Here is a 244266-nt window from a genome sequence, read left to right as displayed (position 1 = left end):
CAGCTATTAAAATCGTGCATTCCGTCACCTCCTTTGGCAGAGCAGGGTCACCCCATATTTTCCAAGAGCTTGTTTCTCTGTTTTCCTTCATCTACACTCTCATCTTCAACAATGATGAATGAAAAGCATGGAAACAAAAGCAAGCATTGAAGGTAAAGAAAATCACACCACTTTTTCTAGACCAAAAAAACAAAAGAGCAGTCATGAAATAAACCTATATGTAGCACCAAAATAAACTTGTAGCATAAAACTTTTATACATATAGAGTTCCTTTCTTTGGATCTGTTACTACTGTTATCTTTTAGAAAAATCTTCGAAATGACTGTTGTTAAATCTGTATGAGGTGTTTAGGAGACGAATGGAAAACTGCTTATCATAGCCCGCAACTGATAAGTTCTTACGGCAGTCAACAAGTAGTACAAGAAAAGGCATCATCACATCAACCCGTACATGAAAGTTAATTAGTTACGATACAAAAGCACATTCTTAACAAGCAGTTGGCTGCCTAAAAACATTCATGAGGGAACAACTGCATGAAAACTTCTAGAATAGTAACATCCATACGGTCACTAATATTTAAAAGCCCCTTCAATGTATTTGTATCTTTCATACCAAGGGAGCAAAGACAGACAAACCAGAGGGCTTTTAATACACATGTATGAAAGAAGGAAAAAAACATCAATCAAAACATCCAGACATTTCTTTTTGTTATTGATATTATTATTATATTTAGCAGCCTGTCCTGGAAATTAAATTAATCTCGTTTTTGTGGGGCTCCTCTTGGTGCAACTTGAACAAAGTTAATCACAAGTGGCTAGCTTTTGCTTAAAAAATATTTCATACGAAAGACATAATTGAGGAGCTACCAAACAGAAGAAGTAATTATAGCAAAGCACAACGGACCAATAAAATAAACTTTTTATTTATTTATTTTCTTTATACGCTTCATACAAAGTTTCACAGGAAAAGGAAAGGACTTGTTCATGCATGTTGTTAGATGAAACAGTGTTGTGTTATCGCACAATTTTCCTTATGTTTACGTAACAAATTACGCATCTATATTAATAATTTGACAACATAACATAGAAATTTATCTCATAGAAAAGAACATTATCTCATTAGGTCATCACGACTTAGTATTGTTTCTTTTTCATGATTTATATCCTTAGTCATTACTTGTCAAAAACTTCAATCTTTGGAAATCAATTTGAATGACAAAGTCCCTAGTCATTATTTCCTTGGACCCAGAAAACAGGGATGTAGAGAAAAAGTTTCATGGGTGATGCTGCTTACTTAGGGAGTCAAACTAAGGCCGTGTGCTATTTCTTAATCATGTTTAGTTATTTAGTAGTAGGTGAGGTACATTAGTAGTAGGTGGCAAGCTCAATCAAGAGGAAAAGTCTAATAAGAAAACCTTAGAATCCTTATCTCCATTCAGATAGTAAGACTCCCATGTGTAGAAAAAGTTATATTTCTAGCTTCCAAGTCCTTATATAAAGGCATGAGTTGGGAGAGATAGCAAACTCACAAGTAGAGCAAGAAGCAAAAGCTCACCCTTGTGAACTTGGAATCTTCCACTTTCCATTTTCTCTCTGCTTATTCTGCCTCTGCCTCTCTGCTTTCTTTTCATAACCCATAATGGCGGCAAGAAAAACCTCTGTTCTTCTTTTCTTCTTCATGTTCCTTGCTTTATCTTCAGCCTTCCCAAGAAATAAAAACAAGTACAAGCCTTGCAAGCACTTGGTGCTATTCTTCCATGACATTATTTACAATGGTAAAAATGCTGCCAATGCTACATCAGCAATTGTAGCAGCTCCTGAAGGAGCCAATCTAACCATCTTGGCACCCCAATTTCATTTCGGAAACATTGCGGTTTTCGACGATCCCATTACCCTTGACAACAATCTGCACTCCAAGCCTGTTGGCAGGGCTCAAGGGATGTACATATATGATACAAAGAACACATTCACTGCTTGGCTTGGCTTCTCATTTGCTCTGAACAGCACAGACTACCAAGGCAGCATAAATTTCATTGGGTACGATCCCATTTTGATTAAAACTAGGGACATATCTGTTGTGGGTGGCACCGGAGACTTTTTCATGCACCGGGGAATCGCAACCATCAACACCGACGCATATGAAGGTGAAGTCTACTTCAGGCTCAAGGTGGATATCAAGTTTTATGAGTGCTGGTAAATTTGAGGTAGTTGCATTAAGTATAAGGGCTTTTGGTATGTGAGATCTGAGAATGGTGTTCAAATATGTTATGTTTCATCGAGTGCTTATAATTTTAGAGTTTGCTAAGCATGAGCTTAGTCCATCAATAAGTAATTAGACAATCACCCTTGTACTTTCAGATCCTTTTATTCTTAACATATTGCTCTGTTTGACAAAGAAGCTGCATTTTGATTTTGTGCATGGATTTTATTTTACTGCTAATGTAAGAGAACTGAAGTTACTGAAATCTTATATGACTAGACTTGAAGTTCAAGAACAGAGGTGGTTTAATTAGCACCTAATCGTGATCAAGGGATGATTAAAATTTAGCATTGAAGGTTGCTACATCAGTACCATAAACGGGGGGAAATAGTTGAACAACAACAAAACATAAACAGAAGATTAAATTAATTAGGATCACATCTTGAAAATAGCAGACATTTAGCATGACATTGAGATTTTTCAGGGCTTTCTTTCATTTCCAAGTGTCTATATCTAATACGAAGTAAAAACAATCACATCAATCTTTTGAAAAGCAGATTAAGAGTCCTAAAAAATATGAAGAGCTTAGAGGCAACTTGAGGACTTATTAGTCAGAGATTGGTGAGGGAAAGGATGAGTTGGACTTGGACTGTCTCACCCTCTTTGTGCCCAAATCAATATCCACAGCCAATTGATCACCTCTTCATGCATTGCACGGTTGCATCTCAAGTGTGGGGGCAGTCTTTTTTTAATAATTTTTTTATAGCAATATTCTAAACTAGTCTAATGTATGGGGAGGGGAATTGAATTTGAGCGTAATGGTGCGGGCACACTACCTTGCCAACCTCTGCATTTCTGTTTTTGGACGAAACCTCTGCATTTCTTGGGCAATTCCTTTTTTTTTTTTTTTTTATAACGGTTTTCCAAACTACTCTAATATATAAGGAAGGAGATCGAATATAAGAGGACCGGCATACTATCTTGCCAACAAGCCTACGTCTGTATTTCTTAAGCAATTCAGGCTTTCTCTTTAAAATTTGGACTGTACCCACTTGTTAAAAATTTGGCCCAGAAAATGTAAACATGAGATGACTTTAATAAAGGACACGCTCACTCACCCATTTCAAGAGTGCTCTTTTGTTTTTTTTGTCTAGAAAAAAAAAATTGGTGTGATTTTCTTTACCTTCAGTGGTTGCATTTGTTTCCATGCTTTCAATTCTTGGTTGTTGAAGGTGATACTGTAGATGGAGGAAAAGAGAAAGAAACAAACTTTTGAAGAATTTGGGGTGACCCTGCTTTGCCAAAGGGGGCGACGGAATGCAAAATTTAATAGCTGCGGAATGGCAGAAAAACTTATGTGCAACGAGGATAACATTGTTTTGCTATCCCTAGCCAATCACGATATTTCAAGTGAAAAAGTTATCCCGAATGGCATAGTTGATTGGTCGGGATAGCAAAACAGTGCTATCCTGATTTCACGAGTGTTTCTCGCAGAATGGGGAAGGCTCTCCAGGGGGTTTACTATCGAATTGAAATACTAAAAAGGGTAGAATAGGAAATGTGAAGAAGAAAAATATATTTAAAAAAAACATTAAAAAAAGGCAAAAAAGTCACTTTTGATCCCTGTAGTTTGTCACTTTTACCACTTTAGTCCATGTCGTTTCAATTTGGTCAATTTTGTCCTTGTAGTTTCAATTTGAAGCAATTCAAGGACAATTCTCAATTTTTGTCAAATTTTTTTAACTTCCATTACTTCTAAAGGGGCAATTCGGTCCATAAATATAAATTAAGAAAAATATTTTAAAAATAAAAATAAAACCTCTATTTTCCCTTATCCTCAACACCAACACCCACCAAAAGTCCCCAGCAACCACCTCTTGTAACCCAACCACCACCCAAGCCAACCAAGCATGCCCCCAATCTCAAACGAAATCGTGATATGTCCTCAGAAAATCATGATCGGTGGCAAGGGAAGATCGACTTTGTTTTCGGGGAGCTTCTCTTCCAACCAGACGACGTTGCTATTGTTGTTAAGAGAGTGAGAGGCTGCGATTGCGGGGGCAGGGAAGGGCTAAGGGGCGCCGGAGAAAACGAGAGAGAGCCAAGTCGCGGTGGAGATCAACAACGCGACGACGAAGATGATGGCGGTGGCCACATGGCTTTGATGCTGACGACGATTTTTGGGTGATCGGGTGGCGTTGATGTCGTGGTCTTTGGGGTTTGTACACCGATCGCCACATCAAAACCTCATCTATGTGAATTTGATTAATTAGGGTTTTGGATTTGGGACATTTGTTCTTTGTGATTTTTTTATTTTTTATTATTTGAAAATTTGAAGCTTTTTTGAATTTTGAAACAGCGAATGTTAACAGAGGCTTAGAGTTTTGGTAAATAGAGACGTTGCTGTGGTGGTGGTTCTTGTGAAAAGGCACAAAATCGTGGTTGTACAATTTCGCTATATCGAGGCCTGTTTATGTATCGGTAAGGGTTGGGGCAGGCTTGGGTGGCTAGGTTGGTGGTTGGTTACAGGGAGGTGGTGGTTGGCTGGGGTGGGGACTGTTGGTGGGCGTCGGGGTTGGGAGGAGGAATGGAGAAAGATGTTTTATTTTTATTTTAAAATTATTTTTCTTATTTTAATAATCTATGGACCGAATTACCCCTCTACAACTAACGGAAGTTAAAAAAATTTGACAGAAATTGAGAATTGTCCTTGAATTGCTTCAAATTGAAACTACAAGGACAAAATTGACCAAATTAAAACGACAGGGACCAAAGTGGCAAAAATGATAAACTACAAGGACCAAAAGTGACCTTTTGCCTTAAAAAAATGAAGACAAGTATGAAAATCAGCTCCCGAAAAGCATATGCCTCTGCTTTTCTTCTTCTTCATGTTCCTTGCTTTATCTTCAGCCTTCCCAAAAAATTAAAAAAAAGTGCAGTGCAGTGCATTAGTTTCAACAGTTGGTATGTGAGAACTACGAATAGTCTTCACATATGTTCTGTTTCATGCGGTGCTTAAAATTTTAAAGTTTGCTAAGCATATGCTTAGTCCACTAATAAGTAATATGATTAAACATTCATGAGGGCTGCCTGAAAACATTCATGAGGGAACAACTGCATGAAAACTTCTAGAATAGTAACATTCATATGGCCACTCATATCTTTAATACCAAGGGGGAAAAGATAGACAAACCAGAGGGCTTCAATTATACAGGTGTAGAAAAAAATGAAGAAAAAAACATCAATCATTGACCATAAGGTCACTAAAACATCCACACATCACAATACGAAAAGAAAAGGAAAAAAGATCTTCATACATCAATTCGGATTGACTAGACGAAATACCTCAAATGGTCCTATCCATGAGATCTGCAATTGTTAGGAAGAAAAGAGAAATTATATACATATATTGTTATTAAGAGACTAAGCAAGTAGGTTAATCGAAAAACATACTATCGTTCAAATTTTGAACTGAAAAAAGAAAAAGAAGGAAATTTAACTTTCATCAAAGCGACCACAATTTGGATTTAGAATAACTAAAGGCATAGCAACATTTAGTATGTGTCTGCTGCGCAAATCTCACGGCCTGGAGTTTCGGGCCGAGGGGATGTGCGTTAACACAGGGTTTCCTACTTTTGGGTGCGGTGCAGTTGTTCGCGGGCGTGCCAGCACGGTCTACCGTGCGTTGATGTTTCGATGAGTGTTGGATGGATGAATGGTGCGCCTGTTTGATCTGTCTTCCTAGTCAAACGATTGTAGCCGAGAGAGGAACTGGTCTCGGCTGTTAGGTTCACGGTCTGAACTACAAGGCCGTTGAGTGATGGTGTTGGTGGCGGGTTTTGGGCGGTGCTCCGGCGCGCTGCTCAGGGAGCGACGATCGTGTGATATATGGGGTGAGTGAACGAACAACAAGGATGGTGCTCCGGCGCCTTGAAAATCAAGGGTCGTATGATATATTGATGAATGGATTTTCCTTACAATCTAACGCTACTCCTAGAAAAGCAAGTAAAGATATTGAAAGTGCATTACAGGAAAAAATAAGTTGCTCCGTGGGAGGCTTTGTTTTGGTGTTGAACCCTTTGAATGTAGCTCGAGTCTTGTATTTATAGGAAGAGTCCCTGGATGAGTAATCGAGGCTGAATTTACGCATAGTGGAGTCTGATTAGCGCAAGTGGGCAGTCTAATCGACATTTGGGATCGTGAAGTATGGTGGTGAGACTCCAGAAATCCCGGTGAATCTCGGCCGCCGCTCTCGATCGTGGGTTCTGAACCTCTGGCCGTGGAGACGCATTTATGGCCTGGATAGCTAGTGAACCAATATCTCAGGCTGTCAGAATCCTTGTGAGAATGTCCACGTCTAATCACTCTGATCTCAATCACCAAATCCTGACTTCAGTCACTTCCCACCTTCCCTCGTGCATTAAATGCCCCTTTGTGGCCAATGGGTTCGCTGCATTAAATAGGCACTACTTCATTAAATGAAGCCTGAGACCCTGCTGTCACGTGATGATTTGCCTTTAATGCCTTGGCCGCAAATTTGTTCGGCCTCGGCCTCGGCCTGCGCTTGAGGCCGAGATGATAATGCCTTGGCATTTCTTCTTTTATCTTTGGGAAGGCGAAGTACCCTGGCGAAACTCTGCGTTTCATCTTCTGCGAACAAATGCCAGGGCCGAGAGAAAGGGCTCCTTCGGCCAGCTCATGGCCGTGGTTTATCAGGCACAAACAGTATGAAAACCAAAAATAGCACAACCAAGAAGAGATCAATAACTATATAACATTGTTACCTAATTAGCCGTCGATGAGATAACAAGATCATTGAGTATGATCTTTGGGACATGAGCAATTTTGGACCAATCCTCACCTTCTTGCCTGCATCTCCCAATTAAAGGACAATTGCTAATCAAACGACAATTGCTAATCTCCAACTCTCTCAGTGCAGTGAGGTAACACATGCCATTAGGAAGAGCAAGCAAATAGAGACAGTCTTTAATCTTTAGTTTTTGGAGCACCTTGAAGTTTTGGAACCATTCCGGAAGTGATTGGAGATATGTACAAAATCCTAAATGTAACGTTTTAAAAGTGTTTGCAGACTCTTGCAGCCAATGGGGCAAGGCCACCAAATTCAAACCTACCAGCCAAATTGATCGAAGACATCGAATGCCTTCTCTTGACCCCATCAGATCTAGCTTTGTGCATCTGTAAATAACCAAAGTTTCCAATGTAGTCATGTTACAAGATGGTAATGATTCTAAGTTGTGATAGTTCACAATGACCAGCATTCGAAGATTAGTGAGGCATCGCATCCCTTCACCCAGAGACTTAAGATTTTTGCACGCGGTGACGTATAAAGTTCGAAGAGAAGTGAGACATCCAATTACTTTTGGCAAATCCGTCTGATTTATTGTTAAGGCCAAGTACTTGAGGCTAATCAGGTTTCCAAGGTCTTTTGGCAACTTTTGGAAGTTTCCACAATTTATAAGCAGCAATGATTGCAAATGTTGCAGCTTGCAAATGGAATCAGGGAGCTTCTTTATATGATGATTATATGATACATCGAGGTATCGCAAGTGTCTCAAGTTGCCGATGGAACTTGGCAACACCTCAAGAGTCAAGTTACTAAGATCTAGCACCCGTAGGGCCGTAGGCAGTTGAGCCTTGAGATGCATCTCTTGAAAAAAGATAGATTGTTGATCCCAACTTCTAGAGGAACATAGTTACTGTCCAAATCTGGAATTAGAATGGTTCTCGATTTCTCCAAATGGAGTAAGAATTTGGGGTCTTCTTCTTTTTCCTTAGACAAGTCCTTCTGAGATACTGACACATGCTGAACCATGACGAATCAGAGGGACGAAAATTTAGAGATGAGTACTCTACCCTTGCCATTGAGATTGCTAAATCATGAACCATATCGTGTATTCTAAACCGTAGAAAAAGAAAATTGTCTTCCTCAATTTAAAAGAAATACCTAGAACATAGTTGCCTTATGTAGTTGTTTCCCTCTTTTCGGCCGGGCAGGCCGATTGAAGGAGTTTTTGGTCCTTCTTCTTTTTTGAGTGTGGGGCGTGCCACCACCAAGCCCCAAATTTGGGCTTGAATGGAATGTGAGTAGATGGATGTGTTGCGTCCGAGATTTGACTTTAATCAAACGATTGTTCGGCCGAGCAAGGAACCTCCTCACGGCCTAGGTTCTTTCACTACCTCGGGGTCAAGGCTTTATGTGAGCGACCAAATGATGTGGAGTGGGTGGAGATGAAGATTGAAGGTGAAATGTAATGAAACGAAGAATAAGTGCGTAAAGTAAAGGTGCTTAAACTTAAATATAATTTAAAGACAAATGCGTAAAGTAAAGTCCAAAAGATAAATAACGTAAAGACGAGACGAGAATTAAAGTGCGATAAAATGAATCAAAGCAATAAATAAAGCAAGAACAAAATGAAAGCGATAAGAACGATAAAGTAAAATGAACTTGAAATTAAACTTAATTGAAGTGCGATAACAATGAAAAGTAAAGCAATTGAAATAAACTTGAATTTAAATGACATGAAAATATAAACTTACACTAGAAAAATGAAGAACCCACTATACTAGGTGCTTGAAAAATAAAATCCTAAGTCTAGGAAAAGAAAAGAGCGAGACGAAAGATAAGTTTGTCTGTTTGATGTTGTGTGTCTTCTGTTTTAGTCTGGGGAGGTTTATATAGGGATTCCGTCAGCCCATGGGCTGGCCATTGAATGGCCAATGTCAACTCTTTTAAAAATCTTTCCTTTTGAGGCCCCTTGAATCCGTGGGATTACATTGGTTGAAATATTCTGATTGCTTGATTCTCTCTTGTTTTGGAATATTATGAATTATCATCAATCTCCTTGATTTGTTTCCTTGTGAGGCCTCCATCACATGCACACTGACCTTCGGAAATCTTGGGCGTGAATCCGTGGCTTGGGCCTTGACCTCCGAGATTTCATCTTGACATTTGGTGGAACCTTGTGCCCCTTGAGTTTTTAGAATTCTAGAGTTGGCTTACCATCCGTCGACCATTCGCCAAGATGGGTGGTATGGGAACTCCAAATATTTGGATGTTGGGCTAGGCCCTTCATTGGACTATATTTGAGTTCTCAAATATTCGAATATTGGGCACTCGGCGGACATACCTCCCGCCGAACTTCAACTCCCTTGGCCCGACTTTGCTTGCCCAAGTGTTGAGAGGAGGGCGCCGGGGTGAGCAAGGAGAAAATTCGCCCTAGCCCAGCTTTTTGTAAGAGGAGTGGCTGACCAAGGTATTTAAGGAGTGCCCGGCCACTTTTGCAAAGGGAAGTGCTCGACCATATTTTTGAGAAGGCACCATGGCCTTTGAAGAAAAGACCTCGGCCATGTTTTTGAGAAAGTACTTCGGCCACTAGGAATTCTCAGCCGCTAGGAAATCTCGGCCGCTAGAAATTCTCGCCCGCTAGGAATTTCGCCCGCTAGGAAATCTCGCCTGCTAAGAATCTCGTTCGCTAGGAATCTCGCATGCTAGGAAATCTCTCCCGCTAGGAATCTCGCCCGCTATGAATTCTCGCCCGCTACGAATTTCGTCCGCTAGGAAATCTCGGCCGCTAGGAATCTCGGCCGCTAGGAATTCTCGCCCGCTAGGAATCTCGGCCGCTAGAAATTCTCGCCAGCTAGGAATTTCGCCGCTAGGAAATCTCACCCGCGAAGAATTTCGTTCGCTATTCTTCCATAACCCGGCCATACCAGCGTGTAGGCTAGCTGCCCAAACTCTCTAAGCCTCGGTCGTAACTTTGCAAGACCTCCAGAGCTTCAGGCTCGGCTGCAATTCCAAGAGCCTAATTTCATCTGTGCCCAACTCCATTCGGCCCAACTTCGTAGTTGAGAAGCCCGGCCGCTATTCTTCTCATGCCCAGCCAATTCTCGTGCCCGGGTTAGGTGGATTTCTACCACCCCTAAACATTGCCCCCCGATTTGCTTTGCTTGGAATTGGTGTAGAGGTAAGGAAATCGAAACCCGAGACCTCTCAATTTCTAAAGTTAGAGACTTTTGCTCACCTTGCACATTGTTAAATTTTGAATTGGGCTAGATGCCTGGGCCATTGCTTGGCCCCATTTTGTAGTGAACTTTGCCCACCTATATATATGATATCTTTAGCAAGAAATCTTTTAAAGATTCCCATTCTTCCAATAAAAATAATTATTTTACTACAACGATAATTCCTTGCGGCGGACTATCTCACCGCCATTGATTGGAGAGAAATGGACCTAACCATTTTGATTCAAATCAGTTTTGGCGATTATATGACCACGGAGGGCAAAATATAATGCCTCAACTTGGTTGCGGTAAAGTATAAGGCTAAACGAAGTTTCTCAACCGGCGAGTATTTTCTCTCGGTGGCCGTTAGAATTCGACTGAGGTAATATACCGCTTGCTCTTCTCATCTTTGCCTTGGGCTAGCAAACTTCCGATGAAGTTCTCTGAGGCCGAAATATATAATTTTAATGGTCGGCCCCGCTTTGGCGGAATGAGCACCGGAGGCTTGGCCAAATATTCTTTAATGGCGTCGAATGCCCTTTGGTGAGTCTCTTCCCACCGAAATTTCTCTTTATCTTTGAGTTTTAATAAAGATGAGAAGGGCCCAACTTTTCCCGCTGAGTTGGCTATGAACCTTCGAAGAAAGTTAGTTTAGCCCAACAAACTTTGCACACCTTGTTTTTTGAATAGGGCGCGCGAATGATAGCCTTAGCCTCATTTTTATCAATTTGAATTCCCCTTTGGTGCAACAATAATCCTATGAAATTTCCGGCGGAAACCACGAAATCATGACTTACAAATTTGGCCTAATAAATTTGGCTTTCACAAGTCTTACAATTTCTTCATTAACTTGTAATTCTACTTCCGCCCATATCCGATGAGGCGACTGCTTGAAGGGCTTAAAATCTTCCACCGTTGGTAAGCGATGCTCGACCAAGTCACGACTCAATCTAGGCATCTCGGTGTGTTCCCAAGCGAAGCAATCCTTGAACTCCATTAGACATAACGTAGATTGGTCGATGGTTGTCTTTCGTCCCCAAGATCGAGTGCATCATCCTCCGAACCTTCATGAAGGAATTCCACCAAGTTGGACGGTGGACCCATGCTTGGCCGCTCTTTCGGCCCAAAAACAATATAGCCGTCTTAAAGGGTTTTCCACCATGGCCTTCTTCTCTTCCTCTATACTTGTATCACTCATTGAGGGAGAAAAAAATTAGCTATATTGGGACTCTCCCCATCTGCTTGGGCATCATATGCCCCCAAGTCTATCAACTTTTGGGCCGAGTCTCCCGTAGGTCGGCCGTTCCTATCTGACCCTGTAAACTAAAGAGGCCCAATATCATCCTCATAAAACTCTGCCTCCGTCGCATTGGCGGAGGCCATGAAGGGCCGTGCATCGGCCTGAACAATCTCTACACTTCCATCCTCATGCCGAAATTGTAAAAAATGATGAAGTGAAGAGGGCACACACATACTTCCATGGATCCAATCTCGGCCCAACAAAGCATTGAAATGGGTCGTTGTCTCCACCACAAAGAAGGCAGTCATTTTAATCTTTTGCCCCACTCTAACTTGGAGTGGGGTAATCCCCTTTGAAGTCGTGGTGTCAATGTTGACTGTAACCCATGTATCTACAAGGACCTTGCCAATCGGAACTCCATCAAAATGAGTACCCATGTACAAAGGCTTAAGGTGGAGGACATTTTCTTGGTGGGCATCTCATAGCACACCTTTTCGGGCAATTTTTCCTCTGTTTTGGGCACCACGATGCAAGGTTGGCCTTCCATTCCTTTGAAATTTCTTGGGCCACCTCAATTTCTTTGGCCCATTCCATTTGGACCATGGACTCAACCTCATTGAACACATCTCCATCCATATAATTAGGATGATCCGGTCGAGCTTCGAAAAATAGTGGGAGTGTAACAACCATGACATTTACCTCATCAAAGTCTCCAAACTTCACTTTGGCCTTGCCCACTTTTAGTTTATTCTTAGACTTGGCCATCACTTCCTTGCACTCCTTTTCAAGATGCTCTACACCCTTCATCTCCATATTCTTCATCTTCGGCTATCAAACCTTCGGCCGATGCAAAATTGGGCTGGTGGTTTTCTAGCATCTCTTTATCTTCTCCTTCAACCGTATATTCGGCCTCTTGTCTTCCCTCGGCTGTACGTTCGGTCTCTTTTCCTATTTTGTTGGCCTCGGCCTCGGTCTCGACCATGACTTGGTCTTCCTCCGCCTTTGGCCCACTTTCTTTCATATGGAGCTCGCTCTTAGTTTCTTCGACCATGTTCTGGTCATTTTCTCCTTTCTTCTTAACCTCTGTGGCCAAAGCCCATTGTGCTATGCAGTCGATGCCAATGCGTGGTAACTCTCGAAGTGGTTCCGTCAAAGCCCAAGAAGCTAACCAAGGAACCTACCAAGGGGCTGACTAATGAGCAACCCAAGGATCAAGTCCAAGTGGGCAGACCTAGGAGTTTTGAAAGGATTATGATAACAAATCCAGCCGAGAATTACGGCCCACATAGCCCAAGAGGCAAAATGAAAGTAAGGCCAAACAAACAGCCATTGCATGAAAATTAAGATAGGTACGAGAGGCCACGATACCAGCCTAAGAGAAGAAATCAACATGCCCCTCTAAGGTGTGGGTTTTGGGCGGTGCTCCGGCGCGCTGCTCAGGGAGCAACGGTCGTGTGATATATGGGGTGAGTGAACGAACAACAAGGATGGTGCTCCGGCGCCTTGAAAATCAAGGGTCGTATGATATATTGATGAATGGATTTTCCTTACAATCTAACACTACTCCTAGGAAAGCAAGTAAAGATATTGAAAGTGCATTACAGGAAAAAATAAGTTGCTCCGTGGGAGGCTTTGTTTTGGTGTTGAACCCTTTGAATGTAGCTCGAGTCTTGTATTTATAGGAAGAGTCCCTGGATGAGTAATCGAGGCTGAATTTACGCATAGTGGAGTTTGATTAGCGCAAGTGGGTGTCCAATCGACATTTGGGATCGTGAAGTATGGTGGTGTGACCCCAGAAATCCCGGTGAATCTCGGCCGCCGCTCCTGATCGTGGGTTCTGAGCTTCTGGCCGTGGAGACGCATTTATGGCCTGGATAGCTAGTGAACCAATATCTCAGGCTGTCAGAATTCTTGTGTGAATGTCCATGTCTAATCACTCTGATCCTTATCACCAAATCCTGACTTCAGTCACTTCCCACTTTCCCTCATGCATTAAATGCTTCTTTGTGGCCAATGGGTTTGCTGCATTAAACAGGCACTACTTCATTAAATGAAGCCTGGGACCCTGCTGTCACGTGATGATTTGCCTTTAATGCCTCGGCCTCGGCCTGCGCTTGAGGCCGAGATGATCATGCCTTAGCATTTCTTCTTTTATCTTTAGGAAGTACCCTGGCAAAACGCTGCGTTTTAGTTTTTACGAACAAGTGCCAGGGCCGAGAGAAGGGGCTCTTTCGGCCAGCTTATGGCCGTGATTTATTAGGCACAAACAAACTCTCAACCCTAACCTTGGTTCTCAATCACAAGAGGAAAATTCTCATATGGTTGCAATTCGGCCACCCGTTCAACCTACTCCTCTAGAGAAAAATGAGGTTGGGCGAGACGACCTTAAAAGGTTTGATTTTCGGTCAAGCAACGCTTGCTTTCTCACCCTTCAAAGGTTTCTTGCCAACCATTTTGGTTGGTCTACTAACTTCAGCCTTAGAATTTTTTGTCTTGGAAGCCCTAGTCAAATAGGCCTCCAATTCCGAGATTGGCTATTCCGGGGCCATTACCACGACTCGGTCATTCACCCATTCTCAACTTATTTTCATCTCCTCGGTCAAGGCTACCTCCAAGGAAGCGACGGTATCGGCCTTGGCCAACTCCAATTCCTCCAATCGAAGCTCGTCCAATTGGTCGAGTTGAGCTTGCCCTTTGTCCGCCCATTCTAACTCCGCCTTGCAAGTGGTGGCATATTGCCTTTGAGCCCTTCTAGTTTGAGTCTTGCTCAGGGGTACCAGTGGGAGTTTTGGCCTCTGCTTCTATACTACTCCCAACCAATCATATAATTCCATATGTCAATTCTATTTTCATTTTCTTATTTTCCAACTTCGAAAATTCACAAAACATATATACTTTCGAGTTCCGAAAAATACTACACACTCGTATCGACGGCTACTATATTCTATGAAGTCAAAACACCAAGATTCTAACTTCAATTTCTTCAGAAATAATTTATCCTTAAATATAATAGTAATATATTTAATTGTGGAAAAATTCCACTTACCTCAAATAGGACCTAGCAATTATTATGAGTTGCTTGACAAGTGGCACACGTCGATTTATGAGTTGCTCTGTTTCATAGGCCAAAATTGAAATTGGTCCTTCCTCAAAATAGGAAGTATCCTGCTACAGAGGCAAGTCTTCCCAAGACATCCCTTGTTGAGCATCAAGTGCTCTCTTTTTCAACTGGGAAACATGAAAGACATTGTGTATGCATGACATATGTGGCGGCAACTCCAATTTGTAAGAAATAATGCCAACACGTTCCATCACTTTGAACGATCCAACATATGTATACCAAAACGCTGAAGGCCTTTATGCGGGTTTACTTTCATACATACAAGATCTCCAACATATAAGGCACAAGGCTTTCTCCTCTTATGAGCATATGACTTCTGCCTACTCTGAGTAATTTTAAGACGACTCTAGATCAACTTTACTTTCTATGTCGTCTCTTTGATAAAGTAGGTTTAATTTTGAGATAACCCGACGAAACCACCCAATCCGATCACAAAACATTTGGGTTGGGTTAGGTTGCCCTAATAATGAGCGGGTCTTGAGTCCAAAAAATCATAAACGCTATATATCAGGTTCGGTTATGGATTGGGAGTAAAATCGACCCAACCCAATCCATGCCCAGCCATAGTGTCAACCCAACATAAGGCTGAACGACACGATTGCCAGTAAGGTGCCTCATAGGAAGCCATCCCAATGCTTCTATGGTAACTGTTGTTGTAAACAAACTTAGCCAGTGAAAGATATTTGCTCCACTTACCACCCAAATCTAATATGCATGCTCGTAACGTATCCTCAAGGATTTGGATGACTCGCTCGGATTGTCTGTCCGATTGAGGATGGTAAGCAGTACTCATGTCAAGTAGAGTATCGAGTTCTGTTTGCAATCGCATCTAGAGATGAGATGTAAATCGTGGGTAACAATTGACTTTGGGACTCTGTGTAGTCGAACAATCTGTTCCACGTACAATTTTGCAAAGTAGTTGACTCTCAAGTCCATCTTAACTGGAAAGTGTACTGACTTGGTTAAGATGTCAACAATGACTCAAACACCATTGTGTCATTTTGATGATATGGGAAGATCTGTAACTGTTTGTACCCAATTTTGGTCAATAGACCAAAACTGGTTACATCCCCAAAAAGGAACATGGCAAGGGCCCAAGCCCAACAATTGTCTAACACCTAAGGCAAGATCAAAATCCAAAGCCCAAAATCAGAGGGCCCAAAACGATTGGACCACTGACGGAATAAAAAATCGAGAACCGTTCCAAACCCACGCGAGATTAGAGAAGGAACATCAGCATTAAATGACGATTTGACTTTTCTCTCTTCCAATAAGAAAAACCAGCCGCCGAAGGAAGCCACCAAGCCAGGTAAGAAGCCAACTTGCACATCAAATCGCCAAGGACGAAGACGCTTCATACCAAGGAACCAATTCAAGGAACCAGCGGTTCTCGCCAGAAAGATCAATCTCCCTCTCTACGGACCAGTTCAGAACGTCAAATCAGCAAGCTGACTTTGGACAACAGGCAAATATCCTTACCCAGTCATCATCATTTGAGACCTCCTCTGCCTCTATAAATAGAGAGCTTCCAGCACAGAAGAAGGGGACTCTCTCTCCAAAACCAGACACAACGTCTCGTAAAACACTCAAAAAAGCACTCAAGGCATTCCAGTTATCCCGTTCAGATTTCAGACAGCCTGACGATCTCTGTGTTCGTCTTTTTATTTCTCTGCCATTTCCATGGTATGATTAACTTCTGAAAATGTTCAGTTTGATGTCTGTATAATTTAGTCGGCTATGAACCTTGTACCACCATGATAATGTATTTTCATAATTTGAAAGTAATAAGCACGGATCTCTACTGTTTCTGTCATTAATTTAAAAAGTTAAGCGAATGAGAATGATGGAACCCATATCTAAAGAGCTCTGTTATGTTTATGTTTGCTTCTATTTCTATATCTGCAAAACTTAAGTTATTCCCCCGCTTTCATTTTATTTAAATTATAAATATCACTAAAGGTTTTTAGCCCGAATCGGGCCGCATAAGGCTTGAGGGACGCAAACCAACTGGGCCCGAAAGTCATATAGTTGGGCCCGAAATTGTGGTTAAATTATATATATATATATATATATATATATATATAGGCGTTTACTGACCAAGAACTTTGTCTTTTTCCCTTGCTTGGATAGGTGTTGCTCGCACCAGCCATAGCCGACATATACACGAGAGAAAGAATTGCGAAGTCCTCTTAACTGGGGCATAGAAAAGAACCAAACCAGGCCAGTACCCCACCTGGTGCACAATGGCTTGAATAGAAGTTCAGGAAGAAGGCGCAGACTCCACAAAATATCAACCACGCGCGCTCATACCAGGTCTGTTGGACTGGTTATAATCCAACAGTGGCACACCTATAAAGCAGAACCCACGAATCAGAAGAATTATAAAGCAGAACCCACGAATCAGAAGAATTTCAGAAGTTAGGCCCAAGGCAGGGCTGGACTGGATTTCTTGTCAACCTGATTCAACTTTCAATTTTGTTGAATAGTGAAATAACATCTGCGTGGGCCAAGAAGGAAACAATCGGGGCATTGGTGTAGTTCTAACAGCTCATGTATTCTTTCGAGCACGCCCACTACGACATTGGGCGAAAAGAATACTTGACAGGAGAAGAGAACCAACAGTAACAAAATCCATGGTCATGGGATCCCACTTCCATTAAGCAACAGGGAGTGTTTGCATTATATCTATGGCGGGGTGTGTTCGGTTCATTTTTACACATGATTTTTCATGTTATTCACCCACTATTTTGAGTTAGTTCTTGACATTTTATAGCTTTTTACTTCCTTTTTGTGTTTTCTTAGATTTTGCCTTGGTTGTGATGAAAATGAGCTAAAAGTGCATTATTAGTTATAAATTCTGTTTTTGTTCATTTTCGTAGGTCAACTTCTTGGCCTGGGATCAACATGCTCTGTTGCTCGGATGAGGTCATGATCTTCATGAGACTTGTTCCAATGGATGTTAACTACAACATATCCAAATTTGAGCTTCATTGGACAAGTATTGCCTATCCAACCAATCCATCATGTTACCACAGTTCTGGAAATCCGGATTTGGCCAGCTTTTACCTCCCTTGTGTCATCTTAACTTCTTGTTACCATAACTCTTGGTAACAAGGAATTACATTTGTAAAATAGATATTTTCTGAGCTTTTGGCATCTTTGTGAAGTCAAAGCTCCATCATGGCAAGGGGACAATGGGCTAAGGCTTTATCAAAGGTGGTAGTTTTATATTAAAAGGTAAAAGCTGGAAAGGAGGAGAGAGGGAGGAGAAGTCAAAATTGCAATCTGATATTGGGAGCCTTTTGATCGTGGGAAATCAGGCTATTCCACATTCTACACAACTTGAGAGCAGCTTTTGGGGAGCTAAGAGCAAGGAAGGAGAAGGAGGTGCAGCCAAGGAAGAAAGGAGAAGACTTCCACCATTGAAGACTTCAAGCTTTCATCATTTCCAAATCTGTAAACTCCTTCTAGTTATATTTCGAGTTTGTATTTGGAATAAGTATGAGCAACTAAACTCCATAGCTAGGGCTTAGGTTGAAGCCCTAAACATGATTACCTTATTGTTTTGATGCTTGAGTGTATGAATTTCTAGATGTTGTTGATGAACCCCATTCACTAATTGAATTTTATGATATGTGTTTGCTTCCTTTGCTTAATCACCTTAGGTTGTATGCATGTAGCTAAAGTTGAGAAGTTGTGTAAGATAACCAAGAACACAATTTCTAATTAGCAACAAATGATTGAACTTGTTTAAGTGAGCATCATGTGAATTGGTTTCTTGACAACAATTGATGAATTCCAATTCACCAAATTAATCTATCCTTGATGTGTGTTTTCCTTGATTGATTACCTTTGAAAGCATGCTTCTTGAGGTTGTTGGGATTATGTGTATCTTCATGTTTTCCTAAGCAATAGATGGATGGAGTAAGAACCATCCATGTGAATTGGTTTCTTGAATACCTAATGTAAACACCATGCTATTAGGGTTCTTGTGATGTTCATATTCTCTTTGAACTTAATGGGTTTTCCTTGCAATCGAATTGAAGTACGAACCATACCTAGGTTCGGTTATGAGGAGGGCACAAGTATTGTAGCACGAACCATGCACTTTACGTATATTAGAGAGAATCAATGCGTCTTGAGCCACGACCCATGGTCTTGATTGCGAACATCTTCATCAATACATTTAGAGTTCATCACTTGAGTATCCATGAACATGGGTAGAATTGTTTAGGGTGGATTCCGAAACCCTAGTGTTTGTTACATTTTAATTTCACATTTTGATAATTCATCTCTGCCATTCACATTTAAATTCAAAGTCCATTTACTTTCATGCAATAGAAATAGGTCACTTGAACCAAATCAAAAAACCCCCCCAATGTGTGTGTGAGTTGCGTGTTTGACACGTTTTGTGTCTTTGTCACTGAATTTTGTTTGTTTCCGTAATTGTTTTGGACTTTTGGTCCGCGTTGTGTTCTTGCATTTTCTGTGCTGATTCCAACCGTATAAAGAACGTGAATTTTGGATAAACGGTTGGAAAGTTATAGGTCAAAAACTGGACAGAGGTCGAAACTGAAAAACAGAGAAACGAATCTGTCCAAATGGTGATAAACGGGTGATAGAAAGTGCTGTTTGTGTTTTTCTTTGTTTTCTTGTGTTGTTTCATTTCTTTTATCTTCCTTACTTCATTTTTAGTTTCCAATTTGTATTGTGTTTGTGTGTTGTGTAAAATTAGTGTTCTTTACGTACTCAAATTAGAACTTATAGGAAACCGACAAGTTCTTCGTGGGATCGACCCCGTACTTACATAATCTATACTTCATTAGATTCGTGCACTTGCGGGTATTTTTAATTGGTTGTTTGCACATTAATTTGTGTCCTTTTAGGAATGCAACAATTTTTGGCGCCGTTGCCGGGGAACTGGCACGGTTGCTTATTTGTTTTGTTTGAGTATGTTTAGAGTACTTAGTTTTATTTTTGTTTATTGATTGTTGTTTCATTTTATCTTGATTTGTTTTTGTTTCTTTTTCTTACAGGAACATCCGAGGAGTCACCTCCACCATCTCCAATGGCAGCCACAACTGAAATTGTGGAACTTACTATGTAAGAATACTCCAATAAATTTGTGATGGAAGAAGCAAATGTTTTTGGCTCATTTCATAATGAATTGCCTATGAATGAATATTTCCGACAAACATACAATTCGGAGTGGAGAAATAATTCAAACTTCTGGTGGACCGACAATCCAAATTTTCAACAAGGGTCATATCAACCATATCAAGGCCAACATAATACTTGTCCACCTTATGGTCAACCCCAATATTATAATCCACCACCACTTAGTCAATCTCACCAACCACCTCAAGGACCAACTTTGGAAGAAATTGTTGCTTCAATGGTTAGACACACAGATAGTTTCATCATGCAGAGGAATGACACCCATATGCAGAGGAATGATACCCACATGCAGAAAATGGTTAAGGCCATTGCCAATCTAGAAAATCAAGTGGGGCAAATTGTCACATCTTTGAGTCAAAGGGAAGCTAGGATAATGTCTAGCCAAACAGTGATACAAAATGGGCGTGAGCATGTTCAAGCAGTTACCTTGAGAACTGGTAAGGTAATTGGTGAAATTGATGGTTCTAAAAATTTGATTCACAATGTTGATGAAATGCAGGTTGAGCAAGTGATTGGGCCTAAGGAAAAGGATGAAATCAACAAGGGGGAAGATAAACAAGCAGCATCTTCACCTGAGTGGATCCCAAAGCATGAACTTGCAAGAAGGGCAAGAAAGGAGAAGGTAAGTCGTGAACTTACTGATGAAGATATCTTACATGCTCCTTTTCCTCACAGGTTGATGAGTTCTAGGAAAAATCAACATGCCAAGGACATATTGGAAACTTTCAAGCAAGTGCAAGTCAATATTCCTTCCTTGGATGCAAACAAGCTCAAGGAATGCGAAACTGTTGCATTAACGGAAGAGGTTTCTGCTGTTTTGCAAAGGAAGCTTCCTCCCAATTTGCAAGATCCAGGAAGTTTCACAATTCCTTGTATAGTTTGTGATAAATTGTTTGAGGAACCTTTAATTGATTTCGGTGCTTCAATTAATCTAATGCCATATTCTGTTTTTGAAGTACTAAAGGAAGACAAGCTGAACATCCATGTTCCAAGCACCAATCATATGTTCAATGTCACTCCTTCTACTCAAATGAGAAGGCCACCCGACCCTAAATATGTGCCTCCTCCATCTAATCCACGTATTGAAGAGCGCTTAAAATTGCTTTTGAAACCTACTCATGTGCATAAAAAGAAAAGAATACGAAATGGGTTGATTAGATGGCAAAGGGATTTGAAGAAACTTCATGTTCGGCACAAGGAGGCGATTGAGCCAAAACCCCCCAAGTGACCCAAGTATGTTGGAAGTCCGGCAAAAGACTTTAAACTTAGCGCTTCTTGGGAGGCAACCCAAGGTGAATAGAAGAAGTTTGTTGTCGTCCTAATCGCTTCAAAGTGGAGTTTCTCTAGACTCAAACTTACTTTTATTTTACTTTATTTATTTATTTTCCTTTTGAGTTAGGATTTCAATCTCCAACCAAGGTAATTTCGATTTTCTTGTTGTTTCTCTTTGTTTTTCTTACTTTTACTTTCCTTTACTTGTTTGTGTTTCTATTTTGTTGTTAAGTTTGGGAAGTAAATTGCTTCATGATTGCACACACTGAACTTTGGCTCAAATGTTTATTTCATTCCATACATGTGATTCCAAACACAAACTTGAAAAAAAAAAAAAAAAACATAAATTTCTCAATCACATGTTCATTGTTGCATTTTGCACCACCTGAGGCTTCTACTAATTGCCTCTGTCTGTTCTTGCTTGTAGAACCTGCAACAGCTCTACATGATCTTCATTCCTCTTTTGCAGCATCTCTACATGCTGGCTGGCACTGTAGAGCCGCTTCTGCAGGTCCGCCACCAGAGCTTTCAGGGCCGCCACCTCCTCACTCAGTGCCCTGCACTCTCGTGTTCTCGCCAGTAGGCGCATGCCCAAATTTGTGGCCGAGACCGCGTTGAGCACGGTTAGATTGTGGGACTCGTCCACTGCCATCTGGTCAGACCTCTGCGCCACATGCAGATGATCTGCAACTGTAAGTCTGCTGACAGTCATGCCCTCCGGCATTACTGCCCTTCGCGGCACCACCTCAGAGAAGTTTGAGGCCGAGCCATGATGGTATGAGGAGTTTGGGAAGATAGGGTTTGGAGGAGCCCGTATCTGGGCATTTGGTGGTGCAAGCGACAACTCAAGGTTAAGGTCATCAACAAGCATATCTGGGGATGCCATTGATTTTTCTGTCTGGGCTTTTTGATGGTTTTTCTTGAGTTTGCAGGTTGAAATGCAGGATGCTCCTTCTTTCAACCGAGAAGTGGTTTAAATAGACTTATTCTCATAGGGGAGCCGACACCACTTTGTATTTCCGGAGCAATTTGCGGATGAGTCAAGTTAAACAGGGAAGCATTTCTGCTTTCACTTTACTTTCTTTCCCTCCCTGTTTTCTGGTTCATTGTGTTTTGATTTCTTTTTAGTTTGTCGTCTTTGTTTTATTTCCGTTGGGGAAGTGTGCTTTGTTTCTTTTTAGTTTGTCGCATTCCCTTTATTCAAGTTTGGGAAGTGTGTTTTGTTTTTCTTCTTTGTCTTTTGCAACTTTCTTTTCTTTTATTTCCGAAAACGAGAAATTGAAAAAAAAAAAAAAAAAAAAAAAAAAAAAAAAAAAAAAAAAATTCACCGAAAGGCAAAGACAAACAGGCACACCAATAATACACTAGAATCATTTTTTTCCAGTGCTCGGTGTCTCGACCATAGGACCCTTGAGTTTAGCCCTTTGGCTATCCACTTCCGGGGCTTCACGCACAGCCTCTTGGGGCTCATCACTCGAGCTCCCAAAGATTGCATTCTTAGCTTGAGCGTAACCACTCTCGCGGTCTGTTTTCTTGCGTTTTCCCGGTCGGTCTATGTCCTCCAGCTGCTTTCTCATGTCATGGGCGTAAACACTTACCATCTTTGAGAGATTTTTGTTCTCTTCCCGCAACGCCTCCAGCTGGTGTCGATTCACCTCTAGTATCCTTGCCCTTTCTGTTTTTAAACTTTTAATAATACTCTGGCACTCTTCAACCATACTTCGCTCTGCCGCCAACTGACCTCTTAGCACCTCCACCTCATGGGACTTCGCAATTAGGCGATGACCCACACTTGCGACTGTTGCTGTGCTTTGCACGCTTAGTGCCAGAGCATCGCTCACGACCCGGTTGTCATCCCTTGATCCCAGCACCCGTATATCCTTGGGAGTCACTAGATTTCTAGCAACTCCAAGGGCAACATCGTTGTCCAGCAGTATCGAGTCATTCACTGTCACGTGCCCCCGTGCTGAGGCAAAGTAGGGCATCCACACTGGTGCCACTGCTTGGCCCTGAGTCTGAGTTGGTTGAGCTAGGTTGAGATCCAGCGAGAATGGGTAGGAAGAGGCCATTTGAACTTTCTTTTCTTTTGTTCTTGCTTTTCTCTTTTGTGTGTTTCTGAGTTTTGTGTGTTTTGCCCCAACTCTTTCTCTTCTTCTTTTATAGAGTTAGTTTCTACGTAACCCTAGCCACTGCGCTTCTGGTTTGGCGCGGCCCTTGCGGCCTATCCCCCTCTATTGCCTCACCTGTTCCCCAACCCCTTTAATTGCATTTCCGCCTTTCAGCGCTTTCAAGAAACGAAAGTCGTCACGCCTTCCTATGAAGGCAATAATTCTGGCTTGGGACCGTGAGAGAGACCTCTGCTTGTCGGCACGTCTCTCACTTTGTATCCCGTGACTCACAGGAGCCGAGACATCAGGGCCCACTTTTTTTTATTTTTCTGAGTCCTCGCTCTTTGTGTTTCTGACTCAGTTTCTTTGTTTTATATACTTCCTTCGCTTTTGGGCTTTCCTTTGGGTTGGGCTTTCATTTTGGTTTGTGCGTTTCTTTGGGTTGGATTTCTGCGTGCGTAGGACTGTTGTTAGGGCTTACTGTTCTGCTTGTTTTGTTTTGTTTTGTTTGGTTCTGTTTTGTTTTGTTTTGTTTTGTTTCGTTTTGTTTTGCAGCCGTGTTGTAGTTGTATTTCTTGTTTGTTCTTGTTTTTACTTGCTTTATTCCCTTTATTTCTTGTTATAACATTGTTGATGCCTAAGTTCTTTAACATTGAGGACAATGTTTATTTTTAAGTTTGGGAAGGGATAACAAGTCTTTTTCGTTTCACTTAAACTCTTGCTTTCTTTTATTTTGTTTTCTTTTCTGTTTTGAATCTTTTTGTTTTCAAGTCACTTTCCGGACATATACGATGAAATGGCATCGTTCTAGCATGATATGTTTGAAACCCTCTATGCACTTGCCATTTGTTTCATAATTCTCCAGTTGAGGGATTTGCATGATCCAAAGAATTGTATCAAGCATGAATTAGACTTGTATAACCATATAATGTGAGCTTTGAGCCTTTTGCTTCAATTCATGAGTGTTATACACATATTCTTATTTTCTTGTCATCCGAGTTGTTGTTTGATCTCATTATTCATTGATTTGGTTGAGCACTTAAAAGTCACTCATTCTTGTGCAATTTGATTACATGACATTTGAGAAATGATATTGAGGCCCTCTTTGGACCGTTTGTGCCTTTCAAGCTAACCGTATGCATGCTTAAGCATGATTTTCCATTGTTAACCACCTTGAGCCTATATGTATGTAAGCCTTTTCTTTCAAGTAACCAATTTTTACTTCTAGCCTTAGCCTGAAAAACAAGAATATACCTTTCTAAGGAACTCATGAGCTTTAATTTAGATATGTTTTTCATGCTAAGTTTGGGAAGGGTTATTACATTTCAAAAAAAAAAAAAAAAAAAAAAAAAAGAGTACTTCACTCAAAGGGTGAAAGAAAAGAGAAAAGTTGTGGTTAAGTGGCAATGGTTTCAAATCCAATTCCATGTTTCTTGGTTGTTCGAATGGAAGGAAGGAGTGTGAATCATAATTAGTGGAGGTACAAGGCTTTGTGGTCTATTTGATCACCCCTAAAAAAAAAAAGAATATACCTTCTTTTACTTCTAGCCTTAGCCTGAAAAACAAGATTATACCTTTCTAAGGAACTCATGAGCTTTAATTTAGATATGTTTTTCATGCTAAGTTTGGGAAGGGTTATTACATTTCAAAAAAAAAAAAAAAAAAAAAAAAAAAGAGTACTTCACTCAAAGGGTGAAAGAAAAGAGAAAAGTTGTGGTTAAGTGGCAATGGTTTCAAATCCAATTCCATGTTTCTTGGTTGTTCGAATGGAAGGAAGGAGTGTGAATCATAATTAGTGGAGGTACAAGGCTTTGTGGTCTATTTGATCACCCCTAAAAAAAAAAAAAAAAAAAAAAAAAAAAAAAAAATTGAAAATCTTAAGCGTGATGTTTCAAAGTCTTTTAGTCAACGATTATATGCTCTTACATTGTGAGTTCCTTGGACTTTGTTGTATCCATATCCTTCATTTCTTACTCACCTTGCACCCTTAGCCCCATTACAACCTATAATAAAGACCTAAATTGATCCTAAATGTCATGTGGTTGATTTGCACACATTTTTCAGCTTTTGAGTGTTTAGCATCCTTCTTGAGATCATATTCATGCATGTTTTTCAGCTTGCTAATTTTGAGTTAAGTCCCTTATGGTTTAACTCTATTCTCATGTCTATTATTGAGTGATGCATTGTAACCCTCTCCCGAGTGATTCATTTGTGAGAGGACAACTTTGGTGAGATTTGAAGTTACATTTATGCTTGGTATGATTTTTTGAAGTTGTGTGAAAACTGAAATTGGAGAATGAGTTTCATTTGGCCATCACACTACTACACTTGAGCATGTTGTGTTCTGAACTTTGCCGCCTTGTGACTAATGTCTAAACTAAGTTTTTCTTGTGAAAATTTTTGAGTCATTTGCATAAGTCACTCTCTCTTTGGAAAGTGTTCGAAAAGTTTTGTTTCGAGTCTTGTTTTAGTTTCTGTTTTGCTCGAGGACTAGCAAAAGATAAGTTTGGGAAGTTTGTTCGGTTCATTTTTACACATGATTTTTCATGTTATTCACCCACTATTTTGAGTTAGTTCTTGACATTTTATAGCTTTTTACTTCCTTTTTGTGTTTTCTTAGATTTTGCCTTGGTTGTGATGAAAATGAGCTAAAAGTGCATTATTAGTTATAAATTCTGTTTTTGTTCATTTTCGTAGGTCAACTTCTTGGCCTGGGATCAACATGCTCTGTTGCTCGGATGAGGTCATGATCTTCATGAGACTTGTTCCAATGGATGTTAACTACAACATATCCAAATTTGAGCTTCATTGGACAAGTATTGCCTATCCAACCAATCCATCATGTTACCACAGTTCTGGAAATCCGGATTTGGCCAGCTTTTACCTCCCTTGTGTCATCTTAACTTCTTGTTACCATAACTCTTGGTAACAAGGAATTACATTTGTAAAATAGATATTTTCTGAGCTTTTGGCATCTTTGTGAAGTCAAAGCTCCATCATGGCAAGGGGACAATGGGCTAAGGCTTTATCAAAGGTGGTAGTTTTATATTAAAAGGTAAAAGCTGGAAAGGAGGAGAGAGGGAGGAGAAGTCAAAATTGCAATCTGATATTGGGAGCCTTTTGATCGTGGGAAATCAGGCTATTCCACATTCTACACAACTTGAGAGCAGCTTTTGGGGAGCTAAGAGCAAGGAAGGAGAAGGAGGTGCAGCCAAGGAAGAAAGGAGAAGACTTCCACCATTGAAGACTTCAAGCTTTCATCATTTCCAAATCTGTAAACTCCTTCTAGTTATATTTCGAGTTTGTATTTGGAATAAGTATGAGCAACTAAACTCCATAGCTAGGGCTTAGGTTGAAGCCCTAAACATGATTACCTTATTGTTTTGATGCTTGAGTGTATGAATTTCTAGATGTTGTTGATGAACCCCATTCACTAATTGAATTTTATGATATGTGTTTGCTTCCTTTGCTTAATCACCTTAGGTTGTATGCATGTAGCTAAAGTTGAGAAGTTGTGTAAGATAACCAAGAACACAATTTCTAATTAGCAACAAATGATTGAACTTGTTTAAGTGAGCATCATGTGAATTGGTTTCTTGACAACAATTGATGAATTCCAATTCACCAAATTAATCTATCCTTGATGTGTGTTTTCCTTGATTGATTACCTTTGAAAGCATGCTTCTTGAGGTTGTTGGGATTATGTGTATCTTCATGTTTTCCTAAGCAATAGATGGATGGAGTAAGAACCATCCATGTGAATTGGTTTCTTGAATACCTAATGTAAACACCATGCTATTAGGGTTCTTGTGATGTTCATATTCTCTTTGAACTTAATGGGTTTTCCTTGCAATCGAATTGAAGTACGAACCATACCTAGGTTCGGTTATGAGGAGGGCACAAGTATTGTAGCACGAACCATGCACTTTACGTATATTAGAGAGAATCAATGCGTCTTGAGCCACGACCCATGGTCTTGATTGCGAACATCTTCATCAATACATTTAGAGTTCATCACTTGAGTATCCATGAACATGGGTAGAATTGTTTAGGGTGGATTCCGAAACCCTAGTGTTTGTTACATTTTAATTTCACATTTTGATAATTCATCTCTGCCATTCACATTTAAATTCAAAGTCCATTTACTTTCATGCAATAGAAATAGGTCACTTGAACCAAATCAAAAAACCCCCCCAATGTGTGTGTGAGTTGCGTGTTTGACACGTTTTGTGTCTTTGTCACTGAATTTTGTTTGTTTCCGTAATTGTTTTGGACTTTTGGTCCGCGTTGTGTTCTTGCATTTTCTGTGCTGATTCCAACCGTATAAAGAACGTGAATTTTGGATAAACGGTTGGAAAGTTATAGGTCAAAAACTGGACAGAGGTCGAAACTGAAAAACAGAGAAACGAATCTGTCCAAATGGTGATAAACGGGTGATAGAAAGTGCTGTTTGTGTTTTTCTTTGTTTTCTTGTGTTGTTTCATTTCTTTTATCTTCCTTACTTCATTTTTAGTTTCCAATTTGTATTGTGTTTGTGTGTTGTGTAAAATTAGTGTTCTTTACGTACTCAAATTAGAACTTATAGGAAACCGACAAGTTCTTCGTGGGATCGACCCCGTACTTACATAATCTATACTTCATTAGATTCGTGCACTTGCGGGTATTTTTAATTGGTTGTTTGCACATTAATTTGTGTCCTTTTAGGAATGCAACAGGGTGGATTAGGGTTGTAGGGATGAGAGAAAAAGGTGGGGGGAGGTGATAGGGTTGGGTTGGAACAAGAGGGATGTTAAGGCTGGGATGGGTGGCCTGAGTAAGTTTTGGTGGCTAAGGTGGCTGGGTTTGCTAAGTAGGGGGCTAGGGAAAGAGGAGAGATAAAAAAAAATTGCTTTTGATTTTTAAATTTTAATAAGATGTTAATATTTTTAAAAAGTAGTGAATTTTTAATTATTTGTTTGTCCACCGGGAAGTCCATGTCATTAAAAAATGAGGTCCATGTTTGACACATCAAAATTTAACAGACTTATTAACGGTTTGTTTAACGAAGGGTTCAATTTGTAGAGTTTTTGGGAATTTGAGTATGGAATTGTAAGTGTCTTACAAAATGGGTGTGAACTTGAAAATGACCTCATAGTTTAGGGTTGTTTTGTAGTTAACACTTCATACTCAAAATTTCCCAAAAGCCAATAACAAAACTCAAAACCCAGAAAAGTACCTGAAAATTAACACCAAAGTCATAAGAAAATCTAAATACAAACCAAGATACGTGATCATATTGGCATCTCTTTGTAGAGAAATCAAGGTGAAGAGCCCTCGCCATACCCAGAAGCACGTAGAAGGTGGCCATGTATCCAGATGACGCACAAAGAAGACGACACTTTAAGAAGACAATGCACGTAGAAGACGATGCACGAAGAAGACGCCACGTGTTTTTCCTTAGCGTGTTTTCCATTCGAGTTGCTATTTTGGTATTAAAGATAGGATTCTGGAAATAGGCTGCGAAATGTCATTGTTCTTTGCTGATTTTGGTGAATATTGAGGACAAAATTCTTTTTAAGAGGGGTGGAATGTGAGGCCCTTTCTATTTTGTTGTGAGTGATTAGGTGAGTAAATTTTTCGCAATAGCATTTGAGGACTTGAAAGTAATTTGAGTTGGCGGTGGTGATACTAACGTGATGTGAACTATGGTGAGTCCAAGTAAGCATTGAATCCAAGTAAGAGGTCTTCACTTGCCTCACTAGTCGTTTTCCCGATTAATTATATTTGTTTATTTTCATAATTATTTTATGGATATTGGATATCTTTTGAAATGTATTGTTGAATATTGGATTTGGCCTTGAGATTGAAATGATATATATTTTGGCCTTGGATATTAATGTCATTTTGAGTTTCGCCGAGTGTGTCAGACGTATTGCATGTGATAATGACCGATTATGGTTTGGATATTTGCCTGGTAGGGGTGGGCATGGGTTGGGTTGGGTCGCTTTTAGTCCCAACCCGATATATAGCGGTATGATTTCTTGGACCCAAGACCCACTCATTATTAGGCCAACCCAACCCAATCCAAACTTTTTTGTGATGGGGTTGGGCTGTTCATTCAGGTTAACTCAAAATGAAGCCCACTTTTAAGTTTTGGTTCGAACCCGTACATAGCAGTTTATGATTTTTTAAACCCAAGACCCGCTCATTTTTAGGCCAACCCAACCCACTACGATCATGTTGGGCTATTCAGTCAGGTTGACCTAAAATTGTGCCCACCCCTATTGCTTGTTGTGCAATATCTGAATATCTTTTGTTGTGAACGATGTCCCTTATATATTGTTTGGTCATTAGACAATGTGAGTATATAGTGACGTTTGGGTAACTTTGCTATTGTTTTACTTGATAATTGGAGCATGCCCGTGTTTTGAGAAATTTATTTAAATGACTTTATTATAAGATTATAAATGTTTTACCTAGTTGGGGCGACCCTTGAGTAAACCTGGCAAACGAGTTGTGTTTGTCGTTTTCGTATCAACTCTCTTTTCTTAACGAGTTGACATGACACAACTCGTTAATTAAGTTAACAAATGGAAAATACCAGACACAAACACGATCTGTTAAAATACCGAATGACACGACACGACCCGTTTCACCCGTTGAGAATAAAAAATAAAAAAATAAAAAAATACAAACAAACCATATACCAATACTGTGCAGCCCCCCTTTCACTCAGATTGTATGACTATATTTTAAAAAAATTGGCATTCACAAAAAGAGAAGAGGTTGTTTACCCGTTTTTCTATTGTACCTGTGGTGGTTAGGTAAAGTTGCCAATTGACTTAAAAACCGTTGACGGTCAATAAATCAACTTTCCTTTTATGTTTGAGTGTGTCATTGTTAGCGGTTAAAAACCTTAATAGATTTTAAAGATGTAATAACTTGCGCCCCAAGCTATTGACTTTGAACAAGTGATTGTGAATTTGGGTGAGGAATATCTCCCAAGTAAGTTCTTTTCCTGCCTCAAATGGGTGAGGACTTCATAATTTCTCTCAATAAAAACTGGGAAGTTAAGCAAAATACACGTGTTTTGGAAATGTAAAGGACAAATTGAAGCAGAACGACCTAAACTCTAAAGCATAACAAAGATTGCCAATTCATGAGAGTTCTCAGAGATTTATGCTTTCATTTCCTATATAAATCACCTTGCAGAATTGATTTCTAGTCAAGCTAGACTGAGCTTCTTGTGTCTGGATTGAATCTTCTTGCATTGGAATTGCACATCAGTACCTTTAACTAATGTGGATTAGTTGGAAATCGATACCAATGACTGTATTGGCAAAGCTACAATAAGGTTGAGCCATAGAGAGGCTTAAAAAGTGAGCAAAACTGTGAGTTTGCACTTGTTTTGCTTGTCGTGAAAACTATTTTTGCCTGGATTGGACTGAGATTTTTGATGTGCTCATAAATTCAACATTCATCTATGATATTTCTCCATCTTTACACCTTTGTTTTACTCTTTTATATAGGTTTTACATTCTTTAATTACTTTTTTAGGTAATCACAAGCGAATGGTGGAAAATGAGCTAAAAAGAGAAAGTTGAGTTTGAAAGGCCTGTGTAGATCAGTCAAGTTCACGGATTATAATGTACTGACTTAGGAAGAACCAGAAGCTGAGCCACATATGCTTGGAAAGCTACGGATGTCTATTGTCTGGGGAATTTTACGGTTCGTGAATATCATTTTTCTAGAGGAAGTTATGGTGGTTCTAGTACAGGTAGTTTGGGCAAGTTTTGAGGCCCAAATCACATCAATTGGGCCAATGAGGAATATCCTATTTCCCAGGGGTTTATATGTCTGAATAAAAAATTTGTAGGGTTTGAGAAACGTGGAGAATACAAGGAGCAAAAACGTTTAGGAGAAAGAAAAGAAAAGGCGGTTGCTATGGGAGAGGGGAGCTGATTTTTTAGTAATAAAAAAAGAAAAAAAAGAAAGGAGAAGAAGAGGGCAGCCACACCATCCCATTCTCTTCCATCCTTCAAGGTTCCAAGGTTTGAAAGGCTTAGGAAGCAAGGAGGAACGTCAAGGGGGTCATCCAATCACTCTGGCTGACCAACACATCATCAAAGAGCTATCTTCTTCCTTTTTTTATTTTCTGTTTTGTATGTTCTTACTGTCTATTTAAATTATGGGTAACTAAGTACTTTAGTTAGGGTTCGATTGAAGCCCTAATCATGATTCTTTAAAGATTTCGATATGCCTTTGCTGTAAACTACTTTTGTGATGCTTAATTGATTAATTTCATATTATCTCTTACTCTTTACATACATTATGTTATGCTTGATTGTAATAATCCAATCCTAAGTTAATATTTAAGTATTAATTTATTCAAGTAAAAGACAATTTTACTCTAGGAATATTTTAATACGTTTAAAAGTTGACTTTTTGTTTGGAAAAGAATTTGGAGATTTGAGTAGCTCAGTTGCGTAGAGCACGTTGAGATGAGTCAGTAGACACGTAGTGTGCTCAAATCGGAGTTGTAAAGAAGAAGTTACGATAAAAAATATTCCAGTGGCAAAATCGTAATTTTTTTGAAAATGAACTTTTTTTAAAAAAAAAACCAGATTTCTTCTCTCTCTCTCTCTCTTCCCCCTATGCGCGCGACCAGCCTCTAGCCGCACGGGTTTTGGGTCGCCGCCGCCAGCTCAGGCCACCATCGGAGACCGGACCGGTCCCAAATTGACTGGCCAGTCTCCCCCGTCTTACCCCACCCCTTCGCCGCCTCCACCGTGAGCTCTAGCCACCTAGAAATTGAAAAATCCGGCCGGATTTTATGTGAAGTTTCCGACCCTTGTTTCAGCGATTTCGGCCACCAATTTCTTCGATCCAGGTATGCTTTTTCATCCTCTCAATGTGTTCTAGCTTATGGTTGGGTTGTTTAGGATTAATTTATGCGTTGTGAAATGGATTTTATCGCTTAAAGTTTTGACCGGATTCGGCTCGCGATTCCGGCCATCTACGGTCACTTTTTGCGGTTGGTCCAAGAACAAAAGTTGCTCCACTCAATGTCCTGATCATGTAGGTATAGGTCTTGACCGGCGGTTTGGAGATTTTTTGATCGTCGGAATTGCTTTGGACACCCACGCTCTGCTGGCTCGTGTGGCGGCGCATGGGCACTGTTTGGGTGTCCCTCTTGGTCTTGAAATAATCCTCATGTTGTCCCGAGCATGAAGGTATGCTCGGATTTCAATTTGGTTACCGTTTGATTGTCGATCGGATATCGCATATTAGGCGTTATCCGGGTTCGATATGTTCGGACCTTTGGATCGACTTCATTTTCAAATATATTTATCTAGGCACTTCTATGATTGTATAGGAATATGCGGATCGAGAATCGGTGTCCCGAATACTTCGATTCAATAATTCAAAGTGTAGATAAACGATAACCGTCCGATCGTGCGATCGTGAGCGATCCAACCTTTCGATTCGAACCAAACCTGCAGGACAGGTATAGTGAACCTTGTTGAACCCGTTGGAACTCTCGAATTGGAAATGGGAGGTCGTGGGCCCCGCGGACCCGGTTGACCCAATTTAGAAAGTTTGACTCTTAGTTGACTGTGATTCGTGAGTCTTCCGAGGTAGTTTCATACTTTGAGAAGTGCAAGAACGATCCTATAAACGAGGCTTGACTGTTTGCGAATTATTTTGATTATGGTTGGATTTTGAGATTTTATTATAGTATTTTATGGTATTCCTAGATGTCACTCCTGATATTCGAAGATTATGCATCATTAGAAGTGATGGGGTCTCTAGGGGTTATTTGTTTATTATTTATTTAATTAATTATTTATCTATTTATCTATTTATTATTATTATTATTATTATAATTATTAAAGTAACTGACTGAGTGTTATTGAATGATCTAAAATATGGTTTTCAAACCCACCACATGAGTACCCCTCAGGTGCCTTGAAACAGTTTTGTCATTTATGTTAATGTCCCACGAGTTTCGGGGACTCCTGAATCGTGTGGTGCGAGGATATGCCTTCTCGGGCTGACTACATGTCCTCCGAGTTCTGCGATGAATGCAGCTCAGGTTGACTAAGGGTCCCCTGAGTCTTGCAAGGAATGCGGCTCGGGTTGACTTTGTGTTCCCGAGACCTACAAGGAATGCGACTCGAGTTGACTTTGTGTTTCCGAGGCCTGCAAGGAGGTAACAGACAAGTATTGAAGGTTTCCAAGTTTTAAGGATTTGTCTACAATTCATATCTATTCTCTTTAGTGATGAGTCAGTTATTATGTATGGATGATAGAAGTATGTTTTATTTAAACTGTTGACAGTGATATTAAGGCTTCACGTGACCAAAAGTTATTTTAATAACTTTCTTATTTTCACACATGTTAGTGTTGTTTATGCGCATATGTGATTAGGTGGAAGATTATTCTTAAATCAAAATCTTTTGTACGATTTCAGAGGATTAATTAAAGTTGAAGCTTTTGGTGAGGGAAGTATGAAAGAACTACGTGTGGCTTGATCCCTCGGTAAGGGTACGTAGGCAACCTAGGTTAACCTAGGTGCAGCCGCAAAATAAACTGTTGAACTATGTTTTGAATGGGTCTAGTTGCAACCCATTGTAATTGAGCAAAATATGGATTATCGTTAATTCTCGTTTATAACAAGGTGAATGCCAATGCTTTGTTTATGTTGTGAACCACTGTTGAACTAAGTATGGATAAAATTCTTGTATGTTGAAGGGCAATTTGGTCTTAATTAGAAGGGCAATTTGGTCAAGTGTGCCGGCACCTGCCAGGTGTTGGGCACGCACAAGGTTCGGCTTAGATTCCAAAGCGGAATTTGGGTCGGGTCCTGTCATTGATCACCATATGCATGTTCTGTATTGAGTTTGTTACATGGGTAAATTTAGATGACTGAGTCTTTTTCCCATGAGAGTAACAAAAGAACTAGTTATAAGTTCTTGAAATTAATCATCATGAATAACTAGAATAGATACTATGTTCTAGGAGTTGTGTGTTTGTCGATTTCCATTGTGTTATGCGTTCTTAAAGTGCAACTTAGTAGATACCATGCTAAACACTTTAAGAATGAAAAGAGTTAGCGTAGATATCCATGTCTAACTTGTTGCTTAGGGAAATCAATAATTTAAAGAGTAGATATCATGCCTTTAGGTTGACAAACATGAGCATCTAAAATCTGTTTTGTAGCATTGTGCATGCCGTTTGCTTAAGGAAGAATATTAGCGGTGAACATCGAATCCCTAACTAGTTTTGTCATTGTTTTAACCTCAATCCAATTCTATTTTTAATCAAACGTTGTTTTTAATATTTTGTTTCGAAATTTTCAGTTTTCAAAATCATCCTTTTGAACACCTTGTCTACACTGAGTGCCTTTGTGTATTGCACTTTAACTTTGATTAGAAATCTTAGGGTTTTGAAATAAGTTTTTTTCCGTTTCCTTTCACTTTTGCATTCTTAGTTTGTGCCATTTAGTTAGTAGTTCTAGGAAATTAATTTTATACACATATTAATCCAATCCTCGTGGGAATGATCTCGTATTTTCTTTCTATACTATTTGTCTGATCTTGTGCACTTGCGAGTTAAAACGTGCATATAGTTGCTTAATTTTTAGGTTTCTATGTGTACAACAATTTTCCAGACTGGACTAGATTGGAAGTGGCTGGATTGGCAGTATCTGGACTGGAATTGGATTGGCAATATATGTCAATTTACACATAATATACAAACACATGCACTTTCATTAGCATACCACAATCCTTGTATAACCAAGGTAATCATAATCATCAATATCATCACAACCACAATTCTTTTATTTTATTTAAAGAACTGTTTCGATCACCACCTGTGACCACACCAAAATTCTTTTATTTCAAAGTAGTTTTCACACGTCAAATATTTGACAGATAGAAGAGAGAATACTATGAACCTCTAATCTATAACACTACAAACCTCCAAAGTAGTGTTCACTCATGATTACACTCCAGTCATGAGTACTAGATGGTGCCAGACTAGAGCTTTAACTGTGTTTGTGCCTAATAAATCACTGTCGTTCGCTGACCGAAGGAGCCCCTTTTTCTCGGCCCTAGCAACTACTCATCAAAATGAAACGCAGCGTTTCGCCAAGATGCTTGGCCTTCCTGAAAACAAAAGAAAAGTTGCTAAGGCACGATCATCTCGGCCTCGATTATAGGCCGAGGCCGAAGCCAAACAAAACCACGGCCAAAAGTATTAAAGTCAAATCATCACGTGACAGCAGGGTCCCATGCTTCATTTAATGAAGTAATGCCTCTGTTTACTGCAGCAAACCCACTGGTCACAAATAAGCATTTAATGCACGAGGGAATGTGGGAAGTGACTAAAGTCAGGGTTTGGCGACAGGAAACAGAGTGATTAGACGCAGACATTCTCACAAGAATTCTTACAGCTTGAGAGATTAGGTGACCAGCTATCAGAGCAATAAATGCGTCTCCACGGCCAAAAGCGCAGAACCCACGATCAGGGCGGCGGCCGAGATCTACCGGGATTCATGGGGTCACACCACCATACTTTACGATCCCAAATGTCGATTGGACTACCCACTTGCTCTAATCAGGCTCCACCATGCAGATTTTCAGCCTCGATTACTCCTCCAGGGACTCTTCCTATAAATACAGAGCTCAAACTACATTCAAGGGGTTCAAACACCAAACCAAAGCCTCCCACAGAGCAACTTATATTTTCTTGTAATGCACTTTCAATATCTTTACTTGCTTTCCTAGGAGTAGTGTTAGATTGTAAGGAAAATCCATTCATCAATATATTATACGAACCTTGATTTTAAAGGCACCGGAGCACCATCTTTGTTGCCATTTCATTCACCCCATATATCATACGACCGTCGCTCCCTGAGCAGAGCGCCGGAGAACCGCCCAAAACCCACCACCAACACCACCACTAAACGGCCTTATAGTTCAGGCCGTGAACCTGACGGCCGAGATTAGTTCCTCTCTCGGCCACAATCGTTTGATTAGAAGTCAAGTCCAGACAGGCGCACCATTTCACCACTTCCATCCAAACCACATCTCGACGCACGGTAGACCGTGCTGGCACGCCCGCGCACAACCGTACAGCACCCAAAAGCAGGAAGCCGCGTGTCAACGCATATCCCCTCGGCCCGGAACTCCAGGCCGTGAGATTTGCGCAGTAGACAAACTGTTCTTGGGTCTTGCTCCCTAGGGTAATTTATCCCTCATTATTTGCCACGAGAATGCCCACCTGAAAAACTCAGAAGGGATTCAAGGTATTCTCTCCTAAATCCATCAACACAAAAACACCAACACCAAAACAATATAAAATGTCGTTTCACATTAAACATTGTTTTATCGCCAAATACACCAATCACAGCAGTACATATTTATTATATATATTTATGTGGTTATTCACGAATGAATTTCCACCATACATCCACAACATATGTTATCGGGTTCAACACCAAAATCTCCAATAAAAAGAATCAATTCAAAACAGAATAGGTTTCACTTACCTCATGAACAAGTTCATGTGTTTTAAATCAATTAAAACATTTTACAAAATCACAAACAACATGTTAATTATAGCCATTAACATTATCTAAGGTCACATTATAATAAATATAATAATTCGTGATTTTACTCACGATTAGGATGGTTTTACTCACCTCTTGTCCAAGCTGCGCCTTCAACAACTTAACGAATCCTCAATCTCAAACCTTAACGAGCAACTCAAACTCCAACAGTACCTAAGCAAAGTACATAACTCAACTTAGCACAAAACTCCAAAATCCAAAATTTCGCATCCAATGACGAAAACGCCCTTTGGACCAACCAAGGGTCCAAAGTGATCAAATCTCGTCCAACCAACTCCAAAACTATGACGTACGTGCTGTCGACGTCAAAACAAGATCGATGACACCCATTGTCCAAAAGGTCATTATTTGGGTCCCACATGTCTAACCGACACCCCAAAAATCCGCCATGGGCCCACAAATTCATATTCAAATCCGATTACACCAATGGAATCTAAATAATCACGACATCACCCTGTAACAATTTGGGCCCGATCCAACGGTCAGATCATTCTAGATCGCACGATCGAATGGCGATCGCTCGCCATAACTTTGAAACATAACAACTTAAGATCGGGAAGTCCGATCATCAATCCGTCTGTACCTACAGACTCCTAACAACATCAGCTACAACATAAGTAAAATTGGACACGATCCAACGGTTCGATCATCTTCGATCAATGATCCAGATTTGTGAGGCTCCGATCGTCAACCAAACGACGGAATCTCAACACTTTAAACATACCACCGTGCTCAGCACTTTCAGGACTACAATCCGTCTCAAAACCCCTAACTCAAAATCCCCACCACGCGCCTCCACTGTCGGTGGTGGTTCGGGGTATTATTCTGGCGATGGACCAACCCTAGAATCGCCGGTCAAGACCTATACCAAAATGTTCGTAATATTGAATAGAACAACTTTAATTCTTACCTCAAGGTCCGATTCGAAGCATAAGTGGCTCAAACCGCCGGTTGAAGTCGTTGACTTCACTAATGACGAACCAAATTCACGGCGTCACCGTGCCTTCACCGCATCTTTGATGGCCCCGATTCTTCTTGTGCTATGCTCATGAGATAGCAGGCTTTCGATCTGGGTGGGTGGTGTCAATCAGCGCCACCGTACACCGCCACAGAAATCGCGGGAAATCTCCCCTCCGACGAACTCTCAAACCTCCGGGCCAAAATGAAGTTTCTGAATTTCAACAGTGCCCCTCTATAATTTGTAAACCAAAAATCTGTCACTGTTTACTTTTGCAATTAAGTCCCTGAAACTTCAAACAAGCATAACTTCTTCCTTTCAATTCCGATTCACGAACCGTCTTCGCCTACGCGTTGATAGATCAAGCTCTATTTTCAATCCGAAAATTACAATTTTCTCTATTCAATTTCCTGAAAATCCTTTGAAAAATCATAAACTTAATCATAAGGGCATTTTTGTCCCAATTTGAGATTAAACTCACTTAATTCCAATATTTTCACATCAAAACAAATTCATAAAACACCCAATATAGTCACACGAATTAATAAGATTTTCCACAAAAATAATAAAACCAAGTATTATTTTTGAGGTTATTACATCCTTCCTCTCTTATCATAAATGGACCCAGAAGCTCAGTGAAAGATGCTGATCCCTGATCAAACTACTGCCCTAACAAAGTAGTGGATCATGATAAAAGATATTCTTGCTTCTGAAGGTCATGATCAAAGATATTCTTGCTTCCAAGGAAAACTTCAGGATTTCTAAGCATGCCAAGCACTATTTGGGAGGAATCAGGTATGTACCTCATGCATCGTTGGAAGGCAATAACAAGCGGTATGATAAAATGCTCAAGATAAGGGGTATATAGCAAAATTAGGAATATATGGTCCCACGTACAACCACACGTTAGCCTCAAATTTGTCATAATGCTTTTGACAAATATCACAAATGTCGAATCCAATACTTGAAAGTGGCCGACAATCTTGAGTGGGGGGAATGAAATTTGGAAACAAAGACTCGTATATTAGGGATTTTCACCCTTTTAACATACAATGCTTCCAAGGCATGGTTCATTCATATCAGTGGAGTAAATTCCTTACTTTTTGCCAATATTTAAGGGGTTCTTTGCCACACCCTTATTCCAAAAATGTCTTCGTATCCCCAAAATAATTTGGATTTGAATATTGCTCCCCGATAGCAAATATTTTTAGCAATCAGATCAGACAGTGGTGCTGTCAATGACTCTCTAATTGCTAGCATGCAGTGTGCTGCATCTATTTCCAATTTGGGACAATGGCTGCTGGCCAGATCCCAAGAAGTTCAAGCACTGAGATCTCAAGTCATAGCACTGCGGAGAAAGCTTAGTGATGCTGATAAAAAAATCAGGAGACTTGAGAAAAGTAATAAAGATTTGGAGGAACTGGTGTCTGAGGGACACAAAAGTTCTTCAGTTGAAGCCCAAATTTCGAGGCACTAAACTCTTGCTGGAACACTGTTTAATTTTTTTTTTTCTCCATTGATATGACCAGTGTAAAATTTCAGGTTCTTATAAATATCAAATGGACATATTAATGAACTTCATGTTCATAATATTGACAATGAATTACTATCATAAATTCGAAGCTTTAGGTTCGAACATGTAGATTTACCCATGAATTAATGCTTGTGCTTTGAACTCCAGGTTTACACTTATGTAAATGCACTCAAAACTTTCTAGTTTGAGAATTTATGAAATATTGAGATCCATGAGCTTTCGGCTCAGGTTATATTTCATACCAAAATATGGGGAGTTTTAATTCATCATGTGAGGTGTCGATTGTGGCAAAATCGATCTTTGCTAAATTCATCAATTTCTTATACCAAAGAAATGTGTGGTGTGCCATTTCTTGCAATAATACCTCAAGGCTTATCCAATTATTGTTAGAACTTTTAAGTTCTTTAACATTGTTTAGATTCTGAGCTTCAGGCCAAAATCATATATGGACATTCTTGGAACTTCATGTTCACATTTCGGGACTTCAGGTCCTTTCATAATTATCCATGTTTTGAGGAACTTGTGGCATCTCATTTAATTGCTCATTCATGAGTTTAAGGGACTGCAGGTTCCCTTTTGTATATAGTGACGGTTTACCCAAAATGTACTATTCATGCATACGTCACTATTCATCAATTCATGAATACGATTTTTGTTAATGCATACAGTACGTTTGCCAGTACAGTTATCATTCATGTGTACGACACCATTCACGTATACAGTTACTATTCATAATACATTTGCCAGTACATCTAATATTCATGTGTACGGCATTTTTCACGTATACGGTACTGTTACATTATCAAGGAACTTCAAGTCCTTATTTACATGTCAAGGATCAAGGATCTTTCAAGTCCGATCACTTATTTACAAATATAGTATCAGAGAGATTGCCAGCTCTCATATCATTATCATCATCAAGGATCTTTCAAGTCCTGATGTAGTTGTATGATGAGGATCAAGGAACTTCTAGTCCTGATCTCTGTATGCTGTAAAACTCATCATATCACATAATTAATTCATAAAATAAATTAGTATAAATTATTTGTAAATAAATTGCTGGTATGGACGACAAACCCGCTCCACACTTTTAATAAAAGTAAATGTGCGGTAAAATAAATTCATAAAGTAAATTGCTCGTTCTATGGGTATTAATTTTACTCCATACTTTAAATAACAGTAAATAAGAAATAAAATAAATAGATACTATAAAGAAACCCATTTGTAGCTATAGAATCATGAAAATACCCTACATGAAATTGACTTCATAAACACACCATATCTTACATTAAACAGACTTTATAAACACACCCTACTATTGCCATATGTTCTTTTTTCTAGTTTACTTAATATACAGATTTCTTGGTTTACCCTTTAGTGTGAAATTCATATAAAAAAAACTCAAAACTGAATTATTACTCACCTGCTTTACCCTTTATTGTGTTTAAGACCCTGGACCTTGGTGTCCAGGTTCAAATCTCTGGGCGCCCAAACCAGATGGAGAACGACGACCATCGGGAGATGATGGAGGAGGTTCAGCAGAGCTTGCTTTTCATGTCGAAGCCCAAGGCGTGTACAGAGCAGGACAGTGGGGGATCGTCGAAGGAGATGGAGTCGCCGAGGTCGGTTGGGCGATGGAAGCGGAGGGCGAAGAGGGAGGGGTCCGTGCATAGCCAGATCTTGAGAATTAGGGAGGAGGATGCGCATCTCGGTGAGAGTACTAATTCAGAGCCATTCAATTCATGATCCTAAACACCAACAACTGAAGAAGCTCTTAGAAGAGAGAAGAAGAGGAAAATGGAAAGGTTTGTGTTCATTTTTCATTTATTTATCTTTCTTTGTCTTTTAGGTTATTCTTTTGTATTATGTTATTAGAAAGTAAAAATTAAAATCAGTTGGGCATTGGGATGTTGAATCACTTTCAGAAGTGTCGGCTAGCTACTAAAAACATGGGTTTATGCCATTGTTGCCATCTACAAGTTATGGTGAATTCCTTTTAATTGAATAAACTTTGTTTCATTTAACGTTGTTGAACACATATGTTATGTTTTTCTTATGATCTCGTTACTTCAACACTTGTACTTGGGAATAAAAAATAAAAAATAGAAGCTTAATTTCGTGTATAAACCAAATTTCCGGCTATTTCCTAATTTAAAGTTGAAGCCCAAAAATAAAACTCAACTCCCTCCCATCCACTAATCCAACATTTCCTAATTTCCGAACTTCCAACATTTTCTTGTTTGGCTTGTCTTATCATCACTAGAAGCCCAAAAATAAAACTCTGAGTACTGGTGTTACACGGGCTAGATCGAGTGATTGATCGCCCAGATCCCTTTCTCGAGGAGGAGTTTACTTGCTTGGCTTTGATCGGCACACCAACAAAGGGTAGGAGCATTAAATAGACGAGAGCAAAAAAAAAAAAAGAGGAATTGCTTAAGATATGAATTCATTGGTTGCAAGTGCCATGAGGGGAAGGGGAATCCACCACCACCGTGGTCAGAACCCATTGGCAAGAAGTTAGAATTTTAAATTCATAATAAAAATTTCACTTACAGTGTTCTCATTATTATAAAAGAGTGCTGCTATTTCCACCCACCTATCTTATTTCCCCACCCACCTTATTTTCAAATTTTTATAGACAAATTTATCTATTTGTAAAATGACTTTTAAGGACTATCTAATTTTCAGACACATGTTCAATAACTAAAAAACAAAAACTAATTATTTAAAAAAATAAAAAATAAAAACCCAACAGCCACCAAATCTCCCCTACCCACCCGACTTGTCAGCCATCCCATCCCGCCGGCGGCGACCCCTCCCCCACCGCCGACAAATCCTCATTTCCTCTCTATATCTCTGTATCTAAAGACCTAATTTGGTCGAAACGTTGGTATGGAATCTCCTCAATCCCAAATTCCTACTTTTGTCCCTGACCTCCCCACCACCCAACCACACATCCGAATCCCACCTCCTCTCTCCTTCTTTTCTCTCTTACCCTCTCTCTCTCTTCACCCTACTATCTGTCTTATCTTCCCCACGCACCCATCCACCCTCCCCCTCCTCCTCCTTTTTTCTCCTTAGTTCTCGCCTCCCTCTTCTCGACAGCCACCCCTATGAGTGAATTGATTCTTTATTTTACTTTCTTTGTTATTTGGTATGGTTTTAGGTTGAATAACTCAAAAGGGTTATTGGTTTTGGATTGGCAGGGGGTTGAAGGCTAGCATGCTTTCAATGAAAGCAAGGGCATGCTGTAGGGACTTGGGACTAAAGGGTGTCTTTCGGGATTTATTTGGAATTGTGATTGAAGAAGAAGAATAAGAAGAGGTTGTTGGGTTTGTTTGGGTTTTTTTTTTATTTAAATTTTTGGCTTGATTCTGGGTTTTGTTTGAATTAATAATGAAAGGGTATTTTAGGAATAAAAATGGGTGGAAAAATAGGATTATATTTTTTCAAATTTACATGGAGGGTGGGAAAATAGAACAAGGGGGTGGAAATAGCAGCACTCTTATAAAATTGCTAACACATAAAACTTTAAAAGAAGGGTTTTACCAACATGAAGCATGGGTAAGGGAAAAACAATTATCTACTGTTGACCCCATGAAAAAGGAAGGTTTTGCAAAAGATGTAAATATCCACCCCATTTAAAAATCTCTTTATAGCGTTCGTTACTTTTTATTGAAAGTTATATGACTTCCCTTTTTGACCTGTACGACAAAGAATTGTAACAAAAACAAAGAGATATTTAGGGCTCGTTTGGTATACTATTTGGATTCAATTTTATAAACTAAAAAATAAATTTTAGGTTCCAATATTGAAAACAAAAATAGTGAGATTTTACATTTCTCTCTCTCTCTCTCTCTCTCTCTCTCTCTCTCTCTCTCTCGTTAATTTCAATTTGGGAATTAGGGTTTCTGATTTTAATTTCAATTTTTTTAAGATCTTAAAAATAGTTTGGAGTTCAATACCAAACAAGTTTTTAGATCCTAAAATCAGTATTTAAAAACTCATGATTTTTGAGTTCATTTTTTTTAAGTATGATACCAAACGGGCCCCTAATAATCGGAACAATCAATTTTTTATAAAGCCCTATGTATGATATTCTAAAGGTTTTTTTATCATAAATGGTCCTTGACATTTACGAAATTATCACGAATGGTCCTTGAGGTTTTTTTGTGACACTAATAGTCCTTAACGTTTGGACTTTTTATCACAAATGGTCCCTACCGCCAAAAATTCTGTTAAGTATATGATGTGGAAGATAAGTGGAGCCCACATGTCCAATCACATTGTGACATGTGGATTAAATAAATAAATAAATAATTTTTATTTATGAAAATCCATTAAAAAACCATTTAGCCTCTCTCTCTCTCTCTCTCTCTCTCTCTCTCTCTCTCTCTCTACTCTCTAAATGGTTTTTTAATGGATTTTCATAAAAAATATATATATTTATTTATTTATTTATTTAATCCACATGTCACGATGTGATTGTACATGTGGGCTCCACTTATCTTCCACATCATACACTTAACAGAATTTTTGACGGCAGGGACCATTTGTGATAAAAAGTCCAAACATTAAGGACTATTAGTGTCACAAAAAAACCTCAAGGACCATTCGTGATAATTTCGTAAACATCAAGGACCATTTGTGATAAAAAGCCTATTCTAAAAGGAAAAAGGTAGAGAAACATAAAATTGTATTGGATATCATAGCCATCATTTGAGTTTCATACAAACTACATTAAAGGTGGACTAAAGGGAGAGACTTTTGTGTTTTCTTTAAAAACAGATCTTCTTTCTCTCCTCCGTGAGAGCATCCCTCTCCTTCGTGAGAGTTCTCTCTCCTTAGTGAGAGCCTCCCTCTTCTTCGTAAGAGTCCCTGTGTTTTTTTAAAGATGTTCCCTGTTTTGGGGCTTCCTCCTTTCTCCTAATTTTACTTCCCTCCACCCTCTCAACGACCCACTTTTTTCACTCACTTTCGCCATCTCAACAACCCACAACCTGCTCCCTGTTCTACACCACCAGCCCCTCCCCGTCCCATTCCCTTAGATCCCCCACTTTGAATCCAAACCCCAGTTCCTATCTTCAATAACCCACAGCTGGTTTTCTCTCTGTGCCACTTTGTGAAATCTTGTCAATTCCCAGAGGGTTCCTATTTACTCTGACCAAAAGTCCGAGGGAGGCCATGGAGTTGCTCAACCCCAATTCCAATTGGACTTGCTGAATTGTTGTGAGTATCCTTTGAGTTTGTTGTGGGTTTTATTGGGTCTGTTGTGGACCTTTATGGCTTTCTATGGGAGTTTTTAGTTGTTCTTTTTGTTTAGTTCTCCTTTGTTTTAAGGTTCTAATGAATTTGTTATGCTGGAATGCTAGAGGTGCTGGTAGCACCAAGTTTCGTTCTAACATGATGGAGTTAATTGCTAATCACCGTCTTGACATTCTATTTGTCTGTGAACCCCGGATTAGTGGTCAAAAAGCTGTAAAAATGGTGAAGTCTCTTGGATTTTCTGGTTTTGAGATTGTTGACCCGATTGGGTTTTCTGGGGGTTTATGGCTGCTTTGGAACGAAACTAAAGTTAAAGTAGATATCATTGGAACAACTGATCAGGTCATCTCAGCTTGTATCACTGAGCATGGTCAAGCCCCTTGGCTATTTTCAGCAATTTATGCTAAACCTTGTGCTGTGAAAAGAGCAAACCTGTGGGAGTATCTATGCTTTGTTGCGGACTGTCACAACTTGCCTTGGATGTTAGCGGGAGACTTTAATGAATTGCTTGCTGCTGATGATAAATTGGGTGGTGTGCAGGTTTCTAGGCTGAGGGGTTTTCGAAATTGGTTTGATGCTCACAATATGGTGGATTTAGGCTACTCTGGGCCTAAATTTACTTGGACAAATAAAAGAGTTCTTGAAAGGCTTGATAGAGCAATATGTAACTTGCAGTGGAGGGGGCTGTTTGCTGAAGCTAATGTGATACATCTGCCAAGAACCAAATCTGATCATAGCCCCATAAAAATTTGTTTGAAGTCCAGTCTTACTACTTCTCCTACTAATAGGCCCTTCAGATTTGAAGCAATGTGGTTGAAACATGATGAGTTCAAGGAGTTTATCACTCAACGGTGGGAGCAAGCAACTGGTGATGCGTTGAAGAAATCTTGCTGTTTAATTGAGCCTCTGAAACAATGGAATACTACTGTTTTTGGGCATCTTCGACAGAAGAAAGCTATCATTTTAGCCAGGCTGGCTGGAATACAGAAAGCTTTGTGTATAGGGCCAAATTTGGATTTGAGCAATCTTGAAGATGTTCTGATTGGGGAGTACAATGGCATTCTTGATCAAGAAGCTTTATTCTGGCAACAAAAGTCTAGATTGAAATGGTTGCAAGAAGGGGATAGAAATACCAAATTTTTTCATATGACTACAATTATTAGGCGAAGGCGCAATAAGATTGAGAGACTGAAGAATTGTGATGGGGTATGGGTGGAAGATGCTGATGGTCTTAAAGAGCTGGCAATCACTTATTTTTCAGCTCTGTTTTCACAATCTGTTTCTCTTGACTCCACTCAAGATATACCCAACCTTTATCCTTCTGTTCAGGAGGCTGATTTGAACTACCTGGTTAAGAGTGTTGAGCTGGTTGAAGTCAAGGAGAGTTTGTTTAAAATTGGAGGGCTTAAGGCACCAGGTGTGGATGGGTTCCCTGCCTCCTTTTATCAGAAGAATTGGGATCTCTGTGCTGATGACATCTTCGCCATGGTTCGTACGGCTTTTCATGAATGTTCTGTCCCTGAGCAACTCAATGATACCCTAATCACTCTGATCCCCAAGGTTGAGAACCCCCAATCCATGGTGCAGTTCAGACCCATCAGTCTTTGTTGCACTCTTTATAAGGTAATTTCTAAATTACTGGTTGCTCGATTAAGGCCTATGCTGCCTAAAATCATCAGTCCTAATCAGGTTAGTTTCATCTCTGGAAGACAAATCACAGATAACATCCTCATTGCTCAGGAATTGATGCATAAGTTCAAATGTTCTAAGGGTAAGAAGGGCTTCATTGCCTGGAAAATTGATCTATCTAAAGCCTATGATAGATTAAATTGGAAGTTTATTGAAAAGGTCCTTGGTGAAATAGGCTTGCCCAGTAATTTCATCCAGCTGGTTATGAGTTGTGTTTCTTCTGTCAAATATCAAGTTTGTGTTAACGGCGAGCTTTCCCAACCTTTTATTCCAAAGAATGGTATTCGACAAGGAGATCCCCTATCTCCCTACCTCTTTGTGGTTTGCATAGAAAAGCTATCTCATATCATCTTTGATGCTATCAATAAGGGGAAATGGAAACCTGTTAAATCCTCCCAAACTGGGCCTGCTGTATCGCATTTGTTTTTTGCTGATGACTTAATCCTTTTCGCTGAAGCTAGTAAGCAACAAGCTAGGGTGATGAAAGGATGCTTGGATTTATTTTGTCAAGCCTCTGGTCAAATTGTCAACTTTGACAAGTCTGCTGTATTTTGTTCTCCTAATACCAGCAGGGCGTTGGCTCAAGAGATCAGTTTCATTTGTGGCTCCCCTTCAACAGACAACCTAGGAAAATACTTGGGGATGCCCATCTTGCACTCTAGGGTAACTCGATCCACTTACAGCAGTTTGCTTAGTAAGGTTCATTGCAGGCTTGCCAATTGGAAAAGTAAGTTGCTTTCTTCAGCTGGGAGGGCCACTCTAATCCATGCTGTCACATCTGCTATTCCCATATATTCTATGCAGACCACAAAATTGCCTGTTAGTATTTGTGAAGATTTGGACAGGTTAAATAGGAACTTCTTCTGGGGAGGAAGTGATAGGAAGATGAAAGTCCACCTCTGCCAATGGAATCTACTGTGTAGACCTAAAAACAAAGGTGGTTTGGGTTTCAAGAAGGCTAGGGACATGAATCAAGCTTTGTTGGCTAAAATCGGTTGGAGGATGCACAACAAAGATAATGGCTTATGGGCTCAGATTTTTGAAAAGAAATACCTCAAGGGTCATTCTATTATTGATCCTAATTTGAAAACAAGAAATTTGTGCTCCTCAACTTGGAACAGTATTCTTTTTGGAGCTGAGCTGCTGGCAAAGGGAATGATCTGGAGGGTTGGAAAGGGTGATTTGGCCAAATTTTGGACAGATAAATGGCTATTTGATACACCTCTAATGCAACATAATGGGGTGTTGAATATCCAAGATTTGAATTGCAACGTTGACAACTTTTTTAGGAATGGTTGGTGGAATGTGGACCAGCTGAGGAATGCTCTTTCTGAAGATTTGGTTCAAAAGATCACTGCTGTCCCTATTGGGTTTGGGAACTCTGTACATGATGCTCAAATCTGGGGTATGTCTTCAAATGGCTTATTCTCTGTTAAATCTGCATACTCTATTTTTTTTAGAGAATTGGGAGATGTTGATCCCTTTTGGAATGACTTGTGGAGAATGAAAATCCCTCCCAAAATTCACATATTCATTTGGTTGGCTTATCAAGGTAAAATCTTGTCCAATGAGCAAAGAACCAAGAGGAATCTAAATTCTGATCCTTCTTGTCATTTGTGTGGTTGGCAAACTGAATCCGTTATTCATATTCTTAGGGACTGTCCCAGGGCTAAGATGGTATGGAATTCTGTTGTTAATTTACATTCCTCTCCTCACTTCTTCCTATCTGAGCTAAAACCTTGGTTCCTAGGCAACTTGCTCTCTAAGGTTAATGGACCTGATGGTATTGGTTGGAATATTGTTTTTGCCATTACTTGTTGGTATATCTGGAATTGGCGTAACAAGCAGATTTTTAACATTGCAGTGGATTTTCCTTTTAATCCTAGGAAAACCATCTTTACTGCGGTTGTTGAGTGGGTTAAAGCCGCTATTGGCTCTGGCAAGAAACCTGATAGAGTACTTGTCTTTTTGGCTTGGGAACCTCCTACAATTGGTCAACTTAAGCTGAATGTGGATGGTTCTAGAAGGGCTGCCACTAATATTATTGGAGCAGGAGGTGTTATCCGTGACTCCTCAGGTGACTGGATTGCCGGGTTTGCTGTGAATTTGGGCCAAGGTCATATCTTGGAGGCTGAGGTTTGGGGCCTATATTTTGGGCTAAAACTTGCTGTTGAAAAAAGTGTCACTAACCTTGCTATTGAAATGGATGCTGCTGTTGCTGTCTCACTTGTTCAACAAATCAATTCATTGCAATGCCATCCTCTTGCTGCTTTGGTGCATAGTTGTTGTGATCTCATGCGACAAATTGGAACTTGTCACCTTGTCCACATTTACAGGGAAAAGAATTGTGTTGCCGATTGTTTGGCAAACTGGAGTTATAATCTGGATTTGGGAATTTGCTTCTTTGATGAGGCTCCTGTCTGGGTTAGCTATCTGTTGATGGATGACTTACTTGGTCTTGCTAGGCCTCGACTCATGTGCGGGGCTTAGTTGTTTTCTGGGGGTTTCCCTTATTTCACCAAAAAAAAAAAAAAGGAAGATGTCCTAAGTCCCTCCTCTAATATCGCTTGTATCAAAGGAGGATGTATGCATTCCTCGAGTGCTAATTCAAAAGAGATTTGATCTCTTATTTTAACTAATAAATATTTTTGTTCTTTTAAAAAAGGGTTTTCAAGACACAAGAGGACTTGGACACTTGACCAAACTTAGTCACATGATCCTATGAATGATCCAAAGTAAAGACCTGGTCAAAGAAAGAGTTTTATGCCCTTCTAGTGATTACTATAGTCAAGTTACTTGTAATTACGGTCAAGTGAACATCATTTTCACCCATCGCTGATGTAAAAACAAATTCATTAAATTTGTCCTGAAATAGAATTTTATGAGCTTCCAAAAACGTGTTCTGATTTCAGTTTTCTTGGTCAATTGATGAAGTAATTGGGTTTCAAAATTTTTTAGGGTTACTGTTCAATTCTTGACCATGAACCAAAACCATGCATTCAACTTGTATTCCAAAGCTTGGATTAAATTGCCATTATTAAAATAATTATTGAGTAGTTTTCACATTACTACCCTAAGCTGACCTTAGCGAGCAGCCTGATTGTGATACGATCAGGCTGCCTCGAAACATTGGTCATAATCTGGGTTTTCTGCTAATTACTCTTTGAACCTGCAGGTTGAACTTGCAGAACTTCGACAGAAGCTGCAAACAATGGAGGCATTGCAGAAAGAACTTGAACTACTCCAGCGACAAAAGGCTGCATCCGAACAAGCAGCTTTGAATGCTAAAAGGCAGAGCTCAGGCGGCGTCTGGGGCTGGCTTGCTGGAACGCCTGGTAATGAAAAAGTGGACGATGCCTAAATAGCTGTCAAGGCCAAATGAATAGGGGTTGTTAGATGATAGGTTTGGGAGCTTTAGTAATATACCTAAGTTTGTCTACACACTTCGATACCTACACACTTCGAAAAAGTGGACGATGCCTACACACTTCGATACGAGTGTGTAGTATTTTACTAGCCGTCGATACGAGTGTGTAGTATTTTTCGGAACTCGAAAGTATGTTTTGTGAATTTTCGAAGTTGGAAAATAAGAAAATGAAAATAGAATTGACATATGGAATTATATGATTGGTTGGGACACATCACATTGCCAAATGGCAGCGTGTTATTGTATGAGTTTAGGAAGAAAAAAAATCATTATTCCTTTGATATATAATGATGATATTTTAACTTTAAAAAATCATTTCTGAACTATCAATTAGAGATCGTTCCACATGGTGTGGAAAAAAAATATATAGCAAAAGTTTATTTATATTTATAATAATGTAAAAGAGAAAATTTGTAGACATCTTCCTCTCTGGTTCTTTCTCATTCTCTCTCTCTCTCTCTCTCCCTCCCAATCTCTCTCTTATCCCCCTTTGAAGTTGCCATGGAGCATAGATCTGAAATGATAGAAGAAAGACTTGATATGATTGTGAGTTTCCTCTTCACGGTGGCAACAACGAGGAATGGGTTCTTAGACTGGGTCTGAGTTTGGGAGTGGAGGCGAAGAGAGATAGAGGAAGGCTCCGTATTTCTACCATTTTCCATGTTTTCACTTTCCCTTAAGAAAATGGAGAAAACAATTTCTAACTAAAAGAAGAAAAGTTGAAATCATTTTCAACATTTGTTTTCTGCGTTTTCTAATTTAAACCACCGAATGCATATTTGGCCATTTTCATTTCCGGAAAACGGAAAACGCTCCTTGGAAACATTACCGAACGCCACCCAAGTATCAAGACATTCACACTTCAAAACAACCACGGAGAACAAAATGGAATCCACTTCCAATTTACATTACCTGATAAATTATCACAAAATATATAGAAGCGAAACTGTCTTCTCGGACAGAGCTCCTATGATATATTCCTGAATAACTTTCATATTAGCTTTCACTAGAGAAAAGAGAGAATACCATTACAAGTTTGAGAGGCAAATTATGAATTACATTAAATAGGCTGGTTGCAGTAAGGGCATCAACTGCGTTGAACGGGTCATCCAAAAAATAGACATCAGCATTTTGATAGAGTGAGTGGGCAAGTAAGTGTTTCTTGGTATCTACCATGATCTGTGACAGACGCAAACAGAACATGCAGACCGAAAAACATAAGCCATCTGCCCATATAATCTATAATAAATTAAAGAACTGTAGAAGTAAAATGATTACTTACAACAGCTTTGATGCGAGGAACTTTGCCAACCTAATTAGCAGTTGATTATATGATACGACCATAAAGAATGATCTTTGGGACATGAGCGATCTTGGACCAATCCTCACCTTCTTCCCTTCTGCATCTTTCAGCTAAAGGGTCGCTGCTAATCTCCAACTCTCTTAGTGCTTTGAGGCGGTGCATGCCCTCAGGAAAAGCACCCAAATCCGGACAGTCTATAATCCTCAATTTTTCGAGCATGGTGAAGTTTTCGAACCAGTCTGGAAGTAATTGGAGAAAGGTACCGTCCAAACGTAACCCTTGTAGAGTGTTTGCAGACTCTTGCAGCCAATGGGGTAAGACCTTCAAACTCGAATTTTCAATCCCAAAATATCCAAGACCTCGAATGCCTTCTCCTGACCCCATCAGATCTAGCTTTGGGCAATCACTGATATCCAAAGTTTCCAATGCGGTCATGTTACAAGTTGGCAAGGACTCTAAGTTTTTGCATTCCGAAATAACCAGTGTTCGAAGATTAGTTAGTGATCCAATCCCTTCGCCCAAATATTTAAGATTGTTGCACGAAATCACAAATAAAGTTTGAAGGGAGGTGAGACATCCAATTACTTCTGGCAAATGCATCTGGTTTAAGGTTAAGACCAAGTACCTGAGGTTGATCAGGTTTCCCATGTCCTTGGGCAACTCCTGGATATTTTCACAATATGCAAGCACCAAGGATTGCAAATGATGCAACTTGCAAATGGAATCAGGAAGCTTACTTAGATGCCGATTAAACGACAAGTCGAGATATCTCAAGTGCCACAAGTCGGCGATGGAACTTGGCAGCATCTTAAGCGCCAAATTACTAAGATCTAGCGCCCGTACGAAGTTGAGCCTTCGGATACATCTCTGTAGAAACAATAGGCTGTTGACCCCAACTTCTGTAGGAACAAATTCAGTGTCCAAATTTGGAATGAGAATGGTTCTCAATTTCTCAAAACCAAGTAAGGATTCAATGTCTTCTTTCTTTTCCTTGGACAATTCATTCTGAGATATTGACACATGTCGAACCATCTTAGAAGAATAAGAGGGACGAAAATTCATAGATGAGTATTCTACCTTTGCCACTGAGATGGCTAAATCATGAACTAGATCGTGCATTTTAAACCCTATAAAAGGGAAATCATCTTCCACTATCTGGAACAAATACCTAGAAGATAGTTGCCTTATATAGTGCAGACCAATATCTTCAAGTTCTTGGTTTCCTTGTTCTTCGCATGATTGAATGAAGCCTTGAGCCATCCACAAAGGGATCAGGTCTTCGCTTCTAAATATGTAGTCCTTTGGAAAAAGTGAACAAAAGGCAAAACAAGGTTTCAAGTAGACCGGCAATGCATTGTAGCTTAGCTTGAGTGCAGGTAAAATGCTCCTGCTTCCCTGTTTTAATTTCCATATGTCATTGTCTCTAACACGTGACCAATAACGCACATTCTTGTCCAATCTGAGCAGGAACGCTACGGTTTGCACGGCAAGAGGAACCCCTCCACACTTCTTCACAATATCTTCCCCAATTTCCATCAACTTGGGATGGTTTCCCTCTTCTCTTTTTGTGAATGCCAATTTTTTGAATATGGTCATACAGTCTGAGTGGGGAAGGCATTCCAACAGATGCACGTGTGCAGGCTCCATGAGCAAAGAAACAAATTCGGTTCTTGTTGTCACAATAATTTTACTCCCATTGGCTGCAAAGTTCAGGAATGACTTGAAATCAAGCCATTTTTCAATTGTAATTCCCATTGGCCCCTTGTCCCAAACATCATCCAACACCAGCAAGAGTTTCTTGTTTTTCAAAGCATGCTGCAGCTTCATTTGCATCTCTTCAATGCCTGCATCCTCACATGTTTCTTTAGTTGCAGCGCTGACAATTTTTCGAAGCAATCTTTTACTGTCAAAATTATCTGAGACACAAATCCAAATTCTCAAATTAAAATTTGCTACAACCCTATCATCATTGTACGCTAATTCAGCGAGCGTGGTCTTTCCCAAGCCTCCTAATCCATTAATGGAAATAATGGAAACATTCTCCTCCTCATCATCACCTTCACCAGTGTAAGTGTCCTTAAGAAGATGGTTGAGCATCTTGTTTTTATCGTTATCTCTCCCAATCACATCTGTGGAGTGCACGAAAGAGCTAGTCTTCCTCTCCATGTGCATGCCATGCCAATCTGCAGCTCGTTCAGACAGATTTGAGGCTGCAATCTCACCCAACCTTTTTCTCATATTTTTGATTCTGTGACTCATTTTGTAGCTTGACATGACAGAATTTGGAATTGAAAACAAGTTGTGTACCTTTTCTTTCACGCTACCTCTAGGTTTGAGCACTTGCATCCGCAACTTATTGTATTCGTATTCGTCTAGAATATCATCCATGTCATAGCAAACATCTTGGAGCTTTCTGAAACAGTCAGCGAGCAGAAGGGGATTCGCCCTCTGGTTTTCCTCTGCATACTGGAGCAGCTTTGTGATGGTTGATAAGGTTTCATGGAACTTGTTTAGCTCGCCTTTGACATCTTTCGACAAGTGAATTTCTTTGTGCGCACGGGAAGCAAGCCTTTCCAGCACTTTCGTTGCAATGTTACAGGAAAACGACTCCATAGCGATTCAGGATCAGGACGAAACAGAGTTTGAGTTCTAGGGCAATAGAATAGAAGTCGGAACCAAGATAACTGAGTTCTTCTAGGGCAAAGAAACTCTATAATATGTAACTTCTGAATTAGATTGATAAAAGACGCCTTCTCACAACTCTTAACTAGCTAGGCTTATATAGCCATCAAACCCTATAATAAAAGGGAAACCTAATTGACAAGAGAAAAGTAAACTAAATCCTAGTAAAGGACTGATTGATACTACGGTCCAATAAAATTCGGACTTGTGTACGACTCACACATCAGCAACCAACTTAATGTACTGCCGTTAACACCCCGTAACCACTGGAAAAAAAAAACAACAAAAAAAAACACCCGTTAACCACCATTGTTGCAAACCAGAAATACTCGACACTACTACTTTCTCTGGGGCTGCGCCACCTGAGAGTGACGACGTCCCTATGGTGGCTTTAACCGATGCCCAAACTCGTCGTTGCCCATTGCAGACTCACCGCCAAAAAGAAAAAGAAAAAACCATCGCAGACTTGGGAGTGTATCAAGTCACTTGCCCTATTCCTTATCGATTTTGGGCCTCAATTCAAAAGGTTAGGATAGGTTCCGTCGGCCTCCGCCATCATTTCCGATAAGCTCTCACTAATATTTTTTTCCGTATTCTCCCATGAGCGGTGGCTGACAAATTAAAAAACAACAATGGTGTTGGCTGCAATTAAATCTTGCGATTGCATATTTCCCATGAAAATTGACGGCTTGTTGGTGGCGAGGTACCCAACTAACCCCTTGTGCCTCCCACTGGCCATGAATCAGTGCCTGGAGCTTATTTGTTTGGGGTTATGACCCAAAGCAAATAATAAAATTGCACACAAATTTGTCGATCTAAGACCGAAGCACTTAAGCAATTACGATCTAAAGCCACCGTCGGATGACTTCAAGCTTTTGGCAAGGCCATCAGAGTCTTAATGTTGGTAATCTCTCTGGTTTTTTTTTTCCGGTCAGATAACCTGTCTGTTTGGTTAACGTTGATGCTAACGACTGTTTAGTTGAAATGTATAAGTTGTACACATGTCCAAATTTTATTGGATCGTAGTACCAATAAGCAATGCCAACTGGTTATAATTTCTTCTAGTAAAGATAGGAAAATAATCATTTAAATTAGGATTTTCAGCACTTTAATGTATTAAAACAGCCAATTTACCCCTTACCGTTAAATTGTTCTAATTCCATCCACTTTTCCGTCTAAAAAGCACATTACTTAATGTTTTGATTTTTTTTAAATTAAATTATTAAAACTAAATATTTGGATAATTAAAAAAATGAAAAAAACTGAAGAAAAAAATCCCTACCCACCCACCACCACCCATCTCTCTCTCTCTCTCTCTCTTTCTTTTTCGGATTTCTAGGGTTTCTTCCAATTCCTCCACTACAAAACTCAAACCCATCTTCTTCCTGCTCACCCCAAACCTGAACAACCACAACAGCAACAACATCCTCCAATTCCTATTCGCTTAATTCAATTTGTAATTTTAAAAAATACAGTCACCGGCCAACACCACACCTCCAGAACCAATCCTGCATCACCGCCCAACGCCTCCCCTAGCACACCACCCCAATCACCTCTCTTCCTCGCAGCCGGCCAGGCTCTGCCTCATGTATCTCTCTCTCCTCTAAACCTTTTGCAATGTAGTGGGTACGATTTAAACTGGTGGATTGTTCGGGTGGCTGATAGAGGTTGGGTTTTTTTTATGTTATCTTTTTCCTATTTTGTTTTTGTTCGAAACCTGGAGAAATTTCATTGAACAAACCAGGTCTGCAGAGAATACAAAGGGGTGGAAAATTTGGGTTCATTTTAATTTTCATTTGTGTGGTTCAGTTTGCATTTTGGCTCTGCCATATTGAAAATTTTGGAGGGTATGGGGAGGCAGCGGAGAAGGTATATGTTACAGACAAAGCTTCAATCTAGCTCCGTCGCAGAGACTTACTCCATTGCCGCTGATTGTTGGAGCTTCTTCAACCAAACACCGACTCAACAATTTAGAGAGAGAGAGAGAGAGAGAGATGGGTGATGGATGGGGCTGAATTTTTAAAAATGCTATTCTATTTTTCTTATTTTACTCGAAATTACAAGTTTACCTTTATAATTAACGGAAAATTAGATAGAAATTTACAAAACTTAACGGCAATGGCTAAATTGGTCATTTTAATTAATTCGGGTGTTAAATTAGCTGACTTTTTAATTCGAGAGAGTTAAGTTCGATTGGAATTCTAATTTGAGGAGTTAAGTCCGATTGGGATCCTAGTTTGGGGACGTGTACGATGATTTACTCTTTAAATTAATATAAAACCGACACATTTTGTCAACTTTTCAAGCATTCCAAACCCTTTCAATTTAAGCTCGTTAATCAAATTTGGGCCTCCTCCCAATTTACATGAAAATGTTAAAGACCGTTTGTTTTGCCTCAGGGTCATATTTGCACCCATTGAACTCAAGGGTCGTCTCAAACTGCTTTAGCCCCGCAAGTGCACAAGCAATATTAAATAAATAGTAATAACAATGATGATAATAAAATGAAGGGTCATGTCAACCAAAATGGGTCATCTCTATTTTGTGTTATCATATAAAATAACACCATCGTGTAACACAAACATCGCATAAATAAAATGTAACACGATATGTTCAATCGTTTTTTATCTGATCCTGTGATGGTAGGGTAAAGTTCTCCATTGGCTCGAAAATCATTTATGGTCAACAAGTCAACTTTCTTTTTGTGTATGAGCGTGCCACTGCTAGCGGTTTAGAACCCTAGCAGACTTCGAAAAAATAGATAACTTGCGCCCCAAGTTACTTATTCTAAACAAGCAATTGTGAATTTGGGTGAGAAATATCTCCCAAGTAAGTTCTTTTTTTTGCCTCAGACCGGTGAGGACTTCACAATTCTTCACAGTACAAAAACTAGCAGTTCTAGCCAAAATAAAAGCCGAAAAAAGAGTTCAAACTGTTTGGAATAATAAACATAAACTAACTACTAAGCAAAATTAGAACAGAGAAAAGCTGCCAAGTCTGGAAAGGCAGAACACTGGACTTTGACTTCTGTCTGTTTTGGTGAACCGGGCTGGACTGGATTCATTTATACTGGGATTGCACGTCAGTATCTTCAACCGATGAGGTTCAGTTGGAAATCAATACCAATGTTAAATTAGCAGAGCTTTAATCTGTTCTGGCCATGAAGAGGCTGGCTGGCTGGGCAGAAATGATATTACTTCAGCCTGAGTTGAACTGAAGGTGACTGGATTGATGATTGCTGGCCTGGAGCTGCACCACAGTACCTGTTTTGCTTGATTGTGACTCAACCAAAAGCTATTCTAGCAATTCTGAGAACTTGGAAAGTTCCTGTCAATTTGTTGAGGTTTTCATATTATGAAAACTCGAATTCTGCTTGATTTGGCTTATGCTGAACCAAATTTGTAACAAGAAAAGTCTTGTTTCGTTTGTGAAAATGTTTCTCTTGAATTGGAATGAACCAAGTTCTGGTTGTTTGGTTTGATTGCTCCAGAGTCTAAAGGCTTTTTGAGATTTGAATGACTTTGTTCTTTTGAATTTGTCAATAGAGTTTGAGAGTTTTTGTCTTGATTGATTTTTTGGTTGTCCCCAATCTGTTCACCTCCTCTCATATTTATAGAGAACTATGGAATGAGAGTTTCTTTTATTTTTAAACTTTTAGAACTGGGCGGCAAATCTTTGAAAAGATTTTCCTTTTCTCTAATGCCCCAGAAAAAGGGAAATTATTATTCTGATAGAGCTGAAACCATCAACAGTCAGGCTCTATGGTGGTTTTTTCCTAGCTTTCCTGGCGAACAACTCTCTTGTCTCCTGCTTTATTTCTTGAGAAACACACCTTGTTTCAATCTGTTTCAACGTAGAACCCTCTGTGGGTGTGGAAGGGCAACTTGGCTGTCCTTTCCTTCTGGTCTTTTTGAACGGTTTATGGGGAGTGTTTTTCTAGTTAACCTGCTTTCATTAACTCCCCATCACTTCCCTAGTTGAGATTTTTGACTTTCTCCATCACATGGGCCTTTCTTTGGAAAAGAAACTTTCCATAATATCTGCTTTTGGATTTGATTTGATCAACGGTGGTGATTGATTCTTCGGTTTTTTTTGGAGATTTTTTGAAAATAAGCCCATTTATGTTTAATTGGTCCTCAAAGGTCTGGGCTTTCTTAAATCATCTGGGCTTATCTCTGCATTTTTAAAACATAGCCCAACAAGTCCTTCTTCTAATATGGGCCCCTACTAAATTGTCCTGGCGCCGGGGATTTGGGCCCAAACACGATCATGAATTCAATTTGAGCAGAAAACAGAATGTTTGCCTTGGATTGAGTGGAAAGTGTTAGTATGAAAATTGGATTGTCATTTCCTAGACTCTAGCATAGGTGGAAAATTAGTTTGTTAGCAATTGTTACTGGACGTTTTGGCACAACTCTCTCAACCCCATACTTCCGAGACATGACCTGACCATATGCGAAACTTGACAACAGGTAAATCATGATATAATCATGCATTCAAAATAGGATTTATAATTAAAACCATTTTTGATGCCATTGTGATTTAAGTTAAAATATTAGCGTTTACTATCGTGAAGTGCACCATGCTTATCTCCTAATTAACTTGTTTTAGGAGATAATTATTTCTCAATAATAGTGGTTGTTTGGTGTCGTCACTATGAGTCCTTATTGAATCAGAATTTATATTCATAATTGGATAGTATTGTTGTCATCTATTAGGCGTCTCATGAAGAGACCTTGTTTGCATCATGTTAGGAGTCTTAGTTGAATGGCTTTTAGAGTCATAGTTGCACAGCAAGTATAATGACGTGGGTTTCTCTTAGGGAGAGAAACCTGCTTTGAATAAAAGGATTGTTGTTCCTTTTCATGGCAGGTTTTTTATTTGCAATTACATCTTTGAGCATATTGAATCTTTTGACAAAAAGCCTGTCGTGCTTATTTTTCTTTAGAAATTCATCAAGTGCTCCTTTGTTGCTTGGTGACTTATCGAATTTATTCATCATTCATATTGCATACATATGCATGTCGGTGACTCATATGGTTGAGGGCACCAAGACCGTGGTGGCGGTTTTCCTCCGGAGAGCTTGAAGCAATCGTGACCAGTATTGCGTTCAACATAAGGAGTGTCGAAGATCATCCCATGACAGAAGTTGAGTTACGAAGAAGTCGGTAAACATTATCTAGAATGTATCTAGGATAAGTGTGTGAGTACTTCTTGTAATCATCGTTCTATAGTGGATTTGTGTTGGACTAAGGAGTCCCGTGGATTTTCCCCAGAGGTGGGGTTTTACCACGTAAAATAATTCTCTGCGTGTTCTTTTATTTCATGTCCAGCACATTTCAGGATTGATAAGCCATATCAATCCTGCTATCAAAGTTTAATTTTTGTTTATTGATTATAATATTAAATTGGCCTATTCACCCCCCTCTAGGCATTTTTAGACATCCTACAGGTATTTTCAGAAAATTTTACACAAATATTATAAAAGCCATCCTCATTGATATATTTTATTGTTGAACAGTGTATAATTCCATTAAGGGGCTAACATATTGTTTTTCGGCTTGTTTCCCTGTGGTTCTCTCTCTCTCTCCTAGAAAAAAAATTGAAATAGATAGCATGTTTACCGCAATGACTGAGGTTAAGTAGCTTTTGTTTCCTCCAGCTAGCTTGCAGGTTTACGACCGAGGTTAAGTAGCCAGGTTGGTGGATCTGGTCATGTGGACTTATTATTGTTTGGGAAAAGGTTAGATATAATTGGAGTTAGTTAGACATCAAAATAGAGAGGAGACAAACCGATCGAAAAGACTCGGATATAAGCTAGAAAATTTCATCATGTGGGATATTAATCTCATTCTAGTGTTTGGTTGGTTTGGCATGGAGTTGGTGATTTCAACCTCCAAATTTGTTGCCTGTAAACGGAAAAAGACAACAAATGTTGGTCTCATGGCTAAAGAAAAAATGAGAATGTTTGGCTTCTTACAAATAAGGAGTTGCCTTGGAGATCAATTTCAAACCGACACATACAACAAAAGTAATTTTTTAAAATTACAAGAAGAAAAGTTTATACACGCGTATGACATGAAAGGAGCTACGCTTTTTAAAGAAAAAGTTGCTTTGTGAGTTTGGAGCACAACCTTTTCCACTGGTCCCAAAACCCTAGCTGTGCACCAATCATGATAATAATCGTAGAACCAAAGCTATCAACCTTCAATAGTCCAAAAGGATTAAGTTTTCTCTGTGGTTAGTCACCTAGCTATAGAATGCCTTTTAAGCCAAGCTTTATCCAATACCTCTTTAGATATCATCATTAATTAATAATTCAACATTTCCAAACTCCTATATAATATGGTTAGAGAATGCCAACCCAATTCACTCCTCCAACCAAAACTGACCACTTGATTGCTTCTCAATATGGAACCAAACAAGGGTCTAGTTTCAGCTCTCTTCCTCTCCTTCCTCCTCCATGCAACCATGGCTTCCCCTACCCCAAAACCCCATATCAAGCCTCGTCCTCCGCCTCACCACCCATGCAGACACCTAACCTTTTATTTCCACGACATTATCTTCAACGGCAAGAATTCCAAAAATGCCACTGCAGCCATTGTGGGTTCACCGCCTTGGGGGAACAGGACCATTTTGGCAGGGCAAAGCCATTTTGGTAACCTTGTTGTGTTCGACGACCCAATTACTTTGGACAACAATTTGCACTCTGCCCCAGTTGGTCGTGCCCAAGGCTTCTATATTTATGACAGGAAAGACATCTTCACTGCATGGCTTGGCTTCTCCTTTGTCTTCAACTCGACCCAGCACAGAGGAAGCATCAACTTTGCCGGGGCAGACCCATTGATGAACAAGACTAGGGACATTTCGATCATTGGCGGGACTGGGGACTTCTTCATGACTAGAGGGGTTGCTACTTTGGAGACTGATGCATTTGAGGGTGAAGTTTATTTTCGTCTTCGCGTTGACATTAAGTTGTATGAGTGTTGGTAAAAATTCGTGTGACTAGGTATTGCTAATTTTGCATTCATCTCACACTTTGATTTCAGTTTTGGTTTAACTTTGATCCAAATTTTGTTGATCAAGATGGTAATCACGCTTTTGTATCAAGACTAGGGGGAAATGAATGCATGTACTCAATAATAGATCGATGATCAAATTCTATCCACATTGGGTTTCTTGGTTAGGTACTTTTATTTTTTTAATCTTTAAATTTGCATCTTCGTGAACAAATTCAAATACTTCTGACAAATCTAAACCTACTTGAAAAATGTGAATTCGTCAATCTAACGATTATAAAAGTGTTCACTTTTAATACAAATCCGCAATTTTGTTAATAAATGGGTTGAAATTTCTAAAAATTTCAGATTTTCTATTTTTATTTTTTCCGAACTTATTGGGTGTATGATGTATCTGAGTGAATGGTGATTGACTATGATGTTGGTCGTTAGTGTGTTTGTCATTTGAAGTCAGTTGTTGCTTGTAGTTGTAATCGTTCCTTTTGCCTTTCCTAACTGATAATTGAGTGAGTTGGTAAGGTTATTGCAGACAAGACTAAAACCACTAATCGCAAAGTTGGGGCCCATAAAACCAATGAACACATGCAATATTTATGTATGAAATGATTGCCAAAGTTAGTGAGTGCATTAGGAAATTAGGAGAGACACCAAGCCACTAACCACCTTAATTTTCCACCTTTTTTTTTTTTAAATGTATTAGAATTAGATTTCCATTTTCTTTCTAAATTTGCATTAGACACCAATATATTACATTATTTTTCTTTGTTCGGGCTTTGGATTTTATTTATTCACATCAAATAAGACACTACCACATTAGTTGGTGTCCAAAAATTGTTGCAATAAGTTGGTGTCTCTAACATTATCGGGGGAGAAAATAGATCTCCCTAGTTACTATTGGATAGAGAAAACAACAGACTTCCCTTCACAATAAGTTTGAGTTCAAATTACCTTCTATATGATCATTATAAATAATTGAACCAACTGAAATCTTGCACTACACATAACCAAATCAAAAGCCCTTGTAATTCAGTTAACAAAACTCACTTTAAACACCCTAAACAAAATTCGCTTTCTTTCTTCTTTTTCTTAAAGCTATGTTGCACTGCGCTAAATGCTCATGTTAGAAATAATTTTTCTAACCAATATATGGTCCCAAATGTTCGTGGTGCCCCAAATGATTATGTTAGTCGTAGTTATGAAGTGACCACAAGAAAAAATACAGCCAGGTAGGTTCATACTATATAGTACCATTCCCATCTGAGCAGTGCTTAAGTATGGCGTGCAAGTCAAGTTAATTACTATTTTAATGAAAGACCAAAAGAAAAAAAATTAAACTAGCTCTGAAATTTTCTGAGAAAAACTTATATAATGCGATTAAGTTAAGACCATGCCAATTCACAACTTGTCACAGCTTATACTTGCAACTACATTTCTCTCCTATATATCCTCTAAGCATGGCTACCCTAAAACCAATTTCAACTCTTCTCCTCTTCTTCCTCCTCTTGTCCACCTCCGCAGCCAAACCCGGCAAGAGAGTCCGGGCTCACAAACCGTGTAAGAAGCTGGTGTTTTACTTCCACGACATTATTTACAACGGAAAGAATGCCAAGAATGCAACATCAGCCATTGTTGGAGCACCAGCTTGGGGAAACAGAACCATAATGGCAGGAAAAAGCCATTTCGGGAACATGGTTGTGTTTGATGACCCCATTACCTTAGACAATAATCTACACTCAACCCCAGTTGGTCGCACACAAGGCTTCTACTTGTACGACAAGAAAGATATATTCACTGCTTGGCTTGGCTTCTCCTTTGTGTTTAACTCATCCAAACACGAGGGAAGCATCAACTTTGCTGGTGCTGATCCACTGATGAACAAAACCAGGGTTATTTTTATGATTGGCGGTACCGGCAACTTCTTCATGTCTCGAGGGATAGCCACTTTGATGACTGATGCTTTCGAGGGGGAAGTGTACTTCCGGTTTCGCGCCAAGATAAGTCTGTACGAGTGTTGGTAACCAAATTGTTTATGGCTCTTGTTTTGGAGTTTTTAGTTTACTTTGCTAACGAACGTGTGTTGAATTTGAGTTTCTGAGGTTTGAGAATTCAGATTTTGAGTTGTAAGCTTTACTTACAAAGAACATGTTTCAGAGTTTGAGTTTAGGGACATTCTACCATGCCATCGCATCCACAATAGAGGGGATCAAAATAAGCCATCTTTAACCAGAACGGGCAGTTATTCTTTTACAAGATTGATGAAAGGAAAATATCTCACCATATTTACATCTATCTCAAGAGAAAATTGGGAATCTTTGATCCCCTGAGGCATATGAAATAATACTCCTTTTAAGGGGTGGAATATACCGTGCTCCATTGAATGCAGCAGCCCGCAATATATTTAGAGGTCCAAAATCAATCGAGTAAGCCTTTTGGAAACCATCCAGGATTGCCATCATTGTGACATTTGCTGATTTCCTCTCTGCTTCATATTTCTTCAACAACAGTACCTGCATAAGATTAGAACTACATTCATCAGATGATTCAATTCGACCATCATCATCAGATTATCAAAAGGAAAATATAGAAAAACCAACCCATAGTCACCAGAATGTAGTGTGACACTAAGCCGCTTTTTCGGTACAGAAAACCAAGTATCAAGACATTCACACTTCAAAACAACCATGGCGAACAAAATGGAATCCACTTGATCGCTCATATTCCATTTACTACTATGCATGCATACCACTCGAGAAACATGATTATAGATTTCTGTAACTGACACACTAGCAATGGTTTCGCCTTAGTTTATTTTCTTTCTTTTAAAAGTTGTGTTAGACTTAGATAGCACCTTCATGTTACTAATTGGGTATATTCAATTAATCATCTAGCTTGTGATTTTGTAATATGTTGATCTCATAGTGAAAGTTTTACACGTTTTACAATTACAATCCGGATTTTTATTTATGATTTGAATGATTACTAATAGATCTCCATGTCTCTCAAGTAAACAAACACACCCCTCAGACAAATAAAGATACTACATTATGCATGTTTTGTGGCAACCAATAACTGACTTTTCATAAAAAGAATTAAAAAGGAAATCACCCACCTCAGCAATGTCTGTTCCCACTGCAATACCCTCAGAAATGATTCTTGAAAGAGCAAATGCATCTCCAAAACCCAGATTAACTCCTTGCCCAGCCAAAGGGTGAACAGTGTGTGCTGCATCGCCGATTAGAACCACATGCTTTGACGCATAGTCATTGGCATGCATCAAAGATAACGGAAACACCATTCTTTCTGATGCCAACTTCACCAGTTTCGGTGGAACTTTGAAGCACTCATCAGGAGATAAATTCACGTCTGTTTTAAACCAAGAAAATATGCCTCCACTTCCTAAGGTGCTCGACTTAGGATGAGGACCAAATCCATAATCCAGCGCATAATTGACATCTTTCACAAAATCATCCTCAGCCAATGATTTACGATCAGTTGCTTCTTTTGGGTTCATAGTCCAAACAATGTTACTGAAATTATCACCTATTGGCAAAAGTGCAATTGGCCCAGCAGGTAGAAATCGTTGCCATGCACATCGATTTTCTACACTATGTTCTACAGTACAAATGATTGCATTCTGTGAGTAGTTCCATCCAGTTGTCTTAAATCCTGCCAACTCCCTAACACGTGATTTGGACCCATCAGCTCCAACCTGCAATAAGTTCTATGTGACTTGATGCCAATCAATAACTTACAAATGAGATATGTTAAACTTTCTCATCGTTAACAGACAATTCTGTCATCCTACTTTCTATTAAAGGAGAATACAAATTCTTCAATTGCAACTGAAAATTACCACCAACTTTGCATACAGACTGTTGCCATCACTCAGATCCAGCTTTGCTAAGTTTCCCCGCTCATTCAACCCCGATGATGTGCTATCCACCCCCATGGATAAATTTCTTGGCTGTAAAGTCATTGAAGACAATCTGGAAGGGTAGATAGTCTTCTGGAAATCTGTATCCTGTCAAAGCTTAACCTTCTTAGCTGTAGAAAGTATTGAGACTTATATGCCGTATATGAAAATTACCAAAAACAACAGAGAGTATTAAGAGAAGAATGCAAGGTGGTTTAAAGAATTTTTTCATCAGGAAAAAAAATGTGAAGAAAAGATATCTTCAAGGAAAAGCAAATCTATAATAATAAATATGAAGGCACAGCCACCAAAAAACTAGGGAAAAAAAACCAACAATCAGAACTAAGAAACTACATGAGTCACGAGTGATTAAGTGTTTTATTTGGAACAAAATAAAAAATTTAACCATTCCGCTATGCTAGATACCTGTATACATGACAAAAGAGAACTGTGCAGTACTTTATTCTCCACTACACACCTGATCATAAGACAAAATCAGCATCATATTCTACTAGTAATAAATGAATTACCAAAAAAATAATAACAATCTACTTCTTCTTACCCTAGAATGTCTTTATGCACATCTCTTGCATTGTACTTTGTATACCCTAAGCCAGTATAGTCCCAAACCTACAAAAGATCATGAAGGAATAAATAAGTATTTTTCTAAATTCAACCTCAATGCATCGCATCATCAATCATATTGAAAAATAGCATGTCAATGGGAGGTGGAATATGTTGCAGTGCATTTTCAGAAGAAAGAAGTAAAAATATGAACGCATGGCTCTTAGGGAACATTGAAGAGTAAGAAACAATATAAACCCGCATAACAGAGTTGGGAAAATATATGAGTTAAAACAAAAACTAAATGACAGACAAGTGAACAATTTGGTAGGCGTAGAGCTTTGAGATCATGATTTTTCATTTCATTCATTAAAGGATTAGCAATTTGAATCAGATCTTGAAAGTCAATACGCAACATAAACAAAATGTGAACTACTGTTGATGAAAATATGCTATAAGAAATTGGAAAAGTCAATCACCTGCATTTGATCAAAATATGCATGTCGATGCTGTTCAACATATTTCCAAGCACCAATATCTGCAAAATTCAACTGTTGTTATTGAAAGTCCAAAAAAAGTTCAACATTTGTTTCTGCCCAAGAAAGAAGTCACACTTCTGGAATGGTTACAATCAAAATAGAGAACCATGGTTGCTACATCCTACAAATGGGCAATACAAGCTAACCAGATTTGTGCAGGGAAATCTGATTTTAGCTCTCTTAACACAATTTCCAAACGAAAACATGAGAAACGGATGTTGCTACAGTACATTGAGAAGAATCACATATATGTCAAGCTTGATACCTTTGAAGAGAGATATAGTCGCAGGTGTTACTGTACTGACCCTTGGATCAGGAGGGTCTTCTTTCTTGATGCAGAGTCCCTTCAATAACGCAGGATTGCTATCAATGATGGCAACTTTCAAGTGCTTGGTCAGTGGCATTCTAGCTAAAAAACACAGAATAAGACAATAGATGGAAAATTTTAGTATGTCAGTGTAGAAATGTGCTACAGAACAAAGTAATTCAACAAAAAATCTTCTCTTATTAAAAAAATGAATTTATTAAGTACATTTCATGGATTTTGGTTGAGAAACAAAAGCATAGCAGAATACACGTTTCTGTGCACTACCACCTAATCACTTTTTTCACCATTGACAACGTTGCTAAGTTTCCATTCTATCCAATAGAAAGGTGAGAATCTAGTATGCAAAACCTACAAAAATATCTTGAGCAGATGTCTAGTTAATGCAAAATCACAAAATCAACTCTAACTGTTCGACTGACCTCAACAGCTTTCGATTTAAAAACCACATAGAGAGTAATTACATCAGGTTACAAACTAATATTCAAGAAGTCATGAGATGATACCAATAGTAATTGAAACTAGATTTTGTCAAAAAGAAACACAATACACTACGTACCCAAGGAACAAGCAAGGGCCATGCCAACCATGCCCCCTCCAACAATAGCAATGTCGTACGGGTGGACTTCATTGCGAAAACTCTGTTGCCCCACATGGTCCTGGGATTTCAAAAGAAACCATCAAATTAAACAATGGAAGAATATTAATATTCTTGCAAGTTAATCACTTTACTGGGCAAATGAATTGATTGGAAAAGAACAATTATTTCCGGTTCAACTAAGCAACAAAAAAAAACCCAATGTAATAAAATATGAAGAATTTACATTGCTGGATTGAACACTATGGGAGCTGGAAACTTTAGGAGCTGCATCCGTACATAAAGTCCTCTGTGGAAATTTCAATCTCCTGATATGTTCAGCAAGCTTTCTTCTGATGATCAAGCTGTTATCAGCAGATAATCACATTAGACAAAACCAAAACAGTAATTATGAAATAAATGCATAGGGAAGCAACTTAATCTGTCAAATTTGAACCTTAATTTCCATAGCTAATTGCATATCAGGAAAAACACAAAATAGAAAAAGGCAAAATAAACAGGGGCTAGGGCACATGATTGAAACGCTGTGTTTTTCTAATTCAACAAGAAGAGAAGGGCAAATGCTTACCTGTTCATTTTCGAATTGCACGAGCTCACTGGTTCAGAGTTCAACTTCAGAGAGAGAGAGAGAGAGACTGAATCAGAGAGACGGTCCTTGGTTTTGTTTGTCCTTGTTTATAAGAGATGTCGTATAATACAGCGTGTGAAGGAACTCATTCTCAAAGGAATAAAACGACGTGTCGTTGGAGATCAAATTTGAATTTCAATGAAATAGGAGGGGTCAAATGGAGTTTTGGAAAGTAGATAAAACGGTATGGATGTCTTGGCGCTTTTTAGCTCCTCCCATTGCTTATCTCTATTGCCACTCTGAGTCTCAGAGCCTCAACAGTTCCAAGCCCAACGCCGAAAGCTTCCACAGACACACACAGAGAGAGAGTGTGTGTGACAGAATGCGAAGCATAACGCTCTCAGAGAGCGTTCTGGGGGCGTATTCACTGCCTTCACCATTTCCTAAACCTCTCAAGCCATCATCTTCCTCATGTTACTTGCTTCCTTTCAAATTACGGTCCAAGAAGCTCACTTCGAAGCTTTCTCTTCCAAACCCAAGTTTCGTTTCCTCGAGGTGAGTTCAATTCATGAACTCCCATCTCTATTTTTCCTAACGCTGCTTTAAATTATGAAGTTTTAGTGGAAAATTTGCCTTGTTCTATTCCTGGGTTGTTCTTAGAAGAGTGGTGAGTTAGAATGAAGCACCTGAATTGTTGAGTGAAAGCAGGATTTTTGTGTTTCAGGTATTCATGTAAGTGGAATGCAAACACCTGTGAGGAATGGTTTCGACGTCTTTTACAAACTTCTGGAAATTTAGATGACCTGGTAATGAATCTTTAAGCCCATAATCTTTTTCTCCTATCTGAAAATTTGAGACCATTTTCTTTTTTCTTTTTAAAATTTTTTTTTAATTCCTAATGCAGCATTAATTGAATGTTAATTTTAACGCAGGAGCTACACTACCTTAATTACGAGAAATGCAGGGTGACCACAGACCCAATTGACATTGAGGACGATTGTGTTGCTTTAGATAAAGCACTGCCAAAGAAGAACTTTAAAAAAAATTGTCACATGGATAGAGAGATCATGGCTCATAATTCATTCTCTCATTTTTGGAAGGCTATTCTGCTGTTTGGATTTCTTGCACTTCAAGGCTCTGAACCGGCTTTTGCTATATCTGATCTTGCTAGTGGCTTACCATCAATTCCTTTTCTGGGGGACCTTGGTGATCTTAGCACAGGTTTTGCTTCAGTTAGGAAAATCTCCCTCTAACTTCTGTAACCTGGCATTTTTGTTATTGTAAGTGAAGCCTGAATTCTAGTCGGCACATAGTCTTAAATTAGAGATCACGATCTTCTGCTAGGTTTTGATAACTTAATTATATGTCAGTGCCTTTGAGCTTTCCAATTTTGGATGATTTCTAGGATACAAATTTTCCTTCTTCCTTTCTCTCTTACCAAAATCAGTATAACCATTTATTAACATCCACCTCTGACAACTAAATATAAGAATGCATTTCCTTTTGTTGCAGGCATTCTTGCTGATCTTTTTCTCAGAACTAGGGGACAAGACCTTCTTTATTGCGGTAAGGTTTAATGATTCATACTCCGGTAGTGCTTGAGTACCAAACTCTTTTAAATGTTAATGGGTGAACAATGTGAACTTAATATGTTAATGAGTATCATATTCATCTAAGTGCATAGTCTGTGCACTTGCATAGGCTTTTCCCATGACTAGTGGAACAGTTTATTAATTAACACACTTTTCTACCTGACTCAACTTTCTAAGTGACTATTTGTATACCGTACACATCAGAGAGTCAGAAATTCCATCTTCCTTATTTGTCTCCCAATTGTCTTATCAACTGATGTATCAGATTTTGTCCCATCCTAATGAAAAAGGTAGGATTAAAGGAGAGAGATACTAATGAGTAATGACTTAAGGATCAACCTAATTCTACATAAACTCTCATAGTTGACAACTTGCCATATGTATATAAGGTTTTTAGCATTACGTTAAAGATAGAATGCTTTGATCGCATATAATTATGACTTTTGCTGTTTTCTGCAGGCACTTTTAGCGGCTAGGAATTCTGCTCCTGTTGTTTTTATTGGGACCTTTGGTGCACTTGCGTATGTTTTTCTGTTTCTGCATGGTGATACAGATGTTCTTTTGCATAATCAACTTCCATTTTGTGTTTTTTATCATAAGTATTAAGAAGAATCTGCAATATGTTACGTCAAGTTACTACATGATAAGACAACTGGACATCCATGTAAGTAAATAGGGGAAACCAACCTCTACCAGTCTACCTTGGCAAAGAGTGTGTGAACATTGCAATAAAAGGTCAAATTGTGACTTTTAGTTTAAGTATGAATCCCACATGGCAAAGTGACACTTTTGAAAGCTGATAGCAGTGCATAGCAAATATTATCAATCAAGTAATTGTGTTTTGGCCAAACCCATTTCTTGCAATCATGGTGATTATGACGGTTGTTGGGTTCTATCAAACACACACACATGCCTTGTAAAGGTGATTTATATTATCAAGAACTATTGATTGTGTAGTTTCACCATATCCTTAAACTTAGATTTGCTTACTTACAGGGCAATGACCATCATATCTGTTGTTCTTGGACGAACTTTTCACTACATCGATGAAATCCTACCATTCAGGTATTTGAGATTTGCATTTCAGTAGGGATCTTGGGCGTGTCCTACTATAACGATGAAATCCTTGAATTGAATAATCTAGTTAATTGTTCTATATAAAACATGTTTTCACGGGGTAAATTAATTGTGTCACAGCAATAATATATCTTTTTTTTTATCATCTAAAGTTCGGGCGGATGTGTTATTTATGCTTGGTTAAAATAATTTGCGGCGGGAAATTTCCAAATGCTACACATAAGTCTTTTGTAATGTTTTCTTAGTTGTTATTCATATAACTCTTGGGTCCCTGAGGCTCTTAATCATCCTATCTAGTAAATTTCACTTGGATCTGCCTATCTAATTTGTAAGAAGTAATGGTATTATAATTTTTTGTGATCACTCTGATATGGTCTTTAATCACAGGTTTGGTGAGACTGATCTACCCATTGACGATATTGCTGCAGTTCTCCTTTTGGTAATTCTGTCTTTTGATTCTTAAACCAGAATAACTGAACTACAATGCTTGCTTATAAGCATCCTTCTCCAGGAGAACTATTAAATGTAAGCAATTTCAGGTTTATTTTGGAGTTTCAACTTTGCTTGATGCCACCTCAAGTGACAGTTTGAAGGCAGAAGATGAACAAAGGGAGGTAATACTATAGTTTGTTCATATGCAAATTTCAATGGATATATCAAGACTTATTTTTTTTACTTCGTCTTTTTTTTCCTTTTGAAGCCACATTTCCTTTGTAAGGGTTAATCTTATTGTCGTATATTCATTAAATCAGGCAGAGCTAGCTGTTTCCAAATTTTCAGGAAATGGTGCTGGAATATTAGCTGCTGCTAGCACTGTCATTAGCACGTTCCTCTTAGTTTTTGTTGCTGAATGGGGAGACAAATCATTTTTCTCTACAATAGGTGAGTTGATCAAGATCGCGTGTTATTAGATTTTATTTATACTTGGTTGTGAAGTTACTGTTATATAAAGAAACCATCCTTTCGTGTTATATGTTTCAATGTTCGGTGATAGTCTTCCCCTAATGAAAGATCACACTTTGATTTTCCTTTTCTTTTAGCCTAGGAAGAGTAACAGGATATCTTGAAATTAAAGAGCTTGTTTGGATAACGACAATGGAGCTGGCATTTAATGAATCTATAGCTAATAAAAGAACAAAAACAAACTCATTGCAACATTGTAAAAGTCAAGTACTAGATAAGAAAATGGAGGTCAAATCTTCATATTCTAAAATGAATATACAAAATTATGAAAATTGGTTCACTAACCGAGTTCATCTTAAATGTGAATTCATAATTTAGTTCTTCTTTTGTTTCCTTGTATATATGAACAGCTCATCACAGTTAATGGATGACTGCACTATTATTTTCCTTTTCCCGTTGCTCTGGAGAGAGTACAAGTTAGGGTATCGAAACTTGAAGCTTCTTTGGATAAGAATGGAGCTAGCATTTTGTGCTGAGAATGGCTAATATGTCGATTTGTTGCTCAGTTTCCGATGCATTTGAATGACGATATTGTCACTTACCAATAAAAGAACAGAAAATTAGCTCATTGCAACATGTAAAAGTCAAGTACTACATACGATAATGGAAGTGTCCAAATTTCATATTCTAAAGAACAAATTAACTGGCTTAGTAATAGGAATTTGAAAGTGAATGCATCTAAATTTTGATGTGTTGTTGATTATTTAATTCACATTTTATTTATGGTCTATTTACCAGCTCAGCACACTGCTTTAAAATGTTATTTTGAGATGGTGAGAAAGTCTAGATCAATTACATGGGCACTTGGGTCCCACAATTTTGTAGATACATTCCCCCTTTTATAAAATTTTAAAAAAATTATCTTAATAAGTCAATATTTTGTTTCATATGCAGCACTTGCTGCAGCCTCTTCACCCCTTGGAGTCATCGGAGGAGCACTAGCTGGTCATGGTGTTGCAACTTTGGTAATTCTTCTTTAATTGTAAAATAATTTAATCCAATATTTTTACTACATCAGTCACAAGTGCAAATTTATTTATTTAGCTATTGGCTTTCTGAAGGTGCTCTTTGAAGTTATTAAAAGTCATGGTTCTGCAAATCAACTATTTGCATTTGTATCGTTTTAATTCACATCAACTTTTTTCCCTTTTGAATCGGATTAAGTTTTCTCACTCATGTGTGTAATATATATGTGGGGGGCCTAACCTATTTTTCCCTTTTTCTTTTATTTTTCTTTTTGGTGTGTAGCTTGCTGTTTTAGGAGGTTCTTTACTGGGCACATTCTTATCAGAGAAGGTAAAACTGAACTTTTAACCTTTCACTCGTTTGCCAATACGCATCCTCTGTGAAGTTGATTTTGTAAAGCAGAACCATCATGTGATTATGTTATTATCTAGAGTTTTTCCACTGGACACATCAATCCAATTGGAAAAAAAACTTCAACCTTTTTGGCCAATGAAAATGACGTTATCGTGTCACTTGGAGTTGACAGCATGTTAATTGTTTTGAACAAGCATAAGACATAAAACTTCACACTGCTAACACTGGAAGTAGAAAAAGATGATTAAAGATGCTGAATTGGCCCTCAATTTTCCTCAATCTATCTAGATACAAAGCTCTTTCAGAACTTCTTGTCTGCTTTTTTTGACTTCTGCTATTCTCTTCTTAAGTAGAAAATAATAGTGCAATGAAGGATTGGTTTGAATTCTACGGAATATAGCCTGTGGAATTCTTTGTATAGGCATTCTGTACCCTGAGAATATAAGTATCAAAATTATGTGGCGACCATAAATAGGTCAACAGCATCGTGCTCTGCATGCTTTTCAAAAGGTTCTTTAGACTAGCAGGTTCATTAACCAGATTAATTTTGTGCCTCGACACTTTCCCAGGTTGAGCTACGGGCAGTTGGCCTACATGGGTTAAAGAAGGAATTTTCTTATCTTACCACATTGAACCCCACAGCTAACAAAGTAACAATACATTGTATTGTATCTTGATGGCCATGCATCATCTTGCTCTTGGAAATGACTTGCACACTATGTAGTTTCTTTCTTTAATCAATGGTATAAATAAACGCGCAGAAAATAAATTACGGTCGTTTTCTGTTTCCTTCTGCAGGCCATTGCCTACACCGGAGGTGTTCTTTTTCTCGTCTTTGCTGCCGTAACATTTTATGAGATAGTAACTTAAAGGTAAAAAAGATTCCCACAATTTTTTTTTAGTTGATCAAAACTCAGAAGTACATTGCTATGAACTTGTAGTTGATTGTAGCCATTGTTTTAGAGTTTTGGTTTATTGTAATATTGTCATACTGGCTCTACTTGATCAGTTGACGAGGTACAAACTTTGATTCTGTGCTTTGCAAATTAGCAAGGGAAAAGATTATGAGTTGTGCAGCTAAAATAAAGTCATGTTGAATTTTAATTTCATTTTGATTTGTGGAACCTTTTTTTGTGTTTTGGGGTTGTACTTTGTAGGGTGGGGGAGGGAGATTGAAAATTGAAGATATTATTTTGAGAGATGAAAGAAGTTGCAAAAATGCAATGAACGTGGCACAGCCTAACCCATCAGTAGAAGCTTTTTCAGGGAGAATCAAAAGTCCTGAAAAAGGATGATTGTGGAGGCAGACAAATCCCACTCTCTCTGCCCTACTTTTTTCATGAGCCTTCCTTTCCACTTTGGCTCCGTACGGCTGCTGCCCTCATCTGTCTCTCAAATGCTCCACTTTTTTCCCTTTCAGTTCATTCATACAAATATCATAATATATAACTCTGGCCCCTTTCCTTTTGTTCTAATTACCATCATTTTAAACACTTGCTTCAATAATCACACTCTTTTTTTGTGTTGGGGGAGGAGGATAGGGGTGTTTGTTCAACATGTTTATGCCCCTTTAAATCCCATTTCTAATTGACCTATCTAAGTGGATTTTTCTTTTTGGTTTTTTTTTTTCAATTATCCCATTATACGTTGAGTTAATTCTATTAAGACTACTTGGGAATCGAACCCAACTAGCATTTTCTCCCAAGATTAGATTAAAAAAAATATTATGAGTAACTTTATCATATATTTTACATTCTTATTAGCATAATCCGGCAGGTGTGGAGTTTTATACAAATTTTGGATCTCGGAGTTTAAATTCTTCAACAAAATCAATGACTTCGGATTATTGTAGTTACTATGTTAAAATAAATAAAATAAAAGTGGGTTACGTGCACTACACCTTCCACCTTTGCTATAATTGAACGAATTTTGAAGCTAGAAGATTTTGTGGGGCCATTGTGCATATGCAGGGTTTGTCCCTAGAATGAGACGGGGAGAGGCATGCAAATGCAATCCCGCAACAACGATAATAATGAATATATTTTATTTCTTATTTAGAATAAAGCTGTTCTTGTTTTTATTGCTTAATTGGTCTCATCTTCACACGTGTACCCGTAGGAGCCGAATATGTGAAAGCATATTCTTCCTTGGAAGTCTGATGAAAGCACCTCGACCTCTCCACCAACATTTCTAAATCCTGGAAACGAGATCATCAAAACTGTGAAACCATGAAGTGGAACATGAACATGAACATGAACGGTGTTTACACTTGTTTAACCAAGAAATAAACACGTGTATGCATTTACTCCGACTTTTAAGTATTAGATTTACTGATCACATTATTGATTGCATTTCTTATAAAGATAATATTTACATAACTGATAATCACTGTAACGAGAGAGGAATATTTAATCCACTACATTTATGTTCGTTGTTGAGATTTGAGCAAAATATGATCAGTAATGGATTGGTCAGTAATGTAGTGGATTAGATATTTCCTGTGATATTAGACTAATCTTTTATTTTAATGAAAAGTTTTTGTGCTAATCTAGGTATCTCAATGATGCATGAAAAGGAGGTTAGGTTAATGTTCAAAAGGTACTTTAGAAGGTACGTTAATTTACATGTCTGACCAATCCTTATAAAGATCGGTGATGGAACTTCGTGCACTCCCACGGACCACCACCAAACGTGATCTGACGGTTCAAAACTCAATTCTAGATTCTTACGTGTCAAGATCGTGTGGCGGATAAAAAAAAGATAAGGGAATAAATTCTTGACCTTTTTGAATAATTGAATGGTTAAAGAGATAAATAAAATTTTGACTTTTTTGGGCCAAAAAAATTTAAATAAAATGCGCTTGATCTTGTCTCAGCAGCCAGCACCACTCTTTCTGCGGAGCATTTTCCCAACTTTGGGTAAATATCAAGCTCTTTTAGGATTTTTTAAGAATTTGGTTTTGGCACTTCTACGTCGAGGATAATCACCTTCTATTTTCTTTCTCGGAAAAGTGGTCGTTGTAGAAAAATGTCTCTATTGTCTTACTCATTTTCTATTTTAGTATCTATTATTTTAATTTGGACAATTTTAATCTCTTACTTCCAAATTGTATGGTTTATCAAACTGATAAATAGAATGCAATATGGTAATATGTCCCCATTGCATGTGAGAGTATTTTTGCCACTCCAAACATTTTCGGTCAACTTCAAACATAAGATTTTGATTTTTTTGTAAAAGTTTGACTGTTGACTAAATAAAGTTGCATGATTGAAATTGCATGAACTAAAATGAAAATTTAGTTTTTTTAAAATTATTATTATTATAAATAAAATAAAAAAAATGCAATTTGGTCTTTGCAGAAAGGTGTTAAGTTACGCGGCTATCCTAGCGCGTGGATAGGCCTTTTCCTTAGGTTAACCGCCAATGTCGCGATATTAAACTGGAAACCGCGAGAGCGAAAACCGTCCGCGGTTTGTCTCCGGGATTTTTAGCGTGTGGGGCCCCCACACGAGGAGGAGGAGGAAGAGGTGCACAAAGAGCGGTGACGAGCCGCTGCTGACACGAAAAACAAAGGGGTCACGTCACCGCTGACGTGTACAGGCCAATTATCTCTCGATTTCGTATCGCCACACGACGTCGTTAATCGTTGGTCCCGAAGCCCAAAGCTTTCCGCATCGAAACGCGCGCACAAAAAACTAAACTAACGTTACCGCCCAATGACCTTTTTGGCTCCATGCGGCGGTTTGATGTACTTTGTGCGTGAAACCTGTACTCATTCATCATTATCTGCCCTCCCCATCTATACCAACCCATCTAGTTTACCTTTGGTTTAAAAACTAACCATGGTTAATTAGTCCCCACTCGCTACGTCTTTGAATTGTTCAATTATTCTATTAGCTTATATAACCCTTTTGTACAAGGGAGTTTTATTAAATATTAGAAGAAATACATCAGGGAACATATACAGTCTGACATTGATTTATAGAATTAAATAATAGAGCATCATGAATTAAATTAGAGACACCTCAAGCCTCAAAAACATGTCCTCTTGACTTAAACTGAAAGTAGGTATAGTCGGTGTGCAAGTGCAACACCACTAGTTTCTCTATGAACAAAATTAAACGAAAACCCAGAGACTTGTTGCAGCAAACTTAAAATCAAAAGGCAATGCGTATAGTTCATGAAAAGAGCCATGGTTGTTTTCAAATATGATATGGACGACATAGTTTTATGGAAATACGTTCACTCCGAGTGACTTTATTATTACTTGAATGTTATTGAACACTTAATTGATTTAGAAGTTAAAACTAATAACCCACTTGATTCGTCTTAAATCGTCACATTGGTTGCAAACTTCAAATTTTACCTTTCGAAGTAAACTTCACAACATTTATTTTTATTGTAAAATAGTATACCCTTGAAAGGGAATACTATGCCAACGAACACTTTGTTAATTTCATATATAAATTTATTCGATTGTTAGGTTAAATTCTAACCAAGAAGATTAAAGTTATATTTTAATTGATGTTGTGACTTCTAGTAGTTTAAATTAGGATTTGTGCTTACACTTTGTATATAATTAAACACTTGAATTTCCACCCCCAATAATGCTAAACAAAATTAACATCCTTTTTTCTTGGCTCTATGTTAACCTTTATTGTATAATAACACTTAAGATGACAAGTTTAAACATGTTTAGTGATAAATTAACAATTAGAACTTTCACATTTGATTTTGGATGAGACGGCGAAATTCGTAAATTATTGTAAATGACTCTTTACACAAACCAAATTCAACATACACTTATACATGGTGGTGTGAACACGAACATTCCACACATCATTTGGATATGCATGACAAATAATACGCCTAGTATTTCAAGTGACAAAAAATGAGGACAAAGACTTGCGATCTTGTGCTTATATTCCGTTTCTATTGGTTTTGTATTTATCATCAAAAGTAGGCCTCCATTTGGATCTCCATTCCTAAAACAATGCCATTTTAAGTAGTTTATACGGAGATTTCTCACTCTTGTAATAGAAAAAATTATTGGTGTATCTGATACACCGTGTGAGATGTTGATATACTCAATGGCGGCGCTGCCACTCCTAGTCCATAAATGGCAGCGGCCCCCCATTTTCTTCACATCTCTCCTGTATATAGAAAACTTGTAGTTTAAGTTAATGATCCATCTAAAACAAATTAGACTTTACTAAATTAGAAATATTTAGCTCTAACATGTAACTCTCTTGAACACTTATGTATTTGATATACTTGCATTTTATATTTTGGCCTCCTCAACCTTACAATTTTAATTCCGCCCCTTAGACGTATTATTCATAAGGGCCTATATTCAGAATTCATCTAAGTTATACTACATGTACAAAGTCATGAGTTCACTATTTAGAATTTAGACATTAATTTGTGAGAATTGGATACAATGCTAGGGTTGAGATAATTTTTTCCCACATTGCCCCCGAGGGCCTCGTCTTAAAAGGGGGCACATATGAAGATAGTACTCTCCGCCTTGTATATACTTGTGTTTGTTAAAGTGAAAATATATGCTATACATATATATATTTTTCTAGTTAACTGTAATTCAGAGTATTAATCTGTGTTCGCATTTAAATTTAGTAATATATGATACATTTGTTTTTGTTGAAATTTGCAAGTACTCTGTATTGTGGTTTTTCGTTGTTTCAATAAGGAAGAAATATTAAAAAAGAAATATTATCGCAACCTTATATACTCGATAGAGTCATTATTTACGTGACAACGTAAGACGGTAATCACAATCACAACCCATCTGACACTATTACTATCCTTACGCCACATCATTTACTTAGTAGAACGATATAGTAATGGCAATGCCAACTCACCTAGCTCGTTATTGTCCTTACGCCACATCAACATGTTACGTAATTGATAAAAAATGCACATAACATTATCTAATTTTCGTCCAAAAAAAATGGTACGTAAAGAGTCAACACGGACAGTAAAAATGGAAAAAAAAAATTACAGCAAAAATATAAGTGGAAATTTAGAAAAAAAAAAGGGAAGAAAAGAAAAATATAAATGGAAACTTAGAAGAAAAAAAGGAAGAAAAGAAAAATATAAATGGAAACTTAGAAGAAAAAAAGGAAGAAAAGAAAAATATAAATGGAAACTTGGAAGAAAAAAACCGATGGGGAAACTAGTATGTAAAAAATGGCAACCGTTGATTACCATGATTGTGTCTCTGACAAGTAACCCTGGTTATCGATTCACAACCCACAGTCTGTTTTTCCACGTGCCTCACTCCTTTTCTTAATAACAAGCGCACCCTCCACCCCTTGCTTCGTCATTTCCGCATCTCTCTCTCTCTCTCTTCTATCTCTCTCTTTCTCGCCGACTCCTCCACTCTCCAGCCGGCGCCTCTCGAGCCCTAAAACCCTAACACCATCTTCGCACCGCCAAACCCAAGCCAATCAAATCCACATCCAAATCCAAACCTGAGGTAATTTCTGCGAACTTTTTCGTTGCTAAATCTCAAATCGTGTTGTTACGGTGATGCTTCAACTCTGTTATTCAAGTTGTTCTCGGGTTTTTGGTTCCAATTTCTTGCAATTCAGCTTCGTTTGGATTGTTTTGGCACCGAATGAATTGAAAGGATTTGAAGAACTTTGCTTTCATTTTATATCGGTTTTGTTCTTTATTTATTTTGAAGGAAGTTGATTTTGAGATGTTAGATTAAGCAACTGTTTGGCTAAGTGAGTTGAAGTTTCTGGTTTCGAGAAAAGAAGTGTTATGAATTTACTTTCTTGTCTGCCAAACAGAGCATAGCATAGCTTGCGCTCTGTTGATTTAGTTTCTCTTTTTCTCGAATTTTTTCTTTAAACACAGAATGAATTTACGTGATTCTTCTAGATTTGTTATTGGTATGACATGTGTATAACAAATCTGTCGCCAAAATGAGATTTTTCTATATTTCCTCATGGTTTGCCTTTTCTTTTTCCTTTTTTCTAGAAGTTTTAATCGGTATTGTTCAATTTAGTTTTCAGTCCTCTACCTTTCAATTTGTTTTCAGCTAATTCACTGGAAATTATGTTGAATTTTATATGCACAATGTTCTTTAGATCTCTGTTATTTATTTCTTTTGATGGTTTAGAATGAAATAGATTATTCTCGGTGTTAATTCGATTAACTGAGTTACTGGTCGAACCCAGGTTGGTGCCAGTGTTCCCAACTGATATGATTTTGAGAGTCACTTCTTCTGGTGATTTGTCTTGTTTTGGTTCTTTTACTTGTTTCAGACTTCATGTGTTTGAATCTGGTCTGGGAGTATTCACGTTGTCAGAAATTCAAACCCCATTTAATTTGCATACCCAAATTTGTATATATCGGTTCCCATATATTTTCTAATTGTTTCCTTAAAAAAAAGGTTGGGAGTTTTAAAAGCCAATTCCTATAGTTTCTTTGTAAGGCGGAAACTCCTAAAATGTCATTTATCGTATTTATTAGTCTGGCTGAGAAAGTTTTTTTTGTTTGCATTAATTGATATTTTCTTGCCCGTATTTGAGCTGTCATGTGAGCATTAATTGTGTTGATTTTTTTTTCCTTTTTAACATCCTCCTTATGGTTGCTTGTCTGTCAACCAATTCTGCAAAAGTACTGTATTTGTTCAGTCGTAACTGTCTATATTATTACTGCATGCTCTTCTTCTTATGATTACCTGTTTTTGTTTCTTTGTAGATTTCCGGGGCGCTGGTTTCTTTCACTGCTTTACATGATCTTCCTTTCTTCTCATTTTGAAGGAGATTGAACTGTTTTTCAAGGTTCTTCTTATTACTACCTGTTTTGTTTTTCCCTAGATTTCTACTGCTTGAACATTTTCTTATACTTGGAACTGTAAATAACTTTTTTCCAATGAGTGGTTTTGTCATCTGTGAAATTTTGGTTACATGAGCTTGATAATTCTTAACGCTAATACTCTGGTTTGTTTTGGAGCAGGATGATTGATTGCCATAATGATGCTATAAAGACAAGTCTTCTAAGATTCATCTACTGCTGCAACTGATTAGTGAAAGTTTGGTTTAAATTTCATTTTAGGAAATGGATCGGCGTGATACGTCAGGATTTGTTAGTGGGGGTGGGATGTACTCTTTTAGAGACATCTAACTCTAATTTTGTAGATAAATTTAATTAGCCAGGAAGTTGGTAGACTGTTTTGTTGCAATTTGATTAGGTCTTTGTATATTATTCCATTTAGTCGTTACTTATGGACAATAGGTTGCAGAACTTGGGTTTTGCTGCTAATTTTTCTTCAAATGCCTTCAATATTGTGGGCGACTCAATGCAAGTTGGGGGAGCTGGAAGTGAGTCTTGTGCAGATACTATCTTACGGCTCAATTCCCCTGGTTCTTCAATGGCTTACATGTCACGCTCGCAAGGAATCAAACGGAAGTGGAGTTCGATTGGTGGATCTTTGACCGAGCATGTTGGCTCTTCACTGTCTCTTGGGCTTGGCCGTTCAACAAGTTCCTCAGACAGCAAGGGGAGCTCAGCTACTGCTTGCACTACAATGTCCTCAGCCAAAGAAACAGATGAGGAGTCCTCGATGGATTTTGAATTGGACTTTGCATTGCATCTTGGAAATGAAAAGCTACCCAGCCCGAAGAAACCTGCTAATTCAAAGCTGCGCGCACAGGAAATGCAGCCCAAGGTTGACTTGGAGTTAAGTCTCTCAACTGGGCTGTCTGAATCTGAAATCACTAGTGTCAATCCAAGTTCCACTTCGGCTCTTTCAGGCATGGAGATGGCATTGGCGGCTGGTGGGGCCCAAAATGCAGATGAAGGATCAACTCCATTCCATTGGAAGCGAGGGATTGCCATACAACCATTGCAGACTTCATTCAACCCAGGGGCGAGCTTCCTTTTCAAACAGGTTCCACAAAAGATTGATTCCCCTGCTATTGTTCCCGAGCTCTCATCAAGCATATTAACCACACCAAATAGCTCAGTCAGCTGCAGTTCTGGGATGACACAAAAGCAACAGTCACAGCATCGCAGCTCAAATTCAAAGACATGCCAGGTTGAGGGATGTGGAAAGGGAGCCAGAGGTGCTTCTGGCCGCTGCATATCTCATGGTGGTGGTAGGAGGTGTCAGAGATCTGGCTGCCATAAGGGTGCTGAGGGCCGAACAGTGTACTGCAAGGCCCATGGTGGTGGTCGGCGATGTGAATTCCTTGGGTGCACAAAGAGTGCAGAAGGACGCACTGATTTTTGTATTGCCCATGGTGGTGGTCGGAGGTGCAGTCATGAAGGTTGCACTCGAGCTGCCAGAGGGAAATCAGGATTGTGTATCAGGCATGGTGGTGGCAAGAGATGTCAAAAGGAAAATTGCACAAAGAGTGCAGAAGGCCTCTCAGGCCTTTGCATCTCACATGGTGGTGGCCGTCGATGCCAAGCTATAGGATGCACAAAAGGGGCACAAGGGAGCACGATGTTCTGTAAGGCTCATGGTGGGGGGAAGCGGTGCACTGCTCCAGGTTGCACCAAGGGAGCTGAAGGGAGCACGCCCTATTGCAAAGGCCATGGTGGGGGGAAAAGGTGTGCATTCCAAGGTGGTGGGCATTGTACAAAGAGTGTGCATGGTGGTACCAACTTCTGTGTGGCACATGGGGGTGGAAAGCGATGTGCCATGCCTGAGTGCACAAAGAGTGCAAGGGGACGAACTGACTACTGTGTCAGACATGGCGGGGGAAAGAGATGCAAGTCTGAAGGATGCGGTAAGAGTGCACAAGGCAGCACTGACTTCTGTAAGGCACATGGTGGAGGAAAGAGATGCTCTTGGGGACATCCTGGATCAGTTTATGGCGGCCAAGCTACTGGTCCTTGTAACTCATTTGCAAGGGGGAAGACAGGCCTCTGTGCACTCCATAGTGGTCTGGTTCAGGATAAGAGGGTTCATGGAGGTATTACTTTGGGACCTATGGTCCAAGACCCTAAACTTGGGAAGTCAGACAAGATGAAAGAAGTAGCCACTGCAGACGACATGAATGTTGATGTGATGAATATTGGGAGCAGCATAAGGACTTCAGCAACCGGAACTTGTTCTGACTTGAAACAAGCTGGTCAATCTTCAGCCCCGGTCCTCGTTCCAGAAGGCAGGGTGCATGGGGGAAGTCTGATGGCTCTGCTGGCAGGCGGTTCAGACTCCAAAACGAACAGCAGGGGGAGTAATTCATCTGGGCCAAAGAAATCCTACATGATGCCTCAGAACTGGATGTGAGGCTATTTCTCACCCTTTTTATTTGATTCGGTCTCGGTGGTTGGCAGAGTTTCTCAGCAGGTCAGCATGTCTGTGTCCTTCGTTTCCTAGTTTGTTGTTTATTAGTGGCTTTGATATACGTAGAAGAAGTTGTTCTCATTCATTGGTTCTAATGGAGAGAACCCATAAGTGCTTAAAAGACCTTAGTGTAACAGTTTGGGGTATATCAAGGTAGGGCAGTGGTTGGTTAGCAATTTGAGTTTGGTCTTTGGTGTTCTTTCCTGTAAATATTTTATGAGTCTCTGTCCAGCAGTTTGTTGTGAATACAGGTTATACTGCCTGTAGGGTCAGTCAGTTTGTCAGACGTTCTGGTGCAATAAAAGCCTTTTACTGAGATCATATACCCTTTTGCACTATTTGGTTTGCTTTGGTTGCTTATTTGACTTGCAATTTAATTACCAATTTTGAGGATGAATTCTGTGCTGATTCTTCTTGTTAAATGCTTATTTAGAGTTAATTTAGAGTTGTTTTAGGCTGATGAAAGTATTCCGATCTCTGAGCTTGAAAAGCTTTTTGAGCTTAAAAAACTTTACAGCCATTAATATTGGGTACAAAGTATGTCATGACTCTTGACACTGCAATATGAGCCATAATCAATGTAGAATTGGATGATAAGGGGCTTGTAGTTCAAGTGGTTTAGAACCTTGCACCCGAGGTTTTGTGTTAAAATCCTCCCTCCCCAGTATCGCTTGTGTGAAAAGAAAAAAAATTGTAGAATTGAATGGTTATATTTGTCATGAGACTGCTCAATTTGAAAGGATACCCACCACCCTTGGTCGCTTTTAATATGAGGCTGCTCCTAAATCCTGATATAAGATTGGTAAAATTATGTTTTCAATATTTTGCAAATGCGTTGACCTTTTCATTGCCATGCTGGTGCTGTTGAAAATCACAAGCAGTAGTAACTATGAATAGTACAAAGAAATCCAACAAAACCTGTTAAAGAAGTATTACAAATAATCCTTTGTACCGCCTGCCCTCATTTGAACCCAAAAAAACTTTCATAGCCCTTTAAACAAGTCCAAAATCTCGAACTTATTTTGGGACTTTTCTTTTTCTTGAAACTGTAGCATGTTTTTACATGATTATTTTCATATAAGATCTTGTATAAGTAGTGGACATTTTCTCGTGTACAAGTGCTCACGCATGCCGTGTCAGAACTTGGCCAGTTTAGAAAGCTCATCAACTGCCTCAACCAAGTGATCAAGCCTAGCCACAAACTCTATCAGCAATGAAGTGAAGGTGGCCAGTGACAATGCTGCAGTGCTTTCCAATGCCTTCATCCTAGGCAGGAAGTCCCCTGCAGAACCCTCCTCTTCAAAAGCGTCAACCTGTAGCGGCGGCCACGAATAATGCAGCCTCCTCGACTGCTTCCTCATCAGCTCATGGTAATTAGATTCCATCTGCTGCGGTGTGCTTGGGTTCAGCTGCTGGCTCGAGTTCGTTTCGAGGCTGTTGCTGCTGTCGAGATCAGCCAGTTGGTTCGGGAGGTCGGAGAAGGTGTTTGTTAAGGTCTGAGAGAGCCTGGGGAGTGGCTTGGAGAAGTTGGTGGTGTCTGGGGGTTCACAAGTGCATGTGAGGAGATAAGAGTGTACGTCTATGGCACGCTGGAGCCGCTCTGTGGAGCTGTGAACCTTCTTGAGCAGAGAGTTTATGGCGCTCCTTTTCATGCTGCTTATGTCCTGCCCCAAACTCCTTACCAGCTCTGCAGCCTGGCTTGTGGCCTCCCGGATCTCCGACTGGAACGTAATACGGAGGTTGTACGGTGCCTAAACACCAAACCAGTAAAAGATTTATACAAACTAATTGTAACTCTGATGGGATGTTATGTATTATGGAAGAACAAAGAGAGGAAAAAAAAAATAAAAAAATAAAAATTAGAAAAGAGTTTCTTTTTCTTCAGTTTGTATTCTCGGAACATCTTTTTTGGGTCTTTAGAAATTCACTTGCGAATCAGGTCATAGGAATCTCTTATATGCTCGAGACCTATAATTAATAATTAATATTCTGGTTCCATTATTAATTCCTGGTCCCTAAACATTGGACACCAACAAGAGAATAAACACATCGTATAACTTGCATAATTTTATTCCCAGCTCAATTCATTCTTTCCAAATATTCGCCAGCTCCGAAAAATACCGACCGCTGAAATTTTTTGTTTTTGTTTTTATTATTATGCCATTTCTCGCTAGGCTCTGTCGATAATTTCAATTTACTCCTCAAACCATTTTTTAGCTAATTTCCTTAATCAATTATATAAAACTGGTCAATCTACCCCAGCGTCATATTTCTAGCAATTCCATCTAAGATGCTGTCAAATAAAATAATTTATTCAACATCTTTTTAAGTGTCTCTTAATCATTTCACGTCATATTCTTTACAAAAAAAACCTTAATTGTCATAAAAAATGAGTCAAGTGCTTAACATGTGACGTTCCCAAAGGACATTTAAAGTCACTTTTTCTTGAAGAAAATAGCATGAAATGACCAAGATGCCCTCAAAAGTCACTTACATATTTAACGGCATCTTGAATGAAATTATTAGGAATACGATGATGGGGTAGATTGAACAGTTTTGTATAATTAGGGTGAAAATTTGGCTGTAAAAAAAGAATATGGGGAGGGGTGGTAAGTTGACACTATCAATGTAGTTTACGATTGAAAACACATATTACCCTCTTTTTTCCAACCGTAGGAATTTTTTATTCCCATTTGGTTATGCTTTATATGTAGACCTTTAGAAAAAAAAGACCCAAAAGGCTTCAAGTATACACATGGGGAGGGGGAGAGCAGGAGAGAATATATACCTGAATCTCAGAGTGCAAAACACCATGAAGAGCCATAACCTCATAAGCACAATATCTCAAAACAGCTGCCACCTTGACATATTCTGACCAAGGATAGAAGAAGTGCCTGAATCTGCCGTGAGGTGGCTCCCACTTTGCCGAGACAGCCTTGTATAAAATATGCAAAAACAGGATTAGTTTTGCAGGGCATGGGGCTAATGATGGCTTAGAGGTTTTAAATCTTAATTATGGACAAAGTTAAAGAAGAAACTCAGTACCAAAGCCTCCAGTTTTGCTGATGAGTTCAATGTGCTTCGGCATTTCCTATAAGCAGGCTCATCTGGAAACTCATCCATGACAGTTTTGGAGAATTCAGGGTGCTCTGACCCATCATCTTCTAAATATTTCCCAACACATTCTGAAAATGATTTCGAGATATATTAGAACTCTAGTATTGGTTCAATCATTGTTTGACACATAAAATTTGAAGTATTAGAATTCGAGAGGATCATTTTTTTTCATTTCATGTTAACTAGTTGATCACGTTATGTGACAAACATTGTCTACTTATTACATCAATTATTATGATCAGTTAGTAATTGACATAAGTAGATAATGTAATCTCTTTAACATTATTCGTATGTGAACTACTACTAGATATTGCGAACTTACCTTCAAGTGAGGCAGCCACTGAGTCAAAGCTGTTGACTAGCTCCTTATGCAACTGCTCACCAGCCCAAATAGGGCAAACAAGCACATTCACCAAGACTGCTACAAACCCTCCGATGGCGATGGAGTAGAGTCGATCCATGGCAGTCCTCATCGGATTTCCCATCGATATTCGGTACCCGGAAACCACAATCAAACAATAGGTGAAAAGTACGACCCTGAAACCGTACTCATATGGCACAAGTGATGGCCACAGTTTCATGAACGATGTAATTGTTCCTGCACAAAATGAATCATGTCCAACAAGAATTGAAGTGTCTGATAATTTGATCTCTTTATATGTGGCTTTTGTGATCATTTGGGAAATTTATGTGTGGCTTACCAATTATGAAGATGCTAATGCCGATGATGATGGGTTCAGCTACATGGCCAGAGCTTAGGGCTATTTGAGCAACACCAATGGCCAATATTCCAGCAAGCAAACTCCCAAGAGCTCGGTTGAGGCCTCTGTTAAATGTTGCACCTAGAAATAGAATTTACAGCTTCATATTATATATAGCTTCTATATATAAATCGGTGTGAACCATATAAATAATGCATACACAAATATATCTATCTATTTGATTGAAATGAAAAGATTGTATAGTACCGGGTACTAATCGACATAACGTGATATCGTAGATATTCAATGCATATTTTGTACAGACTAAGTTCATATTTGGTCAATATTACCTTATATCAACCAAGTAGATGGCATATCCTGGGTATTTGGTTAAGTATTGTAGATTGGTGCCCAGTACCAGCCAATCACAACCCATGCCGAATACTATTAATGTCAGATCTTCATTCATGCGAGGGATGAACTAAAATGAATTTATAATATGTGTGCATGCATGGAGAAAATTGTATGTGCATGTGTACATACCAACTGTGTATTCGAACATGATGGCAACAGTGAGAATGGACCAAATGATATTGGTGCCAAAAACTTCATAAGGTGCTCGGAAGAGTATAAGCAAAGACACAAGAAGCACAGCCAGCCCTACTTTCAAAGAGAACTTCACTCTGTTGCTATCTTCTTTGGCAAATTCCCAGACTTTCAACCCCCAAGCCTTAAAGGAGAAGCCTCCTCCTCCATTGCTGGATTTCTTGCCAGCTTGGTCAAGCTGTTTGGCCATGGAAGAAGGGATGTTGATGCTAATCTCAATATTACTACCCTTTTTTCCATTCATTCTCCAATGCAACAATATAGCCTTCCCCAACTCTGATTTAAGGTGCTCTTACTATAAGAGCCCCGTATTGTCAAATTAAGTGCTTATAAGAAAAGTGCTTTGCCAAAAACTGATCAGTGAATTGAAGCAGGGGAGACAAGGGAAACAAGGAGGAGGGATCTTAAACTGTAGTTGGTGTGTGATTAGAAGAGAAGAGAGTAGGTTTTAAAGAGGAGGGTGGTAGCTGTGTTTGTTGGCAAGTAGTAGAAAAAAGTACGTCAAGTCAGGATGTCATATATAGATGGGAAGAATACAATACGACAATAATAGAAGAAAAACTTATCGTCGCTAAACCCTCAGGATAAAAAGATGCTTAATATCAATAATGCTGCATGCATGGATAGAGAATTAGAATCTGAAATGTAGTTTTCAATTGCCAGACACGTTTTCCTTTTCAAAATATCGATCATCTTCGCCATATAATTAAGGTGGTAATTTCAGTAAATACAATTCCTATTTGTCATATAAGGATATAAAATTAACTATTTGTACCATATTTAGCAAAGCAATGACCACAATGTTGATCTCGCTTTGTAATCAAGTGAATCAATCATGTCAGACAAATACAAGGCCTTATATTACAAGAAATAATTAAAATATGTGAGAATAAGGTTTGGAGGTTTGGACCCCAGGACCTTTTGAAACTAGAGTTCTCGATCGTACGATGTTAGATGACCACTATGCCCTAAAAGCTTAACAAATTCTTGCGATTTGAATATAAAAAAACTAGTGTATTATATGCATGTGGCTTTTGGTTCAAGTGATATGGTATGGATCAGATGGGTAGAAGGGGACTGGAATTTTGATTCACATGAATAAAATTCCAAACCTGAATTAAGGAGCTGCTAAAAAATATTTACCAAGAAAGGGAAAAGAGGTGAAGCAAAGAGGAATATTTATGGAACCCAGAACTCAGAAGCTACATCTCCTTTCACAAGGAAGCCTCTGCGCTGATTCTTGGTGTGTGTAGGAATATGACCTATGAATAAGACTGCTCTTCCTCGTGATCAAAATCTTGATCAATGGTTGCTTGTTCTGGTATATGCACAACTTGTCCAAATAATTACATCGAAGAATTTTCTCTATCCCTCATCCTTTCAGACCTCAGCATTCTCTGCTCATGCACTGCTTATCCTCTTTCTATCCCTTTGCCTCAATGATTTAAGCACAAACATGTCCTTTCTTTCCTCTTTAACACAAATCCATAGTAACTATATATATATATATATATATATATATATATATATATATATATATATATATATATATATATATATATATATATATATATATATATATATAGGGGCGGATCCGTGGCACCATATTTTTGACACAAGTTTTGACACAAGTTTTAAACCCTTGGATTAGCCCACTATCAATGGATGTGATTAAACAAATTAATTATTTTATTCTTTAAATAAGCAATTATTGAAAATAAATTTTAATTGACTTTTGTATTTCCTCTCTCTTCATTTAATTAAGTTTTGATGGCTTATTGACACAAGGCACTTCTTCTTCTTCTCTTCTTCGTGCCTTCTCATTAACACCACCTCCCTTCTTCTTCTTTTTCTTGCTTTTTCAGTGACCCTGAAATCACAAACTAGCCATCCAATTTCAGCAAACCATTCCATCTAAATCACAAACTAGCAATTAATCCTTAGAGTTAAGATTTATATTGACAAATCATTGTTTTAATAATCTACACAACAAGTTGCAGAGTAGATCACATTAATCTAGCCAATTTGTGGGCGTTGGAGAGAAACTGGGTCTTTGTTTCTGTTCAATCAAAATTACTTCAGAGTTAGCGAAGTAACGCGCCTTAGTTTTCATTCTCTTTATTTCCTATTTGGCTCTTGCCCTTCGTCCCTCTGCATCTCTGTGTCTCTCTCTTCTTCTCCATTCATTCATCTCCCATCTACATCTTACAATTTCCCACCAATAATTATTACATTTTTTTTTAATAATGTTATATTTTAATCTATAGTATCGTACAATCTAGTTTCTTGCTTCTTCTTAATATTTTATTTTTATCACATAATAAATTTTTTAAATATTGGTTTTGAAGATGTTGAATATAAAGTTAGAGCTAAAACATAGCATAGCATATGAGAAACTCGAAGAAAATCCAAATTAGTAGAGAAAATATGGAAGATTTCTTTGTTCCACAGACCATATAGAAGATGTCATTCGTAGAGAAGAGAAGATCGCAGGCGAATGATGAATGTAGAAGAAAGAGAGAGTAAAAAATGCAGAGGCAGCGAAGGAACAAAAGAATCTAGTAGGAAAGGGAAAGAACTAATTAAAGATAATTAATGAGATGAGAGAGAGAATGAATTCTTAATTAATATGGTATCACAATTTTAATCCCAACGAATAAATATAAATTGAAGAAAATTTATTGTTTTGAGAAATGAAAGTACATCTCAACCATTAAAAGTTTATAAATCTAAAGGTCTAAAACTTGTGTCAAAAATATGGTGCCACGGATCCGCCCCATATATATATATATATATATATCATATTTCATCATTTTATGCCTAATTTATTCCTGAACTTTGACATAGAAATATATGCCATGCATGGTAACATATTCGAGGAATAAAGTGACGTACGTGATAAATTAATTAATTCATGAGCATTACCATGAGAGAATTGATTGAGGCAGATAATGGAGATGGAAAAATGTGTGACTAAATCTATAGCGCTAATTGAGGGGTCAGAATGTGGCTAATCATGCACATCGAATATTTATTTTGTGTGTATATGGCGCGTTGCCTTTGCCTTCAATATTGTCCTCGAGAATACTATCCCACATTGAAGTATATATAACGGTATACAACGTCGCGAAACTTTTCATGCATTGCTAATCAGATTTGGGTTGGATTTTATTCTAGAGATTTTTTGTAGAAATGTCACATGAACTTAGACCTCAGTTTCAATTTGACACCTTAAAGGGAAATTTAAGAGAAATGTCACCTTAATTTTTTTAAATTTATGATCTGTCATCTGACTTTAACATCATTTAATTTTTCATTCATTTTAAAGAGTATTTTAGTCTTTTCGTTAAATTTTATGTTAAAATAATTTGAAACTATTTAAATATTTATTAAAAAAACATAACTATTTGAATACAATTTAAAATAGATAAATAAGAGTTAACTTAATAAATAAATAAATTTTTTAAAAAGACATAAAACTAAAAAATGAAAAAAATGAAAGACACCACATCCAATCCCAACCGCGAGCCACCGTTGTTCTCTCTTCTCTTTCTCCCCAATAACAACCCACCACCCCAACTCTGATCCACCTCACCCCAACTGCGAGTTCAAAAGGGTTTATAAGTTTCCAAAAGATTAAAAAAAAGTATATCATGTGTATTTAACATAAAATTTAACGAAATGTGCAATATTGGCTAACGATCCTAAACACAATGACCGAATTGGCCAAATTGAAAACACAGGGTTTAAATTGGCCAATATGTTAAAACACAAAGACCATTTTTGCATTTAATTTTTTTTTTAAAATAATAATGATTTTTTCATTTTTAAAATACTCTTGAAAATGGAAACACTAAAATACCCTTAAAAATTGATGAAAAATTGAATGATGTTAAAGTTAGATGACAAATCATGGATTTTGAAACATTAAGGTGTCATTTCTCTTAAATTTTTCTTTAAGGTGATAGATTGAAACTGATGTATAAATTCATGTGATATTTCTACAAAACTTAATTCTATAAAGTCTACAAATATGTAGACGAATTTTATCAAACCACAGTACACACATCATATTTCTAAACTTTTATTTATATCTACATGTTATCTTTCCTTGCCAGCTTAATGAGTTGGCCAGGGTAGTTTTCATACAATTTATAATGAAAGCACAACCAACGCATGGTGGAATTGGATGCCTAGGTGATTGAAATAAGGATCCCATATGCAGGAGGGGTTGCGGGAATGCAAATGGAACACCTCCCGCCCCACCCCACCAAGCAAAAATACAAGGTCGTTATTCAAGGGCATGCAGAAGCTACTTCAAATAATTCATTTTTTCAAACATTGTACCAGATGGCCAACTTTGTGGAAATATACAATGCCATCATTTTCTTTCTCCAGGTTCTGATTTTGGTTTGTGAATTGTGAGAGATGATCTTAACATGGGTAAATAAAGCAAGCAAGGACCACTCCTGGAAGAGTGTGTGTACCATTCCCATTGTCCTTCACAAAATTTACGATCATAGGTGTGTTAGTGTTTGACCTAAATTTAGTACATATGATACACGTGATATCGGTTTATCGAAATTGAAAACAGAGATTCAAATTCGAGACATCTTTATGATTATATACATGTGTTAATATTTGACCTGATTCGTAATATCAGTTATCAAAACATAAATTAGAAGTTGAGACATCTTTATGAAACCCATCAGTTTTCTTAAATTTCAACATTTAGGATATTACTCCGTTGAAGAACAGTAGAATAAATGCCATTACTGAAATCCTGGCTATTAGTAGTTTTTTTAATAAAAAAAATAAAGAAAAATTAACCTTTGTGGTCAACCCCCCATGAAGTCCATTATAGTCATTTCACCACCACCCACCACGACACTGGAGACACTAACTCCAGACAAGTCGCCGTTGACAACGACACGCTGTTAAGCATTTCCCCGTCCTAAAATCTCAAAGACCAAAACAAATTCTCAAAGACTTCATCTCCCTTGACCCCTAAATTGACCAAAATGGGCAACAGCTGCAGCAGCGGCGCCCTGCCCTCCGCCCAAGACTCCACCGCACCTGATCCGCGCCACCACCACCCATCTAACGGCGGCGTTCGGGTCCTCCCTCCCAATGCCCCCGCCCCACCCAAACCCCAGCCCCACCCACCCACAACCACCGCAGCTTCCGCCGCGCCTCCCATCGGCCGCGTCCTCGGCCGCCCCATGGAAGACGTCCGCGCCACCTACACCTTTGGCCGCGAGCTCGGCCGCGGCCAATTCGGCGTCACCTACCTCGTCACCCACAAGCACAACAAGCAGCAGTTCGCCTGCAAATCCATCGCCACCCGCAAGCTCATCAACCACGACGACGTCGAAGACGTCCGCCGTGAGGTCCAGATCATGCACCACCTCACCGGCCATCGCAACATCGTCGAGCTCAAGGGAGCTTACGAGGACAAGCACTCCGTTAACCTCGTCATGGAGCTCTGCGCCGGCGGCGAGCTCTTCGATCGGATTATCGCTAAAGGCCATTACTCCGAGCGAGCTGCGGCGAATCTCTGCCGTCAGATCGTCACTGTCGTGCATTACTGTCATTCGATGGGGGTGATGCATAGGGATTTAAAGCCGGAGAATTTCTTACTCTTGAGTAAGGACGAGGACTCGCCGCTCAAGGCCACCGATTTCGGGCTCTCTGTGTTTTTCAAGCCAGGTCAGCTTTGGTTGTTCGAATTTCATGTGTAGTTTTGTTTTTACAGTAGTTTTTTACTGTAATGGCATGGTTTAGCTAAATTTTTGCTACTTTCGAAGACCAAAGTTGCAGTCTTTAACTTGAGCTGGGTTTGCTTCAATTTTTGTGTTTATTATATAGTTAATGTAGAATTCCAGAACAAAAAAAATATATATATATAGTTAATGTAGAATGTTCATTGTTGTAGGCAAGAATTTTAGTTTGGCATCCAACACATTAGTTGTTACAGTTCAATGCTTGCACCAAAATTAGGGGCAAAGTCCTGCATGCCTATTCTGCTTGTAAATCATGAATTACTAAGAAGCACGCTATGGTTGCCACTTTCCCAGAGTGTTGCTACTTATGTTTCACAATGAGTTCAATTGTTCTAGATCCTTCTTTAACTTAGCATGTGTTATTGTATTTTGAATTGTGAAACTTGAAATTGTTTCTTATCATCTTCGTTTTTTAGGTTTAGTTATTCAAAAGTAATGTACATGAGATGTACTTAAGGATCTTCATGTTGAAATGTACAGTTTATTTTTGAGTGCAGGAGATGTATTTAAGGATCTTGTGGGAAGTGCATATTATGTTGCTCCCGAAGTGCTGCGTCGGCGTTATGGAGCTGAGGCTGATATTTGGAGTGCAGGGGTGATACTATACATTCTACTTAGTGGAGTCCCACCATTTTGGGGAGGTATGGCTTTTGTCCCTGAAGAGTAATAGAATTTTGAGTCTGCTGTTGTTGTTTACCCTTTCCTTTAAGTGCTGCCATGACCATGTAGTCCTTTTGATTTCTGAGTAGAAATCTATGAAAAGCTAAATATTATAGGTTTATACATCTATGTCTGGATAATGTCCTTGACAGTATGCCATCTGGTTCATTGATACGACCAAAAGTCTCACGATGACTTTTCAGCCCCTTTGTTTTATCCTCTTCATCCAATCCTGAAAAAGAACAAGGCTTTCTTTTCAGCAAAAAACATAATTAATTTCTTTACATCCTCCCTCGTGATCCAATTATCTGCCAGTAAGCATTAAGTCAGCACTCAGCATGAATTTTATGTTATTTTCCATTTTCAGTTTATCGCATTTGTAACAGTTGCTCAGTTTAGCAGTGGTTTTCAGCTTCACTTTTCTTTCATATGCAGAGAATGAACAAGGTATCTTTGATGCCATTCTTCGGGGCCATATTGATTTCTCATCTGATCCCTGGCCTTCCATATCTAGCAGTGCCAAAGATCTTGTGAAGAAAATGCTTCGAGCTGATACTAAGGAACGACTTGCAGCAGTTGACGTTTTAAGTAAGTTTTCTTTGAGGTTTCTGCTAGAGACATAAAATTCTTTTAAGTTGTTTCGGGCCTTTTTCGTGGAGAATTTCTTTGTCTAGTTTCTTTATATAGAAGTGGGCATTATATTACACATGTTGTAGTTGGGGTCATGCTCTAGGAATGATGACATGATATTATCTCCTTGGCATCATATTTTAAATTGACAAATTAAAGGTTGAAAATTATGGAGGATGCTCCTGGTTGCAGTTTCATTCAAGTGAGCTAGCCATACAGTACATCAGAAGGTTTGGAGGATTAAGAGAAAGAATGAAGGTGCTCAGTTGATATGGTTTCCTATGATTATTCCGAGTCATTTGGTATATTGTCACATATTCTCTTTGGTAGTTTCTTTGGCTATGTAGGTCATTAGGTTGAGGAAGGGAATATGTTTGGACCAATCATACAGGAAAATTTTCTTTTCATGTTTTTTACCTGTTAAAATCATCCCTGGATTAGTGTTAGTAAATTATAAATGAAACTAAACGACTCAAAATGCAATGCAGATCATCCATGGATGAGAGAAGATGGTGATGCATCTGATAAACCTCTTGATATTGCTGTTTTATCTAGAATGAAACAGTTCAGGGCAATGAACAAACTCAAGAAAGTAGCATTGAAGGTGAGTGTATCATTTATCAACTTCATTAGCATCATATTCATGGATTGGAATGAGGTTGGTGCAAATGAAATCCTAGGGTGTGGGCATGCTGCTGGTTGAGCCCATGTCATGAGATTAGAGATGTGTCAGCATCATCAATCTTGATTTTGCGATTAAAAATTCAGTAACATATGCTTTATTTTTTCTTTCAGGTAATTGCAGAAAATCTTTCTGAAGAGGAAATCATAGGCTTGAAGGAAATGTTCAAATCCATGGACACAGATAACAGTGGAACAATTACATTTGAAGAGTTAAAAGCTGGTCTTCCAAAACTGGGAACCAAGCTTTCTGAGTCTGAAGTGAGACAGTTGATGGAAGCGGTAATATCTCCAGTCTTCTTACTATTAGTGCAACTTGAGCTTCATGATGCTAGTGGGTTCGCTAATTTTAGTTAAGAGAGAAGAAAAAGAAAATATACGAGAGACAAGAAAGAGAAGAAAAGATACTGTTCATTTTTCTTATTCTTGTTCGATGGTGAGCAAAGAAATAGAGAGAAAAGTGAGGACAGTTTGAAATAATTAAAGATCAAACAATATCTAAATCTCATGACCCCCTCCAATCTCTCCTCTTGGAGGGAAAGGTGAATGTGAAGAGAAAATGAGGCTCGAAATTTATCTTCACATTTACCCATCCATTTCTAATCTCTTTTCTCCATTTCTTTCATTTTAAACATGACTAACTATTTTTCGTAAAAATGTTCCAAGGATACTTTGGTGGAACAGAATCATCAGCTTCTTAGTGTTTCAGTCATCATAAACCTATAATAAGTCTAAACCATTCAGCTTTATGACTGCTTCCGATATTTTATATGTTTCTTCCATGTACATAACTCATTTGGATGATCAATTTCATGATCCTACAAAACTTGACAAATTCTGTTTTCCTTTTCAGGCTGATGTGGATGGAAATGGAACAATTGATTACATTGAGTTTATAACAGCTACCATGCACATGAATAGAATGGAAAGAGAGGACCATTTATACAAAGCCTTTGAATATTTTGACAAAGACCAGAGCGGGTGACAATTTACTCTATTACCAATAACATAGTTATAGCTGTTTTTTGTCCCTATATTGATGTAAAGCCGAGTATCATTTTTTGTTTCTAAAAAACACTTTTAAACCTGTGCTCATTTCAGGTACATCACAGTGGAAGAATTGGAGCAAGCACTTAAGAGGTATAATATGGGTGATGAGAAAACAATTAAGGAAATCATTGCGGAAGTTGACACAGACCTTGTACGTTCATAATCTCTTTGCCTTCATAATATATATGTTTTCTTCTTTCAACTCTCTTTTTTTTTCTAAGATGAATTTTTCTTTCCTATATTACACATGGGAGATTAACAAATACACTTTAATGAAACTGTGACAACTGAAGGATTAGGGTCTGGACTTTTTCGTCAATATAATGTTGAAATCATATTGGGATAAGACTTCACACTGTTGTTTTTAGGGCACACAATTGTTGTAGACACCAAAACTGGAATGGTCATATAGTACTGGGAGAGGGGCAATGCAAATTTCTCATGTTTTGAACAGAAAATCCAGGACATTGTTCCAAATTTCTGATAATGCATCTAGTACCAAAAATAAGTGACACAACCAACTAGTAAAAAATAAATATTAAATCAGACAGTCTCTGTGAATTTCTTTGTTGCAAAGAGAATCCTGTCAATCATCTCGTAGTTACACCATCGCATATTACTAACAAACTGGGCTGATTGCTACAGTGTTCTTGTTTTCATATCCTGTCTTTTGGCAAAACCTTGTTGAATGTTTCTGTCACACTTAATGAATTCCCAAATTATTTGCAGGATGGAAGGATTAATTATGATGAGTTTGCAGCCATGATGAGGAAAGGCGATCCTGAGTTGGTCACAAACAGACGAAGAAAATAGACAGAACACAGTGTTTGCTGGGATATACTCCTGGCGTGACCGGTTTGTTAATTTTGCGGGTTGAGAAATCATTTTCAATCTCAGTTTAGCTGCTTGGGATTGCATGTCGTTCGCCTGCCCTTTAGTGGAAGCTTGATTTACATAAGTTTGCCGGATGATTCAACTTCTTTGTGTATGGCAGATTTCTCCTTTTGGCAATTTAGTGGTGCAATGTAAGAGCATATGCGAGTTCTCTAAGCCCAACTCCCTCATGCAAAAGAGAACAAAATCAAAATACTAGTTATGTGGTCCTCCTACTTGTCCCTGTATTTGGCCATTTTGCCCCTTAAATGTAATGATTTAGATTTTGGCTACATTTTAATTGCTTCAGGATAACGTTATTTATAAATTTCCAATTTTATATGTGAACAGCAAGCTTTTAGGTTCTGAAAGAAATATTGCACTTGCAAATTTTATACATGTATTGTCATATGGTTCATCCCCATTTCTTATGAATGGTGAATATTTCATCCTTTTTTTCAGCATTTAATATTTCATCTCCATGAATTTTGTTGCAAAGAAATAGAGTCAACATTCAATAAGAAATAAAAGGTGAATAACACCGAACACTCTCATACATACGGTGCATTTACAAACGCACCACCATAACACTGTCACATGATGTTATTTTTTTGGTCGTATCACTGCCGCCACATGGTTCATGAAATAGAGGCACTCCAGATCGTTGCTGTTTACTGTTTTTTTTTTAAAAAAACTTTCTTGTCTTACTCATCCAACAAAGGAATCTTTCCATTTGCATAATTAAATTTAAGTTCAATGGATGGGGAGCCAAGAGTGTAATTTCGTAAACTCCAGAGGATGAATCTGCAAAAAACCTTTTAGCACCCCAATCAAAAACAGACTTTTAGCAAAGCCGGCATTCTATGCTTTGCAGGGCCCACTGAAACAGAAAAACCGAAACACCGAGAAAATCCCGGCGGCAGAGGACCCGCCAGATTTGGATCTGTTAACTTACAACGTTCGACTCTTTCGAATTCGATAATTTCCACCTCTTAACACATATCACCGTCCCTAAAATTTAATTTCTTTTTCTTTTAAATTTTTGGTGTGCTTTGAATTCTCTTATCATTTTCTTAAGCTTCAAAAGCCAGGAGGACACATAGCGAATCGTAGAGGTACATCTCCGACTGGCCATGGTAAAAACCCTCACTTTTCAGTTTGTTTCTCGAGAAAAATCAACGAGAAATTGTTTGAAACCAAGCCATTCTTCAGTTTATGCAAAGAATCTTGACTTTCATCATGCACAATCAAATTCCTAATTTCTTTAGTATTATATTGAAACCCAAAACAAATTATGAAAGGGGCTATGAACTTTAGGTTTCAAATAGAGCATTACCATATACACAACTAAGAGTAATTTATTGTATGCATTGTGTTTGAATAGTTACATGCTTTATGTTTAGCTTTAAAGCTTGCAACTTTATGCACGGTGTGTTCTTTTAACAGGTTGACTGGAGAGGTCAAAGTAGACAAAATGCCTTTTTGGTGTATAGGAGTTTTGGTTTGGTTTTTGGTGCTTTGAGCATTGCTCCTCTTTATGTTTATAAATGTGCATTTTCTGGAGGGTTGCTCCATTACCAAACCGAGGATGCAGTCTTTGGGGTGTTTTCGGTGATTTTTTGGACTATTACTCTTATTTCATTGTTCAAGTATGCTTTTATCATGTTGAGTGCCGACGATAATGGTCAAGGTAAGAGCTGATACATTTGTCACTGATGCTGCCAGCCCTTTTCTTTGTTTGTGGATTCATGTTTGTAGTTTTGGGTCATTTTCAGGTGGGCTTATCGCATTATACGCACTCCTTTGCAGAAATGCAAAATTCTGTTTGCTGCCTAATCATCAAGCAGCTGATGAGGAGATCTCTACATATCGTTACCCAGGTCGTTCCAATACGAACAGACCCACTTCACCATTGAAAGGATTTATTGAGAGACATAAAAGTGCCCAAACTTGTTTACTTCTTCTGGTTTTATTTGGAGCTTCCATGGTGATTTGTGTTGGTATCCTCACTCCTGCAATATCGGGTAAATTGTCCTTGTTTGACCCCTTTGATCCTTTAAAATATTGCAGTGGGATTTGCACTGATTGATTTTGTACTTTTGTACATGGCTCCTTATGCCATTTGTTATCTCTTTAGCAACCTGTGCTAATAAGAAGTGTTTGGTCATTTGCAGTTTTTGCATCTGTTGAAGGGCTAAAATTTCAAGCGAAAGATTTGCATAATAGTGAGTCTTCCTCTCCAAAAGTAGAATATATGTATACATATGTTACATTATCATAATAAAATTCAACTGTTAATCATTATATTTGTCCGAAATATACATATAGGTTATGGTAATGAGCTTGAGCGGTTGTCTGGCTTTTCTGGTCTTGCTACAAGCCCAAACATAATTTATGTTTGTATACTTAGCAGTCTCTGATATCTGTAAATAAGGTTGAATCTACTAGTTCAAAAATTATCAGATGAGAAAGGAACATTTAGTAGAACCATAGTTAGTAGTGTGACATGTATATACTTAGTAGTGTCTTAGCTTTATAACTTTGCTGAGCACCCACTTCCATTTGCTGAGTCCACAATGCATTACTTAGATGCATTATGGAAAGGAGTCCCGGTCTCTTAGACTGAGATGTCGGCATCGTACCAAGAAAGTTGCAAGAGGGAAAGTAGAAATGATAGGGGATGGGAATTTGCAGAACTACCTGTTTTTCCATGTAAAAATGTTCCTTGCTCTTAAAATTTATCTGATGCCATTGTAGCTACTAACACTTCTACACGAACCAGGTGTGGTGGTTCTTATTGCCTGTATTCTATTAGTTGCTCTTTTTGTTTTGCAACACCGTGGTATCCACAAGTTGGCCTTCATATTCACTCCCATCATGATCCTTTGGGTACTGTTAGTTGCTGCTGTTGGAATCTACAATATCATCGAGTGGAATCCAAGAGTATATCAGGCTCTTTCTCCATATTATGTTTACATATTCTTTAAGAGGACAGGAAAAGATGGTTGGATTTCTCTTGGAGGAATACTTTTATGTATTACTGGTAAGTAGAGCACTTGCACATTTTTTCTTTCTGTATGTCTACTTCTCATAATTGTGTAATGTTTTTTTATCAATTGTAGGAACTGAATCCATGTTTGCGGATCTTGGTCATTTCAGAGCAACACCAATAAGGGTATGCAGGACCACTAATTGTAGACTAGGTCTTTTAGTTCATGCTAGGCTGTGGGTTTGTGCAAGGAAGTCGCAATGCAAAATATTATCTTTCTGTTCTTTTTGTTCTTTTGCATTTGTTTTATTTATTTTTAAGAGCTTTTAAGGCCCAAGGCTGATTGCTTTGGGATTCTCCATCATGGTGTGAAGAACAGGTTTTAAAGTTAGACATTACTGTGGGATAGAGTACATTGTCATTAACACTGAAACTTATTGTCCGCATATGTAGTTCTTTTTCAAATGTTGATGTGCTCAATGTGTCTCTGAGATGAAATGGAACTACCAAGTAAATTGTTATGAAACTTTTTCTAGGAGTCATAGGTCAACCAGAAGGATAAAACATGCAGTTTAAGCATTAAATTTGCATACTTAAAATTTTCTGTACAATACAATCAAGCCATGGTAACTTTGAGGTGGTGGAAAACATATGGTTTATCTCAATTAGTTGGGTTTAGAATAAATTTGAGTTCAGAAATTGATTTTAAAGTGTTGCATTCAGAGTATTTGATTTAAAGAGAGGGTATTTTTTTGATTAAAATATGGTAACCTGAAATACATGAAAATTTGAAGTGGTCTATCTGTGGTTTAATCCACACAGAGTAATATTAAGGCAGGAACCCACTTGTGGTTACATTATATGAAATCACAATTCGACTGTTTTGTTTTGCTCTGAGGAGCAGCCTTAACTGGCAGGAGTATATGTAAATTCTGCACCTCTCATTTCTGGTTGGTGATTAAAGCATTATGCGTGTTCCAGGAAATTTCTAAATAATTGAGTACGTAGGTCTTTTTCTGGAGAATTTGCACTCTATCCTTGATGGATTGGTGTTCCCACCCTGCCATTTATGTAGAATGTTGAAGATTGTGGCATATATCAACAGTTCTACGTAGCTAGGGAAAAACTAACTCTTGTTGATATGTGCAGGTTGCATTTTCTTGTGTCATTTATCCATGTCTAATACTTCAATACATGGGACAAGCTGCATTTCTTTCAAAAAATTTATCTGCAGCGTCTGTGAGCTTTTATGCTTCTATTCCAGGTAAGCTTCTAGATATGCAAAGAAAAATTGCTGTCCGGACTTGATTGTGGATTCTGGAATGATTGCAGTAATGTGCATACTTTACAGCCTCCATCTCCCTTTAACACTTCGATTTGTAAAGCTTGTTGAGCATTCTTGCATTATTTGTTTTAAAAGATTTATCGGTGAAGAATTACTACTGTTTAGCTTATAGAATGCTTGTCTTTTCTGTAGTTCCCTTAATTTGGCCTGTACTTGTGGTTGCACCTTTGGCTGCCATTGTTGCCAGTCAACCTGTTATCTCTTCCACATTCTCAGTAGTCAAGCAATTGCATGCAATACGATGTTTTCCTCGCGTCAAGGTTGTACATACGAAGAGACGGATCCCTGGTCAGATATACATCCCTGAGATAAACTGGTCTCTTATGATTCTCAGTCTGGGTGTCACAATCGGTTTTCGAGACACAAATTATATAGGAAATGCTTATGGTATGTCATCTTTTATCTAAAATACCTTTCAATATCAGATAAAATTATTTTCCTTATTGGTTGGTGTTTGTGCATGCCATATACTTGTTAAGTCCATCAAAGAACATGTCAGTGTTCTCTATGGAAACCAAATATTGCGTTGACTTTCATACGTGCTCATATATATGTGACAGTTATTGAGAAATCAATTTCACATCTGGGAAATAGAGGTAAATCATGACAGAGTTTTATTTTGAATCATAATTTCTTGTCCGCCCAAATTATCTGAACCATATATGTGGTTCTTTGGGAGATGGGTGACTTTATCTGGACAGAATAAGCTGCTCTTACCGTTGCAAATGCCAGTTCAATGAATTCTGCATATTGTGCCTTTTTTTTTCTTTTCAGAAGGGCTACTTATTAGATTCAGTAGGGAATAGTACCAGGTAGATGCTTAACGCAAAATTCTTTTAAATAGCAAGAACCTATGTCGTCTAAGGACCTTTCAAATTTGGATGGCCAATGATCCCATCCATTATTCCTGTACTTTGCATGGTGCTTTGAGATATTTTATCTACTATTGGACTGGCCCTAACCTTGACACGAGTCATGACTGTTCAGCTGTTACCAGTATCTTAATTTATATCTATATCCAGGCAAAACATTACAGAGTAGATCTATTCAATATTGTAAATTTGTCATGTTTCTTCTTTCATTTTGTAAACTAAAGCTTATCTCGGTTTCTTAATATCAGGGATTGCATGTTTGGCTGTTACAATCATAACAACGTGGTTGACATCGCTAGGAATCAGCCTTGTTTGGCATAAGAGTTTCATGTTTGCCCTTTTATTCAGTGTACTTTTTGGTTCAGTTGAAATCATCTACCTTTCATCTTCGTGTATGAGAATCCTTAAAGGTGGATGGTTTCCCCTTGTTCTATCTGCAGTCTTCTTGGTAGTTATGTATGTCTGGCAATATGGAACGAGGAAGAAGTATTTGTATGACCTGCATAACAAGGTTTCCATGAGGCATATACTCACGCTGGGCCCTAGTCTTGGGATTGTTAGGGTCCCAGGGATTGGCCTCATCTACACTGAGTTGGCTACGGGAGTCCCAGCAACATTTACTCATTTCTTAACCAACTTACCAGCCTTTTACCAAGTGGTTGTCTTTGTTTGCGTTAAAACTGTTCCTGTTCCCTATGTACCCCAAAAAGAAAGGTATCTTGTTGGTCGCATTGGTCCCAAATCTTATGGGATGTACCGCTGTATGGTTCGGAATGGATACAAAGATGTCTTTAAAAATGGAGATGACTTTGAAATTGATGTGGTGATGAGCATAGCGGAGTTCATTCAAATGGAAGCAGAAGGTTGTGGAACTCCTGAAGGTGCTGTAGATCGCCGTATGGCAGTTGTGAAGACATCTGGGAAGTTTGGCACAGCACTGTTTATGTCACAAACTTCTGGCCCTGGAGAAAGCAGCAGTTCAAGTTCTTCAACTATTGTGAGCAGCGGCAAGTCTAACACACTGCAGAACTTGCAGGCCACCTATGAGCAAGAAGCACCAAAACTAAACTATTGGAGGCGGGCTCGGTTTGGGTTGATGGATGCAAAATGCAAGGATACACGTGTGAAGGAACAGCTCCAGGAACTTGTGGAAGCAAAGCATGCTGGGGTAGCATATGTAATAGGCGCTGCGTATTTAAAGGCAAAATGGAATTCGTCATTCATAAAGAAGTGCGCTATCGATGTTGCCTACTCTTTCTTACGTAAGAACTGCCGATCTCCTGCTGTTGCTTTGAACATTCCTCATATCTGTTTAATCAAGGTGGGAATGAACTACATTGTTTAATGCAAACCTCTGGTGGTACATCTTGTGAAGATGCATATTTTGGCAGCAAAACTTGCACGGTTCCTGTTTTGTCCAGAGTTTCAAGCACTTTATCTTGTGTGAATAGATTCAGATTGTTGCTATTTGGAAGATACGTTGCTAACTTGGCACAAAGCATTGGTGGAGGGGGTTCATGTTAATGCCAAGTTGTTGGTTGTTCTACTGCTGAGGCCTAAGTGGTTCTCAATAATTGAATTTGCCAGAGATGCTCAATCTGTCATTAGAAGCAGGATTTTAATTGGTTCCGCAAAATTTCAAGCCACATAAATCTTGCGTTTCCCGAAAATGTCAAGTTTTGTTTCGTAAACCCAAATTCAGGTTTGTTTACGTGTATGGAAAATTGGAAGTAGCATTTTTTGTTCTTTCTTTTTTCATTTGAAGGGAGATTGAGAGTTGATGCACTTTGTGTACAAATAACAGAACCCTGTCCAAATAACTTTGTTCAGCTTGGAGGATCGGTCTGTGACATTCATTACAAAAGAAAATTCATTGACGTTTATAAATATCTTTTTATTATCACTTTCCCCCTTGCTGTTCTATTCTATATGATATGAATGTTGTGGGAATGTGTTGTTGATGGCGGTATAAAACTCAAAATCTTCATCAATTTTAAGCTAAGTTTGATATCAGAGATGATGAAGAAATGAACTGAAAGGGTTATCACTCACCATTCATCATAAACTTATGCATAATACATGAATTTACGTTCCAACTCTAGAATCCCTAATACCTTTGGGAAAAAAGAAAGAACTAGAGTCAAACCCTTATTGAGAATGTGATGTAATAAGTTGTTATAATCCCTTCCCATATCATATATTCAAATCAAACGTCCCTTGTTTTAGGGCAAGCAAAGGCAACCACAAAATCCATAAAGTTGAGAAGAGGAAATTGGGTTCTTACTCCTAATCCTATATTTTAATTCCTTGGTTTATCTTTAAGTAGTCCAGCACTCCAGCCAGTTAGTCCGGTCAGAGAAAGAAAAATTCCGTGGGAAAAAGGCAACCCAATTATCATTTATCATTTCATGAATGGGTAGGCAAAGTGCAATTTTCAACCATGGTTTTGAGTTATGACCAACAACCAATAAAAATATGATAAAAATCCCATTATCCCAATTGCCCAGAATCTCTGGGAATTGGAAAAACTCTTATCCATGTATCCAAACACCCCCTCAAACCCTTAAATTACTCAGCCAGCAGCCACAGGCCCGAACCAAACCCAGGCAGGCATATGAGATGAGATGAGCCCTATAACACCTGTGCAATAACCAATCCCGAACTTTCTTTCTCCCACTGTTTCTGAGAAACCTATTCCCATTCTCTCTCTCCCTCCCTGAGAATCTGGGAATTGGGGGAAACCAACTGCCAAACAAAAGAGAAAACTTTCAAACCCAAAAACCCCTCTGAAGTCTGATGCAAACGGAATTTGGGAATTTGGAGAATTCGCTCACAACATGTTGAGCTCCACTTGCTCTCACTCTCTTATTCGCCGCCCTTTCCTTCAATCATCTGCCCCCAAAACTAGGGTTTCGACCCGACCCGGAGCTCTATATCCAATTTCCCGGAGTTTTAGGATCTTCGAATCTCATTCTAGGCCTTCCAGCACGGTAATTAATGTTCCCTCTTGTTTGTTTATCTTCATTTATGTCGATAATTTGCAGTCTGTTCACTGCTTGGTTGCCGAGAAATGTATTAAAAATTGAAAATTTTGGACCTTTTTATTGACTATTTAATTGAGCTGTACAAAAGGGTAGGACTTGGTTTTTGTTTTTGTTCCAGTTTTCCATTGCTTTATGGGCAGCTAAACCAGAGGTGTATTCTTTTGTGTTATGCCCTTAATTTGTACTCTGTAGTTTTCACTTCTGTGTGTTTGGTTACTTTTTTATTTGCAGAGATGGACAAGAATTTCATGCTTTAGACAAGAGGATTCTTCATCAGAAACCCCGAAAGCTGATTATATTGGACACTTGGTGCCTGAGGAAGTCGTTAAGTCCGAATTCGATGATTCCAAGGTGGTTAAAAAGGATTGGGGATTCACTCTTCGAGAGGTCATATTTCCTTGTTTTATTACTTTATTCAATTAGTTTGAATGTCTGGTTGTTCTTGTTGTAGTATGTACAAGAAGTGGATAGTAAATAGTTTGTAGAACATAGAGATTTTTATCAAAGTTACTATTGAGATTATTAGGGGGTTGGATTGAAGTTTGGGTTTCTGACATGTTGATTAACTGCCTTGTTGATCCATTTACATTATATGTGTGGTTGTTGAAAGTAGAAGTGTTAAATTGAGTATAAACCTTACCATTGAAATAGTTTAAGACCATGAAACATCACTTGATCTGACATCTGATAGATAAGCAGCATTTTTTATTAAGAGTAGGCTGAAGATTTATGGTGTTCAAGACTATGGCAATATGCACTGCATTGCCTAGATGAAGTTCTTTAACTTTCATAGTTGCAGTTGACTTATAGTAAGGTGAATGAAAAAGTTCATGCAGTATGAACATATGATTATTTGATGGAAATTTTAGGCGGTAACCACCTTGACTAGCTGTTTCCAATACCACAAGAAGTTATATTGTTTTTCCGGTATGTGAATTTTGGCGAGTGAATCGCCTCATGGGCCATCTGCCTATGGAGGTATCCTAAGCTTTTAATATTCAGTAGTAAACACCTGATGTTTGGTTGATTTAATGGGATATATATCCACAACAAAGACTAGGGTTTATGATTAGGACAAATCCTTATCTTGCATTTGCTTTACAGTTATGCTTCAATTGTCAGGATGTTAAAGGGAGATAAAATGGTCTAGTTTTACCTCCATCAGAAACTAGGATGTTGGTTCCATTTTCGTTTTTGCTCTGCTGTTTAATTGAATTTAATGATATACACACATGATAATGGAATCTTATTAATACGGCAGGAAAATCCTGTAACCACTTTTATTACTTTGATCCAAAAAAACATACCACAGGCTGCATCGAGGTTCTCATTTTTTCTTTCCTGGGGGTTTAAATTTCAGGCTGCAGATGCAGTGTTTAGGGCGATTGGGAGTCGGTGGAGTGTGCCATGGACAGCAGAGACCATAATGCAGGTAAGTGTTTCAATAGTGTATGATGAAACTTAAATATGACTAGGCGACAGTTGTGGATTCCAAGCTGTCACATCCATCATCTACTTTTAATGGATGAGTTTACAAGAAAAAGGAAAATTATGAAGATAAGGTGTCTTAATAACCAGGACTTATAAAGAAAGAGACTTTTGCCCCTTGTTATTGGCAAAGTTGATGTGATATACATGATGCAGGTCATGCTACTATGGGTTGTAGCTTTCTGGTTCATAGGTTCTTGGATGGTTCCATTTGCAGCTCACCTGGCAGGTTTCAGCAGGGAATCATTAACATTTAGAGGACAAGCCTTATTTAGCCTGGTGACTGATGTAACCGAGGGTCTTGCTGGAATTGTGATCCTTTATCGCTGCTTATCTCGTTTCCGTCCGCTTCCCCCAGATTGGTTCAAATTTAGCTTGAAAGGAACCTGGCAGTTGGATGTTGCTCTTGGATGCCTTATGTTTCCCCTGGTCAATCGGCTCTCACAGTTCAACCTCAACCTACTACCTCTTTTGCCTTCCACCCCTGTCACAATATCAAGTGTTGAGCAATCAATTTTGGCACGTGATCCAGTGGCAATGGCACTGTATGCGGTAGTAGTTTCGGTGTGTGCTCCTGTATGGGAGGAGATAGTGTTTAGGGGTTTCCTACTTCCTTCCTTGACCAAGTACATGCCCGTATGGTCTGCAATACTGGTGAGCTCGGTTGTGTTTGCTTTAGCGCATTTTAATGTACAGAGGATGCTACCGCTTATTTTTCTTGGGGTGGTGATGGGTGTTATATTTGCACGGTCAAGGAACCTATTACCATCAATGCTCTTGCATAGCCTTTGGAATGGCTTTGTATTTTTGGATTTAATGAAATAAGCACAGGATTTGTTCTTTGGGATTCATTCATCGGCCAATCGGATCATAAAGAAGCATCCAAATTTATGGTTTGCAATCCTTCAGGAGGTTAGAGGTCCGCAACAAGACTAGCAACTTGCTCTCGGTCAGTGACAGTGATTAAACAAATTTCAGCAGATTGCAGTTCATGTACACTAAATTAATGTGAAGTCACAGAGGTTGATCATCAAAGTCGAATCCTTTATCATCAAGAGGATCAGCATGATACTATGTTCATATGTAAGATGGATAACACAGGGGAAAAGAGAAATGGATAGAAATGATTCTTTTGGCCAAGAAGATCTTCAAGTCAGAGGCATAGCAAAGCTCTTGTAGTTTTGTCTGATGACCACATTGTTGTCTTATTTTCTCCTCATTTTTCAATTCCCTTCTCACTGGCCTGTAGAATAGACTATTAATTTATAAAGCTAAGGCTGCTGAGTATAGTAAGTACGCGGTGTGCCCTTTATTATGTAAATGTTTTATTTGACTTAGCAAATGGAATTATCCTCAATGACTAAAGACCAACTACACTAAAAACCCTCTTATAGATTTGCAAACATCAAATTGAGCAAAATTTATATTGGACTTGCCTTATCTGGACTAAGAGTTTTTTGAATTAACTGCATCCAAACTATCTTCAATTTTCAATTTTGTTTTGTTTTGTTTTTTAATACAAGTGATATTCAACTTTAAATTAATTTAAACTATGGAGAGGGGGATTTGAATTCGGGCGTAGGTTGGGGAACACATTTGCTCTAACCAACTTGACTAAGTCCATGTATGCAATTTTCAATTTAATTTATTATTGTGTAAGTTAGTTCCTATAACGACAAGTTCAAGTTTTTTCAGTGCATCTCAATATGTATTTGATTTAATGGTTGAGAAACATATATCGTTTTATACACCTTATTATAAAATAAATTGCCGAAAAACAATGATATATACTTTCATGTAAAATAACTAGAGGGGAAACATAAGGCCCATTTAATGACATTTATATTTGTAATTTTTAGTAAAAGAGATGGGGAGAAGGAGATGAAATATATTAGAGCACTTCCACTGCATTGTGTCATGGCAAAGGGTAAAGGCAAGTAAAGAAAAATACTATTTACATGAATAGTGATTGCCTTAACAAATTTTTGATACATTCCCACCCATTGCCATGGTAACCACTATTTACATGAAATATGAGGATACGAATTTGTATGGATTTTAGTATGGAAAGTAAAGAATATGTCTACATATTTATAGAAGAAAAAAAAAATTCTGGATTTTTTAATTTTTTTTTTAATACATTTTTTTGGTATTTAAATTGGTCATTGACGTCAAGCTTGCCCAGGCAGCAGCCCAGACAAGTCTTGCCCAATTTCATGGGCCCACTTCTTACCATGGCAACTTTTCCTTTGTTGGGGTTGTTTTTGGAGCCTAAGCCCCCTTTTGCCAGAGTGGAAGTGCTCAATAAAAGCACTTTCATTGCTCAGGGCCAGCCCGGTCAAGAGGGGGCCTGAGGCCTGTTTGTCAGTTTCAGTGGCCAAATGTAGCCTGGGCAAGGCTTGGGGCCCACCAACCTCGGCAAGCCCACAAGCAAATCTACAAGCAAATCTAGCCCATGCTGCTACCTAGGCAAGTGACATAATGCTGACATCATAATGACATCAGCAGTCAATTAAAATAAAATATATAAAAAATTCAGAATTTTTTAATTATAAATATCTAGCCATACTCACACCAAAACCGTAAACCCTATCAAAATTAATCGTTTATGTATAAAAATAAATAAAAATAATTTAAAGTGAATAGTAATTGCCCTTTGCCATGGCAATGGGTGGAAATTAGGGTTGGGCATTCAAATCGGTAACCAGGTCAAACTGCCCAAACCAAACCAACGGTTTGGGTTGGTTTGGTTTTTTTTCAATCATTTTTTGGTCATCGGTTTGAACCCAAACCAAACTGAAATATATGGTTTGGTGTACGATTTGCCATATTCAAAACCACGGTTTAACCAAACCAAACCGATGATATTAAAAAAATATTATATATAATGTTATTATGAGAAATATATATACAATACATGTTTCAATCCTTTCTTTTTCTTCTCTCTCCATCTCTTCGTTTATCTTGTCTCCATCAGTCCATCTCTCTATGTTTTTTTTCAATCTTTTCCTCCTTCTTCTTCTTCTTCTTCTTCTCTCCCTCTCTCTCTTTTTTCTTCTTCTCCTCTCCATCGCTGTTATTATTATTATTATTTTATATATATATATATATATCTCTCTCTCTCTCTCTCTCTTAGAAAGCCAAAAAATCCAAACCGAACCAAACCAAGTCTAGTTAACCGAAGTGGTCGGTTTTCATCAATTATGATTTGATTTCGGTTTCCAAAATAGCCAAACGGAGGCCTACGGTTCAGTGTTTAGATTGAGCCCAAAACTGAACCAACCCAGACCGAGCCCACTCCTAGTGGAAACACACTTTGCCTTTTGCAAGGGCTGACACTATTGTGAATAGTGCCAGGCCTTACCTCCCCTTACCCTTTGCCATGAAAAATGGGTGGAAGTGCTCTAACAGATGTGAGTCAGAAGTTAAAAAATAATGAATTTCAAAATTGTTTTTAAATTTTTGTCTCAGAGCTCTTATGTAATGATTTATAAAGATAATTGAGGATGAGTATTAACATCAGTCAGGATGGCCGAGTGGTCTAAGGCGCCAGACTCAAGTTCTGGTCCTCTAACGAGGGCGTGGGTTCAAATCCCACTTCTGACATTTTCCTTACAGTTTTTATTTTTATTTTTTTCGCTTGGCCTACTCTTTCTCAGGACAAAAATGTTGCATAAAAGCCATGCCAAAGTGTCTCTGTCGCATAATTCCAGAAAGGCAAAGTTGTTGCCAATCAAAATAATCCATTTCTCCCACTTGCATTCTTCTTTTCCGATTTTTGTGTATCCCATTCACAGTGCATATAAATCAAACATACTTGCAAGTTGCAGCTACTGGGGACATTGAATTCAATGACAATGTCCAGACATTATGAGACACAACAAGTTGGTGCCTCCTCCATCAAGCTGATGACACCAAATATCAAACATGATATCTTTTCTGGCTCCACATCTTCTCCCACTTTCCAAACAGAAAATTTTCAAGTCACCATGGTCTCAGTTCATGCAGTCATGCAAACAAACAGCCAACTTTGAATCCAAAAGATACAGATACAAGAACAAGTCACCTATGGGCTTGTACTGGCAGACCATAAAATAGGATTGTTTTGTCCAGCGGACTGATTAATCCCATCCATCCCATCCCAATTGCTAGCTACTTGCACTGCATGACAATATTCTGCTGCCTTATTCCTCATGTCTCCATGTCACGTGCGAATACAGCTGTAGTGGATTATCCACACTGAGGCAATCTTTGTCTGCCATTTTTTGCTGTGGCTCAGATACAGTGGTGCGGGTGCACCTTTATACTATAATTACGTACCTACAACCCACATGATATGACCCCGCATTGCATAATAGTGGTGGTGGTATCTATATTCTTGCTGGTTCTGATTCCAATGGAATCTGCTTTCAATCTTGTTGCGAAAAACAAAAGGCTATCCCTAGCAAACTTTCAATCTGTTGGAGAGAAAAAAACCAAAGGCAAAACAGAAGGCCTTCGCTCTTTGAGGCTTAGAAAAACTTGTATATCGCAAGGATAGCACTGTTTTGCTATATATTTAACTAATTGTGTTCTGTCACGTATGATAATTATTTTACATGATAACACATGATTGATTGGAGATAACAAAATAGTGCAATCTCCGTTACATAGTGCAATTTCCATTACATAGTGCAATCTCCGTTACATACACGTTCTTCTCCTTTGAGACTTACTAAAAAACAGAGGGCCTTATTCTTAAGGCTGTACATACACAGCCCCCAATACAAGATATCAACTTGCCATTGTACCTCACGAGGGAAATATTCTCTTCCATAGTTTAGATTGAAATCCAAACCATCTAAGGGTATTAATTTTTGTCTAAACGCATAGTTTATATTCATAATTTGACAAATAAAGAGACGTGTATTTACAAATTAAATTGTATTTAGACGCTCATTTAGATCTTTTCGGATAAGTGCAAACAATGTTACCAGTCTAACCATATACAAACCGTGGTGGAGCTCGAAGAAAATCTTTGTGCAAATCATGATGTTAGTCTTTCTGGATAAAGTGATTAATTAGCAAGAGAAAGGTTTGTAGTGGTTGCGGAGAAGTCTCTTTCTTGAGCATTGTTACATGTATAGGTGTTAATTGTCTCCATCAATTAAAATTAATGTAATATGCACATAACATGTTGATTATACCACGATTACATCCCATGCAAGGAAATGTCTGATACACCCCCCAACATGTGCACTCCACGAGCGACCCATGCATATATATCAGAACGAGCCAGTCACCAACATCCAACAGATACCCTAACCCTGCATTGAAATCATGGCTACATGCTAAACTAAGGTGGTCTAGTAAGTTGATCACAGCCGTCCAACGTCACCCCCATCTGAATCCCATACCAAGGTGGGGCCCAAACCTACCTTTGAACGGTCAAGATATGAGTGCTCAACAGATGCAGTTACCATAGAGGTTGTCCAAAGTAAAGTTGCCAAATTTTTTGAAGCTTATCGTCTTCGCCCGTTTGGGCTCATCAGGCTGCATGATGACTCTTTAAATTGAGATATTTTTTTGCATCGACCCCATTTCCTTTCCAAATTTTTAAAGTGAGCGTCAAAGAGATTTCAAATCCCAGGGACCATAATAGTAATAAAAAACTGTCCAAACCGAAACGCAATCCCTCCAAAAAGTGACACGTACAGTGACACCCACCACTCTGTCTTTAAAAACTTGAAGAAACACCGAGAGACAGGCCTGCAAAAGCGGGAACCAAACCTCTTCACCACCACTAACTGTTCTTTCTCCGCCGCCATAAACCCACCTCTTCTCTTTTCCCGGCGATCCACTTCTTTCGCAGCGACCCTTTTCTCTGGTCTTCACATACATACAAGCCTTTCACAGACGGCACAAGAGAAATGAAAGAGAAATGAAAGAAAAAACAGAGAAAGAGATCAGAGGTTGAGAAAATTCGGGGTTTTCGGGTTTTCTTCAATACTCTGTCCGACCCAGAAACCATTTTTCGAGTTTTTTTTTACAAAGAAATAAAATTTGAGGCTTTTGAGCATTTGTTTGAACGAAAGTTTGAAGCTTTTTTGTGGGTTCGATCAGTTTCTGGGACTCTGAAGGTTAGATTATAGCGGTTAATATTCCAAAATTACAGATAGGTTGAGTTTTGTGGTGAATTTGGTTTTCTTTAGCAACGAAACTCTAATGGGTTCGTTTGTGTACGTTGTTTGATAGCATAGAGTGTCTAGAAATAAAAACTAAAAGAAAAATAAGAACAAGAAAAACAGAGAGAAACAGAGAGATGGAGCAGAAAGGCATTTTGCTGTCGGCTTTGGGTGTGGGGATGGGAGTGGGAGTTGGGCTTGGGTTGGCTTCGGGTCAGACAATGAGCAAATGGGCCGGAAACGACACCCTCTCCAATGCCCTTACGCCGGATAGGGTCGAGCAGGAGTTGCTACGACAGATCGTTGATGGCAGAGACAGCAAGGTCACCTTCGACCAATTCCCCTACTACCTCAGGTCACCACCTTCCCAATATTCCTCAAATTCCTGTTTAACATAAAGTGGATATTCATATTTTTAAGAAGTTAATTACTTTTTGTCATCTTTGAAGCCTTGAGAATGATAGTCTAGTTCTGGCTGTTGGGTTCTCACCAAATTTGACTGATAAAGTTTGTGTCTTTGGCATCATAGCATATAAGATACTTAGATTCTTATTGGTGCATCCACCAAATTTGTTTATCAAGTTTTGTTCACCAAATGATGTGACATGTGACAGTATTTGATTTATTGAAATTTGGATTCACCTTGAACGTTATTGTTTAGATAAGATTCTCGCAGACATACTAATACATAAATTGATGAGCAAATTTGGTAATTCTTTTATATATAATAATACTGTTTAACATAGTTAAGTTGTTGAATGGTTTTACAGTGAACAGACTCGAGTATTGATAACCAGTGCTGCCTATGTCCATCTCAAGCGCGCTGAGGTTTCGAAGTACACACGCAATCTTTCTCCCGCAAGTCGGGCTATTTTGCTCTCAGGGCCTGCTGGTATGTAATCTGCAAACTTGCATTCAGTGTTTGTATTTACATGTTCTATCGTTCTAATCACTCTTTTTTTGTTTTGGTCTTTTCTTCCCTCCCTTTTTATCTTGAAGAACTATACCAACAACAACTTGCCAAGGCTTTAGCCCATTACTTCCAGGCGAAGTTGTTGCTCTTAGATGTGACAAATTTTTCTCTAAAGGTGAGTCTCGGCAGTTTTATAGAATATATACGTATGTTTGTGTGTGTGTGTGTGTGTGTGTGTCTGCTTTATCTTCTGCTAATGTTTATAATGGCTGGGGTTGTACAGATTCAGAGCAAATATGGCAGTTCCAACAAAGCATCTGTAAGCTTTCTTTAAACCATTTCCAGTATGTTCTTGTGTGCAATTATCATGCCGTCAGTAGAATCCATCTGAGAACATTGATAAGATGCTGCATGTTTTGTTTTTCTCATCCCTCTTCAGATCTTTTTGTGTAAAAAAGTTGAACTTAGTTTTAAATATGTTTGTATCATAAATTGTCATGCTTCCGAATTTTCATTATGAGTTGCCTGTTTAACTTCCTGCTGTTTATTTACTTATAAATTGTAATCATGTATGTGTAGTCTTTTAAAAGGTCCACTTCTGAGGTGACACTAGAGCGGTTGTCTGGTCTGTTTGGATCATTTTCAATCTTTCCTCAAAGGGAGGAACCCACAGGTATTGTTGAAAATATTTATTTGATAATTTGTAGGTGAATTTCTGAACATTATATGCAATTTTCCTTGTAAATAATATTCTATGATTATCCAGTCCGACATAGCTCTGACCAGAAATCTGCTTGCAGGCACATTACGAAGGCAAAACAGTGGTGTGGATATTCGATCAAGGTATTGGAGGATATGCTTGATTGATTAAAAGGGATATATGTTAGTTCCCGACTTGTTTATTGAATCATATTTTTAACTAATACCTTTTACCTGTACTTGTAGTATGGTAGAAGGTTCTAGTAATCCTTCAAGGCTTCGTAGAAATGCTTCTGCTTCAGCAAATATTAGTAACCTTGCTTCTCAGTCCACTCCCGCAAATTCAGGTTCATTTCTGTTTATTGCAAGAGAGAGCTAGCTGTTTATTGGTTACCCTTACAGTTCATGTATTAAAATCTATTTACAATGTATCTTTAAAAGCCTATGATTTGATCAAGTGGTTGTGATGAAATTATATTGGAGCCTCGATAGACAAAAAAAGGAACTTCTATTTGATTTAGTGTTTAAATGAATTATTTAGAGATTGAAATTCAATTTTGATATACATTGAATTAACTCAAAAACATACATATGTTTGATTTTTTTATGCTGAGAACATGTGGTTTCAAGTTCTTCTTCAATGGTATGTTGTTACTTTTTCCCCCTCCTCTTTCTGTTCTCTCTGTTTCTAATGAACCTTTTCCATTTCTAGCTCCACTTAGGCGCACAAGCAGCTGGTCTTTTGATGAGAAGCTTCTTATACAGTCCCTGTACAGAGTAATTACTGATGCTTTTTTGTGCTATATTGTATTTTTAGCGGTCAACAACATGCTACCATGCATTTTCTCATGATTATGTACACAGTTTTTCCTCTGCTTTCCATGTATTTTTCTACCAGGATATTGGTCTCTGAAATAAACTTTGTATATACTTTCAGGTTTTGGTTTTCGTCTCAAATACCTGCCCCATTGTGCTGTATGTTAGGGACGTTGACAAGCTCTTATCTAGATCACAGAGGATATACAACTTGTTCCAGAAAATGTTGAAGAAATTATCTGGAGCTGTGCTGATCCTTGGTTCACGAATTGTGGATCTGGGTGAAGACAACAGAGAGGTTGATGAGAGGCTTACTGCTCTTTTCCCTTACAACATTGAAATCAGGCCTCCTGAAAATGAATCCCATCTTGTCAGCTGGAAGACTCAACTAGAGGAAGATATGAAAATGATTCAGGTTCAGGATAACAAAAACCACATCATGGAAGTACTTTCATCTAATGATCTTGATTGCGATGATCTGGGTTCGATCTGCATTGCAGACACAATTGATATTAGTAACTATATAGAAGAGATTGTGGTATCAGCAGTTTCTTATCATTTAATGAATAACAAAGATCCTGAATACAGAAATGGAAAACTAGTCATTTCGTCCAAGAGGTAAAGGTTTTTTTTTTGTTTAATGATTGTGTCACTATGCACATTCTGTGGACTCACACTGTTTTCGCTGTAAAACAGTTTGTCCCATGGATTAAATATATTCCAGGAGGGCAAATATAGTGGCAAAGATACATTGAAGCTGGAAGCAAAGGCTGAAACACTTAAGGTTTGTTGTACTAGTGTTTGTATTATTCTATAACTCAAGGAAAATGGATGGAGTACTATTTTAATCATTCTCCGGTTCATCTCCATTAATCACAGGAAGCAGGAATTGAAGGGGCTGTTGGTGTGAATTTAGAGACAAAAACTGAATGTGCTGCTCCCGAAAACAAAAGTGGTGCAGAGACATTAAGTTCAGCGGCAAAAACAGATGCTGACAATCCAATTCCAATATCAAGAGCTTCTGTAAGTCACCATTATTTTAATTTTTCTAGTATTTTGCATCGTAGCTATTTAACAAACGCGTACAAGGACATACTAGAAGAAAACATGAAAAGTATATATTATGGTCTCATGAACAGTTTTACTTGTAGATTGTAGTCATATATAGATGGCATACTTTTGCAGTATTCTATTATGTTATTCTCTCTTCCCCCAACTTTTCCATTGGTATTGATATTGAGATATCACTGTGTACTACTTAACAGGCAGAACTCGATAATGAATTTGAGAAGCGCATAAGACCAGAGGTCATACCAGCAAATGAGATTGGTGTAACATTTTCTGATATTGGTGCCTTGGATGAGATTAAAGAATCCCTTCAGGAATTGGTAATGCTCCCTCTGCGGAGACCAGACCTTTTCAATGGAGGCCTGTTAAAGCCTTGTAGAGGTATATTGCTATTTGGCCCCCCTGGAAGTGGGAAGACTATGCTGGCGAAGGCCATTGCCAGGGAGGCTGGAGCAAGCTTCATTAATGTTTCTATGTCCACCATTACCTCTAAATGGTTTGGTGAAGATGAGAAAAACGTTCGAGCTTTGTTCACCCTGGCAGCCAAAGTCTCTCCAACCATCATCTTTGTAGATGAGGTTGATAGCATGCTCGGGCAGCGGACAAGATTTGGAGAACATGAAGCCATGCGAAAGATAAAGAATGAATTTATGACTCATTGGGATGGGCTCTTGTCTAATCAAGGAGACCGAATCCTTGTTCTTGCTGCTACTAACAGGCCATTTGACCTTGATGAAGCAATTATCAGGCGTTTTGAACGGAGGTACGAATGCATCTGTGATAACTTTTAATGCTGCCAGATCAAACAAGTCTGTAGTGAATATTAGTGGGATATTGCTATCAATGAAAGTGTAACATCAAAATTGCTCACATAATTTTGCTTATGATAACGCTCTGTGTTCGAACAGAATTTTGGTGGGGCTACCGACTGTGGAGAACAGAGAAATGATTTTGAGAACTCTGTTGTCAAAAGAGAAGGTGGAAGCACGACTAGACTTCAAGGAGCTGGCAACTATGACTGAAGGATTTAGTGGAAGTGATCTTAAGGTCAGCATATTTGATTATGTATTTGGTTGTTTAGATGTTTGATGTGTACTTACGTCTGATCGAGTGTGACATTTATTTTGCACAGAACTTGTGTACAACAGCTGCTTATCGACCAGTTAGGGAGTTGATACAAGCAGAGAGAAAAAAGGATCTGGTAAGGAAGTTAACCAAGGCTAAATCTGGTGCTGTAGTATCTTCTATTCAATGATCAATGATCCTCTTCTCCTTCCTTTTATTTTAGGAGAAAAAGCAGAGAGCTGCAGGAGGACAAAATCCACAAGGTGGTCCTAGTATAAATCAAGCCCAGTCTTCGGAAGGGCAGAATCCAGAAGCTGTCCCAGCAACAGAAGAACATAAAGAGGAAAGAGTGATCACCCTCAGGCCTTTAAATATGGAAGACTTTAAGCAGGCAAAAAGTCAGGTATGCTCTCCCTCTCTCTCTCTCTCTTGAAATTCAGATTGGTTTAGTACCCTTTATTGATTCAAGCATCAGCTCTAATTGTTGTTATTTATTGGAATGCAGGTTGCAGCTAGCTTTGCATCTGAGGGAGCCATGATGAATGAATTGAAGCAGTGGAATGACCAATACGGGGAAGGGGGTTCGAGAAAGAGAGAGCAGTTAACTTATTTCCTATGAGACTGTTTGTAAAAACTACACATTTTCTTCAGTCAGCTTTGAGTATCAACAAACCCTTCTTGTTCCTTCAGTTCTTCCTGGCAGAGATAAGTCAGTGGCCAAACTTGAAGAGTTGAACAAACAAACTCGACTGAAGCATTTCCACGGAGGCAGTTTTAGTAAGCGAAAGGGAATGAGCTTTCTAGTAATCTGCTAGGGTTTATAAAGGACATGCTTAGAACGCTACTTGGTTTTGTGTTGCTGCCACATTCTGTGAATAAGGTGTGAAAATGATCCCTTATCTGGACTGCTGTGAACTATGTTTAAGAACAAACTTTAGTAGCAGCTGTATTTTCATGTGTAATATTAATAGGCGGAATGCCTTGAGTGTTTAGATATCTAACCATATAAAGCTTTCACTTCTTCTTTTTCTTTTTCTTTTTTTTAAAAATTCTTGCAGAGAAATTGTTATGATTTGCTTTAGACAAACAAGAATTCGAAAATTCTGAAGTTTCAAAGTCTGTATTTTCGAACTCTTGAAGGAAGCTTTTCACTATTTTGTGCCAGACTTGCTTCCGTCCCCTTCTCATATGAGTAATTTTTCTCTACATTTAGCGATGCAATAATCGACACGAGTAATGCCAAAGAGATCATATTTTTAGGTCATCTAAACTGATCATACAATGTTTGGCAAAAAAAAGAAACACTAACCATATAGCAATGGTGTTACAAATTATGTAATTTGATCAACTATTGTAAAAGTAGTTGTCAAACCGGCACGTTTATTTATTTATTTATTTTTGTTGTTAAGAATGGAAGGCAGATTAGCATCAAAGCAGGCTTCGAAAACTGTGATTTATCAAAGGTTTTCCAATAAGAGAGTTATTAATCGCGTAAGTCATGGAAGTCAGGGAGCAAAAGAAAGAGCTTAGCTATCAACCTGGCAGCCACCCATTCTTGACCAAAACATCTTTGGGAAATAGAACTCCTACTAATGTAGTAAAGTTCTCACTATAGCAAATAGTAAAGTCCTAATATAGAAAGAGCTTACTTAGTCAGGGGCGGAGCCACATTGGGACCGGTGTGGTCACGGGCCCCTACTCAATTTTTTAATATTTTAAAAGTAATATACTATTATGTATTTGTATATGTATATTATTTCAAATACTTTATGTTTTGATATGTACCCACATGTGTTGTGGAGGACCTATTAAGGCATAATGAGGTGCTTCAAATTTCCCATTTGCTTAGCTGGTAGTGGTGCACTCCAGGTATACAGATTACCTTATTTCAACATTTAAGTAAATGTATTTCTCCTTTTACTTTAATTTATTTTTATATTACTCCATTTACTTAAGTTTACAATGTAAATAAGGAAGTACCCCCTATTTGGATTCAAATAAAAATACTAGAAAATCAAAATATGAAAAATCGGTTTTAGTGCAAAATACGATTTAGGCTAAAAATGATGGCTCATTAAGTCAATATATACTTCATACTAAAATCCCATAAAATCAAGTTTTCTTATCTGATGTGTAAGGAATAAAAGCCGCCAAAAATTATCTTGAGAAAATGATTATTCCGAAAAACTATTTTTCATACTTAGTCAATATTTTTACATAAAACATTTTTTCATGTATGATATGAATGCATGAAGGGACCTAAGGTTTTTTTTAGTTTGTGAAATTTTGATTTTTTCTTTCTATTGGGTTTAATGGGGGGAAAAGCTTTAAAGATATTTGCTAAATCGCTACTATTTGTCTATCTCTTGCAATTTTTCTTGCTCAGAATGTAGTTTTCTATCCCTTTATTGAGGACAATTATGATTGCAACCAATAAGCAATATAATTCTTAACATATGTGATATATATATACTATTTTTCGTATGTATTGTGAGTTCGAATTTTTGATTCTTTATAATTTGTAAGAGGCCCCCACACACATGAAATCCTGGCTTCGTCACTGTACTTAGTCTCTCTATGTTATCAATATTGTGGATATTCCATCATTTCAAAAGTAAATTATCTCATATAGTTTTGACATGGAGAAAAACTTAGTTGCAAGGGGGATATCACTGTTTTGATATTCGTAGCCAATAAAGCTATGCCACGTGAAAGTATTAACACCTGTGTCATAGCATTATTGGCCGAGTAAAGTAAAATAGTGTTATCCCTATTTCATGAAAATCTCGCTTCTTGATATGACATAAATAAAGTATCAATATTATGTCGATATTATCGATTTACTTGAACAAAGTGTTGTTTGAGGATTTTGCTATGGTAGCATTGGTTTTTGAGAGTATTACCCAACATCTTTTTTATGTCAGCCACGTAATATTGGTCTCGCAAGTTTCAAGTACGTAGTTCAGAGATTGAGAAATTTAGTTGCGACACATTTCTCCTCACCTAAACATGGTGTTGATTTTCACTTACTCAAGAGCAAGCAAGTACAACATTTGATTTGAATAATCTGAGGATGACTATTTTAACTATCGTCCTCCCGGACATGATTTGCTTCCCATGCAGAAACACATGGATGATTGAATATTGTATTTTTCTGTTTTCACTTTAACGGCAGAATGATGAATGGTAAAAGATGTCAAAAGATTATAATCATTTCATTTCTGATAAGAGTGGGAAAGGACTATTATTAAATCCCCCAAAAAAGGATTTTTAGGAACACTCACCAGGCAAATCATTCCACCAAACCAAATAAGCCAAAAAAACAATTGAAATTGAAACCCAATTTACAAAATAATCATTAATTTGAAATCTACTAGCATGATCACCAGGTCACACAACAAAACATCCATGAAAGTTACACACAAATATCATAAATGTAGCAAAAACAAGTTTAAAAAAAGAACAAAAAAACAACCACAAAATCATCCACATTGTGAATCCAAGGGACTCGAGAACTAGAATATGGATAGGAGGATCCTAGCCAATCATGGATTAAGTGTGAAAAACACCCTGGTGAAACATAGCTACCAAATATATGTCAGCAAATAGAACCACCCGCACGGCAGCCAGTCTAAGTCTTCTTGTCCTTCATTTGCCCCTTAGGAACTTTACTTAGGACCTTTGCATCAAACACTGCATACTGCTTCTTGATCTCTATCATTGCCTTCTCTGCCAATGCATCCACCTGGTCGTCATATTTCTCATAGAATACAGGCAGCGTGAAGAGCAAAACAACAACTGTTCAGAAAGATCAGCAGCATGGTAAGAACACACGTAGAAAGAAATGGCATTATGCAAGTCATAACTGATAAGTACATTTGTTAGTTTCATTACCTATGTAGACCAAGGTCAAGAAGTTGTACCGCTTCCCCAGGATAGACAAAACCCACAAGCCAGCAATCACCTAATCGCCCATAACACCATTAGCAAGTACCAAAAGCGTAAATATAGATTGCAATTCATATATACCGCGATGGATTTGTAACCAAATCGAATTTCAAAGAAACAATTAAATAATCATCATGAATAGCAGCAGGTAGAATTTATGTAACATGAACACCATCAATTAAAAAAGGCAGAGAAAGCAAAAGATAGAGCAATAAACATACAGAGAGGAACTGCTTCAGATCCTTCCCTGAGGCAATCTCTCGCAGGATAACAAAAGCCCGGTTAATCTCAATTGTAATTGCAGACGCAATCTGTAGAACCGGCTTCTCTGGAATTTGAACTTTTGGAAAGCGTGGTGGAGACCTACATGTAACAAGTGGCGCTAAGTGAACCATTCCAAACAGATAAAATTGAGACTATCAAAACCCAAAGGGAAGAAATTAAAAATAAATAAAAAAATCAAAGGCATGCTTACTTGTTAATGAAGGTTGAAGCGTTGGACCATAAGAACAACATAGCAAGGCCAAGAATCAAGCAGTGGGCGAGCAGAGTCAGCAGGTGGTATCCAAGCAATTCAAAGAAAACCCATATGATCGTTATCGCAATAAGAACACCTGCCGATCCCTTCTTGTCCCTCCACAGGAAAACATCAGCCGCTGTGACATTTATAATAAAGATTCAATTTTTATCAATTGCATGCTCTCAGAAATTCGCAATATTTTAGATGATAAAACAAAACCCACGTAATTAAATACGTCTTTAACTATATGATTATAAAGGTTCACTTTCATAATTAGCTTGAGAGTCTTAGTTTGATTAGCAAAACTAGAAAAGCATGAAAAGCAAACCTTTTTAAAAACCAATCAAATCAGAGAAGAAATTAAGGACCATTTGTAACTAAACAAAATCAAAATTAACAACCAATCAAAGCCACAAGCTCCATTCTCCAGATCTAGATCAATTAGCGACAAACAATACGTTTCGATCGCGAAATGTACCTCTTCCACCGCCGAAGACGTTGTGCACGGGCTTCTCCCTCCCAAAGAGCTTGTAAGCCTTGGCCTTCAACGACGCCGCGTGGTCGCTGCTGACGGCCTTCTCGGCCTTCCCGTGCAGCGACTCCAACGCCGGCGACACTGGCGAATCGTGGCCGTGGATCTTGTCCGCTATCTTACCCATCATAGACTCCGCCGCCTTCACTTCCTCCTTATGCTCCGCCATCGCAAAAACGCTGCCGTTTCACAATCTCCGAAACAAACAAAAACAAACCTCCCGTTTCGAAACCTCGGTCGCTGATCTTCTCGTTTTCTAGCGTTTCTTAATTCGCCTGCCTTTTTTTTTGAAACACAGAGCGCTTTCCTCTCGCTCAGTCACTCTCTCTCTCTTATTTCTCCCTCTATTGTGGCGTTTAAATAGCGGGAATTAAACACTGAGCAATTGGAGTCGCTAAAATGTCCTGATTTGGAATTAAACAATTATCGGCCGTTGGATTTGACGACATCCTCACATTAACTCCGCCGAGGAATTGCGTACGTGGCGGGAGGAGAAGCATTGTCTAAAATCACGGCCAGCGTGTGACATATATTGGACCTATCATGTGCGAACACGTAAGGTAAGTCAGGGCCCATTTGAAAGCCTTAGCTCTTAAGCTAAATATTAAAAGGATTAAATTGGGGGGTTTTGTTGATTGAACATTTAAGATTCCAGGTGTGATATTATGTGGCTGAATCTTGAATATTCTGTCTTCTTCGCTAATGGATCTCGTCCGTCCACGTTTGATGAATACAAGGAAATGGGTCCCACGGTATGTGGTTGGTTGTCACAGATAAATTATAGAAATCTTACCTTTAAGAAGTTGATTTTATCCCGGCTTTGCTTCACCCACAAGAAGCCACATACGAGGCAATGACATACGTGATCTAGTATACTTTCAAATGTGGGACCAAAATCAAGCACATCTTGCCATGTGTCTTATAGTATTAAGTCTAATTGCGAACGTAGTATTTCTATACCACACAATAATTATTAGTATGAATTATTTAAATAGGCCTAAAATGGGCTATCGATACATTTATCCCGAAAGAAAAACTAACTCGCTAAGTAGTCGGGCAGTCTTGCTTATTCTAGTTAAAGCTTTGGGTTGGACCATTTCTTCTCACGAAAGCTTGCTTAAGCACAAAGAAACTTAAACACATTTCCTTCCCATGTTAATATATTGTTTCAATTTGAGGGATTATTTCAATTTGAGGGCAAAACACTGATGGCGATGCTTGAAGAAAGAAAGAGGCAGATAGATAGCCACCTGCAACATGTAGTCGATATGTAATGTACCAGCTCCATAGGCAACATGCAGACTTTTCTAGCTATGCTTAACCTAATCATGAACAGAGAACAGTCATGTCACCAAATATGAGAACCCCACTTCACTTGCTCTGCGAAATGATGTGAATGATAGAAGAACAAACGGGAACAGAAAGGTAGGGTTGGTTTGGTTTGGTTTTTCATATATGGGTCCAATTTCATTGTTCCAAATGAGAGATGGGACTAGAGAACCACATGGCTATTGGGAGCTTTTTCACTGAAACGTACGTGATGCTTTTATCACAAACATTGAGCAACATGTGAAAAATATAGAGTTCGAGGAAAATGGATGGAAACAATGATTGAGGGTTGAGGGCAGATGGGGAAGAAAACAGAGCTCAAATCCGTGGAGTAAAAAGGAAATTTAATGGGAATAAAAGCAAGGGAGTTGTAGATCAAGTGGTTAAGAGCATTCACCCCGCACCCGAGGTCTTTGGTTCGATCCTTCCCCAATATCGCTTGTATAAATAAATTAAAGAAGGCAAAAATTCTAATTTCATCAAGTTGGAACCTTCAACTCAAACCACAATGGCAGTTTGCTTGGACATAAGAAAACTGATGGACTAGGCCTATGGTTCCTTGAAATTGAAATGCAAGGTGGCAAACTTGAATGGCTTCTGTACAAAGGGGCAGTAACTAAACAGCATTCAGGGCTGGGCTTTGTGAGCCCATCTTTCAAGGAAATGGGACTTACCCAATAGGGCCAATTCTAATCTTAGTGAGCCCAAACCAATACTCATAAAAAGTTGCCCATTTGGGAACTATTCTAATTTGCATTTTTTTTTTTCGTCACAACTTTGGGGACCTCTTAAGATAGTTGTGTATAAAAGATAAGTATTACAACCCTTATAAAAATAAAAATAAAAACCAGCTGTGGCAATCAATCAAAATCACAGGTGGAAGTGGGAAAAAAAGCTTATTCATCACCATTTACCCTTTTAGATGATTGGTAGGTCCGGTTAGCGTTGTCTAGGCTCTCCAATAAAAGCCATAGCCATGAATCACTCAAAATGACAAATAGTTTTTAAGAAAAGAAAATGGTGCTAATCGAGTATAGTCAATACGTGACGGGGTATTGTAAGTGGCAGAGTGGCCTTGCTGCCACGATCCATTGAGATTTAGCCCTGCATCGCTTCGATTCGTCCCTCCCCCTCCTTTTCCATTCAACTTTCCCCCAAAATTTGGTGAGGTTACACAACCGACACTTTGTATTTTTACGTACTTGCAGATTAGTGGTCTGAGGTTCGAATCCTCATGACACCTTTTGATAGTGTATGTGCGAAAAAACTCTCACGTCTTCTTAACTTTGACAACAAAAAAAAAAAAAAACATGTCGAATCTAAAGAATGAAACATTATGCATGTGCACGAGATTTAAGATTATCTAAGTGAATCCCGTAAAGTATTGCATCTTCTCTTCAATACAATAATAATACATGTACATAGGTGATGGCTCATTCAAAGTAACTTAAATCATGGATATGAAGTCATCGTTTTCAACAACAAAAGAGGGCAAAGGGAGGAGAGACCAGGAAAAGAAAATGGTGGGGGCTCTCTTTTTATCTTCAAAGAAAGTGGCGCAAAAAATGCCAAAGTTGTGATTACAATCATGATTTTCTTGGTTGGAGTCATATAATGAATGTATTTGTTGCGGCCAAACTTTATGTGGGGTTTGTGTCAAACTCCCAAAACTTGTGTCCTATGCAATAAACAAGACAAACTTACTAACTCACAAGATCTAAACCAATCATTTTCCAGGGATTACATTACATCCCCAAGTTATAAAATTGACATCATCGTGGTGCATTATAATATAATGATCTGAACCGTCTATTTTATAAAACGATGTAATATATTAACATAAAAACAACTGGGAAAGGGTCTAAAGTACTGTAGGGACCTTTGACTCACTTTATAAAGTATTCTAACCTTCTAGAATTTTTATAAAGGATGAAGACATATGCTTATTCAGAATTTTCACCTAATATGTGTAAACTCCATATTTATTTTTACCCTTCATTATGGTTTGTGCGAGTGGTAGCACATTGACTTTAAGGTGTGGTCACTGGTAAGGGTAGCTAGGGCCATTTAAGATTGAGGGGTTGTTTCGTCACTTTCTGGGGACCGCTTTGAAATTATAGACAGATATACGTACTTGACAAAAATTATGAAATCATGAGAATGGTCCCATATCATACGGTTGCCAATGCCAATGCCATCACAATCATTCTGATTTGAGAAATATCCATGGTTACCGTTTTTAGTTTGGATTTTCCACTTAATATGCTACCTGCATTAAAAACTTTTCTTCCAGTGAAAACGATCTTACTTCCAACATCTATCTAATTTTTTGATTTCTTTTCTTATCAAACAGTCTAACATATTTATTATCATTAATGAATTCGCAATACTATTGGTGAACACAACCGCCCACAAGCAAAGATTTGTATGAGATTTGCACCGAACTTTTGAGATAAAACCTTATACCTAAACGCGGAACATAATCTACTCTACTCTAATATAGACCTAAGGGGTGAAATTGACGATAATATCAGTACAATTCGTGGTATTAGAAAGGAGCCAAGAGCATGTAGGACCCCACAAATATTAGGCATAAAAGATCATATATTCTCACCATCAATCCCAGTTAGATGGCAACTCCTCATCATCAGTTCCCAAAACAAAAAGCCATGAAAAAAAAAAAGTGTCCTTATCCCCAAATGTGATGTGTTCATGTGACTGTGTGGACCTTTTATTTGCTTGGTTGCATTTGAATCTTGATGCGTACACTATCACTATGCTCATCTCGTCTCAAATAGAAAGGGTTTGGTGGAGGTCAAAGCTTTTTGATGAGGAAGAACTGGAAATTTGGCATCCTCTCACGCAATGGCCACCCCACTTGCATGTCCCCCACGTGGCATTTTAGCCCTACTTTGTGCTTCCTACTTGGCTCCAGTTCAGTTGCAGCCTTGCAGCTGTGACCTTGACTCTTTTTATTTCATTTTTGCTTTTTCTTTTTTTGGTGTAGTTTTGTAGGGTCTAAATTCAAAGGTTAAAGCGGTAAATAAAGGGGCTTCAAGCCTGCTCTGTGAGCATTCTTTTACCATGTCTTTTACCATGTCTTTTGCAGTCTCTTTCTTTCTTTCCTTCCTTCCTGGAAACTTCATTTAAATTACCATGTAGAAAGTTGATGTGGGTTCTGCCAACAATTGAATAGCCCTTTTTGCTTGGCCAGATTAAAATGTAGAATTCACCCAAATTTCACTTTGTGATATGAATATCTGAGCCAAAATTCAGAAATCAGTAATCATGTGCAATTTGGGTCTACCACATGAGAAACAATTATATAGAACGGGATAGGGATAGCATTATTTTGTTATTCTTGATCAATCACGATATGTCACGAGTAATAATTTTTTCACATGTCCGACTGTGATTGTTCGGGAATAGTGAAACAATGATTTCCCCGTTTCATACAAGTTTTTCTGCTACCACAATCGTCATTGTACAAATTTTAAATAAAATAAAAGATAGGAAAAAAAATATATATGTGAGCCTACTCTGCTGCCAGCATTAATATGTTCCTCACACATTCTTACCTTTTAATTTAGATGTTTGAATGTCCTGCATGAGTTTCTTGCTCTTTTTCCAACGTTGTTTCATAAACTGACGTGCAATTAAGTTGCAACATTGTATTTTCATAGTTCAATTTGCAAAATCTTTTATTCTTGGTTGATGCACGTTTACGAGATCAATTAGTTTTTCAATCGATTTTGACCGGAGAATTGTTCAATTGGTAAGTTTCATCTTAGAAGTTTTGTATGACCTAAACTTGTTCTCTCCATCCGATTCCCATCTCATGCTTCTAATGTAAGCTTTCCTTGTATTAGATGTGTTCGTGGTAAGCAAATCTTTTCGTGCAAATTTATTTTTCCATATTTGAAAGGTAATTTTCAATCATGTTAAACTGAAATCTACCTAACTAGTCAAAGATATTATCCTACAATATGGATTGATGTTGATACAGTTTCAGTTGTCATTTTTCAGCGTTCCAAACACAGAATGAACATATTTCATTCTCATTTTCTAAAACTAATGCTAAATTTTTTATTTTTAAGAAATTCATTTTTGCAAACCAAATAGACCTAAATTTTTCATTTAAGGTCTATTGCAGTTAGGATTTTTTTTTTTTTTTCACCAAAATAGCTAAAAATGCGAGGATAACAACTCTGTTGGAGATGCTCTAATTAGTCACCCTTGCACCTATCAAACAACACAACTTCTGAAAATAATAAAAATAATAATGAGAAGATGAATATAGGATTAGTCATGTCATGTCAATAAACGTGCTTCAATACCGAGCAATTTTTATTATTATTTTTCATTTAAAAAAAACAAAACAAAACCTATCAACAACAACAAAATTTAAGAAAATAAAAGAAGGGTCAGAGAGTAGAGAAAGAAGTCGTACTAGTATTCGTATAGCAATTGTACTGTATGTCTATTAATTGGCCTCTGTCGCTATTGTCTGAGACGACACTGTTCTTCCTCACATGCCTCGACTGATCTTTGCCCTGCCCTGCCCTGCAACCCACGTATTCACCGCCACTACTTCGACGAGAAACACTTGTGTGAAACGGATATCACATTGTTTTGTTATTTTCGATCAATCATAATATGTAATGTGCGATGATTTTTTCACGTAATAGTATGTGATTGGTTAAAAATATTGAAATAATGTTATTCTTGTTTCACACAAGTTTTTTTCAGATCGAAACGTTTCACACAAGTTTTCCTGCGAGTACCACACAAAATAAAAGCTCTCTCTTTCACTTTTACGGTTTTACCCCTCTCAATCTTTCCAGTGACTAGTCTATGGCTACTGGTTAAAGCTTTACCCTCACTGCTGCTCTACCCTCACTGTCACTTCCATTTTCAGTGGTACCTCCTGCCTCTCTGCAAACCCATTTCCACCTAAAGCCTTTTCCTCCATCCATCCACCAAAAGCCCTTTCCTTTTTCCATTTTCTTTTTCTTTATCACTCCCCTCACTCTCTCTCACTTTACCTACTTCAACTCTTGTATACTGGCTCTCCCAACCATGGAAGCTTTCAGCTTGCTCAAGTACTGGCGAGGCGGTGGTGTCGTAGCCAACCCCGTTCCCAGTAGCACAGACACTGCTTCTTCCGCTAACATGCGCGCCCCTTCGACCTCCACCACCACCACCACCACCACCACAATCCTCACCGCTGTCGCCCAACACAGAGACGAGACTGACGACGACGACAGCGACGGCGACGACGGGCCTTTCTTTGACTTAGAGTTCGCTGTCCCCGACGAAGATGAAGCCCAGCCGCAAACCCACAAAGCCTCTGGCCACAATACAGACGACACCGATGTAGAGCACCAAGAAGATGACGACGACGATAGCTCTGAGGAAGATGATGAAGAGTCTGATGATGGCGTGGACGGTGAGAGAGAGTTCAACTTCACGGTCTCTTCTGGGTCTAGCCATGACCGTACGGACGACACCACCCTCACTCTGTCTCCCTCCGACGACTTGTTCTTCAAAGGCAAGCTTGTGCCCATTGAGCCCTCGTCGATTGAGCTCAACCCATCTGAAGAACTCAACTCCAAGCCCCAATTCGCCGTTTCCTTGTTGAAATCGGCCACCAAATTTCGTGTTTTCATGTTGGGTTTGAAGAAATCGAAGTCGAATGCAAATGGGTCGGAGAAAACTGAGCCGGCTGTTGGATCTGTTGAACCGCCGCAGAAAACCCAAGAGAAGCAGCAACAGCAAGAGCCGCAGCAGCAGAAGCAAAAGCAGCAGGGGAAGCTTTTCACGGTGAAATTTAAAGTCGAGGAGGTGCCCATTGTGTCTTTGTTTACCAGAGACAACAGCTCCAGAATCTCCACCACCAACAAGTCCCAGTCTCAGACCCAGACCCAGCAGAAGCCCATAAGCGCTGCTGAAGAATCGGCTTCTGAGGAAAAGCGCTTTTCCAAAGAAGTAATGCAAAAGTACTTGAAAATGGTCAAGCCTCTCTACGTTCGCGTGTCCAAGAGGTACGGCGAGAAGCTCAGGCTGTCCGGCCAACTCAGCTTAAGCGGCTCGACAGCGCCGGCGCCTGCGGCTTGTTCTGAGAAGAGCCAGTCAGGGACTGAAGCTTCAGAGCCGCAGGCGACGGCGAGCATTGCGAAGAGTTGTCATAAACAGGGTTTTCCGGCTGGGCTGAGAGTGGTTTGTAAGCACTTGGGTAAAAGCCGGTCGGCTTCTTCGGCTGTAGCCGCGGCTCCATCAGGAGCCGTGGTGTCTCAGAGGAGAGATGATTCGCTGCTTCAGCAGCAGGATGGAATCCAAAGCGCCATTCTGCATTGCAAGCGCTCCTTCAATGCCTCCAGAGGTAATTTTAATTTTTAAATTTTAAAAATTTATTTTAAAAATAAAATTTACGAACAAATTTGATTTTTGATTTTTGATTTTCTTATAATTTTGTGGGTTTTTCTTTGAACAGATTCGGACTCTACTCTGCTATCTCGGTCTGTGAGCGATCCCTCGAATGAAAAGTCTGTTGAGTCGTCACGCAAATCGTCGGATCATGGCAAAGGAGTTGGCCTTTAGCGGCTCTGATCTTTCCACGTTTTTGCCCACAAAAGGCGGGAAAAATGGGCTCACTGGTCAAGTCAAAATATTCTGTTGGTGCGTTCAGTTGCCTTGTAATCACTGCCCAAATGAAACAAGCCGAAAGGGAACAAGTAAATGAGCAATACATTTTCTTGTTGATTGTAAATGTCCTTAAAAACCCAGAAAAAAAAAATTAAGAGTAGGAGGATTAAAGAAGGTTCAGATCTTTGTACCTATTGTTATTATTAAACCTTTGTAGTAAGTCTCAGTTAATTTGCTATTTTGCTTAATTAGCTAGCTTTATTTGGGTTCATATTAATCATAAAACCCAAGTTATTATGTTATTACTTTGAAATTAATCTAATTTACCGTGAGGAGACTCTAAATTAATCTAATTTACGCGGAGGACTCAAATTTGAATGTAAAGAGGTGGACACACTATTTTGTCAACAGGCTTAACTTATGTTTGCGATTATATTGCAGCTAAATGCATATGTTAGATGACTTTTTTATGGGGACTTAGCTACATGGTGCATTTATTAGTGGATAGGTAGGGTTTGGGGACCTATTTTATTAAGGATATTACTTGCCTCCTTATTTGATCTATAAGGAGATACTCGTTATTCTTGCGAATCACAATTTCTGCACATATGTTACGTTTTCCTTTTCTTAAAAAAAAGAGAGGGAGGAAGAGAGCAGACAAGAGAGTACAGAAGGGTCTGAGTCTTTTGATCGGATTGGTGAAGGGTGGAATCTCTCTTGGGCATAAACGCAAACACATGGAATACAATGCAATACAACACAACATGGCATTCTCTGATTGCTATGTTAATTAATAAAACAAAGCCAAAAGCACTTATTCTCTCTCCAATTAAGCACTTAATCTGGGTTTCTCTCTCATGGGTGTTGGGCTTGCTTTTTGGTCTGGTCCTAATGACGTACGGGAATTCGTGCAAGTTTTTGTTAATCTGTGTTGTGAAATAACTTCGGAGATTCAATTTGTCTCCTTGTGGTAGTGCTTGGACCTACAAAAGCGCTGCTACATTGTTTAATCTGCTGCTTCCTTTGTCGTTTTGGCTATTTATCAGATTCTGGGGGGACCTTTCTTGTTTTATAAAAGAATTTCAATTACAACAGTGTTGTTAAAAGTTTATTTTTTTCTTTTTGGGGTAACCGGATTTAAAGGATTTGTCACTGTTTTTAATTGGAATTATGCTCTAAATGTGGTCATAAATATATGAAATAGCTTTAGGCCATTTCTTGATCTTCTTTTCGAGATACCAAAGATGACAAGACGTATCGCATAAGGGGCTCGAGGTTTTCGCTGCCATTTCTAAGCAAAAAAGCTTAGGGGCATGTGTATAGCTCTTGCATTGACATGACTGGTGAACAATATTTTGAGTAAGAGTGGCATGAGGTTAGCTGAAATGCCAAGGGTGGACGGAAAAATGAGCTTGGAGTAGAATATGTCAATGACTCCATTTTCTTCCATTGTAACAGAAAAAAGGATACAAAGAAGAAAAAAAAAAAAACGTGTCTTCACCTGAAAAGAGTAGAACAATGGTGTAAACGAGCTGAATCGGGACAAATATCATAGTGTTCAAGCTTGGATTTTCTTTTGGGTACGTATATATTTGTCCATTTTTCAGGCTGTGAATCATGTATTATTGTAAATTTGTACGACTTGTATTATTGTAATGTCTGACTTTCCGCATGTGAAGCCTCTGCGTGTCGTATGCTTAATTTGACTAGTATTCATTTCCATCGGATATTGACCAAAGAAACATGTTTCTGAGAAAACAAATTTGAAATATAACAATTAAAACAAGGAAATAATAAAAGAAAAGATTTGATTTCAGTGAATTGATCTGTCTTCTTCACTTGAGTCTTCGCTAATGGAAACATCAACCATGAAATGCGTTCATTGCCAAATGAATTAGGGACAATTGCCCCATCAAAAGCCTGCTTGTGTTGGCTTTGGCTCTGCGTTGAGTGGATTTTGGATATTTGGAGATCTTGGTGATGTTGTGGAAATAAGCGATAAAAGCTGTGATGTGGAAGTGCTTATTTCAAGTTATTTTGAGTTGAAGATGAAGCATGTATACGTAGGATATGGACAAGTTGATAAGGTCATAATTATTTCACCCATTCTTTTGCATCCAGGGATTTCAGGGTTGATTTGTCTCTCTCATTCTGCTTTTTTATACTATTGTTTCTTCTAGGCCCTCTAGGGTGGATGATATGTGTAATTGCAAGAGGATAATATTGTTCCGAGTTAATCTATTAATTACTAGAGTGATTTATTTTTAATTATATTTGAATTAAACAATAAAAGAATTATGATGACGAAAATATAATTAAGCAAGTAAATTAAGAGTAAGTAAACAATGTAATATATGAAAATAAAGATGATTAAACATTAGGACACCGATTTCACCTAGCTAATCTCACTCAAATCCTTCTAGCTTGTTATTCATAATTTAACAAACATGTTGATAGTAATCGTTTTCCCTTACTCACCAATACTCTCTTTCAAGTTATATTAGTTGTGTTATGTACCGTGAACCCACTATATTCCTAGTTATGGATTTAGATGGCTAAGAATCCATTAAAATTTATGAAAAATATTAAAACTACACAAATCACAACCTAATCTTTTGAGTCGATTATGTAATTTATGATACTTGTTACAAGAGGTTTTTTATTAGGCTTCTCCTTTCGTTTTTAACCCAATTCTTCCAATAATGCAATTAGTGGCCAATTAATTGAAAGTATTAAAAACGGTAATAAGCACTCAACATGCATAGATAAATAGAATTAGCAATATTAAAGGATTTATGTATTCATAGCTACGCTACGTCGTAGCTTAGCTCTAGTAAAAAGAAATTAATTTATAAAAGACTAATGGAGAAACATGATGATTGACGCCAAACAAGCTGTGATGTGGAAGTGGCTGTTTCAAGTTATTTTATTTTTTTTCATTTTTTATTTTTGAAAATCCTCGCGTACGAGGAGAGAATACTCATAATAACAAAGTAGAAGGACGAGGGGGGCGAAAAGCCTGACCTCGAGTACAACTATCGACATCAAGGGCGTCCTGAATAAAATCAGGGGGCACCTCGACCCACTCACATGGGTGCGAACAGTTAACAGCAAATTTAGCTAAACAATGAGCTACACCATTGGCCTCACGGCGAACAAAACTAAAGCAATCCCTCCGGTGATCTCGCAAGCTAGACTGAATATCTTCGATAAGCTGCCCCAAGGGGGACAAGTTTACCTCGGAGGAGAGAACATCCTGGATAGTATTGAGCGAGTCACCCTCAAACCTGACCGCCCGCCCCCCCATCTTCCACCAGAACCGTACAGCCTCTTGAGCCGCGAGGCACTCAACATGTTCCGCAGAACTAGCGAAAGACACTCGCTTCGCAAGGGCAGCCAAAAATCTCCCATCTTCGTCCCTAATGACAACCCCAACACCCCCCCCAGTCGACCCAGTGTGGAAGGCCCCGTCGAAGTTGATTTTGATCGTGCATGGTGGAGGGCAACTCCAGCAACTCGCACCAAGGGAGGCATGACTACCCGCAGGTTGGTCATTTGCACACCGGAACTCCTCCATATATTGGAGCACAAACTGAACGAGATCATGCGGCTGCCGCTGCGTGCTACGCCATGTAACATCATTCCGGTTAGACCACAGGGCCCACATCACGACCATGGACAGGGCACGAGCAGCGGACGGCAACTCACGCCAAGAGACAAAGAGCCAATCTTGTAAGGGTAAGTCAGCGTGCCTATCAGAGGAGAGAAGACCCGGGAGCAAACGCCAGACCGCCTGAGCAAACGGGCAATTCCGGAGGATATGCAATGCTGACTCCTCCGCACCTCCACAAACGCAGCACCCCAGCTGCGGTAAAGAGACCCGCCGCTTAGCAAGAGCACAACACGTAGGAAGGATATCATGGATACCACGCCAGGTACATAATTTAATCTTTTCAGGGAGCTTTGCATTCCAAACCCACTTCCACAACAGAGTCATGCCCGAAACCGAGGAAGATGGTGGGTCGGGGTCAGTCGACAAAGTAAGAGCCACACGGTACGCGCTCTTAACAGAAAATTTTCCTTTCCGGTCAAAATGCCAAATGAGGCAGTCTGGGGGAGACCGGAGGCTTAAAGGCACCATGAGAATCTCCTCCACATCCAAAGGCAGGAACAAGGACGTAAGAAGTGGTAAATTCCACTGGGGTTGGCTCGCCTGACAAATGAGGCTGCTAACTTTTAACTCTTCAAGCCCCACGACAGGAGGAGTAACCACTTCAAAGCTGGTTGGCCTAGGGAGCCACCGGTCCCCCCAAACCTTAATATCGGACCCATTACCCACACGCCACCGAGAACCACGGGTAATAACCTTCATAGCAGAGAGAATGCTACTCCAAACAAATGATGGTTTGGAACCAGGAACCGCATCCAGGAGAGAAGAGTGGGGAAAATACCTAGCCTTTAAGAGCTTGCTGATAAGAGAATCTGGGTTATGAAGGAGGCGCCACCCTTGCTTAGCAAGCATAGCAAGGTTGAACGCATAGAGGCTCCTAAAACCCAACCCACCCTCGCTCTTTGGTAGACCTAACTTGCCCAACGCATCCAGTGGATTTTTCGCCTATCACCATGCTGACCCCACCAGAACCTTGCCATAAGTTGCTCAAGGTCAGAACAAAAGTTTTTGGGTAGCAGGAAGCAACTCATAGTGTAAGTAGGAATAGCCTGGGCCACCACCTTGATTAAGATTTCCTTGCCTGCCATACTGAGGGTCTTGTCCTGCCAACCCTGCATCCTCTTCCAAACACGCTCCTTAATGCTTTGGAAGCAAATATTTTTTGAGCGTCCCACCACCATAGGCAGCCCCAGATAAATGTAAAAGTCTAGAGGTATTCAATTATGACTTTTAAAAAGTATTTAAAAGTTTGGTGGTATCCAGTTATGATTTTTAAAAAGTATTTAAAAGTTTGATGGTATCCAAAAAGTTAATGACTTTTAAAAAGCTTATTAAATGAATGACTTTTCCATACTTTTAAGGCTAATTGTTAAGAGCAAAAGTCTTGCCAATTTACTAGTGACTTTTATCAACTCTATGAAAGTATTTAAGAATTTGTCAACTCTATGAAAGTCACTCACTTAAAAAAAGTATTTATAAGTATGAATTAGATACACCCCCTGAAGTATAGTTAACTTGGGCTGAGTCAGTTTGATTGATATGGAAACCAACTAAATAAATCAATACTTTGTATTTTTTTTATTTATTGAATGATGAGTGTTGTTAGATTGTTTGAGATTTACAAATTAGTATGGTGGCCGAAATGTTGTTAAGATTGTTAAGTGTTGTTAAGTTGTTTTCAATTTTCATGTATAAATTTTTTACGTTTAGTTCACATGCGTACTAGAATTGGTTAAGTATGCGAATGCAAGTTATGCAGAATGAAACATTAAAAAGAAATTATATGATTGTGTGATGTAATTGGTATAATAAACTAAGGATGGGTACGGTCCAATTCGATTCAATTTTCTCCTAGAACCAAAACCGAAACGGAGAAATCTAAGGGCTATGGATGGAGACTCATTTGAGCAAAGCACCCCCGCCAGCTCCATAGGAATTGGCACTCAAGTGAGGAAGCAAGCCGTCTTTTTCCTTCCCCATATGATATGTAATTAAGTAACTGATATTCTCTAACCATAATACAGTTTCATGAGAGAGAAACTAAGGAGCCTCCTCCTATGTGGTGGTGATATTTGAGAAATTATACAATACTACCGTAGCACCAGCTGGCGTTGCTGAGTTGTACTACGGTCCAATAAGATTCAGCCATGTGTACAGCTTATACAGTCGGCAACAAACTTAATAGACTGCCGTTAACCCTTAACCACCGCCATCGCTGCAAATTAGAAATACCCGAGACTAAATTCTCTGTGGGCTCAGACCAAAAAATATATATATATATATATATCTGTGGGCTGCGCTGCCTGAGAAGTTGACCCAAACTCGCCGCCAAAATTAACTGCTCACCGATACTCATCGCAGACTCGGGAGTTTATCAAGTCACTTGCGCCAATTGCAATTGATTTCAGGTCTGAATTTATGCAGTTTTTGGGTTCCAGCACCTCCGCCATTGTCTCCGATGAGGTCTCTTCGAGATTTTTTCATTTTCTCCCATAAGCTATGGCTGAAATTTGTTAAAACGACTGTGGCGGTGGATACAACGCTGAAAATCTTGCCGTTGAATATCCCCTTTAAAATTGACCCCTTCGCCTCCCACATCAGGCTCAAAGCCTTTGCCTTTTTGGGTAATGACCCAATGTCAAATAATTTTGTTGCACAGCAATTGGTCAAAGAATATTATTGCATAGAAATTTGTTGATCTAATCTTAGATCTGAAATATTGACGCAATCAGGGTCTAAAAGTCAGCGTTGGGAGGACTTCAAGCTTTTGGGTGGGCATAACCACATGTTGTTTTTTTAACGTCGGCACTAACGGCAAAACTTTATGGTTCTGTTGACATGTCTAAGTTGTACACATGGCTTAATCTTATTGGATCGTAGTACCACTCAGCAACGCCAGCTGGTGCTACGGTACTATTGTATAATTTCTCGTGATATTTATAGATACACGTTTTGATGTACACATCGAAGTCAAACTTCTAGAAATTCAGCCATGGCGGTTTGAAATTGTGAGCTGCTTTAAAAGGTAACAAGGGGTCCATAATTTCCAGTCTATATCGAAGTCATGACAGACTAAAAAATTTCTTTATTTTTATTCTCGTGAGGTTTAGTCTATATTTTTGTAATCGATTAGATTAATAATTGACATCGAATTCAAACATAATTTAATTGTAATTACATACTTAATCGGTAATTATTGGGATCTCAAATCTTCCCTTTCGACTTACTAATCTGATATTTAATTCAATCATATCACTGCAAAAAAATAATAATATTAAAAAAAATGTGACCCTGTCACGTCTGACTTTTTCTTTCTATCTATTTTCTATCCTGCTGGGCATACAGAAAAAAATTGCTTCGACAAAGTAAAAAAAAAAAGAGACCAGAATTGCAGATTTTGGCCTTCAACTCTTGTGATGATTGGTAATGGTAAAAGGTTACATACAATACAACGACTGCTCTTTTAGCAACCTGTGATTCGGTGAATCGTAATAATCAAAGACTAACCCTTCGCCTGCAGTCCTCTCCTTCAATCTCCTTGCTTCCAAAATTGTACGTCATGCTACAATTCAATTCCACCACCACATTTTTATTGACCATAAGAATTTTCACCTTACCTTGAATCCTTGTATAAGTGCTCACCTTCAACGTCCCTGATGCAACCTCCCTCATGAACCCCGGCACCACCACGATCTCCCCGGGAACAATATCCACCGTCACGTTCATCCTCATCGTCCTCCTCGCCTTTGCCACCCCTGCCGGAGTCCTCCCCTGGCCCACCTCCGTCTCGCTGTAGTAAACCCTAGTGGTTGTGTTCCCATACTTGAAAGATGCCACGTTAGGGTTCTTGATCGAGACATCAGCTAGGAGTGTCACATTAGTACCCGAGCGTAGGGTTCCGTTGGCAAGCTCCAGCCGTTGGATTGTGACCCCGTTCATCTTGATCCTCGGGCCCTTTACGTGAAACACTGTGAAGCCGAGAACTATGGCTGTTACGGCTATGATTAAGAAGAGAGCCGAGACACAGCCACAGCACATTACATATTTTCTTTGGCTGAGCTTTATGTGTGAGGAGACGATAACTTCTTCTTCATCACTGCGGAGATAGTATGCGTTGGCTGGGGCTAGGGGCTTGCCTTGTTCTTTGGCAGCCATGGCTGTGATTCAGAGAGGTTTGGAAAATAAAGGGAGCAAAAATGGTAGGTGGAGATATATATTTAGAACTGGAAAGGCTGATGAGTTTCATGGAAATTTTGATTTTCTTTTTCTTGGGTCTTTGATTGTGAAACGTTGGAGAATTTTAGAGATTCTAGACGCGGTTGCACAAGTTGCAAGGCTTGACTTTTGACTTTGATGTTGTTTGTTTAATAAGAAAATATCACCAAAAGTGTGGATATAAATCCATGGATTTTAAAATAGGTGGTCGAAGCTTCTTTGAATCATGTTGTCTGATAGTAACATAACTTGTTGTTTAGGGACCCAAAAAAGAAAGAGTAATGGGAATGCATAACTTGTTGTGAGAAGAGTCAAGAGTGGCACTGCTGCGATTGACATAGGAGCAGAATTGGGAACTCAATTATTTCTCTTTTTCATACTTTAAAGGCAGGGCAGAGTCATAGTGTGTGTCTGTGAATATATGCAATTTCTGTGATCGCTGTGGGGTCCTAGATGCAATTATATCAATTAAGTTACCTCCGGAGCTCATGCCAAGAGCTTCTTCTTTTTTCATTTTGGTTCATATGAAATAGGATCCTCTGCTTTTCTTATGTGTGACTTTAAGCTGATTGGGTTTAAGGTTAAGTGCTTAGAATTTGAAATATACAAGCAATAATTGAGAAGAGGAGAATCAAGTAGACCAGTGAAAGTCTAAAACGACACAATTAAAAGTAGCACTAAATCAAGTCTAAAGTGGTAAAGTTCAAAGTAGCACTAAATCTTTTTTTCTTCTTGGTGGTGTCTTAAGAAGATATTTTTTCTCCTTATTATTTTCTTTGTTACGTGAGATTTTTTGTGAGAAATTATAGAATACTGCGGTAATATTGCTATGTGATACGTCTTGTACACGTGTTATAATATGAGTGAACGACATGATTTATTTTCCTTTCTTCTTTGGAATAATATTAATAAATATTCACTTATAATATAACACGTGTATAGAATATACCACATGACTGTGTTACCGTAGTATTCTATAATCACTCCGATCATATAGAGGAAAACCCAACGTGTAGACATAAAGATATTTAAAATATTCTCCTCCCCCTCCCCCACCCAAAAAGAAGAGAGTTTCAACTAGTACTAGGCCCAACTGATTCAAGGTTGGGGTTTATGTTATGTATAGAATAGGCCCATATCTTGGATTGGAAAGAAGCTAAACAAGGCTGGACCAGTTCTACAACCGAAAACCGACCAAGGAACATGTTCCAGGTTGGACAACAGATGCAAATCATGCAACGATAAATTAGGGAGATAAAGCTAATTAAAAAGCTAATTAAAAAAGTAACAGCCGAGTCCACCGGCAGCCACAGAGCCTATGACCTCACCAGTCACCTCCATTTTCAGAGAAATTCGAATATAATAATTAAGCACCTCCTTAACCTTTCATTATGGGCAACACAGAGAGTTTTGGCATCCTAGATAGATTGGATTCAATTAAATCGAATATATATATTTTTAAGGCCAAAAGTCACTTTTGGTCCCTGTAATTTGTCACTTCAACCACTTTTGACCCTGTAGTTTTAATTTCGTCACTTTTGACATTGTAGTTTCGTATTTGTAGCAATTCAAAGACATGTTAAAATTTCTGTCAATTTCTTTAACGGAGTTACCATGTGCCCCCTCATGTGGAGGGGCAATTTTGTCAATCCAAAGCAACTTGTCTTCTTCTACCTCGTTGACTTCACCTCTCTTCTTCACCACTGTCTTGAAGATCTTTTACTCTCCTCCTACCATCAACTTCAAAGTCTTCTTCACTATCCTCTTCATCATCAACATTGACAGGTACCTCTCTCCTATCTTCATTGCCAATATTATGTCCATACACAGGCACTTCAATTGTTCCCACGTTGTCATTACCCACTTCTTGTCCACCTTCAAAGGAAATCTGTGAAGCTTGATTAAAAATATCATCAAAATATTCATCTAGAACCTCATCAAATGCTTCAACATAAGGAAATCGTGGAGGGCCAGCATCTGAAAAATCAATGCCATGAGATTGAAAATATTGCTTTACTTTATGTGAATCAAAGCATTCAGAACTGTTAAATAACAAATGGCATGCATATCTTTACTTTATGCAAATAGGGGACCATTGTGTTTCCTAAACTGCCAATACACACACAATATTTTATAAAATTTTCAACCACCCAAAGTTACAGAACAAAACAAGGTCATTCGAATAAAAAAAACAAAACAAAACAAGGCCACAAAAGAATGGAATAAACAAAAGCGTTGAACCCACTTATCAAGATTGAAAACTCTAATAAAAATTATAAAACAATTTCGCACAAAATACAGAACCTTTAAAGATTCTAAGTTCACCTGGATTATTGAAGCCTCCATTGACTTCACCTCTCTTCCTCACCATCGTCGTTGCTTCTTTACAGAAATAACAATCGATTGAAGTTTTGCTACTCTTTTCTCACCCTCTTATTGCACTTAATCGAAAGCCCAGACGAATTTCACTACATTTTTAGGAGCCCTAATCCTAATCTGCTTCAAAATGGCCAATTTCGCGCACCCTAGGAAGAGGTAGAGACAAGTTGCTTTGGACTGACAAAATTGCCCCTCTACTTGAGGGGCATATGGTAACTCCGTTAAAGAAATTGATAGAAATTTTAACACGTCCTTGAATTGCTACAAATATGAAACTACATGGTCAAAAGTGACGAAATTGAAACCACATGGTCAAAAGTGGTTGAAGTGCCAAACTACAGGGACCAAAAGTGACTTTTGACATATTTTTAATTATGTGATTCTGTTGGTCTCATTTACGAGAAATTATAGAATGGTACGGTATCACCACATCAGCGGGTGATACTTCCATTTAGAATTTGCCACGTGTATTTTTTAAAAGAAAATTTATACTTTTTTTTTCAGCTAGACATTGGGTTCCAATTCTACCCTTCATAAAAATTAAAAGAGAAAAAAAACTGTGTCACAGCCTCCCACCTCTGTCCAGTTCGCAGCCCCCTCAGTTGCATCGCCCCTCCCAACTCCGTCCAGTTCACAGTCCCCCTTGCAACGCCCTCCCTCCCTGTTTGTATTCCTTTCCCCAATCCTTCAATCTCCTCATCTAGGTTGCCTTCATCTCCCTCAAACACTCCAGATCCAAGTTCTCTTTATCCAACTTTGCTCTCAATCCCGCATGGCCTTGACAAAAGATGATCCAATAAACGCCAACTATTAAATAAAGTGATTCACAGAGAGAGAGAGAGAGAGAGAGAGAGAGAGAGAGAGAGAGAGAGAGAGAGAGAGAGAGAGAGAGAGAGAGAGAGAGATATATATATATATATATATATATATATATATATATATATATATATATGAAGGAAAAGAAGGGGAGGGGGCGGCAGCAATGGGGTATAGGACTGCAGACCTTGGCTGCAGTCGTCTTCTTTCTTTTTTTGTTTTAATTTTATTCAAAAGGGTAAAATTGAAACCTAATGTCTAGCTGGAAAATAATTTAATTAATGGAGGGTTAAAAAGACACATGTCAATATATGAGTGGAAGTATCACCCGCTGACGTGGTGATACCGTACCATTCTATAATTTCTCCTCATTTACTACCATTAAAAATATAATTAAAGTACAAGATTCCCATTTTTTCACGCAGAAGCATGCCATTGGGTTTGGTTTGGGTGTCTTTTTAGCCAACACGTATTCATTTTGAATCATTTCCAGCCAAAAGAAAAGGACATGTTTTTTTTTTTCTCACTTTCTTTTGAACTGCGGCATATCCATGTCATATCATACGCTACCCAAATGAACACCTCCATTTGTTGTCTAGGAAATAAACCATATTTCAAAGTGTTAAATTTATTGAGTAAAGTTATGGTTTAGACTTTTTTTTAGTACAAACGATAGTCCAAAGTGAGGTTTTCTCATATATACACTACTACGATGTCATGAGATTTGAACATAAGACCACTAATCTGCAAGTCAAAACTCTTTTACACTAGGTTAGACCCAATTGGAAAATGGTTTAGACAATCAATTTACCATAAAGCTGGCAAATGGCAACTATAGCTGCTATGAAGTGGACACAAAAACTTAAAAAAACAAAAACAAAAACTTGGTCATAAAGAAAACATCTGAAATTGAAATATATGGACAAAAATTTATAGGGAAGAAAAACAGTACTCGTATGTATATTAGCTAACAATATAAACAACTAAACAAAACAAGCGAATGAAATCCTAGAAATCAAAATCTCTACAAGCAAATGATTGAATTCATTCCTAGAAACTAATCTCAAAATACAGAACAATTGATTGATACACCAACATATCATATGTATCACTAACTAGAAATCTAAAAAAACAGAACAAAAAACGAAAAAATACAGAGCAAACCCACTAAAATCATCTGCAAAATAAATCCTTGACAGTCCTGCTCTTCAAAACAACAACCATGGTGCAGTTCGTATCAATGGTCTTCCTCGTCTTTATTTTCTTCATCAAATTCACTTTCCCACTCAGCTTGGCATAGCTGCTGATCTTCAAATACCCAGAATTCATCTCACCCTCAAAACCATTCTTAGCCTCCTGAGGCAGCCTATTTGACTTAACTTCAATACTCAAACTCACTCTCCTCGTCCCTCTCTTTTTAACGCTCCCCTTCCCAATCTTGGCCTCGCCAACTTTAAACCCTCCATACCACAAACTCGCGCTGCTGCCCTCAAACTTGTACTCGCCAAAGTTCTTGTTCTTTATGACCAACTCGGTGACCAAAGTTGCATTGAGAGAAGTTGGCGAAGTTGTGTGCTTGAGATTTTTGACTGCCACAGAGCTGAGATTAAAACCAGGTGATTTGACACGAAGAACAACCAAAGCAAAGACCAAGATGAATATGCCTTGGAGGACGATCGCAGCAAACACATAGACGAAACACTTGTTGCTTCTTTCTCTGCGTATGCCTTTGAAAGTTGGGTTTTCTTCATCGCTTCTGCGAAACAGTCTGGAGGGTGCCAATGGCCAAACTTGGCTCTCTTGCTCTGCCATTGCTAGAAGAGGAAAAAAAAATGAAAAGCCGCTTAATTTGGTTGAAGGGGTGGTGTTCAATAACGTGGGTTATGATATGAGTTATATATTGTGTTAATGTGTGTGAGGGGTGAATGTGAGTGGGGTGGTCATGTTTAATTTCTGAAGCTTAGGGGATAAGAATTGGTCAGTTATGGCCTATGTCCGTGTCGGCTGTTCCTTGTGGGATTTAATTTCTAAAAAAAATTACATTATATACTAGAAAGCATTGACAATAGGTCCAAAATCATAGATATTTTATTTCTAAGTTCTGTGAAAAATGGTGGAATTTTTCGTGCCACGAGGTGTTTCTTTGAGGAAGTCAAGAACGGTCAGCTATATGTATATGGGATGTCACAGTCTTTTCTTTTCTTCACTTCTTTTTGTGATCTTCTAGAATTATGGAGGCACAATCTACTGATAGGAGAGAGTTGGGTCCGATCTGAAACATTGAATGAGTCAGAAGGTAGGGGCTAAAATCAGACTAATCTTGAACTGAGTTTTTTTAAATACAATTTTTTTTCTGGTTTTATATGTAAAAGATTTGGGGAGCAGTTAATTTCTGCACTAACAAGATGAGTGTGCAAAAATGATGGGATTAGGTCAAGTGGGGGAAAATTGAAATTAGGAGGATCAAAAGTGGACTTTGTTTATAGTTCCAGAACCAAAGAGAAAATGTCAAAAAGGACTTTACAGCTGAGACCTTTCTGTGTCTGTTTGAATCTAGTTGGCTCTAAAAGCAAAAGAACAAACGTTGCACGGTCACTTTCATAATCCTTATGGAACAGGAGATCATTCATCAACCTTTACCATTTGGTGCCATTTGTTGCAGAAGGCATGATTTGTTGAAGTTTGGAAATTCTCATTGTGCTCTTATTCTTTAATTAATTTCATTGGTTGAATGAATAACACTAGGAATTGGTTTAGCGGGACTTCTCTTCCCTCTCTTTTTAGTGTTGAAAAAGGTTTCGAGTTCGAATCCCTTTCTTTATTAGTAACAAATATACATGCATGATTTTTTATTATTTTATTTTTGGACGAAGATATATATGTATGATTCAATACTTTTAGGGTAATAATTTCCCCACTCCCTTTTTATCCACTTACACTCCTTTTTTAATTATAAAAATAGAGTGTAGAAATCACCACTCTACTTTTATAGAGTCATGATCATAAAGAAACAAGGGAGGATCAGAACTTGGATTAATTTACAATTTAATAATGTTAGTGATATCAATTGTTTGATTGATGTGACTCACATTTGCTATGAGTTTAAGTTTATGAATTTGGATTATTTTGCGACTTTGGGCTTAAGGACTGATATGCCAGCCTGCCCCCTTTGTGAGTTTGGCCTGACCATTGCTTGGGCCATTTCAGCTCAGATTCCCATTTTTCTTCTTTTGAGCAAAGCCTCTTTATTCTGTGAAATTCTGTGGGCATCGAAGAATTGCTTATGGACAACTGAAAATTCATTCTAAAATAAGTTTATGAATGTGAGGTTTAGCCCTTCCCTTGATGCATATTAGGCCACTCTGGGCTGCAGAGGACGCATATAATGGCCTAATTAAACATATTACATAAACTTAGTAGTTCACAAATTAAGAAAAAAAAGGCATTTTATAAATCGAACTTAACTAGCTTATTGCCCAAAAAAGAGGATCCCTAGTGTCCACGGATTTAAAAGATCAATCTAATAGAGATTAATTATTTCACCTCAGCGTAGTTATATGTTATTAAAAACTCATCCGTTACACTGTATCACTTACTCTTCTCTCCTACAATCTTTCTTTCCCATTCAATTTTATAATTATATCATTTTCAATATTATCCAAAACCGTAAATTATGATCCCTTCATCCATATATATTATGAACCATGTATTTTTTGGTCGAACAACAATTAGACTAACTGCATATCTGCATGAGGAATGCTATTCACAATCGCTCAAAAGCGATTCTCACAGCACTTGCTAGACACGTGTACCCGTTCCCATCCTTTCTTTTTTTAAATTGTTTTTTCTCTTTCTTCTCTCGGTTGCCTCCCTCTCTCTCTTATTCTATTACTTTTCTCTCTTTCTTCTCTCTGTTGCCTTCGTCTCTCTCTTTTTTCTATTTTTTTTTCCATTGCTCTCCCTCTATTCTCTCCTCCTCCTGCTTCTTCTCCTTCTTATTTTCTTTTCCCCGTCTCCGTCTTCTTCTCTGTATCTGTCTCCATCGATGGGTTGTAAAAACCCAAACCTTTTGTAACACAAAAACAAATACCTCAAGCTTTAAAAACCCAAACTTCTTCTTCTCTGTGTATGTCTTCCCCCAAATCACAGTTCTCTCCCTCAGATTTCTTAACTTTCTTCTCTCTTTTCTCTCTGTTTCTCTTCTCTCTCTTTTTTAATTTCTTCTTTTTCTTCTCATCTGGTATCCGAGAAAGAAACCCATTTGATGGGTCTCGGAAAAATTCTAATGGAGCTATTGGTGCTGGAGGTGTAATCCGTGACTCTACAGGGGACTGGGTCACAGGGTTTACAGTTAATTTGGGTAAAGGCCAAATCTTAGAGGCTGAGATATGGGGGCTGTTCTTTGGTCTCAAATTGGCAGCTGAAAAAGGCATCCCCAACCTTGTGGTTGAGATGGATTCTGCAACTGCAGTTCAGCTTTTGAGAGAGAGACTTAAGACTTGAGATTAAAAATGGAGGGGAGTGCTGAGGTTTCAGACCAGAAAAATAGAAACAAAAGGGCTGTGCAGGCCAGAGAGCACGGAAGGGAAGAGGAAATGGAGAGAAGGAAGAGAAAAAAATAATAGAATAAGAGAGAGAGGGAGGCAACCGAGAGAAGAAAGAGAAAAAACAATTAAAAAAAAGAAAGGATGGGAACGGGTACACGTGTCTAGCAAGTGCTGTGAGAATCGCTTTTGAGCGATTGTGAATAGCATTCCTCTATCTGCATATCAACCAACGAACCATATAACCATAGAAATATTTTTGAGATTCTCGAGGAAAGACACATGCTTCTCTCCTTGACTTGCGAGACCATAAAAAGTAATAGAAAGGAAAATTCAAAGCTTGCTATTAAAATATTGGAAATTATTGAACCGCAATAATTTTTTAGGCTTGACATTAAGTAATTAACCTTTTTTTGACTCCTGCTTTCTCTCAAAATACCTTGTTTGGCTCATGCAGTATCAATATCATTATTACTATTTACCAAAACAAATATTTATTGCTTATTGACGTATCACTTTTTTATTTGCTACAGTGCAAATTGTGAGTTTTAATACAATACAACTACGTTGAGGGGGAATAATTGAATGGTTAAGATTCTTTTAAATGCTTGAATGCTAAATATAGAGGCTCGGGATCCCCAAAAGTCTCCTAGCATAGTTAAGTAAAGTATGGAAAGAAAAGAAAATAAGAATAAAATATGTACATATATTATTAAACAAAATTAAGAAAATATGGTAAAAACTACGGTCATTAATGTTATTATTATTATTATTTTTTAATATAGTCTATTTGTTTAATATTATGTGAAAATATGTGTATGAAATGTGAATTTTACTTGTATTATTCCAAAATTTGTAAACAATTTGTATTAAATGTAAAAATACTTGCATAATACATTTAATTTTGAAATAAAAAAACACATGTATTTTACTGTATCTTTTAAAATTGTACTAATTAGACCTCCTAGTTTAAAAGAATATAGTTCAAATTCTCACATGGAAGATGAGCAAAACAAGCATGGTGCATTAAGTATGCGTGTTTTTTATTTATAAATAATTGAGTAGGTCTGGTTCATGCCTCTGTATTCTGCAATAAACAAACATCTTCCTAACCTAACCTCGTAATTATGTGTAACTAAATTAATTTGAAACGTAATCAACCTATCCAAAGCTTATTTAAAGCACAAGTCATGACGGAGCAGACTTTGCAATTAAGTTACATACTTTAAGAGTAAATTAAAAGATTAGAGAGACTTGCCTAAGCGACCACATAATTATAAACTAAAATCATTTACATACTTTTCACATGAACGTGTATTTAACAAGACGTTCAACTTCAATTTTTATGGCCTTTCGAAACCTACAACTTGCTGAGCCATTCAATTCTTAAAAAACACTGCGAAAACGTTGTCAAATACAACTATTGTAATGATGTTATTTGAGAACTTTATTCTAAGAACTTGACTCTAACACTTACCCTAGATTAGAGAGCAAAAGTGAGAATGTAATGATGGTTTGCTCGTGTTCGAATCGGGTCGGGTGAGACTTTCCGACCGGTTTATACAATCATATTGTCGATGACCATATTACCAGGACCATACGTGATCGGATCGGTTTGGTTCTCTCGACATCCATTGTGTCAGCCACGCGACATTAGATTATATGCTCACTGATATGGCATGTCAACAAAAGTCCCTTAACTCTTTGCGCAAGAGTCTGTCTTTGGGTGATCAAGTCCGTGATATTTTAGATCTTTTCATATCAAAAAGGGCTAATAACGGTCAAAACAATTTTTCATTTGTTAAATCGGGTAATTTGAAAAAATATTCCCCATTTAGAGTCAGGACAAATTAGCCAGCATCAAACCCAACCACTACATGATCACAACTTGTGATTTGTCCTCTCTCCTGAGATATTTGACAAGTCCTAAGTTTATCTTTTGTCGTTAATAGTCAACCCAGGTTGGCGTGCTTTATAAATGTAAACATTGCTTTGAATATAATAACTTGACCACTTCATTAACTTTTCTGTTAGTTTTTCTTTTTCTCTTCACCCAATGAATGCAAGTTGCACTCTCTAAGCCCGTCACCTTTTTTATATTAAATATTTCAATCTTATAATATTAAGTGGGCAGCCCATCAGATTCGAAAAAATGAAGACTGAATCAGTTCAGACTTTGCAAAATTGTATACAACAAGAAGAGAAAAAATTGCATAAAACGAAAAAGCACTACCAATCTGTATATAACGAAATAGCACAATTGCAAAATTGTGCCTGGGAAGTGTATATATACCCATACAATAATTCATAAACAAACAACAAAAAATTTGCAGAAATTTAAAACAAGTTGAAAGAAATCAAATCATGGTCTGTTTTTTTCACTTGCACTGTAAAGATTTGAGTTTCTTGGTTGCCACATCAAAAGCTATGGTGCAGTTCATGTTGGTGGCCTTCTTCTTCTTCATGATGAACATAATTGCAACTTTTCCGTTCAATCTTCCTACGCTGTTGAGCGTCAACACCCCGCTGCTCAAATCACTTCCAAGATTTGGATTAGTAATTGCAGTTGAATTCAAAGTCACCTCCGCATTTCTTTTTATGGTCGAAAGCCATCCAGCCTTGCCCTTTGCGACATCAATTACTGCAAAATTCTCGCCTCGGTATTGAAACGTGATATTGGCAGCACTGAACTTGTAGGAACCCCAGTTGGCTGAGTTCTTGATCTTAATTTGGGTTGTGAATTTTGTGTCGAATGAAGGTGTTGCCGAGACAGATTCAAAGCTTTGGACGTTGATGTTGCCTAGCCTGAACCTGGGGTTCTTAACTTTCATCACAGTGAGACTCATTGCCGTGATAACTATGATCTGAAACACAACGAAAATAGTTATATATATGGCCAATTTGATTCTCTTCTTGCGTTTCAGCTCATCAGCGGACAGCTGAGACTCTCCATCACTTCTTGTGTAACCGTTTGATGGTGCCAAGGGATAGGCCTGGTTGGTTTTCTCTGCCATGTTAACTTGTTTTTTTGTTTTCTGATATGAAATTGGAAAGAAAGGTTTCTCTGCTTTTGCTTTCTGGGTTTTGTTTTCTAGGATGAAACTTGAAAGCAAAGGAAGTTAGCTGTGGAAATGAAGGTAGAGAAGTGTGCTATATATAGTGTTGGGGGTGTTGGGCCTATTTCAATAACTTACGTGGTAGAAATAATGAGTTTCCAGGAACAACATGTGAGTTTGGAAAAAGGAATTTCATTGCGGACCCCAAACGCGTTCTAGTCCTACGGTGATTATTATTGACTTCTAGATGATGGATGACTTTTCTTTGAGGACCTTTTAGGGTTTTGCCATGAGATTGGACATTTTAAATATCAGAAGAACCTTCAATGCCAAAACAAATATCAACAGAAGCTTCGAATCTATCCGTTGGCATTGACCAAATCTCCCAATCAAATGTGAGAACGTGTTGTGAGAAATATTATACTAATCACCTTGTGAACCGTGTTTTGAAAATATTGGTTTTTAAAATTAAATTAAATTAATATGATTTGTTCTGTTGTCTCTGAATACAAGCAAGAATTGGGATAGTTGAGGACTGCAAATTTCCGGAGAAAATTCAACCAAACATGGCCTAGGATTTAAGGAGCTTTGTTTTATTATTATTTAGTCAATGTTTTGCTCTGAATGATGAAGATAGAATGTGAATCGTGCAAATGAAACTGTGCAAATATGACATTTCAAAGGGAATGATACATCAATGAATACAACTGCATCAGCATCTGATTTAAATTGCGTTGGCATCAAAGCTTCTTAGTCTTTTTCCCAAGAAACAAAGGCAGAGATAAAATTGCAACACGTCCTTAGATATTTTGTTTGTTATTTTGTCAATACAGGATATTTGGTTTGATGCTCTTTCTTTCCACTCTGCCCATGACATAGGGACCAATTGCGAACTCTGTTTTTCTTTCTTTTTTTAGTCAGTTTTTCTTTTTCAATACAAGCGACAGTCTAAATTACAAGGTGCAATGAGGGTCGAACATGAAACCACTGATATGAAGTCAAGACCCTTTTCCATTGGACTAGACCCCGTTGACTTTTTACACTGTTTGTCATATGCTAGAGATAACTTGTCAAATGAACCAAAATTCAAAGGCCACCTAGTAGACAAGAACTTGTCCTTCTTTAAATGGTGATGTAGATTGCAGAACAAGGATAAAAGACATGTAGAAAAAGTCCCAATGATGTTGTTCAATAGCCTACAAAAGTTGCCCTCTGTTCTTGTAAGAGTTTTAGTGTGTGGTTTGGATTGAGAAGTGTCCTGATTTTTACTCTGTGTTTTGCTCAATAGTCATATATTATGCATTGTTTTCAACATTACTTCTTAAGTTATGTTTTCCATCAATCCCTTTCGTACTGGGACAAAAATAAAGGCCTTGATTCTACCCCTCAACTAATAGCTTTATCATATGTCCTGCATTCAAAACCATTCCAAAACTTGGCCATTTTAGTTTGACTTATGAAGCAACTCATAGAGAGTCTCATTCAAAGAAAATAATTTCAACTCCAAATGCCACCAACTACAAGAAAATGCAGTCCTGGTCTCAAGGCCAGTCAGTTCAAGCACAATCCTTGACACTAAGGTCTCGTTTGGTAACTTCTCTGTTTCTAATTTTAATTTTTGTTAGACGTAGCGAGCAAATACATTGGGGGAAAAGAAAGATGAAGGAGAATGAATCCTTGACACTAATCTCATTCGGTAACTTTTCTGTTTTTAATTTTCATTTTTGTTAGACGTAGAGAGAAAATACATGGGAGAAAAGAGAGATGAAGGAGAATGAATGAAACAAAAAACAACTTAAAATTGTTTTTCGTTTTATCTATGTTACCTTGAAATTTGAAGTTCACACACATATATGTACTGCCTTTTGGAATACATAAAAACGCATGGGAAAAAGAATTTAAAGTAGAATTGGAGTTTGTACTATAATCTGTATATTCTATATATATTCCCAACAGAATTTGTAAACAATATAACAATCAAAATTTGTAAACATAAAACTAAAATTGGCTTATGAGAGAGAGAGAGAGAGCCATGTTCGATTCTCAGTTACAATCCAAATTCTGGAGAGACCTTGCTGCCAAATTAAACACCATAGAGCAGCCCAATTCAGCTGTCTTCTTTGTCTTCATGATCAGCATCAACTCAACCTTTCCCTTCAACTCAGCTGTGCTGGTCAGCAACAGCAAGCCATTGCTGAGCTCATTTCCAAGAGCAGACTTGCTTGGCAACGCATTAGAATTCACATTCACAAGCACAGTGATTTTTTTGGTGGATCGCAATCCGACTTTGCCATTTGGAATATAAACTTGCCCAACAACCACACCTTGGTACGTAAACACGACGGTGCCGTCACGAAACTTAAAAGGACCCCAGTTTGGGTTTCGCACTCTGACTTGTGTTACGAAGCTCATGTCGAACGAAGGCGTTGTCGGGGAATAGGTGAGTGTTTGGATATAGACGTTGCTTGCCAACTTGAGTTTTGGAGTCTTAGCTTTCATCACAGTGAGTGAGAATATGGTGATGACTATGACTTGAAACACAACGAAAATACCAAAATATTTCAACCTTTTGATTTTCTTCTGGCGTTTGAGCTCCTCGGACTGGTGGTATGCGTTTGCTTCATGATCTGCATCCTTCTCAGCCATTTTTTTTTCCTCACTTGTTCTTTTTTAATGGGGTGATTTGCTTCTCAGAGATGGATTGGGAAATGGAGGACTTGTGTTTGTGGTAATGGTAGTGAAGAAGTGTTGTGTAATACTTATAGACCGGTGGTGTGTCTGCAATTTTCTCTATGAGCTTTGCTTCCTGGAAAATGACCTAACATAAATGGGGTTTTGTTTGTTTGTTTTTATTTTATTTTATTTTTACTGTTTATGTTGAAACGCCAAACGCACCTACTGTAAATTGTTGACTTGGTGTTGTACTATCCTCGAAGCTTCTTGTGGTCTCAGTCGTCCGTTTTGGACCTCAAGCCCAGGTGAGGACTTTTCATGTACAAATACACTGCTTGAATAATCTTTTTTATTAGGCAACAAACAACTCACGGCGTGCTTGCTACAAGTCTCTATAAATTATTTATGTTATTATATTAACAAAAAAATGAGTGAGAAGATAACGAAAGACCCTGTGGGGCTCGTGAGTGCTGCGTAAGAACCACCACTTGAACAGTTTTGAACAAGGCCAAGGATGTGATGACCTTATGCAGAATAAAATAAACCCAAGTGGCCAAGTTGTTGTCGTCTTTGGTGGTGCTTGAAAGCATCTGCCCATTTTTTTGCTTAGTGATATGAATTATCTTTTCTTTTCATAATTAAGGCAGGAGGTTCCTCCATCATGAATGATCAAGGAATCTCGACCGTGGCAAACGTGTTAATGTCCAAACATGGCCTGACATTATCCAATGATACTTACAATAGAAAAGAAATGATGTCTGGTCCCCAAAACACCTGTACAGAGAAGAAGCATGAAAAACACAACACACACCAAAAACTTGAGGCTTAAATAAATCAACAGAAAGAAAAAAAGTATTTTACCAAACAGTAAATGGGACCCATAAAAGATATTTTGTTATGCGTATAACTTTCTCTACCCAACTTGCAAGTTGCAGGCTAGAAGGGAGGACGAATAACATATAGGTATAGCTATGACCATTCAAGGAGATATTAATCCCATTGGAACACTGGCGGACTCAGAAATTTTTTAGCGGAGGTACAATATTGACTAAGTATGGAAAATGGTTTTTCGGAATAATCATTTCCCAAAGATAATTTTTGGCGGCTTTTATTCCTTACACATCAAATAAGAAAACTTGATTTTATGGGATTTTATTATGAAGTATATATTGACTTAATGAGCCATCATTTTTAGCCTAAATCGTATTTTGCACTAAAACCGAATTTTCATATTTTGATTTGGTGGGAATTTGATTTTATAGTATTTTTATTTGCATCCAAATAGGGGGTACTTCCTTATTTACATTGTAAACTTAAGTAAATGGAGTAATATAAAAATAAATAATATTGCAAGGACAAAGATATTTACTTAAATGTTGAAAACGAACATAAGGTAATCTATACACCAGTTGAACAAATGGGCAATTTCAAGAACATACATTGGTTTTTCCGGCGAGGGGAGGTGCTGCTGCACCTCCTTGCGCCTTAATAGGTCCGCCTCTGCATTGGAAGATTCCTGTCCACCAGTTTGCTTTTTTTTTTTTTTTCTTTTATAACATTGACAGATACGTATCCAAATTGCTTTTAGATATGATTAATAGTGTTTACAGGCTACTCTGATCAATTTTTATTATCTTTTTAAATCCAACATTTTCATTGAATAATGATCTTTTAATTACTCTGACAAGTTTAAAGTGAGATAAGATTAAAAATTCACTAATGATAGGTGTATGTTTCAATATCTTACTTGTTAATAATAAATAAAATTTAAAATTGGTCAGGCTTCAATCAATTAAACAATAACACGTCATTTGGTGAATAAAACTTATTAGTTAGAATAATTGAATACGAAGCTACTTAAAGTTACTTTCTTTCTCCCCATATTTGAAGCTTGCAGAAGTTGAGCTTGTTAGTAGCAAGATAGCTTAACATGATTGAAGCCTTGAAGCACATTTTGCCGACGTTTCTCTAAATTGTAGTTAAGAGCATGTCTAGCAGTGATGTTAGGGGCTAGGGGCAATTTTACCTCACAAAATGACACTATTCATCAAATTTACCTCACAACTCTATAATTGAGAAGACTTTGATTATCATTAAAATCCTGGTAAAAAACAGTAAAAAAAAAGTGGCCTCACTAGTAAAAGATTAATTAAATAAGTACAAATTCAAGCGTCACACACACAAAAACTATAAAATAACAAATAAAACACTACTCCTGTTCAGCCGCAATTTGATTCCTGAAGAGGATATAGAAATCATGCAATTCTATTCCACCCTCCTGCACTCGTTGCTTGGCTTGTGTGTCTTCATTTGCATTGTAAAGATTTGAGCGTCTTGGTTGCCACATCAAAGGCAATAGTGCAGTTCATGTTGGCAGCCTTCTTCTTCTTCATGATGAACATAATTGCAACTTTTCCATTCAATCTTCCTACGCTGTTGAGTGTCAAGACCCCGCTGCTCAATTCGGTGCCAAGATTTGAATTAGTTATTGCAGTTGAATTCAAACTCACCTCCGCATTTCTTTTTATGGTCGAAAGCCATCCAGCCTTGCCCTTTGCGATATTAATTTCTGCCAGAGTCGTGCCTTGGTATTGAAACGTGACATTGGCAGCATTGAACTTGTAGGAACCCCAGTTGGCTGAGTTCTTGATCTTGATTTGGGTTGTGAATTTCGTGTCAAATGAAGGCGTTGCCGGGACAGATTCGAAGCTCTGGACGTTGACGTTGCCTAGCCTGAACCTGGGGGTCTTAACTTTCATGACAGTGAGACTCATTGTGGTGATAACTATGATCTGAAACACAACAAAAATAGTAATATATATGGCCAATTTGATTTTCTTCTGGCGTTTCTGCTCATCAGAGGATCTCAAAGACTCCGCATCACTTGTTTTCCAAGCCATGTTTCCTTTTCTTTTCTGATAAAAAAAGGTGGAAAACAAAAGTACTCTGCTTTTGTAGTTGGTTTGGTTTTGTGGATGAAACTTGGAAGTGGAGGGAGTAGTTGTTTGTGGAAATGATGGAAGAGTAGTGTGTTATATATATAGTGTTTGATTAATTAATGATTTAAGAGTGGAAATATGATGATGAGTGTCATAATTACCTACCCAGGAAATGCTGAAATGTAAACAAACGCGCTTAGTATATAATTTTGGACTTAATAGTCTTCTAGATGGTCGAAATACTTTTAGATTTGGGTATACTCGGAACATACAAAAATTTCTCCATGTAGGAAAAAGTCTACGTCTAAAAGCAGCCGACAAAGAAAAGGATAAAATAAAATTATAGACATGTGGTACATCTCCCTGTAAGATTTTGGAGATCCAATTGTTTGGGTTTCAGGCAACGTCTTGAAGCCGCCATAGGTGTGTTGGAATATCACAGTTGGCCAATTGCCTATATTTTAAGATATTCCGAGTTTGGTGAGTAATCATACATTCAACAAAATAACAGCTTCATAGTCAAATAAAGTTCCTTAAACCATGACTGTGTTCTGGACTGAAGAATAATTCAAAGTTAAATAAAAGTATAATTTGCCAAAACTATTCACAAGGTGATCCCACACCATGTTCTCACATGTCATTGGGATATTTTTATTTGTCCATTACATGACTCAAAGCAAAAAGCCTAAAAGCCCCTCAGCGAAGTCTTCCATCATCTAGAAGTCAATAATTCACACCTCTGGCTTTGGACGCGTTTGGCGTCTGCAATTAATCTCTTCTGCTGAAACTCACATTTTCCTGGAAGTTGATTTTCACCCCCGTAACTTATTGAAATTGGCAAAATTCCAAATACTATAAATAGGAGGATACTCTTCCATCATTTCCACAAACAACTCCCTCCATTTCCAAGTTTCATATCCCAGAAAAGCAGACTCCTCAAAAGCAGACAACTTTCTTTTCACTCGTATCAGAAAAAGATAAGCTAAGAAACATGGCTGAGAAGGCTTATCCTGCAGCCCCTGCAAACCATGGTTACCAAAGAAGTGATGCAGAGTCTTTGGAAAATGCTGATGAGCTGAAACGCAAGAAGAAAATCAAATTGGCCATATATATTACAATTTTCGTTGTGTTTCAGATCATAGTTATCACCACAATGAGTCTCACTGTCATGAAAGTCAAGACCCCCAGGTTCAGGCTAGGCAACATCAACGTCCAGAGCTTCGAATCTGTCCAGGCAACGCCTTCATTCGACACGAAATTCACAACCCAAATCAAGATCAAGAACTCAGCCAACTGGGGTTCCTACAAGTTCAATGCTGCCAATGTCACGTTTCAATACCAAGGCACGACTCTGGCAGAAATTAATATCGCAAAGGGCAAGGCTGGATGGCTTTCGACCATAAAAAGAACTGCGGAGGTGAGTTTGAATTCAACTGCAATAACTAATTCAAATCTTGGCACCGAATTGAGCAGCGGGGTCTTGACACTCAACAGCGTAGGAAGATTGAATGGAAAAGTTGCAATTATGTTCATCATGAAGAAGAAGAAGGCTGCCAACATGAACTGCACTATTGCCTTTGATGTGGCAGCCAAGACGCTCAAATCTTTACAATGCAAATGAAAAAAACAGACCATGATTTGATTTCTCTATAATGATGTGGATTTTGGATTGATGAAGACTAGTTCTTGGATTTTTTTTCGTCATTGATATTCTTTTTTCTTTTCTTTCTATAGCTATGAGTGACACTTGTACTGTATTTTGTTATAGAATTATAATACTACTTTACCTTTTCAATCACTGAACCGGTACCATTGCTATTCTTTTTACTTTATGTTTATCAAATGGCTTAAATCATGCATCTTGTTTATCCAATAAAGGCCAATATATTTGCAGAAATAGGTATCTTAGGATCAATGTTGAAATGAAGGAGCAGGATTACATATGTTCCTCTGTTCTCAAACCACATACTGTATATGTATGTTCGAGAGAAATGAGCAATTGAAAGTTACAGAAGTTAACGAACAAAAGTTACAGAAGTTAACGAACAAAAGAAGTTAAAAAGTTACATAACTATCATGACATGATGACATGCCCCACACGTATTAATTATTAGAACACTTTGTTTTGTCTGATAAAACAAATACTTCGTTTCAATCATACTGAACTTACAAAATGTGTGTGAGAATAGAGTTTATGCTCAACGGTGTGGTTCTCTTTATCTTATAATGTGATTAGAACACATTTGCTCTGGCTCACGATGTGAGTCCCGCCGCGTTCCCCCCCCCCCCCCCCCCCTCCCCATCTCAGGCAGCTTCCCTTCTTTTCTAGCGGGCCTCCTTCCCCTATCCAACGCCTCCCCCTGTCTTGCTATTCACTATTCCAGACCTACCCCACACCCAACTTCTCTTCCTTTTCTCAATCCCACTTTTCCCCCCCTCCCTAACCCAGACTCGCTCCCCATCTCTTTTAACCTCCTTTACTGGCGGGCCCTTCCCCTCTTTTTCAACTCTTTCACCCTTTCTGCTTTTCCTCTGCCAGATCCACCATCTAACCCCTACCCCCCCTTTTTTTCTTCTTTTTCTTTGGATGCCCTCTTTTCTGTCTGCACTCCCGCTTTGTCGGCTCTGTGTGTAGTAAATTTTTCTACATTGTTACTAGTTTGATGCTATTTTCCCTTTGCTTTTTGCAATTGGGTTATCTGCTTGCGACGGGCTTCAAGGTTTTTTCCTAAGTCGGTCTGTGCAGTGTGGCTAGTGAAGAAGCACGCCAGGTGTTTGTCAGTGTTCCTCTGTCAAGTAGCTGATGCATGTTTTCTGACTCTTGTCCAACTCGTGAGGAACCTTTTTGGTTCTTTCTCGTTAGCCTCTATTGGCTGTGGTCTGTGCTCTATTTTGGGAAGGCCCCCTCTCGTCGAGCTTCATGAACCTTTTGAGCTGGAATTGTCAGGGGCTTGGGAACCCTCCGACTGTTCAGGCGGTGGTGAACCTCATTCACCAAAAAAGGCCAAAAGTGTTTTTTCTTAGTGAAACAAGATGTAGCATGGCGAAGATGGAGCAAATTAAATTCCGGTTGGGGTTCTCGAATTTGTTCGTTGTTCCAAGCAAGGGCAGTGCTGGTGGCCTTTGCCTCCTGTGGAGGGAGGAAGTGAATATTGTCATCAAATCTTCCTCTCTCAATCATATTGATGCTGAGTGCGATTCGGGTGACTCGGTAGGAGTTTGGAGACTGACTGGGTTCTACGGCTGCCCCCAAGTGTCTGATCGTTCTTTCTCTTGGAATATCCTATCTCGTTTGGGTCAGCAGTCCTCCTTACCGTGGTTGTGCTTTGGGGATTTCAACGAAATCCTAAGTAATCAGGAGAAGTGCGGTGGTCTCTTAAGATCTGAATGGCAGATGGATAACTTCAGAGATGCCCTCGCTGATAGTGATCTTTCTGACCTTGGCTTCGTAGGGAGTCCTTTCACTTGGTCTTCATCCAGGTCTGGTGGGATTTCTTGCAGGTTGGATCGTGCTGTTGCTAACTTTCCTTGGCGGGACAAGTTCCCCCATCATCGTGTGGTGCATTTGGCTCCTAGTAAATCTGATCACTTGCCCGTCCTTATCGAGGTGCGAACTGGAGTCTCTCGGACTGCTTCTCAATCAAGGCGCAGATTCCGTTTTGAGGAGTTTTGGCTCCAGCATTCGGAATGTGAGCAGATAGTTCGGTCTGGCTGGAGCACAGCTGCTCCCGGAGTGCCTATGGCTCAAGTGTGTGAGAAACTCAAAGCAACCAGGTTTGCTTTACTTCACTGGAACAGGCACACCTTCGGTCATTTTAAGGCTGAATTGGAAGGAATCCAGAACTCTCTTGAGGTCCTTTGGAATTTGCCCCCTTCTAGTCTGGTGCATGCTCAGCAGAAGGCCTTGATGGGGCAGCTCGATTCCCTCCTTTCTCGCGAGGAAATTTACTGGCGACAACGCTCTCGCTCTCTGTGGCTTAAGAATGGGGATCGGAATACTCGGTACTTTCACCAGCAAGCCTCAAATCGGAAACGTAGGAATTGCTTAAAGGGGCTTAAAGATGCTCAAGGAGTTTGGCACGACGATGAAAAAGGCATTAAGGTCATCGTTCTGGATCATTTCAGGAAGATTTTCTTGGCGCAGGGAGAGAATACTTCCGCTGTTCATGAGGTGTTAAAGGTGGTTGAGCCCAAATTCACTAGTACAATGAATGATGCTTTGTGTGTAGAATTTTCAGCCGAAGAGATTAGGTTGGCTCTGTTTTCCATGGCCCCCTCCACTGCCCCTGGCCCTGATGGTATGGCTCCAGTCTTCTTTCAAAAATTCTGGAATATCGTCGGTGATGATGTGGTCTGTGCAGTTCGCTCTTTCTTGTTGGGGAATGGTTTTCTTAAACAAATCTGCTTCACTCATGTGGCCCTGATTCCTAAAACTCAGTCTCCTCAGGATATGTCGCAAATCCGCCCTATCAGTCTCTGTAACGTGCTTTATAAGATTGCTGCTAAGGTTTTGACGAACCGAATGAAACCAATGATGGATTCTATTATATCTCCCTTTCAGAGTGCCTTTGTCCCTGGGCGTTTGATTTCTGATAACTCTCTTGTTGCGGCAGAGGTTGCGCACCATTTGCATGGCAAGCGTGGTGGGAATTCAGGTTCCATGGCTATTAAACTAGATATGAGCAAGGCTTACGACCGGGTTGAATGGTCTTTTTTAAGGGCTATGATGTTGCGGCTGGGTCTGAATCTCCAGTGGGTTGATATGATCATGAGATGTGTTACTTCTGTCTCTTATTCCTTTTTGATTAATGGAGTCCCAACAGGCTTTGTGGTTCCCTCTCGCGGGTTGAGACAAGGGGATCCCATATCCCCGTATTTGTTCCTTATGTGTGTGGAAGGGTTGTCTGCTCTGATTTCTAGTAGAGAGCGGGATGGTTTAATCCAGGGGGTTAAAATTTGCAGGAACGCCCCAAGTATACATCATTTACTCTTTGCAGATGACAGCTTCATTTTTGCTAGAGCTTCTAGGGATGAATGTTCTCAAGTGATGAAAATTCTGCGGTCTTATGAACTAGCCTCAGGTCAGGTTGTCAATCTCCTAAAAAGCAGCGTGGTCTTCAGCAAAAATGTGAAGGAACACACTCGTGCTGTGCTTTCTAGTATTTTGGGGGTGCTCTGTGTCTCGGTCCATGAAAAGTACCTTGGTTTGCCTACTTTTGTGGGTCGGGCCAAACGCATGGTCTTTGCTTCCCTCAAAGAAAAGTTGTGGAATAAGCTTAAAGGGTGGAAAGGTAAGCTTTTGAGTGGGGCTGGTAGGGAGATTTTGATTAAGGCAGTGGCTCAATCTCTGCCAACTTACACCATGAACTGCTTTTTGCTTCCTAAAGGCTTTTGTGATGAATTAAATAGTGCTGTTGCCAAATTTTGGTGGAGTGGGGATAAAGACAAACGTAAGATTCATTGGCTGCCTTGGAAGAAGTTGTGCAACTTCAAGTTGGAAGGTGGTCTGAACTTCCGTGAACTCCGTGCTTTCAATTTAGCTCTTTTGGCCAAACAAGGATGGCGGCTTTGTCAACAGCCAAACTCTTTGGTGGCTCGCTTATTCCGGGCTAAGTACTACCCTGGTTCTGACTTCTTATTGGCCCCAGAAGGAAACAACCCTTCCTTTTGTTGGCGTAGCATCTTTGCTGCCAAACAGGTTCTGGAGAGAGGGATGCGTTGGCAAGTCGGCAATGGGTCTTCCATTAGGGTGTGGTTTGATAAGTGGATCCCTAGACTTCCTTCTTTCCAAGTCCTCTCCCCCCCACCCCATGACTCTTTCCGAAATCTGAGAGTGGATGCCCTCCTTGAGGCTGACGGAAACTGGAATTTTCGACTCCTCCATGATCTTTTCCCGGTGGGGGAGGTGGAGGCTATTAGTTCGATCCCTTTGAGCTTTCGCAAGCCTCAAGATCGTCGGATTTGGCACCACGAGCCAAATGGTTGTTTCACCGTTCGCAGTGCCTATGGTGTTGCCCGGGATTGGCTGATAAGTGGGGAGGTGGCCCTCCCTCAATTTCCTGCTGCTGTTGTTGAGACTGATAAGAAGTTTTGGTCTGCGATCTGGCGTGCCAAGATCCCTCCGAAAGTTAAAATTTGTGCTTGGAAAGTTGCTTGGGACATTATTCCTACCCGAGTAAGGTTGTATCATCGGAAAGTGGATATTGGTACAGACTGTGTGAGGTGTATCTCTTCTGAGGAATCTTCCCTGCATCTTTTTGTCCAATGCCCTTTTGCTACCGCTGTCTGGTCGGCTTCTCCTCTGGGCCCGAAGTTGTCTCGTCTCCGTGCGTCGAGCATGTCAGATTGGTTAAAGGCTGCTTCTATCCTTCTCTCTAAGCAGTCGTTTGCTCTAGCTCTTATGCTTCTTTGGGCTCTTTGGAAAGACCGTAATTCTCGTATCTGGGAGTGTGTGGGTACTAGTCCCACGGGTTTAGTGTTTCAGGCCTCTTCGTGGTTGCAGGAGTTTCATAGTCTGCTCTTGGGTCAATCACCTTCAGTCCCCCTTCAGCCTATTCACAGATGGATTGCGCCTAGGGACGGTTTTGCCAAAGTCAACGTCGGTGGGGCGTGGCTTGCTGCCGATCGTTGCGGGGGTATTGGGGTGGTGATCCGCAACGAGTCAGGGAGCGTTCTGGCGGCTTGTTCTAAAAAAATTAGGAATATTGGGTCTCTTGATCATCTTCACGCTGTGTCTTTGCTGGCGGGCATCCGGTTGGCTGTGGAGTTGAATCTCCAACGGGTTTGTTTCGAGTGCGGCTCCGCCAAGCTTGCTATAGCTGTCTCGCAAGATACCTCTGTTGCTTCTAGTGGGGGGGTTTTGATTGATGACTGTTGTGTGCTCCTCTCTCACTTCCAGTCATCTTCCGTGGCCAATGTGCCTAGGCTTTGTAACCGTGTCGCTAACAGGCTTGCCTTGTTTGCTTTTCATTTGCACCAAGATTGTTTTTGGTTTGGTGAGGCCCCTGAGCTTGTTCAGGAACTCCTCACCCAAGACTGTTGCCTCAGCTAATCTTCTTTGCAATGAATCGGTTTATTTCAAAAAAAAAAAAAAAAAAAAAAAAAGAGTTTATGCTCAACAATTAACTAAGAAAAAGGGGATAGCCACGAAGAAATGCAATCCGCAATCAAATGTTTTTCTTTTGATTCGACAATTCTCATCCATGATATTTGAGCTCAGAACATCCACCAATAAAATGGAGACTTTTTCTGTTCTGTTTTTGTTGTTGTGTCCTGGATTAAGGTTTTGCTGATTGTTTAGTGTGGCATGGGGTGCAGAGTGTCTCAGGATGCAGGAGAATGAACACAAAAATGGAAATGTAGCACAAAACACAAGTTGAGATGAAAACATTGGACATGGAAAGCTTAGCTAGTCACCACAAAACACAAGTTGAGATGAAAACATTGGACATGGAAAGCTTAGCTAGTCACATGACACATCTTTTGTTTTGTAAGGCCTCCATTCACCATAGACGAAAATTAAAGCTTAATTTGTATATACAAAGTATCCCTCTTCATCTGGTCAGAAATTTGAAAGACAGTAAAAACAGAACAATATATCAACTACATTATGGTTCTACAACAAATCCAATCCTAAAACAGAGAATAGAATGAAAAAAAAAAAAAAAAACACTCGCTCTTCAAATCCGGAAGTTGCAACCTCCATCACTTATTGCTGACAATTTCTCACTACTTGCATTCTAAGCCTTGAATTGCCTTTGAAGACAAGTCAAATTTCATGGTGCAGTCCATTGTGGCAGACTTCTTTTTCTTCATGATAAACATCAATTCAACCTTACCAGTCAATTTAGCTTTGCTGCTCAGCGTCAACATCCCACTGCTCAACTCATTGCCAAAATTGGAACTGCTTCGCAATGCATTGGAATTCAAACTTACCTCAACAAAGATTTTTTTTGGTGGGACGCATTCCAGGCTTGCTCTTTGGAATAACAATTTGCCCCACAGCCACGCTCCACGCCTTGGTACAAGAACGTTGCAGTGGCCGCATCAAACTCATTGGGTCCCCAATTTGTGTTTCTTGACTCTGATTTGGGTTGTGAAGCTTGTATCAAACGAAGGTGCTGCAGGGACAGTGTTAAAGTCTAGGACGTCGATGTTGCCTAACCGGACTTTGGGGGTCTTAACTTTCATCACAGTGTGTCCAAACACAGTGAGACTATGATATGAAACACAATGAAAATACCAATGTAATGGCCAATTTGATTCTTTTTTGGCGTTTCAGCTCATCAGCGGATTGCAAAGATGGTGAGTGTTAGAATTAGTTTCCAGGAAATGTTGAAATGTAACCAAGCGCTCTTAGTGTAGAGTTTTTGACTTGGTCTTTAAGTCCCATAGCTTACAAAGAAAAGGATATAATAAAATTAAGACATGTGATAAATATCTCTCTGCAAGATGTAGAGAGATCCAATTGTTTGTGTTCTAGGCATAGTCTTTATGCTGTCAATTTCAAAATTGGCCAATTGCCTATACTTTAATAATGTGAGAGTTAGGTGAGCTTTCTATTGTTATTTTCTATCAGATGCTGATGGAGTGGTATGCCAAGTACTGTTAGAATTGCACCAGACGCATTTTATCTTAGAACATTTCATCCATGAGCAGATGCTTCTATTGATATTTAATTAATATGTCAATCAAATCAAAGAAAAAAGCCTAAAAGCTCCTCAACAAAGTCATCTATCATCTAGAAGTGATTTGGACGCGTTTGGCGTGTGCAAAATTCTTCCCTTGAAACTCACATTTTCCAGGAAATTCATTCCACCACATAACTTACTGAAATTGGCCAAATTCCAAATACTATAAATAAGAGACCACTCTTCCATCATTTCCACAAACAACTCCCTCCATTTCCAAGTTTCATATCCTACAAAAGCAGAGAAGTTTCTTTCACTCATATCAGAAAAAGAAGAACTAAGAAACATGGCAGAGAAGACTCAGCAGGCTTATCCTTTGGCACCAGCAAACCATGGTTACCAAAGAAGTGATGCAGAGTCTTTGGAAAATGCTGATGAGCTGAAACGCAAGAAGAAAATCAAATTGGCCATATATATTACAATTTTCGTTGTGTTTCAGATCATAGTTATCACCACAATGAGTCTCACTGTCATGAAAGTCAAGACCCCCAGGTTCAGGTTAGGCAACATCAACGTCCAGAGCTTCGAATCTGTCCAGGCAACGCCTTCATTCGACACGAAATTCACAACCCAAATCAAGATCAAGAACTCAGCCAACTGGGGTTCCTACAAGTTCAATGCTGCCAATGTCACGTTTCAATACCAAGGCGAGACTCTGGCAGTAATTAATATTGAAAAGGGCAAGGCTGGATGGCTTTCGACCATAAAAAGAAATGCGGAGGTGAGTTTGAATTCAAGTCGAATAACTGGTTCAAATCTGGGCAGCGAATTGAGCAGCGGGGTGTTGACGCTCAACAGCGTAGGCAGATTGAATGGAAAAGTTGCAATTATGTTCATCATGAAGAAGAAGAAGGCTGCCAACATGAACTGCACTATTGCCTTTGATGTGGCAGCCAAGACGCTCAAATCTTTACAATGCAAGTGAGCGAAGTAGCTAAGCATCCATGCTGCATCTTCCGCATTTGGATTGCGACTAGCTAGTTCTTGATTTGACTTTCCTTGTTCTTTTTTTTTCCCTCTGTATGGCGATTGGATTTGTTATAGAGTTATATAATGGTATTTGTTTTCGTTACCACTCCCCTGTTTTTCTTTTGTTCTTATTTTCTGATTGAATATAAAAATTATAAGAACTTTAATGAAACTTCACTCAAATTACTGGGATGAAAAGTCAAATTTAGTCAAATGTTTACTGAAAAACCCAGTAGCCAATTAAGCAAGGAAGAATGGGACACAGAAAAGTGCTGGACCTTGTAGGGCTGTTTACTCGTGATAATTCATATATATATATATATATACAGCAAGAACAATAAAATCAAGAGATATTTAGTCAAATACCCATTCTTAGAACTAAAACTATAAATAAACCCTACATCATTTAATTTCTATAAACAAACCCAAAAAAAACCCAAAAAATGACAATTGGCCATATTGAATTTAATTTTGATTATTAAATTACTTTGATGTCCTATTGAGTATTTTGGGCTTATTTATATGTTTTGGGGTTGGGTTTGTTTTGAAAAATCAATGGCAGTTTTGTAATTTAAAAGAAATTAAAAGCCTTTTTGTTATGTTATAAATGGACTTTGGGTGTCTTTCTAAAATCCATTTTATATAGGGTATTTTTATAATTTGGGCTCCTATATTGGGTATATTAGTGAATCTCCCTAAAATCAATTACAAATCCTATTTGATAATTCATAACTCATAAACTGAAACTGATACCTCAATTGCAAATCCTAATTGATACTTCATAAACTCCAAAACAATCCCCAAATTAAAGCATCAAGAAATTGAGAGAAGCTTACATGACAAATATAGGAACTTGGTTCACTTGAATTAAGTCTTGAAGGTGAGTGCAGTATCAACAAGAGTGTTTTTTTTTCTCTACATGTGAGGGTAGGGTGGTGCTTCTTTGTTTTATTATTTTCTTTTTCTACATGCTCTGTGTGAGTTATTTTTTGAGATATTTAGTCATATACCCATTCTTATCACTAATAATATAGATAAACCCTACATCATTGAATTTCTATAAACAAACCCAAAAAATGACAGTTGGCCCTATTAAATTTAAGTTTGATTATTAAATTACATTGATACCCTATTGAGTATTTTTGGTTTTTTTTATGAGGTTTTGGGGTTGGGCTTGTTTTAAGAAATTGATGGCAGTTTTGTAATTCATAAGAAGTTAAAAGCCTCTTTTTTATGTTATAAATGGACTTTTGGTGTGTTTCTAAAGTCCATTTCATATATGGTATTTTTATAATTTGGGCACATATATTGGGTATAATAGTGAATCTCTTTTTTTTGTTTTTTCTCCTTTTTTTTCTTTTGCTATGCTGTGTGTGAGGTTTTCTCCCCCCCCCTGCCCTTTTTATTGACTACGTGTTGTGCAAAGAGTAGAACTAGATGAGGTTAGGTTATTTAAATTGGGTGAGCTAGGATTTTATTTTTTCGGCTGGAAAAAAGAAGCTACCTAGTCTATAGCCTAGGTTTGCCAAACTATAGGTTCGTCCCTGGGTGAGCTAGGATTTTTTTTTTTGGCTGGAAAAAAGAAACCACCTAGGCTATAGCCCAAGTTTACCAAACTAAAGATCCGTCCCTGATTGCCTTTCCACACATAAGCATCATTGCTTTTCAGCACATATGCTTGATTTGATACACACAAGTACCTTTCGGTTTGGCACCCCGCCTATCAGTGCATTATCACTAACTAAGTGACATGAACAATATTGCCTTTTTCGACACTTTGCCCTTCGACATCATTGCTTCATGTCACCGACCGAGTGAACGAATGTAAAACCGGCATGAGGGAATTGGGAATAAAAAAGCCAAGTATTCTACTAGGTCCTTCTTACCTTGGGGCTTTGGGGACTAGGAATAGTGTGGCTAGGCGATATGTAGACGAAAAGGTTGCTCGGCCAGTGCATTCAAGTTACAACTCTTGAACCAAGAAGTACTTTCTTACTAGGGACTAAGAGGGACTGTTGGTATCGTGACTATTATTCTTAAACAAGTAACTTGTATTATGTAAACAAAACAAGTATAGTAATATTAAGAATATCAGTAATTTTTATGGACTTAGCCCGTTTGGGTGAACCACGATGTCTCCCAAGTTGTATCTAATTTTCGATTTGTTTCAATTTTTTAAAAAGATTTGTTTTTCTTTTGTGCTTGTTTTTACAACATGAATGATTGTAAAAGGAGCGTTCTTTTGTTACCAAAAAAAAAAGGAGCGTTCTTTACAAATTTACAAGCCACCGGAGAAATAAAAGGAAAGAAAGAGAATGGACAATATGATTGCAGAGTTGTTAAGTTTCTTTCCTAGAAATGAAAAATATAACCAAACGCGCATAGTTAGAGGTTGGACTTCTAGAGAGGGTCGATTAACTCCCACGAGGAGCTTATCACAACAACAACAATAATAAATTTGAGGTTCTTACAAAGAAAAAGACAAACTAATTAAAACCAAATAAAAAAATTATATCCGAATGCTAGCTTGGACTTTGTAATAAGACTTATACAGATCCTTGTTTGTTTGTGTGGAAGGCTAATTTTTTAAAGCCCTCGGAGCTTTCCATTAGTCTATACTAGATTTTTTTTATCAGTTTCGTATTTGAAACGCGTTCATATGCACAACAAATATATAATAACACAGTATCATGGGATTTCAAGTCATGTTCTCAAGCATCTAGTAGGCTACTACAAGTCAATAAACTACAACCTAACTATTTGCGCGTTTTGATTCCAATTTCCGGGAAGTTTACACCCTCGATATTATTCCTGCAACTAACTCATTTACCAAATTGTCTATAAATACCACACAGCCCCTCACCAACATTCTCACAATCAATTCACTTGCTCATCAGTTCATATTTTACAGAGCGAAACAGAGAAAAAGCAGCGCATTTTCTTTTGAGGGTTTACTTCCACTAAAAGAAATCAACATGGCTTGGAAAACAAGTGATGCAGAATCTTTGCAATCCTCTGATGAGCTGAAACGCCAGAAGAAAATCAAAATGGCCATCTATATTAGTATTTTCGTTGTGTTTCAGATCATAGTTATCACCACAATGAGTCTCACTGTCATGAAAGTCAAGACCCCCAGGTTCAGGCTAGGCAACATCAACGTCCAAAGCTTCGAATCTGTCCCCGCAACGCCTTCATTCGACACGAAATTCACAACCCAAATCAAGATCAAGAACTCAGCCAACTGGGGTTCCTACAAGTTCAATGCTGCCAATGTCACGTTTCAATACCAAGGCGAGACTCTGGCAGTAATTAATATTGAAAAGGGCAAGGCTGGATGGCTTTCGACAATTAAAAGAAATGCGGAGGTGAGTTTGAATTCAAGTCGAATAACTGGTTCAAATCTGGGCAGTGAATTGAGCAGCGGGGTGTTGACGCTCAACAGCGTAGGAAGATTGAATGGAAAAGTTGCAATTATGTTCATAATGAAGAAGAAGAAGGCTACCAACATGAACTGCACCATAGCTTTTGATGTGGCAGCCAAGACCGTCAAATCTTTACAATGCAAGTGAAGACAGCTAGTACACATCTCTGTAATTATGTGAATTTTGGATTTGATGAAGACTAGTTCTTGGATTATTTTGCTTTATTGATATTCTTTGTTTCTATAGCTAAGAGTCACACTTGTATTTGTTGTAAAATTATATGACTACTTTACCTTTTTAATTTCAGAATTGTTGTTATTCTTTTTACTGGGGCTGTGCTTCAATTCAGAAAGCAATTAATTATGAGCTTGTTTGATAACCATTTCAATTTTAGTTTTTATTTTTTATTTTTTTGTGCTAGAGTATAGAGGAAAATGAGAGTGAGAATGGGAGTGAGTGTGAGATTGAGAGAGAGGATGAGAGGGGAGGAGTAACAAAAGTGAAAACAAAAACTTGAAAGTGAAAATAATTTCAAATATATTTCAGTTTTTAATTTTTGTTTTCACTTTTGTTACTCCTCCCTCCTATCCTCCCCTCTCATCTTCCCTCTAAATCTCATCTTTACTCACATTCTCACTTCCATTCTCCTTCTTGTTCCTCTATACTTTAGTACAAAAAATAAAAACTAAAAACTAAAATTGAAATGGTTATCAAATGGGCACTATATTTTTAGCAAATGGTTTGAATCATGCAACTTGTCTTGTTTATCCAAGAAGGCCAATATTTGCAGAAATGGGTCTACTCTTAGGATCAATCTTGAAAAGGAGGAGCAGGATTAGAATGAAATGAGCATATGAAAGTTACAGAAGTTAACGAACTAAAAAACGTAAATCGAACGAACAAAAGAAGTTAAAATTAAAATTAAAGTTTAATTTGTACATTCGAACTATATACTAGTTCAGAAATTAAGTTCCTTAATCCTTGGCTTTGTTGGATTGGTTTAAGGCCTCTGCAACTTTCTGTCTCTGCAACTCCTCCCACTCCGATCACCGGTTGACATCGCTGGATAGCATGTTGCTTTTTTGGACACTCTTGAATCTCCATTCACCTACAATATTGTGACTACCACTTTGACCCAAAAAGAAAATTAGAACTTAAAATGATTTACAAAAACATTAAAACCCCAGAAAAAAAAAATGATCACAACGTTTAGACATTTTTTCCAACAGGCAATACTGCCGCAAAAATCAAATAAATCATGCAATAAACAAATTTAAAATAAAAAAGAGTTCACGCGTCAACACCATTCTAGTAGTGGTCGACCCCATCAAAAAGGGCAGTCCACCAACCCCCACCAACCGCACTCCCCACAAATCCACCAACTCCCTCCCCTTCAAAATCCGCTTCCATTTTTCCTCCAGCGCCAAATCCAACCCCTGCTCTTCGACTAGGCTAACCACAGAAATTCTCTCTCTCTCTCTCTCTCTCTCTCTCTCTCTCTCTCTCTCTCTTTGTTTGGACTCCCCTCTCTCTCTCTCTCTCTCTCTCTCTCTCTCTCTCTCTCTCTCTTTGTTTGGACTCCCCTCTCTCTTGCGTAGTAGCAGATCATCATTTCCAACCCCTGCTCAAAAGAAAATCACCCCTGCTTGCTGCCTGTCAAGACTTAATTAAAGCAAACCAAGGTAATATTTCATTCATCATCTGCTTTTTTTTATGTTGAAATTTTGGGGAATATTTATGGTTTATGAAGTATCAATTAGGGATTTATAATTGAAGTTTATCCGTTTATGAGTTGTAATTGATTTTGGTTGTTGAATTATCAAATAGAATTTGAAATTGATTTTGGTGTTCATGCTTGTATGAATTATCAATTAGGAATTTTGATAAATTGATTAGTTGTTGACATGTTGATTGAAGATGTGATGAAGACCTAATTTCTTATTTACAATTAATGGCATTTTCTGATTTTGATTAGATATTTAACTATTTAAGTATATTTTTATTGGATTTTTCTTGTTGGTTTATATTTCTACATTTTTTTATATATTATTTGGTAGATTATACTTTATAATGTTGCGACAACATCGAAATGTTAAGAGATTAAAGACTTTTCGAGAGGTTTTTAAGAGAAACAATGATGAATCATTAATTATGTCTATTTTTTTGTTATCAAACTCGTACTTCAATATTTCTATAGGTTTGTCCAAAAGATAAATTTAGCCCCACGCTGTATTGAAATTCTGGGTCCATCCCTGATGGCTACCGAAATGCCTCCGAATTTCTGGGGCGACATGCCAGAGGAGGACTACTACACCTCCCAAGGCGTGCGCAACACCAAATCATTCTTCCAGACCCCTAACGGCCAGATCTTCACCCAGAGCTTCTTGCCGTTGGATCAAACAGTCAAAGGCACCGTCTACATGACCCACGGCTACGGATCCGACACCGGCTGGCTCTTCCAGAAAATATGCATCCACTACGCCACGTGGGGCTACGCCGTCTTCGCCGCCGATCTCCTCGGCCACGGGCGATCCGACGGCCTCCGCTGCTACCTTGGCGACATGGAGAAAGTTGCCGCCACGTCACTCTCCTACTTCCTCCACGTGCGCCGCAACGAATTATACCTCCACCTCCCTGCCTTCCTCTTCGGCGAGTCCATGGGCGGCGCTGCCACCATGCTCATGTACTTCCAGTCCCCGCCCGACACGTGGACGGGCCTTATCTTCTCCGCCCCGCTCTTCGTCATCCCGGAGAACATGAAGCCCAGCAAGGTCCACCTGTTCCTGTACGGCCTCCTCTTCGGGATAGCCGACACGTGGGCGGCGATGCCGGACAACAAGATGGTCGGAAAAGCGATCAAGGACCCCGCGAAGCTGAAGATTATAGCCTCGAATCCGAGGAGGTACACGGGCCCACCGAGGGTGGGGACCATGAGGGAGATCGCGAGGGTGTGCCAGTACATACAGGACAACTTCTCGCGCGTCACGACTCCGTTTTTGACAGTGCACGGGACGGCGGACGGGGTGACGTGTCCGTCGTCGTCGAAGCTGTTGTACGAGAAGGCATCGAGTGTGGACAAGACCTTGAAGATTTACGATGGGATGTACCATTCCTTGATACAAGGGGAGCCCGATGAGAATGCGGAGATTGTGTTGAGGGATATGAGGGAGTGGATTGATGAGAGGGTTGAGAGGTATGGGCCCAAGTTGCGGTCCGATGAACAATGAAGAGGATGAATGGGAGTAAGTAAATGCAGTGGTAATTTGGTTGGGATCAGAATTGTATTTTATTTGAAGGTTACAAATTACAATTACCACTGAAATATTTAAGTTTCTTTCCAAGAAATGAAAAAACGTAAATTGAAGGAACAAAAGAAGTGAAAAAACATGTCAGTCGTTGGAGGCTTTGCTCTGTGTAGTTCATCCATCCATGACATGACATGCCCTCCACTCCACGAATTAATTATTAAAACACTATGTTTTATCTGATAACTCATAAAACAAATATCTCGTTTCAATTATACTCAACTTACAAAATGTGCTAATTCGTATGTCATCTTTTAATTATTAGGTCACATGTAATGTAAATAAGCATCTAGAGTCAGCTCACATAGTTTACTTTTATTTTATGAATGGTGGATGGAGTGTTGTGCGCAAACACTCCAAGACCTTGTCGTTGATGGACTATGCAATGACACACACACACAAACCCCTTGATAATAAAACACACACCGAAAAGAACACAAAGATTTATAGAGGTTCGGCCTCGTGCCTACGTCCTCTTGATGATCAATCTAAGAAATTCACTAGTATGTAAGAACAACTTTAGTTACAATCAAGAACCCTTTTAACTCTCATAAGAGCCTTAGCCTTTTTTTCTCTCACTTTTGCTCAAACCCTTAGATGGCCGTTGTAAACACTCAAGAATTCACCATTGAATCATGTCTTGGGTTTCTTCCTTGAAAATTCGCTCTTGAATTTTCTCCTCTTAAATGCATACATGGGCAGAACTACCACAAGGGCTATAATGGATTGTAGCCCATTAAGGTTTTTGGGTTAAAAAAATATGAGATATTTATAAAAATACCCAATTCTAGACATGTATTTATAAAAATACCCAAGCACTATTTAAACATAGAAACATACCCAAAATGGGTTTTGGGTATGTGTGTAATGATGAGTTTTGGGTATGTTTATAAATGGGTTTTGAGTGTGTGTAATGATGAGTTTTGGGTATGTTTATAAAGTGTTTTGGGTGTTGGGTATTTTTATAATTTCAGCCCCCATTTTGGGTATTTTAGTGAAACTCCCAAAAAATATTAAACCTATATATTTGCCTCATTTCAAATATAGCCCGATATCTATTAACCTATTAAAGTATTAAAAGTCCTATTAAAGTATTAGGATAGTTTTTCCTATTATTTTGGGGTTTTCCTAAAACGCCAAGGATTCGCACTGGATTCGTGACGGACGCTTGAATGCCTGCACTTCCTCTCAAGCGCCTGGGCCAAAATACTTCTCTCTGCTGCTCAAGCGCCTACAACTTCCACTCGAGCGCCAAGGAGGACTTTGAACCCAAAGAAGAGAGTATGATGACTACCGCGACGCAGAGAAGAGAAGAAAATGCACCTACTTCTAGTGAGAATAGGAAGGACAAAGGTCTTTTAGAAACTAAAGAAGAAACAAAAGGCGAATGTGGTTCAAGAATTAATGGAGAAGGATACAAGGAGCAAGGATGCAACTCTATATGAGCATTTGGCAGTGGAAATGATAGATTGTAGGCGAAGAAACGCAAACCACAATCAAATGTTTTTCTCCGGATTCGACAACTCTTTTCCCAGATATTTGCGCTGAGGACCTCCTCCAACAAAATGGAGACTTTTCTTGTCCTGGATTAGAGGATTGGCTGATGATCTAATCACGGAGTAACAAGGGATCAGTAACACGTAGTCAGCATGTTCTCGCCTGTATTAGAACATTTCATCTATCAACAGAAGCTTCTATTGATATTTAATTAATATGTCCATCTACTCAAAGCAAAAGGCCTAAAAGCTCCTCAACAAAGTCATCCATCTTCTAGAAGTAAAAAATTTCCACATTTGGACGCGGACGCTTTTGGCTTGTGCAAAATTCATCCCCTGAAACTCACATTTTCCAGGAAATTCATTCCACCACATAACTCATTGAAATTGGCCAAATTCCACTCTCTATAAATAACAGACTACTCTTCCATCATTTCCATAAACAACTCCCTGCATTTCCAAGTTTCATATCCTACAAAACCCAAGTCCTCAATTTTCTTTTCTCTCATATCAGAAAAAGAAAAACTAAGAAACATGGCTGAGAAGGCTTATCCTGCAGTCCCGGCAAACCATGGTTACCAAAGAAGTGATGCAGAGTCTTTGGAAAATGCTGATGAGCTGAAACGCAAGAAGAAAATCAAATTGGCCATATATATTACTATTTTCGTTGTGTTTCAGATCATAGTTATCACCACAATGAGTCTCACTGTAATGAAAGTGAAGACCCCCAGGTTCAGGCTAGGCAACATCAACTTCCAGAGCTTCGAATCTGTCCCGGCAACACCTTCATTCGACACAAAATTCACAACCCAAATCAAGATCAAGAACTCAGCCAACTGGGGTTCCTACAAGTTCAATGCTGCCAATATCACGTTTCAATACCGAGGCACGACTTTGGCAGTAATTGATGTCGCAAAGGGCAAGGCTGGATGGCTTTCGACCATAAAAAGAAATGCGGAGGTGAGTTTGAATTCAAGTCGAATAACTGGTTCAAATCTGGGCAGCGAATTGAGCAGCGGGGTGTTGACGCTCAACAGCGTAGGCAGATTGAATGGAAAAGTTGCAATTATGTTCATCATGAAGAAGAAGAAGGCTGCCAACATGAACTGCACTATTGCCTTTGATGTGGCAGCCAAGACGCTCAAATCTTTACAATGCAAGTGAAGACAGACTAGTTATTTTGTAGACCGTACGTTTGTGATAGGCCACATCTCTATAATGATGTGGATTTTGGATTGATGAATACTTGTTCTTGGATTTTTTCTCTTCATTGATGTTATATGTTTCCATAGCTATGAGTGACACTTGTATTTATTGTAGAATTATACTGCTACTTTTACTTTTTTTAATCACTAACGTGTTTTTCTTTTCACTGGGATTGTGCATTCGTTTGATTTTGGCAAATTAATCGGTTTGCAACTACCTTTATGTTCATCAAATGGTTTAAATCATGCATCTTGTTTATCCAATGAGGCCAATATTTGCAGAAATGGGTTAGGATCAATATCTTCAACTGGAGGAGCAGGATTAGGGGTCTACGTTTTCCTTTGTTCTCAAACCCCATATATATTGTTAAAGAGAAATGAGCATATGAGAGATACAGAACGAAGACAAAAACCTAAATCAAACAAAGAAAACATGTATACGGTGAAGATTGGACTAGGAATTAGTCACCTGAGGCATCTTTTGTGAAACCTCCATTTGGCTTGAGATGCAAATTAGAGCTCAACTTAGAAGCTTATACAGAAAGCATCTCCCTTTCATCAATCTTCAATAATATGTAAAAGAAAGTTAAAAGAAAAAAGGTGGCCTCTGGTTAAAGTAAATGAATAAATAACAGTATAGTTCTGCCACAAATTAATAAAATCATGAACTATAGTGTTGAATTGCCTTTGTTGACAAATCAAATGAGATGTTACAATTGCAGACTTCTTTTTCTTCATTATGAACATCAGTTTCACTTTTCCAGTCAGCTTGGCTTGGCTGCTCAGTGTCAAGACCCCAGTGCTCCACTCAGTGCCAAGATTGGAATTGCTTGGCAATGTTCATTGGAATTCAAATTCACTGTGACATCGATTTTTTTGGTGGAGAGCATTCACGCCTTGGTACTGAAACGTGGCAATGCTTGCATCGAACTTATAGGGACCCCAATTTGTGTTCTTGACGAGGATTTGGGTCGTGAGGCTTGTGTCAAATGATGGTGTTGCTACCACAGAGTTAAGACTTTGGACATTGATATTGCCTAACCTGACCTTGGTGGTCTTAACTTTCATGCAGTGAGTCCAAACATGGTCATGAGAATGACATGAAAGCCCCAATGTAAATTGTCAATTCGGTTCTCTTCTTGCGTTTCTGCTCATCAGTGGATTACAAAGATTCTGCATCACTTCTTTTCCATGTTTCCTTTTCTTTTCTGATGCAAAAGGTGAACTAAAGTTCTCTGTTTTTGTTGTTGGTTTGTTTTTCTGGGATGAAACTTAGGAAATGCAGGTATTTATTTGTGTTACACATACAGTGTTTGAACTTAACAAGCATAGTGTAGAGTTTACGAAGAAAAGGGTAAAATAAAATTAAGAAATGTGTTACATCGTCTCTGTACTTTTGTAAGCTTCAAAGAGATCCAATTGTTTGTGTTCTAGGCAAAGCCCTTATGCCGACATAGATTCCTATTATTCTATACTTATGTTTCTATCAGTTTAATATCTGGAAATAGATTTATAGTGCAAATACTTTCTATATTTCTGTTATTCTAAACTTGAATTATCACTGTTACATTGCAACAGACGCATTTCATTATATATATTGAGAAATTATTAACTTATTAAGAATTAAATTAAGTTCCTTAAATCCTTAGCTTTATTGGATTAGTTAAGGCCTCTGCAACTTTCAAGCTTTCCAGCCCAGATCATTCCCTTTTGTAAGACTTTCAAGCTCTCCAGAATTAAAAAAACAGATAAATTTTTTAAAAACATCTTAAACCTGCCAATACATTTTGACCAAACAAGCGATAGTATTTTATTAGATCAATTGAAAACGTAAATAGAGAGCCATCAAGATTAGCAACACAATAGACATGGGTAAAGCTTCCCTAGTGCCAATACTATTCACTAGGTGATTAGCAAACTGTATATAATAGATCCCACATCACGTTCTCACCTGTCACTGCCAGTGGGAGATTTGGTCAATTGCAGACAGAGAGATTCGAAGCTTCTATTGATATTTATAATATTTCCATCATCTCATGACTCGTAGAGAAAAGCCTAAAAGGTCCTCAGCTGCATCAAAGTCATTGATCATCTATCTAGAAGCCAATAATTCCCACCTTTGGCTTTGTACGCGTTTGTTGTCTCAAATAAAATAAAAATCCATCCCTTGAAATTTACATTTTCCTGGAACTTCATTCTATTCTATCACTTAACTTAACGAAAATAGGCCAAGCTCCAAACACTATATATAACAAGCCACTCTTCCTTCATTTCCACAAACACCTCCCTCAGCTTTCAAGTTTCATCCTAGAAAACAATACCCCACAAAGCAAAAGCAGAGAAACTTTCTTTCCAATTTCATATCAGAAAACAAAAAATAAGTTAACATGGCAGAGAAAACCAACCCGGCCTATCCCATGGCACCGTCAAATGGTTACACAAGAAGTGATGGAGAGTCTCAGCTGTCTGCTGATGAGCTGAAACGCAAGAAGAAAATCAAATTGGCCATCTATATTACTATTTTTGTTGTGTTTCAGATCATAGTTATCACCACCATGAGTCTCACTGTGATGAAAGTTAAGAACCCCAGGTTCAGGCTAGGCAACATCAACGTCCAAAGCTTTGAATCTGTCACGGCAACACCTTCATTCAACACAAAATTCACAACCCAAATCAAGATCAAGAACTCAGCCAACTGGGGTTCCTACAAGTTCAATGCTGCCAATATCACGTTTCAATACCGAGGCGCGACTTTGGCAGGAATTGATGTCGCAAAGGGCAAGGCTGGATGGCTTTCGACCATAAAAAGAAATGCGGAGGTGAGTTTGAATTTAACTGCAATAACTAATTCAAATCTTGGAAGTGATTTGAGCAGCGGGGTGTTGACGCTCAACAGCGTAGGAAGATTGAATGGAAAAGTTGCAATTATGTTCATCATGAAGAAGAAGAAGGCTGCCAACATGAACTGCACTATTGCCTTTGATGTGGCAGCCAAGACGCTCAAATCTTTACAATGCAAGTGAAAACACAGAAGCTATCTGTAAATTTTGCGATGCAGCTTGGCCATCTCTCTGTTACATGATGTGGATTTGCGATCGATCAAGTCTAGTTCTTGGATTGTGTTTTTCTTTCTTCTGTTTTTTTTTTTTTTTTGTATGAGTGAGTGATAGTGTAATTTTATGAATAAATCGTTGCTATTATTTTCACTGGGACTCTGGTTTTCCTATTTCTACGACTATAATTCTTATCTCTTCATTCAAAAAGTTGCCCCAACTTGAATACAGTTTAAATGTAGCCCAAGTGGAATAGAACAGTGTTGCATTAATTGAAGTCATTAATCATTAAACTTGATGCTTATCAAAAGCTTGAGTCCTGTCTAAAGTTTTCATGCTGTCCATTATTGCAGAAATAGTTTTCTCACTGTAATCCGTGAGTCTTGAGTCACTGATTTGCCGTGACTAGTACAATAATTGGATAATGGCTATTTGAAGTCACATGTATGCACTCAGTGTGAAATATATCAGTGGATATTGACCCTTTTTCAAGTTCAACTAATATTAATATTAGGGGTTAAGTTTTCCTGTTTTATTTTTCTTTTCCGAAAATAGCTGAGAAATGAGAATAAGAACATAACTTGCAAAGAACGTATCACATATAGTGTTTGTGAAAAGTATTTTGTTTCAATAAACCATATTTGTTCACTAAACTTGACTGCTTACCAGTTGATGTGGTAGCGCAGATTTCGGTTTTTTATTTGTTAGAAATAAATGACGCTAATTGTGAAATCAAATTTATGTTTTTCAGACTCTGGTTTTGGTTCTGAAGCTTGCATCAATCGAAGGGACAGAGTTGAGGGTTTGGACATTGACGTTGCCCAACCTGATTTTTGGGAACTTTCATGACAGTGAGTTCAAAAATGGTCATGACCACGATTTGAAACACAACAAACAAGATTTTGACGTTTCTTGATCACTTATGGAGTAGCCATTGTGAATGCCCAGCTCTGCTGATTCTTCTCATTTATTTTGCTAGAAAGTTTTCTGAAACAAAAATGTTCTGATTTTGACGTTTCTTCATCACTTATGGAGTAGCAATTTTATTTGTAGGAACGCTGGCTTCTGCTTAGCCAAGTTGGCTTGAGCGGATATAATCCCCCCTCTGCACCCGAGTTCGAATCTCCCTCCCTGTTTAAATAAAATTGAAGTATAATATCATTTGTATACATAAATAAATAAGAAGAATGGTCAAAATGTGAATGCGTGATCTTCACTTAAAATATGAAAATTGCAGATAGTTTAATATTGTGACTTGTGTGGGAATATAGCTAGCTTTTTATATTTCTACTATTCTATACTTTGTATCAGGTGCTAATGGAGGAGTTGTATACTTTGCTAACCACACACATTCAATCTTTATTTAATCATCTATATATATATATAAAGCAAAAGGGTAAAACATTCAAAAATACCAAAATCAGAATTGAAATTAAGAATTGAAATTATTAATTAAATGAGGATAATATGGTAAATTCACACTTTTTCATATTTTAAAAAAAATTAAAAGAAAAATCAGATAATGAATCCTATTTTTATGGAACACAACTACCCATTATCTTTTTTTAATTCTAAAATAAATTTAATTTTTTTTAAAAAAAGCCTCTCGACTCGCAAGCGCGAAAGCGCGTGCGGAGAGGCTAATATAATATTAAACAAAATATTACCTTAAAAATTACATAAGTTCCTAAAATCTGTGGCTTTGTTGGATTGGTTAGGTCCTCTACATAATAAATCATATTTAAAAATAAAATAAAATAAAATAAAAAGTTTTAATAGTTCCCACATCACGTTCTCACCTGCCATTGCAGATTTGGTCCATGAAATGCAACGGATAGAATTGAAGTTTTCTTTGATAATTAATATGTTCAACTCAAATATCAAAAGGCTAAAAGGTCATCCCTCCTCTAGAAAGTCAATAATCGCCACCTCCGCCTTTGAACGCGTTTGTTGTCGTCTGCAATAAAATTCTTCCCCTGAAACTCACAGCTTCCTGGAAACTCATCAATCCGAACGCGATATATATAACACACAACTCTTCCTTCATTACCACAAACAACTCCTTCAACTTCCAAGCTTTCATCCTACAAAACCAAACCCTCCAAACAGAGGCAGAGAAATTTTCTTTCTACTTTCATATCAGAAAACCAAAAGAAATTAACATGCCAGAGCAAAACTATCCCACCTATCCTTTAGGACCAGCAAATGGTCACACAAGAAGCGATGGAGAGTCTCAACTGTCCGCTGATGAGCTGAAACGAAAGAAGAAAATCAAAATGGCCATCTATATTAGTATTTTCGTTGTGTTTCAGATCATAGTTATCACCACAATGAGTCTCACTGTCATGAAAGTTAAGACCCCCAAGTTCAGGCTAGGCGACACCAACTTCCAAAGCTTTGAATCAACGCCTTCATTCCACTTGAAATTCACAACCCAAATCAGGATCAAGAACTCAGCCAACTGGGGTTCCTACAAGTTCAAAGCTTCCAATGTCACGTTTCTATACCAAGACCAGACTCTGGGAGAAATTAATATCGAAAAGGGCAAGGTTGGATGGCTTTCGACCATAAAAAGAACTGCAAATGTGAGTTTGAATTCAAGTGCAATAAATGGTTCAAATCTTGTAAGCAACGGGGTCTTGACGCTCAACAGCGTTGGTAGATTGAACGGAAAAGTTGCAATTATGTTCATAATGAAGAAGAAGAAGGCTACCAACATGAACTGCACCATAGCTTTTGATGTGACAGCCAGGACCCTCCAATCTTTAAACTGCAAGTGAAGACACACAAGCTACTTCGGCATCAGAGTGATCAAGACTATAGTTCTTGGATTTTTTTTTAAATTCGTTGATATTTAGTTTTTTCCCCGAGTGACTCTTGCATTTGTTGTACAACTACAGGGCTACTCTGTTCTCTTTTAATTACTAGACTGCTTGTTATTCGTTTAAACTGTGCTTCTGTTTGATTTTTGCTAAATTTATTTTAAGTACCGTCAATACATTGAAAAATTAAAAAAATGGAACCGAAATTCGGGAAAACAATTCGGTTTTAATTATAGAAAATCATCTCTATATCTAAACAAACATTTTGCAAAACAATTTACCTTGGAGGAAAAAAACAGAGCCTTGTTGAAAATATAATTCTTTAGATTATCTCAATCAATTTTTTATCAATATTCTTTCATCCAATTTTGGGACCAAAACTGGGAAAAGTCAAAAGAGCAATCTTATGAGGACTCAGTTTACAATGGTCAATACAAATTACAAGATTAGAAAGCCTCTGCCTAAAAACATGAGGCTCATATGTATTTTAAAGTAATTAGTTAGTTAGTGCCTTTTAATTCATGATTTGATCTTAGGGAGCTTCACTAATATACCCAAAATAGAGGTTGAAATTATAAAAAAACCTCACATAGAATGCACTTTAGAAACACACCCAAAATCTATTTACTATATAAGAAATTAGTGTTAAAGTTCCTATAAATTACAGGACTGCCACTGATGCCCAATAGAAAAAAAAAAACTCAAAGAACACCCAAAACAAGCCCAACCCAATTTTATAAAAAAGCCCAAATATTTTATTACAACACAAAAGTGTCTTGAAAACCGTAACTACAAGCATGCATCTTCATTAAACAATCTCTGCAAAATGTCTGTTCATTTTATCGTCTTCATCATTTATGCAAACCGAAACTCCATAACCACCATAAAGCTTGATCTACTTTCAAAAACCAACACCACACACTAACCTCCACCTACAAAACAAAGCCAAAATTTCAGAGAACAATTTCAACAAGAAAAGGCTTCAAAAGTAAGACATTTAAAAACCAAACCTTTACTGTAATGTTGATTAATTGCTGTAAAGTTCCAGTATAGGGTAATAACAATATTTTAAATTCGACTCCAAGACAAAATCTTGAAACTATATTGGATTTTCACTATTGGATTGACTGCATAGGACTATAAAATAGTCGGTTTTCAGCAACTTGAAACAGAAAGAGATATTTAGTCATACAGATTCTTAACACTGTTAATTTACTGTCATGTTGATTAATGGTTGTAAAGTTTCAGTATAGGGTAATAACACTGCTTGTTTCTTATGGAATCCTATTTCTAATGCATGTCAACTATTGTGAAGTTTCAGTCTAGGGTAATAACACTCCTAGTTTCCTATGAAATCCTATTTCTAATGCATATCTACCACTTTAAAGTTCCAGTATAGGGTAATAACAGTATTTTAGATTCGAATCTAGGACAAAATCTTGAAACTATATTGGATTTTCATTATTGAACTGATTGCATAGGATTATAAAATAGTCGATTTTCAGCAACTCAAAAAAGAAAGAGATATTTAGTCATATACCCATTCTTAACACTGCTAGTTTACTATCATATTAATTAATGATTGTAAAGTTCCAGTATAAGGTAATAACACTACTTGTTTCCTATGAAATCCTATTTCGAATGCATGTCTACCACTGTAAAGTTCCAGTATATGGTAATAACACTGCTTGTTTCCTATGAAATCCTATTTTGAATGCATGTCTACCACTATAAAGTTCCAGTACAGGGTAATAACATTGCTTGTTTACTATGAAATCCTATTTCTAATGCATGTCTACCATTGTAAAGTTCTAGTATAGGGTAATAACACTGCTAGATTCCTCTGCTTGTTTCCTATGAAATCTTATTTCTAATGCATGTCTATCATTGTAAAGTTCTAGTATAGGATAATAACACTGCTAGTTTCCTATAAAATCTGGTTTCTAATGCATGTCTACCACTGTAAAGTTCCAGTATAGGGTAATAACACTGCTTGTTTCCTATGAAATCCTATTTCTAATTCATGTCTGTAAAGTTCCAATATAATATAAGGTAATAACACTGCTCCCTAACAACAAATTATAGTCAACTCAAAAACCAATGGTGCATAAACAAAAAAAACACGAATATAGTCAAATTCAATTGAAAAAACATACCTCAATTAATATGATAACCAAATCAAATATCACAAATTTGTAACCACAGCTCAAACCAAAACACAAGAGCAAATCCACAACCAAACCAAATATGAAATCAATCCAAATTATAAACAAAAAGAAACTAAAATCACAATTTAAAACTCAAACGAATATCTAAATACAAATTAGAACGAAATCAGAAAATCCAACAGCTTACCTCCAAATCGGCAATAATAAAAATAAACATATAAAATCAAGAAGAATTGGATCTACAATTGCATAGGCCAACAGCTACAGTTAAATTTGCTTCCTCTCAAATTGTCTCGCTTGAAGTTCTCATATTAACATTATTATAGAAAACATATGCTACTAGCATTACTACAACCCCGGATACTGAGCATACCGTCAAAGTCAAACGGTAACCTATTGCTAAAAATTCCAACATGTTCAGACTAACAAGATGAGTAATTTTTGGTCTCAGACCTTGGCCAAAAGTGGCCGGAGCAACCAGAAACACTGCCAAAGCCGTTGGTCAAACTAGGGTGTATTGATTAATTTCCAAAACTCCAAAATCTATCCTAACCACATACATAAACAGCTAGAGCACGAAAAGTAAATGAAGTTTCATACATTGATCGACGGAAACAATCACCGAAGTCACTGGAAACGACGTCGGAAAACTCAAAATCCACAAACCTTTCCAAGCTCGTAATGGAGTTGTAAGTAGCTGATGTGGCTGGGCTTTAGCCTAGACTTGATCGTCGGCCCTGGCCGGTCCTTTTATGACCGGTCTCACAGCTGGCTGTGGCTGAAGCACCAAGATCGCCGGCCTGATTTCCGTGAACGGGGAGAGAAGAGAGAGAGAGAGAGCGCCCAAAATTGTTCAAAAAAACTAATTTAATACTAAATGGGTAATAAAGGTATTTCATTTATCTAATTAAACTAAAAATGTAACAGCTGTCAGTTTTGGATTTTTTTTGGGTGTGTTTATATATATTGAATGGTATAGGGTATATTTATAGTTTTATGTTTAGGAATGAGTATTTCACTAATTTTCTATTGATCTTATAACCATTGATTTTAAAATTAAAAAACAAACTTATAATTTGTGTTCCCGCCAAAAATCTATTAACTAATTTTAATTTTTTTTCCATCTTGATTTTGGAAAGAAAATGTGACTAGTGATTATCAATTGGAAGTACAGAGTAAACCCTTAAAACGTGACTCGGCTTGGCTGCTCAGAGTCAAAACCCCTGCTTTCAACTCATTGCTTGCCAAGAATACTGGAATTGCTTTCCAATCCCTTGGAATTTAAAATCACAGTGGCTCCAATTTTTTCGGTCGAACGCCACCGGGCCTTGCCCTTGGGAATGACAACCTGCCCTGGAGTCACACCCTGGTACGGAAATGAGAGGCTGCTACTGTCATATACTTGTAGGGGCCAAAATTGGTGTTCTTGACTCGAATTTGGGTTGTGAAGCTCATGTCAAAGGAAGGTGAGTCTGATTCATGGGGTGTATTAGATGATGGGAGAATGATTAAAGGAAATTTGGCAAAAAAAGGCGTCTCAATCAGGTTTGAAATTTTGGCTTACTTCTAGATGATCGCATGACTTTGAGGACTTTGTTTGGTTTTTTCCATTCGGGCAAGGTGACATCATCGTACGATATTTGGAGAACCTTCGACTATGTTTTGAAACATGCAATATATATTTTTTATTTTTTGAGAAAAACTTCAACGTACAATCCATCAGCTACACAAGGTCGTTCTCTATAAAGAAAAAAGAAAACTTACTGCAAAGAGAAAACGCGCCCAAGAACCCGTACGAGTCCTTTGTCCAAGTAATTCAATCTACAAAACAGAAAAACTTCAGAAAGGTTGTTTGCACTATATGCACAGCAAAAAGCACTTATGATCTACCCTGTGGAGGCACCAAATATTACCTGAATTTTGTTTTTTATTGGAACTTGTATGAATCTAGACTCGATTCGATTCTCGTTTATTTATAACGAACAAGCTGTCATATCTTACGCTATATCCATTGGATTGGAAACTAAAAGTTAGAAAAGTAGTTAGTTCCTCTAGACTGAGGTAAAATATGAATGAACAAAATACAAAGTAATAAAGACTAACACCAAACGTACGATTGGTGCATATTTAGTAATCTTGTTGACATTTTATCAAACACCTATGCCGTATTGCACCCGATATTGAAATATAAAACCATAAAGTCTTGTCCAAGGTTTGATTCTTACCTACAGTGAAGGCAACATGTGAATAGGGTTTAGGAACTACAACCAATTGGTAGTGTTAAAAAGTAATGCACATTGTATTTTGAATAATAAAGAAAAATCTTAAATAATATAGAAAAATCTAGAAAAATTAAGAGAAAGTAGACAGGTTAAAGTTACTAGAAACATCATACTAATTATATAATGTACTATAACTAGAGAAATCTAGAATAAGGTGAAAAATTGTGGCTGAAAATGACTTTGGAAAAGTCAATTGCATGAGCAACTGACTTTTCCAAAGCTGCCGACTTAGTCCCTCTATAAATAAGCATATAGCCTCTCATTGTAATCAAGAGAAAAGCTGAAAACTACAGTTGTCTGACTCTCCCATCAGCCAACTCTTGTATCCAACAAAGTCTGTAAAGCTTTGTAACATTTTTCCTCCATTCAAATAAAATTACCTGTTTACTCTTTCAAAAAGTTTTCTATTCCACATCAAGAATATTGTCCTAAACACTAAACCAACTATTCTCTAAACCTCTTCTCCCCTAAACTAACAGGTAGGAACCCATTTGGGCATGATATTAAGGTTGATAAGCTCATATGGTACGGATCCCGAGCTTCTGCATTTAGAAATGATGCATTTACCTGCATTTCATAAAATCTAGACCATTCAACTAATCAAATGCTTGTGAATAGCCACATCGGCTATAGTAAGTTTGTTTCCTTTTTAAAAAACTAACATTGTTAGTCCTTTTGACAGAAAAAACAAACAACAATCCCTTTGACAATAAATTCTCTTACCGCTCTCTTGGTTCTTCCTTTGTGTATTTGTAATTTGATCCTTTTTTGGGTATTTTGGCTTCTTCTACTTTAATTTGGAGCTTCAGCTTACAAGATGAGCCAACCAAGACGTAGTAGACTCATAATTGGTTCTGGTTTTTCAGAAAACTATGACGAGGAATTTCCTGTGCTAGGAGGCCATACAACCAACTATTCTGAACGGCAAGTAGGCTCTCCTAGTCCATCCCCTCCTCCCAAGTTCAGGTGTCGTACTACCAAGCCCATTCATCAATCAGAATAGCAATCAATTGGGTATTTTTCTTATCAATTTCAGATGATAACTACAGCTTGCAATAACAATCAATTCAAATAGTGTATTTGGAATTTAAAATCTATTGATTGAAGCAGATTTCCAATAGTTATCGATTGAAGAAGCCAAAAGAAAAAAAAGAAATATCATATTACAAGACACAAGAGGAAGAACCAAGAGAGCAGCAGGCGGATAAATACACCATTTCTAAATGCAGAGACTTAGGATCCATATGGTACATACCATTTTAGGTATATATTCCTAGTGTGTGCACTAATTCTAATTCTACGTGCTATTAAAGTCATGAATAAAATGCCCTAGATGAAACAGAATATTACCCAAAACCAAAACACAAGACTTCCTTCTGTTTCCACAAGAAGCTCAGCAGAACCATCTGCATCTAGGAATACTCAATAATGTAAAAGATAGTTATAACTTATATTGAATATACAAATTAAGAAACGAACTGAGGCCTCACCTCACCAATTACCAATTAATCAGCCCTTAATTCTCTTATATAATTGAAATGAAAACATTGGACATGTTGAAAGTATACGTAGTGGCGGAGCCAGGAATTGAGGTTAGAGGGGGCCATCTTGCAAAATATAAAAATAAAGGGAATGAGAGCATAAACACTACAAGTTCTCGTAGAGCTTTATGAAAATCATTGTCAGACCCCTGAACCAATATAGCCTAAAGTAAAAAATCAAGAAATAAGCTTTAAATTACAGCTTTCACACATCAAGTTATGATTGTTGTATATATAAAACCTATGTATCATTTTTTAATATTCAATTCAATTCATATACACAACATTAAATTATTTATACATAGAGAGAGAGAAAGAAAAGAGGAGTGAAATTGCTTGAGAGAGAGAGAGAGAGAGAGTTGAGTAGGGGCCTGGGATCACTTTGGTCCCTACGTGGCTCCGCCAGTTAGTATACCATATACGTACGAAAATTGAAGCTTAACTTATGTATAGTAAACATCTCGCCTTATGTATTTCAATAATGTAGAAGAAAGTATATAGAAAGCACACGTTGTATAGCTTTACAACAAACACAAGCGTAAGTAACGCAAAGAAAAATAAAAATAGATTCAAGAACATGTCTTGATCACTCCCAAATCAATTGTATAGCTTTGTTGGTGAGGCTTCTTCATTTGCACTGTAAAACTTGGACAGTTTTTTTGTGGACAAATTATATGCAATTAATGGTGCAGAATAAGGTTCTGTTTTTTCTGTTTATTCGCTCTGTAAAGTCCAAAATGGATTGAGAAACTGTACACTAGTAGAATGTTGGCTTGTGCTAAGCTTCCTGGAAATGCTTTAACGTATACTTCCAGTCTTGACTTATAGGCTTGTATTCTAGAATCAACATATAGATGGTCCAACAAGTCACTGTGACCTACCCTACAAAGAAAAGTATTAGATAATTTATAAAAGGCAAAAAAAAAAAAGAGCCAAAAAAGGATCCTTCTATTTGGATTGGACCCAACCAAATATCTCTTTTCTATCCACAAAATTTTGGAGTTGCCATTTTGCCCCCTAACAAAATTAAAAGCAAAAAAAACAAAAAAGTCTCTAAATCAAAGACTTGTTCTCAGAGCTCTAACTTGAGACTAGCGGAGTTGAAGTCAGCACAGTACCAGTGGCGGCTATTGCCCCAACCAAAAAAAAAGTCACCTATTGAAATAAAATAATTAGCCCCACAAAGAGAACTAATTAGTAGCATATGTGAAGGTTTCAACTGAAATCTTGTAATACTGTATATGTTTTTGTTGTTTAGATTTTATGTAGCGAGTTTGTCTCAATTGTGTTTAGCTAAGTTACGCAGTTTTAAATTTGCCCCATGCAAGTAAAATTCTGAGTCCGCTACTGGTTAACACCTATCAGCGGGGATATCGACGATTAGGGTCAAGGAGGAGGCTCTTATTTATTTATTTATTTATCAGTTTTAATCTTAAGGGTAAGATGGTAATTTCGAAAGTTGCTGTATGAGGAGATATTTATTGAGAGTCCAAGTAGATGCCCCATTGCCCCTGCAATAAAAGTATACTAACCTATGACTTTGACAGACTTAGAAATCCTTGTCTGGGTTGTGGTGCTGAGTAGTCAAAGTCTTTAAAGCCCTCCAACGTTTCTTTCGCTTATTCAATACTCCATTTATCTTTTCTCCTCATGTTCACATCGTGGAAGGGTCCATGCCCTTTAATATATAAATAAATAAATAAATAAATAAATAATATAAATAATATAAATGGTAAATGAATCTTCTCAACCATGAGAAGTCAATAAACTACAACTTAATTATTTGCGTGCCTAGTGGTCCCAATTTCCAGCAAACTTGCACCGTGGATATTACTCTAACCAAAGAGATTGCCTAAACATTATATATACCACACATCGCTCACCAATATTCCCACAACCAATACATTTTGCTCATCACTTCATATATACTTTACAGAGAGAAAACAGAGGAAAAGCAGAGCACTTTTCTTTGCAGCACAAGAAATTAAGATGGCGGAGAAAACCAACCAGACTTACCCTTCAGGACCAGCAAATACAAGTTACACAAGAAGCGATGGAGAGTCTCAGCTGTCCTCTCATGAGCTGAAGCGCAAGAAGAGAATCAAATTGGCCATATATATTGCTATTTTTATTGTGTTTCAGACCATAGTTATCACCATAATGAGTCTCACTGTGTTGAAAGTAAAGACCCCAAAGTTCAGGCTAGTCGACATCAACTTCCAAAGCTTTGAATCAACGCCTTCATTCGACTTGAAATTCACAACCCAAATCAGGATCAAGAACTCAGCCAACTGGGGTTCCTACAAGTTCAAAGCTTCCAATGTCACGTTTCTATACCAAGACCAGACTCTGGGAGAAATTAATATCGAAAAGGGCAAGGTCGGATGGCTTTCGACCATAAAAAGAAATGCAAATGTGAGTTTGAATTCAAGTGCAATAAATGGTTCAAATCTTGGAAGCAACGGGGTCTTGACGCTCAACAGCGTTGGTAGATTGAACGGAAAAGTTGCAATTATGTTCATAATGAAGAAGAAGAAGGCTACCAACATGAACTGCACCATAGCTTTTGATGTGACAGCCAAGAACCTCAAATCTTTAGAGTGCAAGTGAAAACAGATCTAGATTTAGTAATTTGTACTTGTTTTATGTTTCTGCAAATTTGAACTTCTGCTGTTTTTTACAAATAAAATTGTTTGGGTTTATATGTATACCAAAGTGTAATTTTGTAGTCGTGCTTTTATATTATATACAGATTGTTAGAGCTGTCATTTTTTTTTTGTTTTGTTTTTATAAAAAGAAGAAGATTTGAACTGATTCTGTCTTAGCTTTTTCGCTGTAAACTTGAGTACGTAATATAATGTTTGACAGATGGAAGATTCAAACCTTAATAAATAAATAAATAACTAAAATAAAATGATATTAAAACGTCTGGTATGGGGAAGACCATAGAGATTGCAACTTGTAAGTCTTTGAAAGTAATGAAAACGTTAATAAAGTGGTCAAAATGCACGAAATTGGATCCAATCCAACGCTAACTCCGGTTGGCATTACAGATAAGACCTCTATAACTTGTCTCCTACGGACAAGTTGCAAGTTGTGCCACTTGTTGGGGTGGGGTATGATATTATTGTCTAATTAGTCCAACTCAAGTTGCCTTCTATATTAGTCCAACAAGTTACATGTTCTGTTACTTTTTTAACTTCTTTTGTTCGTTAACTTCTGTAATTTTCAAATGCTCATTTCTCTCTAATATATGTATATGGTTTGACAACAAAGGAAAACGTAGACCCCTAATCCTGCTCCTCTATTTCAAGATTGATCCTAAGAGACCGATTTCTGCAAATATATTGGCCTTATTGGATAAACAAGATGCATCATTTAAACCAACATAAAGTTAGTTGCAAATTGATTAATTTGCCAATTATCAAACGAAAGCACACCCCAGTAAAAAGAATAGCGACGGTTCAGTGATTAAAAAGGTAAACTAGTATCATAATTTTACAACAAAATACAATACAAGTGTCACTCATAAATAGCTATATAAATAAAGAATATCAATGACGAAAAATAATCCAAGAAATACTCTTCATCAATCCAAAATCCACATCATTATAGAGATGTGTCCTAGCTGTTTTCACTTGCATTGCAAAGATTTGAGCGTCTTGGCTGCCACATCAAAAGCTATGGTGCAGTTCATGTTGGTAGCCTTCTTCTTCTTCATTATGAACATAATTGCAACTTTTCCATTCAATCTGCCTACGCTGTTGAGCGTCAACACCCCGCTGCTCAATTCGCTGCCAAGATTTGAACCAGTTATTCCACTTGAATTCAAACTCACCTCCGCATTTCTTTTTATAGTCGAAAGCCATCCAGCCTTGCCCTTTTCAATATTAATTACTACCAGAGTCGCGCCTTGGTATTGAAACGTGACATTGGCAGCATTGAACTTATAGGAACCCCAGTTGGCTGAGTTCTTGATCTTGATTTGGGTTGTGAATTTCGTGTCGAATGAAGGCGTTGCCGGGACAGATTCGAAGCTTTGGACGTTGATGTTGCCTAGCCTGAACCTGGGGGTCTTAACTTTCATGACAGTGAGACTCATTGTGGTGATAACTATGATCTGAAAAACAACAAAAATACTAATAAATATGGCCATTTTGATTTTCTTCTTGCGTTTCAGCTCATCAGCATTTTCCAAAGACTCTGCATCACTTCTTTGGTAACCATGGTTTGCTGGTGCTGAAGGATAAGCCTGTTGAGTTTTCTCTGCCATGTTTCTCGGTTTTTCTTTTTCTGATATCAATGAAAAGAAAATTATCTGCTTTTGAGGAGTTTGGTTTTCTAAGATATGAAACTTGGAAATGGAGGGAGTTGTTTGTGGAAATGATGGAGAGTAGTCTCTTATTTATAGTATGAGGTGGAATGAATTTCCTGGAAAATGTGAGTTCCAGGGGAAGAGTTTTATGGCACACACCAAACGCGTCCAAATGTAAGAATTATTGACTTCTAGATGATGGATGACTTTGTTGAGGAGCCTTTACGCTTTTTCGCTTTGAGTAGATGGACACATGAATTAAATATCAATATAGAAGCTTCTGTGCATAGATCAAATCTTCTAAATAATACAGGTGAGAACATGCTGTGGGATCTATCCCACATGTCACTGGTCACATTGTTAATAGTATTGGCAAATTATTGGTATATATAATCAAAGAAAGAAGTTGCGGGTTAAGTTACGCCTTCATTTGATGAATATACCAATAGAAAGCTCCTCACCTAACTCACATTATTATTAAACTATATAGGCAATTGGCCAATTTTGAAATTCTAAGAAACCAATGACTACTGTCCCAACAACACCTTCATTCCACACATAATTCACAACCCAAATCAGGGTCAAGAACACAAATTGGTGCCCCTACAAGTTCGATGCAATCACTATTGCGTTTCAATACCAGGGTGTGACAGCAGGGCTGTCCTTGAGATTTTGAGGACCTTATGCAAAACTTAAATTAGGGCCTCACATAATCTAATACAAAAATACTTATAACTAAAAGTCATAATCAATAAACATGTAATGACAACAACATACCTTACTATCCAAAAGTCATTCACATTGTATTTGTTATGTTTATTTGAAGAATTAAAACTAGTACAGAGTTTTTTCCCCAAAATTAAAAAAACTATGATTCACATCGGGTAGAATGACTTCAATGAGACTCGAACACGGACCCTTCTATTAAGGGATATGTGCTACAAAGCCAGCTCCGCCACACACACATTTGTGATAATATGCAGCACACTAAAGTATAATATAAATGATTTTTTTTTTGGGGGGCCCTGTGCGGTGACGCCACTTGCACCACCATATAGGGCCGCCCCTATGCGACAGTGGGACAAACTGCTATCCCAAAGAGCAAGGCTGGAATGCTTTCCACCAAAAAGATCAATGTGGAGGCAAGTTTGAATTCAAATGGATTGCCAAGCAGTTCCAATCTTGGCAGTGAACTGAGCACGGCGGTGTTGACGCTGAGCAGCGAAGCTAAATTGACCAGTAAAGTGGAATTGATGTCTGCCACAGTGGACTGCACCATGAAATTTGATTTGTGTCAACAAAGGCAATTCAAGCTTTGGAATGCAAGTAATGAGAAATTAAGGTCAGCAGTGAGTGATCCCCATTTGTTGCGCGAGTGAGGCAGGAAGCCTATTTCTTGATGTTTATTTTGTTCATTATTTTCTCTCTGTTTTAGGTAGGATTTTTTTGTAGAATCATATTGTGATTTATATATTCTTTTCAACCAGAGGCTCCTGTTTTTCCTTTTACTTTCTTTCAGGTTTCTGACTATATAATGAGAGATACTTTGTATGTAATTTTCAGTTGTGGTCAATGGAGGTCTTACAAAACAAAAGATGTCTCCTTTGATGTGACTAGCTTCTGTGTCCAATGCTCTCATCTCAACTTGTGTCTTGTTCTACAATTCCATTTTTCTGTTCATCTGCTTCATGTTGAGGCTCTTTACCTCATGCCATACTAAACAATTAGCAAACCTTTCTCAGTGATCATCAGCCACACCAACTACATTTTACTTCTCCTTTGTTGCTTTTTATTTTAATTTTGTATTCTTTAATAGTGCTTCCGTGCCGTTCAGAGGAACAAGTATATACAAAACGAAAACCCCTAATCCAGAACAAAATAACAAAAACAGAACGGCAACAAGTATCATAGACGATAGTTGTCGAATCGAAAGCAACCGCATTTGGCTTAGGTGACTTCAATGTTTTCAATTATTCAGTCTCCATGACAATAGTTTTCTTGCACCCACCATTAGAGAATAATTTCAACAACTTTAAAGAAGCACAGTATAAATAACTAAATATCATATAATAAAGGGTTAACTGGTGAAATACCCCCTGAACTTGTACTTAGGTTTCAATTAGCCCATATCCTTTTTTTTTAATTTAGAAAATTAAGGATATGAACTTTTTTTTTTGCCAATTTCACCCCTGCCGTCTAAATCATCAACATTTCATCCAATTTTCTGTTAAATCATTAAAAATAAATTTTTTTTTTTGGAAAAAATTAAAGAAAAGAGAAAAATAAAACCCCCTCCCAACAACCATCACCTTTCTTCTCCGACATCGCCACCACACCTCTCCCCACCATCGCATCAACCAGACCTCTTACCCAACCCCAGACCCAAGGCCACCCCCTTCCCCACCACCACCTCCCCTCTTATCAGCCCACCCTCCTATAGCCACCACACACTCTCTCTCTCTCTCTCTCTCTCTCTCTCTCTCTCTCTCTTCCCCCAAAAAATTTACTCTACACACCTAATCACCACAACCAACCACTCATCTCACTGACACAGAACAACTCCTCCCTATCCCTCAACTCAACTAGTCCAATGCCATCACAACAGCCAATGATCCACCCCCTTCCCCACCTGCAATCCACCCCCACATCCAAAAAACCAAAAAGAAAACCTTATCCCCACCCACATACCCAAACCCATTCGCACCGTCCTCCTCCTCCAACTGTTGCTGCTTCGCACGCTCAGAGGTCGAGTCCCACGTAAGAGCAGAGGCTGGTCTTCCATTCACGTCATCCTCCTCCTCCAGCAGAAGCGGACTTGCTCCTGAAGTAGGAGTAGAGGCTGGTCTTCCATAGAGGGGGGACGATCGCTTGCGTTTGTCGCTGGGAACGGCTTCGTCTTAGGGTTGGTTTTCGGGGTTTTGCGGCGTTTGTGTATGTGGCTGTGGTTGATTTGGGGAAGAAGGGATTGTAGAGAGTGGGAGAGAGAGAGAGAGATATATATATATATATATATATATATATATATATGGCATGTGAGGTTTTTATTTTATTTTATGAACTTTATTTCTATTATTATTATTTCAAATTTTATATTATTTTTATATGGAAATGATCAATTTGCCCTCATATTTAATGGAAAATTGGATGAAATGTTGTGGATTTAGATGGAGGGGGGAAATTGGTGAAAGAAAAAAAAAAGTTCATATCCTTAATTTTCTATAATAAAAAATTTAGGTATAAGTTTAGGGGGCAAATCACTAGTATACCCTATAATAAATGAAGGAGTACATGAATATAAGTTAACATCATCACAAGAGCAATTGGTGATAATTAAGTATTATAGAATACATCATCACGGAATAACTACAGGTGAGTGGTAATGAAAACAAATACCATTAAAATTCTATGACAAATCCAATCGCCACACAGATACAAAGAATAAAAAGAATAAGAAGAGTCACACAAATCAAGAACTAGCTAGTCGCAATCCAAATGCTGAAGATGCATCCTGGATGCTTAGCTACTCTGCTCATTTGCATTGTAAAGATTTGAGCGTCTTGGCTGCCACATCAAAAGCTATGGTGCAGTTCATGTTGGTAGCCTTCTTCTTCTTCATTATGAACATAATTGCAACTTTTCCATTCAATCTGCCTACGCTGTTGAGCGTCAACACCCCGCTGCTCAATTCGCTGCCCAGATTTGAACCAGTTATTCGACTTGAATTCAAGCTCACCTCCGCATTTCTTTTTATGGTCGAAAGCCATCCAGCCTTGCCCTTTTCAATATTAATTACTACCAGAGTCTCGCCTTGGTATTGAAACGTGACATTGGCAGCATTGAACTTGTAGGAACCCCAGTTGGCTGAGTTCTTGATCTTGATTTGGGTTGTGAATTTCGTGTCGAATGAAGGCGTTGCGGGGACAGATTCGAAGCTCTGGACGTTGATGTTGCCTAGCCTGAACCTGGGGGTCTTGACTTTCATCACAGTGAGACTCATTGTGGTGATAACTATGATCTGAAACACAACGAAAATACTAATATAGATGGCCATTTTGATTTTCTTCTGGCGTTTCAGCTCATCAGCGGAATGCAAAGATTCTGCATCACCCATGTTGATTTCTTTTAGTGGAAGGAAGGAAAGCTTCAAAAGAAAATGCTCTGCTTTTTCTCTGTTTCGCTCTGTAAAATATGAAGTGATGAGAATGTTGGTGAGGGCTGTGTGGTATTTATAGACAATTTGGTAGATGAGTTGATTGCAGGAAACTTCCTGGAAATTGGAATCAAAACGCGCGAATGACTGGGTTGTAGTTTATTGACTTCTAGAACCCTTACTATTATTCTACTATTATTTGAGAACCAGACTTGAAACCTATTATACTATTTTATGTATTATACGTTTGCTGCGCCTATGGACACCTTTCAAAATGTGAAACTGATAAAGTCCAAGCTAGCATTCGGACATAATATATATATATATATATATATATATATATTATTTACCAACAATTGAAACACATCATATTTATCATATTACTACTACCGAAACACCTCAAACATGAAAGGATGAATTTATTCCCTTTATGCTCTTCCACATTATAATCCTACATGGATCTCTATTTTCATTCATAATTGTATATATAAGGTAAAGACATTAAAATAAATATCCACTTTTATGATCTATGAAAAAGAGATTTTTTGTTTCTTTGTGGACTTAAAATTACGTAATCCATAACTTCTTATTTGGATTACAAATTACGTATCCAAAACTTCAAGTTTTGATTAAAAGGTGTAATCAAAACTTCAGGTTTTGAATTAAGTATGTCAGTGCAAATATTTTAAATTAAATTTTGTATTTCAAATATGTATCATGAAACTTCTAATTTTAACTAATTGCTTAACATGGAACTTCTGATCCACATAAGACAATCAATTAATAATTCGTAAAGAAAATAAATTAGACTTAAACTTAAAATAATAACTGCGAGTTCTCATAAATAAATAAAAAGAGATATGCATCTAAACATAATGTAAGGAAAAACTTCCCAGTGAGTAATTCAATATCATTGATACAGATTATATACAATCTGTGTTACAAAAGGAAAGAATTGTAGATTACAGTCAATTACAAGTAATTAGGAATTACAATCAATCACATCTAAGGCAATGAAGGTGGAGATTTTCCAGAGAGATTCAAAGAGAGTTGACCGGCTGTGATTGCTTCACTACCACCTTTTAGTGTTCGGATCTATTATGACATAGCCGTGAGGCGCTTAACGGACCCTTTTAATATTATAAAACCCTTTGGACAGGAGAGCATTGTGGCGCGGTTTGGGAAGATATTTGGTGAGGAGGTCAGCCACTTGATCAATGGATGGAATGCAGCAAACCCGGTGGCTGCCCAAGGCCACCTTTTCACGAACGAAGTTATAATCGAGCTTGATATGTCAGGTGTGTTGTGAAAAAATGGACAAACACTTTCACTCACTCCCCTAATGATCTTGTTGTTGATGGACTTTGTGACACACACAATGATGGATGAATCACACACACACACTTGAGACAACAACCAAGCACAAAGTGACACAAGAATTTATAGAGGTTCAGCAATTGCCTACATCCTCTTGGTGATCCCCTTGAGAAATTCACTTCATGAAAGAATAAGTTACAACTTTGGTTTTACACAGAAAACCCCCTTAGAACTCTATTCTCTCCCCAAGCTCTCTTTTCTCTCACACCCCTTGCTCAACACTTTGATGCACTTGTGAACACTCTCACAACCCTTGGTGTTTCCCTCCTTGGTGTCTAGACTCTCAAGACCCCAACTCAGCTCCTAACTTGAACTGATTGCTCTCCCTCACGTTCTCCCTTGGTGAGTTAACCTCCTTTGAACACAATAGCACCCAGCTACTTGACCACCTTGAGATTAACCACACCTAACTTCAACTTGCTTTCTCATCTTATAATGTCTTGCTTTATCTCCATTACCTACACAAACCAATGGACACAAGATAAGGCACCATCTTGTCTTCCACGTTCCTTCCTTTAGTCTCCCACTTAGACTAAAGATCATATCATGCAAGTAAACAAATCCCACTTCAGCCACCTTCCACAAAACCAGAAAATGGAGAATGGATTCTCCAAACCAAGACAACCAATTGGCAATGAGTGCTCTCCCAACTATACAGCAGGTAGTCCACCTTCTTTTACCTCAGAAGTGACCCATTAAACACCTGCAATCTTGTGGAAAGCGATAGCCACCGAAAAAGTAGTTGAAAACACGTAAGGAAAACATCAGCACAGCACAGGGGCGACCGGTCGCTGATACCTTGCGACCGGTCGCTTCCTGCGAATTTTTCAGACTTCGACTCTGCTTCTAAACGACCGGTCGCCCAAACCTTGCGACCGGTCGCTCACTCCTTCGCATGCATACTAAATGTGAGCCAATTTTACAACAATCTCCACCTTGGCGAACCATTTAATCACCCCATGGACCATTGTTGACCTCTAGAACATCTTCAACCTCTTAGAAATCGTTCTAGTAATTTCCAAGAACTCCACCATGGCAATACACCTCTTGCCTCAATGCACCTTTGGTGGAAGGTGCTCCACCCAAGCCTAAACTTGAGTAACTTGGACCTCTTGTGCAGAGAAGAGTTCCCCCTTGCCAAATTCGTTGCTCCTTGCTTCCTTGGAACCTTGAACCTTGGACTTCCCTTGATATGCAAACCACATACCAAACCTTTGTTCACTAAATCCCCACTTAGCACACCTTGCTCTTGGATTTAAGAACACCTTTCTTTTCATCAATGCACTTCTCCAACTTTCCCGCTTCATGCTCCCTATAGCACTCCGAAACGTGGTTGGAACTTCTTGGTCCATCCATCCAAAACCTAGGGACGGTTTGATGGATTCCTTGGGCTTGGACCTTGCAATTGATGATGGCTCTACCTCAAGTAGAACCTCTTTGTGAGTTTGTTGTTGTTGCCCTCCTTCTTCAGCCCTTGTGTCAAGCTCCACCTCAAATGGAGTCCCTTCCATGACCACCTTGGCAAGAAGCTTCTCTTCAACAACATCCTCCCCATCATTCCTTGTCTTGATTTCACCTTTGTGGATATTCCTCTCCACACTTTCTGCAGCTTTGAAATCAAGCACCTTTGATGATGAACCGTTAGTCATACAACCTTGACTAACCTTCCTTGCCCAACATCTCTTGAGCACACTTGCAGCTACATCATGTTGGACCGGCTCCTTGACATTAAGACTTGTTGCTTGCTCTTCCTTGGTACAAATCTCTGCACCACCCAAGAGCTTGTATGTGTTGTTTGGTTGAATCTCCCCCTTCATAACCACCACAGAACCTTGTGTGACCATGAGCTTCCCTCCTTTGGCCTTGTAAGAGCAACCTTCTCTATCCAAAGAACCAAGAGAGACTAGATTCGTTCTTAGTGCAGGTACAAACCTTACCTCACTAAGAGTCCAAACTTCACCACCTTGCAACTTGATCTTCACAGTCCCTATGCCCAAAACTTCACATGTAGTTTTGTCTCCCAACATAATCTTGCATGCATCCTTATCCTCATATGTGTCAAACATCAACTTATTTGCACACACATGATATGAGCACCCGGAATCTAAAATCCAACTTGAAGAAGAATTCTTACATGAAGAACTTGCCATGACTTCCCCGTTACTTTCATCCGTAACCGTCAAGAGTTCATCACATGTGTCCTCATCACACACGTGGGCTGAACTTCCAGCTTTCTTCATCTTGTTCAGCTTCTCCTTCCATACCGGACAATCTCTCCTCCAATGATCCATAGATCCACACTCGAAGCACCCTTCATTGTCCTTGGACTTAGTATTCCTTTTGCTGCCCTTGCCTTCTTGCTTGCTTGAACGACTCCTTGCGAACAAACCAGCATCTTGAGAGTTCTCCTCCGAACGTTGAGACATCCTGTGATGCGACATCACATCTTGCACCACCTCCTCAAAATTCAAAGTACTCTTCCCGAACATAAGTGTAGTTCGGAAATGCTTATAAGACGGAGGCAAGGATGTTAGTAACATGAGTGCCTTATCCTCCGTATTATACAGCACATCCATTCTTTGCAAGTCAGCAACACATCTATTGAAGCTGCTCAAATGCTCCATTAGATTTCCTTCCTCCGCCATCCGAAGATTTAGGAGTTCCTCCTTGAGGAAGAGCTTGTTGGACAGCGACTTCCCTGCAAACATCTCTTCGAGCTTCTCCCATGTTTGCTTCGCTGTGTCCTTCATCACGTTGATGAGCACCTCATCGGAGATGAAGTTCTCGATGGCTCCTCTAGCCAACTCATCTAGCACACCCCACTCCGCATCTGTCATGGTAACCGGCTTCTTCTCTTTGCCTTCCAAGACAACACTGAGATTTTGTTGTGTAAGGGCTGACTTCATCCTCCTTTGCCAAAGTGTGAAGTTCTCCTTCCCTGTGAAAGGCTTCAACTCCACCTTCATGCTGACAGATTGTGGTAGCCTCTGATGCATAGAGCTACTTCCACCTTCAGCTTCCTTGTCACTTGCCATCTTCAACACACTAGCACTTGCTGCTCCAACACAGCTCTGATACCACTTGTTGTGAAAAAATGGACAAACACTTTCACTCACTCCCCTAATGATCTTGTTGTTGATGGACTTTGTGACACACACAATGATGGATGAATCACACACACACACTTGAGACAACAACCAAGCACAAAGTGACACAAGAATTTATAGAGGTTCAGCAATTGCCTACATCCTCTTGGTGATCCCCTTGAGAAATTCACTTCATGAAAGAATAAGTTACAACTTTGGTTTTACACAGAAAACCCCCTTAGAACTCTATTCTCTCCCCAAGCTCTCTTTTCTCTCACACCCCTTGCTCAACACTTTGATGCACTTGTGAACACTCTCACAACCCTTGGTGTTTCCCTCCTTGGTGTCTAGACTCTCAAGACCCCAACTCAGCTCCTAACTTGAACTGATTGCTCTCCCTCACGTTCTCCCTTGGTGAGTTAACCTCCTTTGAACACAATAGCACCCAGCTACTTGACCACCTTGAGATTAACCACACCTAACTTCAACTTGCTTTCTCATCTTATAATGTCTTGCTTTATCTCCATTACCTACACAAACCAATGGACACAAGATAAGGCACCATCTTGTCTTCCACGTTCCTTCCTTTAGTCTCCCACTTAGACTAAAGATCATATCATGCAAGTAAACAAATCCCACTTCAGCCACCTTCCACAAAACCAGAAAATGGAGAATGGATTCTCCAAACCAAGACAACCAATTGGCAATGAGTGCTCTCCCAACTATACAGCAGGTAGTCCACCTTCTTTTACCTCAGAAGTGACCCATTAAACACCTGCAATCTTGTGGAAAGCGATAGCCACCGAAAAAGTAGTTGAAAACACGTAAGGAAAACATCAGCACAGCACAGGGGCGACCGGTCGCTGATACCTTGCGACCGGTCGCTTCCTGCGAATTTTTCAGACTTCGACTCTGCTTCTAAACGACCGGTCGCCCAAACCTTGCGACCGGTCGCTCACTCCTTCGCATGCATACTAAATGTGAGCCAATTTTACAACAAGGTGCATGTGTGAAAAACAAGACTGGCTGCCAAGTAAGTTGCGCAGATTTTGTCACAGTAAAGATGGACTCGGAATTGGAGTTGGACACCAAGTTCAACCAAAAGGTATGATAATCATGTGGTTTCGACACATGCACGGGCTAAGGACTGTACTCAGGTTTCGAATTAAGGGCTAGTTTGGCATTGCTGTGCTGTGAAAATAATTGCTGTCAGATTTGCTGTGAGAGAAATCAGCTATGAGAGAAATCAGTTTGGCGTTTGGTAAACTTTTGTTAAAAGTGTTGTTGGTACGGATTCCAATATAATCAAAAAATGATTGCCGCATAATCATTAAACTCAGCACCTCTTCGAAACTGATTCCTGCATAATCAGAAAATAAAAGCACCTTATTAGTTGTTTTCCCTAATAGCTTTCTCTCACAGCAATTTTTAACAATAAGTGATTTTCTCATAGTTTACCAAACGGGTTGGGCTTCCCAAAATTTTTAAAAAATTACTTATCACCCCAAATAAGCAATACCAAACGGGCACTAAGTATGTCAATACAAATATTTTAAATTAAATTTTGTATTTCAAATATATGTATCATGAAACTTCTACTTTTAACTTTTAACTAATTGTTTAACATGTGGAACTTCTGGTCCAAATAAAATAATCAATAAATAATTCATAAAGAAAATAAAGTAGACTTAAACTTAAAATAATAACAACTGCAAATTATCATTAAAAAAAATGATAAGCATCTAAACATAAAGCATAAAGTTATAAATAAATTAAATATATAAAATGTCATATCTAAGATAAATTTAATTTATAGAACTACAAAATCTAGTCTAAAAATATTTGCAAATTTCTAATACAATAAATTGAAATAAATTCTTAAACTTCAGGTTTCAAAGTATAAAACTTCTAGTTATATATTGAATTTGATCTTGAACGTTGGGTTCAAAAAGATCATATAAAAGTATTGATTTTTTAATTTTAAAAACATTAGGTTAAAAACTAAATGATGAATCAAAGATCACAATAAAATAGACATGAAAATTGAACAACTTCAAGTTCCAATTAGATTGTGTAATATAAAACTACAGAATGTAATCAAATATTAGAATAATAAGAACAAAACCAATGAACTTGGAAGAATCAAATTGTTTAGTACAAAGTACATCACATTTTTTTAATTACAATCTTTTGATTCCATTGTGGAAAATATAATAAAGATTTAAAAATTGAATTGTTTAGCCAAATCCTTTAATTACATACTTCGGCATTCTTCAACTTGTTCCGCACAATTATTTTTCCAATGATTCTTAGATTCACACTCGAAGCAAACCATCATTGTCCTTGGATTTAGAATTCCTACCATTGTCTTTCTTGCTATCACGCTTGTTTGAACAACCTCTTTCTTCGGTCTTTACCACTAATCTTTCGCCTAGAGAGCCCTCTCCACCATGCTTAGACATTCGGTGGTGGGTGAGAATGTCTTGTACCACCTCCTCAATCTTGAGAGTACTCTTGCTAAACATAAGCATTGTTCGAAAGTGCCTATATGATAGAGGTAAGGATGTCAACAACATAAGAGCATTACCCTTCGTATCATATATAACTTTCATCATCTGCAAGTCCGCAATACACCTATTGAATGTGCTAAGATGCTCCCTCCTCCATTCGAAGATTTAGAAGCTCCTCCATGAGGAAGAGTTTGTTTGATAGTGACTTTCCTGCAAACATTTGTTCGTGCTTTTCCAATGTTTGCTTCGCGGTGTCTTCCATCATGTTGAACAACCCCTCATTTGAGATGAAGTTCTCAATGGTCCCCACTCGGTGAGGTTGTCCCACTCCTCTGCTGTCATGATTTTCGGCCTTTTCTCCTAACCTGCCAAGACAACATTAAGACCCAGTTGGGCTAGGGCGTACTTCATCCTTCTTTGCCATAGTGTGAAGTTCTCTTTGCAGGTGAACAACTTCAACTCGATCTTCATGCTAGCCGTTTGTGGTTGCATCGGCTTTGTCTCTTTAGCCTTCTTGTCACCCACAACCTTGCTCAAACCCAAGTTTACCAAAAAAAAAGAAAAAGAAGAAGAAAATAAACCTTAGCTATCTATTCTTTAAAACCCTAGCTCTCTATTTCTCTCACAACCTTGCTCAAACCATTTGATGTCCTTGTAAACTCTCTCTTGTCTTATGAATTAACCTAGCCCCAAAACTTGTATTTATAGCTTATAGAACTTGGGTTACAAGTATTGTTAAAATAGGATTCCTAAAAGCCTGTTGGAATAAGTAAAGATAACTTATTTCCTAATCCTAATTCCTAAACCAATATCGATAAGGGAAACTGTTTCTTAAATCTAGTGGGAAATCCTGCGCGCACTATTCCTTATCCAAATTGGATTTCCATAGAATCCTACCCAACCTTTTTGGTCAAGCCTGTTTAGCATCAACCCACTATCCATCATTTCCGCTGCCGAATGTTCATCTATTCATCTTAGTTCCTTTTCATCGAACCTTTGGGAACGTGTGGTCTTTAGTTAAGAACGTGTAGAAGCATTTCATCTTACAAGAAATCAGGCTTCAACACTTTTCTGTGTCAGATTTTTCCTTGCTTAATTGGGTACTGGGTTTTTCTTGAACATCAACAAAAGTTTGGGCCATGTACTAAAGGATGGATAGGAAATTACTAGAATCAACATAGGGAAAACCGAATCTGCCACACAAAATTAGCTAAATTTCACTTTTCGTCCTAGTAATTTTGCTGAAGGTTCATCAAGGTTCTTATAATTTTGATTTTGCCGATTATCCCACTGTAGATTACAACTGTAGAACATCCAAAATTCTATCAATTTGGTTGACGGAAGTGGCATCCAAAATTCTATCAAAAGAAGTCCTTTGATTGCCAAAAAAAAAGTTGCAAATGAGAGGTATATATGATAATTGAAGCCAGGTAAGAGTGAAGGAAAAAGAAGTCATTTGTAAAGATTGGACCGGTATACAAATAATTGCAGTCATGCCAGGTATTTTTATATTCAGTGAAAAAATAAGAACAAAAGAAGAACAGGGGAGTGGTAAAGAAAACAGATACCATTATAACTCTATAACAAATCCAATCGCCACACAGATACAAAGAATAAAAAGAATAAGAAGAGTCACAGATCAAGAACTAGCTAGTCGCAATCCAAATGCTGAAGATGCATCCTGGATGCTTAGCTACTCCGCTCATTTGCACTGTAAAGATTTGAGAGTCTTGGCTGCCACATCAAAAGCTATGGTGCAGTTCATGTTGGTAGCCTTTTTCTTCTTCATTATGAACATAATTGCAACTTTTCCATTCAATCTGCCTACGCTGTTGAGCGTCAACACCCCACTGCTCAATTCGCTGCCCAGATTTGAACCAGTTAATAAATTTGAACTCAAAGTCACCTCCACATTTCTTTTTATGGTCGAAAGCCATCCAGCCTTGCCCTTTTCGATATTAATTACCCCCACAGTCGCGCCTTGGTATTGAAACGTGACATTGGCAGCATTGAACTTGTAGGAACCCCAGTTGGCTGAATTCTTGATACTGATTTGGGTTGTGAATTTCATGTCGAATGAAGGCGTTGCCGGGACAGATTCAAAGCTTTGGACGTTGATGTTGCTGCCTAGCCTGAACTTGGGGGTCTTGACTTTCATCACAGTGAGACTCATCGTGGTGATAACTATGATCTGAAACACAACGAAAATAGTAATATATATGGCCATTTTGATTTTCTTCTGGCGTTTCAGCTCATCAGAGGATTGCAAAGATTCTGCATCATTTGTTTTCCAAGCCATGTTGATTTCTTTTAATGGAAGGAAGTAAAGCTTCAAAAGAAAATGCTCTGCTTTTTCTCTGTTTCGCTCTGTAAAATATGAACTGATGAGTAAGTGTATTGATTGTGAGAATATTGGTGAGTGCTGTGTGGTATTTATAGACAATTTGGTCAATGAGTTAATTGCAGGAATAATATCGACGGTGTAAACTTGCTGGAAATTGGAATCAAAACGCGCAAATAATTAATTGGGTTGTAGTTTATTGACTTCTAGAACCATTACTATTATTCTACTATACTTGTTATATAGTAATGTTTGTTGCGCGGCTGCGCCTATGGACACCTTTCAAAATGTGAAACTGATGAAGTCCAAGCTAGCATTCGGACATAATATATATATATTTTATGTGGTTTGAATTAGTTTATCCTTTTCTTTGTAAGCAATGTCATGGGCACAATAACTTCGTCTTGCAAGAAAGAAGCTCGAATATATTATTTATTATTGTTATAAGCGCCTCATGGGAATTAATCGACCCTCTCTAGAAGACTATAAGTCAAAGCCTCTAACGATGCACGTTCGGTTACATTTTGGCATTTTCAGGAATGAAACTTAATTGCCATTGACACAAACTAAACATCTCTTCAATCAGATTGTGCAAACACTAGATTAACACGCTGTAGAAGACACCATTTTGAAGGAAGTTGAGGTTCCACACCAAAACCAATTGGCAATGGGAGGAGTAGCCCAACTCCTTATAAACCCAGACTAGGTCCTTGAACTTTTCAATGTGAGACAGGCACTCTCAACACATTCCACAAACAACTAAATATAGGTATATCACACTTGCTCAATTCATTTTACACTTTAGAGTCTAGACACCCAAACATCAAAAGAACATTTTCTAGTTCAAAGCTTTCCAGGAAATCAAAGAATGCTGGCTGACAAAACCCATTGGCACCAGCAAATGGAAATCCAAAAAGTGATGGAGAGTCTTTGCAATCCACTGATGAGCTAAAGCGCCCGAAGATTCAATGCAGGCACTGCGACGTACCAAGTCCTGGCTGTGGGGCAAGTTGTTATTCCTGAATCCTATATCAGCTTGTGTCTCCTTTGATGTGACTAGCTTCTGTGTCCAATGCTCTCATCTCAACTTGTGTCTTGTTCTACAATTCCATTTTTCTATTCATCTGCTTCATGTTGAGGCTCTTTACATCATGCCATACTAAACAATTAGCAAACCTTTCTCAGTGATCATCAGCCACACCAACTACATTTTACTTCTCCTTTGTTGCTTTTTATTTTAATTTTGTATTCTTTAATAGTGCTTCCGTGCCGTTCAAAGGAACAAGTATATACAAAACGAAAACCCCTAATCCAGAACAAAATAACAAAAACAGAACGGCAACAAGTATCATAGACGATAGTTGTCGAATTGAAAGCAACTGCATTTGGCTTAGGTGACTTCAATGTTTTCAATTATTCAGTCTCCATGACAATAGTTTTCTTGCACCCACCATTAGAGAATAATTTCAACAACTTTAAAGAAGCATAGTATAAATAACTAAATATCATATAATAAAGGGTTAACTGATGAAATACCCCATGAACTTGTACCTAGGTTTCAATTAGCCCCCAATCCTTTTTTTATTTAGAAAATTAAGGATGTGAACTTCTTTTTTTTTGCCAATTTCCCCCCTGCTGTCTAAATCATCAACATTTCATCCAATTTTCTATTAAATCATTAAAAATAATTATTTTTTTTGGAAAAAATTAAAGAAAAGAGAAAAATAAAACCCCCTCCCAACAACCTTCACCTTTCTTCTCCGACATCGCCACCACACCTCTCCCCACCATCGCATCAACCAGACCTCTTACCCAACCCCAGACCCAAGGCCACCCCCTTCCCCACCACCACCTCCCCTCTTAGCGGCCCACCCTCCTACAGCCACCACACACACACACACACACACACTCTCTCTCTCTCTCTCTCTCTCTCTCTCTCTTCCCCCAAAAAATTTACTCTACACACCTAATCACCACAACCAACCACTCATCACACTGACACAGAACAACTCCTCCCTATCCCTCAACTCAACCAATCCAATGCCATCACAACAGCTAATGATCCACCCCCTTCCCCACCTGCAATCCACCCCCACATCCAAAAAACCAAAAAGAAAATCTTATCCCCACCCACATACCCAAACCCATTCGCACCGTCCTCCTCCTCCAACTGTTGCTGCTTCGCGTGCTCGGAGGTCGAGTCCCACGTAAGAGCAGAGTCTGGTCTTCCATTCACGTCATCCTCCTCCTCCAGTAGAAGCGGACTCGCACATGAAGTAGGAGCAGAGGCTGGTCTTCCATTCACGTCATCCTCCTCCTCCAGTAGAAGCGGACTCGCACATGAAGTAGGAGCAGAGGCTGGTCTTCCATAGAGGGGGGACGATCGCATGCGTTTTTCGCCGTGAAAGGCGTCGTCTTAGGGTTGCTTTTCGAGGTTTTGTGGCGTTTGTGTCTGTGGCTGTGGTTGATTTGGGGAAGAAGGGATTGTAGAGAGTGGGAGAGACAGAGAGAGACAGACAAATATGGCATGTGAGGTTTTTATTTTATTTTATGAACTTTATTTCTATTATTATTTTATTTTATTTTTATATGGAAATGATCAATTTGCCCTCATATTTAATGGAAAATTGGATCAAATGTTGTGGATTTAGACGGAGGGGGGAAATTGGTGAAAAAAAAAGAAGTTCATGTCCTTAATTTTCTATAATAAAAAATTTAGGTACAAGTTTAGGGGGCAAATCACTAGTATACCCTATAATAAATGAAGGAGTATATGAATATAAGTTAACATCATCACAAGAGCAATTGATGATAATTAAGTATCATAGAATACATCAGCACGGAATAACTACAGGGGAGTGGTAATGAAAACAAATACCATTAAAATTCTATGACAAATCCAATCGCCACACAGATACAAAGAATAAAAAGAATAAGAAGAGTCACACAAATCAAGAACTAGCTAGTCGCAATCCAAATGCTGAAGATGCATTCTGGATGCTTAGCTACTCTGCTCATTTGCATTGTAAAGATTTGAGCGTCTTGGCTGCCACATCAAATGCTATGGTGCAGTTCATGTTGGCAGCCTTCTTCTTCTTCATGATGAACATAATTGCAACTTTTCCATTCAATCTTCCTACGCTGTTGAGCGTCAAGACCCCGCTGCTCAAATCACTTCCAAGATTTGAATTATTTATTGAAGTTGAATTCAAACTCACCTCCGCATTTCTTTTTATAGTTGAAAGCCATCCAGCCTTGCCCTTTGGGACATCAATTACTGCCAAAGTCGCGCCTCGGTATTGAAACGTGACATTGGCAGCATTGAACTTGTAGGAACCCCAGTTGGCTGAGTTCTTGATCTTGATTTGGGTTGTGAATTTCGTGTCGAATGAAGGAGTTGCCGGGACAGATTCGAAGCTCTGGACGTTGATGTTGCCTAGCCTGAACCTGGGGGTCTTGACTTTCATCACAGTGAGACTCATTGTGGTGATAACTATGATCTGAAACACAACGAAAATACTAATATAGATGGCCATTTTGATTTTCTTCTGGCGTTTCAGCTCATCAGCGGAATGCAAAGATTCTGCATCACCCATGTTGATTTCTTTTAGTGGAAGGAAGTAAAGCTTCAAAAGAAAATGCTCTGCTTTTTCTCTGTTTCGCTCTGTAAAATATGAAGTGATGAGAATGTTGGTGAGGGCTGTGTGGTATTTATAGACAATTTGGTTAATGAGTTGACCGCAGGAAACTTCCTGGAAATTGGAATCAAAACGCGCGAATGACTGGGTTGTAGTTTATTGACTTCTAGAACCCTTACTATTATTCTACTATTATTTGAGAACCAGACTTGAAACCTGTTATACTATTTTATGTATTATACGTTTGCTGCGACTATGGACGCCTTTCAAAATGTGAAACTGATAAAGTCCAAGCTAGCATTCGGACATAATATATATATTTTATTTACCAACAATTGAAACACATCATATTTATCATATTACTACTACCGAAACACCTTAAACATGAAAGGATGAATTTATTCCCTTTATGCTCTTCCACATTATAATCCTTTATGGATCTCTATTTTCGTTCTTAATTGTATATATAAGGTAAAGACATTAAAATAAATATCCACTTTTATGATCTATGAAAAAGAGATTTTTTGTTTCTTTGTGGACTTAAAATTACGTAATCCATAACTTCTTATTTGGATTACAAATTACGTATCCAAAACTTCAAGTTTTGATTAAAAGGTATAATCAAAACTTCAGGTTTTGAATTAAGTATGTCAGTGCAAATATTTTAAATTAAATTTTGTATTTCAAATATGTATCATGAAACTTCTAATTTTAACTAATTGCTTAACATGGAACTTCTGATCCACATAAGACAATCAATTAATAATTCATAAAGAAAATAAATTAGACTTAAACTTAAAATAATTACAACTGCGAGTTCTCATAAATAAATAAAAAGAGATATGCATCTAAATATAATGTAAGGAAAAACTTCCCAGTGAGTATTTCAATATCATTGATACAGATTATATACAATCTGTAGGGGCTTTTTCGTTCCAGCAGCTTGACGAATGGGCCTGGGCTGCTGTAAAGTGCAAATAGCTGGAATCGCCCCTTGTGTCTGAGTTCGAGAATCAAACCCCAAGTGTGCTTCGAAAGGGTAGCGGAGCCTTAGGAAACACCCTGGTTATCTTCACCAACGAAAAAGATAATTGCTTGCAGATAAATATTTAGGCTTGGCATGAGAAGCTTGTGGCATGGGAGCTGAGCATTCATGAGTTTTGCATGAGAGAGAGAAGGCTTGGGTTTCCTATGAGAAACATAGGCTCGAAGTAAGGGGAAGAGAGAGTTTTTGGGAGGATTTGTTGAGGAGAGAGTGGAAGAGATGAGGAAGAGGAACGAGTGGCTTGAGCAAGTTTCCTGCAGCTTGACGAAAGTTCTGTCAAGTACTAGAACAGTTCTGCGAAGAGGGAAAATGGGGAAGAATGATGAATAGTGCACGAAATTGCTAGGTTTTGAAGATGAGAGGGAAGCTTGCTCTCTGGATATGTGTTATGAGAGAGAGAGAGAGAGAGAGAGAGAGAGAGAGAGAGAGCGAGCGAGGAAGAAAATGAAAGCATGGGTGGCTTTAGTATATTTCCAGCAGCTTGACGAAAGCTTCGTCAAGCTTCTGGGCGATTTGACAGAAGAGAAAATGGGAAGCAATGGAAGAACAAGGCTTGAAATCGGAGGGTTCCAGAGATGAGAGATGATGCTTGCTTTCTCTGGATTTGGGTTTTGAGAGAGAGAAAGGAGGAAGATGGAAGAACAAAGCATGAAATTGAAGGATTCCATAGGGGATGCTTGCCTTCGATCGGTTTGTTGTGTGTTTTGCTGGGAAGAAAGTGGCTCCTTTTATAGGCGTTAAAAACCTTAATTTTGTCAAGCCACCCTCTCCCCTTTTCCTCACTTTCTTTCACTTACTCTTGTTTGGTGAAATTTCCCTAGCCTGAACCCATAGGCACGCAGCTTTTTGGGGTTCCAAGGTCCTCAGGCAGCTGGACTTCTCCATGTGGGTGAGGAGCCGCCCACTTTTGTTTCTTGTTTTCTCACCAAAGTTTGAAGAGGAAAGAATGGGTAAGGGTGCTTGGTCAAAAAGGTGATCAGCACATGGGTTTGCTTGGTTTTGGTGGTTTGGCTGTGATATGGTTTTAACAGAGATGCACGGCGTTGGATATTTTATAAGGTGATGGGTTGGGCTGTTTTGTTTCCAGCAGCTTGTGAGTTCCCTTTGATTTTGTCAGCCTGCTGGAAGCTTTGGCTAATGTGGGATTTTCTCATGTGTTATGGGCTATTAGGTTTTCTTAAGGTGATGGGCTACTAGGCTTTTCTCCCATGCTTACCCATATGTTTGGGCTCAAGGAATGGGCTTGAGTTTTGGTGCTCCCAAGTAGCCCAAAACTTCCACTCCTTGGACCATCAATGGGCCTCGTGAATACTCGTAACCATCCATACCACAACCCGCTCAGCAAGCCTCGGGCATTCGCGTGGCTTGGGCCCACTTAAGCTTGTAGCGTGGCGTGTTGCTTATTTGCTTGGCATGGCATGTGTGCAAGCGCATATGACGAACTTTCGCGTGCCCAAATCGGGTTTCTTCTCGATAAGGTATAGCATTGGGCCGAAATTATATTTGGGCCTAGCCTTGGATTTTTTGGGCCTTAACACAATCTGTGTTACAAAAGGAAAGAATTGTAGATTACAGTCAATTATAAGTAATTAGGAATTACAATCAATCACAACTAAGGCAATGAAGGTGGAGATTTTCCAGAGAGATTCAAAGAGAGTTGACCGGCTGTGATTGCTTCACTGCCACCTTTTAGTGTTTGGATCTATTATGACATAGCCGTGAGGCGCTTAACGGACCCTTTTAATATTAAGGAAAATTAGGTATTAGACATAGATAACTTTACTTATTAGTATTTAAGACATTTGATATTTTGGTTTGGATTTTAATACCTAGAAAAGAATTGTTATTTTGGATTAGGCCAAAGTGGAAGACCATATTTGTTGACCCACCTTACATTAGTCATTAAAAAGACAATTATACCCTTTTCATTTAAAAACCTAATCCAAATTCGTTAGTTTCTCAAATCTCTCTCTCTCTCTCTCTCTCTCTCTCTCTCTCTCTCTCTCTCTCTCTCTCTCTCTCTCTCTCCGCGTCTTCTCCCTTTCTCCTCCCCTGTGTTTCGACCGACAACGACAAAACCCCCCAGCCACTGTCACGTCGGCCACCTGTTGTGAAAAAATGGACAAACACTTTCACTCACTCCCCTAATGATCTTGTTGTTGATGGACTTTGTGACACACACAGTGATGGATGAATCACACACACACACACACACTTGAGACAACAACCAAGCATAAAGTGACACAAGAATTTATAGAGGTTCAGCAATTGCCTACATCATCTTGGTGATCCCCTTGAGAAATTCACTTCATGAAAGAATAAGTTACAACTTTGGTTTTACACAGAAAAACCCCCTTAGAACTCTATTCTCTCCCCAAGCTCTCTTTTCTCTCACACCCCTTGCTCAACACTTTGATGCACTTGTGAACACTCTCACAACCCTTGGTGTTTCCCTCCTTGGTGTCTAGACTCTCAAGACCCCAAACTCAGCTCCTAACTTGAACTGATTGCTCTCCCTCACGTTCTCCCTTGGTGAGTTAACCTCCTTTGAACACAATAGCACCCAGCTACTTGACCACCTTGAGATTAACCACACATAACTTCAACTTGCTTTCTCATCTTATAATGTCTTGCTTTATCTCCATTACCTACACAAACCAATGGACACAAGATAAGGCACCATCTTGTCTTCCACGTTCCTTCCTTTAGTCTCCCACTTAGACTAAAGATCAGATCATGCAAGTAAACAAATCCCACTTCAGCCACCTTCCACAAAACCAGAAAATGGAGAATGGATTCTCCAAACCAAGACAACCAATTGGCAATGAGTGCTCTCCCAACTATACAGCAGGTAGTCCACCTTCTTTTACCTCAGAAGTGACCCATTAAACACCTGCAATCTTGTGGAAAGCGATAGCCACCGAAAAAGTAGTTGAAAACACGTAAGGAAAACATCAGCACAGCACTGAAGCGATCGGTCGCGGATACCTTGCGACCGGTCGCGGATACGTTTTTGATACGTTGCGACCGGTCGCGGATACCTGCGACCGGTCGCTTTCTGCGAATTCTTCAGACTTCGAATCTGCTTCTAAACGACCGGTCGCCCAAACCTTGCTACCGATCGCTCACTCCTTCGCTTGCATACTAAATGTGAGCCAATTTTACAACAATCTCCACCTTGGCGAACCATTTAATCACCCCATGGACCATTGTTGACCTCTAGAACATCTTCAACCTCTTAGAAATCGTTCTAGTAATTTCCAAGAACTCCACCATGGCAATACACCTCTTGCCTCAATGCACCTTTGGTGGAAGGTGCTCCACCCAAGCCTAAACTTGAGTAACTTGGACCTCTTGTGCAGAAAAGAGTTCCCCCTTGCCAAATTCGTTGCTCCTTGCCTCCTTGGAACCTTGAATCTTGGACTTCCCTTGATATGCAAACCACATACCAAACCTTTGTTCACTAAATCCCCACTTAGCACTCCTTGCTCTTGGATTTAAGAACACATTTCTTTTCATCAATGCACTTCTCCAACTTTCCCGCTTCATGCTCCCTATAGCACTCCGAAACGTGGCTGGAACTTCTTGGTCCATCCATCCAAAACCTAGGAAAGGTTCGATGGATTCCTTGGGCTCGGACCTTGCAATTGATGATGGCTCCACCTCAAGTAGAACCCCTTTGTGAGTTTGTTGTTGTTGTCCTCCTTCTTCAGCCCTTGTGTCAAGATCCACCTCAAATGGAGTCCCTTCCATGACCACCTTGGCAAGAAGCTTCTTTTCAACAACATCCTCCCCATCATTCCTTGTCTTGATTTCACCTTTGTGGATATTCCTCTCCACACTTTCTGCAGCTTTGAAATTCCTTGCCCAACTTCTCTTGAGCACACTTGCAGCTACATCATGTTGGACCGGCTCCTTGACATTAAGACTTGTTGCTTGCTCTTCCTTGGTACAAATCTCTGCACCACCCAAGAGCTTGTATGTGTTGTTTGGTTGAATCTCCCCCCTCATAACCACCACAGAACCTTGTGTGACCTTGAGCTTCCCTCCTTTGGCCTTGTAAGAGCAACCTTCTCTATCCAAAGAACCAAGAGAGACTAGATTCGTTCTTAGTGCAGGTACAAACCTTACCTCACTAAGAGTCCAAACTTCACCACCTTGCAACTTGATCTTTACAGTCCCTATGCCCAAAACTTCACATGTAGTTTTGTCTCCTAACATAATCTTGCATGCATCCTTATCCTCATATGTGTCAAACATCAACTTATTTGTACACACATGATATGAGCACCCGGAATCTAAAATCCAACTTGAAGAAGAATCCTTACACGAAGAACTTGCCATGACTTCCCCGTTACTTTCATCCGTAACCGTCAAGAGTTCATCACATGTGTCCTCATCACACACGTGGGCTGAACTTCCAGCTTTCTTCATCTTGTTCAGCTTCTCCTTCCATACCGGACAATCTCGTCTCCAATGATCCATAGATCCACACTCGAAGCACCCTTCATTGTCCTTGGACTTAGTATTCCTTTTGCTTCCCTTGCCTTCTTGCTTGCTTGAACGACTCCTTGCGAGAAAACCAGCATCTTGAGAGTTCTCCTCCGAACGTTGAGACATCCTGTGATGCGACATCACATCTTGCACCACCTCCTCAAAATTCAAGGTACTCTTCCCGAACATAAGTGTAGTTCGGAAATGCTTATAAGACGGAGGCAAGGATGTTAGTAACATGAGTGCCTTATCCTCCGTATTATACAACACATCCATTCTTTGCAAGTCAGCAACACATCTATTGAAGCTGCTCAAATGCTCCATTAGATTTCCTTCCTCCGCCATCCGAAGATTTAGGAGTTCCTCCTTGAGGAAGAGCTTGTTGGTCAGCGACTTCCCTGCAAACATCTCTTCGAGCTTCTCCCATGTTTGCTGCGCTGTGTCCTTCATCACGTTGATGAGCACCTCATCGGAGATGAAGTTCTCGATGGCTCCTCTAGCCAACTCATCTAGCACACCCCACTCCGCGTCTGTCATGGTAACCGGCTTCTTCTCTTTGCCTTCCAAGACAACACTGAGATTTTGTTATGTAAGGGCTGACTTCATCCTCCTTTGCCAAAGTGTGAAGTTCTCCTTCCCTGTGAAAGGCTTCAACTCCACCTTCATGCTGACAGATTGTGGTAGCCTCTGGTGCATAGAGCTACTTCCACCTTCAGCTTCCTTGTCACTTGCCATCTTCAACACACTAGCAATTGCTGCTCCAACACAGCTCTGATACCACTTGTTGTGAAAAAATGGACAAACACTTTCACTCACTCCCCTAATGATCTTGTTGTTGATGGACTTTGTGACACACACAATGATGGATGAATCACACACACACACACACTTGAGACAACAACCAAGCACAAAGTGACACAAGAATTTATAGAGGTTCAGCAATTGCCTACATCCTCTTGGTGATCCCCTTGAGAAATTCACTTCATGAAAGAATAAGTTACAACTTTGGTTTTACACAGAAAAACCCCCTTCGAACTCTATTCTCTCCCCAAGCTCTCTTTTCTCTCACACCTCTTGCTCAACACTTTGATGCACTTGTGAACACTCTCACAACCCTTGGTGTTTCCCTCCTTGGTGTCTAGACTCTCAAGACCCCAACTCAGCTCCTAACTTGAACTGATTGCTCTCCCTCACGTTCTCCCTTGGTGAGTTAACCTCCTTTGAACACAATAGCACCCAGCTACTTGACCACCTTGAGATTAACCACACATAACTTCAACTTGCTTTCTCATCTTATAATGTCTTGCTTTATCTCCATTACCTACACAAACCAATGGACACAAGATAAGGCACCATCTTGTCTTCCACGTTCCTTCCTTTAGTCTCCCACTTAGACTAAAGATCAGATCATGCAAGTAAACAAATCCCACTTCAGCCACCTTCCACAAAACCAGAAAATGGAGAATGGATTCTCCAAACCAAGACAACCAATTGGCAATGAGTGCTCTCCCAACTATACAGCAGGTAGTCCACCTTCTTTTACCTCAGAAGTGACCCATTAAACACCTGCAATCTTGTGGAAAGCGATAGCCACCGAAAAAGTAGTTGAAAACACGTAAGGAAAACATCAGCACAGCACTGAAGCGATCGGTCGCGGATACCTTGCGACCGGTCGCGGATACGTTTTTGATACGTTGCGACCGGTCGCGGATACCTGCGACCGGTCGCTTTCTGCGAATTCTTCAGACTTCGAATCTGCTTCTAAACGACCGGTCGCTCACTCCTTCGCTTGCATACTAAATGTGAGCCAATTTTACAACACCACCCAGCCACCGGACCAGTCAAGTTTTGACCGGCGTCGCACCCCAAGCCAGCTCCGACCTTCCTCCTACCTCTGCTGCTGCTGTTTTGCCGAAAAATCCCGATTTTGATCGGATTTGTACTCGGTTTTTCCAATCCCTCGATCTCTCTCCTCCGGCCCTCAAATCCTTCGATTGAGGTATGGTTTTCTAGCTAGTTTCCATTGTCTTCTTCATTTTTTTTATTTCTACAGAATTTCAGTCGTGTTTATTGTTTAGGTTGAATGTATCAATTGGAATATTGATCAAGGTGAAAAATCCAAACTATGGAGGCTTTAAGTATGAAAACAGCACAGCTCATATCAGTTATCGTGGGAATGTCGTCGCTGAAGCTCCGATCGAAGAAGACACAATTCCAGCTCGTGCGACTCATAACATCACCTCTTCTGTATTAGGTTATTGCTTTCTAATTTCTCGTTGACTGTGCTTCTGTATGTGTTGTACTGGATAAAATACCAATATTTTAATATGTACCTGCCATTTCATATTGTAGGTGCTAATTCCAGTTGTCAGCTCCCAGCTAGAAATTGCTACAGGTTCTCGGGATATACTAAAGATTAAAGCTTGTCTGTTTTCAGTTTGCACTTCCCTTGTGGTAATTGTTTTTTATGGTCAATATCTTGGCAGAGTTTGTGCTTTATTCTTCTGCCACGACCTCTGGCATCTTTTGTTTTATTTGCATTGATCTAATGTTGAGGTTCCTGTCATGGATAGGTTAGAGGCAGGGAATCACTTTCTCATCCTTTTATGCTCAAAATCAGAAAAACATTGGAGACAATGCTATTATGGCCTTCTGTTGATGGGGATGAAGGTGTGTGATAAGTAAAGTTTCTCAAACACGTATCAATTTTGTTTCTATTGGTTAAGTTTGATGCTGATAGGTTTCTATCCCCTCAGTATCTAAAGCACAGCATGGGTGCATTGATTCCCCGGCACTGATGATATGTGCTGAGCTGCAAGATCCAGAATCATTTAGCATTGTTGGGAAGAAAGTTGATCTTGGTTATTGCATTATCCTAAGTATGAACTTAAATTTTGTAGGGCACATGTGACTTTTATGATCCATAATGCAGGTGATGCTTCATCAGGAAACTCCGTCCTCACCTATGTGATCAATAAACTTATACAAGATAACCACCAACCTTTTGTATCATCCAACTTGGATGATGTGAAATGCTCGTCTGAGGTTTGGTGGTTTTCAATACTTGGCTTTGACATCTTTGTGCATGCAGAAAACGGAAACTGCAATGCAGAAAACGGAATGTGCAATGCAAAAAACAGAAACATGAATAACCTATTTTACATTCTAGGTGGTTTTCAGTCTGATTCCCTCTCTCCCAACATGTTTTGAATAAAAAAAAATATATTGTTTTGTTTTGTTTAACTTTAGAGCTAAGCATTTTTGCCCAGGCTCAGCATTTCAATGTCTATTTTTGTATTGCAGTTTCTCTTTATGCATTGCAGTTTCTGTTTCTGCATCGCAGTTTCTGTTTCTGCATCGCAGTTTGTTTCTGCATTGCAGTTTCTATTTCTGCATTGCAGTTTCTGTTTCTGCATCGCAGTTTCCATTTTAGTACTTTCATCTTGGTTCCTCCATTTTGCTTCTATAAATTTTATTTTATTTATATATATATAATTGATATCTACATTGTATTTTTGTTTCAGTTTCTGCTTTTATTTGCAGTTTTTATGTGAATATGTGGTGAAATGATTTTTTTTTAATTTTTAAAACCGTTGATCGTTTATATAAATATTGTATAATTGAATAAATATTACAAAATCAAGTTTGGTGTAGTGGTTTGTGAGTGAGCCCTCTTCCTTTGAGGGTCAAGGTTCGAGTCCCTTTAATGACACAAAATCTTCTTTTTTTTTAAAAAGTGAATAAGGGGCAACGGCGGTTGGTCGGAGGTGGCCGGCGGCAGGTGGTTGGCCGGCGGTGGTGGTTGGCTGGATGTGGACATGTGGCATAGTATGCTTGCCTTAGAAGGAATGGCATTGTGTGTAATTTTGATATTTTTTAATGATATTTTTGTAAAATTGGGTACTCATTTTGGTCTTTGGCCTTATGCTAATTAGATGAAATTGTATTTCTTTCTACTAAATTAGTAAACTATATTTTGGTCTTTGGCCTTATGCTAATTAGATGAAGTTGCATTCCTAAAAGGACACAAATTAATGTGCAAACAACCAATTAAAAATACCCGCAAGTGCACGAATCTAATGAAGTATAGATTATGTAAGTACGGGGTCGATCCCACGAAGAACTTGTCGGCTTCCTATAAGTTCTAATTTGAGTACGTAAAGAACACTTATTTAACACACCACAAATCTACAAATGCAAATTGGAAACTAAAAAAAAAGTAAAGAAATGTAAATGAAATGAAACCACACAAAAAACCAAAGAAAAACAGAAACAGCACTTTCTATCACCCTTTTATCACCTATTTATCACCCGTTTTTGGGCAGATTCGTTTCTCTGTTTTTTCAGTTTCGACCTCTGTCCAGTGTTTTGCCTATAACTTTCCAACTGTTTATCCAAATTTCAAGTTCTTTATACGGTTGGATTCAGCACAGAAAATGGAAGAACACAGCGCGGACCAAAAGTCCAAAACAGTTACAAAAATAAACAGAATTCAGTAAACAAGACACACAATGTATCAAACACACAACTCACACACACATTGGGGGGGGGGGGGGGGTTTGGTTTGGTTCAAGTGACCTATTTCTATTGCATGAAAGTAAATGGACTTTGAATTTAAATGAGAATAGCAGGGATGAATTATCAAAGTGTGAAAATACCAAGTAACAAACACTAGGGTTTCGGAATCCACCCTAAACAATTCTACCCAAGTTCATGAATACTCAAGTGACGAACTCTAAACGTGTTGTTGAAGATGTTCGCAATCAAGACCAGTACGAGTGGCTCAAGACGCATTGATTCTCTCTAATGTACGTAAAGTGCAGTACGAGTGCTACAATACTTGTGCCTTCCCTATAATCGAATCTAGGTGTGCTTAGTACTTTGATTCAATTACAAGAAAAACCCATTAAGTTCAAAGAGAATATGAACATCACAAGAACCCTAATAGCATGGTGTTTACATTAGGTATTCAAAAAACCAATTCACATGGATGATTCTTACTTCATCCATTTATTGCTTAGGATAACATGAAGATACGCATAATCCCAACAACCTCAAGAAGCATGCTTTCAAAGGTGATCAATCAAAGAAGAACATACATCAAGGATAGATTAATTTGGTGAATTGGAATTCATCAACAATATCCAGAAATTCATACACTCAAGCATCAAAACAATAAGGTAATCATGTTTAGGGCTTCAACCTAAGCCCCAGCTATGGAGTTTAGTTGCTCATACTTATTCCAAATACAAATTCGAAATATAACTAGAAAGAAGTTACAGATTTTGTGAACATGGGAGCTCAAGGTCTTCAATGGTGGAAATCTCTTCCACTTCTTGCTTTGTTGCCCTTGTCTTCCTCCTTGAGCTCCCTAGCTCCAAGCTTCATCTCCAGCTCCAAAAATCTCTGCAAAATTATGGAATGATTCTGATTGCAATGGCTGATGCTCTTTGCACTCCTCTCTCCTCCTTTCCAGCTTTTCCAAAATATCTTTTAATATAAAACAATTACTTTTGTTAAAGCCTTAAGCCTTGTCCCCTTTGTCATGATGAAGCCTTGACTTCACAAAGATGCCAAATGCTTCAGAAAATATCTCTTTTACAAAGGTAATTCCTTGTTACCAAGAGTTATGGTAACAAGAAATTAAGATGACACAAAGGAGGTGAAAGCTGGCCAAAATCGGAATTCCAGAGCTGCTGTAACATATAGGATCAGTTGGATAGGCTAAACTTGTCCAATGGAGCTCAAATTTGGATATGTTGTAGTTAACATCCATTGGAACAAGTTTCATGAAGATCATGACCTCATCCGAGCACCAGAGCATGTTGATCCCAGGCCAAGAAGTTGACCTACGAAAATGAACAAAAACAAAGTTTATAACCAATAATGCACTTTTAGCTCATTTTCATTCCAACCAAGGTAAAATCTAAGAAAACACAAAAAGGAAGTAAAAAGCTATAAAATGTCAAGAACTAACTCAAAATAATAGGTGAATAACATGAAAAATCATGTGTAAAAATGAACCGAACAGTTGGCCGGCGGTGGTGGTTGGCTGGATGTGGACATGTGGCATAGTATGCTTGCCTTAGAAGGAATGGCATTGTGTGTAATTTTGATATTTTTTAATGATATTTTTGTAAAATTGGGTACTCATTTTGGTCTTTGGCCTTATGCTAATTAGATGAAATTGTATTTCTTTCTACTAAATTAGTAAACTATATTATGGTTTAAAACTAAAGCTCCCTTAATATTATAAAACCCTTTGGATGGGAGAACATTGTGGCGCGGTTTGGGAAGGTATTTGGTGAGGAGGTCAGTCACTTGATCAATGGATGGAATGCAGCAAACCCGGTGGATGCCCAAGGCCACCTTTTCACGGACGAAGTGATAATCGAGCTTGATATGTCAGGTGCATGTGTGAAAAACAAGATTGGCTGCCAAGTAAGTTGCGCAGATATTGTCACAGTAAAGATGGACTGGGAATTGGAGTTGGACACCAAGTTCAACCAAAAGGTATGATAAGCATGTGGTTTCGACACATGCACGGGCTAAGGACCGTACTCAGGTTTCGAATTAAGTATGTCAATACAAATATTTTAAATTAAATTTTGTATTTCAAATATATGTATCATGAAACTTCTAGTTTTAACTTTTAACTAATTGTTTAACATGGAACTTCTGGTCCAAATAAAATAATCAATAAATAATTCATAAAGAAAATAAAGTAGACTTAAACTTAAAATAATAACAACTGCAAATTATCATTAAAAAAAATGATAAGCATCTAAACATAAAGCATAAAGTTATAAATAAATTAAATATATAAAATGTCATATCTAAGATAAATTTAATTTATAGAACTACAAAATCTAGTCTAAAAATATTTGCAAATTTCTAATACAATAAATTGAAATAAATTCTTAAACTTCAGGTTTCAAAGTATAAAATTTCTAGTTATATATTGAATTTGATCTTGAACGTTGGGTTCAAAAAGATCATATAAAAGTATTGATTTTTTAATTTTAAAAACATTAGGTTAAAAACTAAATGATGAATCAAAGATCACAATAAAATAGACATGAAAATTGAAGAACTTCAAGTTCCAATTAGATTGTGTAATATAAAACTACATAATGTAATCAAATATTAGAATAATAAGAACAAAACCAATGAACTTGGAAGTATCAAATTGTTTAGTACAAAGTACATCACATTTTTTTAATTACAATCTTTTGATTCCATTGTGGAAAATATAATAAGGATTTAAAAATTGAATTGTTTAGCCAAATCCTTTAATTACATACTTCGGAATTCTTCAACTTGTTCTGCCCAATTATTTTTCCAATGATTCTTAGATTCACACTCGAAGCAAACCATCATTGTCCTTGGATTTAGAATTCCTACCATTGTCTTTCTTGCTATCACGCTTGTTTGAACGACCTCTTTCTTCGGTCTTTACCACTAATCCTTCGCCTAGAGAGCCCTCTCCACTATGCTTAGACATTCGGTGGTGGGTGAGAATGTCTTGTACCACCTCCTCAATCTTGAGAGTACTCTTGCTAAACATAAGCATTGTTTGAAAGTGCCTATATGATAGAGGTAAGGATGTCAACAACATAAGAGCATCATTACCCTTCGTATCATATATAACTTTCGTCATCTGCAAGTCCGCAATACACCTATTGAATGTGCTAAGATGCTCCCTCCTCCATTCGAAGATTTAGAAGCTCCTCCATGAGTTCCTCCATGAGGAAGAGTTTGTTTGATAGTGACTTTCTTGCAAACATTTGTTCGTGCTTTTCCAATGTTTGCTTCACGGTGTCTTCCATCATGTTGAACAACACCTCATTTGAGATGAAGTTCTCAATGGTCCCCACTCGGTGAGGTTGTCCCACTCCTCCGCTGTCATGATTTTCGGCCTTTTCTCCTTACCTGCCAAGACAACATTAAGACCCAGTTGGGCTAGGGCGTACTTCATCCTTCTTTGCCATAGTGTGAAGTTCTCTTTGCAGGTGAACAACTTCAACTCGATCTTCATGCTAGCCGTTTGTGGTTGCATCGGCTTTGTCTCTTTAGCCTTCTTGTCACCCACAACCTTGCTCAAACCCTTTGGTTTACCAAAAAAAAAAGAAAAAAAAGAAGAAAATAAACCTTAGCTATCTATTCTTTAAAACCCTAGCTCTCTATTTCTCTCACAACCTTGCTCAAACCATTTGATGTCCTTGTAAACTCTCTCTTGTCTTATGAATTAACCTAGCCCCAAAACTTGTATTTATAGCTTATAGAACTTGGGTTACAAGTATTGTTAAAATAGGATTCCTAAAAGCCTGTTGGAATAAGTAAAGATAACTTATTTCCTAATCCTAATTCCTAAACCAATATCGATAAGGGAAACTGTTTCTTAAATCTAGTGGGAAATCCTGCGCGCACTATTCCTTATCCAAATTGGATTTCCATAGAATCCTACCCAACCTTTTTGGTCAAGCCTGTTTAGCATCAACCCACTATCCATCATTTCCGCTGCCGAATGTTCATCTATTCATCTTAGTTCCTTTTCATCGAACCTTTGGGAACGTGTGGTCTTTAGTTAAGAACGTGTAGAAGCATTTCATCTTACAAGAAATCAGGCTTCAACACTTTTCTGTGTCAGATTTTTCCTTGCTTAATTGGGTACTGGGTTTTTCTTGAACATCAACAAAAGTTTGGGCCATGTACTAAAGGATGGATAGGAAATTACTAGAATCAACATAGGGAAAACCGAATCTGCCACACAAAATTAGCTAAATTTCACTTTTCGTCCTAGTAATTTTGCTGAAGGTTCATCAAGGTTCTTATAATTTTGATTTTGCCGATTATCCCACTGTAGATTACAACTGTAGAACATCCAAAATTCTATCAATTTGGTTGACGGAAGTGGCATCCAAAATTCTATCAAAAGAAGTCCTTTGATTGCCAAAAAAAAAGTTGCAAATGAGAGGTATATATGATAATTGAAGCCAGGTAAGAGTGAAGGAAAAAGAAGTCATTTGTAAAGATTGGACCGGTATACAAATAATTGCAGTCATGCCAGGTATTTTTATATTCAGTGAAAAAATAAGAACAAAAGAAGAACAGGGGAGTGGTAAAGAAAACAGATACCATTATAACTCTATAACAAATCCAATCGCCACACAGATACAAAGAATAAAAAGAATAAGAAGAGTCACAGATCAAGAACTAGCTAGTCGCAATCCAAATGCTGAAGATGCATCCTGGATGCTTAGCTACTCCGCTCATTTGCACTGTAAAGATTTGAGAGTCTTGGCTGCCACATCAAAAGCTATGGTGCAGTTCATGTTGGTAGCCTTTTTCTTCTTCATTATGAACATAATTGCAACTTTTCCATTCAATCTGCCTACGCTGTTGAGCGTCAACACCCCACTGCTCAATTCGCTGCCCAGATTTGAACCAGTTAATAAATTTGAACTCAAAGTCACCTCCACATTTCTTTTTATGGTCGAAAGCCATCCAGCCTTGCCCTTTTCGATATTAATTACCCCCACAGTCGCGCCTTGGTATTGAAACGTGACATTGGCAGCATTGAACTTGTAGGAACCCCAGTTGGCTGAATTCTTGATACTGATTTGGGTTGTGAATTTCATGTCGAATGAAGGCGTTGCCGGGACAGATTCAAAGCTTTGGACGTTGATGTTGCTGCCTAGCCTGAACTTGGGGGTCTTGACTTTCATCACAGTGAGACTCATCGTGGTGATAACTATGATCTGAAACACAACGAAAATAGTAATATATATGGCCATTTTGATTTTCTTCTGGCGTTTCAGCTCATCAGAGGATTGCAAAGATTCTGCATCATTTGTTTTCCAAGCCATGTTGATTTCTTTTAGTGGAAGGAAGTAAAGCTTCAAAAGAAAATGCTCTGCTTTTTCTCTGTTTCGGTCTGTAAAATATGAACTGATGAGTAAGTGTATTGATTGTGATAATATTGGTGAGTGCTGTGTGGTATTTATAGACAATTTGGTCAATGAGTTAATTGCAGGAATAATATCGACGGTGTAAACTTGATGGAAATTGGAATCAAAACGCGCAAATAATTAATTGGGTTGTAGTTTATTGACTTCTAGAACCGTTACTATTATTCTACTATACTTGTTATATATTAATGTTTGCTGCGCGGCTGCGCCTATGGACACCTTTCAAAATAATTAATTGGGTTGTAGTTTATTGACTTCTAGAACCATAGTATACTTGTCATATATTATATGTTTGCTGCGCGGCTGCGCAAATTATTAATTGGGTTGTATGTTTTCACTTGTGGTGGAGAACCGATTAGTTGGAAAGTGGTGCTACAATCAGTTACTGCTTTGTCTACTACCGAAGCAGAATATATGCGGCTAACAGAGGCTTCTAATGAAACATTATGGCTAATAAGATTGGCTAAAGAGTTCGGGATAGCCCAAAACTTTGTGGTAATACAAAGTAACAATTAAAGTGTTATATGCTTAGTCAAGAATCAAGTGTTTCACGGAATGTCTAAGCATATTGATGTACGGTGCCACCGGATAGGCGATTAGGTGAACGATGGGGACATTGCAATAAAGACGGTTCATACAAATGAGAACGCTTTGGATTGCTTGACCAAGCCAGTCACAGCTGAGAAGTTCAGACATTATTTGAGCTTGCTCAATCTTGTTACATGCTAAAGATTGAGGTGGAGCTCTTGGGAATTACTAGAACGATTTTTAAGGGGTTTGAAGAGGTTCTAGGGGTCAATAATTTTCACAAGATCTTTAAGACTCGCCAAGGTGGAGATTGTTGATGTTGTTTCATTTAAAGATGCGGAAGGAGTTGAAAGAAACATGCATCTAATGCTTAAGAAATGAACTTTAGCCACAACCTATACAATAAAAACATTCTAAATGGCGGATTCATTTTGTTTATACTAGTTGAGCTAAATCTTTTTCATTTTAAATCAAGTATCTTATCCTAGTCTCTTTGAACACAAATAGAAAAGGGAAAATGGAATAGATCTTTACCATTGATGACATTTTCTTGATTTATCAAAAATGAACACCTTTGTTAGAAAGACCCTTTTTCCACTTGATTTTGACTCATTCACCTTAAGGCTCCAAGATTGGAGTCCTCTACCTCACCACACCAAATGCTCCTAGTGATTAAGAGAAGGCAATCAAGAAGTATGGATGCTATTCTACTTCTTGATTAGACCAATTTTTTATTTTTGGAAGATGATCACTCATCAACCAAAGTAGGAAACCAAAAACCAGGGACGGACCTATAGTTTGGCAAACCTGGGCTATAGCCCAGGTGGCTTCTTTTTTCCAGCAAAAATAAAATAAAATCCTAGGCTCACCCATAACCTAATTAACCTCATCTAGTTCTCCTAGTCAATAAAAAGAAAAGAGTTGGGGGGGCCACCTAAGCCAGGTGGCTTCTTTTTTCCAACCAAAAAAATAAAATCCTAGCTCACCCAATTTAAATAACCTAACCTCATCTAGTTGGGGTGTGGGGGAACTCACACACAGCACAGCAAAAGAGAAAAAAAAGATAAAATAAAATAACTCACACACAGCATATAGAAAGAAAAAAAAAAAGGAAGAAGAAGAATAAGAAGAAGCACCACCCTACCCTCACATGTAGAGAAGAAAAAAAAAACGCTCTTGTTGCTGCTGCCCTCACCTTCAAGACTTAATTCAAGTGAACCAAGTTTCTATATTCGTCATGTAAGCTTCTCTCAATTTCTTGAGGATTTTTTTTGGAGTTTATGAAGTATCAATTAGGATTTGCAATTGGGGCATCAGTTTCAGTTTATGAGTTATGAATTATCAAATAGGATTTGTAATTAATTTTATAGATATTTATAAAAATACCCAATCCTAGACATGTATTTATAAAAATACCCAAGCACTATTTAAACATAGAAACATACCCAAAATGGGTTTTGGGTATGTGTGTAATGATGGGTTTTGGGTATGTTTATAAATGGGTTTTGAGTGTGTGTAATGATGAGTTTTGGGTGTTGAGTATTTTTATAATTTCAGCCCTCATTTTGGGTATTTTAGTGAAACTCCCTTAATTTTATTGTTCTTGCTGGTTTTTTTTTTTTTTGTTTTTTTTTTTTTGTTATCAATGAAATCACATGGTATTGTTAAGTTTTCTATCTACTTAGTACCTAAATTTAGCCCAGCCCATTTTAAAATCCTAGGTCCATCCCTGCCAAAAACCCTAGCTAGGTTTTCTCCAACACTTAGCTTATATAGGACAACACAAAAGGCAATTGGGTGGGTATTTGGGGCTCTATTTGGTCCATGGGTTATGTTATCTTATGTCACTTATCCATTGGGCCCAATAGCCTTTTGGGTTATTTTGTCCATTTCCTTTTAAATCATATTTAAAAGCCCAATCTAATATTTCTATATGTCAATATTAATTCAATAATTAATCTTTTAATTATAATTTAACTATTAAATTATAATTATAGTCTTACTTAATTGACTCGGTCGAACTATTTGACTTTGGTCAATTGCTCCGGTCAACATGTTGACTTTTGATCGTTGACTTTGACATTTAATTATCAACCATTGACTTGTGTCTCCTCATTTGTACCTCTAATCACATTCTTTGGGTGTGCAGATTCGTAGGTTCCCTTTAGAAATGTAGTGGGTTGACTCAACTCCTCATAGATGATATACGAATTAAATTCCACAATTAAATTCTTCCTATTAATAAAGATTAATTGAAACCTTTTAGGACATCCACAAACCATGGTTGTGGCCTAACAGCAAGTCACGGTTATCCGAGCTAAATGAGACATTGTGAAAGAACCTATATTGGAATGACCGTGCAATTGAATCCTTCTCTTATGTCAATACTCCTTATTCACATTATTAGATCATGGAATCCGATTGTCAATATCCTAAGAGCATGTCCACCCCTACACTCAAATCAGGCAAAAGGCCCCCTTGGCGAGCCCAGAAGCCCTCCAGCGCAAGAGAAGTAGCTCGGGCAAGCTGCGGGCCCCACCAATCCTGGCAAGCCCACGGGCAAATTCTGCCTGGGCTGAAGCTCACGCGCCAACGATAAAAAAAATTTGAATTTATGGTTGCTAATGTCATCGTGACATCATCGCCTGACAGGGTCCAACGGAAAAATGCCACGTGGCGCTGCGATGGCTTTTCTCCCAGAAATCCGACGGCCCTCTTTTTTTGGTCAAACAAAAGCCAAAAACATTCGAAATTTTTTTAAAAAATACCAAAAAATACTGGATTTTTTCCCTATAAATATCTATCAATTTTATTCACTTTCCACACCAAATCTTCATACCAATTCTCCTCCTTCCAATATTTTTTACTTTCCACTCACATTTTTCTATTACAAAATTCCATTTGTGTAAAAATATAAATGGCCTCTTCCATCGAAGCCGGAGGGTCGTTGACAAACGTTCAAAGAGGGCAAAATCTTGGCGACAAGATAAAAAATAATAATTGACGTTTTATTCAATTTAATGTCATTTATATATATATATATTTCTTACATTTCAAATTTCATTTTTTTTAACAGATTATTCAAGGTAAAACAAAAAAGAGGAAAACCATTACACATGACCAGGGACGGACCCACAGTGAGGTCACTGGGGTCAAACGACCCTATGGAAGCCATGGAAATAGGCTTGGAGGTCCACTTGAGCTGGCTGTGTGACCCCTTGGATTGCCCTCCAAGTGCTTGATGTTTTGCCTGAGAGGAAGCTGCGTGTAGGAGGAAGAAGAAGCAGTGCAATGCGCTTCTGTTTTTTTTAAAACATCCTAGGCAAAACGACGTCGTTTTGGCCCAGGAAAATTTTTAAAATAAAAAACTCTTATGTATCCCTCCATTCTCCCACGTCTGTTTCCTAAGTAGAAAGTGGACCTCCAGTCCAGCGAGTTCTTTTTAATCTTTTTAACCTGTTTTGTTGTTGGAATCCCATTTATTATTATTTCTTAGAATCCATGAATGATGAGCTTTACTAGTAATTTTATCTAAGGATGACCACAACATGGTTTTATCACCACTATTAACACTTAAGAATTTCTCCACACACACACACAAAAAAAAAATATTTTTCTTCATTGTAATTAGAACAAAATGCAGTAACCAACAGATTGGAGCCAGATGTGCAGTCAAAATATCTGACCCAGTAAAATTTTGGCTTGTTTTTCCAACAGTGCTAAAACCAATATTGCTTGGATGAAATTCATGATTTAATGGAAATCAAAGTATATTTTTCCAAGAAAGGAATAAAATTTGAAAGAGAAAAAATAGATAAGAAAAATAACTCATTCTTAAATTTTCTTTGGAACATTTACACTATGACCCTACGGGGTTCGGATCCTGGGTCCGTCACTGCACATGGCTCCTCAAGTGAGCAATGCCCGCAATTGGTTCCAGTGGTGCGTTCCGTGTCGGAAATAATGGCACTATTACTTCCTCCGAAGGAAAATACTCCCCCACGTCGTGATCCGGCGGAAACGCCTCCGCCAATGATTGAGTCGTCGTTGTACTCGATTATGTCAGACTATGAGGACCAGGAGGATTTCAATTGTATGATGAGTGAGTAGGTATTTCAATTGTATGATAAGTGATATGTGAATTTTATAATAAAAATGGACACGTGGCAACCAAAAATTTTATCCGAAAATGTTATCTCAAATTTTAGATGAGAATTTTATAATAAATTGTGACACGTGGCAACCAAAAATATTATCTGAAAAACTTATCAAAATTAATAGTTTAAAGTATAAAAAAATTCAGACAAAAAAAAAGTATAAAAAAATAGGAAATAAAGTACAATGAATAGTATTTGCCCTTGCCTTAGCCTTTCGGGGTTGAATCAAAAATGGCAAGGCAGGCACTACTATTCATGTGAATAGTGTCATCCCTTGCCTTGCCTTAGTCTTGCCTTAGCCTTTTGGGGTGGACATGCTCTAATGTGAATAATTTCTTTTATATGATTATCATGGTAAGACTTGAAGACTTCTTCTTTCAAGTCTTATCCACTACTCTGCGCAGAGATTTGAACAATCATATCTTGTAGTATTCTCTCTCCTTTACTGAGAGTAGAGATTCTTTGTTGTACATTCATTTGCTTCCATGACTCTATTAAGAATCCTGATGAACACCTTTAAGCTATGCATAATTCAACATGACCGTATAGTGCCCTCAAAGCTTAACAACATAGCCACAAAACATCTATGATGCCTCAAGTCTAAGGATTAGTTTGCACCATTGCAATTTATGAGTTCCAGCTTGACATGTGAGTAAATACTTTCATGCTGTAACTCATGTGTTGGATCGTGTTCAATGTACTTGTTGTTCTACAAGCACCTACACACATATCGATGTGCCTCCATACTTAATGACTTGAGACCTTGTCATTCCTTACATATAGAGACGATACTTTGTGTAATGGTCTTTGCGGAATATTGACGTCCAATCAATATTCCTATAACCATGAACATATATTCAGGATTTAGGGATGATGAGAAGTCTCCATGTATGCAATCTCATTACATAGCTCTCATATCCACTCGTGTATTCTTTGGACTATGGTTGTTCTACATATTGAAAGATAATATAGGATGATTTAATGTATAAAACAACATTTCTTGCCCATTGATAACATAATATGTCTTTTATCAAAGATGTCATTAACTCTAACTATTACATAATTCGTTGGCTTTAAGGGCATATTTCTAACAGGAGTGAAGGAAACATATAGTCAAAAGAGCTGCAATAGTTTTGACTGGGCTCTGCCGCTCAAGCTGAAACTATAGGCGCTTGAGCAGCAGAGCGGTACATCTCACCCAGACCCAAGCGCTTGAGCACCTACTCGAGTGGCAGATACTCAAACTCGAGCAAATGCAGGCGCTCGAGAGGCACGAGTGGTGCTCGAGCGGGAGGTGCAAATCCAGCGCGTATACCTGGCGAATCTGGACATATTTTCTCCTAGTTTTGGAGTCTTTTAAGTTTCATATTCCTTGTATAATTGTACTAAAGCCCTATGACATATAAATAGGTACTTTAGCGCTAGGTTATTGTAACATGAGAAAGCTAAGGCATCAAATTGGGTTTGAGCCAAGGGTAAGAGAAAAGAGAGCTAGGGTTTGTTAGAGATCAAAGGGGATTCTTCATTGTAACCAAATGGGTTCTTTCATACTAGTGAATTTCTCGGGGATCACCAAGAGGACGTAGGCACAACGTTAAACCTCTATAAATTCTTGTGTTCTTTGCGTGTGTGTGTGTGTGTGTGTACTTTGTGGTTTCGTGTGTGCTTTATCTTTGCTTGGTTTGTGTGTAATAGTTGCGTGGTCCATCAACGACAAGGTCTTGGAATGTTTCGCATAACAAGAAGAAGACCAAGCGTGGAAGGAGGCGCATCTGCGACATCGTCGTTTCCACTTTCATAAAGTCCAATTGTTTTTGAACACTTGGTTTTGATATTATCTATGCTTCGGTTTTAACGTAGCTCACCCCCCTCTTTAAAAAAGGAACGCTGCGTTTAACAAGCAGCAAACCTTTTTATTTGCTCTATAAAAAAATATTAACCTTATTATTTTAAATAGGATTAATTATATTTTTGGTCACTGAGGTTTGGCTCAAAATCAAATTTGGTCACCGTGATTCAATTTTCCCAATTTGGTCACTGTATTTGCATTAGTTAAAAAATCAAGTCCAATGTCTAACCCTGTCGGTTTTATTCATAGAGTTAACTACATATAAAATAGAATTAACTACATAAAAATAGGTTTAACTAAAAATTAAAAAAAATCACCAGTACATAATACATAATAACGGAATCCGCTCACAGAAGGAATATTACCATTGTATATTCAATGAAAAAATAAGAACAAAAGAAGAACAGGGGAGTGGTAAAGAAAACAAATCCAATCGCCACACAGATACAAAGAATAAAAAGAATAAGAGTCGTCACAGATCAAGAACTAGCTAGTCGAAATCCAAACGCTGAAGATGCATCCTGGATGCTTAGCTACTCCGCTCATTTGCACTGTAAAGATTTGAGAGTCTTGGCTGCCACATCAAAAGCTATGGTACAGTTCATGTTGGTAGCCTTTTTCTTCTTCATTATGAACATAATTGCAACTTTTCCATTCAATCTGCCTACGCTGTTGAGCGTCAACACCCCACTGCTCAATTCGCTGCCCAGATTTGAACCAGTTAATAAATTTGAACTCAAAGTCACCTCCACATTTCTTTTTATGGTCGAAAGCCATCCAGCCTTGCCCTTTTCAATATTAATTACTCCCACAGTCGCGCCTTGGTATTGAAACGTGACATTGGCAGCATTGAACTTGTAGGAACCCCAGTTGGCTGAGTTCTTGATACTGATTTGGGTTGTGAATTTCATGTCGAATGAAGGCGTTGCCGGGACAGATTCAAAGCTTTGGACGTTGATGTTGCTGCCTAGCCTGAACTTGGGGGTCTTGACTTTCATCACAGTGAGACTCATCGTGGTGATAACTATGATCTGAAACACAACGAAAATAGTAATATATATGGCCATTTTGATTTTCTTCTGGCGTTTCAGCTCATCAGAGGATTGCAAAGATTCTGCATCATTTGTTTTCCAAGCCATGTTGATTTCTTTTAGTGGAAGGAAGTAAAGCTTCAAAATAAAATGCTCTGCTTTTTCTCTGTTTCGGTCTGTAAAATATGAACTGATGAGTAAGTGTATTGATTGTGAGAATATTGGTGAGTGCTGTGTGGTATTTATAGACAATTTGGTCAATGAAACTTAATTGCCATTGACACAAACTAAACATCTCTTCAATCAGATTGTGCAAACACTAGATTAACACGCTGTAGAAGACAACATTTTGAAGGAAGTTGAGGTTCCACACCAAAACCAATTGGCAATGGGAGGAGTAGCCCAACTCCTTATAAACCCAGACCAGGTCCTTTAACTTTTCAATGGGAGACAGACACTCTCAACACATTCCACAAACAACTAAATATAGGTATATCACACTTGCTCAATTCATTTTACACTTTAGAGTCTAGACACCCAAACATCAAAAGAACATTTTCCAGTTCAAAGCTTTCCAGGAAATCAAAGAATGCTGGCTGACAAAACCCATTGGCACCAGCAAATGGAAATCCAAAAAGTGATGGAGAGTCTTTGCAATCCACTGATGAGCTAAAGCGCCAGAAGAGTCAATGCAGGCACTGCGACGTACCAAGTCCTGGCTGTGGGGCAAGTTGTTATTCCTGAATCCTATATCAAGGCTGGAATGCGTTCCACCAAAAAGATTGATTTCACAGTGAGTTTGAATTCAAACGCATTGCCGAACAGTTCCAATTCTGGCAGTGAGTTGAGGAATGGGGTCTTGATGCTAAGCAGCCAAGCTAAATTGACTGGAGAGGTGGAATTGATATTTATCATGAAGAAGAGGAAGTCTTCCACATGGACTGCACCATAGCATTTGATTTTTTTTTTTGGTCAACAAAGATATCATAAAAGCCAAACGGCAAAGGCCCAAAGGGGAGCCAAACCCAACCAAACAAACAGGACAGACACACAAAACCAAAGAACTAAAAACACCAAAAGAACAAAACAAACGAAAAAACCACACAACAGAGGATTAAGCACCAGGCGGAGGGCAAGGAAGACCATCCCCTTCCTGGCAAGCGAGGCAACGGCATCCGCACTAGCTCTTGGGAGTGATCAAGACTAATTGGATCATTTTATTATTTCATTATTCTTTGGTATATATTTTTCTTCTTTGAGGGAAACTTGGATTTGTTGTAGAACTATAATATTACTTTGGTTTTTAGTTACAAGGCCATTGTTGTTATTTTAACTTAAGCTCATTGCTAAGCCTGGCACCATCTAATAGTACCCCAGCTGATCTCACTTCAATGGTCACATTCATTATCCTTGTCTTCCTAGCACTGGCTCTTGCTTTGGTTATGTCTCCATTGCCCACTATGACACCCCCATATGTGACATTAGCTCTGCTGGGATCAAACCTAAAATGCCCAAAATTCTTGTTCCTCACTGCAACTTCAGCAACCAGGGTAATGTTGAAGAAGGGTTCATCTGAAGCACAGTAGTCTTGGATTGCCACAGATCTCGCCCTGACCGTAGGAGTTTCAGTTGGCATCGGGAATAATCCAAAAGCCAGTGTGATTAAGGTTTGGAACACAGCAAACGCAGCAATATATGCATAACATTTCATGTTGTGCATTTTCTTAGGTACTAATATGGGGAACTTGTCAGGCTCCATCATGGCTGTTGGTCAATTGGGTATCAGAACTGGAGATTTCTTTGCAATATATAGAGTCAAGTGAGGCCCCCTGGAGCTTTTATTTGTTTTACATCGTAGCCTAGCTGCAGCATTTGGGCAATTGTCATGTTTACAATGATCCAGTCTCCATGTCAAGAACATATCCCATCAATGAGGCGCACAACCATCATTTAGAAATACGTATGACTTGAGGATTTTCTTGCACCCACCATTAGAGAAGAATCGGGCACTTCAAAGAAGCAGACTATAAATAAGTAAATATCAAAGAAATAAATAAGTACAGGGGAGTGGTAACGAAAACAAATATATCATTATAACTCTATAATAAATCCGATCGCCACACAGATACAAAGAATAAAAAGAATAAGAAAAGTCACAAATCAACAACTAGCTAGTCGCAATCCAAAAGCTGAAGATGAAGCCTGGATGCTTAGCTACTCCGCTCATTTGCATTGTAAAGATTTGAGGGTCTTGGCTGCCACATCAAAAGCTATGGTGCAGTTCATGTTGGTAGCCTTCTTCTTCTTCATTATGAACATAATTGCAACTTTTCCATTCAATCTGCCTACACTGTTGAGCGTCAACACCCCACTGCTCAATTCGCTGCCCAGATTTGAACCAGTTAATACATTTGAACTCAAAGTCACCTCCACATTTCTTTTTATGGTCGAAAGCCATCCAGCCTTGCCCTTTTCGATATTAATTACTCCCACAGTCGCTCCTTGGTATTGAAATGTGACATTGCCAGCATTGAACTTGTAGGAACCCCAGTTGGCTGAGTTCTTTATACTGATTGGGGTTGTGAATTTCATGTCGAATGAAGGCGTTGCCGGGACAGATTCAAAGCTTTGGACGTTGATGTTGCTGCCTAGCCTGAACTTGGGGGTCTTAACTTTCATGACAGTGAGACTCATTGTGGTGATAACTATGATCTGAAACACAACGAAAATAGTAATATATATGGCCATTTTGATTTTCTTCTGGCGTTTCAGCTCATCAGCGGAATGCAAAGATTCTGCATCACCCATGTTGATTTCTTTTAATGGAAGGAAGGAAGGAAAGCTTCAAAAGAAAATGCTCTGGTTTTTCTCTGTTTTGCTCTGTAAAATATGAAGTGATGAGAAAGTGTATTGATTGTGAGAATGCTGGCGGGTGCTGTGTGGTATATATAGACAACTTGGTTAATGACTTAATTGGAGGAATAATATCGAGAGTATAAACTTCCTGGCAATTGGAATCAAAACGCGGGAATAACTGGATTGTAGTTTTATTGACTTCTAGAGCCCTTCTTCTAGATATTTGAGAACGTGACTTGAAACCCTATTATACTATTGTATATTCTGCTGCGCATATTGAACCTTTGAAGATAAGTATAGAATAAGAGAAAGCTCCGAGGGCTTTAAAGACTTTACCTTCCACACAAACAAATATCTGTATGTCTCATTACAAAGTCCAAGTTCCTCAAAGTTATCGGGCCTCTCTAGAAGACTATAAGTCAAAACCTCTAACTATGCGCCTCTGGTTATATTTTGGCATTTCCAGGAAAGAAACTTAAATGCCATTGACACAAACTAAACACTAAATGCAGCGAGCAGCATAAGCCAACGTATAATCTTAAAGTATTTTTATTTTATTTCGTTTAATTCACGCACACTGATTCAGGAATATTCTTTATTTCCAGACCGGATTGTGATAAAATGGTATCAGCGCCCAAGAATTAGATACCCCTAGGGAAGAAATGTGACCTAATTTTAGTAAATTTTGAGGAAGAAATTTTTTTTAAAGAGGGTAGATTGTGAGAACCTTTTTTTTTTATATATAAAAGAAACTATATATATATATTTGAAAGAAATATTCATACTACATATTAATTATTTATTAATATGGCTTTTCCTTATTTAATATTTTTTATGAAGACCTAAATGTTATAAAATCTTAAGCCCTAGTATGAGATTATTCATTTAGGTGAAAGATGGCACCATTCTTGTTTTCCACATGTAGAGACTTGGGATTGGTTTTAATCAAATCATCATTGTCATGCCACCTTGCATGCTAGTAACAAGTGGTGTTGTGATATCATTGGCCAAAGGGGGATAAGTCACATTATTCCCTTACTTTTCTATCTTATCTTTTCGTGGTTTAAAATATTGTATATATAAATATTATTTGGTTGCATCTGTAGCCTCTCCTATAAGTATCATCCTTCCTTACTTCAATCATTCATTCCAATTCTTTAAGAATAAATTTGTACCATGAAGTAGTGTTTAAGAGAGAGAGAGAGAGAGAGAGACAAGATGAAGAACGTGTGTGTTTGTCTTGTAATATTTCATACTTATTATGGTGAATGGTTTATGTTATGTGTTCTAAAAGTTCTTATTTCTTGATAAATGTGAAAATCATGGATTATCATGGATTTATTATATTTACAAATCTCTCTCTATTTTCAAGTCAATCATGTTTAATTTGTGCAATATTGCACACAATATATATTATTTGGAGTTTTTGTGAAGTACGTACTATTTATGGAACATGAAAACTTCAGTGACAGGGTATTCGAAGGATAAATATACCAGTTAGGGACATAGGGCAGTGACGCCAATAGGGGTCACGTATTGGGTACAATTTGTGAACGATAACCAAGATATGTAATGATGTGTGTTGGGCGTGAATTTTTGTGATATGATTTGGATTGTGTATCTTTTTATTATATTTTCTAGAGTGTGTAAAATGACATTGCTTGACTCATATATTACATAATCTACTCACTGAGCGGTGGTTTGCTCATCCCTTACCTATTTTGTTTTTCATATCAATTAGTGGGCAAGACAAAGACGAAATCAGAGAAGTTGGATTAGTTTAGAGTGATAAAGTTTTTGTACACTTGTAAGATCATTATTATTTTTTTATACAAGGGTAATGTATTTTAACCAATTTTTCAGTATTTTTTTTTTATTTCATTCAATTCACACACCCTGATTCAGGAATATTCTTTATTTCGGGACCGGGCGTGACATAATTAGTATTTAAATATTTTACTAATTTCATAAATTACTTAATAAATAGTAATTAATTATTTTAAATTATTTTGTCGATTTTTAAAAAAAAATTATACAAAATTAGTTTATTTAGTTTAATATTTGACCCTCTCTAGCCCCGCCGCCAAACTTCTCCAGCCTGGCCGCCAAACTTCTCCAGCCCGGCCGCAACTCTTCAAGCCTAGCCTCTACTCTTCTCAATTCTGGCCACTCTTCAATCCCAGCCGCAACTCATCAAGCCCGGCCACGACTCTTCAAGCCAGGCCACTACTCTTCCAACTCGGCCACTACTCTTCCAGTCTTTTTGTGTTTTTAAAGGGTGCTTGGGTTGGGTGAATTTTCACCACCCCCAAACAGGATCAAATGACAAAGACATTGTTTAGAAAAAGATCTTTTCCCCCATATGAAATGAAAATTGGATTCATGTAACAAGAGAAAGGTTTCTCATTCCTTAGTCAGAAAGATATGTGGCCATGAAACAGGGATTAAGTGGAACAGAATTGACTAGGCGGTAGAATCATGGAAACACATGTTTCTTCCATATTTTGGACCTTAGCTCCATGGAACAATATATTAACTACTGATGAAACATGGAAGAATTGAAATCTTAGATCAAAACATTATGTATGGATGGTATGAACTACCTAAACAATAACTCTATGAAGATATAGTAATGCTATGAATGACCCAGTATCGAATACTCGTAATAATATCAACAAAAGAACATTCTCATGTGCTTCTAGACATGTTGAGCTCCGCATATTCTTGTACAATCAAAGGGGGTCGATTCCGTGGTGGCTAACTGGGCTTTTTCCTTGATCAAATCAGATCATCTAGCCTTCTTATTATCCAAAAGTCAGTCGAATCGGGTTGAACAACAGGGGGTTCCACTTGTAAGGGTTGTGGCTTGTGAATAATGAGAGAATTTGAGGCAACCCCTTCTTTGGGGCGTTAGAGCATTGAGAGAACCTTTCCCTAGTACGAGAGGACCGGGAAGGACGCACCTCAAGTGTACCACTTATCGTGCCCACAGTAAACTCCCAAGTAAATACCATAATAAAATAAAGTATATATTTCTTTTATGATTTCATTCTAACCCTTTCAATTTATTTAGATTCAATTTAAATTAGAATTGGTGTGTACCTAAGCACCGCCCTGTCAAAGCGGAAGCCGAGTGTTCGAGCCCCGTCAGTCCCGACGAATCCAAATCAAATAAAAATATATATCAATTCATCTCTCTATTTTATTTTATTTTTAAAAGAAATATAACGAGCATAATTTAATTCCAACGGGATGTGGAAATGATATACTTGTTTGTACCAAAAATTGGATTTTTGCCTAAAATGGTAGATAATTTTCCATGGACATCAAAGTGGCCAAAATATGGCTAGACACGCATTGCTGCAGTCAGATGGAGTGGGCCCAAAATTCAAATTCAGCGCTCAAATCAAGTTTCATCCTCCTCGAAAGTTGTTCATCTCTACGTCTACTGCAACATATCCAAATTTGGGTTTATTTGGACAAATGTGGAGTCCTAAGAGCTGAAAACACCAGATGCACAGCGCCAGCAAAAAGCTTATAGCAGCAATTCGGGCCTAATTTCAATGCTCTAATGAATTGTCTTTCTTCATGAAAGTTTTGCATTAGAACGTCTACTGTAACATATCCAAACTTGGGATCATTTGGATAAATGTGGAATCCTCGCAACATCAAACATCAGAAGCATACCAGCAACAGCAAAAGCTGAAAACAGTGGCAATTCGGGCCTAATTATGGCCCGATTCGGGCCAGCTTCCAGTCCTCATATGAACATTCGTTCTTCATGAAAGTTATTCATTTGGATGTCTACTACGACATATCCGAATTTGGCGTCATTTGCGCAGGTATTGAATCTTCAGAGCATTAATCATGATTTTTGTTCGTGAGAACAGTCTGTGACAACCAGTCAGGTGTAACCATGCTAAAACCAGATTTTCTATTGCTCAAAAGGAATTAAGTTCTTCATGAATGTTGTTCCTACTTATGTGGAGAACAACATATCCGAAATTGGCAGCAATTGGATCAACCTAGCATTCCCAGTTTATTACGCATCAAGGCATGTTCAGAGGAGAAACTCAGTGGCTGCAAATCAAGTTTCACTTTATCAATGGAGGGACTTCATCACCAGTGAGTTGATTCAGAGAAAAATAAAGTGAAGATGTGGTAGATGGAAATAATTTAATATTCTCTGTGATGAATGTTGTGTAGATACAGCTGCACCAAAATGGATTAAGCTGCATCCTCAACTTGTGATACTCGCAAGTGCACGAACCGTTGGTAGTATAGCATATGTAAGTGCGAGGTCGATTCCACAGGGATTGGTGATTGAATGATCCAATTTAGTTTTCCTACACAAAATAGAAACAAAAACAAAGAACATAAAACAAGGAAGAAAGAAATAAGTAACTCAAGCAAATAAGTTCCCAAGTTCAATTTAGATTAATGGATTGATTCTAGCTAAAGTATGATTAAGCCATGGTGTGTGGTCATAACCTTGTGTTCCTAATTCCCTAATTTGATCATTTGTTGTCTAACCTAAAACTAAGCATTATGAACCCATTAAGCATAGAAGAACATTTTAAACAACCAAGTATGTATCTAATCCCTGTTGTCGAATGTCCATACATACTCTTCCTATTCATAGTTCAATTCGAATTAAAGCATGGTGTATACTCTTAATTCAAACCAAGATAGCTAACATGCAAGCCTAAATGGTGATCAATCATTCAAACTAGCATATTAACTTATAAGCATAATGAATAAGAACAAAAACCATAATTGAAACTTGGAAACTAATTCAACTTGAAAACTTAAGGAAAGAATTTACATTACAAAGAAAAATAAATTACAACTAAGAAGAAAAAGGAAAGCTAGAATTGAGAACTAGAAAGCAAAATTAAGAGAATTTGAGGGAGAGAAGGGAAGGGAGCTCTAGAGAAGTGTTTGAGAGCTCCCCCCCTTGGGGTGTGTTTACAAGCTTAGAGAACTTCCCTATTTATAGGCCTAGGGAAAGTGAAAATCTGAATTCAATATGGCTAATGCATACCACACTTGTTTTATAAAATCTGAAATGGTTGATGCACTTGTATTAGAAAATCTAAATTGGGTGATGCACTTGTATTAGAAAATCTTGAATTGGTTGATGCACTTCACCAATAGATCCCACCAGCAGCCCTAGCTCATCTTCATGTCACCATGACCAAGCTTCCAACCAGAAATGATAGCTCATACCTAGCTCACCATGACCAAGCATCCAACCAGCACATGCTGAGGTCAGCATGACCAGCAACTTCAAGGGCTTACAACTTGGGCTTCTCTTAATCAAATTAGGACTTTAAGCACTCGAAATTGAAGTTCAGAATGTCTTCTTTCCAACCATATGTTATTTGGGCCAATCCAAGGTCGGAGGAAGAAGTTAAGGCCGAAACAAATTGCTAACTCATTTTCCGCGCTGATAAGATCCATCCTGAGCATGGTTCTGTGTTTGCTAGGTAACGGACTTCAGATTTATCCAATGGGGCTGAATTTTGGATATGTTATAGTACACACCAATTGGAACAACTTTCATGAAGAATGTGGCCTCATTCGAGCTATGTAGGTTGTTGAAACAAAGCTTGCAATATGACCTACGGAACTGGACTGGCAGGGGGCTGTAGCCAAAATGAGTTTGTCTTTAAGCTCTTCATCCATTCATCCAAATTAGGCCTTAACATGCTTGAATTGCATGAATTATGCTCTCTAAAGCCATCATTATTACCTAAAGCTCAATGAACTGAAAGATAAACACAAAAAGGATTAAAAGCACAAGTTTAACTCAAAAACATAACCAAATCATAAGCTAGAAGGGTACAAAATGATATACAATTATGAACCGATCAATGAAGAATATTAAAACAAAGCCAAAGCCCAACATACACGTAAAAAGTCTACACCAAGATTGAAAGAAGAATAAAATAATATGCAAGTGGGCTTAAAGAATGAATAAATAAAGAAGTAGAGATTGTGGTCATTATCTCTACATTTCCTTTTGTCTTTTAGTCAACTACTTTTGGCTGTCACTCTCCAATCAATGGCAAGTGGACTAATACTTTGGATTTCTTTAAGTCTAACAGTGACAACTTCTGTCAAATCACATCAAAGCCTCTTAGCAACTTTTTTGGATTTACTTGTATTTTCAGCAACCCACTCACCAAAACCAATGGCAAGTGGGTACTTCAAATTGACTGCTGGTCCACTCAACGACTTCCATTCTCTATAAATTGAAGGAGAAATCATCAGCAAAAGACACACAACTCAACCAACAAAAACCAAACTCAACGTCTATAAACCCAACTCAAAAGCTTGAAATAGCCTTCCTTTTTCATTCTCTGAATTTCCCAGTTGACAACTCCTGAGGAATTTTCTTTATTTTGCTCTGCCAACTCTTGGTATGATATTTCCTTGTACAAGATTGAATAGAGAAATCTTCAATCTCCATTTTAATTTCATGTGCCAGGTCTGAATAGAGAAATCTTCAGGTTGTGTTGTTCCTTTTTTTTTAAGTTGTCTGAATAGAGAAATCTTCCGATAAACTTCTGTCATTTCCATTACCGTTCAATTTTAGCTTCTGTCAAGTTATCATTTTTGCACTAGATGAATATTGAAGTCCTCTTAACTGAGGCATAGAAAAGAACCTTGTATTGGGCCAGTTCCCCACCCAATCCACAATCGATTGATTAAAGTCAATATCGGTGCGCATTTTTCAGTCTTACCGTTTTCAATCTGTTGGAGTTTTTCACTGCCAACAGTGGCACGCCTTCGCAATCACAACAAGCAAACTCCACGGCCAAACACCACGCAAATGGCCGGCGAGTCCTTTTCGGGGTAAACAATACTTAATGTTGAAAGGTCATTGAAGGGGTGTCGTTCGGCTATACAATGGATGTCGTTCGACCATTGACAGGCTAACGTCCGGTCATCGAATGGGTACCAGTTCACCATAGCAGGGCTGTTGTTTAGTCATTGACAAGGTGGCGATTTGCCATCTAAGAGGTGTCGTTTGGCCATTGAAGGGTGGTCATCGGAAAGGACATGGGTTGAGACTAAGGACATGGACTATAACTAAGAACATGAGATGTGATTAGAGGCCCAAACAGAAGAACTTGGGGACTTTCGAATTAACTCAGGAGTAAACAGTCCAACAAGGTCCTACACTTTTTTGTGACATTCTTCCTTGCTTAATTGGCTACTAGGTTTGATAAAAAGAAAAAATTGGCTACTAGGTTACAATTGCTTGTACTAAAAAACTAAAAATAAAAATAAAAAAATGGCTACTGAGTTTTTCCGTAAAAATTATACTAAATTTCACTTTTAATCCCAGTAATTTAAGTGAAGTTTCATGAAGAATCTTATAATTTTGATTTGTCAGATTATGCCAGTGTTGATTATAAGTGTAGAACATCCCAATTCAATGCATTTGTTGACGAAAATGGCATCCAAAATTCTATCAAATCAAGCAAATTATTAATTGATAACGAAAACATTATTATAACTCTATAACAAATCCAATCGCCACACAGATACAAAGAATGAAAAGAATATGAAAAGCCACAAATCAAAAACTAACTAGTCGCATCCAAATGCTGAAGATACAGCCTGGATGCTTAGCTACTTCGCTCACTTGCATTCTAAAGATCTGAGCGCCTTGGCTGCCACATCAAAGGCAATAGTGCAGTTCATGTTGGCAGCCTTCTTCTTCTTCATGATGAACATAATTGCAACTTTTCCATTCAATCTTCCTACGCTGTTGAGCGTCAAGACCCCGCTGCTCAAATCACTTCCAAGATTTGAATTAGTTATTGCAGTTGAATTCAAACTCACCTCCGCATTTCTTTTTATGGTCGAAAGCCATCCAGCCTTGCCCTTTACGACATCAATTACTGCCAAAGTCGCGCCTCGGTATTGAAACGTGATATTGGCAGCATTGAACTTGTAGGAACCCCAGTTGGCTGAGTTCTTGATCTTGATTTGGGTTGTGAATTTGGTGTCAAATGAAGGCGTTGCCGAGACAGATTCAAAGCTTTGGACGTTGATGTTGCCCAGCCTAAACCTGGGGTTCTTAACTTTCATCACAGTGAGACTCATTGCCGTGATAACTATGATCTGAAACACAACGAAAATAGTAATATAGATGGCCAATTTGATTTTCTTCTGGCGTTTCAGCTCATCAGCGGAATGCAAAGATTCTGCATCACCCATGTTGATTTCTTTTAGTTGAAGGAAGGAAAGCTTCAAAAGAAAATGCTCTGGTTTTTCTCTGTTTCGCTCTGTAAAATATGAAGTGATGAGAAAGTGTATTGATTGTGAGAATGTTGGTGAGGGCTGTGTGGTATTTATAGACAATCTGGTTAATAAGTTAGTTGCAGGAATAATATGGAGGGTGTAAACTTCCTGGAAATTGGAATCAAAACGCGCGAATAATTAATTGGGTTGTAATTTATTGACTTCTAGAAGCCTTACTATTATTTGAGAACGTGACTTGAAACGTTATTATACTATTATAGATTTGCTGCGCGTATTGACCCTTTGAAAATGTGAAACTGATAAGGAAGAGAAAAAACAAGACTTTTCTCTTTGTAAGCTATGTCATGGCATTGGCATTGCCATAAAAACTTCATCTCACACAGATTATTATTGTTGTGAGCTCCTCATGGGAATGATTTGACCCTCTCTAGTCTCTAGAAGGCTACAAGTCAAAACCTCAAAACCATGCGCATTTGGTTACATTTTGGCATTTCCAGGAAAGAAATTTCAGTTGCATTGACACAAAGTAAACCACTATTCAATCAGATTGTCCAAAGTTCCGAACCGTTTCTTTCCTTTTCTTTCTCTGGTGGCTTGTAAATTTGTAAAGAACACTCCTTTTACAATCAATCACTTATGTGGCCAAATAAACTCATATACAAGAGGTCGTGAAAATTAATCGTTGCCTTAGAAAACCTGAAGAACCGGTTTTCAGAAAGGTTTGATGAGAACCAAATATGTACACATCTGTATGCTTACAAGATTTTTTTTTTTTTCCGTTCGAAAACAAGGATTGAATACAAAAAATGGAGAATATGTACCAATTTGAAATAAACCCCAAATGTTGGAGAATATATCATTGAAGAATTTTATGTAGTTAACCCTAAATTATAGGGAGATTCACTATTATACCCGATATAGGGGCCCAAATTATATAAAAAAACACTATATGAAATGGACTTTAGAAACACACCCAAAGCCCATTTACAACATAACAAAGAGGCTTTTAACTTCTTATAAATTACAAAACTGCCATCAATTTCTTAAAACAAGCTCAACCCCAAAACCTCATAAAAATACCCAAAACACTCAATAGGGTATCAAACTAATTTAATAATCAAAATTAAATTCAATAAGGTCAGCTGTCATTTTTTGGGTTTTTTTTTTGGTTTGTTTATAGAAATTAAATGGTGTAAGGTTTATCTATATTATTAATGCTAAAAATGGGCATATGACTAAATATCTCTAAATTATATTCATCGTCCCACATTTTTGGACTTGAACCAGCTCAACTGGACCAGTTTAGATTCCTTCTTTCTTTTTGGGTGGGGTACTCTTGAGGTTTTACATTCATAATACGTAGCCAATGCCGACCCTGGACAAGGGTGAGCCGTGTGACGGCCCTAGGCCCATTGTCCAAGGGACCCATTTTTTTTCCTTTTAATATATGTATTTTTTTAGGAAATATATGTATTATATGTTACTGATATTGAATTAATTTTTTGTTTATCTTATCTTAATTTAGTTTTATGAACATTTTAACTTTAAAATATACAAATTCGGAAAACAAAATTTTGTTTCATAAATATGAACGAATTGTGGGTATTTATCGAGTTTTCAAATTTTTTTTTGGGGGGTTGGATATGATTTAGATTAATTAATACTAGCCTCTCCAGAAGTGCGGAGGCTTTTTTAAAAAAATTTTAATTTATTTTAGAATTAAAAAGATAATGGGTAGTTGTGTTCCATAAAAATAGGATCCATTATCTTATTTTTCTTTTAATTTTATTTTTTTTAATATGAAAAAACGTGAATTTACCATATTATCCTCATTTAATTAATAATTTCAATTTTTAATGTTTGCATTAACCAATAGCATTTTCTGGTATTTTGAATGTTTTACCATTCTCTGCCTTTTGTTTTATATATATAGATTAACACTTTGATCATTGGATCTTCTTTTACTGTTAGGTTTATTTAGACTAAATCTAAGGATGGGAGTGAAAGTTATAAAACCTTGCAAAGACTTATAAGGAGTTGGGCTATTTCCCCCATAGTCAATTGATTTTGGGATAGAACCTCAATTTCCTTCTGGAGGTAACCGTTAGGTTTTCATTTCAAAAAATATTTTGAATTATGTTATTCGATCGCAACGGTCAGATCATCTCAGCGTAAAACAAAGTTAAAGATGTCTTGCTAGTTGCGGACCAAAAATGTTGTTGATGCTAACGTGTGATGGTCTGATTTTCTCCCTCCCTTTCACATAGATTCGGTCCGCTATTAAGTGAAAACCACCATTTGGGTTGAACGGGAATCATTTTTGCTAGTTTGCCCGAACTGTAATAGATCTTAAATTTTGGCCTGCTCCAAACATGCATTGGGTTGGAGATGGCCTGGAAAGGGATTGATTGGTTGATACTAAATACCAATAATTTACAATACTTTTCAAAGATTATCGACTCAAATTCGATCAAATGTCGACTAAATAGAGTTTAGACTTGTGGGTTTTAAAGAAGGGGAAAGAAAAACATTTGGGGATTGTCAAGTGGGACTGTGGGTGGGGTAGTTTTCCACGTAAAGATGCCAATTCTTATCTTCTGGAAGAGAAAGACGCCTTGAGAATAATATTACAAGTTGACGGCTTACCGTGTGGCGTACCTGCAATTAACATTATAGATATCTTGTATCATAAGATAAACAAAGGACTATCAAGAAAGGCTGTCATGTTGGAAACGTCCGTGAAAAAGGCATATGGACAAAAATGGATGGGGCTGTTTATGCTTCCATGAAGCAGCAGCAGCCTTTGTAGACCGTCAAACATTAAGCTCAGTATGGAGATGGTAGGGTCAAGATATAATTGGGTTCAATCGCATTTGTGTTGCCTTACTAACAACAAACAGCACAAGCAAGCAACCTCATGGTCCTTATCTTTTCTTTTCTTTTTTGGTCTAGTGTGTCCTTATCTATAGTCTCTCCATTCTATAATCATCAACACATCATTCTAACTATGTAATTAAAGAAAGGAAAAAGTATGGCTCTTTAAAATTCGGGAGGAGCTTCATCTCACAACAAATATAGAGTTTTAAAAAAAAAATTATTCATTATTACTTCAATGAGCACATAAGTGACATAACCTATTGAGAAAGGATTTTTCTATACAATGCAAATTATAAGAACATAGTTGTAATAGTTAAATTTATGGGTTTATCGTCCCCTAATTCTCATTTAACATACCTATTTTACTACGGTATGGACTAATTACATGCAATTACAGTGTTTTCACATCCAATAGAAATAAACATATTGATGAAAATATTTTTTTGGGGCCGAATTGATGAATATTAAGTATTCAACAAGATGTTTAGTTCTTATTTGGTCCACCTCTGGTGATTCTTGCTTCATTGGTGTAGTTGCAATTCATGGTTGTAGAGGTC

The 244266-nt window shown here is 38.3% G+C and overlaps 37 protein-coding genes, 1 long non-coding RNA gene, 1 other non-coding gene and 2 pseudogenes across 42 annotated transcripts; 21 read left to right on the top strand and 20 right to left on the bottom strand.

Moving 5' to 3' along the window:
- The first annotated feature begins 1507 nt into the window (after nucleotides 1–1507).
- LOC110762219 (disease resistance response protein 206-like) lies at nucleotides 1508–2413 on the top strand. The gene has a single exon (XM_021964827.2). It carries the CDS (start codon nucleotides 1639–1641, stop codon nucleotides 2194–2196), a length of 558 nt encoding a protein of 185 aa, XP_021820519.1. The 5' UTR covers nucleotides 1508–1638; the 3' UTR covers nucleotides 2197–2413.
- Nucleotides 2414–50518: 48105 nt separating this feature from the next.
- LOC110762204 (putative disease resistance protein RGA1) lies at nucleotides 50519–54515 on the bottom strand. Its single transcript, XM_021964809.2, has 2 exons — nucleotides 50914–54515; nucleotides 50519–50810 (listed from the first exon to the last, which is right to left on the bottom strand). The coding sequence occupies exon 1, from the start codon at nucleotides 53545–53547 to the stop codon at nucleotides 50959–50961; it is 2589 nt and encodes an 862-aa protein (XP_021820501.1). The 5' UTR covers nucleotides 53548–54515; the 3' UTR covers nucleotides 50519–50810; nucleotides 50914–50958.
- Nucleotides 54516–59970: 5455 nt separating this feature from the next.
- Nucleotides 59971–60802, top strand: LOC110762221 (disease resistance response protein 206). Its single transcript, XM_021964829.2, has one exon. It carries the CDS (start codon nucleotides 60028–60030, stop codon nucleotides 60607–60609), a length of 582 nt encoding a protein of 193 aa, XP_021820521.1. The 5' UTR covers nucleotides 59971–60027; the 3' UTR covers nucleotides 60610–60802.
- Nucleotides 60803–62024: 1222 nt separating this feature from the next.
- LOC110762210 (disease resistance response protein 206-like) lies at nucleotides 62025–62798 on the top strand. The gene has a single exon (XM_021964816.2). It carries the CDS (start codon nucleotides 62090–62092, stop codon nucleotides 62651–62653), a length of 564 nt encoding a protein of 187 aa, XP_021820508.1. The 5' UTR covers nucleotides 62025–62089; the 3' UTR covers nucleotides 62654–62798.
- Nucleotides 62799–62831: 33 nt separating this feature from the next.
- Nucleotides 62832–67263, bottom strand: LOC110762208 (FAD/NAD(P)-binding oxidoreductase family protein). Its single transcript, XM_021964815.2, has 10 exons — nucleotides 67143–67263; nucleotides 66801–66918; nucleotides 66536–66635; nucleotides 65917–66060; nucleotides 65592–65650; nucleotides 65111–65178; nucleotides 64975–65026; nucleotides 64489–64656; nucleotides 63745–64344; nucleotides 62832–63142 (listed from the first exon to the last, which is right to left on the bottom strand). The coding sequence occupies exons 1-10, from the start codon at nucleotides 67148–67150 to the stop codon at nucleotides 62927–62929; spliced, it is 1533 nt and encodes a 510-aa protein (XP_021820507.1). The 5' UTR covers nucleotides 67151–67263; the 3' UTR covers nucleotides 62832–62926.
- A 147-nt stretch (nucleotides 67264–67410) lies between these two features.
- LOC110762211 (protein PAM71, chloroplastic) lies at nucleotides 67411–74355 on the top strand. 3 transcript variants are annotated; one of them, XM_021964819.2, is made up of 13 exons: nucleotides 67411–67697; nucleotides 67867–67948; nucleotides 68075–68374; nucleotides 68655–68708; nucleotides 69194–69255; nucleotides 69731–69799; nucleotides 70199–70250; nucleotides 70351–70425; nucleotides 70564–70693; nucleotides 71669–71739; nucleotides 72023–72070; nucleotides 72893–72966; nucleotides 74213–74355. In XM_021964819.2, exons 1-12 carry the CDS (start codon nucleotides 67525–67527, stop codon nucleotides 72962–72964), a joined length of 1188 nt encoding a protein of 395 aa, XP_021820511.1. In that variant the 5' UTR covers nucleotides 67411–67524; the 3' UTR covers nucleotides 72965–72966; nucleotides 74213–74355. The 3 variants fall into 3 exon arrangements, with proteins under 3 accessions (XP_021820511.1, XP_021820510.1, XP_021820509.1); XM_021964818.2 differs by lacking the exon at nucleotides 74213–74355 and adding an exon at nucleotides 73252–73611; XM_021964817.2 differs by lacking the exon at nucleotides 74213–74355 and having other exon boundaries at nucleotides 72893–73198.
- A 4059-nt stretch (nucleotides 74356–78414) lies between these two features.
- Nucleotides 78415–82742, top strand: LOC110762201 (WRKY transcription factor). The gene is made up of 3 exons (XM_021964805.2): nucleotides 78415–78590; nucleotides 79826–79908; nucleotides 80084–82742. Exon 3 carries the CDS (start codon nucleotides 80352–80354, stop codon nucleotides 82362–82364), a length of 2013 nt encoding a protein of 670 aa, XP_021820497.1. The 5' UTR covers nucleotides 78415–78590; nucleotides 79826–79908; nucleotides 80084–80351; the 3' UTR covers nucleotides 82365–82742.
- A 584-nt stretch (nucleotides 82743–83326) lies between these two features.
- Nucleotides 83327–87313, bottom strand: LOC110762202 (aluminum-activated malate transporter 9-like). Its single transcript, XM_021964806.2, has 6 exons — nucleotides 86783–87313; nucleotides 86240–86380; nucleotides 85861–86136; nucleotides 85467–85606; nucleotides 85210–85356; nucleotides 83327–84172 (listed from the first exon to the last, which is right to left on the bottom strand). The coding sequence occupies exons 1-6, from the start codon at nucleotides 87087–87089 to the stop codon at nucleotides 83558–83560; spliced, it is 1626 nt and encodes a 541-aa protein (XP_021820498.1). The 5' UTR covers nucleotides 87090–87313; the 3' UTR covers nucleotides 83327–83557.
- Nucleotides 87314–91758: 4445 nt separating this feature from the next.
- On the top strand, nucleotides 91759–96919 carry LOC110762214 (calcium-dependent protein kinase 1). Its single transcript, XM_021964822.2, has 8 exons — nucleotides 91759–92554; nucleotides 93126–93269; nucleotides 93724–93876; nucleotides 94407–94522; nucleotides 94714–94881; nucleotides 95453–95580; nucleotides 95701–95800; nucleotides 96379–96919. Exons 1-8 carry the CDS (start codon nucleotides 91867–91869, stop codon nucleotides 96460–96462), a joined length of 1581 nt encoding a protein of 526 aa, XP_021820514.1. The 5' UTR covers nucleotides 91759–91866; the 3' UTR covers nucleotides 96463–96919.
- Nucleotides 96920–97369: 450 nt separating this feature from the next.
- TRH1 (Potassium transporter family protein) lies at nucleotides 97370–103631 on the top strand. Of its 2 annotated transcripts, none has more exons than XM_088253580.1 (9): nucleotides 97370–97637; nucleotides 97969–98212; nucleotides 98298–98546; nucleotides 98697–98747; nucleotides 99305–99565; nucleotides 99645–99697; nucleotides 100661–100775; nucleotides 100989–101243; nucleotides 101977–103631. In XM_088253580.1, the coding sequence occupies exons 2-9, from the start codon at nucleotides 98185–98187 to the stop codon at nucleotides 103071–103073; spliced, it is 2109 nt and encodes a 702-aa protein (XP_088109706.1). In that variant the 5' UTR covers nucleotides 97370–97637; nucleotides 97969–98184; the 3' UTR covers nucleotides 103074–103631. The 2 variants fall into 2 exon arrangements, with proteins under 2 accessions (XP_088109706.1, XP_021820513.1); XM_021964821.2 differs by having other exon boundaries at nucleotides 97370–97658.
- A 359-nt stretch (nucleotides 103632–103990) lies between these two features.
- LOC110762215 (CAAX amino terminal protease family protein) lies at nucleotides 103991–107581 on the top strand. Its single transcript, XM_021964823.2, has 4 exons — nucleotides 103991–104718; nucleotides 105004–105159; nucleotides 106133–106204; nucleotides 106417–107581. The coding sequence occupies exons 1-4, from the start codon at nucleotides 104566–104568 to the stop codon at nucleotides 107083–107085; spliced, it is 1050 nt and encodes a 349-aa protein (XP_021820515.1). The 5' UTR covers nucleotides 103991–104565; the 3' UTR covers nucleotides 107086–107581.
- Nucleotides 107582–109782: 2201 nt separating this feature from the next.
- On the top strand, nucleotides 109783–109866 carry TRNAL-CAA (transfer RNA leucine (anticodon CAA)). The gene has a single exon. It is a non-coding gene; the product is annotated as a tRNA-Leu (tRNA).
- A 1930-nt stretch (nucleotides 109867–111796) lies between these two features.
- On the top strand, nucleotides 111797–118015 carry DAA1 (P-loop containing nucleoside triphosphate hydrolases superfamily protein). Its single transcript, XM_021964840.2, has 16 exons — nucleotides 111797–112779; nucleotides 113195–113316; nucleotides 113424–113512; nucleotides 113621–113656; nucleotides 113917–114010; nucleotides 114138–114180; nucleotides 114283–114383; nucleotides 114749–114813; nucleotides 114974–115470; nucleotides 115549–115636; nucleotides 115732–115875; nucleotides 116118–116683; nucleotides 116829–116967; nucleotides 117053–117121; nucleotides 117209–117388; nucleotides 117491–118015. The coding sequence occupies exons 1-16, from the start codon at nucleotides 112562–112564 to the stop codon at nucleotides 117602–117604; spliced, it is 2565 nt and encodes an 854-aa protein (XP_021820532.1). The 5' UTR covers nucleotides 111797–112561; the 3' UTR covers nucleotides 117605–118015.
- A 2302-nt stretch (nucleotides 118016–120317) lies between these two features.
- On the bottom strand, nucleotides 120318–122314 carry RTNLB3 (Reticulan like protein B3). The gene is made up of 5 exons (XM_021964834.2): nucleotides 121932–122314; nucleotides 121409–121589; nucleotides 121155–121296; nucleotides 120880–120949; nucleotides 120318–120783 (listed from the first exon to the last, which is right to left on the bottom strand). Exons 1-5 carry the CDS (start codon nucleotides 122152–122154, stop codon nucleotides 120617–120619), a joined length of 783 nt encoding a protein of 260 aa, XP_021820526.1. The 5' UTR covers nucleotides 122155–122314; the 3' UTR covers nucleotides 120318–120616.
- Nucleotides 122315–128203: 5889 nt separating this feature from the next.
- Nucleotides 128204–130261, top strand: MAKR2 (membrane-associated kinase regulator). Its single transcript, XM_021964799.2, has 2 exons — nucleotides 128204–129696; nucleotides 129808–130261. Exons 1-2 carry the CDS (start codon nucleotides 128394–128396, stop codon nucleotides 129912–129914), a joined length of 1410 nt encoding a protein of 469 aa, XP_021820491.1. The 5' UTR covers nucleotides 128204–128393; the 3' UTR covers nucleotides 129915–130261.
- A 6620-nt stretch (nucleotides 130262–136881) lies between these two features.
- On the bottom strand, nucleotides 136882–137901 carry LOC110762198 (late embryogenesis abundant protein At1g64065-like). The gene has a single exon (XM_021964803.2). It carries the CDS (start codon nucleotides 137782–137784, stop codon nucleotides 137125–137127), a length of 660 nt encoding a protein of 219 aa, XP_021820495.1. The 5' UTR covers nucleotides 137785–137901; the 3' UTR covers nucleotides 136882–137124.
- Nucleotides 137902–138967: 1066 nt separating this feature from the next.
- On the bottom strand, nucleotides 138968–140324 carry LOC110762233 (uncharacterized). The gene is made up of 2 exons (XM_088253645.1): nucleotides 140170–140324; nucleotides 138968–139821 (listed from the first exon to the last, which is right to left on the bottom strand). Exons 1-2 carry the CDS (start codon nucleotides 140213–140215, stop codon nucleotides 139529–139531), a joined length of 339 nt encoding a protein of 112 aa, XP_088109771.1. The 5' UTR covers nucleotides 140216–140324; the 3' UTR covers nucleotides 138968–139528.
- A 1644-nt stretch (nucleotides 140325–141968) lies between these two features.
- LOC110762222 (late embryogenesis abundant protein At1g64065-like) lies at nucleotides 141969–142987 on the bottom strand. The gene has a single exon (XM_021964831.2). The coding sequence runs from the start codon at nucleotides 142849–142851 to the stop codon at nucleotides 142213–142215; it is 639 nt and encodes a 212-aa protein (XP_021820523.1). The 5' UTR covers nucleotides 142852–142987; the 3' UTR covers nucleotides 141969–142212.
- A 4810-nt stretch (nucleotides 142988–147797) lies between these two features.
- Nucleotides 147798–148718, bottom strand: LOC110762193 (uncharacterized). Its single transcript, XM_021964798.2, has one exon. The coding sequence runs from the start codon at nucleotides 148595–148597 to the stop codon at nucleotides 147962–147964; it is 636 nt and encodes a 211-aa protein (XP_021820490.1). The 5' UTR covers nucleotides 148598–148718; the 3' UTR covers nucleotides 147798–147961.
- A 1836-nt stretch (nucleotides 148719–150554) lies between these two features.
- On the bottom strand, nucleotides 150555–151432 carry LOC110762226 (late embryogenesis abundant protein At1g64065). The gene has a single exon (XM_021964835.2). The coding sequence runs from the start codon at nucleotides 151283–151285 to the stop codon at nucleotides 150683–150685; it is 603 nt and encodes a 200-aa protein (XP_021820527.1). The 5' UTR covers nucleotides 151286–151432; the 3' UTR covers nucleotides 150555–150682.
- A 1952-nt stretch (nucleotides 151433–153384) lies between these two features.
- LOC110762197 (uncharacterized) lies at nucleotides 153385–154330 on the bottom strand. Its single transcript, XM_021964802.1, has one exon. The coding sequence runs from the start codon at nucleotides 154210–154212 to the stop codon at nucleotides 153619–153621; it is 594 nt and encodes a 197-aa protein (XP_021820494.1). The 5' UTR covers nucleotides 154213–154330; the 3' UTR covers nucleotides 153385–153618.
- Nucleotides 154331–155127: 797 nt separating this feature from the next.
- LOC110762196 (uncharacterized) lies at nucleotides 155128–156049 on the top strand. Its single transcript, XM_021964801.2, has one exon. The coding sequence runs from the start codon at nucleotides 155243–155245 to the stop codon at nucleotides 155870–155872; it is 630 nt and encodes a 209-aa protein (XP_021820493.2). The 5' UTR covers nucleotides 155128–155242; the 3' UTR covers nucleotides 155873–156049.
- A 5677-nt stretch (nucleotides 156050–161726) lies between these two features.
- Nucleotides 161727–162556, bottom strand: LOC110762231 (late embryogenesis abundant protein At1g64065-like; annotated as a pseudogene).
- A 572-nt stretch (nucleotides 162557–163128) lies between these two features.
- Nucleotides 163129–164016, top strand: LOC110762199 (uncharacterized). Its single transcript, XM_021964804.2, has one exon. The coding sequence runs from the start codon at nucleotides 163228–163230 to the stop codon at nucleotides 163864–163866; it is 639 nt and encodes a 212-aa protein (XP_021820496.1). The 5' UTR covers nucleotides 163129–163227; the 3' UTR covers nucleotides 163867–164016.
- Nucleotides 164017–166774: 2758 nt separating this feature from the next.
- Nucleotides 166775–167656, top strand: LOC110762220 (uncharacterized). Its single transcript, XM_021964828.2, has one exon. It carries the CDS (start codon nucleotides 166886–166888, stop codon nucleotides 167477–167479), a length of 594 nt encoding a protein of 197 aa, XP_021820520.2. The 5' UTR covers nucleotides 166775–166885; the 3' UTR covers nucleotides 167480–167656.
- Nucleotides 167657–168686: 1030 nt separating this feature from the next.
- On the top strand, nucleotides 168687–170654 carry LYSOPL2 (lysophospholipase 2). The gene is made up of 2 exons (XM_021964826.2): nucleotides 168687–169014; nucleotides 169530–170654. The coding sequence occupies exon 2, from the start codon at nucleotides 169588–169590 to the stop codon at nucleotides 170557–170559; it is 972 nt and encodes a 323-aa protein (XP_021820518.1). The 5' UTR covers nucleotides 168687–169014; nucleotides 169530–169587; the 3' UTR covers nucleotides 170560–170654.
- Nucleotides 170655–171848: 1194 nt separating this feature from the next.
- On the top strand, nucleotides 171849–173505 carry LOC110745712 (uncharacterized). Its single transcript, XM_021945837.2, has one exon. It carries the CDS (start codon nucleotides 172668–172670, stop codon nucleotides 173295–173297), a length of 630 nt encoding a protein of 209 aa, XP_021801529.2. The 5' UTR covers nucleotides 171849–172667; the 3' UTR covers nucleotides 173298–173505.
- Nucleotides 173506–175539: 2034 nt separating this feature from the next.
- LOC110745711 (uncharacterized) lies at nucleotides 175540–176544 on the top strand. Its single transcript, XM_021945836.2, has one exon. It carries the CDS (start codon nucleotides 175726–175728, stop codon nucleotides 176359–176361), a length of 636 nt encoding a protein of 211 aa, XP_021801528.1. The 5' UTR covers nucleotides 175540–175725; the 3' UTR covers nucleotides 176362–176544.
- A 1882-nt stretch (nucleotides 176545–178426) lies between these two features.
- LOC110745710 (late embryogenesis abundant protein At1g64065-like) lies at nucleotides 178427–179340 on the top strand. The gene has a single exon (XM_021945835.2). It carries the CDS (start codon nucleotides 178554–178556, stop codon nucleotides 179169–179171), a length of 618 nt encoding a protein of 205 aa, XP_021801527.2. The 5' UTR covers nucleotides 178427–178553; the 3' UTR covers nucleotides 179172–179340.
- Nucleotides 179341–187080: 7740 nt separating this feature from the next.
- LOC148294515 (uncharacterized) lies at nucleotides 187081–187965 on the top strand. The gene has a single exon (XM_088252989.1). The coding sequence runs from the start codon at nucleotides 187194–187196 to the stop codon at nucleotides 187812–187814; it is 621 nt and encodes a 206-aa protein (XP_088109115.1). The 5' UTR covers nucleotides 187081–187193; the 3' UTR covers nucleotides 187815–187965.
- Nucleotides 187966–188667: 702 nt separating this feature from the next.
- LOC110773914 (uncharacterized) lies at nucleotides 188668–189594 on the bottom strand. Its single transcript, XM_021978422.2, has one exon. It carries the CDS (start codon nucleotides 189475–189477, stop codon nucleotides 188839–188841), a length of 639 nt encoding a protein of 212 aa, XP_021834114.1. The 5' UTR covers nucleotides 189478–189594; the 3' UTR covers nucleotides 188668–188838.
- A 448-nt stretch (nucleotides 189595–190042) lies between these two features.
- LOC148294514 (uncharacterized) lies at nucleotides 190043–190849 on the top strand (annotated as a pseudogene).
- Nucleotides 190850–192831: 1982 nt separating this feature from the next.
- LOC148294513 (uncharacterized) lies at nucleotides 192832–193711 on the bottom strand. The gene has a single exon (XM_088252862.1). It carries the CDS (start codon nucleotides 193628–193630, stop codon nucleotides 193049–193051), a length of 582 nt encoding a protein of 193 aa, XP_088108988.1. The 5' UTR covers nucleotides 193631–193711; the 3' UTR covers nucleotides 192832–193048.
- An 8407-nt stretch (nucleotides 193712–202118) lies between these two features.
- Nucleotides 202119–203041, bottom strand: LOC110773917 (uncharacterized). The gene has a single exon (XM_021978423.2). The coding sequence runs from the start codon at nucleotides 202939–202941 to the stop codon at nucleotides 202345–202347; it is 597 nt and encodes a 198-aa protein (XP_021834115.1). The 5' UTR covers nucleotides 202942–203041; the 3' UTR covers nucleotides 202119–202344.
- A 2747-nt stretch (nucleotides 203042–205788) lies between these two features.
- Nucleotides 205789–206660, bottom strand: LOC110773918 (uncharacterized). Its single transcript, XM_021978424.2, has one exon. It carries the CDS (start codon nucleotides 206577–206579, stop codon nucleotides 205998–206000), a length of 582 nt encoding a protein of 193 aa, XP_021834116.2. The 5' UTR covers nucleotides 206580–206660; the 3' UTR covers nucleotides 205789–205997.
- Nucleotides 206661–214518: 7858 nt separating this feature from the next.
- On the top strand, nucleotides 214519–214950 carry LOC110773919 (uncharacterized). The gene is made up of 3 exons (XR_015835974.1): nucleotides 214519–214614; nucleotides 214739–214830; nucleotides 214917–214950. It is a non-coding gene; the product is annotated as an uncharacterized LOC110773919 (long non-coding RNA).
- A 6256-nt stretch (nucleotides 214951–221206) lies between these two features.
- Nucleotides 221207–222132, bottom strand: LOC148294512 (uncharacterized). Its single transcript, XM_088253469.1, has one exon. The coding sequence runs from the start codon at nucleotides 222027–222029 to the stop codon at nucleotides 221433–221435; it is 597 nt and encodes a 198-aa protein (XP_088109595.1). The 5' UTR covers nucleotides 222030–222132; the 3' UTR covers nucleotides 221207–221432.
- Nucleotides 222133–229207: 7075 nt separating this feature from the next.
- On the bottom strand, nucleotides 229208–229867 carry LOC110762521 (uncharacterized). The gene has a single exon (XM_021965172.2). It carries the CDS (start codon nucleotides 229802–229804, stop codon nucleotides 229208–229210), a length of 597 nt encoding a protein of 198 aa, XP_021820864.2. The 5' UTR covers nucleotides 229805–229867.
- Nucleotides 229868–231020: 1153 nt separating this feature from the next.
- Nucleotides 231021–231458, bottom strand: LOC110762490 (late embryogenesis abundant protein At1g64065-like). Its single transcript, XM_021965135.1, has one exon. The coding sequence runs from the start codon at nucleotides 231456–231458 to the stop codon at nucleotides 231021–231023; it is 438 nt and encodes a 145-aa protein (XP_021820827.1).
- Nucleotides 231459–231764: 306 nt separating this feature from the next.
- Nucleotides 231765–232601, bottom strand: LOC110762520 (uncharacterized). Its single transcript, XM_021965171.2, has one exon. The coding sequence runs from the start codon at nucleotides 232502–232504 to the stop codon at nucleotides 231920–231922; it is 585 nt and encodes a 194-aa protein (XP_021820863.2). The 5' UTR covers nucleotides 232505–232601; the 3' UTR covers nucleotides 231765–231919.
- Nucleotides 232602–240030: 7429 nt separating this feature from the next.
- LOC110762464 (uncharacterized) lies at nucleotides 240031–240906 on the bottom strand. Its single transcript, XM_021965107.2, has one exon. It carries the CDS (start codon nucleotides 240785–240787, stop codon nucleotides 240206–240208), a length of 582 nt encoding a protein of 193 aa, XP_021820799.1. The 5' UTR covers nucleotides 240788–240906; the 3' UTR covers nucleotides 240031–240205.
- Between the last annotated feature and the right edge of the window lie 3360 nt (nucleotides 240907–244266).

This window comes from Prunus avium, chromosome 5 (assembly GCF_965620075.1).
Source record: "Prunus avium chromosome 5, drPruAviu1.hap1.1, whole genome shotgun sequence".
NCBI classification, from domain to species: domain Eukaryota; kingdom Viridiplantae; phylum Streptophyta; class Magnoliopsida; order Rosales; family Rosaceae; genus Prunus; species Prunus avium.
The sequence above is the reverse complement of the archived record's forward strand: the minus strand, read 5'-3'. Positions and strand labels throughout refer to the sequence as shown.

What these genes read in the sequence shown, in the direction of transcription:
- LOC110762219 (XM_021964827.2), top strand. Translation starts at nt 1,639, where the DNA reads ATGGCGGCAAGAAAAACCTCTGTTCTTCTTTTCTTCTTCATGTTCCTT.
- LOC110762204 (XM_021964809.2), bottom strand. Translation starts at nt 53,547, where the DNA reads ATGGAGTCGTTTTCCTGTAACATTGCAACGAAAGTGCTGGAAAGGCTT.
- LOC110762221 (XM_021964829.2), top strand. Translation starts at nt 60,028, where the DNA reads ATGGAACCAAACAAGGGTCTAGTTTCAGCTCTCTTCCTCTCCTTCCTC.
- LOC110762210 (XM_021964816.2), top strand. Translation starts at nt 62,090, where the DNA reads ATGGCTACCCTAAAACCAATTTCAACTCTTCTCCTCTTCTTCCTCCTC.
- LOC110762208 (XM_021964815.2), bottom strand. An exon ending in CATATTTTGATCAAATGCAG is followed by an intron (nt 65,179 to 65,591) that starts GTGATTGACTTT and finishes GATCTTTTGTAG; the next exon opens with GTTTGGGACTATACTGGCTT. An exon ending in GTGCATAAAGACATTCTAGG is followed by an intron (nt 65,027 to 65,110) that starts GTAAGAAGAAGT and finishes TCTTATGATCAG; the next exon opens with GTGTGTAGTGGAGAATAAAG.
- LOC110762211 (XM_021964819.2), top strand. Translation starts at nt 67,525, where the DNA reads ATGCGAAGCATAACGCTCTCAGAGAGCGTTCTGGGGGCGTATTCACTG. An exon ending in TTAGCACAGGTTTTGCTTCA is followed by an intron (nt 68,375 to 68,654) that starts GTTAGGAAAATC and finishes CTTTTGTTGCAG; the next exon opens with GCATTCTTGCTGATCTTTTT. An exon ending in ACAAGACCTTCTTTATTGCG is followed by an intron (nt 68,709 to 69,193) that starts GTAAGGTTTAAT and finishes TGTTTTCTGCAG; the next exon opens with GCACTTTTAGCGGCTAGGAA.
- LOC110762201 (XM_021964805.2), top strand. Translation starts at nt 80,352, where the DNA reads ATGGACAATAGGTTGCAGAACTTGGGTTTTGCTGCTAATTTTTCTTCA.
- LOC110762202 (XM_021964806.2), bottom strand. Translation starts at nt 87,089, where the DNA reads ATGAATGGAAAAAAGGGTAGTAATATTGAGATTAGCATCAACATCCCT. An exon ending in CATGTTCGAATACACAGTTG is followed by an intron (nt 86,381 to 86,782) that starts GTATGTACACAT and finishes TTCTATTTCTAG; the next exon opens with GTGCAACATTTAACAGAGGC. An exon ending in AGTGGCTGCCTCACTTGAAG is followed by an intron (nt 85,607 to 85,860) that starts GTAAGTTCGCAA and finishes AATCATTTTCAG; the next exon opens with AATGTGTTGGGAAATATTTA.
- LOC110762214 (XM_021964822.2), top strand. Translation starts at nt 91,867, where the DNA reads ATGGGCAACAGCTGCAGCAGCGGCGCCCTGCCCTCCGCCCAAGACTCC. An exon ending in CTCTGTGTTTTTCAAGCCAG is followed by an intron (nt 92,555 to 93,125) that starts GTCAGCTTTGGT and finishes TTTTGAGTGCAG; the next exon opens with GAGATGTATTTAAGGATCTT. An exon ending in TGCAGCAGTTGACGTTTTAA is followed by an intron (nt 93,877 to 94,406) that starts GTAAGTTTTCTT and finishes AATGCAATGCAG; the next exon opens with ATCATCCATGGATGAGAGAA.
- TRH1 (XM_021964821.2), top strand. An exon ending in TGCCGACGATAATGGTCAAG is followed by an intron (nt 98,213 to 98,297) that starts GTAAGAGCTGAT and finishes GGTCATTTTCAG; the next exon opens with GTGGGCTTATCGCATTATAC. An exon ending in AGCGAAAGATTTGCATAATA is followed by an intron (nt 98,748 to 99,304) that starts GTGAGTCTTCCT and finishes TACACGAACCAG; the next exon opens with GTGTGGTGGTTCTTATTGCC.
- LOC110762215 (XM_021964823.2), top strand. Translation starts at nt 104,566, where the DNA reads ATGTTGAGCTCCACTTGCTCTCACTCTCTTATTCGCCGCCCTTTCCTT. An exon ending in ATTCTAGGCCTTCCAGCACG is followed by an intron (nt 104,719 to 105,003) that starts GTAATTAATGTT and finishes TTTTATTTGCAG; the next exon opens with AGATGGACAAGAATTTCATG. An exon ending in CAGCAGAGACCATAATGCAG is followed by an intron (nt 106,205 to 106,416) that starts GTAAGTGTTTCA and finishes TACATGATGCAG; the next exon opens with GTCATGCTACTATGGGTTGT.
- DAA1 (XM_021964840.2), top strand. Translation starts at nt 112,562, where the DNA reads ATGGAGCAGAAAGGCATTTTGCTGTCGGCTTTGGGTGTGGGGATGGGA. An exon ending in CAGAGAGAAAAAAGGATCTG is followed by an intron (nt 117,122 to 117,208) that starts GTAAGGAAGTTA and finishes CTTTTATTTTAG; the next exon opens with GAGAAAAAGCAGAGAGCTGC. An exon ending in TTAAGCAGGCAAAAAGTCAG is followed by an intron (nt 117,389 to 117,490) that starts GTATGCTCTCCC and finishes ATTGGAATGCAG; the next exon opens with GTTGCAGCTAGCTTTGCATC.
- RTNLB3 (XM_021964834.2), bottom strand. Translation starts at nt 122,154, where the DNA reads ATGGCGGAGCATAAGGAGGAAGTGAAGGCGGCGGAGTCTATGATGGGT. An exon ending in GCTTCAACCTTCATTAACAA is followed by an intron (nt 121,297 to 121,408) that starts GTAAGCATGCCT and finishes TGTTACATGTAG; the next exon opens with GTCTCCACCACGCTTTCCAA. An exon ending in ATCTGAAGCAGTTCCTCTCT is followed by an intron (nt 120,950 to 121,154) that starts GTATGTTTATTG and finishes ATGGGCGATTAG; the next exon opens with GTGATTGCTGGCTTGTGGGT.
- MAKR2 (XM_021964799.2), top strand. Translation starts at nt 128,394, where the DNA reads ATGGAAGCTTTCAGCTTGCTCAAGTACTGGCGAGGCGGTGGTGTCGTA. An exon ending in CTCCTTCAATGCCTCCAGAG is followed by an intron (nt 129,697 to 129,807) that starts GTAATTTTAATT and finishes TTCTTTGAACAG; the next exon opens with ATTCGGACTCTACTCTGCTA.
- LOC110762198 (XM_021964803.2), bottom strand. Translation starts at nt 137,784, where the DNA reads ATGGCTGCCAAAGAACAAGGCAAGCCCCTAGCCCCAGCCAACGCATAC.
- LOC110762233 (XM_088253645.1), bottom strand. Translation starts at nt 140,215, where the DNA reads ATGGTGAGGAAGAGAGGTGAAGTCAATGGAGGCTTCAATAATCCAG. An exon ending in TGGAGGCTTCAATAATCCAG is followed by an intron (nt 139,822 to 140,169) that starts GTGAACTTAGAA and finishes TTGATTTTTCAG; the next exon opens with ATGCTGGCCCTCCACGATTT.
- LOC110762222 (XM_021964831.2), bottom strand. Translation starts at nt 142,851, where the DNA reads ATGGCAGAGCAAGAGAGCCAAGTTTGGCCATTGGCACCCTCCAGACTG.
- LOC110762193 (XM_021964798.2), bottom strand. Translation starts at nt 148,597, where the DNA reads ATGGCAGAGAAAACCAACCAGGCCTATCCCTTGGCACCATCAAACGGT.
- LOC110762226 (XM_021964835.2), bottom strand. Translation starts at nt 151,285, where the DNA reads ATGGCTGAGAAGGATGCAGATCATGAAGCAAACGCATACCACCAGTCC.
- LOC110762197 (XM_021964802.1), bottom strand. Translation starts at nt 154,212, where the DNA reads ATGGCTTGGAAAACAAGTGATGCGGAGTCTTTGAGATCCTCTGATGAG.
- LOC110762196 (XM_021964801.2), top strand. Translation starts at nt 155,243, where the DNA reads ATGGCTGAGAAGGCTTATCCTGCAGCCCCTGCAAACCATGGTTACCAA.
- LOC110762199 (XM_021964804.2), top strand. Translation starts at nt 163,228, where the DNA reads ATGGCAGAGAAGACTCAGCAGGCTTATCCTTTGGCACCAGCAAACCAT.
- LOC110762220 (XM_021964828.2), top strand. Translation starts at nt 166,886, where the DNA reads ATGGCTTGGAAAACAAGTGATGCAGAATCTTTGCAATCCTCTGATGAG.
- LYSOPL2 (XM_021964826.2), top strand. Translation starts at nt 169,588, where the DNA reads ATGGCTACCGAAATGCCTCCGAATTTCTGGGGCGACATGCCAGAGGAG.
- LOC110745712 (XM_021945837.2), top strand. Translation starts at nt 172,668, where the DNA reads ATGGCTGAGAAGGCTTATCCTGCAGTCCCGGCAAACCATGGTTACCAA.
- LOC110745711 (XM_021945836.2), top strand. Translation starts at nt 175,726, where the DNA reads ATGGCAGAGAAAACCAACCCGGCCTATCCCATGGCACCGTCAAATGGT.
- LOC110745710 (XM_021945835.2), top strand. Translation starts at nt 178,554, where the DNA reads ATGCCAGAGCAAAACTATCCCACCTATCCTTTAGGACCAGCAAATGGT.
- LOC148294515 (XM_088252989.1), top strand. Translation starts at nt 187,194, where the DNA reads ATGGCGGAGAAAACCAACCAGACTTACCCTTCAGGACCAGCAAATACA.
- LOC110773914 (XM_021978422.2), bottom strand. Translation starts at nt 189,477, where the DNA reads ATGGCAGAGAAAACTCAACAGGCTTATCCTTCAGCACCAGCAAACCAT.
- LOC148294513 (XM_088252862.1), bottom strand. Translation starts at nt 193,630, where the DNA reads ATGGGTGATGCAGAATCTTTGCATTCCGCTGATGAGCTGAAACGCCAG.
- LOC110773917 (XM_021978423.2), bottom strand. Translation starts at nt 202,941, where the DNA reads ATGGCTTGGAAAACAAATGATGCAGAATCTTTGCAATCCTCTGATGAG.
- LOC110773918 (XM_021978424.2), bottom strand. Translation starts at nt 206,579, where the DNA reads ATGGGTGATGCAGAATCTTTGCATTCCGCTGATGAGCTGAAACGCCAG.
- LOC148294512 (XM_088253469.1), bottom strand. Translation starts at nt 222,029, where the DNA reads ATGGCTTGGAAAACAAATGATGCAGAATCTTTGCAATCCTCTGATGAG.
- LOC110762521 (XM_021965172.2), bottom strand. Translation starts at nt 229,804, where the DNA reads ATGGCTTGGAAAACAAATGATGCAGAATCTTTGCAATCCTCTGATGAG.
- LOC110762490 (XM_021965135.1), bottom strand. Translation starts at nt 231,458, where the DNA reads ATGATGGAGCCTGACAAGTTCCCCATATTAGTACCTAAGAAAATGCAC.
- LOC110762520 (XM_021965171.2), bottom strand. Translation starts at nt 232,504, where the DNA reads ATGGGTGATGCAGAATCTTTGCATTCCGCTGATGAGCTGAAACGCCAG.
- LOC110762464 (XM_021965107.2), bottom strand. Translation starts at nt 240,787, where the DNA reads ATGGGTGATGCAGAATCTTTGCATTCCGCTGATGAGCTGAAACGCCAG.